This window comes from Lepisosteus platostomus, chromosome 10, assembly GCF_059453375.1.
Source record: "Lepisosteus platostomus isolate fLepPlt1 chromosome 10, fLepPlt1.hap1, whole genome shotgun sequence".
In the NCBI taxonomy this organism is placed as follows: domain Eukaryota; kingdom Metazoa; phylum Chordata; class Actinopteri; order Semionotiformes; family Lepisosteidae; genus Lepisosteus; species Lepisosteus platostomus.
In genome coordinates, this window is record NC_142620.1 from 45,406,573 (window position 1) to 45,628,995 (window position 222,423).

The following is a 222,423-nucleotide window of genomic DNA, read 5'->3' on the forward strand; positions in this document are numbered from 1 at the left end:
TATCTTTAACTTAATAGTTTTATAACCAAATGCATGAACAGCTTTATAATTTATATAGAGTCAAATTAAAGCTGTCTGGGTAATCACCATGAAGAGTGATATACTGTGTGATGGTGCTAGAAAATTTGCTGAATCTGTAATAAATATTTTGAAAAACACGCATCAGAACTTGAATAATGACTCCATAGCATTTCAACACAAAGAAATGCTTTCTAAATCCAATTCAACTTTCCAATTTGACAATCATATTTAGTTTAATTTGACCAAATTTGACTTCAGTTATTTTAAACTTTTTACAAACAAAATGTATCAAGCCGACAATGTGTCATTAACTTGCTCTAGCTGGAAAATCAACAGGAAAAAAATGGTTTATCTGCATTTTGTCTGATCATACTGCTCTCTTACATGCTTCTTATCCACCCCCCCACCTGCTCTCCAGTAGGGATGCATTCAGTTGAACAAAGACTATTCATTTGGCAGTGAGTTTACCCCTCCAGTTATCCCAAGGAGGGTTGTTAGCCTAAAATGCTGATCTTCTTCCTCCTTGATTTCTCCTCCTTACCACACAGGATGAGTATGATGGAACATCCTCATGTGCCTCATTTGTTCCTTCTCTCAAGCTCATGTGTGACTAGATCATGTCTTCCATGGAACTGAGAACTCTCATAAGTCAGGGAGACTGTGGCTTTAAGGCATCCCTCTGATAACCCTGATTTGCCTTCATATACTGTATTACCGGATTGTTTTCACCGAGTCTGAAAAGTAGTTCCTACACTCCATCTTTGGCCAGACGTCCTAGGATCACTCCTTCACATCAGGGCCAAATTTTTATTCTCTAAAAAACGGTGGTCTTAAAGTACAAAACACCTTTAATTTGGCCATTGATTTAGAGTGCAGGGAAAATAAAACTACCATAAAACAAAACCTGAGTTATTCCTTTCTGACTTCTTCAGTCCCTTTTTAACACAGTAGCTATAAGGAGTTCTCTCTTACAGTACCTACGGAGAAGAAAACCAAACCAATGGATTATGCAGAATCAGAAGTGGGTTTAACATCTGGGAATCTTCAAGCAGAAAGACCGATCATTCAAACATACTTTGACTATGAGATTCCAGTATGTCAAATATGGTTTTAAAAAGCAAGGCAAGTTTCACTCACCTACATTCACCTATTTAGTAGCATTTTCATCCATCCATTTTTTAACTGCTTCAGCCAATTTAGGTCACACGGGAGCTAAAGGCTATCCACTTAAGCAACAGGCAGACGGTAGGATGCACCCTGGATGGGACGCCAGTCTATCACAGGTATCACACAGACATGAACATTTACACTCACATCAGGGCCAGTTTTCCCAGAAACCAATTGACCTACCAGTACTGTATGCCTTTGGAATGTAGGAGGAAACAGGAGTACCTGGGGAAATGCAAAAACAGGGAGAACATACAAACTCCACACAGATATCACCTCAGGTCCACAATTGAACCGGGGACGCAGCACTTTGATGCAGCAACACCAATCCCTGTAGCACTGTGCTGCCCCTGCACCATTTTCAGTGATTCACTAACAACAAGGCTACACAAGGACAGCGAAAACATTAGGAATGACAAATGGTACCCTCCATGCTGGTACAATGTATCATTGCATTTTAGCTGCATTTTACATTTATTCGTTTAGCAGATAATGAATGTTTATCCAAGGCTATTTACAATCACAGCCAGAATGCAAAGGGTGCATACTGTATTTAGGGTATTGTTCTGTACAATATATACAATATCTTACCATCATCATCTTCCCCAAGATTCTTCTTTCTGTATTCACTATGTTCATGTTATGTGCTTTTGCAAAGCTACTGTATTTCAAGTTGTATTCTTACAAGAAATATTCAGTTAATCTTGTGCTCCAAACCAATTTTCTTGGTCCAATAATGGTCCTTTCTTTATGCTAGGTCTGGCTCATTGCTAATATAATGTTTTCACGCTCATTTCATAGTCTGAATATGTTACCTGTTGTATCTTTTCTGTTATTATAAACATCTGAATGTGTTCTTATATATAAATTATATACTGTATATATACATTAAAATACAACAAATTGAACATTGGAATCATTAGCATTGTTTTGTTTTTAATGTATCTCAATACATATCAATTAGATCAAAATTATTTGTGTGAACTGTTAGTCTGCACTGCATTATAATGCACAGTACTGACTGTTATTTTAAGAATTTAAATATACTGCTGAGGTATAAACTCTAAGATACTGTATGAGGTATGGAGGCACCTATTAAACGACTAACACTTAACACTCTACCTTTTTTATCATAGAATGAATAAAACAGAATGCAAAGTTTAAATACATATAAGGTAAAGTAAAAAATATCAAACAAATTAACAAAGAATCATAAATCAGTTCATGATAATTATGTACTTAAGCTTATTACTTATTACTAATTTATGAACACTTAATAGAGAGTAGATACATAGTAAACGAACTGTTAAAAGATTACTTACAAATATGTATAAACCCAGCAAAACCCAGCAAAAAAAGTGTATACAGACTGTGATACAAATTGTGAAATGTTTTATTTCATTAAAATAAGGAGCAAGATTTTACAGTGATCCTGCAATAAAGCAGAGGTTCTTATATTCCATCAGATCTTCCTCAGAGGATCCTCAGTGTTTACAGTACAGTACATATGATAACAGACATATATGAAGGATACACAAGCAAATATTTATAGCTCTCTTCAAAAAGTTTTATCATAAAAACATTATTATTGTTACCATCTTTTGTGTTAGTAGCAACATATTGGCGTGAGTACTATGTTACAACAAACCTAATATTGTGCAGAGTTTGGATTGTTTATTGCTATAGAGGATGTAAGTTTATGTGCAACTAAGTGACCTGCTATAGAAAATTTTAAAAGTGGATGTCTTTAAATAGGAGTCCATGACAAGTCAAAACAAAATACAAAGATGGTCACAGCAGGGAGCAAATTACAACTCATCTCAGAGGAAAAATGTATTAAATCTCATTTTTAAAAACACAGTGACTTTGACATTCCCATCATAAATCACCTGTAGCACAGAAAGAAACTGTCCAAAAGATGACAATATTTACTATGTGTTGGCTTCCATTTCAATTGCATAGGAATCCACTTTGTCCATTTCAATTTTTCAAAATAGCTTTTCTGAATACTGAATTGTTTTAGGTAGTCATCTCATCAAGATATGCAGTTTTACATGCAATTATTCACTATAACTGTATAACAGACTGCAGATTTTAGAATATGTTCTAACTACAGCATAAATACAGTACCTACTGTACTGTATGTATTCCTAACTAAGATTCAGAATACAGACCAATACATGCAATCTCTGTTTTCTTAAGACAAGGTGTTGAAATATGTACTGTAACTGTAGCCATTATACAGGTAATCTCCAGTGATGAGCAAATAATAAATCTATTAGAAGAGAGACATAAACCATTGCATCAAAACATAATAAAGCGTAGGATGAGGATGGTAGTTTATTCCCCACAGCATTCTGGGGAATGTCATTGGACAAGAATGTTAATCTTTTCTACACCTACCACCCACTTAAAATATTTGAAAGTATGTGTATACAGAGCCATACAGAGCCTACATTCCTATGAACAGAACTTAATTGTATTAATTTTGTTTAAACATATTGCGCACAAAATATATTTAATGTTTTTTATTAAAATAAATCAAATATTTATTCAAAGTTTTAAGAATAAGACATTAATAAGCTTATTGTGAGACTGCACCACACTATAAATTATGTGAAAGCTAGTTGGGTGAACTAATGGGTTGATTAGATATTCAGGTACGCTCCCTTTTGCCATGTAACTATGATTTGTGGAGGACAGCTAACTATTTAGTCACAAAGAGCCATCAGTTTTTCTTACTTGACAATATTAAGGTTAAAATGCAGTCTGTTTTTCTCTACATTTTTTTTGAAAAAAAGTCAATCCTTTTAATCCGATTTACATTTGAGAAAGGTAATGAGCCATGCACACTAAACCTATTATATCTTAACTCTTTGTTGCTTGTTAATACACACAGATGTCTGTGCTGCACCAGTATTTCTGTGCATTCATTCATTCACTGATAATTTACTGTTACTGTTTAATTTATTGTTGTATGGTCCTAGACAATTAAGAAATGAAAGCTATAAAATTAGAAAATTAAAACTTAAATGTCTATTGTGACAACCTGTTTGGGTCTGCATAACACAATCTAAAATAGGCAAGCCAAGGAAAAACAACACTCAAAAACACAGGTACAAACCAAGTGCAGTTTATTTAAATGTAGAGAAATATATCTAAAAACAAAAGCCTATGCTGTGTTGAGTTACTAGCTTAATGACTTTATGTCCTTCTTTATCAGTATTGCTGGGCAGCTAAGCTGCTTACCAAGCTCCAAACAAACAACTCTGTACAAAATTCCTGTCTCTCTCTGAGATGCTTTACAAACAAGCACTTCCAAAAATCTCAAAATTCAATGTTTCTTTTTTTCCCCAAGATCCATCACTCCTTCAGCCTCTGATGAATGTGAACTATAGAAGATCTGTTTTCCTTCCTCCTGACAGCAGATAACACTGATTATTGGAAGCCTCATCTTCCTAGTTTTAAAACTGTCACCTGACCACTTGTCTTTCTGCAACTGGTCACTATACTGAGGGCAGCAGGACATTCCCCACAGCTTTATGTGGGATGTTGTCCAAACAAGGACTACATCTTGTCATCTTGTTTGAACTGGCTGGCCTCTCCCTATATACAAACATAATGAAGGTATCAAACAATGAGTCAAACATTTGGGCCATTTAGCTGGATTAATAAAACATCATCCAGACACTTCTTCAAGCTATGGGTTTTAGCTACAAAAAAGTAGTTTGCTCCACAGTACTGCAGTTATTTGTGTGACAAATTCACAAATGGTGGATTCACAAATGCAAAGACTGTATTGTCTCCAACAAAGACACACATGCTACTGGCCTGTGAACTTATCTATGTCATATCTGTTCTGTAAAGAGTTAGTTCCCCTGTTGCAGAAACAAAAATCCCAATTTAATGAGAATATATTCGTAAAAATGTTGGAGCTATAAGCAACGAGTTTCGTTTTGATGCTCAGCAAACATTTATAGTACATATTTACAATACAGTCAAATATTAAATAAAAAGACACCTACATTCTTGTGTGTATATCGTCAGTCTAATAAAAAAGGTAATGCTAAAAGATAGTGGTAAAAAAGTTCATATTTACTGTTAGCAAGTATAGATTAAAAGCTTAAACCTGGTTCTGCCAGCTTAAGGATTAAGGTTGTTGACAGAAGATAAATGAGAAAATGTCAGAATTATTATGGGGATCAGTATTCTTCTGAATGAAACCTGTAAACTTCACTCTAGGAATTCTAAATTATTTTCAGAAAATATGCTCTGCAAAACTCCATATTTTTATTTTCTTTCAACAGAAACCAAACATCACAAATGCATCCTTTACACAAACTGTCTTACAAGGAAACTTTCAATTGGAATATTTTAGAGATGGATGCTTCTTTACCACAGAGACTTGCACTGAATTTCTAATAGAAATGGAAAGAGAACTAAACTAGTGGAAATACAAGGTTGACAGCATGCCATTCAAGTGATAGCTGCTTCTGCTGGCAAGGAATACAAATGTACTACAGTATATATATTATATTTAATTTCAATAATCTGAAGTTCAAATTTGCTGATTTTGTTTATTCCATAGTCATTTTAGATTACAGATTTGCAAGATGTTTTGCAACATTTATTTTTATAGTAAAAATGTACATTTTTATATTTAGTTTATATTTGAAAAGTTACCTAGAGTATCACAGAATTCTTCTGCTGCTTTTCTAAAAATGTACTCTACATATATATCAATACTACAGTACATGCACCGATGTAAAAAAACATAACAACAGAGTCCAATGGCTTTCATCAAATAAATTAATTTAATTTGGTTCAAATCGTTTTAATGAGAACAAAATCTAGATAAAGGATCATCGTGTGTTCAGTATGAAGTATGACCCACTGTCAAACTATAAACATCTCAAAGTTTATAACAGAGCTGACCTCTTTGGATAGTCTGAGATAGATCCATTTCTTCTGCACAGTTGCTGTTAATAGGCAAAGGTTAACCAGATGCAGTTGTCATTGGCGAGTTGGTCCCATAGATTGTATATATTGGTCAGCAGAAAAAAAGCAAGCTGCAGCAAGACTTCAACATAGCTCTCTTTAAGTCATTATAATACTTGTTCTGTTTTGCTTTCTTCCGCTGGAAAATCAACAATCCCTGATCGGTTTTGTATAAAATTAAGTTGTTGGCCAAGGACTAATTCAACATGATACAGGTACTGTACATCATCAGTAAATAAAACACTCCACTCCACTCACTGCTGCCACCTCAGATGATCTGTGGCTCACAACACCTGGTGATGCCATTTCACAGCTGTTTAAATTACACCAAAAAAGCCTCTGAGCATATATACCTGTCTTATGCAAATTGGGAACTAGTAATTCCATAGATACACGGGTTAATTTTCTTGGAATTTCTCATACTGTAATAATAGAAAATGATTAAATCAATGGAACAGATGCTTGTGAAAGTTTATGGGTCAGTGCAGTGATCCTCTACCTTCCTGACCAGGGGTCTCAAACGCAGGTCTGGGAGGGCTTAGTCTTCCACCCAAGTTTTCAGTTACTTAATTTCTATGTTTATTTAATTAGCTGCATAATTGTAGTACTTCTAACCAGGCTCTGAGGTAATTTATAGGCGAATGCACTTTTAATGCAGTAAATATTTTTGTTATCAGCCATGAATGACCTTAAGAAATATCCTGCATGTATAATTTATAAAATAGGACTAGTGTGCAGATTGCTGAGGCAGAATATCTCTTCCTTTGGACAAACACCTTCATACACATCAACCAAACAGCTTTAATTATTCAGGTGGGAGAAGGCCATCCACTTTAATATTCTTGTGTTAAAGCTGGAAGCATTATGTGGGTCCAATGGGCTATTGGAGTAGCACTTAGATTGTTGTGTTTTCATTGTGCATCTACTTCGTGAAAGATCTATCTTGGGTAGCATGGCTCAGGGACCTTTGCACATGAAAACTCAACTTTATCATAGAAGTACCACAATATCCTGCATTTATTTACACTTTGCTTAATCATCAAAACATTTTATTTTCTCAAAATAAGTCTCACGATTATTTCTATAAGACAAACATGAACCTTTCCCAACAATCTGCCTTTGTCAACCTCCATACTGAGAGGGGAGGCGAGCACCTGCTTGCCACAGGAAAAGGTACAGATGCAGTCATTCAAAATGGGTGGGGTATTTTGCGGCATACCCCGGTGAGCATGTCGCGGTATCACGCGGTATCACGCAGTATCACGCGGTTAATCGCGTAATTTGACGTCATGCCGGAAACTATCCGGCGTCACCTTGTAAAACCGCCAGGGGGAGCTTAACCTCTCATGTACAGCATTTGAGCTTTTAATTTTGAACTGTGTATTACAGCATGTTAATCATCAGTCATTAAAATGTTGGTATATTTTATGAAAGCAAGATTGCTCAGTTGGACAAAAGTACACAACCTACCTTTATCAGAAATATTTATGCATCAAAGCCTTTACCGAAGATATTACTAATAGTATTAATAATTAATGACTTTGGACAAGCTGTATACTCAAAGCATAATTTCTTTAGCACATTTGTACAAGCACTTGGAATCTGTCCAAGCCATACTTTGTCAGGCATTTTGTTTTACTTCAATGGGCATAAAAACCTTGCTTTTAACAGGGCGTTTCATAATTTCTAACTACGAAAATGATTTAAAATGCGACACTTATCATTCAACTAGAGCTCAAAATATCACAAGGATCCTCAAGAGCACAGCAAAGACTGTATTAAAAGATACTTGTATGAGATACATGAGAATCCAGGCTTTTTTATCAACGCTTTCTTTTCCGTATACCAGATTTTATGGAACCACTTCAGAAGGGTGTCAACCAGTCAGATTCCAGGAATCGGTACTTTAAAGGAAAAATACACACCGGTATTCCATTTCTCCCTAACCATTTTAAGCATCGAAGTATTTAACTAGCATGTGAAATAGCGTGTGAAAAAGTGGTAGTTTTAAGCTTTTCTGCTAATATAATATGGAATCGCGTATCTAAAGAATTTAAGAACGATATGATTATATTCGTGTACTGCGACAGGGCTGTGTAGGGCTGTTTCGCCTCTCTCTTCATGTGACTTCCCTTGTAGCCCACTGGTCTACGTGCCCGATTACCAACTCACAGGTTGTGTGTTCAAATCTAGCTGGTGCTGGACTTTTCTTTTAACAAACATTTCTTCGAAAAAATACAATAGCAATATTATGGACAATCAATTGACTTTTATATTTCAAAATATCACAACATGATCGATTCTAAGTCATTTTTGATAACAATGAATAGTCACCTTCTTACCTTCTGACAACGGTCCCTGCTTCTGCTTCCTGCTTCTATTGTGTGTGTGTGTGCAACAGAGTAAATGTTTATAGAGAAATGGAGGCTGGACAGTATGCGTTACAATATAAACATTTATATTGATTTAAATCGAGTTTTGATTTAAATCGCAAACGCGTGTTTAATTATATGTGTTTTTTTTAATCATAATCAGGCTAATGCAACATAAATTGATACAGTATCTTTGTCTTCTAAGTATCTTAATAAACTTTCAGCATAGCTTTCTACCCGTTTAGATTTATATTTCTTGGGATATTGGGATCAAACGTGGAAGGATTAGATTGTAATCGTTTTTATTTTTCAAATACGTTTTAGAAAAGTGTAATCTATACCTGCCCAGACTGTACGCCTTCCTAAACCCCGCCTTTCACTCCTGTCCTGCTCTTCCCCGTGCACCCCAGCCGGGCGCTCTTCGGCCTCTGCCCGGGACGAATGTATATTTTGATATTTACACCCAGCGCGGCACCAAGGGATTTATAACTGCATTTATAACTTAGTTTTTTAAAATTAGTCAAGCAATATGAAGCATCTCCTTTTACTTTTAAGTCCCTTAAATACATTGAGCACAGCTTTCTCACCACTTAAGATTACTTTTTGATACCATCCTTACACAAAGCAGAAACTTTCCGATGACATACAGTACAAGTGGAAAGATTACAGATCTTAATTTTGTTACGTTATACGTTTTAGGAACGTTTCATCTAAACAAACACCACAAAACTATTCTCGATTGTATTTCTGAATGTTATGTTACACCTACAGTAGTTCACTGCTTTAAATACATCGAATTAAGAAAGATAGGTGTAGCACTTTAGATCTTTTTTTCTGAACCAGGGAAAATCTGATCATGTTTCTCTATAACAATAATAAAAAAACTTTATTTTACATATCACCTTTAAAAGTGGCATCTCAAAGCAATACAGTAGATGGAAAAACAGTTAAAGGTTAAACATTAGAGGCTTGCCACACCCGGACTGTTAAACCAACGCATTAGCACGTCAAAGTCAATTGAGGACCCGGGCACAATAGTTGTTTTGTCCCTTGATTTACTGATCTGCATTAATTATGGAAATCGAGTTCCTGCTCTTTGCAGACGACCTGGTCCCGCTGTCGCCCACAGAACAGAGGCTGCACCAGAACCTGGCACTGCTGGAGCAGCACTGTCAGACCTGGGCGCCGACAGTCAATCTGGACAAGACCAGAGTTATGGTTTTCCAGAAAAAAAGCCAGACCTCAGGGAAACAGGTACAAATTCACACTTAACAACACATTAACACCTAACAACGGGAGCAGGGACGAATTAGGCCAGTACCCACTATTGTTAAACATACAGAAAAGAATATTAAAGTATTGAATATTAGTATTGGCTTTAGTATTAGCCATACAGAACATTAAAGTGCCCCTTTTCTATTCAGCGGGTGCCTGAGCCGCTGTGTCCTATCTTCTGACAGTCACCGTTGTGAATGTCTGTAGAGTGTATCTTATTTTTAGTACTATATTTTTGTATTATATTCCCTATTAATCAAACTCTAAGAGTATGTATCGGCTTGTCCCCTCCTCCCGCCCCTCTCTGTGTACAGTAGAGCCTCCTGTCCAGCCAGCACATGTCCACAAACATTCACAACAGCGACATATCATAAAACGTTTGCACATATAGTTAAATTATTAGTTGTTTTTCAGGAAGTTAAAAAAAAACACTTGAATTACTTATCCAGTCTCTCGAAATAAAGTTATTTTTCAAGCAATGCAACAAACGTCAGGTAATGTTTTTTTTAATCCAACATTGACAGCCACATCTTAAATCTTGTCACTCAGCTCTTTTTTCTCTATTTGAATTGTGCCTTTCACATCGCACGACTTTAAAAGCTAGAAAGACAGGTTTCGATTCACATTAGCTGGCGAGCCTTGTTAACAAAAAAACAGACAATACACAGGGAGGAGGAGGTCAAGCCAGAGAGAGAGTTTTTAACCCTCTGTCTAAAAACCCAAATAACCCGAGGCAGAGACTCTGGGGGGATCATTGCGTGGTACAGGTGTTTTATTAGCATGACAGATGGGTACAATCAGTGTTGGGTATTTACTTTGCTTTGAGATTCCACTTTTAAAGGTGATATATAAAATTTTGACTAAAATAAATTGATATCTTTGTCTTCTAAGTATCTTAATAAACTTTCAGCATAGCTTTCTCCCCGTTTAGATTTATTTTCCTTAACTAGTATACTTTAGATCGTTTTTTCTGAACCGGGGAATATCTGATCATGTTTCTCTATAACAATAAAAAAACATTTTACATATCACCTTTATGTGATATCACCTTAAGGATGTGCAAAGAAATTTAAAATAGTCTTCTTTAGGTGCGAGCGTAGGAGTGGATCGCAGCAGGCATAATCGGCAAATTAGGAAAACAAAGAACTGGACAGGCGAGACGTTTATCCAGAGAGCGAGTGATCAGAAAAAGGAACAGCTGTTACACCCAGGTTTTACGCTCTCTCTCTGTTGAATGAATGAAAGCATTTCATTAAAAACGTGTTTGCGTTTGTCTGGGTATTTACTTTGTAATCTGTGGTTTACATCTGCTGTATTGTTTTGAGATGCCACTTTTAAAGGTGATATAATAATAATAATTGCTTACACTTATATAGCGCTTTTCTGGACACTCCACTCAAAGCGCTTTACAGGTACTGGGGACTCCCCTCCACCACCACCAATGTGCAGCATCCACCTGGATGATGCGACGGCAGCCATAGTGCGCCAGAACGCTCACCACACATCAGCCATCAGTGGGGAGGAGAGCAGAGTAATGTAGCCAATTCATAGAGGGGGATTATTAGGAGGCCATGATTAGTAAGGGCCAATTGGAAATTTGGCCAGGACACCGGGGTTACACCCCTACTCTTTTCGAGAAGCGCCCTGGGATTTTTAATGACCACAGAGAGTCAGGACCTCGGTTTTACATCTCATCCGAAGGACGGCGCCTGTTTACAGTATAGTGTCCCCGTCACTATACTGGGGCATTAGGACCCACATGGACCGCAGGGTGAGCGCCCCCCGCTGGCCCCACTAACACCTCTTCCAGCAGCAACCTTAGTTTTTCCCAGGAGGTCTCCCATCCAGGTACTGACCAGGCTCACACCTGCTTAGCTTCAGTGGGTTGCCAGTTGTGAGTTGCAGGGTGATATGGCTGCTGGCCATATATGTAAAATAAAGTTTTTTATTATTGTTAAAGAGAAACATGATCAGATTTTCCGTGGTTCAGAAAAAAGACGATTAAAATCTGTAATCTTTGCACTTGTATGTCATCGGAAAATACAATCAGTTTCTGCTTTGTGTAAGGATGGTGTCAAAAAGTAATCTAAGTGGTGAGAAAGCTGTGCTCCTCAAAGCGCTTTACAGGATAAAAACAATAACAACAATAGTGGCTGGGCAAACGATTTTTTTTTAATAGAAATACAAAATGAGATACTGTATAATGATGTGCATGAACAAAGTTATACTGCAATTTTCCATAGATACGCGATTAAAAAAAATAAAAAATTTTTGAATCCCCGGCGGAACACATTCCATAAGAATCAGCGCTTTTATACAGTATATCACCTTTAAACACATATATTTAAACACGCGTTTACGATTTAAATCAAAACGCGATTCAAATCAATATAAATGTTTATTTTGTAATGCATAGGTGACTATTCATTGTTATTAAAAATACTTAAATTCGATCATGTTGTGATATTTAGAAATATAAATTTGTTTGGTGCGAGTGAGGTTTTATTTAATCTCTGACCAAGGGAAACGTTTCATTTTTTCAAAGAAATGTTTGTTGAAAAATAAAGTCATAGTTCCATGGGATTCAATCACAGACCATGTGACATGGAAGTCAGGAACCTAACCCACAGCGCCACCAGCACAGTCACATGCTGAGGGCTGAAAAAGCACTACAGAAACATTATCGACAGACAATGTACAGATTTGATAAAGCTATAAAATAATGTAATTAGGCACAGAAGAAGTTTACAGCACAGTACAATAATAAATGCTGACCATGACTTTAGAAGCATAAATTACCTTACACTCAATTTAAACACAAGCTGTCTTTAGCCCTCTAAGCTGGTTCATACAGAAATGTAGAGAACCAGGCTCAGAACACACAGCTTCATTAGCGAATACATATGCAGGACAAGTGGAGAAGACGTTTTACAGTGGATGGATTTTTAGAAACATCCCATCAGTGACATCACTGAAGTCAACTCCTAGGTAACTGTCGTGTGGCTAGTTTCACAAGAATCAGACAAAGGTTTAAGCATCGCTTGTTCTAGATAAAACTGCAAAAAAAAACAACAACCCATAATGTACTTCTTTGCGGCTCTGTTTGCCCAAATCATATATTCACAATGTGAAATTAGAAAATATTACGTAACCAAAATCCGCAATATGGAAACAGAACCTGTGTAATTGTTGACAGATGATGTACTCGTAACATTTTTACAAGACGAACTACAACATTTAAAAAATGACTTGTATGTACTTGATATCTCTAATCAATCCACTGCACTGCATTAAAACAAAACGAAAACTAAAACGCCCTGGGCATACCGTTTCGCGCTTCTTATCAGTTGCTCAAAAGTAATTTGACCGTATGAAATGCATAATATAAACCTAGAAACATAAACGTGAGCAGTATTTACGTAGTATCAGTGTCAAGACATACCTCTCAAATACTGTAAATCAAGTTAAAAATATTTCAAGACCGATACTGGTCATAATGAAACCATGTTTCGTGTATGTTTTCTTTAAAGTACCGAGACCAGCTAATATACTGTATGTTTATGTTCCAAAATTAATATCGTTTATGGCCTTCACACGCGTTGCAGTATGCTCCTATTCTTTTTATGCTCAGCTACTAAGATTTCCCTTCAGTGGTAAAATTCCATATGAATATTCAATACTACAACGGGCACAGTAAAGACGTTTACTGTAAATCTTTCTACGACAGACCAACAGACCACGAGTGCCCCTGTTGGTCAACCAATCACGTACCGCAGTACCCTGCGTCATCTTGCGTCACGATGCGCGACGCCGTAGCCAATTACCTCCGGTACGTGTCTGTACCGCACACTTTGAATGGCTGCATCTGTATGGGGCAGGATGGACAACATCCTGAGCAATTGTACTACTGAATAAAATGCTCTTCTAATGTACCATCTCTCTGGCAGCTGACAGGAGTGGAATAACCCAATAGTTCCAAATTTCTTCTTGAAAGCAACATCCTCCCCCACAGAGACAACTGGGAGGTCATCATCAGGCAACAACTTCCTCATGCCGTTGCAGTGCTGTGGAGAAGGATGTGTCCTCAATGGCCTTTCCCACTATTATTGATGCCATTAGATGCCGAGTATCTTTCTTTATACTTCTTTAGGGAATATATTAGTAAACACCCGAGTCCTCTTGACTCTGTTCTTTATCTTTTTCTATGTTTCAGCATACTCTCCTTCTTCAGGGTGTTCTTGCCAGGGCAGCACAATTAGACATCACCCTTGTCCTCTGTAGTGTCAGATCAGGAGACATTGTCAACTGCCTCTCACCCTGATAACAGGAGTTCCTTCTCCCTCACTTCTGGGAAAGTTTGGAACACAGAGTGGCCATTTTCAGCTTGTTCCAAGACTTGGCCATCTTGCTTCTCCATAGCAGCTCCTCATTCACCACATTTTTCTAAAGATTCTTCAGCCTACCTCTAGTTACAGAATATACACTTCTGTACTCCTCACAATCTACCTGTAAGGTGTCCCAAGACCCTTCTGGCTCCTTGGACCTGACCAACAGATGCAATGTTTCTCTGGAAAAGTGGATGAAAATGTCCTATGTTTTCCATTTTTTAAGTCACAAACAGTTATTCTACATCAATGGAAATCTAGGGAAAAAGTACTGTATATGAAGAGCCTCTCCCATCTCCCTCTGCCCCTGGTGCTAAGCAAAACCATTTGTGAAGTGAAGAGAATATAATTTCTCTTTGTACTTCTTCTTAGCAGACACCAGTGCTTCTATAGTTTTCAAGTGTTCCAGCAAAAGATCAGTAATTTGAGCTTTGGTTGCTAGATTTCTTCCTCTTCCATCTGTTTCCCTGTTTCATCCCTCTGGCTAGTCTCCAGCATAGTTACTGTGGAGAGGATTTTCTCTGTCTCTTTTCAGCAAGGGCCTGGCTGTGTTTGGACAGCAGACTCTTCACCTGTGTCCCTCGGCCATTGATTTCTGCCCCTTAGCTGGACACCCTGGCCTGGAGCTTAGAGAGTGTAGCCATCTCTTGCTTGATCATTTCCAGCTATGCCTGGAGGCTGTGACTACAGCTCAGATACTTTTTTCAGCTCATTGTTCACCTTGTCTAAATGCTTCAGAAGAAAGCGTTCACTATCAGCCTGGCTCCAGCTGGCTGATTGTGTCTCATAGGCAGCCATCTTGGACTACAGGCTCTTCCACTGTTGTTTGTTAGCCTGCAGGCCCTCATTGTTCTCCCTCAGTTAACAGGACAATTTAGTGCACTCTTAACACTATTTGCAGCTCTGCATTTAGCTACAGTAGCTGTCTATGCATTGAGCATTCCTGGCATTTGAGGTCATCTCTAGGAGTGGAACTGTTCTACTGCAGAAAGTCCAGTTGTACATTTCTGTTCTCCATGTGCTCCTGCAAACTGATTCTTGGGGTACAGCTAATAGTACTTTATTTTAGAATGAAATAAACCACCTTTCCACAGCTTAGTTTATACACATACTGTAGTTATTTATTATAGAAACACCTACGCAAAGACAAAATGGATTTTATACTAATTTAAAGCTTTTAGAAGAAGATATGTTTTTATATTTTGTCTTTTTCACTCTCAGAATAATAAATCAATGTGGCTTCTGCTTGACTGCATAGCTCCTACTAATGCATAAAGTGTATGTAATTTTAAATTCCTTAAAATGGGCTCATTTTGCAGTAGGGGAGATGGGCGAATGTTAATGGAGATCAATTTAGACAAAGATTAAAGGAAACTGCTTAAAGCAATCTATTACCCTTTAACAAGGCAAGGGTTAACAGCCAGCTGCTTAATCAACACATGCTTCAAGGAAAAGCTATATCTAAAATAGCTTTTGAACCACAAATTGATTGATGCTTGTAAGAGACTGTAAACTCATAAAGCTGCATCGTTAAATTACTGGAACAAGAGGACACATACAAGTAAAAGAAGAAAAGTTTTTTATTCTTTTTACTTTTCCATAAGGAATTAAAGTCCATTTGCTCCTTTTGCAGTTCAAACATGGATTCTGCTCCAAACTTATTTATGAGTTATTTTGCTAGGATTCAGCTATCTCATAATTCATGGTATGGGAAATCTTAAAACTGGATCTGACAGGTTAAGACAAGTAAACAGAAGACAGACACTACAAAGCATGTTACAGACATGAAACCCATACAGCACACTGATACAATTGTAATATACAGGTACAGTACCTACTACAAATTAAGAAGAGTATCCTAACATTAATAAATTAATACATATACCTTAATGTTAAAATGCTGCGTCATATTTCTTCTTTATCACAGCTGACTTGAAAATAAACCAGGTCTGGTCAGTTCCTTATTAAAACAGATGCTTTAGGGTTTCCAGCAGAACTGAATTTAGGTCAAATAGTAAAAATGGAACTATCAATGATTCATTCCACACAAAAAAGAGAAAGCTGTTTAACAGCATTAAATTAGCTTGTAAATGTGATTTATAGACTTCTCTGATGTACTGTAGAATGGTGGATTTTATTGAACTAGTTACTGGGAAAAAATGGTTGACTGTTTAGTTGGAATCTTTTTTTGCAGCAAAGAGACAAGCAAACAAAACAACCCATTTAGAAGAACTATGTACTTCAGGAAATTGTGTAAAAATAAATTTTAAATACATTACTCATACAAATGCTGTGGTTATAAATCAAACAATAAAATCAAATATATGAAACATATATTGAGAAACTTCAACATTACATAAAACAGTAATACATAATGTGTTCACTTGTATATTTTTAAAGTTACTGCCTACATATAAATGACGTCAGATGGTAGTACATTTACAATTACACAGACCTCAGTCATGAAGAGAAAAGATGAATGGGCTCATAACCTGCTGATGTTATATAAAAAGATCTTCAATATGTGGGCTGATATATTACATTAAATTACAAAATGTGTGAAGATTTCCAAGCCAGTGTCAGCACAATAATGTGCTGCTACAAGAGACAACACGAGAAATTCATGGAAAAACACTTTGAAGATGGAAAGATAAGCTGAGTATCAAGGCTGATGTCAACTCTGTAATATTCATTTATCACGTTATTTAAGGCTTCATACAGTCGACTGAGCTTTATTTTTTGTATTATAGGAACAAATATTTACAGTAACACTCTATATTAACGATGTTTCACAATAGAACACTAAAGACAGAAATGAATTGCACTGGACATCACTTTATAGATGGGTATTGTATTTCTCTTTATTTTTCTGGTTTATATAATTGTATATACAGTAATCTACAGTAGTAAAATTAACACTGACTTTGTCAAAAACATTTCTAAGACAATTACTTAACTGATATACAAAGTCAGTACAAGATTCTCTGATAATGCTGTTCAGCTACATGAATGACAGCTGACTTCACATTACTGCTAATTGCTTTGATTTTTCACTGAATGTCATTTTACAGCAATTCAGAATGCACGAGGGATGCTGCGGTAGTTTGCAGAGACTGCAGCAGATTGCAGTAGACCACAGCATATTAGAAATTTTCAGTTATGTGAACCGCCAGGTGGAGCTGTGAAAGCTGACTGTGGTATGTGGAGTATTTGGGCTATCACCAAAAAATGCCAGGTTTCAAATCCTGCTGAGGAACAATCTTTTTCCAATTATAGAATTTAAATTGTACACTGTTTAGACTTGTAGTAATTTTAAACTAATACAGAAGCTTGTGAACATGATGTGCCTCTTTCATGTTTACATCCACAGAGAAAATCCAACAGTACTGTAATTTAATACGTACCTAATGTACATACCTAAATATGAAAATGTACTGTACATAAGAGTATTCCACCCTCTTCATAAATATTTTATTCAAAGTCTTTAACATGGTGACATACGGTGCGATTGGCGCATTACTTTTGGTTTGTTTCTTACATAGCCGAATATATAAAACTAGCCCACTATTATAGCTTGTTGTGAACAGTGTGCCTCTTTCACTGGTTTACAGCCATGTTAAGAACATCTATATTTTGTCTTAATATGAATTTCATCAACGAGTAATTTAACTTTAAATTTGGATTAAGAAAAAGATTTCGCACATACTGTATTTTTGTAGTGGCTTTGAAACCTTACGGTCTCATACTGTATATACAGTATTCGATCACACTGCCGTTCATAGGCGTGGGCCCTACTGTTTTAGTATATCTGAGTATCTCACTTCCTGTGATTGGCATGTGTGAAACAGCGGGAGGCGTGTTGCCCAACTTATGGAATTATAAAAAATAAACCTTTGTTCAGTTTGCACGAGAGACAAAACGTACAGTACCTTTTGAGAAGTCGTATACTGCTTGCAAAGTAGTCGATTTGCACAAACAGCTAATTTTGTTTGAAGAATTAAACATTTGTCTGTTCTGTAGCTTTATTTTTTATTTAATTGAGCAGAAAGTCACCTTGCTCTTGTTTTTTATTAGAATGGGAGTGTGAAAATTGTGAAAATTGCACAGTGAGATTACTGAGATGGATAAATTTAGTAAATATGTTGATATGTCTGGATTTTGTTGATAATGTCTGGATTTTTGGTCTTTCGAGGCAAGATAAAATTGTGATTTAGCTACATGACGCTGCCCCCATGAAGTCGCAGTGTAGTGCCCAAAGAGTGTTAGTACACAGTAAAATTGACTTAGTACTGTTTATGTGTGTTTGCTTGTATCATTAACAGGAGTTCTGTGACACGTGACAATTTCTACTGGAAGAACCTTGGATGAAAAACTGCTGAAGTTCACTAACAGAAGACAGTGTTCCTACAACTACTTCAGATGGAAAAAAAAATTAATTGTGACCAAAGTAACATAACATGTACAGTAACATGGTATATATTAGCAATAATCTTGATATAATACTGTAGTAATTTTCATTTGATTTTCAGTAATTTTCACTTTTCAGCTGTAACTTGAAAGCATGAAAGGTGTGTATTTGAATAAAACATTATGACAGTAAGAACAATGTCATTACTGATTTTATTTAAAGCAGTTTGAAAAAAATGTGACAACCAGTAAGGCATAGTTTCAAAGACCTATGAATTATTTACTTTATCTGAATTTATGAATTTTCAATTCATTACAACTTTATGAAGGACTTTATAGAACTACATTGTATGTGCAAAGTCTAAGATTCTTACTTAGGACAGAAACCTCTGGGGAATTCACGTACTATGAAGAAATAGGATTTAGTAGTGGAAAGTCGTGCTTTTCTTTCATTTGTCTTCATCTGCACAGGTAAGTCTTTTTAGAGGACTCAGATTAGTCACAATAGCAAGTCATTGAAATAACCACTTCAGCTTCACAAACATCCATTAACTGTTCCATCCCCCATCATGCAACACTTGTGTCCATGAGCAACTGGTTTATAGTTTTCTCTCTCATTTCTCTCTCTCTGAGACAGGACATCTGACTGCTGAGGGTAAGGCCAAGGGAGTACTGACGGTTCAACCTGTGTCATCTAGACTACACTCAGCTGTGAGGAGAAGATAAACTTACCAAGTAATGCCCTCCTCAATGTGTCAACTCTTCCATTCAGCCCTGGTCCAGCAAGTCAACACTGCTCCACAGGACCCCATTGAGCCTGGCAGACAAATTAAAATACAACCCACCATTTTAGAACTCGTGATGACCCCAAAACAGCCTAGGCTGTGTTTTCTCAAACCTCCGTAGTTCTCTGAGTCCTATAAGTCAGCACATTTTTTCCTTTTTCTCCCAACCATTCTTATAACCCTCTTCATTAGCTCAGAAGAGTGGCTGGTCCCACTAGGAGCCTCTCCTTATAGCTCCTTTCCCACGTGTGGACTTTCACTCCCTCTGGATGGTAATTATTCAGTCAGACCAGGTGTGTCTCATTCTACAAGGCTATTTTTTCCCCCATTAACAGGCAGCTTCTTCACCAGTTGAGTGGATGGCAACAGTTTAAACAGATTCTACTTAAAGGACAGAACAAATCTATCTCAAAATGCGGAAATCAAAAGATAAAAAAAATAGTATCGCAAATGATCCAACAACATGAGATACTGCAGCACCCCAGTTCCTGGGGTGCTGCAGTATCTCATGTTCTCATGTGTTTCCTCTGGGAGCTCCAGTTTCCTCCCCAGTCTATCCATTTTCTAATTGCTTCAACCAATTCAGTGTCATGGGGAAACCAGGGCTTACCCTGGCAAACATTGGATGCATGAGTAAAATACACCCTGGATGGGAGGTTGTCACAAAAGACAGCAAAGCTAACTACTGCGACATCTTGCTGTCCCCTGTACCACATGCAGTACCCGTATATGTTTTAAAATTAAAAACATCTTCGTAAACATATGGATGTATTCCTGGACATTAACCAGTGCAAAAATATCCAATGGATGTTGACAGTTGAGTTAACATATTGCGAATCTACATTTAATTTTGCTTTGTAAAGATGTTTTAAAATTTGCATCAGGAGGCAATCCTGCCTAAGTTAATCACTGTTTGGCACTCAGCAATAAAGTCTACAGGGTTCATTAAATTGATGAGACAGCAGCTTGTCTTATTTTGAACAGTCATCTATGTGAATCTTTAGATTTTTTTAGCTTTGGAAATGTAACTGAATTTCATTACCCCCTTAAAACTGTGTAAGGAAAGGAAGTACAGTCAAAAAACACTTAACTTTGTCAGGAATAAACTGTTAGGATTAAACTAGGAAATTGGGAATAAACTAATAGGATTCATAACTGGGGCTGAGCATACAGAGAAAAATAAAACAAAAACAGTAGCCAACACTTGGTCACAAAACTGTCCTTTTTCTATATTGTACATCTATATTGAAAATTGTAAAACATATACACAAAAATAAATGCACCACTCCACTAGAGAAGCAAAGGGAAAATATAAACAAAATAAAATGCAAATAAATTAATGACTGACAAAGGGAGAGGCTGTTTTGCATGAAGAGGCACTGTGTGTGTACTCAAGTAAGAATCGGTACACACCATAGGAACTAGTCCTTTTGAGCTTATATAATTTGATGCTGTTTTTGGTTCATTAAGTTACAGTGGAGTGGGGATGTTGCAAAGTTTAACCACTTAACCCTTCCGGCCTCTCTAGCAGTTAGAATGTAGTGAAAAGCAGCTACACAATGCTTGAAGAAAGTCTTGAAAGGATGACAAAGAGAACTTCCAAAGGATCTGCCATGTAACATACTGTATGCAACACCTTATATCACTTTCACATAATGATGCTTGAGACTTAAGATGATTTATGTTGTGCATACAGTATGTTGGAATGTTGAACAATGGTCTCCTAGTGTGTTTTATTTGAATACACTCAAATAAAACACACTAAAATGCTAAACAGACTCTGATGATAACCAACAACTAAAAAATAAATTACTGTAGGTGCCTTTGCCAGTGCTTTAAATACTATTCTCCAGCGATATTCTACTTGTTTTGTGTGAGTGTGTACACAATATATAATCTTTAAAATCTTACAGAGTCTCTTAAAACAAATTTAAATAGGGTTTTATTGATTGAATATAATACTGTTTATTGCCATTTTATTTTTTGTTTAGCATAATTCTAAATAACTACCATTTTTATTTTTTTATTGCTGTACTTCTCAATTTCAAATAAATCAAATCATCATTTGAACGAATAAGCATCATTCTAACATCTAAATTTACAACACATTTTGTTCCACCATTTGGCTAATTCTCAGTAAATGAAGAAGTAGCTGATTTTTCTATTGGAATAAAGAGCAGGGTTTATTAAGAATTCAATCAGAGCAGTAGATTCACGGTTTGGGTCATTAAAATAGACTACATTATCCTGCTACAGTAACTTAGCAGCTTTTGTTTGCCTAGTGTGCTTTAATGAACTGCTTTTTCCACTGCAGTGAGTAAGTCACGTTTTAGCAATACAGTAACCTCTACAGTCCTGACTGCATTTGATCATTTATAATCAAATATGCAAAACATTCAGTTAACTATAGTATACACCATCTCAAAACATTAAAAAATAACAAGCTAATAAAAATAATTGTATTAATCTTTATTTCATCTACTGTATGTACAATTGAGTGCAGTTAATGAATTAATTAAAACATGAATTTATGGCAACCAGTTTGTATACTGTTCGTAGGTATGGAACGCACACATTTTGATCATTTGTACCTCAAGTACAAAACAATAATGCTATTCAAACAATCAACAGTCTCTTCACAATTTAAAATATTAATAACATTACTGTGTTACTGTGGGGGTTCTTTTGCAGTCTCTGCAAAGGAGGATTAACAACATGATTAGTAGTTATCCAAACTGTTGATGCAAACTAATGGTCGGTATTATTGAAAATATAGGTTATGGAGCTGACAACTACACAACTGTAAGACGGAAATTTTCCTGTGATTTATCAAAAATAAATTTAATAAAGATCAAGATCTGTGACCACAGTCTATGATCCAACAGCTTTCTTCTGGAAGAAATAATTGTCATCTCAATAGCACTGGCCTTAAAAACTATTTTCTATGTTTTCATGCTATCTTTTTACTTCTTCTTCTTATACTCTGTGTGATTCTACTGTATGTGTGGCATTATACCTAAAGAAATGTGTGCATACTGTATATTCCTGCAAATATATATTCTGAAGATATATTTTTTTAATCCTACTGCAAGACCTTTTCAAGGGTAGAAGATTAGGGTTGCTCAAATCTATAGTTAACAAATAAACCCACAGTAAATGGATACCAGTACCAGAAACTCTCAGCTGTTGAGATTCTTAAACATTACAGATGTATAAATGGCAAACATATTATGATATGGACACTCTGTGCATTTTTAATTCTGTGTGTATAACTTAAAATATCAATGCAAAATGGAAATATCAACCAAAATTTTGACTGATTCACATAGGACAACAATACTTTACTTTTTTCTAATTTGCAACAGAGCTTACCGTCTGTGTTTAACTAGATTTTTTCTTTTAAGAAACAATGAGATTTTTTGTATGTACTCTTCCTACTACTTACTGTAGCTAAGGCTTTCGTGTACCGTGCCATAAAATTCTGAGTCGGTCTGTGAAACACCATACTAACATTCAGCTCTGCTGTTCTTCTATGAACTGATTAGGCATTGTGCTTGCACGATCAATATTTTTTCTACATCAGTACCTCCAAGGCACAAAAGTACTTGGATTATCCATGGCTGTCAACACAATCTATGCAGGAAAAGGGATGTGTGTGTGTTGGGGGAGAGGTTGTTATGGTACTGTAGGTATGAGAGGGTTTTGCTCAGTGCAGAATAATAAAAAAAATACATAGTAATATGAAACAAAATTTCTACCATCCAAAGTAATATTAAAACATGGTGTTTCATTTTATTTTTTATTACCAGGGTTGGTTGTTCTTCACAGTACAGCATTCATTTCATCCTAGTGATTATGTTAAATGGAGTAACATTATTTTTAGAGCCTGAAGGAACACACTTTTTTTTATTCAATCTTAAACATTCAAACTGTTAAAATGCACGTATATCATTTGAATTCCTGACTAAATTTTAATGGAAACCATTTTAAGATACTCTTATTATTTTGCAAGAGATAACCTTTGAAATTAAAATATGTCAATTATGAATATATGAAAGGGAAGTTCAAAGAAAATCTAAGAGCTTTGAAATGCTACGCTAATACACTCACTTGGCAAAAACCATTATGCAGTGGTACACAAAAATAAACAGAATTTTCCCAATTCAGATGATGCCTCTGTAGCAGAACACATCTGTGTGAGTACATAAAAAAAATACACTAGGTATTTGCTTTTTCTATTAGGTCTGAAATTTTAATTAAAAATTGACTGGTAACCTGCCCTATTTAAAATCTAACACTAAAGAATTCCATGACAGGCAAGCAGTTATAATAGATGGGGGGCCAACTGTCAGTCTTTTCATTCCTGACATCCGACTTCTGCCACCGAGGGTTGGGTCAAAACTGCCCAAAAACTGACTGATAATCCCCAGGTGTCCACTAAACAGAGACACACCACCAACCCAGAGCAAGAACAAAATCAAGGAAAGCCTTCCGAGCCCTAAGAGCTTCATGCACTGGACCTGCAGCTCTGTGAAAGATGCTTAGCATCCACCTTCTCCCCACCCTCAACCTATGAGTGGGTCCCTGGAAAGGTGGAGGTGGTGCACTGGCACTGCATAATCCCTAGATATAAAAACCTATAGATGGAGGTAGTGGACTTAGGGGCTGCTGGGATGGATGCCAGTACTACCCATGTTCTAGCTCAAAACTTCATGATACCAGTAAAGGTACAGTAGGAGGATGTGCAGTCAAGCCTCTCCAGGTTGTATTCAGACCCTAATCCATGAGCTCCTGATTCCTAGAAAGCATGGAGGCAATGCTTCTTACGTGAAGTTGGAATGTCCGATCACCTTCCTCAGCAGCACCATAAACAGACACTACACTACCTAGCCTTCAAATGGGAAATGGAGGACCTGCAGTACTATCTGCTGAGGTGTCTATTTACTCTGGTAACACTGAACATTCTGCTGAAGTGGTTCTGTCAGGTCAAGGATTCAAACCACAGGGTTAGCCTGATGGTACTTTTTTACTACAGGTGTTCCAGATCCAGGAACAGCACATACAGTACCAGACAGCAAGCAAATCAATGCTGACATACTGTTACATATTTCCTCCCTAGGTATCCAAATGATTCTGAGACCCATTCTGGGTAGGAGGGTGGGGATATGTAGGCAGTCTGCTATAATCACTGCCTTAGAGGAACCAACTCCTGATATCTGAGAACTGAGCTCCTCCTTATTTAAAACGTTTTTGCTGTTTCAGCAGATGTGTGAGCCAGGAAGAGGGCAAAAGACCACTTGCTAGGTTATGTGGGAGAACCGAGACAGAGAGCTTGAGAGAAAAGAGTGATTAGGTGAACAAGCCTAAGGAAACCCACTAACGAAAAAAAAACCTGCAAGAGACTTTTCTGTTCTCTGAACTATTTTCTTTCGTTTCTGCTGACAATAAAAGAGCGCACCTTCACTGCTGCACTGAAAGCAACTTGTCATTTCTCTCCAGCCTGTACCAGTCTTACATAAAATATACCCTTAAACAGCACATGGGAATGAACATGTCAAGATGCATCAGGAAGGTTTCAAAGAAATATGTGCTGATATCAACACATGTCATCTGTAAATCACTGGGATTTAAAAAAATATATATTTTAAACACTGACTTGATTTCTTCTGATCCATCTTTGCATTGGTACAAGGAATAAATTATGCACACCCCAGAATAAACTTTCATAAAAGCATTAGTATACACAACTAAATATTTTTGCATTTTTTTTGTTCCTTGAGCTTTGTTTTGATCTTGTGTTATTTAATGCATAGCTGTGCAGCATCTTTTTTTTCTGGTAAGAGTAGGCATTCTTTAATCCAAGCTCTTTATGTCCTTTGATGATGTATAAATACATGCAAGGATAGCCAAGAGCATCTTATTTATCACAGCAAACCTACCACTTTAGTGTTGCAAAACCTAATATATTCATGGCTTTCTGTGTTGTTCTGTATGAAAAGCACTGCATTTCAGTACAGCTATCCCAAAAATAGTAACAGAATTTCTGTTATTTTCCATTTTAATGAAGATAACTAAAAAAGAATGTCCAAGTGTTAGCTTAAATTAGCATATCAGATATCTACTTTTGAATAAGAGCATAAGAAATGTTACAAATAATGGAAGCCCATTCCACCTACCCAGTTCATTTTTGTTTGCTAGTAGATAATTGATCCAATGTATGTAGCTGTTCCTAGCTACGTTTCTACTCTTTTCCCTCTGGTAATACTTTATTTTTGTGTACAGTATGTCTTATTTATGAGTGCTACATAAAGAAAAGAAATCATTTTTCACCTTTGTGCCCTTATCACTATTCCTCCCAGTAGCAAAGATGGCAATGTATACACAGTGGATCAGGTGTTTGAATTTCCGGTTTCTGATTTCATTTGTTCATATATTTTAAATAAATTCTGAAGGTGCAATTTCTTCATTTGTTAGTTCGAACTATTATCAATGTACAGTATGTATTTTGTTTTTGACTATTGCAAAACCTGAAAATCTGCACAAAGCATAAATCCAGGGAGTACTTACAATTATGAGAAGCCTAGAAAAATGTTACTGTCATTCTGGCCCAGGGGGGTTATTGAACTGTTTACTGTTCACTATTGCTATATGAAACCTATAGGGTAGAATTTGTAGTTTTGCTTACTTTTACATTTTAAACCATTAACCTCATTAAAAGACTCCCAGTTTTCTTCTATGAAATTCCCATGGCCTATTATCTTGACAAATAATTAAAATAAAGAAAAGGTAAGGCAATGTCTTGTTATAATAGTTTTGCCTGTATATTACCTGTATTTTGCACTGGTGTCAAAAAGAACAAAATTGTCTTCCATGGTGCTTTCTATATTTAGCTTTTCCAGCAATATTTTGATTTTTTTTACTGTGTAATAGGTTATTGACAATGACTTTTCAAATTCACAAATCTGTAAAGATGAGTAAATTATTTCCACGATGTTCTGGAGGTTACAGTATAATATTTCTAAAGCTAATCAAATTTTTTTTATTCTGATTTTTTCAAAGCCTTCCCAAGAGAAAGAAATGAACCAACAAAAAAAAACTATATGTTTTTGCATTTGGTGTTTCTTCTTGCCAGTGATAGATGAGGCATGACCACCTCCAGCATTTCCACTGACTCAGTAAGATACAGAACTCCAGCTGATTTGATTATGATCCAGCTGATGAAAGCGAATCCAATACTGAAACTGTTACTTTCTTGCAACTCTCGCAGAGGTCGGTCACCAAGCTGACCTCCATCTATCCTTGTCTAGCCACAGCACTCTGCTCCCCTGTTTTCCAGCAGCTGAATCCATCTTCTGAGTCTCCTCAAATGCATCTTTTTCCAAGCTAGCATCAGTAGGCAGACTCCTTTATCCTTTGGAAACTACCTCATCCCATCCAGGCCTTCACAGAGCTCTAGCACAACTGCAGCCTCTGAGGCTCCTCTCCTCTCCCATCTTTTCTTTCTCTCTCCAGTGCTGCTGCTTGGTGGGAATGAAAAGAGAAGAGTGTAAAAAAAACATTTTGGCTTCACGTAATACTAGACTGGGTTTTCTCTCATAGACCATACCATTCAACACTGTGTTGATTCATTTGTTTCTTCTAAAAAGAAACAAAGGAATCGTTGTGCATCGGTCAGCTCTATCTCCACACTCCCTGCTTTCACATTAGGATACTGCTCACCTGCATCATTGCATTGAGTAGTCACATTCCTTTCAGATCCAGCTCTGCACCTCTACCTTCAGCATTGGCTGTCACCTGCCTACATTACTGGAATCATTGCACACCTCTTTGCCTGTTCTATTGCAGGTTGTGCTGCTGGTTATGTCTTCTTCCCCTGCCCCCCTTTTTAATCCCCCCTTCGTTAATGTCAAAAATAGTACTCTAAGTATAGCCACCTACAGGTATTTGGGTTAAACATATCTTGTCATTGATCTTTTGGCTTCATAATTTCGCTTCTCCCAAGTTAACAAACATACTCCCGAGTACTTCCTTTCCTCTGCACTACTCAATCACTGACCGCATAATTTTCAAAGCAGCAGGGTGAAACACTTAGATTGTGACAACTTTCATTGCTAATTCTCTTACATTTATGCCTATTGTCACTAAACCTCAGGGTTCTTACAGGGTGCTCTAGCAAGATAAGTATTATTCATAGTCTGTTTTGCTTTCAAAAGCCCAAAGCATTTTGATACTTTCAGTTACAGTTCCTCGCTGCTGGATGTTCTTTCATTTATACGTATTCCTCTATGCCTCCTATCTAAGTTGACTTTTTCTCACTGATGCTGTTCCAGTTATAGCTCTTCAAACCTTGACTGGGATGTCAGAGTTTCTTTAGCCATGAAGAAAACAATTTTCTTTCTTGGTCTGTAAGGATCATACCTCCTTACCAAAGGCCATGTTTGGTTGCGTTAAGACAATTCTCAACACTTCCTTCCATTCCTATTCAATGTGAGCTTTTAAATCTCTTTAATCATTTGAAACCACCATTGAAATTGAGGCTATAGTTCCCACCTCTGGAGCAATGACATCGTGTCACTTTTCTTTAATGACCATCTTTTGTCTCTGACAGATTTTTCTGTGGCTCCACACTGTTCACTGGCCTTATTGTCTTAGAGAAGAAAACAGTGAACACCCCCCCAGCTTTGTGAATCTTATCAGATTCCTCTGTGGTGTTTTATGAAGTGTACCTTTTAGTCATTGTCACCTTCAGACTCTACACAATTATACATCATCATACACATTATAAATAAATGTGCTTTAAATCACAAAAACTTGAAACTTTTTTGTAATCCCTCCTCTTAAGGGCGTTTCCGACTCCTTCCCATTTTAGTTGATAATTGTATGTGCACCTGCCTCCAATCCTGCCCCTCCTTATTTCAGCCTGGCGCTCTCGCCACTCCTGGCTCAGCATTGGAAGACGGACGCCCGGAGGCCCGCCTACCATCAAGTCGCCCTACGTCCGCGGCTTGAGGGCACAGGCCTCTTATCGGCGTCCTGACCCAGCTGAGTCCAGGGCTCAGAGCGTCTAGCCTCATCATCCTCTTTTTATTTCTGTCCCTGTACCAGATCCCGTTCCGGTTTTTAAATGTGTCTTGTTTTCATCTCAGGACTTTCCCCTGGAATCCTTGGACTTGTTTGCTATGGCCATGCCCCCTGAGCACCAGTTCACTGATGTCACCCCCCCCTGTTTGTCAACCTGCCCTGATCCTCGTAATCTCCTCCCCGTTGTCCTTTTCCACTTACTTCCGGATTATACCGTCTGCATAGGGTCCTGAACTACAGTTTGGTACAGTTACCAATGTTTAACATGTATTTCATGCTACTTATACCAGTTTAGAGGTTCACCCTATGAAAAATTGTTTTTAATAAAAACTTAAGGCCCTTGCTTGTATTTCTATTTTTTGGCTCGGATGATGTAACTACGAGGTTGTTTATTACATGATTCTAGTTTAAAAACAAGAGTGTAAATATAAGTAATGCACTTGGATACATTACAGGAAGCCTTTGGTTCTAAAGCCAGCATGTTTCAAACATGCATAAGTATGGAAAAAGTCAGACTTTTTATGACACATTCTATGAGGGTAGAAGGGTGAAAAGAGAACACAAACTTGAGTAGACAGTGCTCTTAGTGACACAAGTGTTGCCATCAATTTAAATGAAAAAAAGCTGAACATTTCCTTTTCAGTTTCCATAATTTATGTTTCACCACATTGTTATTTAAATGTTTCAAAAATGCTTCTTGTACAAAAGGATTAAATAAGTTGTTAAAAGGAGCGAGTAAAGTTTAATTCCACACTAAAATTGAATAGAAACACAATGGTTGGTTTGAGCCTTTTTCCTCACACCTGAAGAAGGCTCAACAGGCAAAACATTATGTTTATTCTTTCCGTCTTTTACAATGGAAACAATACTTGTTCCTTTGTAGCCAATGCATGTTAATGCACCCCACTCAAACCACGTACTATTTAAAGTATTCTAAAGAAAGAAACCTATTCTAAAGAATAGCATACCAAATATTGCTATTATGATTTTCCATTAGGAAACAGTCTTTGCCCTAATAATAAACAAGATTTTTATGGTTTTCCAGGCATCCTTTAATCTGTAACTATGATAAATACAAAAAGGATAAGTTCATTCAACTGCTTCAATATTTGTGTAATTAAAACCATGAATTGCAGTTACAAAGGCATTATCTATTCCGTTATTCACATAGATTAAAATCTCATTAAATATTACATACCAGGTTTTGATTGAACAGACAGTGAACAGAGGAATGCATTAACCAGAAATGTGTTACACTCCTTGGATTGTTCTCAGAAAAGATATATAATATAAACTGTAAGCTCCTCTTACTACTAGATCTCAATGAGCAATTTATAGTATTTAGTCAATACTTTAACATGTCTTTGTTACCAACCTGTGAAATATGTAAACAAAACATTAACAAAATATTCATAAGCAGTGACTTACATAATCAGATCCTAAATTCTTAAAATCCTCAAGCAGGTTTTATGCACAGTCTATACTAGTGAAAGTTAAAAAATTGTTTTGAAAGAAATAAATAAGAAACCTGTATGAGGTTAAGTTCTGAATTTGAACAACTTTGGTCATCAAACTACCAAAAAGATGTTATTTCTCTGGAATCAGTCCAGAGAAGGGCCACCAGACACAGAAAAGATTATTAGGGGGGCTCATACAAGTATTGTAAACAACCAAAGTGAAACTAGAAGACAAGTGAATACTATTTGGAAGTGCAATTAAAACCATGGAAATAAGGCATTTTTTACCCAGAACGTTCTGGGAGTCTGGAACATGCTACTCAGCTATGACTCAGCTATCCTCATTCTTTCTTTATGTAGTCCATAGCAGGAGCCCCCGGCGGTTGACTCCCACTCTGCTCCACAGGCATGTGCACATGGAAACAGTTTGAGCCTGGTTTCCTCGTTCACTCTCACACTGTCCCTAGCACACAGGCCTAGGCAACTACAGCAATGGATTCTCCTCCCCATTCAACCCCCCTTTTTGGCTGATGGCCAATTGGTCAGTACCAGCTTTCGACTCTTCCCCCTCCCATGCCACATGCCAAGCCGTATATGTACAGTACCTAATACTCCTTTTGGGGGGGAATCAGCTCAAAATTCACTCCTATCTAGCTGAATTTTACAAGCAGCTGCTCTCTTCTACATTCAGGATCAGGCTACTCTTCCAGGCCACTAGCTCTTCCAGTCAACAGCAGCTGCAACCACAGAATTCCCATCTTTAACTAGCTAGAACAGATGCTAACCTGCTAACTTGTATCCGTCTTCCTACTTCCTACTTCCCATCAAGCTACTCTCCATGTCAACCAGTGCCTTGTACCGATACAAACACAAAGACAATATTGTCGTTATACTTGTGCATACAAACTAGAAAACCAAGAAAATAACATGTTGCTCACTTGTACATGTCAGTAAGTGGCTCCTATTCCACCTGTTTGCCAACCAGCTTTCTAGCACAAAACCCACCCAGAAGCATATGTGCTTCTAAAGCACCAAAAACACTTGCTTAAAGCAGTGCAAGCATGCGTCTTATTCTGTCATTTGTTATACTCATGTATTTGGTTAAAGATGCCGAATATACTCTGCATACACGTATGTCACATCTCTCACATTTAATAGGATTTAACCGAACTAGCAAATACCTGTAGGTCAGGTGAGCCAAAAGGTGTCCTTTGTTTGTAACCTTTCTTATGTTCTTCTTATGAACTGGGATACCTGGAATATGAATGTAATTGTAAACTGATAAACGCATCTGCCTTCACATTTTTTATAACACACAAACCCAGCATCTCCATTAACATGAAATTACTTTTCCCTATTTAGTTTGGACGTTTGTTTGGACAAAAGGACATTCTGATTTCGAGTTATCGTTATTTCCTACTAATGACAATGCACTGATAGTTTACTCAATATTTACATATTATCTTATCTTTTTGTTTCACTCAACTTTGTCTGTGCAGCACCAACATTAAGGTCAACAAGGGCTTTTGAAATTTATAAAAGAACATTTAATTTTAGATATACAAAGTATATTTAAATCTGATCTTGGACAGTTTGCAAGGAATTGCCTTTCACTGGAGCAGCAGCAGATGTTTCAAGGTTAAATCACATCCTTAAAATCTTAGTTCTTTTCTGTGACTTACTTTCCCATCTGTCAAGCAAACTGACAGGATTTTCATCCTACGTAGTGGTATTTATGGTTCCCCCTTGTTTTCCTTCTTTAGTTGCATAGCCACATGTAAGGGAACTGCTTAGTGCTGCTTAGAAGATGACAAATGATTCTTGTCACTTGGCCAAAGGCTTGTTTGTGCTTTTATTAAAGTTTTGGCATCAAGGGCCTAGGTGACCAACTGATGAATGTACTGGGTAAATGCAGTATCATTTGCTTTTGGGACCATTTTTAAAAGGAAACAAGATTCATGGAACAGATTTTCTCACTTAAAATACATTAACCATTTCATTTAATTAAATCAAGTATCCTGAAAAACATGGGCAGCTATTGAGGTTCAACTTTTAGTATCTGGAATTGTAATAAGATTTTCTAAATAACCTTGAAGTTATATATTAGATTTTTAAATCAATTACGAAATACACTAGCACTACACTAACTGTATAAGTGGAGCTTTTCTTAAAAATATTCAGATAAATATTGCCACATTTTCTTCTATATTTTACAGCAGAATTTAATCATGCACCCTTCAACTTCACCAAAACATCATTTTTTACATTTCACGTATTGTATCTTTGTTTGTTAATATTATTTGACTGATTTTTTTGTGAACAATCTTACCAAATACCAGAGATGTGATATGGAATATTATTAGAAAATTATTGGCTTTAAAAGCTTTTAAAAGCTTCAAGCAAACTATCTCAAAAAGTAATTCTCACACTGAAAGCTGTAAGACTCTAAGGTAATGGATGTGGATTGAGAACTGATTAATATCCTAGAAACAGACTGTTCTGATAAGTATAGAAACCTCAGTTTTAGGTGACATAGTTAGTAGATTACAGCAGGCATGTACTGTACATTGTTTGAAGTACTGCTCCTCTTTCTAGTGCAGGTCAATGATCTACACTCTTTCACAAATATTAAGTTTGAATTTGCACATGAAATAAAAGGCAAACAGTGCAGCAAAGATAAAAAATACATAAATTAAGTCGAAAAGTATTTAATGCAGATAGAGAGAATGCATATTTCAATGTAAAATAAGAGGTGACTGTAATGACACCAAGGGCGTGCTGCGCTCTGACCCCAAGCTTCTCTCCCTATCTGTGTGTCTGTGTCTCCATGGAGAAAAGCTGGGGTATGCGAAAAGACGAATTCCTAATGCAAGAAATTGTACAGGGCTAATAAAGAAACATTACAACATTACATTACAAATGCTGAGGAGCAGAGTTTCACAGTAGCAATGTCATGTGACTATAGCTGAAGGCAGTCTCAATTCTGGTAAGACACAGCTGTGGGAGGTTCCATAAGAGAAGGTCGATACTGTACTTCCCTTCTAAGTGAACAAGCTAGGTTGTTGGTCCCAAGCTAGCCTCTTTGCTGAGAAGTAGTAAGATTGAGAGTCTTCCAATTAATTATAGATTAATTGGAAGTGGATTAATGGAAACACCAGGGAGGAAATCACACACCTACAGTATATATCAATGGGACTTCAGTGGAGAGGGTCAGCAGTTTTAAGCTCCTGGGAATTAACATCACAGAAGACTTAACCTGGTCTCACCACACCAACATCGTGGTCAAAAGAGCACAGCAGCACCTATTCTTTCTCAGCAGGCTAAAGATGGTTGGCATGCCATCACGTATTCAGGCCAACTTCTACAGGTGCACTATTGAGAGAATTCTGACTGGTTGCATCACTGCCTGGTATGGGAACTGCTCCACCCGGGATCGCAAAGTACTGCAGAAGGTGGTGAAGTCAGCGCAGCTCATTACCGGCTGTGAGCTACCAAACATCCAGGATATCTACTCAACTATATGTCTTAAGAAGTCCGGGTCCATTCTCAAGGACCCCGGTCATCCCAGTCACAAACTGTTTCTTTCCTACCGTTCGGCAAACTGTACCAAAGCATTCAGTCAAAGTCCAACAGATTACAGAACAACTTCTACCTCCAGGCAACAAGACTGCTAAATTGCCAACCTGCAGCTCCTTTAACAAATCACCCGTAATGGCTACATGGACATATTATTTTCGCTGTACTGTGCAAACTGCACTATTTGGACATAATATATTGCATATACCATGGACACATAGCAGCTCTATTTATATTGAGTTTTGTCTGTGCTTATTTTATTCCATTTCTATTACATTATCTATTATGTAACCTTAATTTTGTAAGGGCACTCTGACCCTTTCGTATTTTAGTAGATTACGTGCACCTGCCCCTTGTTTTGCCTGTTATTATTTAAGCTTTGCACTGGGAGATAGATACCTAGAAGCCCGCCTACCAGTGGGTCCAGGAGAGACCCGACGGCATAGGCTTCATCACGGCGTCCTGACCATCTGAGTCCAGGGTTTGGAGCACCTGGCTTCATTACCCTGTTTTGAACTCCTTGTTTCTGTTCTAGAACTTTGTTGGTATTGGATGGTTCTGCCTACAACTGGAACCTGGACTGTGCCCTGGATTTCCCCCTTGGACTCTTTGGACTTGTTTGCCTGCGCTACACCCCCCGAGCACCGGATCACCATCATCACACCACTCTGTCTGTCAGTCCATCCTATCCCGCTGTACCTTCCCCCGATGTCCTTCTCCGCTTACTTCCAGATTATACCATCTGCATAGGGTCCTAAACTATGCTCCATGGACTGACTTCCGTTACATTGGGAGGGTTCAGTGCAGAGAACTGTCCCAACAAGCCAGTTAAGTTAATAACCACGTCCATCACTGTATTGTCATATAGTATGCTACACTATATGGTACGGTTGGTTAAAAGACATACCTTTTTTCTAATATAACGATTAAAGTATTAATTAATTGGATTTAAGTTAATTAAAATAACATTGATGAACTAAAACAAACAACAGTAATTACAAACTTTTAGTAATCAGCTAAAATTAATGCAATTAATCCCTCCTCTGCACCCATCTGATGTTTTTCTCTCTCTGCCTCTGTGATTAGCATGTCCCACTGTAACGAAAAGAGCAATAAAACTGTCAGTTAGCCTGTAAAGTTGTCTTCAGCCTGTGATTCCTCACGCAGCTGACAAAAATGGGATTGTTTGCTACAATAAAATAGACTACATTGAGATGCAGATGTTAGGTAGGGGGTACTTGGGTAGACAGCAGGCTCCAGTTGATTTGAAAGTTGCAGTTAACAACCTTAGGCTCAGGTTCATTCTGCTTTGCTCTTCTTCCATACAAGAATCCATTGGCCAATTCATGAAGATTAAATTCACAGAAATCGTGAACCTTCTGTGCTAGAATTTCTAAATATAAATATGAAGGAGAGTGACCATGTATTAAGTTTTCTATTCTGAAAAAATGAAAACATCCATTCTCTAATAGCTTAATTCAAAACAGGATAGGGGGGAGCTGGAGACTATTTGGCAAGCAAGGCATGATAAACACTGGATGGGACACCAGTCCATCGCAGGGCACACACAGACACAAACATGTACTGCGCGCACACACCAGGGCCAGTTTTCCCAGAAACCAATTAATCTACCAGCATCATACAGTATAAAATCCACATTTGAAAATTTAAAACTTATAAAGAGCAATGTATTATATCAATCTTTGCTGACTGAAAACATAACAGAAGAAAGCAGGAATGAAGTAAAAACTAGTGAAAACAACTTACTTTCTGATTTTATTACAAAACCTAATAAACTGCAAATTTGCAACACTGATCAAAAACATTTAAATTAATTAGAAACAGTCAATTTCAGGCTTAATCATTTTATAGTGTTATCTCTAAGTAATTTTTAATAAAGAAATTAAATAAAATGCCACATGAAAGAGACCAAGTTTTTTTTTGAATAAATTATCTAACAGCAGTGGAATCATTATAAGTATTCATATTTTTTTTCTATGTCATTGTGATTTCATTTCTTAAAGGTACTTAAGTCAGATGGTAGATCTGTTAGTTCACAAGGGTATAAAAGTAGCAAAACTACTGCAAAAAAGACTGCATTATCCCAGAAAGCTTCTCCAGACCCCAAAAAACATTCTATTAGGAGCCGAAATCACTTATTTTAGGAATCCCTTGATTCATTCACTACATGCAAGTCAGATGTCATATACTGTACAAGTAATATGTCCCATAGGCATCAACTCCATTAGCAGAAATGCTGAACATGCAAATGTCAATTCGAAAGCAAACATGCTGACAGTAGCCTTTCACTTGAGCAGGAACTGGATTAGCACAATGTGTTCCTGGTAATGCAAGGTTACAGAATGTTTTTGCTGCTCCATCCTCAACAACTATAAAATCCGTGCTCATTTTAAGTTTCATTATACTGTGCTTTTAAACTTTTCCTGAAGTAGTGCGCAGCACCAGTATGGAAAAGAAATTAATTCCTTATCTCCAAACATCTGTGCTTTTATAGAAACATCAAAGCCTTAATTCCCATTACTGAATAATGCTTGGTAAGTACATTTAAAAAATGGAGAGATAAGAATACATAATGTTCTGCACATTGCCATCTGAGAAAGTGCAAAGCCATCAGCTGTAAAAATATGTAACTTTAATGTTTGTACAGCTCATAGGGCTTACTGTGATTCTTCCCTACTATTGTTACTTCCAATAGTCCCACTGATTTTTTTAAAAATAAGTTACATACAGAGCCATATATGGTAATTTATTTGACATTATGCTCAAGTTTAATCATATCCTTTTGGTTAATTTAAATAAAAACACTTTATTTGAAGTGTACATTATTAGTGTTTATTAATAACCTATAGGAAATGTATTAATTATTCAACTCTATAAACAATTATAGCATATACTGTACAGTACTTTGAAATATATTAATAACATTTACATGTTATTGTCATTTTTTGTTGACCTGTTATAACACACTTGTACATATACGTTAACACCTTATCATCAACATTACACTTCTAATATATTATTAAAATTGTGTGAATAATTATAAACTAACAAGTATAAATTAAATCTTAAATATCAGGTGCTGATATTGCTTGGTAGGCAAAATCGTTACTAAAATATATATTTAGTCATTTCAAATAACTAATAATATCTAGTAATTATCGAATAATATATTAACATTTTTAGTTGATATTGCATTAATATTCTAAATCTTTACATCCTTTATAGTCATACAGTCTATATAGTCATACAAAGGGAATACAGAGTGTAACATGGCATGTGTGCTCTTTGATTCTTTGTCACAGCTTGGTAATAAAGAAATATAGGATATACAGTGGTGTGAAAAAGTGTTTGCCCCCTTCCTGATTTCTTATTTTTTTGCATGTTTGTCACACTGAAATGTTTCAGATCATCAAACAAATTGAAATATTAGACAAAGATAACACAAGTAAACACAAAATGCAGTTTTTAAATGAAGGTTTTTATTATTAAGGGAAAAAAAATCCAAACCTAAATGGCCCTGTGTGAAAAAGTGATTGCCCCCTAAACCAAATAACTGGTTGGGCCACCCTTAGCAGCAACAACTGCAATCAAGCTTTTGCGATAACTGGCAATGAGTCTTTTACAGCGCTGTGGAGGAATTTTGGCCCACTCATCTTTGCAGAATTGTTGTAATTCAGTCACATTGGAGGGTTTTCGAGCCTTAACTGCTTTTTTAAGGTCATGCCACAACATCTCAATCGGATTCAGGTCAGGACTTTGACTAGGCCACTCCAAAGTCTTCATTTTGTTTTTCTTAAGCCATTCAGAGGTGGACTTGCTGGTGTGTTTTGGATCATTGTCCTGCTGCAGAACCCAAGTGCGCTTCATCTTGAGGTCACGAACAGATGGCCGGACATTCTCCTTCAGGATTTTTTGGTAGACAGCAGAATTCATAGTTCCATTTACCACAGCAAGTCTTCCAGGTCCTGAAGCAGCAAAACAGCCCCAGACCACCACACTACCACCACCATATTTTACTGTTGGTATGATGTTCCTTTTCTGAAATGCTGTGTTACTTTTATGCCAGATGTAATGGGACACACACCTTCCAAAAAGTTCAACTTTTGTCTCGTCAATCCAAAGAGTATTTTCCCCAAAAGTCTTGGGGATCATCAAGATGTTTTCTGGCAAAACTGAGACGAGCCTTTATGTTCTTTTTGCTCAGCAGTGGTTTTCATCTTGGAACTCTGCCATGCAGGCTATTTTTGCCCAGTCTCTTTCTTATGGTGGCGTCATGAACACTGACCTTAACTGAGGCAAGTGAAGACTGCAGTTCTTTGGATGTTGTTGTGGGTTTTTTTGTGACCTCTTGGATGAGTCATCGCTGCGCTGTTGGGGTAATTTTGGTCGGCCGGCCACTCCTGGGAAGGTTCACCACTGTTCCATGTTTTCGCCATTTGTGGATAATGGCTCTCACTGTGGTTCGCTGGAGTCCCAAAGCTTTAGAAATGGCTTCATAACCTTTTCCAGACTGATAAATCTTAATTACTCTGTTTCTCATTTGTTCCTGAATTTCTTTGGATCACAGCATGATGTCTAGCTTTTGAGGATCTTTTGGTCTACTTCACTTTGTCAGGCAGGTCCTATTTAAGTGATTTCTTGATTGAGAACAGGTGTGGCAGTAATCAGGCCTGGGTGTGGCTAGAGAAATTGAACTCAGCTTTCCAAAGATGTGATAAACCACAGTTGATTTTTGTTTTAACAGGGGGGGGGGTGAATCACTTTTTCACACAGGCCATGTAGGTTTGGATTTTTTTTCCCCTTAATAAAAACCTTCATTTAAAAACTGCATTTTGTGTTTACTTGTGTTATCTTTAGCTAATATTTCAATTTTTTTGATGATCTGAAACATTTCAGTGTGACAAACATGCAAAAAAAATAAGAAATCAGGAAGGGGGCAAACACTTTTTCACACCACTGTATATAGGATATCTCGTATATACTGTAGGATTATAAATAAAGAATTATTCACTGTTTTTAAACAAAAACAAAAACAAAGGGAATGATAACTGATTTTAGAAAAAATGTTCTGTTGCTATGATCCCTGTAACTGTTAATTGACCTAATATTGAAATATTAAATAGATACAGTATACTTTGCCACTATTATCAATTGTAAATTGGACCTGCAATATGGAGGCAAGGTATTTTAAGGCACAAAAAAGGTTGTACTTTTAAGGAAGTTAAGGAGTTTTGATTTATAAAGCACAATGTTGACACTTAATGGGAGTTTAATTCAGAAAATTCTAACCTTTTGTATTCAGAGCTGGGAGGTGTCTCTTCCTTTCAGAACCAAAGCTAGTTGAACAAAGTGATCAGAACTGGTGGAAAGATTACTGGCACATTCTTGGACTCGAAAATGTCTTACGGCAAAACATATTTATCTTGCACATAAAATCTTAGATGACCCCTCTTGTTCACTCTTTTTAGAATGCACTTTCCTACCTTTTGGGAGAAGGTACCAGATCCCCTATATAAAGACTAAAAGACCATTTACTTCCTTTAAATCTAAAAATGTTCAGTTTTTGCAAACAATGAAAGAAATTGTTGCAGGTAGGGGTCCTATTATTATTGTTTTTAGGCTCTTTAAAGGCTATTTTTCTGTTTGTTTTTTTTTAATTTTATGGTACTGGAAGTGTTCTGATTCACCAAAGTTGTTGAATGTTGTTTTGTATTATGGTATGGTATTGTTGGTGTATTGTATTACTGTTGTAAATGTTAAGTTTATGAGCTCTTAAGGTGCAAGACAAAATCCCTTCGGAGCAATAAAGGTTAATTCAATTCAAATTACCAGGCAGCAATTTTAGGCATGAAAAACAGATATTTACAACAGAATCAAACATTCGGAACTCTGTACAGATATTAACAATTCTGTGGCTTTCATAACCCTGTCTTGAACAGACAAAACACCTTAAAAGGACAAAAAGGAAGCCTGTATTTTATCAAACAAGAATCATACCCAGGACTAATTCCCTCTCTTAACACAGATACTAAAACAATGGGATGCTTTGCCCTATTCAAAACAATGCATCATGAAACAATGGAGAGCCTGTGGAGTCTACAAATTAGAAATCAGTATATCCACAAATATATAAGACAATAAGCACCTTTAATTAAGACCTCAAGTATGGTACTCTTCCATTGCTCAAATTACCTAGACTGGGTCTTGTCTCTTTGTCTGTTTAAGGTTGTTTCACTCTCATGGCCCAGATACTGTACATCTCAACTCTCCCTTCAAGATTATTCCTTCTTATGTTTGGTGGCGCGAGGCCAAGTGCCTATGTCATATCCCCATGAAGGCTGTCTTAATGACCTCACTAGGAATGATCCAGTTACTGTTAAATATTGATGTTTTAGAGTGCTGACTTAATAATTTAACCGATAATTCATTTAGTTTGAGTTAATGATTAGTCCTGCTTATCTACATGGCCATTGTGACTGCCTCAACTAAGATGATCAGATTAAAGATGACCATTCAGACATTCAGCAAATAGCTATTGTTCTAAACTTACATGATAGAAACATTTTTTAGAGGAAATGCAAACATTTAGCCCTCAATAATTGTAATAAAATGATTTTGATGAAGCAAAGCAATGCAAACTGGAAACTAAATCTCATATGCAAGAGAGGATGTAAATTCAGCAAATCTGATATTTCCAGTGAACCTAACAGTTGGAAATGCCATTATGACCATTTCTGTCATATATATACAGACTACATTGTTAATATAAAAAAACTCTGCTGTTCTTACCATCCTAGACTTGATCATGAATCACTTGGACAATAGTATAACAATCTGCATGAAATTCACAGGAAAGCCAGGAGTTAACTAATGATTGTTCCAAAAAGATCATCTGCTTAAAAAGTAGAATCCACACATTCTCAGAAAGGTTCGGCCTATCAAGCTCAAAACAATACATCATTACACAGAGAGATTTCAGAGTTTGTTCAATTTTTCAGAAGCCCCAAAAACCGTTACTGGTTATAGAATATCAGGCAAAAGTAGGCTGAAGTAGTTCAAGTAGGTAAATTCAGCTTTCAAGTGGACAACAGAAGCACAAGACTAAAGCTACACCAGCTTAGGAGAGAAGGTCATTGAGTAGCTCAGTCAAAGCCCTGACTTGAACCCCACAGAAAATCTGAGTGTGAGCAAGTTTGCAATGAAGATTGGCACTATTTCATTGTGGAAACTTGGTAGAGACTTCAAAACTGTAATTGCTGCCAAAGGTTTTCCCCCAAAGTACCAGTTCAGGGAAGTAAATACTTCAATTATATTCCACAGTAATGACTTATCTAAGTTTGTGTACCTGAACTAATTTCGATTTGCCATTACATAAGGGGTGAATACTTATTCATCAACACATTTTAATGTTAATCGTTCTTTCAGTTTCATTTTTTGTTTAAGAATATTATCTTTAAAAATGTGCATTTCAACAAAAAAGAACATTATAACAGGTTGAATAACTTTGCAAGGTACTGCAAATGATTTTGGATTTTCTCTTCATACAGTTTGTATTAGATTGCATTGTATTCTTTGTGTCATAATAAAATTGATATGTCTCTAGATATGTCTTGGGAATGTCTTTTCCAAATTACTTCTATAATAATAATAGTCATGATGTATTTCTTAGCAGCAATATATCATGACTAGTCTTTACACTTCCAGACAACTTCCAGAGAACTTATCCAGATAAAACATCCAGATACACTTCTTTTATGGTTAACTCTTCAAAATGTATAATATCTGTGACATTTGTTCATTTCTAACTTCTCTGTTAAAACATCATCTATACTGTAAATATAGTATAAAGAGCATTTTACATCATATTACAATACAAAATGTATTCTTTAATAATTGCATGAGATACACCAAACAATCTGATTGCTTTTTCAGAGAAGTATCAAGTTCTGTATTAAAAACAATGCATGACTAATTATTCAAGAATACATAATTAAACCTTTACATTAAGTATCAATTTTGGCAAATATCTGCTAAGAGAAAGAGCAAAAATGCAGCAATTTAGCAGTGGTGAGCTTTTTAACATACATAGGCATTTTCATAACCCTCAAAAATGGGTGTTGCAACAGAATGCCCCCTGTCATCATCATCAGTTGCCCTGGCGAGCTAAGATATGTCTGTTTCTGGCTTTGTAAAATATTTATGGTACTTTTCAATTTTTCATTGAAAGACACTTTTATGGTTTTGATAGTAGATATTCCACAGAATATGGAGTTAGTTTCAACATAAAAAGGAGAGGAACAGTTTTTCTGAATGCCTCACAAGGTAAAAAAAAAAAACCTTGGGTTTTCTATTCAGCTGGTGTAAATGTGCATTCCCTCAGGACCTGCAGCCTGCTTATTAAAGCTACTGTGCAACAGTGTATTGTATTGAGCAGAAATCAATAGGTGGAGGGTAACAAATATTGGACAAAATCTTGAATCATTTAAATGAATTGAACAGCAAATTACATTCATTCTAGCTTTTTTTATTGTTCAAGGTAACAAGCTTTCATTTCAATTAGTATGACACAAAATGGTTTGTGACAATGCTGAAATCCTTAGGTTGGCTTTAAAAAACAAAGCACAAACATTTCTGTCTCCTGTGGTATTCTTTAATTGATGTTTCCTTTTGTCTTGTTCAGTTACATTCAATATAATTCAGCAAAGTGAACACTGCAAAGTCCAGTGTGCTTGATAGGTACTTTGAAATACTCAGCAGGTTAAAAAACAGCTATTTACTTTCCATTCTTTTGAAAGCCTTATTTATGAGCTACTCCTTAATAATTTAATTGGTTCTTATTAATCTGAAATAAATTTTCAGAGAGTGGATTTCAATAACCTTCTCCATTAGAATAGGTTTGAAGGGCTGCCTAACTAGCCCTGGCTGAGAGGTAGTATGATAAATTGTTTTAATTAGGTAACTTAGAGATTTATGGCATCTCTAATGCATGGACTTATATATGGAATTAGAGCCACAATCAATTCTATTCCTCAAAAATTAAGCTGGATTTTCTTGGAGGTAAAGTCAATTTAAATGTGTCTTGTGTATAATACACTGCATCTTCACCCCCTTCCAATGATGTCCCATTTTGCTTAATTACAAATGAAGTATACACATTTTATTAAAGTGAATGTTTTTAATCAAAACTTGATTGCTCAAACGGAACACTTTTATGAATGAAACAAGCTAAATGTCAGAAAATCCTGCAAAGAAAAATCAAAAATTCAAATGTGTTGATTGCATAAGTACAGTACTCACTCTCTTTGGGATGGCAATTCTAAATTAGTTCAGATACACAAAATTACTTTGATAAGTCACACAGTTATGGTATCTTTCTATTTGCAATAATTGCTGTTCAAATGATTTCAGAATAAAGACACCTATCTCTTAGATCGCTGAGTCAGGAACTGGTTTTCAAGCAATGATTTAACAGGAAGACCATGGAGCTTTTAAAACAATTTCAGGGAGTTGTAGAAAGGCATGGGTATGGAGAATGGTATAAAAAATTAAAGACACTAATAACTTTGAAAAGGGAAACTTTCCATGAGTCAACAATACTCCTGTCACTCCACAAATCTGGTCTGTTATGGTTGAGTGGCAAACCCATCTTATATACATACCTCAGGAAGTAATGCTGCACATGTGGCAAAATGTGTGGTCAGATGAAAGACAATTGGAACTTTTTGGTATAAAAAATTACTTCTATTAGAGTTACTTCTATTGCAAACCCAGCTCAGCATATCCTCCGGTCAACATAATGCCTTCTGTCAAGTATGGGATGGCATCTCATTAACAGGACTCGATGCTTGTAAAAATTGAGGGTAAATACTGAAAACTACAGGTAAACCAGATTCAGTCAGCTGAATGAAAATTTACCTTTCAGCAGGACAATGACCCACAGCACAAGGCCAAAGCTATGATGGAGTGGCTTATGAAGAAAAAACTGAATGTCCTTGAGTGGCCCTGTCAAAGTCCTATCTTGAACGCATCACAGCATCTGTGGCAAGACTTGAAAATTGTTGCCTATTAACAATCCCCAACCAACTTAACAGCTTGAGCAAATTTGTGAAGAAGAATGTGAATAAGAACTCTGTGAAGTAGAGAGAGTCAAAATTGTTTCATCCCAGTACACGAATTAGGTAAAAATGTATCCAAAAAGACACAGCTGTAATTGCTGCTAAAGGTGCTTTCTCCAGGTATTGTCCATGCAATGTATACTTATGCATTCAACATATTTTAGTTTTTAACTTTTTTTGCACTATTTGCTGAACATAAGTGTTAAACTTGAGCATTCACATTTTGATTGAAAACATTCACTTTAAGAAAGCCATTATATTATTTGTAATTCAACAAATTCAGACTTCATTGGAAGAGGGTCAATGTTTGAACTATACTGTATATACAATGTATACATGTACTGTATATACATATTGTAAATTAAAATCACTCTTTGAAATTTTATCTAACAAGATCTGTATTTTGTTTTATCAATACTGGTAATTACTGTAAATAACAAATGCAGATGACCAATGTGAATTAATGTGCTAATAAAAAATATATATATAAGCTTAAAACAGATACTGTAATTGGGTGTTGCAATGTAAGGATAGTCATTCATCTCAGAGTTAGGAGATAAAGTTCCTGGGGAAGTAAATCTCAAACATTTAATTGCATAAATCAACAGAAGATTTTATTAGAGAGATTAATTACAAGTTATACATGGGTCAATTAGATGCTTCTGATTTTCATCCAACATTAATGCTAAAATAAATACTGATTCAAAAAATGGCACATGGTTTTAAAAGATTCATATTATTTTGCTAATTATTAATGGTAGAATCCTTTAAAAATTGAAAACAATAGCACTTCAAATTTGCTTGAGAATCCAAATTGCACATTCTTTATAATCTATAACATCTAAAAGAAACATTGCCAATAACCTAGTAGTCAATAGCTTTGCCTAATAACTAATTGGTTGTGTATTAGTTATTATTTTGTCAGATTCTTCACAGCTTTATATGCTTTACTAATGCAAGTTGCAGTTTTAATAGCTTGTTTGTTATTTATGAAGTGTCATTTGTTAAGCATCTATTAAGCTATATCAAAAAATATTTTTGTTACCTCAGTAAACATACTTTATGAAAAGCAATCTCTGACATATTATAACCAATAAATCAAAGCATAACATTAGAAATACATTTAATATTAAGAAACCAAAAGTTTATGATCTTCAAAATTATAAGCAGAAAGTAAAACCATCAAATGTTCTTAGAAAAATTAATCAACAACATAATAGGAACTATAGATATGAAAGCAAAGCCTTAAATTTCATTTAGAAATATTCTATGTTTTAAGAGAATTCAGATCGTTATGGGTTTTAAAGAGTCATTACTTTAGAAGACATTTTTATAACACGTACTAAAGATGATCAGAAGTAATCTTGCATATTGAACATGCAGTTCAGACCACTTGAAATTTCTGTAGGTTCAATAATATTTAATAGAATTTGGGAATTCTTACACTGTCACTTATAAATGACAGTGAAAATAAATATCTACTGTTAGGGTGAAATAAAAATGTTGACAAAAAAATGAATATTTAACAGACTTTTCTCAAGCTTAATACACATAGTCCACACACTGATTCAACATATTTTGTATACTCTGAATGTATATTTACCTTTAACTTAAAAAATGGTGGTCTAAAGATCTGAAAGCTCATTTCAATTATTTTAAACAGTAACTAATCTGTTACTAAATTCAATGTGAAAGATTTATGGGTACAAATTTCCATTATTCTTTTATTTCTAAGTACCATTCATAATAAGTATACAAGTTTTAACTTCTTCTGGCCTTTGTACAATCTACTCTGAGAACATTCATGTCATATTTGCCATCATGCTCTATGTATTTAACAGAACAAAATAGTAAAATAAAGGTCAGCTCTTTTCTGAAATGTTTGTTGGATGACATATAACCTTTTACAAAAATTAAAATAATAAATTGTAGGTAATACATTCAAAAACTGTTTCCAGTATCACACTTGTCACAATCTGACTAAAATCCATTGTTTTGATAACTACCAGACTACTTGTACAAACCATGGCAATCTATTCTCAAAGGAATCAACAATATCCTTTAGAAGATTGTGATGCCACAAGGGTTGTGGCCGCCATTGTGGGCAAGAGGCAGGAGTGTCATAGGCTTTTGGGGAATGTTTCCACTCATTTTCTCTACTTTGTACACACTCTCTGATGCAAATAGGACACAAGGCGCACATGTTAAAACATGGCATAAAGCGAGACTGCTACTCTTTGAGGTTCCTTCTCGACCTCGTTAGGAGCGTCTCTACTCCTAACTCTCACTCATTGAGCCTCCTGCTCCATCACTGGAAATCTGGAGCCTCCTGCTCCTCTGCTGTAACACACTCCATGATGGCTACTGGGTTTTTCGCTCAATTAGCCCTCAGATGTCTAGGTTTGCTTCCAGTCGCTGATATTATCACTTAAAGCCACCAGGTGCAATACACAGCTGCCAGCACACCTTTCCTTCATGCCAGCCATCACTGCATTTACTCTTTGTGTCTTACAAACTTCCCACAGCTTCAGGCACATCTGTTTCCTTTCTTTCTCACTCAATTGAATCAGAGGTGCCCCCTAATTTCACAGATCTCTCTTCATCACTTCTTCTCAGGCTCCTCCAAGATTGATGTTCTAACTCTCTTTTCTTCTCCCCTTATTGGGCTAACTAAAACTGCACTTTGCTCTCTCTCACAATACAGATACTCCATCTTGAAATACTAACATCGGCAGCATCTCACACAGAGAGACAGCAATCTATTCTCTCTCAGTGCTTTGACTCCTCATGATTCAAGCTGACATTTTACTCCATAAACCCCAGCCCACAATTGTGCTGGGTCTACGACTTTCTTTCTAATACATGTGACAGGAGACTTGATCTTACACATACACAGGTCTGCAACTAGCACAGGACTGACCTCCTGGTTTGGTTTCCACTCAGGGAAGTAATCACCCTGCTCTTAAGGACCTTTCACATCTGAACCACTGAACCTTGTTAACTCACAAACAACACTTTGCTGTGGTCACTAACTAACACATACCTCTCAACAAGGGCTCTGCCCCTCAGGAATTCCACACCCTCAATGGCATTACAAGATGTAAAAAATGTCTATATTCTGAATAGGTATCATAATAACTGATAGCATGTTTTTGTAAAATATCCAGTTCATTTTAAAGTCTAGCTGCTCAATGTGCCCTGTTGTTGTGAATGCAGTGTTCCTTAAAGCTCTTAATCTACAATAATTTCCCCTGAACCTACATTAGCTGTCATTAACCTGTAAAGACTACCCAGTGCAGAGCAAATACATTTTTTTCATCTTATTTCAGCTATGACATTTTCACTGTATGCTTTTTATTTTCCTTAAATCTTACCAGCCCATCATTAAATCCTAATATAAACAACGTTTGTAAATATTGTTATGAACTATGGGGTGTATCGTTTGCACTTCACATTCTGACAGCATTACTCAAGGCTTTGTACAGAGAGGCTGGAACAACAAGTAGAATTTGAGGAGAGCTTCGGGTAAGCAAAGAGACAAAATGTTTTGGTCAATAACCATAGAACACATCCTAAAAAGAGACAGAGAGAAACAGAAGGAAAGTGAAAAAGAAGAGAAACAAAAAGATAAGATACAGAGAGAAGAAGGAACACCCCCCCCCCCTTCTCCCACTAACCTTGTGCCATGTGAGAGGACCTGGCTCTAACCTTGGAGACCAGCTTCTGCAATCTGAGCCTTATTTTAGAGAGCTTGTCATCCTATTTATTTGAGGAAATCCTGATTTTCTTTTTTATGGAATCTTCAAACTAAAAATGTTCTCTCCACTTTGGTGAGGCAGTTTTTACAGAAGTAGACTGCCATTTGAGGTGTTTTTGGGCATCCAAATTGTAAGAAGGGAGATTTAGTTATAAGTCTTATTTTTCTTTTAGGACACAGCTTGTATTTTATTTTGTGGCTTGTTAAGGTGTTGCAAAGCTTTCCAAATTGCAGGGCTAGAATACTGTATTTCTGGGTCTGTAGAATGAACAGTACATCAGTCTAACACATAGACTTCTATATATTATATGTGTTAGAATATAACTGGTGTATGTTTTGTAATGTTTTGTGTTGTTTAGGTGAGCAATTTTATTGTTAATAAATATTTGCTTGTCCTCTAATATTTTTACTCCAATTTTATTACTCTGCTGTGAGAGCTAGGGCAGAGAACATAATGAACTTGTGCCATGTCATGCATACATTTTACCTATCATTCAGGTTTATTTTGTTTTCTGCTTCTGATTAAAAGTTATACCACGGCAAAACTAAAAGCTAAATGTAATTCTGAACAAAGCACTACACATTTTAGAAGGCTTTGCATGTAAAGTCCTGTTGTTAAATTTAAGCCCGTGGGTTTTTAGCCTGTTAGAATGTGATCCTTAATCTGTGGTATGCAACACACACAGGGATAGATAACATCTTAAAAATAAGAATGACGTAAATTGTAAGACTCCCTAAGCCACCCTTACAGTTCAATTGTGTACAACTGCCAGCCCAGAATTATGACATGATTAACCTGAAGTTTGCTTCAGGTACAAATCACAGGGGTCCTTTTCATTTGTGCAATTTTACAGTGCTTTCTTGTTTGTTTCTTCAGCAGGGAATACAGTACCTTAATGCTTTGCTCAAAGCTGCTCTCAGACCCTCATGAACAGATGGCTGAAATGGTTGTGTTAAGAACATCAGGCTGTGCTGTTGATAGGAGATCAATACAAGAGAAGTGTTTTGATACAATTGGACAAGCTAACTAAATATCGGTGCTTTAATGACACAGTTATTTGCCCGAAATTGATTAATAGACTTTACGTGCCATAAAATGCCATGACAAATTAAAATACCTACTTTTGGCTACAGCTAGTCCATGCTATCATTGTACTGTATATAGAAATTACTGGAAAAATTCTGTCTTAATTTGTTTCTCTGCATTAACAGATGCTGTTGGAAATTATTATACTTAAAATATTTCTTTTAAAAATATCTTCAGTTACCTGGATCTTCAGTATTTGTGATTGCCATTGGTATAATATACTACTACAAAGGTAAAAATATATTTTATTGCTCCTTTATGAATGCTTCACAGCTTGTAAGGTTTCCTGTAGGTCAGCATTTTATACTTTATTACACACCTTATTCTATAAGTTGTTTCAAGCAAGCTATTCAGTCATATTATTGAAGCTTTCAAGAAACAGCTGAATGAGATTTTTGAATTTGCTGAATTTGAGGCTTTATGGGACATACAGTATGTCCAATTTTTTAATACAAATGCACTGGGGAAGACAAGAAATACTGAATATTTTTTTCATGGTTTGTACTGTAGGTTAAATGAGCATTTAATGATTAAAAGGAATTTGTGTGTTTATCTAGTAGTAGTTCATCTTGTAATGAGCTAGAAAACGTGGACTGGGAGATGCCAGCAGTTGCTGCCACTACCCTCTGAAAAAAGCCAGAGGCAAGAATGTGCAGAGAGGATAATAGTTTCACCACCATGGGGACAACAGGGGTGAGAGGCTCCAGGTCATGTTTTTGATCATCAAGTATCTAGTTTGTTCTCCGTATAATTAGAAGATGGCAGTGAGAAAAAAAATGCCCTCTCTTTCCTCATTAGTTGGGCTGATTTAAACTGTTAGTGCTTTCAAAAATTCATAATACACTTGTGTAGCAATTGCCACAGCTATAGTATCTTATTGTTATATTTGAGAAGCCTTCTTTGCAAATATTTCACCCTATTTTTGAGACTGCTTACACACACAGAATTAAATATTCATCTTGGGCTTAACCGTGAACACAAATTACCACTACAAACCGTTTCATAAAAACGCACAAATATCACTTCACTTGTTAAGTACAGTACATCACCTGAGACTCTTAAGACAAGTGCAGTCCCTAAGTACATTTAGCCACATGTACAGTATCTTGAATATAAGGCCTCTTGATTCAATGTATGCTGAAGTAATTCAGAAATGGCACTCCAGCATTCATTCACGGTAAAGGTAATTTTCTATAGGATAAAGTTAGGATTATTCAACCATTTTTACGATTAGGAATTATTTCATAATTTCAAATTCAACAGCCTAAAAAGGTATGGGTCACATGGAGCAACTATGATGGGTTTCCCTACATAAGTAATCAATGTCTACTGAATTCAGCATTTTCATGCAGATACTGTAGAGTAGTGTGACATAAATAGCAAAAATACACACAGACCACTGTTATATTCCCCTACTAAATTTGTAAAGCAGCTGTTACGTCACTTGCATTATTTGTGATAAGTTTATGTTGACATACTTCCATATTTGTTCCACATGTGTTCAAAGGGATTAAGGTCCAGGCATGCAGCGATCATGCTAATGACATTGATTCAACATTTTTGCAGAAAATCATAAGGGACCCAACCTGCTGTAAAGGGATTAGCATTACTGTGTTTAAAGGATAAGGGATAATATTGATGTTGGTGTTCCCATAACTACAAAAGGAAAGCAGATTTTATCACAATGAGCAATTAGATTTCCAATGACCGCAACAAGTAAACTCTGTATTTTTACATTACAACAATCAAGAAAATATTACCTCACGCATAGCTCATAAAAATATATGGATTGGGTTCCATAATCTCAAGATGTTTCAACATTCATACTGTCTGAAATCAGTCCATTATTTGGTTCTTCTGAATTTAACAGACTTCTCTTTAGGTCATTTCATATGATTAGGTCAAGGATTGTCACAGTGGCCTCCTATTAGTTTATAGCTCTACTATATTTTATTGATGATCAACCAATGGATTCTTAAAGCCCACTGACTTTGTCATGATATTCTTACCAACATCATTCCTATAACTTGTTTCCTCTCCCAATTACTGAGCTACAGCCTCACTAAAGTACAACTAAAACATGAAAGCCTTTGTATTGCTTCATATGCAGGAAGAGATGAGTACTGTAGCTCAAAAAAGTGTCTTAAGCAGAGTTAGACCAGAAACATGAAGGTGAATACCACTTCAAAACCAGACTAAACAGGTCCTACCTAAAAGTGAACAAAAGGACTCTTTGGATCAATTGTAAGTATCTTTGATTCTCTGAAAAACTGTGACTTTCATTTAAAGATTTTTATTCCAATGCAGAAAGAAACTTACTGTATTTTTTCTCTTGATTTTTTTTTAGCTCATCAAAGGGTTTTGGCCCTGTAAACTGCATATTTAGTTTCTTTTGCTGTATTTAAAATCGCTTAAGAATCTCTGCTGTGCAAATGCCTCAGTCGTTCTGAAATGGTCTTTGTTCCGATATTTTTTAAAAAGCTAAGCTTATTCAAAAAAGGCAAAAGAAATGCAAATCAAATGTGTTAAAATCTAATCATTTCTTCTTCATACTGTGTGACACAGCACCATGTTTGGCTCCATACTAAATGTAAATTTTTCCCGTTGCTGAAAGCAATTTCCTTCTCCCACAGCACCATCTTCTTTTATGGGAAACGTCTGTGACTGCAACAAAATTATGAAACGTTGTGAAAAAAGGTTTTATACTTCTATTACTTACAAAAATATGTATAGGGTATGTGGCATATTGATGTGCTTTCTTGGGTGCTGTAGCTGTTATCATCACACAACATCTGGACACAGCAGATTGATGTATTCTAGAAATGTCCTGAGTATGTCATTGAAATATATTGAAGTATTAAAGAATTAGTTAAACAGCATTCTTTCAGACTTGTTTTCAAATAAGATCCCACAATAATTAATTCATGTCTTGAAATAGAAAACCCCTTGCAAAAGAGTGGAATAATATTAGTGAATGGCACAAGCACGTTTTTAAGCAGAGATAAGACTGGAGTTTAAGAACCTAGGTATTTCACTGTGAATGAAAAATTGATAGTATACAGTACAGTATGTACACATGAAACATTTTCTTTCCTTTTATTCTGACCCTCTGTCAAAAAATGCTACATCTTCACAGTCATAAAATCAAAATATTGCTGTTACCTATTTTTCATATCTTGTATATAAGGTTTAGAAGAAATCGTTGAGCAGTTGCAAAAAGACCCAAGAGACACAATAACCTTGTTAAATAATTTTCCATTTTCAGATATCAACAAATTCTAGACAGTACATCCAAGTCACCAGTAGAGAAACAACAGATTAAACCCCTCTGAAGAACCCATTTTGGTTATGTTGAATTAGTATCCCTTTTAAAAGGCAAACAACTTTAGATTAATTAAAAAGATAGAGCGAACCAGTATAATTTAAAAAATTCAAAATTCAAAATTCAGTTCATACAAAAGTGTTACATGAAAATACAGGCCATGTGTTAGTCTCAGAAAGATAAAAATCTACATATTTGTGTTTGGATATGTTTTTACTTTATGAGGTGAGAATGCTTCTACATACCAATTAAAAGCTGCCTGCCACTCAACAGCAGCTCATGTGGCTGGGTGGGTGCCCAGTAGACTGTTATTACAGGAGCTGTCTGCCCTCAAGTTCATATATAAAGTACACTGCATCTGTTCCATAATCAGAGCATAAAACCAAACCTGATACTACAGAGAACATCCAAGTGTGCCTAAAGATTTCCATGTTCAGTTCAGGGCTGTCAGGGTAATAAGTCTTAAAGAGAAACTGAAAACTGAAGTGTTAAATGTGAACAAATAATCACTTTACCCTTTGCTTTTTAAGAAAAAAACTGATATTTTTGTTCTTAAAGCAGAGTTGAAACAGTGCACCATAGAACATAAAACAACAAGAAGAAAGGCATTTTCCTCTCAGGAATTAAAAATATAAAACTCTTTGAATTTAACAGAAGTTGTACCTGAAATTTCTGAAATATATTTAAAGGTGTTTGACCATGGACAACAGTGAGAGAAGTACATAGTTACTGTATATGTATGCAGAAAGGCATTAGAAACTCAAATAAAACTATAAGTCATTTGTTGTATTTTCTCTATTTCTCTGTATATCCTCTGAGCAACAAAATAAACTTGCCACTCTATATATGTATGTTTTGTGAAAAATAAAGTATACAGTACATATTTTGGACATTTGTGCACTGTCATTTGCTGCCAAACTAGAATGTTCACTGCCAGAATGTACAAATCTGGCAAGAGTATACAGCCAAACAGTCCACAAGTGACACGCCATGATCCTGGAAACCATGACTCATGAAGTCTTGCTTAGGTCAATAGAGAGAGGCCCAAGTGTGGTCTGGGCAGGAGAGTCAAATCACTACACAACTCCTTGTTACATTTTTATTAAATGTGTTTGATGGCACATTGATCAGGCTCATCCTGTATTCGAGCAGGGCAACACGCGTCTTCCTGCTGCTTGTGTAACAATGGCTTTCTTGCGAGATGATGATCACACAATTATGCTGTGGATTACTGCTCTCTAGACTTCATCCCCATTGAACACGTGTGGCACAACATGTGGCATCTGTGGTTCATAGACCAGTGAAACAGACTTGCTTAAGATTTACAGGAGGAATGGGACAGAATCCAACAAGACAGATCTACAATCTCGTGCAAAGCATGTGTCACAGATGTAGAACTCGGAGTGTTTCCAACAGTGGCCATAAATAATAGTAGCCTGTGTCTATCGCTAGACTCTCTTCTGAGCAATCCTGTTAATAACTTTGAAGTAATGAGTGGTACCTTTTTGAGAAATCAACCATCCAAGCTCAAAACACAGACCCAGTGGCGTGGCCTTGAGCCAAGATGGCCACCTGTTGAATGGGAAAGGATTACCGGTTTGTGTGATTAAGCAAATGAGGAAGGAATGAGAAAATACAGTTTAGGCTGTATTAAAGGGTGTCATGGTTTTTGGACTAGTAGGCGGGATGCTTGTTCTTTTTCCAGGCCCGTGAGGTTTAAGTGTGCTGGCTAGGAACAGGTTCAACTTGCTGGACCAGGGCTAATTGAGATCTTGGAAGAGTGGTGTATCACCTGGCAAGGTTGCAGCCTATAGATAAGAGGACTCAGGTCATGTCTCCAATGCTCCTAGGCCTTACAATCAGCAAAGAGATCACAGTGATAGCAAGAGAAAGAAAGGGAACAGCTACCCTAGCTGCTTCTTTTGTGTCAGGAAGCAGGTGTTAATTACAGAGAGCTGCCTATGGCCAAGGTGAATCAGCTTGGAAAGTTAGTGATTGGGAAAGAAGAGAACAAAGTGAAAATTCAAGCAAAGGTGAATAATGTAAAGTGACGACGGAGAATTAAGCAACACAGAGTTAAATGACTTGAATACTCCAGGACCTGGAGATTAATGAAGACATAGAAAGAAGGGCTAGCAAAAAGATCTCGAGAATGTGATGTGAGGAGAACCAGGAAAAGAGTAGCCTAGAATGCAGAGGACTGTGCAGTCCTCTCAGAAAGGGGACCAACATGGAAGGGGTAGGATCCTGGAAGGTATATGAAACAACAGGACAGACCACTTAAAACATTAAAAACTAAGGTGGCTTCTGTCCATGATGGATCTCTGGTGGTGTGTGTGCCAGGGATATGTCACACAACAAAAGGTTAATCAGCAAAACAAGTTAACCTATATCAAAGTAATTTTTTAGTACTCACACTACAAATTAAGATTGTCATTTTCATGATAAGTCTATAAAAAATTGTTGCAGTTACTTTTCATACAGTACCTCATTGTGACAGAGGAGCCTATCACAAGGTACAGGTAGCACAGGAAATACACTATTCATACACCTTCCGTTGAGCAATTGCTAGATAAGTTCCTGAGGGTGCACACTCAGGGCTTGACTAGTAACTGTTATGACTTAATTTCATATACATTCACATACATAAAACACATACTTAAACACAGGTATGAGTGAGTATTGTGGTGTGAATGGAGAGCGCTCTCAAAATGGATGATACTCACTGTTTGGTGTTGGTCGTTCCAGGGTGGGTCAGCCTATGGTGGCCTCAGAAGACCAAACTTAACCCCACTATTCAAGGTTTATTTATGGAGATGGGAAAAACCACATGCATATCAATTGGAGAAATGGTTTGTTCCAGAGGGGGAGGGGCATACATGCTATTTAAGGTGGCTCCTCAGCCTCAGAGTTGATTATTGGTGGTTGGTGAGTTAGATAGTGTGAATTAAAGCAGAGACAGAAAGTAATAAGAAAGGGAGGATTTTACTTTATTTGAAGAATTTGTTTTGTGGTTTGGGAGCACTGTAAGTAAACTGCAATTATTTTACTTGAGTGCTTTTGTGGTGGAGCCATTCTGTTATAAAACAGACCTACTTTGGCCTTCCTCAGGCCATTGTGTGACACTCAATTCCTTTTGGATTAGCTGCATCTATAGTACCTTGACCAGGGTTAAGTAATGTACAGGTAAATGTTTTTATTACTAGTGGCTTTCAGAATATACAGTGGAACTGTAGATGTTGTCTATTTTTTCTAAAGTAAAAACATTTTAGTATGCCATTTAGGAGGCTGAGAAACAAATACAAAATCAAGACACAAAGGTGTATCATCAATGTTTTGTGCTGAAACATGAATGGGGTTTTTGTGATGACAAAAGTAGTGACTTTCAGGAGGATGGTTTATGTGCATCTCTCTTAAAGCCAGGTGTTGCTCAGAAGTTACAAGTTAGTAAAATGGTAAAAAGACTGAACAGGAGGCTAAAATTATTTAAGGACATTAAACTCTCCCAAGAGGCTGGAAGACAAAAAACTAAAGACAGCTGAGGGCTTATCTGCAGGCAAGTTTTAAGGAATTTATATTGTTGGCAGCTACCTTTAGCAAGACTATTTGGAGAACTGTATTCCCTCTAGCAGTTTGTTTTTGTTTATTCCACCCAACTAAGATTACTTTAGCCCCCTGGACATAGGACACTGCCAAGAAATACTCCAGTTACTTGAAAACTGAAATGGCTTAGGCAGGATATTGACCCTACATTAGGCATGAAATTGCCTGGGACACAAAGATTAATTTACCCATAGCATACAACAAAAAGACTGCTCTTATGTCCCTGTCAATTTGTTTAGGAAAATGCACTTCTACTTAATGATATATTTTTTCCTTGACAATGTAAGTAAATGCTACCAATTATGTAAACAGAAAAAAAAAAACATTTTTCTCCTTAAGAATGATATTAACCCCTCTTGAAGAGATTTAGTTGTGTTAACTGAATGCTATTTAGAAGAGAGGAAGAACATTTTGATTGCTGGTGGTGTTCAAACAGAATTAACTACAGAATTAAATTACTGACATATGGCAGTCTGCTTTGCCCAAAGCTCCTAATTGATTTATTTTTCAAACGGTGACCTTACACAAGCTTATTTTGAGAAGAGATTTTCATATCGCTGTTCATGACATAACTGTGCCATGACCAAAAGCTTAATCAGTTTTAAAAAGGAACTTCACAAAAAAGAAAATGGTTCTTTATTTTATGTATATTTCAAAAGCTTCAGGCTACAATATAATACCATTTTTGATTTAAATAAAAACAGCAATAAGGAAAATGTATGTAATGTAGCACAAGCTATGCTCTTTTTTTGCACTTTATTGTTCATGTATAGATTGATTTTAGCTGTGAATATCAGGAATAAGACGGTGGGGATGAACACTTAGACACTTCATCATGTTTATTCTCAGTTACTTTTGGGAAGTCTTCTTAGGAATCAATGTCAGGAGAAACTATGAATCACCACCAAAAACAATCAGCAAACCAAGCAACAGCTGTGAAACATACTGTACACAGTTTGAAGCACAAAAAGCATGAAATGAAAAGCAGACATAAAAATGTTACCATTAACAAACTTATAAATACTGTTATATTAAAATAATATTGTAAGGTCCATGGAATAGAAAGGACACTGTATTTCCTATAATGTAGTCCAGTTATGGTCTTCATAGTTTATAACAAGCAAAGCAGAATCATTTCTGATCTACTAACTGTCATGAAATTCTGAAAACTGCTGTAACGCATTGTTGAAAGAAACGTTTTACAATTACCATGCACTCTTATTGGGTGATAATCATGTGAATAAGTAAATTTGAAAACATTGGAATCATAAGTAACATCAAGAAAGAACAAATCTACTGTGTGTGGTTCTGGTACAAGATTTTTAATTCTTATAAATTATTTTTTTAACCTTTCTATCAACAATAGTAGCATTTTGAATGACTATTTTCATATTGCATATATTTATATTTCATATTGCATATTATATTGCTTTATTACTGTCTAAAAAGATAAAGCTAAATAATCTGAAAATAAATGTGAAGACATGTTGTAATTAATATAATGATGAATTTAACTGAAATACTGTATGTATCTGTGTGGTGTTAAGCCACAAGATTTTTCATGCATAATGTTTAAAATGCAAGATCATAAACATGGTCACCACTGGATAAAAACTAATATCAGGTTAATCTTAAATCTGTAAAATGATTAATGCATTTCTCAATAAGATTAACTAAGGGAGATCAAAACTAGGAAAGAGAACATAAAGTTCATTATGCAGGAACCATACTTGACTACACCTTCATTTGAACAAAAACTTCAGTACAGTATAACAAATGAAGAAATAGATGGTAATAAACTGTCAGCAATTTATTGTCTTACAGTTAATTTATCTTAACCTTAGAATTAATCTGATACTGTTAAACCCAGTAAATAAAATGCACTGTTGTACTAAAATCTCAAATGTGTTAAGACAGTCAGATGCTACTATATAGTATGAAGGTCACCAATTTGCTCAAATCCTAAGATAGTGTTTTCTGTAATTATAACAACTTTAACTACTGTCATAACAATTTAGCTTTTGTGAGACAAAACCAAGTTTATAATTTAATCCAAATCAATTATAATCACAACAACTGAAGCTCAATTATTGTATGTGCTAATATGACATGTAATATTAGCTAACCAATCATGTTTGAGCAACATCTAACCAAAACATTAATAAAAACAATCTAACCAAAACATTAAATATTAGCTGTTGCTCATTATTCACTACATGTCCATAAAACTAGGTTAATGTTTTAACTGAAAATGCACATTGTGGGTGCATCAACACCAATTGATTTTCTATAAAAAAAACTTTCAATTCAAACCCTGGTACGACTCAACGATTGAAGCAGCTAAGTATTCAATAATATAATCCTAATACATGTCTTTAATTTAGAAGGAAATGTTTTTATTCTGCTACTGTTCACCCCTCACCACTTACAGTGTCATTTTAAATTTGTACACTGGCTTATCTTTCATAAGGCCTAAAATAAAAAAGCCATGATTTTAAACTCTGAAATCATGCTCATACTCAAAAGTGTCCTAATATTTTGAAGTGAATCCTGTTTTAAGAAAATCATTAAATATAATATATATCGTATATAATATAGACACCATGGCACAGTGGTTAGCATGGCTACCTTGCAGTGCTGGGACCCTGGCTTCAATTCTGGACCTGGAATGCTATCTGCGTAAAGTATGTACTGTGTGTTCTCCTCATATTCGAGCGGGCTTCCTCCCACAGTCCAAAGACATAATGCTAGGTTAAATGGCTTCTGGTAAAATTGGCTTTGGTGTGAGTGTGTCTGTATCTGTCTGCCCTGCAATAGCCTAGCGTCCCATCCATGGTGTACACCACCTTGTGCCCGTTCCTTGTCGAGAAATGTCTCTGGTTCTCCTGCAACCCTGAACTGGATGAAGTGGTTAAAAAATAAGATAAGCTATTTTTCATTCACAGCACCTTGTTTGCTTTTGTATTCATGGGACTTGCATCTAATCAGAATGATATATTAAGTAAGATCACAGAATACAAAGCTTTTAGTTTGGTGCTCACAGTTCTCTGAACAGATTGAGAAATAGGTAACACAGTGAATTAACTGCCCAACCAAATGCACCTATTGAAGAAAAGCAGCCATCAAAAGCATGCTAAGTACAGTATATTCATTTAAACTTCAAGTAGAAAATAATTTATAGTTCTATAAACTTTTTTTAAGACAAGAGGTCAGTTATTGATGGACAGTTGGGGCTGAACTATGCTTTTGTTTCCGAAGGATTGAATACTGACTAGACTGAGTCACTGTAGTAGAACATTACCGGGAATCAGATCTGTCAACTGCATGAGATACCTGCTCTATGTTAAAAGAAAGAGAATTTCAGTTCCTGTTGTTATCAATTCAGATTCTCTCACTATCGGCTAACAAAAACCTCACAGGTTTTTTTTACTAAACAGAATATGCTGAAATGATCATATTTTGTCCTGCAAAACAGAAAAGCAATTAAGCTTATTTTTATGCTATTTTGACATACTGAAATTGCAACTCATACAGCAAACATCTCACAATCTCCAAAAACAAAAAAATAGAATGATATGCACTAAGCATTTTGTTTCAAAGCCTCAATATTTGTTAAATATCTTAGCTCTTAAAGTTCCTGCAGGTCTTAAACTCCACTGTATCATCTAGAGAATTAAGGAAAGGAGTTGAACTGACCCAGTTAAGAGAATTTTGTTTTTTTCCTAATGTGTGCTGCAGTTAAGGTCAAGTCTCAGAAATTCTTGATTTTTTTTCTCTGTACAAAACTGGTTTTAGTTACACTATTGCTATTAATTTGTATCTATAGATTACCAGTAAAGCTAATTTGCAAAATATCATTGAATGGAACTGCACTAGGTATTTTATTATTGTGTGTTAATAAGTGGACTGCCCTTATCTTCTTTTTAAGTCAACTTCAGGAAAAAAAGAGTAATTTTTTCCTCAAAAAATACTTGTTTAAAATACTTGCATTCCTAGAGACAGATGTTCAGGTTGTTAAGTGATCAGGCTTTATCAGTTGAAGTATCTACTCTTTTGCTGAGTTACATTTAGTTTGTACTGGTAGCTTGGTTTTGGATAGAGAATTAGATGGAAAATAGGTGGCCTACTTTAGAAATTCAATACACACAGCAGACGAATGGCAGTCTACTACCACAGAGAAGTACTGATTCCCAAAGGGTGGACTCCCAGCAGCTAAACCACAGCTGTGAAAAATAGTTTCTTTTTGAAAAAGTGAATGCACTGAAGATGGAACCAGTGGAACTTAAAAAACACTATAAAATAGAGGAACTGGGAAATCCCACATTTACATATACAGTACCTAACCAACATGAAGAAGAGGACAGAGGGGGATTGGTCCCAGGTTGGCAAACAAAAAAAAATGCAGCAACTTTTCATGATAACTCCACTAAATATCATATTACAAAACATTTTTTTTTTCCTCCACTGAAGAACCTAAAAATGGTCAAAACCTGCTTTCTCAAGACAGCAGCTCCCAGGACACCCACATCACAGATACTGAAGTTCAGACTCCTGTCACACTAACTTCACCCAGATCCTTTGAAATCAAATGCACCAGAAAAAGAGAAGTGGAGGGTATTGCAAAGTCTTTCCTCTAAAACACTGCAAGCACGATATGCAGTGAGGACCTGAGTCAATAACAGTATGTAGTCCCCCTGGTCCAACATCACCCAAAGGGTAAGTAGGTTCCTACCAAAGACAAGATTCCAGTTGCAGTTGTTTATTTTGGGACAAACAACAGTGGAATAAACAACACACTTTCAAGATGTAAGAAATTAAAAGACATACATTCCAGGATATAATATTCTTGGGAATTGTACTGAAGTGGATTTATAAAAGGCAGATCTTAACTAATGTGTTAGAATTACTGTATATAAACAAACAAATGGATATATAACAGCCCTAATAGATAAAAGCAGAACCTATGGTATGGTATGTTTATATGTTCAGAATGGTTATGATACAGTTCTTCATAAAAGATTCACTCTTAAATTATATGTGATGTGCATTTGTGGATTGAAATTTGGCTAACCGATAGAAATCAGACAGTACAGATAATTGAAAAATGCTCAAATTAGGGTGATATAATTAGTGGACCACAAGGATCTCTATTATGCTAATGAGCTAGATTTGTGTATAGTCAGTAAACTTGTCACATTTGCAGATGATACCAAAATGGGAAGATCAGCAAAGTACTGTACATGATCATTCCAAATTTTAAAGATAAGTCTAATATTAGAATATATTGCTGGAAGTGTACAGTTTAAATCAATGGATGTCACATATACAATACAGTAGCAAAATCTCACATAAATATGGTGTACATCATTGCTCAACACATTATAAACATTCTGTATTGATGTATTTCTGTTCTGAAATCAGTCCAGGAAAGAGTGAATAGATGCATTCCTGGCCCTAAAAGATTGTGCTACTCTGACTGGCTAAAAAGCCTTTTAGTCTTGAACAGAGAAGACACTGATTCACTGTTTTTCACTAATTCTCTGATTCATTAGAAGCTGATACTCTGGTTTCTTTTGAAAAAAGACTGGATGCGATACTCAGATCAATTAGCAACCACTATCTAAATGATATAAAAGGGCTGAAATGCCTCCTCTCATTTGTAACTTTTGTCCCCTTTTTTATGTTCAATAATGACATCAATTAGAGAGTTAAAAGCTTGTGTGGAACGAAAACCCAAAGCAACACTCCAGAACAAAAACTATGTACTTCCTTACATTAATGCCTATTGGTTTCAAAGTCACATTCCTAAGTCTGCTTGCCGGTTATAATTCAAATTACTGTTCTAAATGTCTAACTTACAGTTGTGATTAAATGGATCCCAGTGCGTAAAACAGGCCCATATGAAATGCTACTGTGCACACTAAAGACAAAATGTTATAAAATATGCAACACTATGACTGTTATTTTTTCCATATGTAGTAAGCAGTAGCACCAATTAATCTGATATCTCAAATGTATAGCTTGATGATAATATGTCTAGCTAACTTACAGTAGCATTATGTATCAGAGCCACCTCAAGTACATAAATGCACAATCTGGGTTTTGTTTTTCTAAAACTCTTTAGTGTTTAACATCATTACAACCTGACTATAAACATTTTCATGTTTAATATAAATTAGGAACAAGAAACCAGAAATAGCTGTTTTTGTTAAAATAGCCAACTAGATGTAATACTGTAGCTGTAGCCGTGAAGTAGTAAAGCAGTTTTTAGCACAAAGTATCAGAAAAATACATTTAAAATACTGCAAACATATGCAAAACATATTTTTAAACAGTATAGCGAAAAGCTTTGAAATTAAGTTTAAATGATTGATAGTCCATGTGTAAACCACATCAGAAGAAAAGGCTTTATCTGTCATTTTAATTACAATTGACAGCTTTAATGTTGTGTACAGCAATAAAAAACTGTGAAAACCTTACCAATTCGTGATATACCATCTTACCTTAAAATGGTAAAAACACTTGAAAAGTAGAAAACAGTCCTGTATTGTAAACTACTGTATATTGTGAGTGACATGAAAACTGTGCCAAAAAATGTGTCCATACGCTTTTTGAAATGGAAGTTATCAAATGGGATTTGGGTTTAATAATAATAAAAATGTGCACTGGTAGCTGCTATGACATTGTGTCCATTGCACATAACATGTCTTACAAACATTGAGCTCATGATACAGTATGTAGTTTGCAAGCTCAGTCACCTAAACGTTGTCCGGTATTTTTTCATCTCTCACCTCATACCCTCACCAGCGATCATGGATTTAATCATACATAATGGATTTATTTATTGGCTTCTAAACGAACACCAGTATTCCAAGGATATCCTATTATTTTCAGAAACTAGAGATAAGAAGGTTGGTATGAGAAAAACGATCAAGAATAACCATTATGTAGGTTACACCAGAATCCCTCGTGTGTGAGCTTCTTAATACACGTGTTATCGCATTAAAAGAAACGTAAAGATTCTTTATTTCGTATTCCGATGTCTTAGATTATTTCCAAGCACCTAAATCATCTAAATATTTTCACGTTTCGTTTTACAGCAGCATAAAATTAAAGTCGAGGCGAGTAGTACTAACTGAACCCGTAAGGTTAGCGTTGAAATCGCTGGTATAACAAAGCGCTTATTTTCCGTGCAAATAATTTACGGGACTATACTAAAGCTGCTCTAGTAAAAACTCGCTTCTGCAGCTTTAAAAACGATCAATGGTTATTTAAAATTACAGTCCACGTGAGACTAGTGTGTTTCTATTGATTGCACCTCAGTGTTGACAAACGCAGCACTTGTGCTTTGCAGTCTACAGTAGGTCTGCAGTTGCAGGGATGCTATGAGATGCTGCTTTAATTCAACGTCAGATCAAGTTTGATCAATATTCCCCCTGCTGGCCCAATTGGAAGAGCCTTATTCACAATCAGATCTGGTACTCTTTCTACCACCATCTTTGGGATAAGTCCCTGGATTTTTCAGTGGCAGAAAATTTGATCTGCAACTCTGCTTGCACCTCAATGAACCCAAGTGGGACATTGTGAAAGAAATAAAAGCTGAAGGATTTTCTTGACGTCCACGGCTGTGTACATGATTTTGCCGTATCAGTTTCGTTTTAGGAGTTGAATTTAAAGGTTGCAGAAAATGGGACGCAGAATTCTGCATACTGTCCTTTTTTTAACTATCCTTTTTGGTAAATCCCTCGCTGGCTTTCCAAACCAGATAAATATAGGTAAGTAATTTTATTTCAAACTTATAAGACAAACATGCTATTTGTTCTGTGTGATGTTCATATGGTTTATTGTAGAATCTTTTGAAAACAGCACAGCTCCTGACTTATCGCTAGCACTGCTTAATAACTATAAAGTAATTCATTTTTAAGTTTGCAATTGACGAACTCGCTTCGAGGTCTTTTGGAAAATTGCAGTTCTTTTGAAAGCTCTGCATTGCTCCAGTCCTTGGTACTGGAGGCTTCATTTTTTCCACTTTAAACCCTTACCTAAACTTGTGTGTCATGCGGTACATATATGAGTGAAAGTGTGAACATACTGTAGCAAAACAGAAATAAGTTTGTAATTCACAACAAGTACACCTTCTTCGAAACGTTTACTGTTAATGCGCAAAAATGCCCAATTGAGCAATAATTTACACAGCTGGTTCACCGTTTGAGATGAGTTTCTCAATCTGGTTCGGTTTTTCAAAAGCAAATCGGAATTCTTGACACCCGTACTTTATACTAAAATGTTAATTCGTAGCGAACTATAAAAATTCTGAATTTTACGTCTTATAGATTCTGGGAGAGAACACGTTGGATTTCTGTGTTCACACACATCTCTGCACAATTACCGATACCTTGCATTGTGGATGATTTAAAGTGAGGATGAACAGTACCTTTGTCATTCTCCCGAGGTATACTCAGCTGATGGATGGATTCCATTTCCATGTTAATTTATGCATCTCCTTCTTGTTCTTTCAGGGGGACTTTTCATGCGATCTACCGTGCAGGAGCACAGCGCTTTTAGGTTTGCAGTACAGCTGTACAATACAAATCAAAATGTGACCGAAAAACCCTTCCATCTAAACTACCATGTAGATCACCTAGAATCCTCAAACAGTTTTTCTGTCACACATGCGTGTGAGTAAATTATCTTTTTTAATATTATGCTCTGCTTTATTGCATTTTGGGCTTTGTGGCTTTATTTTCGAACTGTACGATGTATGTACTGTAGCTCTTCCAATTTCCTTGATGTGAAAGTACAGTACCTACAGTGCAGTATACCGCTACATACTATTTTGACTTGAAGTTTCCTTTGACCGTCTGAACAACATATGTCTTTGCTGAGTTTATAAAACAGCGATCAAACGTTTGCGTTGTATTACTTGAAATATATTTATTTTCGTAAAATACAACGTATGTCGTATGTTTTTGCAAATGTACATTCGTTTTATTTGAGCTAACAATCCTAAATGTATTACACAGATTAATGAAAATTAAAGGAAATGAAACATTTGCCGTTCATAATAAATAATGGTTATACTCTTCTGAAAAGCAAGTGGAGTGCACGACTACAGAGGGAAAATATACAGCATGTACAGTACATGTACTGTAGGTCATAAATCGTAATATATGCCTACAGTATATATACAAATACCTATAATGTACTGTACCTACAATATATACTTATATTTAACAGTTAATATAATTAAGTGATTTCGGCACTTACAGTAGACGTGTTTAACAGCAATGCAGCTTTAAAACGATCTCTGTCACAAACGTATGATTTTCAATGGCCAGCCGTTTATTGGTAGTTATAGTATGTGATGATTGTCCTAATATTGTTTGTGAGATCCTGAGGTGGGATTGAGGAATGTGCTTACTAAATATTTCCTGTTTTCATCATCTCAATTTGCCAAAGTACCCAAATCATTAGTGCATGGCGAAACGTTCTCAGAAACAATTAATACAAAGAATAATCCCTAGGGGCCACCACGCATTTGGATCAATACGGATAAGCAAACTACAAAGAACTTGCACTCTTATTTATCTATAAGACACGAAATTCACTCATAAAAAAATAACGATCAGAATCTCCATAAAGTTCATAAAGTAAAAATAGCAAATCATGTACGGCAAAGTAAAATGAAAGTACTTTAATATTTTGTTCGTTGTTAATGTTAGCACGTAAGACGTTATTATTGCCTCATTATTTCAAATATTAATGGTATCGATGAAGAACCGGAGTACATTAAAATGTATGACTATAATGTGTATTCGATTTTCGAAAGAAATTAAATTATGGCATCATTAAGAGCGAATGTGTAAGAATATTTCAGTGTCAGAACTGTGTCAGAACAGAACAGTGTCATTATTCTAATTGTAATTCATTTTCTTTGTAAAGGGGAGTTATATTGTATTTGACATAAATTTGTAAATTCCTTTCGGATTATCTACAGATGTTAGTGTGAGAGAGCTTGCCATTTGTCTGCAGTTGTATGTTCTGAGCAATGTTTTATCCAAGGTCACTGGAGGTGGTTTTTATGTGAGCCTACACATACTGTATGTAAGCACTGCAGTGTGGTCATAGGGTTCTTTATATCCAGATGTCTGTGGAGTTAGATTTTATTTTATGAACAGTCTTTAATGAACTCTTAGCCCTTAAGAATGTGTATGTAATTTCAGTTTCTAAGCAGTAAATCATTGTATAAAAAAAAGTGTAATATGTTAAGTGGTTTAGGAGGAGGGTCTTTTCAAGACCGGTTTTCCATTAGTACTGTTGATTCCACTTTTATAAAAATGATTTTGATTCCCCCTTCTTTGAAAGTATATATCTAGATTTCAGTATAAAATGCACAATGACTAAGATATAGAAAAGTGCATTGCAAAAGCCTTGTGTAACGGCTTCTGAATGATTTTGGTTTTTTTTGTTAAAAACATAGTATTATTTCAAATTAGCGTGATATGGTTGAAGTCCAAATGGCTTTAACACATACAGTACTCATTGCCATAATGAGTTATGTGGTGTTATAAATAGCAGGCCATTGGCATTGTGTGGTTTCCAGAATGGTTTTCCTGGGTCATATTTTATATGTGATTTTATGGAATACAGTACTATGTTTTCTGTGACATTCATTCAAAAAATAAACATGAAGTAATCAGTGAGATTTGATATGAACATAGTACATAATTTATATGAACATTGCATAATTGTTCATTGCAAATTGAAACGCGCAAATGCAGTAAGATGAGCTGCAAAACTTGTGGACCTAATATACAATAATGTTTAAAATACAAAGGCTGACGTACAAAACAGTGATTTACAGAACATACTGCGAGCTAAATATAAGTAAAGAAATCTTAAAGAAGACCTGTGTACGTCATGAAACAAGAAATAAGCTTATATTCTCTAAGGAATGAAAGCAGCAACTGGAGCAGCTATCCTTGCTTGAACCGTATTACATTAAATCAATTAAACTGATTTGTTTCAGCTAAAATGTTTTGTTTCTGCCAAATGTTGTCAGTGCATGCTGTATGTTTTCAGGTTACTCTGTAATAGTTCTTTGACAGCTTCAGTAGCTACTTTATGTTTCAAAAAGTTCGTGTTATCAGTCCAGTTAAGTGATTTCCCCCTCATATATGAAGATATGCAGATGAAAAGTTATAATTAGTTATATTTCATCTTTTATTATGTCTTCCTGTTCTTACCATGTGTGCTATACTATGTATTAAAAACAACTGCATCTGTCGTTGGGGAATTAGTACATTAGCATTGTCTTCCCCACTGTGTCAAAGAGATTCAAGTGGCTTGGGAAGTCAAATTGTACTTGAGTAGAGACTCACTGTGAACTGTCCCAGTAAGCTGGACTGCGTCTTTTCTGCTGTACTCTTATACTGTACTACAGTATGTCTCCCCCTGCCTCTGCAGTATCAGCTCATTAGCACACAGCTCTCATATTGCCTCACCGCACTGTCATTGCAAAAATAGCTGCTGTGCACCTTTATAGCCAACCAATGCTTATGGCTTACGATTGGTTAAAAAAAAAGAAAAAAATGACAGGCTGACAGTAAATGTAAACCCAGGATTAGCAGTATTAATTGTAAGTGAAGCACAGGTGTCAATAATAAATAAGTCCATGTAATTTTGTGCATATTGAGTATGCAGCAAAAACAAGTGGGAAGGTGTTTGACTGCATAATCTAATTAATTTGCAGGAAGACTCTTTAGAAAACCAAAATGGTCAACTGGGATTCACTGTCCAATTATTCTTTGTTTCTAGCCCTGCTTTTGAAGCCTCATTGAGGAATTGTTCGTAACGGAAAAGATAGCATTGAAAATGCATACAAATCTTAATGGGAATTTGGTGATTTGTAAAAAACAAAACAAAGTTGAATTAAAAGCCTTTGTTTCCAACCTACAAAAATCATTATTTGCAACTACTCAATAGATTGCCTTAATTATGTTCTATATAAGCTTTATATGAAATTATTCATATCTTTAGTTGATGTACTGTATTTGATAATAAATGTAGTATATTTTATGTAAGTAAATATTTCCAGCCAGAAAGTAGTGCTTATATACAGTATAAGAGAGGAACAGTAATACCCAATTTATCCTATTTTGTCCTACAATCAAAACAAAAAAAATATATTTCTGTAAATAGCCTGCAAGGGAAAAATAAAATTAATTATAATACTGATTTACTAATTGTTTAACCAAGGAGTCCCAAAAAAGATTATTTGGGGAAATTTACTGTATACAGGAACATGTGAACCGTATTTATTCATTTCATGAGGTCATTCTTAAATTTACTATTGTATACTGTAACAATAATAAATACAGTATATACAGGTATACTATTATATATAATAAAAACAACACATAGCAAAATCCTGGTGTACTCCCATTTCACCCAATAAGTAAATATCAATCTTTAACCTTATAGGTCAGCTGAGAAAAAATGATCATTTCTAAAGAAGATCTGGCTACTATACAAATGTTAATAATCAATGTTTAAATAAATAAATGTTAGATAAATAAATAATAATAACTGGACATGGCAGTGTTAAGTGTAATTGTCAGGCAGAATGTACAGTTTTTAAACATACGACTGAAATCACTGTGATATAAAGGTAAATAGTTTATGTTTAAATTATATAAATACCATTGTACTGAAAATGTAAGCATTTTGTGTAACCTTTAACTGTAACAGAAAGTTTCCATAGAATATTTGGTTTTCATGTACCCTATGTAAATGTGAATAAAAGCTTCATGTTTCCATAGATAGAACAAAACAATATCAAATAATATGAAACCTGAAATATTATCTGTAAAGGGAAGTAACATTAATCGTTTTAAGGTGTTTGTCCAGAATTATTCATCATTAAGTGTACCACAAATAGCTACTAATTACTGTAAGTGTCCAAGCTTGAGGATTCAAGAGCACCACTGTTCTCACATAAACAGCATGTAAACAGTTGATAGTACTTGGGAATGCAGTGCTTCAAAATGTATGATTTAGGATTCATGCTTTGAAGAAAGTATGGGTTTAAAGGAAGCTATTATATTTTTCAAAGACAGTTTCTGCACAAGCCTGCATCAGTGAGAGGCAGAACAGATAGTGTTCATAATTTTGTCAACCAAAAACGAAAACAGCTCATTAAAAGGTTCCTGCCAGTATAAAGTAAACCTCTTGGAAAGAGAAATGTCCATTGAGAAAACCACATTTGCACTTTTTGTACACTTGTTACAAAGATATAAGAGTGTGCACAATATATTCATGTTTTACACATTTTTCACACAATAGAGAAAATCCCTAACGTACCCAAAAAAATTATTATACACAATTGGATATGTGTAGGTTTGCACTATATATAAATGCATATGTTTCGTTTCTAACTGAATAATATTTAAAAATTAATACAGTTTTACAATGTGGACTGTTCTGCAAGAATTTGGCATGCTGATTCTGGGACAAAGAATATCTTGCAGCTTTTGTAAAATAATGCAAGTAAACTTCTATTCTCTCATGTTTCCTTCATTTGAACAGCTGTCTTTTCTATTGGGACAGATGTAGACACTGCTATATGGTACTGCAATGAGCACAATTACTTTGCAAAAAAGATTTATGACTGATTTCTGTAACTGAAATGTAACTACAATGGTGCTTTATTCATTCTATAGAATAAAGGGGAGTAGTGAAAACAGGTGTTAATGGCATGTTAATATGAAAAGAAAGCGTACTTTACTATAGTACAGTACAAGTTTCTCTCAGGGAAATAAGAGATTAGGTTCCCATGGTCTGTGTTACATTCATCATAACATAACTTACAGATTTCACCCTTAAATGTTGCAAATACTGTAACATGAATTATAATTCAACATATGAAAGTAATGAAATATCATTAAAAGTAAAATGTTATGTTATTCACCTTCAGTCTTGACAAATGAAAATAGCAAAAGAATTGAACATATTAAGACATCATGGAAATCAGGTGCTCGTACCAATGTGAAAAATATGAAACTGACCTTCTAACTTGGAGGAAATATGCATGCATAAGGAAAGCAAGATGAGGAAGAGTCATGAGTTGGAGAAGAGACCATGTACTTTTTAAAAAAGTTTCCACAGGTTGAACCATGTATGAGGAAGCACTTCCCTCAGTGAAGAAGTAATTTGAGTAGTATACTGCGTGATATTAACAGTAGGATACATTGCTTCATGCCTAATTGCTAACAAGCAAAACTAACAACCTGGTTGACTTGAATTATAACATGACTAAAGAAAATGTTAAGAACTCACCTTACGTTTTGCACATATCTACCCCCTCAATATGGAATTGCAAAGAGCAAGGCGTCAATACAGATGTTACAAGAGTAGGGTGCTCGTGAGTTCTCAAAAACAAAGGTCATGCTTGCAGGTCTAAAAGGCGCACAGGTTCAGTAATTGTTTATATTGCATCGATGCTGTGGCTTTGTGAAAGAGAGAGGGAATGTGCTGGCAGTGACATTTATGTGGCATTCAGGGCCTATTTATTTGACCATCACCACACTCCAACGGTACTACAACCTGACAGAAAGCACATGCAGTAAGCCTAGTCTCAGTGTATATGTAATGTCCCATGAATGTCCCTCAAATTGGGCGTCCTGGAGAACCCATAACCTGAATAGTCATCAGATGAGTCAACACTGCCAGAATATGATACAGACAACCCTTTAATGTCACAAGGCTGCAGGAATTCAAAAGAACATAACCGTTACAAACAAGAAGAGACCATTTGGCCGATCTAGATCATTTTGTAGATAGTGCCTAATTTATCCAAGTGTCTCATCCAGCTGTTGTAAAAATCCAGGGTAGCAGCTTCAACAACATGGCTGGGTAGTTTTTTCCACACTCCCACCAGCTTTTGAGTAAAGAAGTGCCTTCACTTCTTTGTGTACTTCAATACAGTTCACTTACAATACACTTCATGTTCGACTGTTCATTCTGAAGAGGTCCACTGGGTTGACTTTGCATATACTTATGAGGATTTTGAATATTTGTATTAGGTCCCCTCGTAGTCTTCTTTGTTCAAGACTAAAATAGTGACATTCAAGACTTTTGCTTCTAAGATGTATCAACAGTACTATTGTACTGTTTTATTAGTGTATCATGGTCCGGAATATGTAGTATATAGAGTATCATAGTCTTGCAAGTTAGGTGGATATGTACCACATCACCCACACTACTGACTACTCCAACTGTTGTTTTATAGACTTAATAGAGTAGTATACCTGTGGGGTGTTTGTGCAATTTTTGTATTTGCGTGTTTAAGCTAGTGGTGAATAGACAAGGTATTAATTAAGGGCATTGTTGAATGCACTGTGTGACCATTACCACAAATGAATTTTGAACTTTCTTGTTACAAATGTCTTCAGAAGTGATTAAATGATGCCAACACTTAGAGAATTAAGCTAAGCTCATCAAGTCTAATGTACATCCAAACTTCAGAGCTGTAACTGTATTCCCTGTAAATCTTCACGTATTTTCTCTAATCAAGTACAGAGACAATCAGAAATTATTTTTTTAACTTTATATAGTAATTTGGTAAACTACTTTAGGCTGTAATATCAAACTATATCCAATAGAAAGAAAATCATTCCAGTGCATCTGAGTTTACAAAAATATATTAAATCACTCCCAGTCAGCTCTAGCTTCCCTTTGTGGTCAAGGAGATTAAATTGTCTTCAAGTTTAAAAATTAGTTTTAAATTTCTGAAGTAAGAACGTGATGTAAGAGAACATGATATTGAAAATAACATGTAACTGTTGTCAATCTAAAATAAATATATATCCCTTCTGTAGAGGAAAGGCCTGTTATACAATATGAATTCAGTGTAACCTGTTATTAAGTTAAGAAAAAGTTATTAAAGATTTCTAATAATCTTTCCCTTGCCTGAATCCGACAATAACCCTACCAGTTTAAGAGGAAAGCATTAGGAATGTAACTGAAAGAGAACTTCTCTGATACCAGCATATCCCGAGTTTGTAACACAGACCAAGACAGAATAAACTGGGTCTATTCTCAGTCTCCCTGATAATGACTTATCTAACATCAGCATCTCTGTCTGGTTCCCATGAAGACTGACCAAGACCATTTAGGTCTTAGACCCTAGGTCATAGGTCATGGTCAATCACCCAAAGGATGACCAACCGATTAAGAACTTCCAGGGTGTTGAAAGACACTACATGACAGTTGAACCTTGGCAATCTGACAACATGTTGCCCGAGCCGTGACTAGTTCATGACACCAAGTTGAGAGAGTGTGTCCGTGCGTAAACAGAACTTTGCTCAAGATTCTCTCTGCAATGTCAGAAATCTTGTGTTTCACAAGCCAGCTGTTATTTTGCAAGCCAACTGTTATTTAAACAACGAAATGAATACAGTTGGATTTTTTTTGTCAGCAGACTGAAAATCAGAGCATGTTCAATATTAAAGCTATACCTTGGAATGAACCTAGTTCTCCCCCACCCATCTCACTGGCAGACAGACCCGAGTCAGATGCTGTGCACAGACTGTTTTAAAAAGCAAAATTCAGCACAATGCTAACTTCCCCGAGGAGCTGTCTTCAGCACCAAGCTAAGCAATGTTCTTCATATAGCCATGCCACGGGAAATCCTCGCACAGAGCCAGCTGAAGGAGATTGGACAGCTGTGAGGAAGCCAGCCCAGCTCCTTTAGCAGGAGGTTTAACCTCTACAAAAAAAATGCCTGGCCAGCAGGTCTTTGAATTTACGCTTCGATGTTTACATTATAATTCTCGAGAGTTGTTCTATTATTCTAAACATGTTTGATAAAGGTTAGCTCAGAACGGAAAATGGATATTTACTTGTTTTTGAAAATATGAATGTGATTAGTTACATAAGACTGATTTAACTTACGAGGTAGACTATACCAAATGTTATAGTCAAAATATTTTATTAACCCTGATTTTGTTAACATCTGTGTAATCCCTGAGTAAATGAGCAACCATTTGTATCACAGCAGATCAATTCACATATGTAGTACTATGCATGTTTTGGTATTGCATTAATAAATTGCAGATTGCATATTGTGAATCCGTGTGCTACGATGGCTTATTATTTTGTCCGATTGATTCCTAACAGCCTTAAAGCATACTTACAATTTATTGTTCCAATTTCTAATTGATTCAGTAAATTAAAACCCTCACATCACTACCCTTGGTAGTGCTTTAAGGAATATGCAGCATGGGACCGTAATATATTTTGGGTGGATGTGTGGGTGGAAGGATTTGGCAGCTCTTTACATGATTAACATGTTAACTTAGATTTGGGTTTGAGGCTTATGCATTCAAACTTTTAACTAGATTTGCTTTTTTTGCTCCAAAAAAGAATCTAAAAATTTGGGAGCATCACAAATAATTATTCGGCATGCTATGGTTTCAGTCAGATCTTTAAGAATCTACAAGACTATTTATATCTGCATCACTGAATGAAATTAGATGCTATGATACTCATTTAATTCAATATGGACTAAAATCGTTTGGAATCTGGGATTTGGGAAATGCCTTTAGGGCACTCAAATGAAAAGGCATGTTGCACCACTAACTTGGAGTTTATACACAGAAAATTATGTTTGTCAATATAAGCTAGTTCTTTAATCAGCACACCGGTATTTAGAGAGTCATGCTTAACAGGAGTTAAACACTTGAAAATATTTTAATAAAATGTAAATGTACAATTTAGCATTACAATATGAATTACAGAAGTCCACCTACAAATAAGAATCACTTTAACACCGAAGTAAAAATGTTAGCATAGTTCAATAACAGTGAGAGCAAAATTTTCAATTTTAAGAGATTTATACAAGGGTAGTTAAGCAAATTTACTATAGAATGTTCAATTTCTGCTTTTGTTCCATTCGGTCACTGCTGGAGAATAAAAATTGGCATTACTGCACAACCAAGGCAATCAGATGTTCAATACAGCATCAGAATCATGGCCAAATGTTAAATAGAATTCTCTAAATCACATTATAATTGATTGAAGCACAAGTAAAATAATGAACAGGTGACTTAATATATACAGTGTTATACAGATACTGTATATATACAGATGTTTAAATTATTTTATACATACTATACATAGTGTACAGTATGTCTATAGAAGTGTGTGAAAGAGTTATTTAGGCCAATATTTAGTAAACAGCGGAAACCTGATATGACTTTGGTCACATTTATATCCTATTGATGTTTGACTCAAGATGTAAAATACTGTATATCTCGTTATTAAAATATGTTGATTTTGTACATTATCGAAACAGTTGTTTCATGGAGTCTGGCATGCTTTTACTAATCCAAAGACTGCTCTGATGTGGAATCAATTAGGTTGAACCTACTATAGGAATGAAATATTGCTTTCTGTTGATGATTTAACTTTGCACTGATTCTCTAGTTGATTGAGCATCAGAAATTCAAAATAAATAGCACCAAGGTTAGTATCATCAGATAGAATTGTATTTCATCATGTCCCCCTGCTAATTTGATTGGCAAATTTTCCCACAGATGCATTGAATACGTTTCTCTAAAGGAATGTCAGTTTTAAAGGTCAATGGACAGTTGCCTATTCTTTGAATGTTTTTTTTTGTTTCCTGACAGACTGTGTAGTGTTCATGAAGTACTGAAATTTCCGATACAAACATTATTTTAACTTTAAAATGCCTACCAGAAAGAATTCTGTTGTTTGTTACATTATAAAGATTTGCATTTGAGTGTGATGAGTGACCATGTTTAGCTTTCAAGAAAAAAAAAAGTATCCATTGATATATTGGATGCTGTACACATTCTCCCTGAGTTACATAAGATTCGACATACGGAAATTCGACTTTACGTAAAAACCTCTTACAGATGCCATAATAGTGTATGCTGTATAAGCTATTTAGTTATTCTGCTCATAGAGTTTTAATTAATTGGTATTTCATTTCTCTCCCCCTTTTTGAACGGGGACATTTCCTTTCTCTCTACTTTTATAGACTTCTAGCCAATGCTACATGCTCTTGCTATCTGCACCCCTCTGTGATCTGCACACACTCGTTAATCATTAAAGGACAATAAAACTTAGTGAGCCTGCAATTTTGGTCTTTTCCTTCCTTCCTCACTTCCTGACACAGCTAGGGAAAGGAGGATCACTGCTATATCATGAATTTTAATTCTCCATATGTATTCTACTCTATATGTGACCACTGAGAAAGGATTGATTCTGACTTACGTAAACTTTGGGTGACATTAAGACTTGATGAACAGAACCCTTTCCTAACACATGGAGTGGGTGTGTCCCATCATCTCAACCTCATCTTCTCTAACCTGACCTCCTTTTCTTCCCTACCTCCTCTTCTTAATTCAACCTTTTCACCTCTCCATCGGTATTCCTATTGACTAGACCATCCTCTCATCACACGAACTCCTTGTTATTGTTGATCCATCTTTCTCCTAATCACATCTTTTATTTTTACCCTGTCCTGCTACTTCCTGAACAATATCTTCAGGGTTTGCCCCTTTCACACTAACTCGTCAACACTACTCCAAGCAGTGCACTCCCATCTGGACTATTCAAGTTCTTCCTGGCTAGACTATTGGCCCTCTCCAACTCACGCAGAATGCAGTTGCCTAACTGTTTTTTCTCAGCCTCATTTTATCTCTTGCTGTATATTACTGCAGTCTCTCCATTGTCTCCCTATAGCTGCACACATTTATTTCAAAGCAGTCATTTGTGTCTTAACCACTCAGTCCAAGAACATCTCCAGTTTATCATCTCTCCCTTTACCCCCTACTGACTTTTCCATTAAACTGTCTTTTTCTTCTTTCCATTCCCCCACTCCCAAGTCCCATTCATTTGTATTTTTTTATTGTATTTACATTATTTCTTTTTTGTGGCACTTGTTAGTGCAAGTTGTTAGATAAGAATGTCCGCTAAACAAATGAATCATGAATACAGAGCATTTCTGAGAATAAAAAAATGCTGTTTCATCACACAGATACCATTATGATTAAGAATTACTGCTGTAAAAGAACTATCCAGAAGGAGATTGTTAGGGAAGGAATTTCTTTATGTACAAAAATAAATAAATTGTTGTGTTGTGAAACCGAGTTTTCAAATTCCATACACTCTCTTGGAGCTTTTATCTCTTATTAAACAGGGTGTGAAAAGGATGGAACAGTCAGGTTTTTTGATGCATTAACTTCTGAAACAAGTTTAAATTTGAATATCTCAAGCAAACAAATGCTATAGTCTTGGAGTGGATTAAATAGACAATTATACGTTAAACAATTTTTACAATAGTCTGAGGTTGGCTGCTAATTGAATGGGTGACTGACAGCAAAATAATATGCTGCTTCAGAAATCCTCAAGGACACAGATATGCAGATTCCTCATATAGAGACAGAGAAAATACATTTTAGTCCGTGATTTAGGTATCCATAATAAGAAAAATGTTTAAATTATTACTATTATGACCATAATGATTTTCAATCTCAGGTCTGTTAAATACAAAAATCTTTGGAGTGAACAGAACAAAATGTGAATAATAGTGGATTGTACAGTATGTCTCTGTCTGTTCCTTTAGAGTAACATTATTCCCGGTTTCCATTTCATGTGATCTTTTAATTGGTTAATTTTGCTTTCTATTAACTTGGTGCTTGGTTAGATGGCTGTATGGTTAAAACTGCGTCATAGCTCTAGGATCCTGCATTAAATGTCCACTTGACAAGCTGTGTGGAGTTTGCATGTTCTCCCTGTTCTCCCTGTATTCTTGCAAATGATCTCTGGGTCCTCCATGTCATACAGGAAATATTTGATTGGCTCCTATAGATTTGTCCTTTTCAAGGTTCAGTCCCTAGAATCTCTTTTTTTGCCCTGTCTTGAGCTTTTTTGCATAATACTGTTAATTGAGTATTTACACAGTGGGATATTTAGATGGATTTAACTAACACAACCAATTTAACCCTTTTCACAGTCTACAACATTGAAAGAGACCTAAAACCTGCTTTACTGTACCCCTGCAAAACTGTAATTGAAGAACACATTGCGCAGAAGAAAACTTAGTTTCCCGTTGGCTCCGATCATATTCATGATAACAGCTCACTTTTCATTGTTTTACCTGGGGCATGGAACATCAAGCTAATATTCTGAAGCCTTTTACTTTATGCTTTACATTAGCTTATTCTCCCTGATTTCTATTAAAGAAAAATTTGCCATGCTTGCCTCTTTAATCTTTTTCTCTGCTGTCCCTACAAAGTTTCTCATCTTTCATTCTGTCACTTAGCTAATGGTGTGTATCCCCTCTGCCTGGATTGTACAAGCACCTACCCACTTTTTATTGGATTCTCCAGATTCTTTAACACCCGCGTAGCAGATGGCTTTTTGGCTGCAACACACTGCAGTTTTTTTGTTTTGGAAAAAAGGCAAAAAAAAAAGGCAAACACCACAGAATCACTGTTAATTTAATTTTCCACTTCAGGACTGGATACTGAATTTAATACAGAATGTTTTAAGGCAAATGCTTATGAATTTGTAAAGAAGTAATAAGCCTAAAAAAACAATATTGGGCAATTAGCATTTGTATTTCACTTTTGCTAAGTGTTATCCGATTGTGAGATGGTTTAGGGACAAATGTAGGCGCCTTAATCCTTATTGTTATACAGTAAGTAAAAAAGTCATTTGAATATCAGCATGTGTAACATCTATTTTTGAAATTGCTAAATCCTTCTCAGGAATGTCTTGGATTATTGGAACATTGTAAACTGAGGAAATGATACATAAGGTATCTCCTGATGATAAACCCAGTATATTGTACAGTAAATCCAATGGTTCATACATTTAACTGGTAAGAATGCATCTTGTATTAGAAACTAAAATTTCTGCAGTATTTAAAATATTTCAAGTCCTTATTAACTTCTGTTTAATTCCACATGATCTTATACCATATGGTTTCCAATTTTTCATCCAATTCCGGCACTAATATAAGACCAACACTAAATTAAGAGAGCTGCTGCAGCAAAGATTCAGTGAGGACATTAGTACTCCCCAAGCCCACCTTATTGAAAGTGATAGCTTCCTAGTATCATGATCCAGATGTGCAAGGCCTTGTGCAGAAGGGTTCTGGCTGCTTCTAGACACATTTAATAGACCAGGAACAGACACATTACAGGAAATGTGCAATGTGCAAAGGAAAACAAAAACAAATATTGGCTTCTGTGTGCACCCATCTTTGCAGATTCCGAATAAATTGTGCATTTACAGTAATACTATACAGTATATGAGACTAACATGATTATTTTCATACATTTCTTGTTGGGAATTCCCTAAATGCTATGGAGAAATGTGTAATATTTCATTGTATTGCCTTTGGCTTCTTTCATTGGGCACATTTTCTCTTTCAATCCTAAACACACAAGAACATGACTTGTGCTTCTTTCATATAAAATACAGTGCGCTGCTCTGTTGGAGGCTGTTTTAGTACACTATCTCTTTGATAAGAAGGATGTTGCTTAGGAGCAGCCATGCATGGGTCACGTTTTAAAGATCATTACACATCCCCTTTAGCTATGACTGATTTAAAGCCCAACTGATCGATAGAGTGGCAACTACAGAGCACCACCAATGTGATGAATATGAGTGCAGAGAGCTAGACTGTCTTGCCAATCTCTATTACCAACATCCCCTGCAAACTAAAGGCCGGGTAATACATTTTCATTATCTTAAAGACAGAAAGTATTTTCTAAGCGTTGATCTAAATAGCCCTCAAGGACTGTCAATAATGCAGGCTGCATGCTCTTTACCCACCTTCTCATTTCAGCACATACTGTAGGTCTTCACAGGAGAGAACTAGATATTTCTGTAAATAGAGATTTTGCAGTAATGCACTGCACTGCATGTAATGCTCAAGGTAAAGGAGACTTTCAAACACAAATGTGCCTGATTTGTTACCCCTGTTCTTGCAAGGTGGTGAAGTCAATAGCAAGTTCAAAGTTTACATGATCAGAGCCTCATAGTAGCTTAGTATGCTAGCAGCATTCCTGCCCATTTTCTTCAGAAACTACTTTTAATTGCGGGTTAAAACTGGTGCCACTGGCATTTCAAAATATATCTCATTAAACTATATCTCATGGAACTGCAAAGTGAGGAGGAAAACTGTTTTGAGGTTGAGTGATAACAAAGCTACAGTCACTGCAGAGGTCAGTTGTGCACACTGAAAAAGCATTTTGCGTGTAGATTTGGATATTTCTGTGGGGCTGGACCTGATAAAATGTAATACTGATATGCAATTTTGCTAAAAGAAGAAAATCATGCAATATACTGTTAGAGTGTAATATAAGCACAGCGTGTATGTATTGATAATCTTGTGCTTTTGTGTTTCATCTCATTTTATACAGTTATTGTGGCTGTGTGAAAGGCTTGGAATAGCCAGTACGATTAAAGTACCAGTGCATTTCTATTTTTGTCTCCACCACCCATGTGTATATCCTATTGAAAATCTAATAGTTCCTTTCAGGCATGAATAGCATGGAGTAAGCATAATGTCTTCGCCACCAGCATGCACCAGGTCTCCGTTTTGTAATTTTGTAGTTTCGTTTAGCTTTTGTACAAGTGTGGTGACTTCTGCATATTATTGTGCGCTTTTATATTGAAAATTGTGAGTATTCCATTATTATTAACTGCATATTTTTATTTTGTGTTTAATTGCTGGACACTACAGCATTAATGAAATGTACAATATTTATACATTCATTGGTGTTTAATTATTCTAATTATATGGTTTTAAAACATTTTTTTCATCATTATTTCATTTTTTCTCCCCCAATATAAAGGGGGAAATTTCCTTTCCCTCTCTATCTACCTCATGGACTGTAGGCTGCTGCTATTCTCTGCCTTGCTCTCTATCTCTGCAAGATACCTGTTAACCATTAAAGGACAGTAAACTCTGGTTAGCCTGCAGCTGAGCTCTCCTGTCTCTCCTTCCTCATTCGCCCACACAGCTATAGAAAATAAGGGAAGATCGCTACTAAATCACGAATGGTAATCCTCTATACAGTATGTGTTCACTCAATGGCTATAAAAGAGTCACTTCCAATTTAAGTAAACTCTGGGTTACATAAAGGCTTGCAAAACTGAACCCTCATGTAAACTAGGGGTTGCGTATAGTGGGTATAAGCACTAGACTCAACAAGAATCTCTGTAACATGAGCAGCTTGAAAAAGACATGTATTGAACAACATTTCAAACTAACAGCATCTGAATCCCATCTTATTCCACCAGAAGAATTTCCTACACTTGAGGTTGTGATGATGGTTATGTGGCAAACTGTATATTCTATTGGTTCCTTAAGTTTTTAACATTTTTGTTAACATTTTAACATGTTTTGATGAGTAAAGGTGGTGCCTGGCATTGTCTGCCATGGAGATAGTCTATTCATTTGAATATCTCAATAGTGGAGTCAATGAGTATATACAAAGCATAGACATTTGGTATAAATGGAGTATTCACACATTGCATTCCGATTTCATTAACTGTTTTTAGGAAAATCGTTCTCATTCAGATATATAACAGGATCTTAAGTACTGAATCGGAGATACAGTAGTTGAGTTGAAATAATAAGAATTAGCTAAACTGAAAAGTCAAAATTCAAAGTTTTTCATGAATGAGAAGACTTCTTTTGAAATGTCCCTTGTGTGAGCAAGGTGTTGGTTCTTTGTACTGTGTTTAATATAGAAGGACCTTTTAAATGCTATGTGAAAGCTGTCTGAGCCATATGCTTGATTAATCCTGCAGATTGAAGGGGAAATACCCAGAGACCACACAATGAATCTTTTCTCTTTTAGTGGTCTAGATCTATCGTTAATCGTTAAATATTAATTATTTTGCCAAGTGTCTAACCAAATTTTTCTCCAAATTAAGAACCTCATCACAGATTATTTTTTGACAACAGTAAACCTATGATAAATGTTTCAAATGTTTCATTTTTGGTCCACCCGATTAGTTTTAAATCCAGTCTAGCTAATTGTCCTTTTTTATTTTCTTTACTTTCATTTAAAATTTGACCTCAGTATGGACGTTTCTCCACTTCATGTCATATTTCCCAAGTGTTAAAGAGAATGCAACCGACATTCATTTAAATCCTAGCTTAACATAAACATTAAGGTAGCCTGGGAGTTGATGACTGTTAAAAATAGGAGGGAAACAGTTTAAAGAAGACCATTTATGTTTACCCTAGGACAATCAGTCCTCACTATTACATCTCTATTCTGTGGCCTGAGATTGGCTAGGGTACTGTTAGTGCATGGTTATTATGTCATATAAATCACATTTAAGCCACACATAGCCTTCTTGTGTGTGAGACAATATTCACAGTTTTGTCAATTTTCTAAGCAATTTTCTTTTCTCACCATCATTACAGGAAAGCAGAAATAATGTGTTTTCCACACATTGCGACCATGTCTTTAATTACTGTGGATTTGATTGTTTCCAACCATTAAGAAGCTAATTTTGCAAACCACCAACTTTCAGAGATGTTAATTATTTATATGATAACCTTTAAATCATTTAGCATAAATCTTTCATTTTACCCTTCATGGTGCACAGTATCATTTTACTGCTAGGTCCTCAGCTTAACTCATGCTTTCCTTTCACATTTCTTAGTATTTCCAATGAACAGTGTGATATTGTATGAATATAAGATGTACATTCATATACAGTACATTTTAAAAGCAACTTCTGCATTTTGTTGAAAGTTCTGAATCTATATTAATTTACCATACAAGAGTGTAGTTACGGGCCAGCAACCATATCACCCTGTAGCTCACAACTGACTACCCACTGAAGCTAAGCAGGGTTGAGCCTGGTCAGTACCCAGGTGGGTGACCTCCAGTGAAGCTATGGTTGCTGCTGGAAGTGGTGTTAGTGGGACCAGTGGGGGGCGCCCACCCTGTGGTCTGTGTGGGTCCTAAGGCCCTGGTATAGTGGCGGGGACACTATACTGTAGTGGGCGCTGTCCTTCGGATGAGAAGTTCAACTGAGGTCCTGACTTTTGGTGGCCATTAAAGATTCCCATGTATGATTGGCTTACACTTGCCCTGCGATGGACTGGCGCCCTGTCCAGTGTGTACCCTTGCTCTCGTTGCCTGCTGGGTAGGCTCCAGGTTCCTGTGACACCGTATAAAGCAATTTGGCAAATGACATGACTAATTTATTTTTATCAAACCAGCAACATTTGGAGAATAAATTATATTCATTTGATGAAAAAACATAGGGCATAGGTTTTCATAAAACAGCATAATGTAGTTTGGATTTAAGCTACAATACTGTACATGGAGAACCAATTCATTTACAGTAGTAAAGCAGGGGTAGTGCAGGGAATTCTGTTCCACTGTTTCCATATAGAATCATTTTTTAGGATATTTAATAGACATGATAAAACCTGTTTTTGAAGGAGGTACGTTTTATATATATATATATGTAAGATCACTTTATTGGCCATATACAATTTCTTGTATTAGGAATTTCTTTTTTCACATACCCCAACGTGCTCTCCATGAGACACACGACAGGGAGAAGCTTGGAGTCAGAGAACAGGGTCTGCCATTTATACGGTGCCCTTGGAGCAGTTGGGGTTAAGGGCCATGGGATACGAACTGGCAACCTTTCAGCCACAGGCGCAGATCCTTAGCCACAGAGCCAACGCACCACCTCTGTTACATATTGTTATATATTATCTACTGTATAGTGTTATATATTAACACTGCACCAGTGTATCACTTACTGTATAATCTGATCTCTCCAAGCTTTCAAAAATCTATAATTATCTAGATTGTGTTGTACAAAGATAAACGTTAATAGCTGGCCAAGTAAAGTACATTTTCAATATACCCTATCAAGCTTTAAAGCAACTCTACAGGGAATGTGACATCTTATTGAACCATATTTGCTTTCAAAAGGGATGCTTGTCATTGACAGCCTAAGAAATTTTGTATTAGTTTCATATCACAGGGTTTAACCTGAAAAAAAAAATAGGGTGGTTTGAAAATGAAACTGTACGGAGATACTACAGAAATGATTCAGCTTACTTGGGGGCTTAAGTGTATCAAAAATCTGAAACTTTAACAAAACCTGATGCATTATGCTTTCAATAATGTGTTTCTCAGAAATATAAATTAAAGTGAACCCTCATTTTAATGTTATTTGGATTTAACAGAAAAATATGATAAAGGGGACATTTGTCTGAAAAATCAGAAATATCCTGCTTTCCCCAATAACAGTTGGCTTATTGCTAACAATATCTAAAAAACCTGTGTGAAATGTGCAAATAATAAAACAAGGTAAACATGTTAAAAATAAAAACTTCATAGTAATAATATTCAGGGAAATACCAAATATATCAAAGGCCTATAAGGGTAGGTCAGTTGCTTACAATTGATGTTATTTGTGGTATGTACTGTATGGTTTAGTGAATTTTAAACAGTGTATTTACGACACATAAAATAAAGAGCTTGCACATATGTGATAAAAAGGTACATAAAGCTGATAAAACACTGTCATTTGTGATTTACAGTGCCTTGCGAAAGTATTCGGCCCCCTTGAACTTTTCAACCTTTTGCCACATTTCAGGCTTCAAACATAAAGATATAAATTTTTTATTTTATGTGAAGAATCACCAACAAGTGGGACACAATTGTGAAGTGGAACGAAATCTATTGGATTTTTGAAACTTTTTTAACTAATAAAAAAATGAAAAGTGGGGCGTGCAAAATTATTCGGCCCCTTTACTTTCAGTGCAGCAAACTCACTCCAGAAGTTCAGCGAGGATCTCTGAATGATCCAATGTTGTCCTAAATGACTGATGGTGATAAATAGAATCCACCTGTGTGTAATCAAGTCTCTGTATAAATGCACCTGCTCTGTGATAGTCTCAAGGTTCTGTTGAAAGTGCAGAGAGCATCATGAAGACCAAGGAACACACCAGGCAGGTCCGTAATACTGTTGTGGAGAAGTTTAAAGCCGGATTTGGATACAAAAAGATTTCCCAAGCTTCAAACATCCCAAGGAGCACTGTGCAAGCGATCATCTTGAAATGGAAGGAGTATCAGACCACTGCAAATCTACCAAGACCTGGCCGTCCCTCTAAACTTTCAGCTCAGACAAGGAGAAGACTGATCAGAGATGCAGCCAAGAGGCCCATGATCACTCTGGATGAACTGCAGAGAACTACAGCTGAGGTGGGAGAGTCTGTCCATAGGACAACAATCAGTCTTACACTGCACAAATCTGGCCTTTATGGAAGAGTGGCAAGAAGAAAGCCATTTCTCAAAGATATCCATAAAAAGTCTCGTCTAAAGTTTGCCACAAGCCACCTGGGAGACACCCCAAACATGTGGAAGAAGGTGCTCTGGTCAGATGAAACCAAAATCGAACTTTTTGGCCACAATGCAAAACGATATGTTTGGCGTAAAAGCAACACAGCTCATCACCCTCAACACACCATCCCCACTGTCAAACATGGTGGTGGCAGCATCATGGTTTGGGCCTGCTTTTCTTCAGCAGGGACAGGGAAGATGGTTAAAATTGAGGGGAAGATGGATGCAGCCAAATACAGGACCATTCTGGATGAAAACCTGTTGGAGTCTGCAAAAGACCTGAAACTGGGACGGAGATTTATCTTCCAACAAGACAATGATCCCAAACATACAGCAAAATCTACAAAGGAATGGTTCACAAATAAACGTATCCAGGTGTTTGAATGGTCAAGTCAAAGTCCAGACCTGAATCCAATCGAGAATCTGTGGAAAGAGCTGAAAACTGCTGTTCACAAACGCTCTCCATCCAACCTCACTGAGCTCGAGCTGTTTTGCAAGGAAGAATGGGCAAGAATTTCAGTCTCTCGATGTGCAAAACTGATAGAGACATACCCCAAGCGACTTGCAGCTGTAATCGCAGCAAAAGGTGGCTCTACAAAGTATTAACGCAAGGGGGCCGAATAATTTTGCACGCCCCACTTTTCATTTTTTTATTAGTTAAAAAAGTTTCAAAAATCCAATAGATTTCGTTCCACTTCACAATTGTGTCCCACTTGTTGGTGATTCTTCACATAAAATAAAAAAATTATATCTTTGTTTGAAGCCTGAAATGTGGCAAAAGGTTGAAAAGTTCAAGGGGGCCGAATACTTTCGCAAGGCACTGTAAATGATCCACCCTGTCAGTTAAACCCAGGGTTTGATTAGGTCCAATACAAACACAATTAGAAAGGTATGTTTAAAAACATTAATTGAAAACATTGTATTGGTGATATTTTGATTTAGAATGGTGCTTAACTCCAGCCCAATAAAATAAAAAAAGCAATTACCAGGATACCTGTAAATAATAATAAATATAATGAAATAACTCGCATTTTTTAATTGTTTTTAAATTAACATTTCATCACACTGCTTCTTTTTAGCTTCAAGGGTTACAGATTGAAATTTAAACAAAGGAAAAAGTACATTCAATGTTTTTAAGACCACACAGACCAGATGGATCTTAACACCAGAAAAAAACAGCGGTTACCAGGATACCTGTAATTTAAAAATTGCTTTCAAAAATCTGTTTTTGTTATATCATCCTTTGTAAAGATAAAAATGGAAAAGGCTGGAAGTCATGGATGTGTAAGTGTAAATAATACCTTAATTTTAAGTTTTTCTCTCAGAATATGTAATCCAAATATCAGACTAACCTTGGACCAAATTTATGTATGAAAATAGTCTTTTTTCATTTTTTCAGTATTCAAAAATGATGCTTTTATTTTTTACCTGGGAATGTTTTTCCATAATATAGGTATGTGTTCTTAAAGCAGTGACTGTCTTTTTAACATTAAAATGTTTATATCTTAAGTAAAACTCATTACATTTATTTGTATTCATGAATTGTCATAGCAATGTAAATATGTAAATATTTATATAATTGTAGTTTGCAGAATTTTGTTTTTGATTTTAATCCTAGGAAGAACAGTTTATTGCATCATTATATTGAATATTCCTCTTCCCATGTGAAGTTGGTTGAATTTGCAAAGTTCCTAAATCCTTGCTTATTATGTACAAACATAGTAAAGGAAATTGTTCATGACTGGTTATTTTTAGAACAATATTTGTTATTTTTTCTCTGTTTTTCTTCTAATTAATACTGCCTCAAATTAGTCACAGTTTGTGAATCAGTTACTGCTCATTTTTAGAAAAATGGCTTTATTGTATAAACTCAACCCCAAAAGCAGTTCTTATGTTGCTATCTCTGGGATTATCTGTTTAATTGTATTGAAATTAAAACAGGCAGAAATGATTTCATGCACAAACTGAACGGCAAAGGAAATTTAGTAATTTTCTCTGCCTGAATCCTTGCCTGAAGAGTTTTTTTGATACATCTCATTGGGACCACATTTAATCAACAGCAGCTTATGAAAGAATAACTGCAGCATACTGTACACTGCTCTTTTCTGGCAAATATTATTTATTCTGGCATTACCAAGTATTGTGAAGAGTTATTTTAGAATACTGAGCCAGTGTTTTTATTGTTTTTGTTCTATATGCAGTGCCTTGCAAAAGTATTCAGACCCTTTCTGTGATGTCCCGTTTTGTGAAATTATAAAATAATAGTACACAATTTTTTAAGTGTTTTATTTGGAACTTCAATGTTCCAACCAGAGGCTTGTAAAGATAACACAAGGTGCAGTAAACGCCTGAAAATCCTAAGCTATCATGATTTCATAGGAATTCTGACCCGTTAACTCAATATTTCGAGGAGACACTTTTGGCAGCAGATACAGCCATGTCTTTTTGAGAAATTCTTTACCAAGTTTGCACAGTGACTTGGATTTGTCCATTCTTCTTAGCCGATTTGCTCAAGCTCTCTCAAGTGGCTAGGGCGTCACTTGTGGACAGCAGTTTTCAAGTCTTTCCACAGATTGTCAGTAGAATTCAAGTCAGCACTTTAATTGGGCTGCTCAAGGATATTCACTTTCTTCTTGTTAAGGCTGTCCAATATAGCTGTGGCCTTGTGCTTTGGATCATTGGCTTGCTGAAAGGTGAATTTACACCCCAATGGCAGATTGAAAGGGATTTTTCTCCGTTGGAAGGTTGTGTGATTTACTTTCCATTTTTTGATGATTGAGCAGACTATGTTCACAGGGATATTCAGAGACTTTTAAATTTTTTATACACATCACTTGATTTGTGTTTTTCAATTACTTTAACCCCGACTTGCTTTGAAAACTTCGTGCTTGAGCCTTTGCTTGAAATTCCCGGCCTGGTCAGTTAATCTTACAGGTTGTTATTCTGAAATCATGAGAACCACTGTTACTGTACACAGATAGAGGCCACTCAAGTAACTGTGTAGATCATTCAGGTAATTGTGTGCACTTTGTGGTTGCAAAAGGTGTGAATCCTAATGCAATCATCACTTTTCCATTTTTTAAAAAGAATTCTCAGTTTTCTTCTTTTCGTTTCTTTGCTTTGTATGAGGTAGTAATACCTATTAATTGCTACTCCAAAGAATCATGGCTGCAAAATGTAAAGCAAACTAAATCTAAAAGAGGATAAATGATTTTGCAGGGAGTTGTAAAAATCTATGAGCATATGTGATATAAAATATGTTTGAAATATTTCATGTAACAAAAGTATAAAGAAACAGAATGATAAAAAGCAACTGTTAATTTCCATGTATTTCTTGAACGGTGGCAAAGTAGCACCAAGGTGGCTAGGAAACGTGTTCTTTACTCACGTTTGCGTAGAACTTAAAAAATTATGCATAGTCTCGTGTAATTCAAAATGATGCCATTTTTCAGTTTTAAATGCACCTCCCGATGTTTTCATTGGTATCGTTTGGTTCATGTTTCCTGTTTTGATGCAGAAGAAGTCCAAATGGTTGATTTTGTCAATGCCTTTGAGTACTCTGAATATTTTAATCAGGCCACATAATAAGCCTTTCTGTTTAAAACTAAAAGGATTCAGTTCTCTTAGCCTGTTAGTGTAGGACATTCTTTTCTTCTGGGAATGTATATGACTGCTGTTCCCTGGACTGATTCCAGAGCAGCAGCATGTTTTTTTGTAACACAGAGCCGAAAATTGTGCACAATATTCTAAATATTCTAAATGTAGTCTTAGAAGTGCCTTTTACAATTTTACAATTGTGCAGTCTTATGAAAAAATGCAACATAATTACTTTATTGCAAAGGCCAGTGCAAGTGGACATTAACAAATAAGTTAAATTCTATTAATAAAATTCACTGGAGGGCTCCTGGATACATTTTTAAGCTACTGCTGTTATAGATGGTAGAGGCGGTAATTTAATTTTGAAAACGTCTCATGCAATCCCAGGATTTTTGTCATGGGCCACAACTAGGTAGGGGCTGTATGCTTAATGATTTATATTATATTATTTTATTTACAAATGTGAAAAAAATAATTCGCTTTGCAAAACAGGCTGTTGCATGTAGAGAACATTAACTGATTGTCCCCCTCCCTACTGAATTTGAGATTCTGGAAGCAAAGTCCTAAATCTATCTCCTAGGTCATCAAGGGTAAAAAATATTAGTTTTTAATAATCACACTGCGATTATCACTCAGCACTTTGAAGCTTCTTTGCTTTCCTGCCTGATCCTATTGGGGTATTGTTATTCAGTTTCAGTTGTACCAGTAGGGTCCAGTTCTCATGAGAAATTCTAACATAACCATTAGCCTAAGGATCTAACGTTTTTACAGTACTAGAAGAAATGCACATAATCAATGACACAATTAAATTACAAATATTCTGAGACAAATCCATACATTTTCCTAATGAATGATTTATACATATACATACTTTATGTTACTATTTGTGGGTGATATGTAGAAGAATATGTAATAGGTTTATTCCATGCTGAAAAGAGAAGAAAAAAAACACAACATTTCGGCTGTGGAGCCTTCTTCAGGCTCCATGGCCGAGATGTGTTTTCTTTCTGAAATAAACCTATTACTTGTTCCTTTGTAGCCTACGCATGCTGACGCAGCTACCCACCTGAACTACTATAGAAGTATATGGCTGTTTAAATAAGAAATAGCAGGCTTCAAGCTCCAAAGGATAGTTGTGTAATATTAAATACATTATTTGATGTGATCTGCCATGTGCCATGTCCTTTTTTCTACAGTTTGAAATCATTAATTACTTGTCTTATTATACTTACCTAATATGGCATCAGTGATTCTTTTATGACCAGGCTCTCCAGCAACAACTCTTGCACCTGCGCAGGAGAGAACGAGCCACATAGACAGGCTCTTCCAATATTTCCACCTGCAGAGCCATTTGTCATTTGACACATTGCAAGCTTACAGCGCCAGACAGGAGAGTTAGTGCCAGCTGGAGAAGCAGTATGTCTCTGATGCCACTGAAAACCTGCTGTCACCCAGCAAGTCATAGGAATCACTGTTGCCATAAAAGTCAAGGAAGCCCTGGCCAACAAATCACAACCCAGTTCCAACCTGTACTCTAAGGAAGCACTTTTGATGGTGGAACCACTTGGGAGCCCAGTGATATACACTGTGTACAGTAATAAAACAACTGTGTCTGCAAAAAGTGTTCTGTTGGAAGAAAGGTGCACAAAAAATAGGTTTACATTTTAATCATTTATGCCTTAGTCATATACTGTAGATCTTTTATAATCATATGTAGAGCAAGCGGTGCTGTACCAGGAACATGTATTATTATTTTCTGCACAGTAAAATTGATTTGAAAATACAGACAATACCTATTGCTGAAAAGTGGGCAGGTGAGAGAAAAATCAAGCTAGTGGGATTTTTTTTTACTTTAAGCCAAAGAACATATCATTTTAGAAAATCTGTACAGTAGACAGCAGATTCTTTTCATACTCAGTTCAAACCCTATTTCACATCGGTCCATCAGATCATAAACCTCTTTGCCCCCTTTCTTGTGTTCCAACAAACATAGCAATCAGCATTTCACCTTAAATAATAACAAACTTTATTCAGAAATGAACAAACCATTTTATCTCCAGATTGCTATCCTTAAGATGATTTATTTAGTATCCACACATTTTCCTACTTTGACTGTTATGGGTAAAGACAGCCCAGAACAAAAAACAAGATTAAAAATCCAGACTGCTCCTCTGGTTTAGAAAATGGGAATATCCCGTTGATCCCTATTATCTGTCTTTAAAAGGAAGTTCACAGTTTTAATAAAAAAACATTATATTGCAATGGACAGTGTGATTTTTTTTTCTGGATCAGCACCATTGCAATGGACAAGTTAAGGTCTTTTGATGCAATCTTAATGTATTAGAAATAGCCCCAGCAGATTTATTAGAATGGTGCTGAAATGTGTGTGAAAGAAAATATATGGCAAAATGTACAAGAACTATAAATTATTATTATTATTAAACCTATATTGTAACTGTTGTTATTAAAACTAAAAGCAGCCCTTTAGAAAAGAACGTTATTCAACATTTTTTTCCTTTTAAAATTTGAACTCAAACCTGATAAAAAAAGCCTGAGCACAATTTTTCTCTCTGCTTCTTGAAAAGCTACAGTACCATAATGTTTGATGTCACCCCTTATGCTCTTCTTACATGGCTGCATGGTGACTATGATTTATGTTGACTAATTCTAAGTGACAGTTCATGGTGGTTGAGCCATTGAAGTCTTACAACCTTATGCAACAAGCTCTCAATGCAGCATGGAAAACAATATCCTAAGCAGCTTTATAATAAATCACAAAACATTAATTGAAAGCAGTCTTTCATTGCACATCAAACAAAGTCAAGAGTTGATGCTGCCTGTTCAGTAGCTAAATTTTCAGGGCAACACTATCTCTGCACATTCAGAGGAAACACTACAGTGCATTTCTGAATGTCATGAACGTGCTTTTTAGCAATCCTTTTACATGGATCAGAGCTTCAAGCACAGAAAGGCCAATGAAAATAGAAATGCACAAATCTGCATGAACAGCAATTATATAGAGCTTGAGTATATTTGAGATGACACAATGATTTCCTATTTTATTTGATACAATATCTGTCTGTAGAATAAATTAAACTTCATATTTAAAATTACTCCTTGTTGTGAAAAAATGGAGACATAAAAACTAAAGGTTGGGTACTTTGAAACTGAAGTACATAAATCTATACTTCCTCTTATTAAACTTTCCGAACACAGATGTAATTTTACTGCATAGCAGAATTAGAATTAAATGTTCAAAAAAGAGTTTGAATAATCTTTCTGTTGCCTTGAGCAAACAATAGTCCTGGCACAGTAAGTCATTAGGAATATGATTGAGACATGACTATGATAAGCAGTATGCCTTTTAATAAGCAGAATGGTGAAAAGAAGCATTATTTTCCAACATTTATCAGGACAGCATAAATTGGGTGCACCTTTGACACATACATTGATGGAAAGACATTTGAACTCAAGACCTTAGCTATAGGTCACCTTTCACTCAATCTGAGGTTGACCAATCAACCTGCTGGGTGAAGAAAACGAACACTACATCTGTTGACATTATACCCAATCACCAACCGTAATAACTTGATTTAAAAGGTTCTGCACAACAATGGAAATGATGATCTTTCTGTCTTTCTCAATACCTGGCAAACTGACAAGCTTATTTACCACATGACTATGACTGGTAGAGCTTTAAGTAAACAAACGTAGGTTCAAGAATCAGGTTGAGAAAGTAAGTCTGTACATAAAACAGCATTCAGCTCCAGGCATTCTCTGTACCAAGAGAAGACTGGGGGCAATCTCTTCCAGTAGTAATTTTGCCTGATAAACAAAATGAATACATTTGGACTCCTTACAATACCTAGATATTGACTCAGTGTAGCAGCTACAACCAGTCCATAATAACTGTCTTAAGTTTCTCCCTAGTGGAAGAAAGTGGAATTCTTTCATTTCTATGAAAGCCAAACTCAGCATGATGTTAGCAAGGAATCTTCCTTTTCCCTGTGCCATTAGACGTCCATAGCACAGAGCCAGTAGAAAATGACAAATCCAATGTCAGTTTTGACTCCCTGTGGGACTTTCATACGCTCCAAATAAAACGCTTGACCATTTTCCATCATTAAAAAATTTGATGTTCACATCAAAAACCTAAAAAATTAAACTATTATTACAAAGACTTTGATATGGTTTAGTTTGTGACGGATACTAAATATTTTCTTGTCTTTGACTGTATGAATGTGGAAATAATTAAGTTAGAATGATTTAAATTATGAGGTTGATCACAGGTGTTATAGTAAATTTATTTGTGACTCCCAATTGCGTGATTAGTCATTTGAATCATGGCGGTTTGATTCATGTATGTCTTCAATTTTGTATTAACTTGTTTTGCACATTTGCAGCATGTGCACTTTGAATCAGTGTCCATACATTGCTTTTTGTTTTTTGTATTGATTTTAGGAGCCATAAAAACTACTGTTGCAATTTAATGTTCCAATATCTCATCGGTCCAATAAATTCACACTATCATATCACTGCATTAAATAAAAAAAAATGTATAGTATCAAGCTCATTACTCATTGTAAAGGTTTTGAATAATCAATATTGAAATACAATGCAAATACATTTTATTGAATCCCTTGTTAACATGAATGACCATAAAACTACTTCCCTCATAGTACTTGCATCTTAAATGCACATATACTATACCTTAATACTTCTGCCAAATGACTATTCCCACTGACCCTGTGTGGTTAAGTCATTAATTTGAATGGGATAACTAACTGCTCACTGCTCCTGCACATATAATAATAATAATAATAATTGCTTACACTTATATAGCGCTTTTCTGGACACTCCACTCAAAGCGCTTTACAGGTAATGGGGACTCCCCTCCACCACCACCAATGTGCAGCATCCACCTGGATGATGCGACGGCAGCCATAGTGCACCAGAACGCTCACCACACATTAGCTATCAGTGGGGAGGAGAGCAGAGTAATGTAGCCAATTCATAGAGGGGGATTATTAGGAGGCCATGATTAGTAAGGGCCAATTGGAAATTTGGCCAGGACACCGGGGTTACACCCCTACTCTTTTCGAGAAGCGCCCTGGGATTTTTAATGACCACAGAGAGTCAGGACCTCGGTTTTACGTCTCATCCGAAGGACGGCGCCTGTTTACAGTATAGTGTCCCCGTCACTATACTGGGGCATTAGGACCCACATGGACCGCAGGATGAGCGCCCCCCGCTGGCCCCACTAACACCTCTTCCAGCAGCAACCTTAGTTTTTCCCAGGAGGTCTCCCATCCAGGTACTGACCAGGCTCACACCTGCTGAGCTTCAGTGGGTTGCCAGTTGTGAGTTGCAGGGTGATATGGCTGCTGATACATACATAATACATAGTGTATTACTAGGAGCAATACTGGACACTAAATATATACCGATAGAGGCATTGAGTTGGTAAAAGCTCAGCTGTTGGTGATTTTATACATTTAGTATTTTTATGAAGGGAGCATATTAAATAATTTATATAATGTGAAATATATCTCTTTTGTACATGTAAGCATTACAATATGCTAGTTCTAACAGAATGGAATTTCACAGAGGTGTATGTAGAATGTTATGAAAACCTTGAGCGTTTACTGTCCTCCTCATCATACTTGCTGTCTCATGAACACACTTAATACTATTTCTGTGGCCTTTGATGTAATTGAATTTTTAGAAATCTTTTTTTTTAATTACCATGTGGTATGGTACAAATAATATTTTAGGCTCACAGTTACTGTACTGTAGGTGGTCTCCTTCCCTGTCATGTTTTCACCACTGACTGCCTGCCTGTCATGCCCCCCTCCCTCCATTCCAATTGATTTCTTTATGTAGCATGTCCCATTATTTAACACAAGAATAAAGATTACCATGAGAAAAGAGATTACAAAGATATATATTCTATAGAAAAGATAACTTACTGCTTGAAAATGACCCTTTTCTATGACATAATAAGGATGTAATTTCAACCACTTTACGGTAAAGTACATATTCCTTCCTTTCTCTGCCCTTTCTTTTTATTACACATTTCACTCCTGGAAAACTTCAATACATTTAAAGACATGGCTTATTAAAATAGAACCTTGGACTGTAAACTGAAGTGTCTATTGTTTCCAAGCTTTTCCACTTCTGATAATAATGTGGCTTGAATCTTTTGCCACAATGGTCATATCAGTTTGCTTAGTGGATTTTTAGACTCTATTATCATAGAGGGTCTTATATTGACAGCAGTTTAGTAAACCACAGATCTTTATACAATAACATCATAAGCATGACGCACCAGTCAATTACAGTAATTTTCTCCAAAGTGTTCCCCTCTTGCTTTTTAAAATTACTTTACCTATTGAGCTTACCACGATGTACTGTCCCTTTTGGTTTACAAAATGTAACAATGTACTGCATATAATTCTTCAAGTAGTATTTTTTCATGTGTCAGGAATGAAGCTGAAAAATGAATGAATTCCCTTGACTGGAAGTGGCTTTTCGCTGCTTATTTTAACAGCTATCAATATAGGCTATTGCAATCATTCTTTAAAATCAACATGCAAAAGCTGTAGCTGGACGTTGTGTTTGATCATAGAGTGAAATGTTATGGAATAATTTTGTCATCCTAAAAATTGCTTAGAGGCAGGTGGTGGTCTCTTATTCATGCCGTCTGACTGCCACTTTGCCATGATGGTTTTTTTTCAGTTTTGTTGAAGAACAGGAAGTTAACCCTGGGCTGAAATGATAACAAATTCTTTGCAGCTGTAGCCCGAAAAGATGGTTTGAACTATTTCCATGCAAAGTCCTCTTGTGGAATGCTTCCCTCAGATGTTCTTGCCCTTGGGGGTCGGAAATGTTCCCAAAATCTATGAAATGTATAGAATTGGTGGCAAGACAGTTTAGCACTCTATTTTTTTTTTACTCTTGTGTTTATTGCATTTAGTTCTTGAGCTTCTGAATAGACATCTTTGCTCTAGTGATGGAAAGTAAAATGCTGTGTTGTGGAGTTCCATTGTCTGTCTTGCTAATGATGTTCATTGACTTATTGGCTTACTACTTTTTTGTTTAATCACACAGCATGAGATTTTTATTCACAGAAAGTGGAGATTTATTGTATGTGAAGCTTAATTTGAAGAAGGATTTTCTCTTTTTCCTTTTGGCTCAGTGTCACTGAGAACCACCTCTTTGCTCCAGAGCTTAAAACAATTTTCTGCTCATTTCCTGTGACTGCTTTCAGCCCTTGAGACAGGTATCCACACAGGGCACAGCTCTCCTTTGGGGGTATGTTTGCTCATCCTACCACCCATGAGGCATCCAGAGCATACAATAAAATAACTCAACCATGCAGTGCCCTTTCAGATTATAGAGTATGTGATGCTCTGCCTAAGCAATGTGGCACTTCTAGTGGGGACAATGGCCTACCCACTCACAAGGAAAACGCCTGAGTCTTGCTGTTCTCTATGTGGTGTCCATGGCTGTCCACCTTGAAGGGGTTAAGAAGCACAAAGTATCAGAAAAAGACTTGAAAATGTCTTGTTTGGTAAACTTGTTTTAATCCTAGATAAAGCAGCACTCACCTGTCTATTAACAAAATTATATATTTGTAAATTGATTTACCTACACCACTAAGACACATAAGCTTCAACCTTCCAGTGCCACAGTAACTGTGTCAGCAGCTGAAACACCTGACTGAGTTGTTCTGCAAGCTAATCTCTCCTTTAATATACAGGTATGCTTCCTTAATTTGCCTTATGTGGCTAAAAAAAAACTTATATGTTTAGAGATCTGTGTCAGGAAACTGTATCTTGAAGCCACATAAGAGAAGTGTCTATTGGGCAAACCTCTCATGGATTCCTGATGTCACTGTGGTTGTACTACTACTAGTGGCAACTTACCACTGAATTTAATGAGATGTCGGGAGAGAGGAAAAAAACATTGCAGATGTAACAATCATGGAGAAGTCAGTTTCATCAAGTTCAGGAGTTCTAATTGGATAAGCTATAGAACACTTGCTAAAGGTAAGGTAAGGCAAGGTTTCCCAGAAGAGAGGCTTTCTCTTTACAAACAGAACTTTAAAAAGTCTCTTTTGATATTAAATGCATCATTCATTTGTACTTATTGTTTTATCATTCCAGACATACTTGCCAGAGCTGTAAAAGGCAACCTAGAAAGCTTCATTTTGATTCATGCCTGTAATCAACCAGACAATGCTCTTCCCAATACAAGGCAGGATCAGGGTTTCACTGATGCAGGCTATGAATTCAGATGTATAATTTCATTAGTGCTAAAGCGACTGGAGGATTCTTTTTAACCTTCAAACCAAGGATATTATTATTATATGCTATCATTTCAGTGTGCAGTCTTATAGTCATTTTTTCCATGATAGTAAAATGCCATACATTAGCACAGGAGCAGCCCTGGAGGAAAATAACAACAAGTCATGAAGAATTAATTTCAGCCTCCTGGCAACTGGGACATTGGAGTAACCACTGGCTTACTCAGCAGGGGTTCTCAGAGTCTGATTAATATATACTCAAGAACAAGTCTAAAAACTCTTATATTTTCCTCAGTGAATTCCCAGAAAAAGTGGTACCTCTTGTTTTAATTGTTTTACTGAATGAGAATAACAACACAGGGTATTTCGGTTGAAGATAAAGGCAGAATTGTAGACCAATAGATGTGATGCTTATCTGTCTGATTATGTGTGCTTACTCAGACGTTATATATTTTTCAGTTCAGAAGGATGTGGTACACCACGGGCATCTTAACATACAAAACAAACATACTGTATTAGAAACTGGAACACTGACTAAATTAACCTACAGTATATTTCAAGCTTAAGAAGCAGAATACCATCACTAATGTATGGCTACCAGATGATGTTAATAAATATTTAAAAATGATAATTGTATTTTTACGTTTACGTAAAACAGTAAAAAATAATACGATTTGAAGTGGTATTGAATGGAATGCAATAACCACCAATATTATTTTACATTATTTGAACCTCTGATATTTTGGAGGATTTATTGTATGTAACATAACTGAATAAGATTATATTTATTTGTTAACATTTGTATTGCAGGAAGGGAATCCATTTAGGTACTTTGTTTGGTTTTAAATCTGTATACAGTGCCACTGTATATGTATAATATACATGCTACTTATATCACTATAAATCACTTATATACTGTACCAAGCATATAAATATCACTATATTTCAGTCGGATAAAAGCCCAGAGCATTTGGATTGGAGGAAGAATTGACTGGCAACTGTGCTGGGGTCCTGCTGGTAAATCCCTTCTTGGCAGTATATACTTTACTGCAAACTTTAACAGGAAATATAAGCTTTCTGATTTTGCAGTAAAAATGAACATACAGTATAAAAAGTTTAATAATACTAGGCTAGGGAAGATTTACTATGCTAATTCAAGTTTAGTTGTAACTTTTCATACCTGAATCTATGAACCTTAGCACCTTAGCACATTATGCTCAGAAGTTTCCCATCTACTATTACCATACGAATCATAGAACAGCTTACTGTAACATATTGCAAGCAAAAACCTTCAGCTTTGCAACAGTACTAATTCCTGAAAATCAAAATACAGACTGCAGTTTATGACAGAAATAGTTAAAACATGTTTCTGACCCCAATGGAGGGATCATTTTGTAGGATGGACATTTTTCTGACCGCCCCATCATCTCATATCGCCGACCACCTAATCTGCGCAACCTTCTTGTTCACAGCTCCCTTGACCGCCCTTAGCAACCATCCACACCAGGCACTCCCTTGCAACAGACCTCGCTGTATAACCTGCAAGTACACATCTAACACCACACTCATTCAAAGGCCCCTCAGGACAATTCCGGATCACCCAGATGGCATCTTGTACCTCCAGCAACCTTATTTACTGTATCTTTTGCAGTAAATGCCCAGCCATCTACATTGGTGAAACAGGAAGGAGACTCGGAGACCGCTTCAGAGAACATGTTAGGGCTGTGAAGATTAAAGATCTCTCCAAGCCCATTGTTTCTCATTTCACCTCTGATGGCCATGACCACTCTAATCTCTCCGTCTGTGTTCTCAAAGAACTCATCCATCAGAAAGACTACAGAAACCAAAATTATCCTGCAGCTAGGATCACACCTTCCCCCTTCTCTTTACGACAGACTACTTTTCTTCTAAATTTTCTCCATTCATTTAGAGGTTTCATTTCACACCTCTCTACATCTATTCTGACTTCACACCTCTTGATTGGCCTCTCTTTCTGTCCCCTGCTCCCGCCTCACGCTCCTCCTCTCTCCCAGCCTTTGTTCTCCCGCTACATCACCTTTGCTTACTGCCTTGTCTTTCTCATACCTGAAGAAGGCTCCACGGCCGAAACGTTGTGTTTTCTTTCTTCTTTTTTTCAGCATGGAATAAACCTATTACTTGTTCCTTTGCAGCCTACACATGCTGACAGTTACCCACCCTCTTCTTTTTTATTCTTCTTTATACAGTATGTTCTTCTATATATGTTTTTGCATATTTTCAGATTTTTAATTTCTGAAACAAAAGATAAAAATAAATGAAAATACATGTAACACCTGCTCTTATACATGTGAGTAAACAATACCCTGTGGATTTAGAAATTAAATGCTAATTATAGATTAGAGAACTGTCTATATATAGTGTCTATAATAATTTATATAATTAGAACTTTAAATACTGATTGTTTTCCTGCTGGTATCATGTGTGTCGTATTAATCATCACATGCAACTAATAAAATAAAATAAAAATTATTAGATCCTCAGCCACAATTAATTACCAAGTTGACAATGAGATTCCAGTGCTTAGATCCAAATGGAAATTCGATAGAAAAAAGAAACTGTAATAACTATTTTCTCACAGCTGAGAATCTACCAATTGATTCACAGCTCAAGCTGAGCGAAAGATATCAGAAACAGGGCTGCAGTGAGCCAAAACCTTAGGATCTGTGTTGTAAGTAAAGGATTAGCCACAGCAAGCTTTCAAAGAACAGGAAGATACCCAGAAGGCAAAACGCTATTCATGAAATATAAATCAAAGGTAGAGCCTTAAAACTAAATTAAATCTGAGAACCACAAAGTTCATATGGTACTAACACACACTTAAAAATTTTCCAGATTCCAAGACAATTTTTGCATAGCATAATGTACAGTAGTTGAGAAATGTGACAAGTACGCAAGGCACAGTAATTCATACTTGTTATTTGTGTTTTTTGTGCTGCTGTTTTGTTTTCAAATTGAAATTGACACATTTTCACTGCAGAGTTTTAATATATTAAAATGTTTTAGACTAATAGTTTCAAATAAAAATCATTTTAACTTCATCCTAGTAATCGACAGATTGTGGCCATGCCTTCAGTGATGTTTTTTAATGTTAATTTACCACATGTGTAGTCTTTCATGTTAAGGATTTTTTCTACATTAAACGAATTTCACCTTTTTTTTAATCCAAAGATTATGAAACATTATATGACATTATATTATATGGTTTCAACAAATATATCTACATTTGTTTTAATTAATACCATCACAGAGGACAATCTTTTGTTGTTTCCAAATCTCCTAGTTTGTTGATAGTGCTTACTGTGGCAAGCTGTACTGCATTTAATCACTTTAACCAATTTCATTGTTTAGGTATTCTAAAATATTCCAAAATGTGTAAGAAGCAACACTGCACAATAATACAGAATATATATTTGTACAGTATATTGTTTACATTCAGTATACTGTATGTAATAGGGCTAGATTAATCAAACCATCAAATAGCTTTTAAAATGTGTATCTCATAGAAAACTCTGTAAAGAACCTTATTTCATAGACCAAAACACATGAATATTCATACTGTATTAAATAATATTTGTTGCACAACCTTCTCCACATACTCAAAGTAAAAAGACAAAAACGTAAATGAATAATATGAAAGAAAAGTCATGATTGTATTACTATTCAAACCCTTTGCTGTGCCAGAGCTAAATTAATTTAGGTGCACCAAATTACCTTAATGAGGCTCACATCTGTGTGCAGTGATAGTGAATCACATAATTTAAAGATACATATGCCAATCTTTGCTAAGCCCCTTAGTCAGATAGTGAATCTCAAGGAAAAACTCCACCATGAAGATCAAGGATCTTTCAAAAAAACTCAAGAATGAAGTTGTATAAAAACACAGATCTGGAGAAGGGTGTAAAACGTATAAAATACCTCTTTTTCATATCTTTTTGGGTATAGTGAGGTTGGTCAGATCATATACTGCCTAGATCTAGCAGTTCTTCCAAATTGAGCAGGGCAATACTCCAACGCACAAGTCTGAAAGTAAGCTGGAGTGGCTTAAGAATAAGAAAATGAATCTTTTTCAGTGGCCCAGTCAAAGTTCTGACTTACATGCTATTGAGTTTCTGTTAAAAGACTTTATGAACTGCTAATAGCAATTACAATCACCTAGCAACCTGGGGGAGCTTGATCAATTCGGCCAAGAACAACGAGCAAAACCAAGCCATTTTACAAGATCTACAGATTTGAACACTTATGCATTTTGCATTTTTCTATTTTTTTTTCTCTTCAGTTTTTGCTGCCATTTATTGTAAATTATACAATAATTATACATAGAAGTCTTCAGATTGAGTATTCAGGTTTTGAATGCAACATTAAGTTTAAAATAATATGTAGGCCTCATTTTGTAATTTCACATAATAGGGCACCATAAGAAGGGTATGAAACTTTTACAAGACTGTATGTGGCTGTGGAGGTAAAATTGCTGGCATTCACTGTAAACAGTGCACTTCTCCAGGCCAGATTTCCGTTAACTCTGAAGGAAGGAGAGCATGTTAACCAAAGACACTGAAATCCCATGATTACACACCCAAGGGGGAAGACAAAAGGGTAGGATACACATTTAGAGCATTTTTCATCATTTGTGCTCAAGCTGCAATCCAGTAGCTTCTTGCAATGAATTCCAAATTAAATTTCCCATTCTGTTTGTTGTTTATACCTTGATTAATGGAACAAGCAAGATGCAGGACAGTGTGCTTTCAAGAGAATTGCAGAACCACTGGGTTTTCATAGAGGTATAGATCATTAAGCCAGAGATGTTTTTCTGAGTGTCTATAGATAGTGACCTTGAATTTGAACACTTTTGGTCAAATTACTACTCTGTGTTAATATTCATTATTCAAATTCTGTATAGAACCTTTGGATTACACAAACTGTTAAGCCATATTTTTAGACCTGGTAACAAATAAAAAGTTTTATTTTTATATAAATCTAAGTGATTTATTGTGAGTTTGCAATGTTGCATTTACAAGGTATTTGTGCACTTTTATAGGGATTTTAACTTTGGTTTCCTGCAGTTTCATGTGGCTTTAACATGCCTTCCTTTACAGACTGTTATGACCCCAATTGTCTAGGGGTAAAGGGGTGTCACATTTAGGATAGTTTTTGGATGCAGGTGAGTTCTGGTGAGGGACTTAGGAAGCGTGATAACAAGGGTTGGTGCAAAAGTGATTATTTTAAGGTGAATAAGTGACTGGTACGTAATAAGACACAATAACACACAGGGGTAGGGAACTAGAGTGGTGCCAAAGAAAAGAAAACAACAAACAAAATGGAGCTGGCTAAGAAAGTGAAGGAAAGCTGACCTAACTACAAAAGAAAACCTGAAACACACGGTCTTCGGCGTCTTCAAACACCCTAGCTAACCTTCACTGACTACCCAAAACCCAAGACAAATGGCACTCACCCATACTAAACTAGTGTGATTAATACAAAATCAAAATGACCTGAAACATACAAAATATACAAAATAATCCTTCGATCTCAGTCCCCAGACTTATCTGTCTTCCCAATTCAAAATGTTCAAGTACCACATTAACTCTTCATTCAAGTTAGCTGGCTGATCCTGTTTGGCCAGGAATCAGTTTTCTGTCTTCATTAAAAACCACATACACCCCTGCACAGGAGCAGCTGGTTTCATAATTACTCACACCTATCATATTCTGTCTACCACAAAGCCCATACACCTGTCTGTTCGTATCATGGTACACCAGCTCCCCACCCACGGTATCTATGCTTCTGAACTCTCACACTCCGTTCTTCACCTCTAGAATCTAGATGCAGACTAGTTGCCCTTTTCCTCATGGCTACTCCAACTACGCAGGGCCTCTCCTATGTGCTCTTTTCTTAAGGTGGAATCTCACTCCCTCTAAATGCCAATTATCTACAGTGCCTACACCCCCCTGGAACTTTTCACATTTTATTGTGTTACAGCATTGATGGATGTATTTAACCGAGAACTTCTGCCACTCATCAACACAAAGTACTCAATAATGTCTAAGTGGGGAAAAAAAAATCCAGACATTTTACTAAATTAATTTTAAAAAAAGAGAGAAAATAATTGAATGCATAAGTTGCACATTTTGACACTGGAATTTTTGCCCATTATTCTTGGCAAAATTGCTCATGCTCCAGCAATTTTTAGTCATTCCACAGATGCTCAGTTGGATTGAGGTCCGGGCTTTGACTGGGCCAATCCAGGACATTAACCTTTTTGGTTTTAATCCACTCCAGTGTGGCTTTTGCTGTATGTTGCAGGTCATTATCCTGTTGGAAGTTGAATCGTCTTCCAAGTCCCAGTGCTCTTGCGCTTTGCAGCATGTTTTCCTACCAGGATTTTTCTATACTTTGCTCCATCAATTTTTCTTCTATCTGAATGGGTTTTCTAGTCCCTGCCGCAGAGAAGCATCCCCAAAGCATAATGCTAGCACTACCATGCTTCACTGTAGGGATGGTGTTCTCAGTGTGATGTGCTGTGTTAGGTTTGTACTAAACATAGCGCTTAGCATTGAGGCCCAAAAGTTCCGTTTTGGTCTTATCAGACCATAGAATCTTCCTCCAAATTGTTGAGTCATGTAAAACACCTCAACTGCATACAGGTGGTCTCCAGTCAAGTAATAATGTGATTTGGAGAAGAGTGTTGGTTACTTCAGAGTTAATTTAGGTGTGTCAAAGCAAGGGGTTGAATACTTATCTTTAATTAATTTAGTAAAACGTCTGGATTTTGTTTACTTTGACATTCTAGAGGACTTTGTGTTGTTTCTTTGATTAAAATATTTATTAGTGAAATAGTCCTATAGTTAAAAGAAATGTTAAGCTTGCATGTATGTAATGAAGTAAGCTACAGATTTGTAGTTTCTGAAGAACCTAGAGCAAGCCAGGCTGAAATATATATGTACATCTTTCTAGGAATGCTAGTGAGCTAGGTTGAAGTTTTCCCAGGGGGCTTCCCTAGAGTACTGTTCACACATGGTAGGACAGACCTTAGGGCAGCCCTAGGGGTGGGTTACTAACAGAAAAAAAGTATGTTCGCTAGGTCTTAGTGATTTGTTTCAACAATTGTTCTGTATCGTGAATGGGTGGGTAAGGGGATGTGAAATGAGATCATCAAAATGAAAGTGCCAATTTCTCATTAGGAGTATCTAATTGAAGAATGTCTAATTGAGGATTAGACAAACAAATGTGTGCATTTCAAGGGTATATGAAAGACATGTGAAAGGAATGCAGTAGAAATACATATACTTCTAATCCCTGTGCATTATTTCCTTTGCATGTCCAGGTATATTTTGTGTTTGACAATGAACTGAAAACATCTTAATGATGTACTGTTAATTTCTGGAAAAGAGATAAATTACAATGTACTGTATATTGTGCTGCTGTAGTACATTGATGATTACAATGAAAAAAAGGCATGCCTTCACACACTTCAGAAACATACTGTTTGTATTTCTCAACAAAATTTAGACTGCATCACACTTTTAAAAGGATGGGAAGATGAGGTGATGAGGTTTCGCAACTCCAGTACTTAGCTGCAAGGTAAAGCTTAATTTGTACTAAGGTAGACGGTTAAGATATCAAACTCAGTTCAGCTGTAATACAATTGTTTGAATTTCAAAAAGAGGAAGACCACACTGTTCACCAACACTCAAATATACCTCTTATCTTTGTCAACTAGCTCTGCAAGGGCTCCATGCATTAATTTTCCAGCTTTAGGCAAACTGAGCATGTACAGTACCACTTTTACTAAAGAGACCTTTGCCCACAGCTTACTGCAATTGTGAAAGAAGCAGCACTTGATTTGTAAATCACAAGGAGATGTAAATCAATTTGAACAGGAGAAAATGGATTGATTCATGGAATGGAAAATGGTTCGAGGGGCAGTGGAGGTACCAGAGCGCTTAACTGAGTCATGTGCATAACCCTTAACATCAGTACAATTCACTTCCAACACACAGCTGATAACATGTTAACAAGGCAACTTAAAAATAAACACATTTTAATTAGTAACTGAAATACCATGATCAGATAGTATTAGGTCTACTGTTTTTTAAACATTTCTACCTGTCATCAGGTATGTAGGTTGATGACTCGGACTGTATGATCTCCCATATATGTACTACTGCCTACTGCCCTGTCTCTCTCACACCTGAAGAAGGCTCCACGGCCGAAACGTTGTGTTCTCTTTCTTCTTTTTTTCAGCATGGAATAAACCTATTACTTGTTCCTTTGCAGCCTACGCATGCTGACGCAGCTACCCACCTGAACATATATGTACTATATATGTAACGCTGTGAGCATGTTAATGGAAATAAGAATCTACACATACTGTAGGTGACACACCAAATACAGTAAAGTGTCGACCAAGCCAAAGGTTGTTAAGTTCAGCTTTCAAACTATCCACAGTGACAGTCTAGGATTGTGAGACAAATCTAGCTTAGCGAGTCAGCCTCTCCCTGCCACCTGCCCAAGTATCCTCTACCCAATATCTGTATCTTAATGTGTTTCAAGTTTCATTGGACACTTCTGGTTGTGTGCTGGGAGCTCCCAGTTAGCTGATAACTATAACTATAACAGTTTGTTTTAACTGATCAGTGTTATTGTAATATAAAGCCAATGCATTAGTACTTTAATTATCATATAAGGAATGGTTACTTATGCCTTTTAACCATACATACTACAGTATATATTGTAGTACATTATGTGATTGTATAGGGGTGGATTTGGTTATGTTAGATTTTGGCTATTCGTGACGGTTCCTGGATAGTAATATTGGAAATGTCCTTTACGTTTTTAACTACAATCTCATAAGGAATCTTGATCACAAGCCTGAGCTAGATATGTTTTTGTTTTCAGGAATGGAAATGTTGTATAATAGAATTTACACGCCTATTAAAGTTAGAAACATTTGATGTGCTTTCCCGTGATTGAACTTGTATTTTCCGTTTGTTGGATTTTTTTAAGAGGTGTCTGGGGGGGGGGGGTTAGGTTAAACTAGAGGAGTAAGGGGCTAGATTGATATAGTGGTTTCATCCTTACACTGCTGTTATGAGTATAGGCTAAATGGTATAATTTCTGTTTTTTTCCAGTCTGCTCACAGTTCTCCAGAGGAGTTTATGCCATCTTTGGTTTCTACGACAAGAAGTCCATGAACACGCTGACTTCCTTCTGTGGAGCTCTCCATACCTCCTTTGTAACTCCAAGTTACCCAACTGATGCAGATGTTCAGTTTGTCATTCAGATGCGCCCAGCTTTGAGGGGTGCAGTCTTGAGTCTTCTCTCCCACTACAAATGGGAGAAGTTTGTCTACCTCTATGACACGGACAGAGGTGAGTGTTTTATTCATCCTTTTCGCTTGCTAGAAGCATATCTTTTCCATTTAACATTCAACAGATTAAAATTGAACTTAGTAGTCATTTTGTTTTCAAAACATATTGTTCAAGCAAATTACCTTTGTTACATATAAAAGCAAAATATTAGCATTTAGAAACCTTTTTAATTTTTTTTTACCAATTGAAGTTGGTCTTCGATATTTATTGATTTGTCCATTGCAAGCCTGGACACTTTAATTATTTGCTTTCATGAAATAAATGTCTACTTCTATTTCTAAACTGAGTTTTAAACAATACAATTAAATCATTTGGGATATGGCTACAACTAAAGTATGGCTCTACAAAAGCTCTCTTGGTACGAACCATGTACACTTTATACTAATTCTGTTGTGATATTTCAGGAAAGGGTAACATAGGTGGTGAATGCTGGATACATTGCCTGTATTTGTTTTCTGATAATGTGTGGGTGTTCTTTGGAATCATTATTTAGTTTAAAAATGATATTTGTTCCTAAACATGTTTTGTAGGTGTTCTGTATGAAAAGACCTTTGTAGCGAATAAGTTCTAACTAAACACAACTACAGAAATATACACAATTATTTTTAAAGGACAAGCACAAAACGTGGTATTGGTATTAATAGTATTACATTTTGTAAGTTTGTTTTTCCCTGGTAATAATTTATCTCTAATTGGATTAGACAAAGGACAGAGCACAGCAGTATCCCTATGACTTTCATATGGCGCATGTCCTTCAAACCCCTCTCACCCAGCAGATTAATAGATATTTCTGGGATATTTCCAAAATGGCAAACTTAAGGTCTAGCCATCTAGCAGGACTGCCAGCTATGTAATGTGAACTCTCTTCAGGCAAACAGCTTTTTGTACAGTATTTTATTGAACTGTATTTAAGGAAACCTGATTCTGAATTCCTTGTATCATCTAATAACACATTCATGATGGATTTCAACTAGATTTGCTGTCCACTCCACCATACTATATATTTTACATATTTTTAGAAATACAGAAAACAGCAGAATACATGAAACCTTTTTTCTCATTGTGCATCAGCCATGATTTGAATTTACAGGGATTACCAAATCTAGCATTGTTATGTGGGAGACAAAATATGCATACCACTTTTGCAACTCTTTTTTTATACTTTTTTAATCAAATTTTGACAGTGGTTAGCATGGCTGGCTCCCAGCCCTAGGGCCCCAGGGTTCAATTCTGGACCTTCAGTACTATTTGTGTGCAGTCTGTATGTTCTTCCTGTTTCCAAATGAGTTTTCATCGAACGCTCTGCTTTCCTCCTTCAGTCCAAAGACAAACGGGTAGGTTAATTGCTGTTTGATAAAAATGGTCCTGGTGTGAGTCTGTGCATTTTGTTTCTGTGTGTGGATTATGGTGGACTGGCATCCCATTGCCTTGTTTGCTAGGGTAGGCCACCACAACCCTGTATTGGTTTAAAGAAGGATGGATGATGACTGTCACTTAATAGAAAATTGGATTGCAGGACCTCCTCAAGGCACACATATTATGTTAAATCTTAATAATTGAGAACTGCAAAAAATCTATCTATAGTTCAATGTCTGTGTTGGAAGCACAGTGTACGTAAGGTTAAAAAAGGTGGGGGAGGGCATAAAGCCCAATTCTTGCTATCTACTGTAATTGATCCAAGGATCTCATACATCTATTTTCTGAAGGAAGCCAGGGTATAAGCTTCAACAACATGGCTGTGTAGATTGTTCCATACCTCCAAAACTCTTAGGTGTTCGTATAGGGATCATTATACATTTGGAAGATATTGTGTTCTAAGTTCTAAGAAAAGAAACTAAGATTTTTTTTGGGAAGTACCCTGATTATGTTAAAGCAGAAGGGTACACTTCCTCCCCGTAGAAAAAGCGCTATTTAAACTTCTTAGATGAGTGAAAGACTTTGCTTAGTAGGACAAACATGTATACTTTCAGATATACTATACCAAGATAAATGATCTTGAAAAATTATAAATACAGCTCCCACACAAATTGCTATTTATCATTTATTGTCTGAACACTGGCAGTATAATGCACTTGTTAAAGGTGGTATTGGTAATAGTTGTTGTATTTAAAATTCTGCTGTTGGCTAACACCCACTCTATACTTGCACTTGCATACTTCCAGGGAAGTAAAAGAGTTGCTCTAGATTTTCTCAGTCTTTAACAAGAATAAGCTGTGCTCTGATAATGGATGGATGATTCTTAAAATTTCCAATAAAACAGCAGTCTTTGACAGGCACTAAACATGTCTGGCATTACGTGATACAATTGTTCATTTTCAGTTCAGTGCTTAATCTGTTGTGATGGGACTCAAACAGAGAGCATCTCAAGAGCAGAGACAGTAATAAAATTGTGAGAGACAGCTGGTAGTGAATTGTCAAGTTACAGAGGCATATACATCTTTAATTTAAGATATAACTGAAAAACTGTGATTCCTTTAACTGTTTCAAATTCTTATCGGAGAAACACCTGGATAAAAATTCCAGAGTACACTGGTGTCAGAGCTTTGATTATAAGGACATGTCCACATTAAATTATAATGATAAGGCTACTTATTTGTCTCTTTATATCACATGTATACTCAGATATTGGTACTGTATATAACTCCACTTTTATTCCCCAAAATTCTTTATTCATTATGAAAATGTCACAGGGCTTAAGATAATGTTTTCCCCTTTTTCTTATTCCTCAAACATTTCATTTGGTCTTAAATTTTAATTATGTCCAGATATGATTGGACTATTTTTCTCTTATACAGTGACCCACAGATATATTAATAATCCTGTTGAAATATTAACGCAAACATCAAATGAGAAAAATATTTACAGAATGGATAATTCTGTAATTTTAATAGCAGCGCACAAAGTCATATTTGTCATAAATAATTTATGTCCAGAAAACACATTTATTCACACCCCTTTAGTCAGCATTTTGTAGTCCTTTGGCAGAGATTACAGGGACTACAGATGTGTAGTGTGATGAGATTCTGGCACTTCTAAGAGGAATGTTATGAACATTCAAATTGCCTTTTAGTCCTAAAGTTTATTTGTTTTCCATCAGTGAACTGTTATATTGGGTTAGTGTCACAAATGTTCAATTGGATTAAGATCTGGACATTGAGGTGACCAGTTTAGAATATTTATTTTTGTGCAGTTAACCATTTCATAACGATACCATTAATTTGGATGTACTGTATGCTTTGGATCATTCCCATGCTGGCTTGTCCATTTTGTGCCAGGTGTGAGCTTTTTGTGATAAAGAACCAAGTGTCTGGCCGAGACGCCCCAGTATATATTGGAACTCATGGCTTCCCCTATCTTGTCAATGCCTCCAGAGTCCACAGATTAAAAAAAAAAACAACAGTATTTCCCAGTGGACATAAATGTTTTCTCAACATGAGCTTCATCAATTGACATATACAGTATGCATCATGAGTCACCAGCTACATCAGCAAATGTGCTGATGATGTTGCGAGCGATAAAAAGATACGCAAACTCCAAAATCAAAAACCCTGGATGAACACTGAGATCCGCTTCCTGCTCAAAGCCCGTGATGCAGCCTTTAAATCTGGTAACGAGGAACAACTGAGAGTGGCAAGGAAAAAATTAAGGGCTGGTATAAACTCTGCCAAGAAACGCTAAAAAACCCCAGAACACCACTTCAACACCAACGCTAACCCATGACACATGTGACAAGACGTACTGTACATACAATCACAAACTACAAGAGCAAAACAAGCCCCGTAACCACTAATGACCCCTCCCTTCCAAACAAGTTTAATACCTTCAATGCACGCTTCGAAGGTCAAAACCCCGAACCAACCATCTGGACCACAAACTCCCCTGCCATCCCACCCCCTACACTATCCAAGCTACAGCAGATGTCTGGAAATCACTAAAAGGAGTAAGCACATGAAAAGTTGTACTCAGAACATGTGCCTGTCAGATAGCTGATGTCTGTACTGACATCTTCAATGTGTGCCTGGCCTACTGTAAAATAGCTGCTTCAAAACAAACACCATCGTACCAGTACCAAAAAAATCGGCACCCACATGCCTGAACGACTACCGCCCTATTGCACTCATCCCCATCATAATGAAGTGCTTTGAAAAACTACTTATACCACACATTAAGGCCGGCATCCCATAAACACTTGATCCTCACCAGTTTGCCTATCGCAAAAACCACTCCATGGAGGATGCAATCTCTATAGGTTTACACACCACACTAACCCACCTGGATAAAAGGAAAACCTATACAAAAATGCTGTTCATTGACTTTAGTTCAGCATTTAACACCATCAGACCCATAAAACCTGCTACCAAGCTCAGGGCTCTGGGTCTAGATACCACCCTCTATAGCTGGATCCTGGACTTCCTCACTAGCGAGCCATGACTGTCAGGATTGGCAACCTTACCTCCAACACGCTCAACCTTAACACCGGTGCCCCTCAAGGCTGTGTGCTCAGCCTACTGCTATACTCCCTATTCACTCACGATTGTACTGCTAAGTTCAGCACAAATACCATCATCAAGTATGCTGATGATACCATAGTCGTGGGCCTGATCACTGACAACGATGAGACTGCCTACAGGGAGGAGATAAAACAACTAGCAGATTGGTGCAGAATCAACAACCTATGTCTCAACATCAGCAAACCTAAAGGGCTGATCGTTGACTTCAAGAGATAAGGAAAAGTCCACTCCCCGATCTACATCAAAGGGACTGTGGTGTAGATGGTGAACAACTTCAAATTCCTACTGTAGGTGTTCACATCACTGAGGACTTTACATGGGCACTCAACACTTCAAGGCTCATCAAGAAGGCACAACAGAGGCTGTACTTTCTGAGAAGGCTGAAGAAAATACCCAAGCATCCACAGATCCTCACCAACTTCTACAGATGTACGGTGGAGAGCATACTGACCAGTCTGGTACGGCAACTGCAGTGCATCCGACCACAAGGTCCTGCAGCGGGTGGTCAAAATTGCCCAACACATAATCGGCAATGCCTCACCATCCATCCAGGAAATCTACAACACCAGGTGGCTGAAAAAAGCCACCAAAATTATGACTGACGCCACTCACCCCAGTCACAACTTGTTTGTCCCCCTACCATCTGGTAGAAGGTTCTGGATGTTCCAGTCACACACAACAGTCGACTCCGAAATAGCTTCTTCCCCCGAGCCATCAAGCTGTGATCCCCCCACTCCCACCCACCAAACTGTGATCTGTCCTCACTTCTTCCTGTACCACACAGCGACTGTACTCCTACACCACTACATACACCATACTGTACCTCCGACAATTGAATGTAAGCTGAACTTGAATTTAAAATTGTACTTGATTGTAGTTGTACTATTTTATAATCGCCGTATTTTTTTGCACTGTTTGCTCTGTTTGTGTACTTTTGCAGTTTTTAACAGATATGGGTACTGTCGCACTGGTACCATACTGTTGTTTACACTGTTATTGTATTTACTGTCTGTTGTCTTGTCTGCTGTTCTACAGTGTATATATACTGCACTTGAGAGACTAATGAAAAACACTTTTTATTATACTATGCACCTGTGTAAGTATAATGACAAATAAAGTGGAATTGAATCATTTTCACACCAAACAGAATTCTGATGAGCACATCCAAAAAGCTAGGTTTTTGTTTCATCTGACCAAAAGCCATTTTTTCAGTTGTCTCTCAGATGATGTTGGGCAAGTTTGAGTCACTTCTTTTTTGTGGTTCACCCTCAGAAGATGCTTCTTTCTTCCAAGTCAGATATGAATCAACATTCAGACCTAGAAACCAGCATATTCTTGGAGGTGACTTTTTATGCTGTAGGAGTATATTGGTCTCTAGCTGTTACCTGTGAATTTGTGGTTGCCTCCAACCACTTGTTTTACACTCCTGGTGACAAGAAACATGTGTGTTCCCTTCCTGGATAGCTTCCATATCAGCCAGTAGTACCAGTACAAGATTCAGCTTTTTGTAGATTTTCTAATAGCCATTCCCCATTGTAGAGGTTTGTGATCATTTGCCTTCTTCAAAGAGTCTTCAAAGAGCTCTCTGTACCAAACTATGATGATGCTGATACTACTGAATGTTTTCTGTGTATTACCTTCTTTTATACCCCAGGGAAAAATGAAACATTCTTGCTTAAGGTTTATATAGTTTTGAAGGCATTCTTTGCACTTCCAAAGAGCAGAATGTTATCGTGGATTTTTTTTGTTGAATTTTAGATACAGAATACTATAACATAATAATGTATAGAATTTAAGTGAGACTATCCTGTCTATAACTCTTTCTGTTTTTGTTTATAGTTAATCAAGAGTATGAATAAATCTGCAGGGAACCATATATAATAATAATATATATATAATAAAGTGGTTGGTATTATGTAAATAGCTGATGGATGTAAAATGACTTGATGCTTATTTCTTCTGTTAGAACAGTAATATATAGATTGTAATTGACTAGGTTCTGTAGGAGAATAGGGTGATTGCTGGGTTTATTGTCTCTATAAGACACAATCAACCTTACCTATGTCGCTGATTCGGCAATCTTGGTTGGAGGTGACTTATGAAGCTCAGTTGTACAGTCTTTCTGTGCGATCAGATTTTTATGTATCAAGTGCAGTTTCAGTAAACCACAAAAAATGAGAGGCTATTGGACAGTATGAAAGTGTTTTCAGTTCTATTTGACATTTGTGACTGCCACTTTGGAAAAAGCAATGCAATTGTCATTTTCTAGGTGAAAGCTAGGGCCAACATCTATTTAGTTGTGTGATATTATTGTATCGTAAGACTGAGTTTCTGTCTATTAGAGAATATTGATTCACAATTGTCACTGGTTTACACGCTCCATGTATCAAATACAAGCTGTACACAGCTGAGCTCCCTCCTCAAGAATTCGTCAGCTATATTTTTACCCCTTCTTGGACTGCATAGGGCACTACAGTACAGAATATTATGGTTGTGTAGCTGAATTGTTGTGTACAGCTCAGCATTCACAAGAAAATGCCATTAGTATTGCAGCTTCCGGGTCTCATTGCACTGATTTCTCTTTCTTTATAATAATAATTTAGCCAGTTCTTTTCAAGCTTTTAAATACTGTAGGTTTTCTGCAGAATCTTTGTCTTCCTTTTCACCATCTGAATCATACTAAGTTCAAGTGAACAAATCTACAAAATGTATGCATTCTTACACTTTGAAGCTATAGTAATAATACATAAGGATTATTTTGAATTTTACATGTAATGGGAATGATCCCTTATTAAACATAAGAAGCACAATGTGCTAAATACTAAGCTGGAATTAAACATTCATACAGATATGCTAAATATAAGGTTTTACTGTTGATATACTGTGCTGAACACAAGCCCATCATAAGTGAATCTATTTTTATATTTGGCTGTAAAGCTTTGCAAGTAGTTAGCATGGGAAATCCTATTTAATCCATGTGCTAGCACAAAATATATTAACTGACACCAATTGTTATACTAATCCATATACAATAGAACTTGTCACAAAATGTAATACCATCACACACAGCAATACGTTGCTGCATTAGGTTAGGAACCTCACAAGAATTAATTCAAAAATCCAAAAATGAATGTGCCAAAAAGTATTGAAAAAGCAAAATACCATATCTCCAAGAAGGTATGGTTTTGAAGAAAGAATACATTATACATTGTTGAATCATTTATTAGAACTTTTTTACAACTGCTTTACTTTCAAACACAACAGGACAGCTTACTTCCTGATTTACACATTTTTATTTTATTGAAGAAATGTATCAATATACATACTGTAAAGAGCATAACTGTACATAAAGAGCATAAAGGAGCATGAGATCTTTTATGAGAATTTTGAAGGGATACATTTTCTAGAGATCACATTGTGTAAAATTCACTTCCTTGTACATAATCCCTACCATTTGATTCTGCTAAAATTTAAAATGGTGAGATACAGTATCTGTAGCAGTCCCTTATTAATGATAAATGTGACACTATACATTTAGGGTAGAATGAACAAGATGCAATGTATTGCATAATGATGACTGAATCATACATTATGGTATTTGTCTCATCTTGTTTTAATTCCAGTAAAGTCAAATTTTTACAGTCTTAGTTCAAAAATATTTTGAAAGGTACACATCCCACAGGCCTACACTGACAAAAATGCTGAACATTCCAGTAATATTAAAAAGCAGACATCAGAATTATTTTTGAAATCACTTCCAGTATAAATGTAAATTTCATAAGTGGCGTGAATCTCCCTACTTCCAATTATTTATAAAGAAGAAACGTTGGGTGCCATCACTTATGTTGGAATTGGTGCAAAATCAATGAGTCTGACAGCACTGGATGCCTCCCTGACTTCTTACGCACAAGAAATACCTGATTAATTATATGGTGCTAAACGCCTCAGTAGGTTGGCTCTGCAGTGGAGCTCAGGCTAATTAGCACAGTGTGGAAAAGCAGGCAATGACAGGTGATAGAGGCATTATCTTGTGTGCTCCTTCACTAAGGTACTGTAGATTTAGGTTTTGCTTTTGACAATTAATATTGGCTAATGTGCTTAAAGGAACAGATTGTATGGGACATGCTACTAAAGCAAGGCTCCGATGGAAGATGGCAAGGTCATATTTTTGTTCTAAAGAAATTGATTTCACAAACACTGTTTTTATTCATTTTCAAGAAATCACCCCAAGAAGCCATTTTTGGGGTCTTGTCTTGAAAATGAATACAAACAAGATTGTTTGCCGACTACTTCGTTGCTTTGTTTAAGAGACTGTCGGAAAAAAAACGGAACATAATGAAATGACCTTGAATTGACATCTGAGAGCAGGTCTTATCTGGGTTTTCTCTGTAACAGTGTCACAACGCTGGAGCTATGCTGTTGTAGTTTAAGAATAAAAAAGGAATGCCCTTGAGTGGCCCATTGATAGTCCTGACTTTGAATCATTCTGAGAATTTCTAGAAAGGCATGAAAACTGTTGTCCACAAACCATCCCCTATCAACCTAAGAGAGCTTTAAAAATTTGCTAAGTGGTATGGGCAAAGATTGCTCTTAGCTGGTGTACAAAGTTGGTAGACCTACCCAAAATGACTTGCAGCTGCAATTGCTGATAAAGATGTTTCCTCAAAATATTGAATTCACTGGCCTGAATACTTACGAATTTGCATTTTCTATTTAATTTTTGTTGACGTTTGCTGTACCTTACCCTTAGAATTCTTCAGTTTGAGCACTCAGGTTTTGAATAAAATATTACGTTTTGAAGAAAATGTCTAGGCATCATTTTGTAATTTAGCAAAAAAGGACATCATACTGTAGGAAGGGTCTGAATACTTCTACAAGGCACTGTAACTATTCAGTGTTTAAGAAATTAATAAAATGGAATATTCTTAAAATTTTTGTTAACGTTTTTATAAACAAAAGAATCTGTTCAATAAGATATCTTATTGAATGCTGTGTAAAAGACCTATTGCAATCTCTTCACTTGTAATGAGTAATGAAGTCTGAAAAAAATGTTTGCTAGACCTTTTAAAGAGTACAGTGTCTTTTAGACACCACACAAATGAGAACACTTAATAGTTTTGTCAATCTTACAAAATAATCACAGAAAAAGTATAATTATGTTGTCATTTTCAATACTTAGTTTTAAGATTTGTGTACATTACAGTATTTGTGGACATGTGTGACAATAAGAAAAGTACATACTGTATAGTTCTGAACATATTTTTTACATCATGAGAATTCCTGGATCTGAGTACAAGTTTTCTGTATGATACTGATTATTGTCTTCTCAGTCTAAAACCTGGAATGGATTAATTCATCTTTAGAGGATACTGGCACTTTATTTACAAAAACAGCCCTGTATGTGTGCTTCTCTTTTAATCTAAGAAATGAATAGGGCCTGTAGTACTGTCAGTACAAAAGAGGGCACATGGAATAGGGCCAACTTGGTTTTGAATAGGATGATTAGCTGGCCATTCTTGAGAACCTTTCTCCTTCTCAACCAAAAGTAAAGTAAGCTGGCTAAATGTTGTTTTGAAAGTTGACATTTTACAAAATAAAAAATAAAGCTTCAACTGGTTACTCGCATTACATGCCATTGCTACATTGGTAGTGACATTAATATCTTTATATTTTTCTTTTTTTTCATTTTGATGTTCGAATGTTTAATTAAGTTTTTAAAATACTCATTTTTCCAGATATTTTTAGGAAATTTTCTGATATATTCATTCTTAAAGCCTTTCTATATGCTTTTATTCACATGTATATCCAGTAAGTATTTTTGTCTCACTCTTGAAAACGCATACACTTACTCTGTTGACTTTCTAACTTCATGACTGATCTAACCAACACTTTCAACACCTAGGTATGTTTGAAAAATGCAAAAATGCACAGACCACTAACATTAATGAAAATAATTATGTGGATCGCTCTGACTTGGTTCATGTTTTGAAAAATGATAGCATTAGTTCTGCTAAAGTGATTTGTCTGAATTTCCCACTGAATCATTCTGATTTTAGGTTAGTACTTAAGCATTTAAAATTGAAATTAGGTCTATTGTTCTAAACATATAATGTTAGCTCTTTGTGCAGGATTCCCTCCCTTCATCAAGAGTATTTTCTTTACCGTACAGAAGCACATCACTTACAATCAAATCAAGTGCTATATGCTGTCATTTGAAAGGGCCATTATTGTTGTGAAAATTGGAGATATGTTATCTCATCCAATGCTAAAAAAAGAACTCATAAGATAATCCAAATTGTGTTTTTTACAGTACAGATAAGATCAATGATAAATTTGCCTTATTATATATAATCTCTAATTGTCACGTTGTAGAGGATGAAATGTGGTACCATTTTTATTTACATGAATCATTATCTTCGTGAAGGGATATGCAATAATAACTGTATGTAAAACCATAGAGAATGTGAAAAAAGGATGGATTACCCAAAGACCCTTTCCATAAAAAAACATTATTTGCAAGCCCACTTTTAGAAGAGTAGAGAGCTAACTTTGCTCCAGTTACTTGTTGTGATTTTGTATTTGTTTCTGATGTATCCACTTTTAATTACTGGGCTGTTCTATTTTTTCCTGCCGTTCCCCTGGTGACATTGTTCCCTGCAGTGTAGTTAGTAATAGCTCTTTGTGTTGCATGTTTGTGTTAAGATAAGGCAATTGTGCATTGGTAATATGTTTTTCTCTTTTATTGTGCTACAGTATAAGTGGATTTAAAGGTGCAGTCATACAGTACTGTAATTGTTCTCCTTTCAAATGGCATTTGCATGTTGCACTTGCAACATGCACTTCAACAAATGTCTTAATGATTTTTAAATGTACAAAACACTACACAGTATACACCAATACATTTGATATCAGAATTTATTACAAGAAACCTTACTCATAAGTATATACAAGGAAGCATGTATAACTCCTGAAAACAATGCCTTACATGTACAGTACTGTATATGCAAAGTAAAAATGTTTTTTTAGGAGTAAGTTTTCCTTTTATTTACTACAGTGCGCAATTAAAGTTGTATCTTAAAAATACCTAGACTTTATGTCGTGCCAACCATTAACAATAACTTTCTTGAAAGCAAATTCTAAATGCTTACCTGAAAAATAATGAATAGAGGACAGTGCTAGCTGATCAGGTGTTTCACCCTTCATATGGTACTCATGCTATTTTATTTTTATTTGTATTTCCAATCTGTTTGAAATAATTGATCATCTTCACACGGATTACCTTTTGTAATACAAGGCAACACTTGCACCATTTAATCTCCTCCCATGGAACACTTTGGATGCTGGAAAAAAAAGGATGTCAGAAACTTTTGTGAAGAACAAAAATGCTTCTGCAACATTTGGCAGAGTTGAGATTCTGTGTTAGAACTGGATTGTATGTATAAAACACCAACCAACCTGCAGATCTGATAGCTCAACCGGGCAAGGCACTGAATGTATAGATGTTCTAAGATTCAAATGATATGAGATTTTGGTTTTACTTACAGGTAAATATTGTATGTATCAGTCATATAGAGCCTACACAAACTAAAAACAATTGGAAAAATGGGAAAAAACGGAGGTATCCTTTTCAAGGCTGCCATTTTTTTTAGAATATCACAGTGAATATTACACTGTTTTTGATATCCATCCAAACATTTTCTCATGGCTTTATCAGGTTCAGGAATGTGGCAAACAACAGTAAAGGCAAGGTACAGGGTACATCCTGGATGGGACGCCAGTCCATCAAAGGGCACACACAGACACAGACATGAACACACTCTCACAACAGCCAATTTTCTTAGACACCAATTGACTTACAGTACCAGTATGTATTTGGACTTATCAATGCAAAAAGGATATGTTAGCTATGCAGGCAGATATTGAGGAGGCCTGTTGGGATAAAATTGATCGTTAGTGGTTCCTTTCATAGGCATTCACTGTCACTCAAGTTTGAAACAATCATTTGCAAGTTAAGGTATGTGGTTTATCAGGTTTCTGAAACCTGAGTGCAGCATGCAAGTATGCATCTGTTGTTCCCCATCTGAAAATCCACAAGACCACAGCCTAACTAAGCAGAGATCTGGGCTTCATAAAGTCATTATTCTAATTGTAGGCTGAAGTAGTTCAAGTAGGTACCTGCGTCAGCATGCGTAGGCTGCAAAGGAACAAGTAAAGGTTTATTGAATGCTGAAAAGAATTCAGCGTTGTTGTTTTTTCTTCTCTTTTCAACATGGATTAAACCTTTATTGTTCTAATTGGTTTCGTATCTGCAGACTAATTCAGAATAGCCATAGTATTCTATAGTATAGTAATAGTATAAGATAAGATCACTTTATTAGCCATACACAGTTTCTTGCATTAGGAATTCCAGCTTGCTCTCCATAAGACACAGACAGGGAGAGGAGCTTGGGGTCAGACCACAGGGTCAGCCATTGTACAGCGCCCCTGGAGCAGTTGGGGTTAAGGGCCTTGCTCAGGGGCCCAACAGAGTAGGATTTCTCTACCGGCCACGGGCACAGATCCTTAGCCACAGCGCCACCGCACTACCCCGTATTGTTCATGTGCCTACTATTAGTAACCAGCTTAACCTTAATTGCCAGTCAATTTATGGAATTAAACAATAATTGCAACCAGGACAGTTATCTTAATGCAATAAATATTTTGTAATGACAAATTCTGGTGGTTCGGAGACATTGCTTCTAGTGCACGAACATACACACACCAGTTATTTATTTGTGCAAAGCGATAAAGTAAAGCCTTTAATGTTGGTTAAGTGGAGGTCAGCTGTATACAGTAAATACACAGAAATGTCCTGAATGTGTATTATGAACAGCTCAGAAATGAACATCCATAAACAAAAAAGGTCATTACACTGAGTGGCCAGTTTATTAGGTATACCTGCTCTTCCCATGTTATTGCTTAATCAGTGACAGCATCATACAGTATGTACAGACAATGCTATTTAGATCAGATGTGCAGGTACTGAAGGATCATGTGTGTGCAATTCAGAAGGAGAATGGGCAAGACAGAAAATGTAATATTTAAGGGACTTCGGATAGTGCTGTACTAGAGGTCTGGAAAAACACCTGGTCTGATGAATTCACAATGTTTCCTGCTGTTTCACACTGATGGGAGGACCAGAATAAGGCAAAAAGCACAAGAATCCATGGATCCATCTTGCTAGATGTCAACAATGCGGGCTGTCGGTAGCAGTGTAATGGTGTGGGGTGTGTTTCAGTGGCACACATGGGGTCCCTTGATACGAGCAGAGCAACGTTTGAATGCCACAGGACATCTGAACATCGTTGCGGATCAGGTGCATTCCTTCATGGCAGCAGTGTACCCATGTGCGAATGGGCTTTTTCGGCAGGAAAATCCTCAATACCACAAGGCTGGAAAAATTCTGGAATAGTTCCAGGAACATGACAGTGAATTCATTTTAAGGCAGTGGCCTCTCCAGTCACAGGATCTCAATCCGATCGAGCGTCTGTGGGAGGAGATGGAACAAGCTATTGAGATCCGAATGGAGTTGAGATCAACCGCCGGCAAATTTGTAACAGCTATAGGACAAATTGGAGTTGATATGGGTCCTGTGCCGCTACTTTTGAAATCAGGCTGTCCTCAGGACGAATGAGAGACCAATGCTCTATTAGGTAAATGTACCCAATAAAGTGCCCACTCAGTGTATACGTCAGTAATGCATTAATGATTAGACTAATCTATGAGATCTTTTTGTATTGCTGCAGGATTCAGAACACATTCACAACCAATGTTTTTGTAGGCCAAATTCCCTCTTAAAGGATGCAATATCGACCAGCAGATTTCAGTTCTTACTCTGCAGTGACTCATATAGCATTACAAACAGCAAACGCTTTACATTTTGTATGTACTGTTGTCCAGAATCACTGAATCACAGGCTGCTCCCTCTCCCTCGGAGCGCAATACTACTGCATATATCGAAGTCACTTAAAATCATATGCTTTTAAAGATGTGTCACATAACACTGTTTATCAACTATAGTAAATGACCTACATATTGTGCTGCTTGAAGGACACAGTGTTGTTACACATTCTATCATACAATGTATTGAACATTACTGTATTTCTGCAACCTGTTGTTCTTTTGATAAATTATGCATCTTCGTTTGTAAACTTTGAATGTCACCTTGATTGAAAGGTGTCAAGACATTCAAGATACACAGGCTAATAGTAACAATAGCATTTCTTTTTCCAGCTCTTCACCACAGAAAAAATATTAATGGTACTTTCCACAGAACCTATATGCCATAAATAAAGTTTTAAGTCATGTACAATTTCTACATAAGTAAAAAGTGACAGACCTGTAAATGGATATCCTTTCTGTATGGTTGCTGTAATCTTAGAAGTGTGTTCCTGTGTTCTTTCGCAACTCAAGGCTGCTTAGTATCCAAAGTTCACTCCAGTTAAATCTAGCAAAAGAATACCATCGTCATCGTTTGCACAAAAAGCTTTGACAAAAAAGGAAAAAAGAAACAATAGTTTTGTAACATTATATCCTGTTGCTGACTGAACGTACTGTGTTATATTACTCGTGAGCATCCAAAGATTTTATGAAATTATTTATAATGTTTTATTTAAAAATATTTTAATGTGATGCTGTGTAATTAAAGGTGTACATCATGTAGTTCCTCATTTATAATGATGAAAAATTGACATGGTTTTGATCATTTACATTTTCTCACAGAGAAAAGAAATATTTAATAATCATTGGGTAATCATGGCATCACTGTGGACTGGACACTTTCTGGTCAGCATGGGTTTTCTTGTTAGGAATTTATGGTTTGGTGTCATATCTTCTTAATACAGTTCAGTTACCACACATTTCACTGAACATGGACTACACTGCAAGTGTAATCCAGGGAATTTGTGACATGTTATGCTTGAGTGCTTTTCTTTTGTCGCCATCATAGTGCATACAATGTGACAACAATTAACATGATGATATGTTTATAAATTCAGTCAATTTGTCACAGTTTTTTTCTGGTTATATATAAGATAAAGCTCATGTTCCCTCGATGGAGAATGTAAATAATTGAATTACTGGGGTTTTTTGCAGACATAATTTCACATTTTTGGAAGGAATTGACTTGAATGAGTTGAAGTCTGAAACGTGTTAGCCATTTCATAGTCATTTTGTCTTGTTATATTTATCAGAAGACCTGCTTTTTGGTCTCACTTAGCAGTACCTCCACTTCAATAAGAATGACACATCAATCATGCCAGTCTGAATAATTTATATGCATACTTTGTGTTTTAGAGACCCTTTCACTTCATATTATCTAAATTATTAATGAATAAAAAGAATATATCAGCTTTGACTTTCTGACCAGAAAAGACACCTCAGCAAAATTAGTGTAGTTGGTGGTTGCTGATAAAAGTATCTATAAAGAATAACAAAAATCACTTTACTGGAGTGACTACGGAGGGGTTATTTTCTCTGTGCATTAGCTGTCCATTAGTGCCTTGGTAGATTTACCATAATGAAGACTTACATTGAAATTATAACACACTATGTGTTTCTGTTTTTGCAACACAAAAATTAATGTCATTTGGGAATGAAATATTTTCAGCTAAAAGCTTAAACGAATTCCACAATTAATGTAAGAGGCACACGGCAGATCTATATTGCACCTTCAGTACTATTCACTACTATTACAGTAAGTGAACCTGGAAACAAGCATGTTCACTACCTACCAGCTATGAGCTTCAGAAACTGTGAAATTGTAGCCAGTAGCATTCTGTGCTACATCGTTCAAGACACACTGATCTGCCTACACCAAGCTACTTCAAATCATGTTAATTGTATTTTTAAGTACAATATTGAACTTCTTAATTTGTTAAAATCAAAAAAGCAATCTTGAAGCACAAACACATTAGCTTCATTTGATCAAATGTATGCCTCAAATACTGAAGTTCAGAAAATATATCCTACATTTAAGTCTGATACATTGGTATCTTATTCAAATTAAATGGAAACTGCTGTAGAGTCCATATTAAGGCAATGGACTTAGTATTTTTAATTTTTATTTTAAATTAATTTCTCTATTTCCGTGCTCTTATTTTAAGATTTTGACTTAACATGTCTTAAGATTTTATACTAATGCTTAATTTGGGACAAATTAGTTCTCACTAATATGCTGCATATGCCACATACCTACTGTATATACATACTTATATACCTAGCTGAATAGATGAATAGCATTGCTTGAGTGACTCACAGACATCTGGATAATTTTTGTGTCAGTGTTTTTCCAGCCACTATTTATTTTCTCATCATCTCACAAAAGTAAATCTATAAAATGTCTGTATTATCTGTAAGGTACAGAGTATGTACTTTGTTTATTGGCTGTTCCTTATGTCGATATCATATAAAGCCTAAAATACAATCGATAAAATCCTAACACAGAATAAGCTATGGTGTGAACAAATGTGTTAAAAAATATAAAATTATATTTTAAAATAATTCAATAAATACATTATTTTTATTTATTTTATTTGCTTTTTTTGATTAAAAACAATTTTACAAACTAAAAACAAAATGATCCACTTCAACATTCAATGAACAAAATAATAAATAGTTCAATAAATGGCGTTGAAAAAAATTGAGAATAAAAGGACCAAAGATAGTTACCAAGTCCCAATGCATTTTCCACACTGCTCACCACCCATGACTTACAACAGTCTTCTTGTTTATTTTATTTACTTTTACAAGAATTTGCTTAACATGAAGAAATGTTTAATTTTAAATTAGATTTAGTACAACTTTCTAAACATAAATGTGTGTAATATTTTTTTTTTTATTTGGGAGTTCATCAATGTGACTGGGAGAGACACCGCAGTAAGACTTATTGCTTATTGACTGGTTGACCACTCAGTATCCTGCCATGTTAGATTAAAAAAAATTCAATGGTAGACTTTCTTATAGATCATTTGTTATGTAATTATTCAGCACAAATCACAGACTATATTTATGTATTGTACCATTTACAGTATTGAGTTTTTGAATCTGCTGCAATGGTTCTGCAGATCTAGACTTAACTAGAATAAGACGGAAATAGAAATTTGCCAAAAGATTTTTTTTTTCTGTCCACTTTTATGTACATTGTTTAAGAGCAATAATAAACGGTCTTGCCTTTAAAAATAGAAATAGAGACACACAAATACGTTTTATATAAGTAAATTCCTCTTTTGACATGTAATAACTTTTGGTTTAATAAAATAGAAGTTTTATGTCACATTAATCTGCTATCTATTGCATCGTCACCTATTTTGACTCTGTGTTAATGAAAAAATATTCATAAAATATGGCCAGCTCTGACACCCCAGCCCCAATCTACACCTTCAAGGTGATACCAATTTAAACTTTTTTCCCGTTTAACATTTGAAGTCATGCGTTTACTGTGAGAAACCTTTTAACTGTTATAAGATGTTTGTTTCCATTGAAACTGTTTTAGCTAATGTTCCAAATTTCTAGAGTCAGGAGGCACAAGTTTGACTGTACAGATTGTTTGTTTCCTTTGATTTGTTTTTAGACAAAATATGGATCATTTTTACAGTTCTTGCAATTTAAGTATTTTTACATAAAAAATTCAAGTAAAACCTTGATATTATGTATGCTGCTGATAAATACTTGACACTTAGTATACTTCATAACATCATACTTTTACTGGATACTACAGTAATTGGAGGAATTAAGCACCATCCCCAATGACTGCCTGAGCTTTCATAGATATACACTATACACAGTTTCTTTTTGGTTTCATATCTATTGCCTTGAGGAACTGTATGATTAAAACTACATTTCAGGCTCTAGATAATGTTAATTAAATGAAAACTACACATCAAAGACCTATTTTATTGCTTTTGCAGTTTTTTAAGATTCATGGATGTGTAATCTCAGTAAAGTTCCATTTAATAGACTTCACAAAAAAACACACTCAAATACTCAGGGCTATTTTGGGAAAAAAGAAAATGCCTTTAAGTGATTTTTCTAACTCAGAAAATAGTTTTTTCCCCTAGTCAAATAATGTGAAGGCAAAGCAACGAGAAGAAGAAATTAATTGACTTATAGACAAAAGCCTTTTGCATAAAACCTTACTCATTTCCCAAACTTACATTGTTCCATATAAACTAACATGGTTTCAAATTCACTTAGTATTGTATTCTCTGCATTGTGTTCTGTTTGTGTATAGGTGATTTACTAGGTGATGGAGGTGGTTTTACTCTAATTATTACTTTTTTAATTCTCAGTGAACGTGAAAAGTTTTGTCTGCAATAAAACGACATGCCACAAATCTACAACAAAGAAAATATTTACACTATGTGAAGCTGCAGATCACTTGTTATATATAATAAATTAAATGAATACGTTCTAAATTATAATGGTCAGCAAGACTGTGAGTTTGTGAGACTGTAACTGTAAATGCTTTAAAAGCAACATTGAGTTTAATTTTTATTGTACAGTTTTCACTGTAACGTAGATAAACAAAGTAACATGTGCTATTAAATAAGGCCTATCAAGGACTTTATAACACCTGTAGCAAATGATTATTAGAAACCAAGTACGCTCAAGTTAGATATAAGTTTGGGGTGCCATTCATCTATACGTTTGATGAAGCTGTTGAAAAGCCTAACTACTTTTATAGCACAATACAACTGAGCTCCTTGTGAGGTCAAAGGATAATGTCCCTAGCTTTGTACATTTTCTGTAAAAGCAAAGGCTTTTATCATTTTACATGTATCCCAAGGACACTTACATTTTCATGGTTCAATTACCATAAAAACCAGAGTAATGCAACAGAAACAATCTAAATAAGAAACACAAAAAGAAAAAAAGGCTTTCATGTTTTGTTTACCCATTGTTTATCTTACATGAAGCAGATGGTCAAAGTAGATAAGCCTCATAATAGAATAAAAACACCTTGTAGACACTAAGAAAAAAAAGGTTTTGAATTGTCTCTGTGGTGAAGTCGCATGTTTTTTGAGAAAAGTGCAAGTCCATATGAAGTTAAACACAGCCCAGCTGGCACCAGGCTTTCTACGTCTAGCTACTGTATATGAAATGACAGACATCCTCTTTCTTAAAGGGCAGTATATTTGGATTTTATTTCATGATTTTGGATGTTGTTATTCATTGTGGTTATGGAGTATTATCGTAGGAGGTTTTAAATGATGTGTTACAACAAAATAAAGGTGTCTTCTTTCAAAAGCTGCTTACTGCCAGAGTTTTAGTACTTTATTATCTTGAAACTGGGTCTTTAAAGACCACCTAAAGAGTCACAAGTGACACTTTCTTTAGTCTGTTTGATCCCTGCCAGTAAACTTCTTGTAAAATGTAATGGATGGATACATCAAATACAGACAGTCACAGTGATATTCTACATGTGCATTCTGTCAGTGCCTGTCCATCTTAAAAAGTAGATTAAGTGTGCTAAACAACATCACATACACATGCCTTCAATACTTGAGTTGAAGAGTGTTATGTTTTACTAGTAAAAATGCATTTTATAACACAACATTATTTGATAGTTTTAATCTGTACGTATCAACACACACAGCTAAAATGAAATTTAAAAATTAAAATAACTCAGTTGCACCAGCTTATTTATAGAATAGCCAAAATTGTAGACTTTAATTACTTGCAAAATCATTAAGTAAAATGGGGAAGTTGTGGAAAATCTCTTAGATAGCTCAACACATTGATGCACAGTTTTGATTATTAATATTGATCAAATGGTAAAGTACATTGATAAATGCACCATCTCAGTATTACAATTTTTACAGCATGTTTCAGGTGTTAAGATACCAAAGGTATCCATAACATTCCAGATTATTGATAATAGACTGTGTATAGAGAGACTGTATTTTCATGAACAGCTATCTTTTGGGATCTGGACATATTTTACCCTCAGTTCATAAGACGATGGATGAGATGATCCATGTGCATTTTCCTGCTTCTCTATACAGTATTTCACTTGCTCCAGCTGGATCGAAAAGTGAGTCTGCTATGACCCAGAAAATTTCAGATTTGTCATTTTAACACGCAGAAAATGAAAAACCAAAGAATCCATAATAATGTTCAAATCTGAAGCATGTGGTTTAAAAAGCATACTTTTTAAATTAAGTCATACATAAACATGAAGTATGCATTTCATAGAAAGATAGCTTACTTGACTGATTTTCTTTACTTCTTTGAAGAAACAATAGCATTCAGCTTGGTTTTATGATATTTTGCACTTGAATTTAAAGATTATTGTTTTTTAACTACCTTATGAAAAATCTATTCTTAAACCATAATCTGACATTATCCTGGCTTCTTGCAAATGGAATGGGTTAAAGTATACAAGGCAGACAACAAACCTCTGGGAAGCATCTTGTAATCTGGGCAGTATTTGAAAGGGTTCCCAGTGGGTTTTGTGCTGGGCTGTTTGCCCTTGCTAATGTATGTAAATGTCCTGAATCAGAGTATAATTTGCAAACTTGTTAAAGACAGGAGGAAAACTTGGCACCTTTTAAGGCGCTCTGAAAGTCCTATCAGACCATTATGAAATATAGATCTTACAGGTAGAAATAAATTGAATGTTTCTAAGTGGTTTATCCTGGAAATACAATTGTTGTTAACGGGTGCAAAATATGAGACATAGTACTGCATAACACCCTGTACAGACCTATCAATTTCTTGGAATAATGGAATAACATTTGAGATGTTTCTTTTTTCCTTAGCTATGCATCTAGAAATCTGGAAATCTATATAGGGTGTAACACCACACCAATGCTTTAGAAGTTACAACGAAGATGCTTACACAAGACTATTTAAAAGAGCTAAATCATTTAACCTTACAAGGCAGAGACTGAGGAGTATTTACAATATAATCTTCATAGTAGAAATTAGGAACACTTAGTCTAGCAATTTTGAATTCTCACCCAGAACATTAGAATATAAATGGATTCACAACTAGTACATTTAACCACTGTTTGTAACCACCAATTAATTCTTGAACATGAAAATGTTACAAATGGTTACAAAGTAAATCTAGCACATTTTGTTACTTGTTGCTAATTGTTCCAAGAAACTCAACCAGCTATTTCGTCAAAGAAGCTAGGGTATCTTCCTTCTTCTTGGAAGGTTTTCACTTGCACTATCTTGCAACAAAATGTGATTCTCGAGACTGTGTTGGTTTTTGGTCTCGAACAAGATCACACAAAAATGAGTAATTCATGTTCTGGATTTTGAATATTTTGTATATGGCCTTTACACCTGTACTTATGTATTCAGTAAACTGAAAAAAATGCTGTAGCTGTGAAATAAAGGTTACCTCTCTGTATTCTTTGTTAAAATGTGTCTGAGGGTTGGGGATTAGAGAGGTGGGGGGATGGTGTTTTTCAAATTATTAAAACATGTTTTCTCTGGATGTTTTATGAATAAGTAGCCTGATGAGATATGCAGCTGTGCTAGTTAATCTTCGAAGCCTTACATGTGCTGCTTTTAGACTTAATTAAAATGCCCAGAGCACAAAACATGTTTTCAAATTTCAATCAAAAACATGTCTGAAGAAATCTCAATCCTTTTCAGAGTGCAAGAAAGAGAGGAGATATGAGGAACCAAAAGACCATGAGTGACGCTGCAATATGTCCCGTGTCAGTGGATCAAAGAGCACAAGGAAGCAGTCCACACTGTACTGTGTGGGGACTAAGATACCAAACAGAAGGCAATGGCTACACATTGTCACAACTTCTACTATATAAAGAAATATGAAGAAAAAAAAACATCCATTGACACTATTAAATTACTTATTAATTAAGATGTTCAGAAGAGGGATACATATATTCACAGCCTGACAGATAACATTTGGACTTGTATCAAAACAGTGTAGTCTATATGTATGTGATGTAGCATTTGTAACCACTCGCCATTTTATGCTGAAGGTGCATTAGTTTAGCAGTTTTAGAGGGCCCTACTTGCTTTCATAAGAAGGTGGTGATAATTTACAATATGTCTTAGCCTTATCAATATAGTGCAGTGGTGCAGTTCAGTACTTGAAGGCTTTTTGGCACTACCATGAACCATTTACAAGCTTTGATCAAACTAATGCTTTAAATGGCTTCCAGCCTAACAGGGAAAAACCTCCATCATGAATTGTTGCTGGCAGGGAATATTTCATTAAGATTTTTTTTTTTAAAAAAGGAAATAAATAGGTGGTAACCATGTGTTACCATGGGTTTGAGTGCATAGTGTTCAATCAGTGGTATTCAAATCATTATGAAGCTCTGTGTTTTGTCAGCATAATACATTATATAGGTCATACAAAACAGTGAATTGAAATGAAACAGCAGGAAAATTCATCATATAAACTGATTTTTTTTTTCTGTGTTGGTTCGGATACTGTTTGCTTAGAATACATCTCAAATACTATTTGATATATGGATGCTGCACTTTAACATTTTATACTAAAGGTTTATGCTGATTTTCATTAAAAGCTAATTTTCTGAATAATCCTTTCCATGACCAGATTTTACTTACATGCAAATGTACCCTAAAACAAGAAACTCATGGAATCCTTTTTTTTAAATTCTGACTGGAATTCTCTTTCAATTTGCATTAGTATTTAACTGTTTCAAAATTGACATGACAACTACAGGTGAAATATTTCTTCAGTCTTAAATTTATTTTAAGTTCTTAAAATTCTATACAGCTTTTTGGTTTTCAATGGTTATTAAAGGACACTAAGCTTTCTATAAACATTTTAAGAATGGATAATTCCGTATAGTGCAAAATTAAATACTGATTAACTGATCCAAGGATTATATCACATCTTGAAAGTTTCCAATGGAACTACATTTTGATGGCATTTTGTTCAGCTGCCATTGGAAGAGTTTTCCTCCATAATTCTGTTTGAGGTAATGTTTTTTGGAACCCTTCCAATGTGCTAAATATCTTATTTTTTATAGGAGGCAAATGTTAAAGAAGCTGGAAATTTCTTCGTTGTAGTTAATGAGCAAAACAACTGTTCTCTCGCTAGTCGTAAAGATAAAAAGAATTAGTTGCAGATTATTTTCTGTGCCATTATGATAAGATTCAGAATGAAAACTGACAGCTCAGGCTGTGTCTCAAATTCCTAATATTTATTGCTCCCACCAGGCCTCTGTTCTTTTTGCTATTAAGATGTACAGTAAACACCACAAATTCTCAGCTACCTAATCAACACATTAGCAGCTAGGTTACACCAATTAACAATTATTTGAGATTATTGATCATCTGACAAGAAATGTTCATATGAAAGGATGCTCTGCAAAAATGAGTAAAATATAATTTACAAAGTTGCCTTATACAGCTCATCCCTCACAACAGTGAATTTATGTGATGAGTTAATGAGTCTATGTAATTGCCAACTAATGTTCATATTACTGTTTCTACCCTCTAACCTTTGCTATGTAATTAGAGTTCTTTTTTTTTCCCGAAGTCATTAACAAAGCACAGCATTACAGCATTCTCCAGAATTCAGTCTGACTGGCTGAGTACTGTGTATTAATACATATACTTTATTTATGTTATTTTGAGTTATAAATGCGATTGATTATTGTTTAATAATATAATAGTGATGATGATGATGATGAAGATGATGATTGTTATATTTTACACAGCAGAGTACAGTTGACCAACAGATAATATATACAATACTTACCTTTCAGTGTTTAGAAAATGTGCTTTTAAACCTCATTATATAAATATGTGGAGAAAATATTTGTCCTACATGATATTCAGTTTGGAAATGTGTATTAAAGCTGGTTACAGTAAAAACATGCAGTTTACATCAGAAGTTAAGTGCTGTTCTGTGTAGTGTGAAACCACTGTATTTGATTGGTATTTAAATTGATACCTCTAGCCAGTTTAGCATCAGTTCCTGACAAGTAATATAATAAGCATTATCTTTTGTTTTAAACAGCAATTGAAAATAATGCCCCATTATATTATCACTTATAGTTTATTTTGCAGAAACTAAACATTTCAAATGAAGGGTTTTAAAGAATTAGTTTGATGAAAATTATCAAACTATTTTTTACTTTATTAGACAATTTTAAAGTGATATCTTAAGAGGTAGATAATTTCTGTTTTTTTATATTCTTGTATATATCAATAAACTAATGTGGCTATAGTTTCATTAGATCCATAACATCTATTTTGTGCATGCAAAATGGATGTGCCTATACATTTTTTATATACTACACTGTATGTGATGTTGGTTGATTTTTTTTTAAAAACTCTATGTACATTAGACAGAAAAACAATGAAAAATTTGTAATAGTGCTGGAAAATTCTAACTCCTTAGCTCATTATTAAATTAACATAACTACACCTCTGTAATTTGTATGCATTGATTTGTTCTTGTACTTATCAGTAATTTAGTTTAAATGGTGGTATATGACCATATGGTGTGTAAACATTGGCACACTAGAAGCCATCTCCTTCTTGAACACATTTTTGATGGCTTTTAAGTGCCTTTTTTGAACATCTTAGCACAGTCATCATCTTCAAATAATCAAAAATTTATTTTGATTTACATTGGCTGCATGTGATACTGATTTTTATATATTTGTATATTTCAGTGGGTGAATAAGTTTTCACTGCAAATAATCTTCACAGGGATATATTACCTTCCCATTCAAAATCATAACTGTTCTTACATTCAGTGATATGCGTCCACTTATTTTCTAACTACTTTACTCAATACAGGGTCGCTGGGTAGCCGATGCCTATTTCAATGATATCCTTTCAGGTTATAACTTTATTTCAATAGTGTCAACAGGTGCAATGAAAAAAAATATTAGTTCTGTCTCCAAGGATTCGTTTCTTTTATAAAAGGTATTGAACCCTATTTTTCTATGAAATTTGAAAGGGATTTTACTGTAGATACCAGAGATAAAAGATGACTATATCAAATACATTTAAAAAGAAAAAGGATCTTCGTTCTTTGTTCACCCATATTCAATTAACACCAGTTTAAAATAAAGAAATGTTCTTAAAAGAAAGTGACACTAATCTTAATGTGAAGATTTTTAAATGACGCTTTTGTTTTTCAAACATTTTCTATCTCTGTGGTGTTACCAGTTACAGAACTATTAGAGCATCAGATTTACATCTTACGACTGACCTTATTCCTTGATTAACACATCTGAAGAACTGAAGGGTTTAATTTTACTCAGAGAATTGAAAACAAACATCACTTCTAACATTTGTCCTCATTCACTTCAGTAGTAGTAATTTTACAGTACTATATCCTCATTGTTTTGAAGAATAAAGTATTCAGGCATATCAGACCTCAGTTAATCAAAACCCAGCTGACTAAAGTAGTACCACCTAAGACTGGTTTACAGCTGATTCTAGATGAGGGGTGTAAAATTCTTTACTTCAGGAAGACCACAACCTGAATGTTGAACTTTACATTTAAGCCAAAAGTAGCTTAAGTGTGAGATTGATTTTTTAATACATTTATAGGTATAAAGGACCTATATTGATAGAGTAAATGTTTAGATGTTCACATTCAACTGTACTGAATGTATGTTGCACATGACATAGATTCCATGGAGGTAATTATATGTGAATGTGTGGGTTTGGGTATGTCAAACCTGAAAATGTGTGAAACCCAATTAGACATTTTTAGAATTCAAGGAAGAATTCTTATTAAAATGCCAAAAGTATTTCTAAACACACCGCACAGTTCACAGTAGTGCTGTAAAAGGTTACAGCATTGTTATTCTAAACAGTCCTCGATCTTCCATTTGCAAAAGGTAGCAAAACATAGGAATTTGTAGAGGTTTTGATCTCTTAATCTCCCAGAACAAAGACAAAATATTCATTTTCCCAATCCAGGCAGGTTTCTAGGATAGAGCTGAAACATATGTCTCCTCGGGTTTCTGAGTTTTCTGTGTTTGTGGTCTGAAATACAGTCGTTTCTTTCACAATAACTCTGGCTCAGAGAATATACTAACTGAAAAATACTGATAAAGGTGTTTCTCCAGAGAGTAACATTTGAAAAATAATATGGTCCGTAGCACTGAAAGTAAATACTGAACAGGCAAACATGAGGCACACATCACAGGTTTACCAGATCAGCTTCATACTTTTCTTTAAATTGAATGAGCTTTTAAAATGGGCTTTCTCATAAGTCTCTGAGTTGCAAAATATTTTTGGTACGTTTTTCATTTTTTGGGATGTTTCTGTGGAAGCTGCTCTTTTTATTTGATCCTTTACAAAGCAAACAAATCATCCCTGGTCCATCCCTTAATTTGTAAAAGATTGTGAGAATAGTGGGTGATCGTAATTTTTTCCTATAAAACAAAACAGAGAATAGGCAGACTTGACTTGAAAATGAGTCATACTGTACAAAGAAACTAAGCCAATGTCTTTATGTGGTGAATGTAATATACTATTAAGCCTTAAATGGGAGCAGAACTTATCACAGATTTAGTTTTACTAGTACAATACATCTGATAATGTGAACGGCAGGGTATCAAAGTTTCTAATTTTATTATGTAGCTTTTAAATCATTGTGTAATAATTAAATTATTCTATATTTCAGAGCCAACAATACAAATGACAATGTCATTAACAAGAAGAATTGAAAGCTGGGGGAGAGTCTTATATACAAATACAGCACCAATAAACAGTGCCAGAAAAAACAAGACAGTTCATATACTGATTAATATTTATAAGATAATAAAACATACAGAGCTACAATACATTAGAGAATATGTGAGAGAGCAAAGTTGTAGCATGGTTGTTCCTAATCAGGACTACAGTATGTTACTCAATTGAAGCTAATTTTGAAAAGGCAATTTTGAAACACAGAACCAGTTTTAGTTTTTCAACAGAGTTGTATTTCAGCAGCTGTTGAAATAATATAATTTCATCTACAAATACATATGTATGTATTTCAGTATGAAAATAAGGGTGAACGTGACTTCTGTAATGAGTCTGTACACAAAGTTTATTGTTTTCTAAAAGTTGATAAAAATGAAAAAGCAGAAGAATTTGAAGAATGTGAGAAGGCAGTGATCTTTTTAAATCCTTGGTTAAGTGAATACTATTATGATGCAAACACATTACATGGAAGTCCCTAACTGAAATTCCTGAGGCATTATAGTATGTACACCCACCTGATTTAAATCATAATCATTACTGACTTTCTCTGTATATAATGTGTATATCTTTCACAAACACCTCACATGTATCTCTCCTTCACCCCGTCTCCACCGTTGTAACTAACCCTTGATTAACTCCTCTCTCTGAATTGGTGTCCAAGTCTTATGGTCCTATGAGCAAGAGGCTGTCCCTTAACAAAGTTCATCCAAAACTCACTATACCCACAACACTGGAACATTCACAAAACATTTCATTCTTGGATGTCTTGGATAAACTTGCATTGCCACTATAAGGTGATGGATAGAATTACTTCATATTTAGGTTTGTGGCTATATAACATTGCATTAGATTAGTTTAATTTAATTTTAATTTAATTTAATTTAATTAATTTAACATTTAATTTAAATGTAAGGGTAAGCCATTTCAGGATTTGTGTAAAACCAGTGAAGTTTTCACATACGGTAGCAAGTTAGCAAAGCTGTTGTACACTATTTTACAGCTATTACCTCTTTAACCGTAACTATTAATAAATTAAAGGGTAATAATTGCTTACACTTATTTAGCGCTTTTCTGGACACTCCACTCAAAGCGCTTTACAGGTAATGGGGACTCCCCTCCACCACCACCTATGTACAGCATCCACCTGGATGATGCAACGGCAGCCATGGTGTGCCAGAACGCTCACCACACATCAGCTATTAGTGGGGAGGAGAGCAGAGTAATGAAGCCAATTCATAGATGGGGATTATTAGGAAGCCATGATTGGTAAGGGCCAATGGGAAATTTGGCCAGGATGCCAGGGTTACACCCCGACTCTTTTCGAGAAACGCCCTGGGATTTTTAATTACCACAGCAAGTCAGGACCTTGGTTTTACGTCTCATCCCAAGGACAGCCCCTTTTTACAGTAAAGTGCCCCCGTCACTATACTGGGGATTTAGGACCCACATAGACTGCAGGGTAGCACCCCCTGCTGGCCCCACTAACACCTCTTCCAGCAGCAACCTTAGTTTTTCCCAGGAGCTCCCATCCAGGTACTAACCAGGCTCACACCTGCTTAGTTTCAGCGGGTTGCCAGTTGTGAATTGCAGGGTGATATGGCTGCTGGATTATCAGAATCCCTATTATGCTGGAGTATCATAATCATATTGACACTTGCAGTACAATAACACAGACTATGAATGTTATTATACAATACTGTATGTATATTTGCCTTTCAGAAGAATGAGAGAAAGAAGGACATGAAAGAAAGACATTCTGACAGCACTTTAACATTCTTAATTTCTCAAAAGGAAGATTGAGACAATCTTTTTTTTATCACTGTCCCCTTACAATCATTCAAATCAGGCCAATTTCCCATTTCTCATAGTGGTAATTCTAAATGACATTTCAATTTATTTTATAGTAATGGTCATAAAATAACTATGGGAAAAAAGGGGACCTCCTAGTCCTGATATTTTATAGAAATGTCATTTAAATCTATAAATATTCAGAATGGCACCAAGAATTATGATTGAAACTCAATGGAACATTACATCTTTTCTATTAATCATTCTACAATGCCCAAATGCACAATAACTAAAGTATTTAAAAATACTTTGATAAACCTTGCATGAATTTTCAAAACCCGCCGAAATCCATTTTGAGAAAACAATGGTTGGTAATTGTTTTCATTTTTCATCAATAGAATAGGATCATGATCTTTGGTACTTCAAAAACTAATGGCATAAGCGATGAGCTGAACATTATTATTATTAAAATATTTATAGGAAGGAGAACATGCAGTGATCTATCAAATGTCAGCCTGCCTACTGAGGTGTGACAATCTACACCTCAACCCTTCAAGTACAATTTTCAGTGTCCTTGGTCTTTGGAAATTATTATTATTATTATTATTATTATTATTATTATTATTATTATTATTATTAGACAGGAAACATGATCTTTGATCTCATCAGTTGGGAAGAGATGAAAGATTTAGGATAGTGGTTCAAGGATGAATTGGTTTGTCCAGACATAGAGACAAGACATGCTGAAGAGATTCATAAAAATGTTTCCAGTCACAATACAGTTGTGTATGCCTCTTTGGAAAAGATAAAAACCCATCATTACATCACAGCCCATTTTCAAGCAAGATAACAGCAGACTTCAGAGAAAAAGATGGCAGAAAAAAAATGGAATTTGCAGTTTTCCTCCCAGATTTATCCAAGTGTGGCCAAATGCAATAAACCACCAAGACTGTAACAGGAGAAACATTTAGAAACAACACGACACCTTTGAATGTGCAGAAAAAACAGATTTGTGGTTAAATTCAACCCAATGTTTTATTTCTCAGGGCCCCAGCTGTGTAAGATAAAGGCAAGACATTGTTGTCAAAATACTGGTGCAAAATTGTTTAATGTGTACTCTGCTGTGTTGCTTTTTAGCTTTCTTAGAGTCTCACTACAGAAGCACTTCATTCAGACTGCCAAGAACATTAGCATAATCCCCAGTAACTGCTTCTTCTTAAGGAATAATATTTATCATTTTCTAGAATCAGTGTTTTTTCATATCTACCGAAAGTGGTTACAACTGTGCATTGTGCTCCTGTACTTTGCATGACAAGCCGAACGAATACCAATCAGTCATGGTTAATAGAAAGTTAATGGAAAAGAAGATCTTAATGCACAATCATTTTAAAACAAATGCATTGTCGTTGCTTAATGAGCTACAGCTATTGAGCTTGACTTACAGTAAAGCTGCTATGTAAATATTTTATGACAAAACCTTGTTCCCATATTGGTCTGAAAAGTTAGTGGTTGTTGTTTTGGTCACTGTTTTTGAATGATTGTGTTCTAACAGAATACAATTATCCATACTAAGATTACTAAGAGCTTAGAGAATGAAAGCACACCTCCCAGTCAGCTTCATAACTACACTCTATCATGCTCGTATGCTATAGGGATGCTTGTCCTCAGCATGTACTGAAAAAGCTTGTTAGGACAGAAGCACATACAGGCACATACAAGAGGAAAACCTGTTTCAGTCTGCTGAAGTCTCAAAAGCTGGGATGAAAATGAACTTTTGACAATGATCTCAAAAGCTGGGATGAAAATGAACTTTTGACAATGATCTGAAGCACAAATCCAGAGCTACACTGCAGGGACATAAAATGAAGAAAGTGAATGTCCTTGAGTCCTATTAATCCTATTGAGAAACTGTAGAAAGACTTGAAAACTGTTGTCTATAAGAGATCCCCAAGCAACGAGAGAATCTGAGCAAATCTACCCCGGAGAATGGGCAAAAATAGCACCAACCTGGTATACTAATTTGGTACAGGCTTACCCAAAAAGACTTGCAGCTGTAATTGCTTCCAAAGATGATTCCATCAAATATTGAGTTAATGAGTCTGGATAATTATGCAATCTTCTTACATTTACATTTCAATTTACATCTTACATTTTAAAAATGCCTTTGTACAGTTTTGTCCCAAATGAAGGGACAGAGTACTTTTGCGAGGCACTGTATACAGTATGTAAAAAAACAGGCCTGATTCCAGCCATGGCTGTTAGCCAACTGCAAATCCAAGGCAGTGTACTTGTTGTTATGACAACCTACACACATCAATGAAGGGAGAATTTCCTCATTTGAAACTATAACCCTTAGAATTCTGACATTTTCTTTACATAAATTTATTCAAAGTTTAATTACACCATTCCTGCTCAAAGCACAAACATATGATAATTTGTCCTGGAGTCAAACAACATGAGTCTGTGAATATGGCTTTGCCTGTAAAGTATTTATAAATATTTGCTTTGTTGAAGTTGTAACACCCCTTTAATTAAATTATTCTAAACATTTTGAAAGGCATATTATCTGGTACTGAAGACCTTGGTTATAAGACTAATAATTACATGTGTCTATATATTTTATCAGTTTTACGTTTATGAGATAAATATTTCATCTAACTTAAAGAGAATATTTTAGTACTGGGTGAAAAGTCATTCAATTTTCAAAGTTACATAGATCTCCATAGCAACAGTTTTAAGGCAGTTACTGAAGCTGACCTATGGAATACAGCAGAGCTTTAAAAATGTATTTTGAGCAAACCAATTGTGCCTACCATTGTGAGTGTTTTTTTTATTATTTGCACAGTACTGACAATACTTGGCTTGGCCAGTTTGACCCTCTTAGCATGTTTCTTAATTCTAGAAATGTGTATAAGCTTCATGTAATACTGTGTTCTACAACATGATACTGGGGTAAAACAAGGTTATTTTATTGTCCTCTAGGGTTCTCAATATTACAAGCTATCATGGAGTCTGCAGTGGCCAACAATTGGCAGGTGACAGCACGATCAGTGGGGAGTATAAGTGATCCACAAGAGTTCAGACGTATCATTGAAGAAATGGACAGAAGGCAGGAAAAACGCTACTTAATAGATTGTGAAGTGGAAAGGATAAACGCCATCTTGGAGCAGGTAGGATCAATATGCATGTTTTTTCTGCTTGCCTGTTAAAGGATCTGTTAAACAATCATGAGTCAACTGAAAACACCTTCTTTAAAAGAAAGTAACTTCATCATTAACATAAAGTTGTCGAGCAGCAAGGTGGTGCAACGGTTACTATTGCTGAACTGCAGCACCGGGTCCTTGGGTTCAATTCTGGACCTGGTGTCTGAGTGGAGTTTGTATATTGACCACTTGTCTGTGTGGGGTTCTTCCCACAGTCTAACACACAGTGTGTGTGTCTGTATGACCTGGCTTCCCATCCATGTGTACCCTGCCTTGCACCTGTTGTTTTCTGGAATAAACTCTGGCTCCCATGTGACCTTGAATTGGGAGAAGCAGGTAGAAAATGGATGGATTAACACAAAATTCGAAACAGAGCCTGAGACACTAAACTTAACATGTAGTTTTTTGGATATTTTATTAATGATTTCCCACAAAAGCCATGACGAAATTCATAAAACCCACTTTTTAAAAGGGAGAGCTAGTATACATCTGTCATTTCCTGTTGTTTGAACCAAAAGTACCTATCACTTGCTGCAGTGAACAGCTCCCTTAGTCGTTGCGATGCAAAGTGCAGAATGTTATACCATTGTCATGGCTGCTTATGAAGTAATCACTAAGTGAATTGGATTGTGCTCATTAGAGTTAATTTAGATATATTGATTCTTTCCGCTAAACAATATTCCTGAATGAGTTTGAGTCTGAGTTGTTTTTCTGAATTTAATTTGAACTAAAAGTCATTGTTAAATACAGAATTGCTCTTAGTATTAATTTACTGAGTCTAATTTAATTCTAGCAATGGCAATTCCCTAACTTAATAGGTTTCAGTAAAATCACGTTTAAAATGTCTTATAATGCTTTTTCTCAGACATGAAGGTGGGGAAATATATATAATATTATCGCTGTACTCTATGACAGTCTTTGACTCTAAATGGCCACAGTGTGAACTTTTCTGCAAATATTGTTTTTAATAATAATATAGTGATTTTAATGCAGTGTACCCGGTTGAATTATTAATTTCGTTTCAAGTCTAGGCTATATTTTAATCAAGAACAAGTAGTGATTCATTCCATGCTGAAAGTAGAAATAAATTTAATCTATCATATACAGTATAGGAGGCTACATCTGAAATGTAGTTTTTCTTTTATATTTTTCAGTACGGAATTAACCTCAACTTCTTCCTTTATAGACTGCATAAAGACCTGGCACCCCATACATAAATTTCAATAAGAAACAAAAGGCCAATTACTCTACAGTACATTGAAAACTACCGACCAAACCAAAAAAAAACTCAGGGAAGGCTTAGTTCTGTTTTTTTATTATTTCTAAATATGTATATAATAAAGCTTTTATTTAAAATTGCAATACATATTATTGATTTGATGTTATTGCTTATATGATTTTTCTAAGCAAAATTAACCTTAAATGAACCAATAATGTTTTATCATGAAAAATAAACCACAACATTTTCAGAGTATCTTTTAGTTGTTTATAGCTGCTTCATCCAAGGATGAGCTGAAGTAAACCAGAGCACATAAAGGACACTCGGAACAGAACTACAGTCTATATGGGTCACTAGTTTATCACATGACACATACAGTGCCTTGCAAGTGACACTATTCAGACCTTTGCACAACTTTCATATTTTGTTGCTTTAAAGCTTGCAGACATGACAGTTTGAAGTTCTGAATATTCGTTATATACACAATATATGGCTCACAGTCAAAGCAAAATAAGCAGTTACAAAACGAACATAAACTACTGTAGGTGCTTCTATTGGCGCTGCACAATGGTGCAGTGGTTTGTATTGCCAACTTGTAGTACTGGAGCCCTGGGTTCCCACAGTCCAAAAACAAACTAGGTTAACTTTGTTCTGGAAAAAGTAGCCCTGCTGTGAGTGTGTGCGTCTGCCCTGTGAAGGACTGATTTTCCATCCAGGGTGTATCCTGGTTCTTGCTGGGATAGGCTCCAGCTTCCACACGACCTTGAATTGTAAAAAGCAGTTAGAAAGGTGGATGGATCATTTCTCTTGGGTTCAGAAAAATGGAAAGGTGAAATCTTTGCTCTTAAAGCAAAAAATTGTACTTTTATGATTACATATTCAAACACGTTGACCTTAGCAAATCGCACAATTAGTTGAGTGGTCTCTGTGTGCAGTACTGTAAGAGCAGTTCTCACGATTTCAGAATAAATGCACCTACTGTATCCCTGTAATGTCTCACAGTCAGGTAGTGATTTTCAAGCAAAGATTCATGAACACTAAGGAGCTTTCAAAACAACTTGGGTATAAAGTTGCATAAAGACACATTAGGAGAAGGGTAAAAAACCTTTTAATAATCTCTCTTTGAGACTGAGGGAGTTGATCAAAGACACTAGATCAGCCTGCTCCTCCAAACTCAGTAGCAAGAAGGAATTTGGTTAGGAGTGTCACTGATTTACAGGGTTCTGTGGCTCAGATGAGAGAAAATGTCCATAGGCCAACAGTATCCAGCTCATACTACAAAGCAGACTTGTATGGAATGGGAGATAAACCATCTCCAATCAAGCAGGGTTTGAAACAAAGCATATAATTGATACTACAAACATGCGACAGAAGGCCACAAACTCAACATACTGCATCACTTAATCAACACCATCCCTACTGTCAAGCATGGTGGTGGCAGCATTATGTTATAATTCTGCTTCTTATCAGCATTGACTAAGAAGCTTGTCAAGACTGATAGGAACATAGATGAAGCAAAGTACTAACAAATCTTAGAGGAAAACCTGCCCCAGACCTTAACCGGAGAAAAAATTTGTGGAATGACTTGAAAACTGGTGTCCATACTGTATTCTAAAGCAACTTCAGCGAGCTGGAGCAAATCTACCAAGAAGAACTGACAAAACGTATATCAAGCACTTGCATCAAAGTTGGTAGAGACTTACCAAAAAAAGATTTGTGGCAGTAATTGCAGCCAAAGGTGTTTACAGAAAATATTTGAGTTTGATGAATAACAGTATGAATATATCTCATTTTTGTCTCTGTAGTTGTTTGCCGTATTTGCAGTAACATACTAGTGCAAGCAAAATATACCTGTGGTCTCATAGATTGTATCTCTAATCCTAGACCATCATGTTACTTTAGATTTGCCAGTTTACATCTATTGCTAATCAGAGTCTGCAAAACTATCCTACAGTGGAAATATCTAGGGAGCTGTTCTCAGAGTGTGTATATGCTGTCCATGTTTGTTACTGGACTTTTTTTCTGTTTTTAAATCCCAGACACTATATTCATGAGCAAGTGTCAGTTATTGCATACAGGCTTGTTCAGTCAGTGCACTGTAGTGTGAGATATATTTTTTAATCTATTCCATAAAACCCAGGAGTACAGCTAATGAACCATAACTCTTAGAGCAGAAATCACAGTGCATGACCTTGCAGTGCCTGTGTGAATTGGAACAATGACATTTTGTAAAATCCCGGGCTTTTAAAAAAATGTTATTACTATCTTATGGATGATTTAAGTTTCAACCTTGGTTTGTAAAGACCCTTCTGTCGAAGACTCATTCCAATTAATTATTATTTGTATGTTTGGATGTTTTCAGCAGCTCATTTTAATAAATTCTTCTTAATCCCTTCTTTTCTTATAAGGACACAAATGTCTTTTCCTTCTCCTGAAATAAAAACACGTTATTATTTTGCACAAAAGGGCTTTATTGTGACCTTTTATATCAGATGGATTTTTTTCTCCCTGTTAAATCCCAATTTTCCCCTCTGGGGGGATTATTATTAAAAAAGGAGGGGAAAGTCACATTTTTAATATCTCTAAGAGAGCAACTTTACTGAGGAATTAAACGAGTTAAAAACATGCAGATGAGAAAGTAAAGCTGTAAATATTGCAATTTATCTCATGGTTCATATTCAATTTAATATTATGAGACACATTATTCACACTCTGTGCATAATGTTTCACCAGAGAACCCTCGACATACTGTACATATGTACTATATAGAGAGTAAAAAGTTCTTTCTTTTTTAAACTTTTAAGACAACAAAATTGATTGGTGGTATTATTCTCTTTATTGCTTCTTTCATTATGAAGGATTCTCACATGTCTACAAAATGCAATTATATAGCCAATGTACACATCTAATGAGAACAAATGTTCAATTACACTTATCACTTTTGTGTAGTATATACAACATTATATGATATACCCACACATTAGAAAGGTTACAAACAAGAGACAAACATTTGGACCAACTTGCTTGTTTGGATAATTGTGTCAATCAATCCTAGACTGCCTCTTTTTGAAAGATCCTAAAAAGTAATTTCTTTATTTTGACTTAGCAGTTTATTTTAAAAAGGTGCTTGCATACTTGCATAATTTTATCTTTCTCTAGCAAAATCAGCCATGTGTATTGTTAATTTAAAACGATCCCTTGGGATCATATTAAATTCAGGAAATAATATTATTACTTTTGTAATTAAAGATATTTTGCCATTGAGCAGTTTATTTTGAAATATAAAAATACTTAAAATGACTTAATTTTGAAAAATAATTAAAATTTATGGAACATCTGGAAGGTTATGCATTAAATATATCTGTGGTCATTAATTGTTTTTGTGCAACAGTCAAGAAAATGTTGCTTTATTTATTCTTTTTCTTAATCTGATTGTAGTTTTCAAAGTGCAACTGTTTTGCAGAGATATTATTTTAGAATACTATTTTAGTTTATTTCTTTATTGCAATTTAAATGAAAAAATACTTAGAATGAATATATACAGATTTGAACCTGCCATCAGCAAAAGTAGCCTAGATCTAGACAACTCATGGTACATTTCATCAGTTGAATGCCTTCCTTTTTCAAGGGGAATATCTAATGTAGGTCATCAATGCTTGTTCTATCAACTCTAATATCAGCTCTTCAGCAAAGTGGGTCATTCTATCCTAAAGTGGCTCACATACATTAAGGTTTCTAAAAATAAGACTTCCCAATCTAAGATTTTTAAACTTCTCAAGCAAAGACAAAGTTTATTAGCTATAAAATGAAACAAATATTTTTTTTGTGAAAATAAATGCCACCCAGCTCATATTTATTCTGTGTGCAACTTAAATGACAACAGTTCTTTCCTTGAGCATGATGATAGTGCTTGCTGCCAGGAGTTTTCTTATAATAACTGAGTAGTTCATCTAATGCATTTCCTTATTGCTGAACCAAAATCAAAGCTTACTGGAGTGAGATGGATCCTCTTGTGTCAACCAGGTCTGGCTCCCTTGAGTCTCTAAGGATAAAGCAATTATTCAATGAAATGTTTTTCTTTTGCTTAATCGTAGTTTGGGGGGCTTTATATAAAGAGAGAAAAAGTGGAACAAATTTTGCACTTAGGCAAAATGCTTTGAAAGTTGCCTGTGAATGCTAAATAAAGGAACATCATTCCTAAAACATCAGTTTTTTACTACCAGAAAAATAAATCTTCTGTGTTTCTTTTCCAGCTCTATATGATAACATCAGACAGAAACCTGAGATAAATTTCATTCACAGCATAAGATTCAGCAAGGTTTATGAACTTAAATTCTGTTGACTCTTCTTGATCTTGTGAAGCTCTATTATTATTATTTGTTTCAAACAAAGTAAAATATTTAAATAATGTACTCATGTGGGAACATACAATATATTTTTTAAATGAAAGGGGCTGTTCTGATTTGAGCTTGCTTTATAAAATGGGTTTGTACCGCAGTCACCAGTTGTAGCATAAATACAGTGGAGCATGGGCACTATCAGGCAAAACGTATAGTACAGTGTATGTTGAAAGCTGCAGGGGTTTGGAACTTCCCTTGTGGGCTGTCTTTTTTTAAATCGGTTTAAAGGCAGCGACGTGCAGTTCTTTACAGTAAAGAATAAGCAGGCATGAATGAGTGCTTACAGGAAGAAGCCCCTGGCCCACAAGTTGTTCAAAGAAGAGAAAGCAGTATGTAATCCTTGCCATAGGAACAGTTTGAAGAAAAAAAAAGGAAGAGCATTCAAGAGGAGCTCAAAGGAGTCAGCACAAAGCCTACAGCTCCAAATGCTGAGGTGGGGGGTGTGGGTACTGAGAGGCTTGCTATTACTTAGGAAGAGATTAAGTTATTTCCAGATCCTCTTAACGACACGCAATTCTCTTCCATAGATAGATAAGATGAGTCTCACACTTAAACTGGTGAATTTGGTACTGCTATTAAAATGTTTTTTTTTTCCATACCACAGGACATCATTCCACATGTTTGGTATTTCACTTGGTTTTTCTCATGGTTTTTCTCATTCACTTTTTATTCTTCATGGTATTAAGCAGATCATTTTGAGTTGAGAGATTTCTGATGGAATGACGTGATGCAAGTCACCTGAATCTAGTACACTATACTGAAACAGATTTACAAAGCAAAGTATTTTAGGTGCCGACTAAAGATGCTCAGATTGCCTTTATGGTATTGGCTTGGACTAGTTTGATTTAGTGATTCAATGTGAACATTTTGTTTTATGTGATTTTTTTTATTAATACAGTTATATTGTTTGTATTCCTGTTATGTTAAATGTAGTATTTGCTATGTTTTGTACATGAAATGCAGACTTCATAAACATCCCCTTGATCCTTTGATTTCCGTGTAGTGTACATGCAGTAAAATCAAGTTCACTCATTCCCACATAAGCTAAAAGTAATTAATTGAATGAAAGTTTTCTGCATATTTAATAAAAGATGTAGTATGTAAATAGTATGGCTTGGAGTGTCCTTCATGATAAGACAGAAAAGATTAATTGAAGTTTATTTAAAACATATGAAGAATGAAGATTTGGCAATTTGTGAAGGTGACAACTTAGTCAAATACAGTACTAAAGACTCATAAATACTTTTTGACTACTGGGTTGATGTTGTTATTAATTATTTTGCCACCGTTAATGAAGAACTAGAATTAATTTCTAAAGTAAGCCATATAGGTAATTATTAAAATTAAATGGTTGTCAAAGACTATAGTTACCTTCTGCTGAAGAACAATGAAAAGGGTAATGTCTTATTTTACCTACAGTATACTGCTATGTAATTCTCTTTCCTTGTTGACATTATTTTTTCAAGGCTTTCAGGTGATGTTTATTCTTATTCCATATTTTCTGTTTAAAGAAACAGTTATTTGTATTTCTGAGTTGCTTATGTTTAGAATACAAGGAGTACCAAGAAGTCATATTTGTATCAAATACTATAGTTAATAATAGTACCTGAGCAATAGTCACTTGGAGCTATAATCTCTGTAGTAATGGAGGGTTAAATAAAGGGAAAATGGAATGTAGCTTGAAATTCTGGCAAGGTAGGTATATTTAAGTTGAAACACATGGATATGCTGCAAAAAAACCAAGAGGTCAAAATAGGAATGTTGTGCAAAAAATTATGAAAGGCTACACAGGACCAGAGATGGGAAGGTATTTTGTGACAGACAGCTTTGAGCATACTACTTCTGCTGAAGCACTGAGGAACGAAAGAATGATTTTGAGTAACATGTACATGTAACTACAGTTGGCTATTTTAAAAGCACTTAGTATAAGCTTTGTCTGGCATATTTAGTTTTCTTCAGATTCTCACAATATGAACATTAACGTCATTAACTCTATAAACATTAACAAACCCAAAGGAGTTAAGATTAACAAGTTTATAGAGAAATAGAGAACTGTCTATTTTACCATGTGAAGTGTGATGAAGATTGCTTTACTTTCCATAGAATGATTTAGACTTACATGAATTTAGAGATCACCAGGGGTTTATTCCACTGATTTCTGGCTTACATAAGGATAGAATGTAAGCTATTTTTAAAAATTACACCACAGTGGGGGGGGGGGATTGATGGTGTATAAATTCAGTAGATTTTCACCGTGAATAGCTGGTTATGTATGGATTCAGCTGTAAGATCAGAAAATAGGTTTCAGGGTTGCTACTGTATGGGCATTACAAAACTATCACAATGTTCAGCACAATTTTGCAGTGTTGTCAGTAGTTTTAAGAAGAGAGGTTATAAACATGAAAATGTATAAATGTATCTTTGTCTAACATACTACTTTCAGCCGTAATGCTGAGTTGTCTGCCTGCCTGCAAATGATTTTTTTTCACGATGCTACTAACCCAAATACTTGTTTATATCTGTAGACAAATAACAGAAATAGGAAAATATGGATATATAACAGGAAAATATTAGACACAAAGAACAACAGTTCTTAACAGTTTAATTTTTTTAAATGTTTCCATTACTTTTTTCCTTGACTCCAATGTTAAACATTATGCATACATTTACTAATGCTGATCTTTTATTTGCGTCCAAAGAAAATATAAACTTGGTGTTAGAAAGAAAACTTAAAGTAATTCAGTACATTTTTAGCCATGAAATTCTTTAGAAACATACAAGGTTTGCAGAAAGGCTGAAGAAAGAAAGCAGGAGCTTATCAGTAAGTTTACTATTTTTCTTTTAATTTGGTTTATCCTCTTACATCAAGTCTTACATATTAATATTAAAAGCATTTCAAAACGGCATGACAGCAGCATTACAAATTGTATTATCCATGGTGCTTCTGTAAAGGTGAAAAAATGTGCACATTTTAAACACATGCTACATAATGAAAGACTAATTAATGCTGAAAAAAATAGAGGTTCATGTACTCTATTTATTCACAAACTTCTTATATTATGTTCATTTCTGGAGGTTAGCCAAGACATTTAAATCTAGAGGTATAAATCCAAACCTGCCAAGTAGAATCACTAGCTATGGAAGCTACAACCAGATAATTAGAATATATTCTCAAGAGAATACTTAGCCTAATGGCCTCAGAGCACAAGTGAGTTTGGAGGAAAGGAAATTAAGACAGCTACTTCTTACATGTCAGGCTGGACAAGTTCAGTCAATGCTTATAAACCTGACTTCTGCACTAAATGAAGGTTCCCATTGGGCACAATTAACATGTATGTTATCTTAACTTAAGAATGGCATTACTCCTGGGGCTTTATTTGTTAACTCAGTTTCTGCAATACATGCATTCTCCTGAAATGAATGTATGCTAGGGAGAATAGAAGGTCACACTGCAACACATACTGTACTGTATAGCTGAGGAAAATGGCAGACAAAAATTAGGTATATACAGTACTCTCTTTCTCAAGAACTTTCATGGCATAATTACTTTTAACTTCATGCAGACTCAACAACGCCCTGCATCTTCAAACAACACATTTTACAGTTTAGGTTCATATTAATGACCAGTGGTTTGGCGAGATTGAACAAAGAAAACTACAATTCCTGAATTACATGTCAACACATAGTGAACTCCGTTGTATATTCACATTATACTGACAAGAGTCTGTGTGATCTTCACTTGATTGATGGACAATAATAAAAAAAATATTTTAAAAATCATTTAAAATGCTCAGGAATTCTGCCTATTGACCTCCCCTGTCTCTAAATGGTTAGAATATTCTTAATGACAGCTATTTCTAACTACAGTATCAGATCAGCTTTTCCATAGATGGTCAGTTTTAAAATAGCCTAAGGAAGCCTTAGCTTTTTAACAGTCATGAGAATGTTCTGCAGTCTAGTTATCTGGATGTGAGTATACTATTTGGAAAAACTTTTAATGGTTACATGGTAAGGACACAGGGTTTTTGGAGAGTTTATTGCTTTTGCAATTGTATTTTGCTGGAGAATTCATGAATTATCAATGGACTTTGAATCATCTCTCATCTGTGTAACCAGATAAGTAGTCTTATAAAAAAAGATTACATTGCTGTATTTGGCTATGAACTTTATGATATAAAATTCATAGTGCTGTGTTTTGATTTTACTGGTAAAAATGGATGAAATTCACATGTTGCGTTGCATGCGGATGTAGTATTGCAGTCATCAATCATTCATTTGTTGGTTTATAAGATAAAAAATAAGATATAAGATAAAAAATAAGAAGGCTCCACAGCTAAAACTGTGTTTCTTTCCTTTTCAGCATGGAATAAACCTTTACTTATTCCTTATTAGAAATAGTTTTGCTACTTTGAAAACAAACGTAACTTTAAAGGATTTAAAGAACATTGGAAATCACTTGCATGTGTGACACTGTGAAATTGGCAAATATATTTGCCAGAGAAGTTTAATGAAGGAGTAGCTGCAACAGTGGAAATGGGTTGGGGGAGAGATGCAGGCACCAAAAATGTGAAAAGAGGTGTTTGTGTGAGATATACTGTATATGCAAAGCAGAAGATGGCAACTATTATGATGATTGAGCTGGGTGAAATTGGCTTTTTCTGTTTTTTACTGTATATACAGCCCTAGAAGAAGGCAGATAATTCAAGCAATTGTGTGAAAAGCTGCACAAATGCTTGCTTCAGAATGTCAGAATTGGTTTGGATGTATACTTCTGAAGACCATTGACCCAAGACCAAGTGTCTTAATTAAGTAGTAAAGAATTTATTTATGAGCTGCAAAGCAAGCTGTGTCAATTCTACATAGCAGTTCAGAGTACAGAGAAATTCTTCTAGGGCAAATTCAGCTTTTTTTCCAATTGGGACTCAAAGAAACACAGTGATAACAATTGGATGTCATTCAAAAATGAAATGTCTGTGTTAGGACACTTGCTGACTGAGCTAGAAGTAGGATACTAGACAGATTCAGGGCAGAGGGAGGTGGCAGCAGGAGCAGCAGGGGCTGAGAGGGGGGAACCTTGGACCAAAGGACTAAGGTCCATGGTTTCATTGCAAAACAAAGTGTTGGTCCATGTTGGATGCTGGGCAAAGAGACAAAAAGACATTACATTACAAGAAAGAAAGACATTAAAAACTGTAGGACACCTGCTGACTGAGGCAGAGGTGGGAAGCCAGACAGATCCAGAGGCTGAGGAGATGGAATCAAGAGTAACAGGGCCCAAGAGGGAGGAACCCAGGAATGGAAGCACCAAAGGTGTTGGGCCGTGTTGGAACCCAGGGACAGTGGCAGGAGGAAAGTCAGACATTACAATAAATAGAGACATCTGTAGGATGCCTGTTGGCTGAGCTTGAGGATGAGCCAGAGGTAAGATCCTGTACAAACCTGGGGCAGAGGAGTAGGCATTAGGAGCAGCAAGAGATGAGTGATAGAACCCGGGCAAAAGACACCAAAGGCATGGAGGAGCTGTTGGACAGTTGGTATAACAGCAGGAGGAAGGGAAGCCATTAAAAGCTTAAGGACACCTGCCAAATGAGCCCAAGGTAGGACACTTGAGCCTCGAAGATGGCGTCAGGAGTAGAAAGGTTGTTTCTCCTTCCTCCTTGATTGTGTAGCACTTCTTCTGTGTTAAAATAGAGTATACTGTATGTTAACAGAATTGGTTTGTGTGTATTGTAATATAGAGTTTAAATATCAAGGATAATTATTTAGACTAATATAAACAATGGTTCTCAAAGAATAAATAAGGTATGAAGTGTTACCTTCATAGCTATATTTCACATCCTTTCAAAACATGTTATTGGAAAAAAATGACAGAGAATGGAATGTCCAGCACTGTCCTCATAAAAAAGGTGCAAATGGTAAAGAAAATGAGATTTAAATTAGAATAAAAGTATCTTCACTCTGGAAAATGGAAAACCTTTTGCTATATAGGAAGAGAGCAGTCCATGATTTTCAGGGTAAGTGTGAGGAACAATTGTGGCAGAGATTTTAAAAACACATTGAAACCGCTAAATAACACACAGGGATTACAAGGTCTATCACAAAAAAGCCAAGAGCACGTATAAGGACATTCCTATACCCTTGGAGGATTAAGCCTATGTTCTCCCTGGAGACAATTAGAAAACATTAAGTGAAACTCATTGTGCTGATAGGATTGTTGCGGATAGAATAGACATGTAAGAAGGTGAAACCCAGAGGAGGGATACAATTAAAAGAAAATCTGGTTAATTTGAGAAAGTGTCTTTAATCTGATCAGATAAATTTAAGAGGCTAAAATGTGTCTGATATAGCACAGAGGATTTGTAATGGATGACATTCAAAATGTGTAGGACACTCTAATAAGTGTGCACAAAGACTACTGTCTCTGATAAAACCATTTAGTTCTACAACTGATCACTTCTACTTCTATTATAATTAGGTAAGATTTACTCTCATTGGATGCTAGTTTTAATATTCTTTCACGAATGGTTAATGTATACTTAATTTATATATTAATGTATATAATTTGAAGTAAATAATTTAAAATAGACAAAACAATGTAGTTTTATTTAGCTTCATATGCAGTTTTTTATATTCAGTATATGTCATAATTATTTTTAATGATCTGGTTTCTGTCTGAAAATGCTGATCAACTTCTACTACTATCTACTACTGCTAAATAAGTGGTCATATCTGCAATTACAGTATACTGTATATACTGTACAACATGTGTGTGTTTGTACCAGAGATGAACATCTCCAGTCTTTAAGGGCCATATTCCAGCAGTCTCTTTATGCATTCCGCACATGAAAAACAGGTTAAAGGTGTTAAATTAACCAGTTAAACAAATAATTAGATCAATAAAGCAACTAATTTAATAGGTTGGGTGGAATAAAAGCCTACAAGCACTGCATCTCAAATGTGTGGGGGTGTGTACCCATAACCTATTACCTATTGAGAACTCCATGCCTGCTGAAGAAATGTACTTAAATGTAAATCTAAAATCTGTTTGTATAGAAATAAATTCTGTAGATGTAAATTCTTTCTGTAGAAAGTTGTGTTATACAAGTTAGAAAGAATGAATGGCAGTGATATTTTGTATCCTTCAGTGCAGTGAAAATAATTCCACCAACTCTTTTATAAATTCAAATGCACTTAATTGGCATCACATATCATAGTTAAATTACTATTATAAAGCATGACCCTGCATGGGTAACTTTCTGTGCCACAAAGCCAGGTCTGAGCTTATTTAGAGTAATGTTGGGGGCTTTCACTGAAGAAAAATTCTGAATAGTCTTGATTGCTTTCCCCAGTAGACATACAGTAGGAAGACCCTAATGATTTTCTGTCATTTCATTCAGGAAGTCAATTTTTAGTAAGGGTTCAGAGGTAAAAGACAACAATAATTCACAGCAGTTTATAATTGGTGGGTATTACTTCAGTGGTCATGATAGTTTTTTTAAGAGCAATAAGAAGTCAAAATCAATTATGAAATATATGTATTTATGCCTAAAAGGTGTTTTGTTTGTGAGCTATATGTGAACGTGTTCAACTGGTCAAAGTTGTGGCTATGTCTCACTGATGAGCCCTAACAACTATGAAGCAGCTCTGGCTCCATTTGATTTAATATATACCAAGCAGAATGAAATATCTCTTTAAATGGTTTTGCTTTCTAGCTTCATGGAACTGAGCTGCATTTGCTGGGAACTGGGTTGTTTTGATTGTAAGACACATTGATCAAAGGCATGTTCTGGTTTACTTTAATAAACTGGTTTATTAAGTTCTTGGTAAAACATTAAGGGTCATCAACAGTCCAGGAGCACAGGATAAAAAGACTAAGAGAGAAAGATGGACAACGGACGGACATGAAGACACAAGGAGAAAAAAGAAACTGTGCCAGGAGGGAGGTCCTTGTTCCTAACAGCCTTTAAGACCAGATTGGACCTAAGTATTTAAACCTTCTTAAGAGAGCTTGACTTTCTGTTGTTCTATGAGACTGATTTCCTGTATAAGGAATCCCTAGATTAAAAATGGCTTCTCCTGGTTATTGAATACATTTTTATAATAGGTAGATAGGTTTTCCATTCACTTTGAAGCACCCAGATTTACAGACGGAGAGACTTTACTATGCTGTAATTCTTATTCTGTTTAGTTTAAAAGGCAGGTGTATCTCTCATGTTGGCCTATACAGGTGTTATATAAGATCTTTGAATACTTGATTAGAGGTTTTTCTGGTTGGTCATAAGGTAGGTCTCTGAGACACTTTGTAAATAGAGTAACTTGTATGTTGTATATTTTTTGTGATGTTTAGTATGTGTTATTGTCGTTACCAATAAATATTTGTTTAACCCAGTATGCCTGATTTATAACTCTTTTGCCAAAGCTGCACCAGAGAGCAAAGACTCTGTTGTCTTTAATTATACCAACTGCTCAGGTATATTCTTAGCATTGTCTTTAAAATTTGGGGGTTATGTTAATTCAATTATTGATTATCCAATGATAAATCTCTATTTTTGTAACTCCCTATTTATAACTAATTATATAAGTTCTTATATCCCAGATAACGGGCTTACCTCTGCAATAATTACGGTTGCTACATGACACTGCAAAACTAAATTTAACAGGATGAGTACGACAGTCCTCAAAAATCATTGCATATACAGTGCTATATCCATGGACTGAAACTGCAGTTCATTACATTTGGTAAGAAACTACAAAACATATACAGTTGCTTGCATAAGTAATTACCCTTTAGCAATAATGCCACATTTTGTTGAATTATAAGTCTATCCACAGTTTTTCAAATGTGCATGGGTGGTGTAATTTTTGTCCACTCTTCCTGGAAAGCTTTTATTGGGAATCATCAATGAATAGTAATCTTGAAGGCTTACGATAAGTTCAGCCATATGTTTTCTATTGAATTCAAGTGAGAACTTTGACTGGATCATTCAAGGGCCTTCACTCCAACCACTCGTTGTGGTTTTGAGCTTGTGCTTGAGATCATTTGAACAGCCATTTTCAACCATGGCTGACTCAAGCAAGTCCTCTAGGATTTGCTTATATCTTGTACTATCCATTTTCCTCTCAATCCTGACAAACCAGTCCTTGCTGATGAGAAGCACTCCCAAAACATAATACTGCCACCACCATCCTTGTCACTTTGGTATAGTAATAACATCCTTGGGATGATGTGAACAACTGCATTATGTGATGTGTTGAACTTGTGCCAGACATATTGTAACTCTTTGAACTCACACCAAAGAGCTCAGTTTGTGTCTTGAAATTAAACATCTTATCTCAGATGACATTTAAGATGATTTGTTTTTTCAGTAATGTCTTTTTTTCTTGGCATTCACCCATACAGACCAGCTTTGTGTAGCAAACAGGACATTGTCAATGAATGAATGCAGACTCCGATGTCAGACATAAAAATCTGTATATCTTTCAAGGATAATGTTGGCTTCAAAGTGACAAGTTTGGGAGGATGAGCTGATCTGGGTACTGTCTTGGTGGTACAATAAGTCTTCCACCATTTAATAATTTACTTCACTGTGTTGTGCGATAATCCATACCTTTGAGATTGTCTTGGACCCTTCTCTGGCTTTGTGCCTCTACTGTACCACTTCCTCCCCAACCCCAAAATTCCTTGATTTTCATGGTTTTTTTTATGCTTTCTTAAACTTTGGTTATACAGTGTTACATAATGCAGGGAAATTTCAACATCCAGTATATATGTAACCAATGCGGTAAACTAGTTAAGATTCCAGGTTTTCATCTAGGTAATCTGGGTCCGATTCAAGATATTGGAATGTATTTGTCACGCCCTCTGCAGCCAGCCTCTGTCCTGTCCCTAGTTTCCTGCCTGCTGTCCTTCCGGTCCCTCTCTTTCCCCTTGGGCTATATATTTCCGGGTCTTGCACTCTGCCCTCAGCATTAATGTTCAGATGGGTCCTGAGACCCGCCTAGCACCAGGTCGCCCAACGTCCGCTAGGTTAGGTTTCTAAACGGCACTCCTGAACTCGGTCTTTTTCCGCTCTCCTGCCTCTCCACGGTTAGTCCCTTTGGACGTCCGTGACAGTAGTGTTCTCCTGTACAGTCTAGTACTTATGATGCCTGCCTTTCACCCAGGTGGAATGGGTCTGAATCGCGCTGTGGGAATGCAGTTTGTGGATATATGGTACAGGCTACCCAGCCACGTCATTGAAGTTGATATTTCGGCTTCATTCAGGAAGCAGACAGACGAGACCCTATAACTACCAACTACCAAACAGGCTAGAAGGGCCGAAAGTCCCCCTCAGTTCGAAGCCTGCAGTGATGATATCAGGACTGACCCTTACAGTTGGCTAAATCTTCCAGGTGTTTTTTGTGTGGCTCACTATGCAAGTTGCTACTTGAATTTCTTTGTATACCTGAGGGAAATTGTCTACTTTCACTATACACAAGTAGAAACCGTTTCACTAATTTTATCTCATTCAAATAATTAATTTGCAACTGGGCTGATTGAGGGCTATAGTTCAAAGGAGCTGAATACTTATATACCTGAGAATAAGGTGTTTTTCTGTTTATTTTAATTAATTACTGTATATTACTGTACATATGCATTTTAAATTTATCCTTTTGGATTAATCTGTATACAGTATTTGTAACATTCTTCCCTTGGTTATTACAGTACATGTACTTCACTTGTGTGAGTGTAGGCACTAATGAATGTATGTAGGTCTTATTTTGTGAGGAACTGCAAAACACAATACCTTTTAGTAACAATATCTTATGCAAATTGTATTATTTTTAAATTGTGGTAACAATATGTAAGTGGTTAGAGCTTGGTGCTGCAGGTAGGACAGTAATTGGGTCAAATCAATTGGGTGGGATGCTGCCATTAAACTCCTAAAGCAAGGAACTTAATATGAACTCCAGAAAATGCCCTGCTGTATGGATGTCATTGTAAAGATGACTTATTCTCATTTGACATATCTGGTTAAATAAAGAGCATTAAAAAACAGTTAAAATAAAAAATATTTAAAATAAAACAATACAATTCTTTCCTGGAAAACAATTGCTGCTTCAACATTATTTTAACTATGGTTAGAACAGCAACTTAGATCCATTTCTGTTATTGCTAGGGGCCAAGACTGGAATTAACAAGAGCAACATTACTAGGTGGGGGCAAGGAATATCCTTCAGAATAATGGAAAAAGAAGAGGAAACCTGTGTCTAAATGTTAACTGCACCTGGATGCCCATACCACACGATGTGTAAAAATACACAGAAATACACTTAATAGAAGTCATTTTTGAAGCACTTAAATGAAAAAAACAACATCTTTTAAGATTTAACTCTGCTTTCTTGCAGTTTAATAAGACAGACCTGATTCCTGATTGCAGTTCTATATTGTTTTCAATGCACTGCCAGTTGCTTCACACCAGGCAGACATCTAGAACGCAGCAGAAAATGTGACAATTTTTGCTTTTAGGTATGCCCACTACAGAAACTAACACAAAGAGCTGTACAAAGAGCCACTGTGGATGATTCCTTTTAAGCTAAACACATTTATAATAGCAAAAGGATTCAAAAGCTTTTACAGTTTGCCCTTTTGGCCACAGCCCATTAAAGTCAAGGTACTAACTGTATGTTCTGTCTTTTTACACCAACCATTTCAAACTCAAAAAAGAAAACGTCTGAAATGACATAATGTACAGCGTCAGATAAAGGCACTTGAGAAAGTTCTGTTCGAAGACAGAAATGCATTAGAAGAAATATTGATGATTGATGTTTTTTGTATATTTCTTTCCTCTCAGGTTGTGATCCTTGGAAAGAACAGCCGTGGCTATCACTACATTTTGGCAAATCTGGTAAATATACAGAAATAAATAAAAGACTGCACACCTTTTTCATATAATGAAATATATAAATATTTGCCCATATGAAAAAATCAATAATATCGTGTGACATTGACGATTTTGCAGACTTGCTCTTTCATTAACTTGTTTCATCTCTTAGTACTTAGTTGTTGTTTTGAATAAATGGGTGGTATGATTAAAGATTGGCAGAGTGTGTCAGCATTAGTCAATAGCTATACATGTAAAGGAAATATATAATAGTATAGTATAAAATTAATTGATTACTATTGATGCTGCCTATGATGTAATTTCGGTGACTTTGCGTCCCATAGCATACTCCCTAGATTAGCAAAATGATGCTTGTAGGGAAACTAAGCTAAAATCACATGAAACATATAGTACAGCAGTGACACTGATAGTGGAAGAAAGTTTTAAAATTTGCCTTTAGGGGATCTTATCCAGATCTGCCACTGTATTATGCAAAGACATAGTACTGCATGGCATGTTATTCTTCTTGTTTTAAAAATGTAATCATGAAATTATGTAATAGGAATTTTAGATTTGTTTACAATTTAATAATACATCTATATGCACAAAATATCAAAACTCAAATAGTATGAGGAGTAATAGGACAACATGCAAACATGACAATGACCACTGCATTAGCTCACTGCTACAAACTGGGGGTGTGGCAAAAACCTTATCTCATGGGTTCTACACATGTATTTGTAGATCAAGGTCTATCCTTGATCCAGACATTCAGTATATGACAATAGTTGTTGCCTACAAAAGAAATCTAATTATAAAATATGTGTTTGATTATTCAACATAAGAGAATTAAATAACAGTTTTAAACATTAAACAAATAGACTAGCAGTGTATTTCATAAGAGTTTAGTGCCTTTTTTGTAGGTCAGACATTGCAGATAGGAGAAATTCGCCACCATGCTGTTAAACAATCTGAACAGAGAGTTCTATTTGCTGTTACAGTGCCTTTAGGAAATTTCACAGAATGCGGCTTTCCATGGTGACACATACTGCATTATGACAAACAACACTGGTCCCTATGCTGTAAAGAAAGTGAACACAGTATTATGTTTAGTGATCGTCTCCTCTGTCAAGTCATTTTTAATTTCTTTCCTTTTTCTAGGGCTTCTCCAATGTGAGCTTGGACAAGGTCTTTCTCGGTGGAGCGAATATAACTGGGTTTCAGATTATCAACACAGAAAACCCAATCGTGCAGCAGTTTCTGCAGCGCTGGGACAGGCTAGATGAAAGAGAGTTCCCTGAAGCACGAAACACTCCACTAAAGGTACTGTAGCTGGGCCTTTTATCTTGTAATAGAGGAATGCTTTATAAAATAATATAACACACACCAAGCTATCTTGTTACAAATAGTCTGCACAATTATTTGATCCCTAGTATTATCCCTAGTACCAAATGCTGCCCTGCATATCAACGTATCAATACAGGTTTCATAGAAAGCTATGTTGGGGTTAATTTACATCTAGTTAGTGAATGATCAGGAATGAAATGGATTTTATATAACCATAGTTATGGTGCTGCTGTTTAGAAATGTCCCTTGTTCACAATTTTGTAGATAGTGTAGACAATGCAGAGAGCAAAATTAAGAGGAATAATGGAGAAAGAGTGACATTGCAGAAGAGCTGTGCAGCGTTCAAAAATATTAAAATGACCAGCTTTTGACATCATCTGTAGCCAACAGCTCCAAGCACAAAACAGAACATTAACATACACCGTGAGACTGCCCATCATGCAGAGCCGTGTGAACTTTGCTCTAATTTATGAAATATTTGTGTTCTAATTTATTTGACACAAATCTGTTCCACATACCTTGATGATGTCCATTAGTATTAATGGCAGCTAATTTGCTTACTCTGATCCCTTACACTTAATGTACTTTCTGAAGCAGAGCTCTGAGAGAAGTCATTTATATGTAAATGAAAAGATGTTCATCTCTTATGTGATACTAGAACTACTCAGACATCAGCATAAAGGAATGACATTACGAAAAGCCAGGCGGAAGTAACTCCTTTGACTCCTATAAAAATCACATGGTCTGAAGAAGCTCAGAAAAGTACTACTATCCTGCTCTAACATTGATACATGCACATCCTTCAATTAACTTTAAGCTGCACCTCCTATCCGATCAGCCTAAATTATTCACTTAGTCATTATGCCACTTTGTGCTAATTTATAACAAAGCTGTTAAATAAAGTGAGTTCTTTATGAGTTTTGTGCAGGCTTACAACTCAATATTAAAATAAATTCAGTATTAAAGTTTGAAATACTCTTCATTTCTGCGAATCTAGTCACTGTGCTGTTCAAAAAGCTTATTTTTTAGAATATATTGTGTGAATTTATTTATTGATAGTTAATTCTGCCATTGAGTCCTAATATTTAAGGTCTTGCTGTTTTTTTAAAAAAAGTTATTACAGTGCTAATATGCCTTTAACAAACTAGGCAGAAGTTTAGGCTTAATAAAGCATAATCAAATTCCTGAGTCCTTTGGTTGTAATTAATTGAAAAACTGCTGAAAGTAAAATATGTACAGTATGTATGCTGTATATCTGAGCATTTGGCTTTATCCATAATTAGAATTGTTGACATTAGGGGCAATTTTAATCAGTGTTTTACACTCACAGCATCTCTTTGATAATTTAGAGAACCTTGATATTTTGAGTAATTAAGCTGTTTTTAGGTGCTGTCAGTATGTCATATTTCTGATTTACAATGTTAAAAGATTGAAGTGATACTGATTAATTCTTCTGGCCATGAATACTTCACAAAAAATATACTGTGCTAGTTCCTTATAACAAGGTAACAAGGCAAGGTGGTTAGCATTTTGAATTCCTGAATTTGACTCATAACATTTTTATACTGTCCTGAAATATATACATAAAATGTCTATAAGTTCAAATGTATTCATAACTGTGGCTATAATCAAGAAATATTTCTGGCATCCTTTCATCTAAAGGAAACTAATTTTAGTTATCACTGGCTTTAAGCTTCTCAGGGAAAGTTGAGCTTTATTATAAAGGCATGTAGTAATGGTTTGTTTAGAATAGCAATGTACAATAAACCATGAGATTTAGAGCATAAAGTCCTTCTCTGTGATTCATTATATTGCCCATTCTGAAACAATCAGATTTTGTCAATTGCTTTGTTGCCTTACTTCAAAGTAGACCTCACTATTCTTTATTTTTTATTACATTTAATTCATATTAATTTAACAAACATACAACATTAATACTTTAAGTAGAGCTCAAGGCACAAGGTTAAATTAAAAATGTAATTGAATATCAAAGATTTTAATGTAAACCTTAGACATATTTACTTTTTCTGTATTAAAAGATGGGTACAGATTTCTAACATTTTTCTAGTGAAAGACAGATATTGCAATGTTTTTTTGAAATTGCTAGCTCCAGGCAATCATGTGCTAGCAAAGAACAACCATAAAAAGGAGCAACAGTTTTATCATAATAAGTTGAAGAAGGAGGATGAGGAGGGTATGTTTTTTATTAAAATATTGTATAATGTTATAATGTAACATGTAACGTGTAATGTTATAATCCCAAATTATGAACTTTTATTTTCTTTTTAAAAGCAGAAGTTTACTTACCTATTACAGCAGAATGCAGCTCCTTTATTTCTAACAAAGACTGCCCTGTACTTGTAAAATGTAAAGACATATCCCAAACGACTTAATTATACTTTTTTAGAGAACCAAGGGCAAAGAAAAGTCAGAGATTTTCTTATCAGGGTATAATTACCCAAAGCAGAAGCAAGTATGTCAAGATACAGACTTAGTCACCTTGTGGGACATTGCTAAAGCTGAGCTACCTATACATGTTCTGTTACAGTATACATCTGCTTTGACTCATGATGCCATACTGGTGATAGCTGAAGCCTTCCGCTACCTGAGAAGACAGCGAGTGGACGTGTCACGGAGAGGCAGTGCGGGAGACTGTTTGGCAAATCCGGCCGTACCCTGGAGTCAAGGCATTGACATTGAAAGAGCTCTAAAAATGGTAGGAAGGGGAGTGTTTCTTGCAATTCCAGGACACTCCTGGTCACATACTGTATGTATTCTTTGGCACACTGTTAAATGAGGACACTGCAAATTAAAACACCACTTTATCCATTGATCTGCAATTAAACTTTGTAAAAGTACAAGTCCAAGGCAATACCTTGCTTAGGAACAAGTAATAGGTTTATTCCATGCTGAAAAAAAGAAGAAAGAGAACACAACATTTCGGCCGTGGAGCCTTCTTCAGGTGTGAGAGAGACATGGCAGTAGGCAAAGGTAAAGTAGCGGGAGAACAAAGGTTGGGAGGGAGGAGGAGTGAGAGGCGGGAGCAGGGGACAGAAAGAGAGGCCAATCAAGAGGTGTGAAGTCAGAATGGGTGCAGAGAGGTGTGAAATGAAACTTCCAATGAATGGAGAAAATTTAAAAGAACAATAGTCTGTCGTTAAGAGAAGGGAGAATGTGTGATCCTAGCTGCAGAATAATTTTGGTTTCGGTGGTCTTTCTGATGTATGAGTTCGGAAAACCATTTTTGAGAACACAGACAGAGATTAGAGTGGTCGTGGCCATCAGAGGTGAAATGAGAAACAATGGGCTTGGAGAGATCTTTAATCTTCACAGCCCTGACGTGTTCTCTGAAGCGGTCTCCGAGTCTCCTTCCTGTTTCTCCAATGTAGATGGCTGGGCATTTACTGTAAGAGATACAGTAAATAAGGTTGCTGGAGGTACAAGATGCTATCTGGGTGATCCGGAATTGTCCTGAGGGGCCTTGAATGAGTGTGGTGGTGGATGTGTACTTGCAGGTGATACAGCGAGCTCTGTTGCAAGGGAAAGTGCCTGGTGTGGATGGTTGTTGAGGGCGGTCAAGGGAGCTGTGAACAAGGAGGTTACGCAGATTAGGTGGTCGGCGATATGAGATGATAGGGCGATCAGAAAAGAGGGCCCCAATGGAGGGATCATCCTGTAGGATGGAAAAGTTGTGGTTAATGGTCCTGGGGATAGGAAGTGTGTTAGGGTGGTAAGAAAGCACCAAAGGTATGCTTCCTTAGTCTACCAGTTAAAGTAAGAATACCAAGAAATGACCATCTTCCTCAATATGGTATTTAACCAGGGAATATCTTTGGCTTTATTTTTGTTTCCTTTATGCATGGCAGGTACAAGTACAAGGTATGACTGGGAACATCCAGTTTGACAACTTTGGCAGAAGATCTAACTACACCATCGACGTGTATGAGATGAAACCAGGAGGGCCCCGGAAGGTAAAAATACCATACTGGGTCTGAGCTCACATCCAGAGACATCTCCAGGATGAAAGCATTCTTCACATTTGAGATTAATTGCCACATGTGACTGTAAATCATATGTTTTAAAGTCTTACACACGGTGTTCTTTATAATGAGTCTAATTATTATCTCATTATTACTATTTAGTGCAGTGATCCATATTGGCAGTGAATAATATATCTTCCCATTGTTTTCGATCCAAGTTCATTTCCTAAATCAATAGATGAAAAAACCTGGACCGGGACTGACTTATGTGCCTACCAAGATGCCTTATTTTCCATAAAAATACCATTTTATGACTGGTATTTTCATTTTAAAGATCTACCAAAAAAGTAATGAAAAGAATAGAACATAGCATTAAAGCATCTGGGTATCAATGTGACATTTCTAAATCTCCACTGATCAACAATGTACAAAAAATATTTTTGTTCCTCTTGTTCAGTGTAGAATATGTTATTTACATTCCAATTGATCATATTGCACATCAAGCAAATTGCTGTAATCGTGCCTAATTGTAGTGCGATTCAAACCCACCATTAAAATAGAAACTTGCCAGAATAAATGGCACATACTTTGCAACATGTTGCCCTATGTTAGAATCTGATTAAGCCTGGAATCCTTCATTCTTAGAAAGGTGGGGGAGTTTTCTTTAGGATAGGCACATTAGTGGGAAGTATATATGTTAATTGTGTATACAATTGCAAGACATAATCCCAACAAGACTGATGCAAATTACGATATTTTGAATGGTAATTGCAATTATCTTGCCCACCTGCTGAAGAAAGAAACAAAGATCAATGCATTTCCTTCCACTTTAATGAATAGCATTTTTGATTGCGTGTGTGTTCTGATCATTTAAAGGTGTCTGTTTTTAGGGCAATGCAACAGTACAAAGCTTATATGTGAATAAAAACAGTAAAATTGAATGGGTCGTAAACAAGCAAACCGCTGTTGGACTTGGTGGCACTGAACAACGTGAACTGTAATTTATACTTAAGAAAAATGTTTTATACAATCACTTAGCACCCCAGCACAAATATACAGTAGCTATCTTTAGTCAGAGTTTCTTACATAGCCAGATAAAGGAAAGAAGAAAGACAGAACCTGTCAGGTTGATGTATTATTTGATTCTTCCCTGCTGCTCACCTACAATACTGTAAGCAAGTCAGAGAGGTAGAGGAGGTTGTCAGTGTCCTAGCCTTTATGTTACAAACATTTTGGCCCCCCTACCTATGAAGTGTACCACTGTTAAATATCATAGGGGAAAATCAATTTCATAACATTTCTTTGAAAAGGTTTCCTTGGCTCTAGTTTTCCAGTGTTCAGCTGTGTATTCTTGAATTTTTGAGTGCTGCAGGTAAAATGATGCTTTGTGTTTAAATGAGAGTGCTGGATTAAACATTAAGATGTCATTTTGAAATACACTTCCGTAGAGACTGAAGAGGAGATTTGTAGGATATAAATGAAAGGGCCCTTAGCTTTCCTTCATCCTTCTACAAAGGTCGTTACCACAAATGAGTAAGTTTCAGTCAAGCTCTCATTTTCAAGCTTTGAGATTTAAGAAGTGATCAGGTTTTTCACTATAGCAAAACCAGGAAACATTCCACACTACATGGGCCCCTTCTAAAAGGGATTTTAGAAGCTGAAAGAATAGCACAGTAATAGCTCACTACACTGAGTTTCAGTGCTTTGTTCCAGTACTGGGTCAGCTGAGGTCAGGCACCAACCGTTCACTGTGCTTTATTCCTGGTGTGTCTTGCGGGCACAGTTTTAACATTAAGCACTGAACGAGTCAAGACAATTTAAAATGTGTGTGGTGGTGAATGCAATAACAAAAAAAATGTGAGCACATCCTCATTTTTTAATGTCCCCTTTTTTCTGAGGTCCATAACGACAATAAATAATAATGTTTGTGTTGCTTTCAGATCGGGTACTGGAACGAATATGAAAGATTTGTATATATTATGGATCAGCAGGTCACCAACGACACATCTTCTGTGGAAAACCGAACAATTGTGGTCACTACTATCATGGTACACTTTCCATGCTGTTTAAATGTTTCACTAATTCTGCCACTCAAGGTCAAGGTGTTGATTCTATGATTCGATACATTCTGTCCTGGGAGGGTAGAACTTGTTGATTTCTTGCTTTCCACCCACTCATTACATGTTCAAACAGTCGAGTAAAGAGTGTTTCAACTGTATCCGTGTGGGTGTCAAAGCATTTTGATTCTCCATACCAGTGGCCTGTTGTAGCAGTGACATCACAATAACGGCTTTGGTAATGGTAATAGTCACGGTAATGTTTCATTCATTTAATATACTGTAGTTAGTTTTAAGCAAAAGCTTAGGAGGAAGGCAAAATCCCAAATCTCACCCACTTTCCGCTTAAATATTATGCTTCTTTCTTACGCGCTTGCATTTTTAGTTTTTGCATCCCGCCCTCTACCCCTTTTGATCCTCCTAGCATATCCTTGGCTCCTCCTTCATTAAAGGAGTGCCTCTGACAGCCCCATTCTTACGCACGAGTTGTTATTCTCCTCAGCCAAGTGAGTTACACACCAATGAAGCTCACTTTTCGAATCATGCCTCTTCTTTACCTTAATTAGGGTTTGACCAAACTACTGAGACATAAATTGCGTAAGTAGCTCATCATCAAGTAAATGGTCAGTGACAAATGGGATAGAATTCCTAGGCAAACCAGCAAAATGGCAATGGTTTCTGGCTCTGCACTGTACTGGTAATGCAAAATAATCATTTCTTGAGTGAAGACATAAACAACTTCAGTCTCTGCTCCTTGGTTTTTATTTCTTCGCTCAAATCTATTTTGCATTGTGTTCTGGGAGTTCTGCTTTGAATTAGGGGTTCTTTTCCTGAATTTCCATGCTGACTTAGATTTCCAGTTATATGCTAAAAGTTAACTTTAAGTTATTCTGGTAGCATTCTATTTAAAGTGTGTTAACTGTGCTTTCACTGTATTTTGGATATTACGTTTCCATCCTTATCATGTCTTTTTTGCATGTTTTTTTTACATTGAAGCCAATAATTGGACAAAACGTGTCTAATCTGATTATAATGGAATATTTTCTCTTTTTAAATTGTATCTACACCAAAGTACTGTCTTTATGGACTGACTTAACCATGTCTTTCTTTATAAGAAGGACTTACAAAGATTTAAGACACTAATAGAAATCTAAATACAGTACTTTATAAACAGTTCCAGGAGGTGTTGGTTCCAAAAGCAAATAAATTCACTGGATATTGAGATATGCTTTTGTTGTTCTGTATTATTGTATTTCTTTAAATTCTTAAAATCATATGGTCATAAAGACCATATTTTACTAGTGTGTACTAGTGTCAATACCTTGGCCATATCAAGGGAAAGTACTTTTGATTTTATGTAGAGGAGAAAGGGCACATTGAGCACAGAAAAATGTTAAAACCATTGCTAACCCCCAATGACATCCTAACTATTCTCTGCTCCAATTGGAGAATGTATTCTTCTCTATGAGCATTTTTTAATGATATGCAAATGCTGCAGTGTGTCTTTGAAGTAAGAAGGCACATACTATTTTCCTTGTGTATTTTAAAAATGTAAGATATTACTTTTTGAATTATAACTATGGAGATAAGTTATTGTAGTTGGAACAATGCACAATGTTCATGCACATTGATGCAATGTGCTGCACTTTGTTACTACTGATACTTCTCATCCCTCGTCAGTCACTGCGATTTACTTTATGAATGTAGAAATATCCGGTCAATATCCCTTGAATCTATACAGAACAAATGCAAATGACCACATTTTGTCCATATCAGAAAGTTAAACAAATTAGAATTCGAAGACTTGTGAAGCACAACCTCATGCCCCTTTCCAGCTATCCAGTCTTAACATTTCACTTTACTTTTCTTTTAAAAAATGGGGGCTTCCTGCATTTGTTTCTGAATCAGCTTTGAAACCCGCTTAATAAAGCTCCTGTTTGTGGGGTTGTACATCACCCAAGTATGTCATCCAAGCATGAAAGCATGTGATGAATTATGGACTGTTACAATACATGGGAGAAATGTCTGATATGTAATGAATGTGTAACTATAAATTAGCATATGTTTAATTAACAGGAAGCTCCATATGTGATGTATAAGAAAAACAGTGATCATCTGGAAGGAAATGAAAAATATGAAGGCTACTGTGTCGATTTAGCTTCCGAAATTGCAAAACATGTCGGGATAAAATACAAATTGTCTATTGTAACGGATGGAAAGTATGGTGCACGGGACCCAGAAACTAAGACGTGGAATGGGATGGTGGGTGAACTGGTATACGGGGTAAGTAGTAGGACTGCTCATTTTATAATCAATCCTCAGATTCTGTATTTCTGTTCAACACCTGAATCATGTCAAAATGTACAAGATGTGTCTCAGTGAAGTAAATACTATGATGCCATGATTTAAATCTTCATCTATGAACTCTTGGTGATAGTTAGATAAAGGATTCTCCTTGCAAAACTGTAGATTGTTACCATCTGAGACACCAAGAATGGGAGTTGTGAATTGCACCAGAACCAACATTTGGGAAATGTGGACTATGAAACAACATATACAGTACATTTTTAGTATAAACCTTTTTTTTATTTTATTTGCTTGTTACAGTCATTTGCCTATTTTTTTTTGTTTAAAGAATGGTTGGTTTCTTTCGCTCTGCTATAAGTTCAGCTTTCCTAAATACAGTAGGCTCTGGTTTAGTGTGGTATTATGAAATCCCACTTTTGAAAAGTTAATATATTTTTATAGATCTTTTTTTCTATCCAGTTATTTTAGATAACCTTGGAATATTTCAAGAGTATTCAGCTCCTAACTCTGAATTATCATATTTTCCTTTAGATCTCCTGATTTCAGATTTCTAACAATAGAGAAGCAATCACATAGTGGTTTACTTTATACATGGTGGAAACATATAAAGTTTAGGGAACCATATCTGTTCAATTTTCCGGCCATCAGTGAAAACGATTGTCTGCTTAGATGCACTAAGGGGAGAACATTATTCTTGAAAATGAAAAATTATACTCTCAAAAACAATGGACAAAAAAGCAATACCCTCATTAGCCTGTTACATGAGAAGTCAAAACTCCTTTGAAACACCACATCTGTGCAACAAAAGATCAGCTGAATGTTTGATTCTAATGGCTTCTGACCTTTTGACAGACTTATAAATTAAACTATGTTTGGTTGTTTTTTAAAGGTTATGTACATTTGTGCCCTTTATTACATTATTAAAGTCAATATTTATTGACTGCATTACAACACCTCATTAGAATAGACCAGCAAAACATTTAGTGTTTACAGTATAAAATCTAGTTTATGGATGCTGTGTGTGTCAAGCACCCCCAATATTTTGATCATATTACAGTTAAATCAGGAGTGAATATACTGTATGGCTTACTTTGTACATGCTGTGGAGGTTACTATAGGATTGCACAGTGCTAAATAATTATTATGTATTGTCCTGTACTCCATTGGCATGCTATCTGAATGTTAATTAAGATTCAGCTGACATGATTTAACTACTGTAAATCATAAGCAACCAATATTTGATCTGAAAAGTATCTGTGCAGCATAGCTGATGCCATCAAATACAGTATTTCAGAAATAAATTATTTTTTACTACGGAATACCAGGCCTACAATAACAAATACAAACCCCAATATTTGCACTTTAATATTTGACTTCTGATAGTAAAAGAAAATCATCTTCCAAAGAGCTTTATGTATGTCAAATTATATAAATATAACTTATTTCACAAATTAAAAAAATAGCAAAAAGTAAGTTCATTTTGCATTGGATATTAACTTATGAAGTTAGAAATTAAAAATATAATAATTAATATAATATAATAATTAAATAATAATTAAATTAAAATAAAGTCGGGAACAATCTCTATATTTCAGTCAATATCAGTTCAGCTTTCTAATTCAAAACAAAACTCTATATAACTATAGTGAAGATTATTTTTGTAACACATACAGAGTTCTTTTAGTGATGTACTGTTTGGAAGTTTCTTCTATGCCTACAAATATTGCAGGTAAGAACATGGTGTAATTAAATGTTATTGTAATTAACAAATTGGTTTATAACTCGAGCATTCATCACATAGGAACTACAGTAACTAGTTTTTTCATAATGTTATCAACATGACCTGTAATGATCAGCATCATATACTGTACTGTACTGTAGAAACTACAACAGATGAAGAGCAGACGTCTTAGTGATTCATGGATTTCACCTAGCTTGTTCATAATGCAATTAATAGCACACAAAGTTATTATTCTTTTAAGAATTGAGAGATCTTTAAAATATATTCTGGCAACAAGTCATCACTTAAAAAAATAGTACATGGAACTTTAACTTTGGCATTAACTTTAGCTTTGCAGGTAACAGGAGTCTAAATGTAACCTGATGAATACACCTGTTGGATACAGTATACTATATGTCTCCGTAAATTGTTTATAGTTTACTGTTTAAAATTATGTTTTTCTGGTGCTGGAACGAATAGACCAAGAGAATATAATCATCTGTAAGAATTCATGTCAGCTGTGTAAGCTTTGAAACTTTGCAGAGTTTTACACTGCAAATCATTTAGACCATTAATTAGCTTTCCATGTATGACACATGCATTATATGTACAGTACATGATATACAATGTGCATGAACATTTTTTCTGTACAGTTTGTTGCGCTGAAGCTTGGAGTAATGACACTTTGTAGCAGCAATTAATATTTGTTAAATAAAACAACCTACTGAATAAATTCAAAGCAGAAAAACAGAAAAGTAAACAGATATTTAATATGAGAAAAATGGAAATGTCATGATTACATAAATATTCAAACCCTTTGCTGAGGCACATCTAATTGAATGAGCTCTGAGTGTAATTAGTAGTGGTTCCTATGATTTCAGAATAAAAAAACACCTTTTTCTTGGTTCCTTGGTCATATAGTGAAAAGGCTCAATCAGGAAGACTTGGGAACTTTCAAAGCAAGTCAGGGATAATGTCAATGAAAAGCACAAATCATAAGTGTAGAAAAAAATCACAGTCACTGAAGATCCCTGTCAATTCCACAGTCAATTCAAACACATAGACACTGTCTAGATTAGGCAAATTGAGCAGTTGGGCAAGGAGGAAAATGGTGAGGGATGCCACTGTGAGGCCAACAAACAACTTTGAAACACGGCTTTCAATGGCTCAATGGTTCAGTGGCTGAGATGGAGAAAATATCTCTGGGTCAACAATCTCCTAGTCACTTTACAAAGCTAGACTGTATGGCAGAGTGGCAACATTTTCCTCGAGCTGGAACTTAAAAGACCAAGAGAATATAAGGTGTGATAACATGATCATCTGTATGTATATATAATTCATATCAGATGTGTAAGCTTTGAGACTTTTAGAGAGTTTTACTCCGCAAATTACAGGCTTCTTAAAGGGATTGGCTACACAAGGTTGATTTAAAAAAAACTGTTAACATGTGGCAGGAGGTTTTGTGTTCAGACAAAATTGGAACTTGGTGGTGTAATCGTAAAACGTTACAAATGGCTCTAAACCCACACAGCACAGCACCGAGTCAATGCCATCTTTACAGTCAAGCATGGTGGTGGCAGCTTCATGCTATGGGAATGCTTCCTCAGCAAGGACTAGAAAACTAATTAGAATTGAAGGAAAAATGGACAGAGCTGAGTACAGGCAAATGCTAGATGAAAACCTGTTTCTGTCTCCTAAAGACTGAAAAATGAGATGAAAATTCACTTTTTAGCAAAATTGAAAAGGTAAATGTCTTTCTTAAGAGGTTGAGTGGCTCGGTCAGTCTTGATTTGAAACCTATTGAGAAACGCAAGCAACATGAAGGAGCTTGAGCAAATCTGCGAAAATGAATGGGCAACATTGCATCAAGCCAGACATGTTTAAAAATGTGTCTATATCATTTAATAATTTCCAAAAGATGGGAGACCACAGGAGGGCTGTGAATACTTTTGCAAGGCAGTGTATGCTAGATGTGTGTTTTATACATCGAGATGCAGCTCTATAGTGATATGGACATTTTAAACCTGGGGTGCTTAATTCACCCTGTATAGATTTGTCCTTTTGCAAAGTCATTCTGGCTAAAGGTAAATAGTTATGTGCCATTTTATACTTATAAATGTATTGGTTTCATGCTCTTAACTTCATCTTTAGTAAAATGACTTGCCTAACATCTTAAAATGTATCTATGTTTTCAGTACTGTGATTGAGGTAGACATCTGGAGATTAAGGGTTTTATGGTATTAATGCACTTAAGGTTTTGATTTTATCTGACTTCTTGCATTTTAGAACCTGCAGGTTTGATCACTGCTTGGCTAGGTACACCTACCAAAGGGGTTTTATTAGTCTACAAAAATAAACATTTTGAATGCACCAACCAAATCTCATTATCAGGTCTTCCTTTTTAAAACTTGGTTCTGTCTTGCAATTAATAAGTATACCATTTGTGACATAATGTATAAGTCATAAATGTCTTGTAAGCGACAGGCTTCTTAAAGGCATTGGCTAACCAAGGTTGGATTTAAAAAAAAAAAACTGTAGATCATGTCACATCCACATTGACATAAAAAACCTAGTACTGTACTTGCACTTTTTGTAAATAATGACATACAGTATGACGAGAATGAGATACTGATTTCTGGTGAATGGACTTTTTTGTACAGGAGGAAAGGGTAAAAATGCAACAGACTTTGTTTTGCTTGTTGTTTTGTTTTTTTGCTCCATCTAATAGCTTCACAAGAGTGCAATCTAATCCAATCGGGCAATATTTAAAGTACTCAAGCTATTCACGTGGCTACTTTAAAGGAGATGACCAGATTAGTTCAGATGAGCATGATAATAAGTAACAATATACAGTACAGCTCTCTGGGGGAAAGGAAGAGCTAATGCTTGAGAATTCTGTAATTCATATGATTACCAATTTAAGATTTAAGAAATAAAAAAAGCAAAGCAATAATGTAGGGTTATGAATATTCTAAACACAATTTAAAATCACTTTTGGGCACTGTATCAGCCTCTAACTAATGTCTCGGAAATATATTGTTACTGTCAAAAGTTATTAACAACTGAAGACTAATGCATACTGTACGTGTTCCCATTTCCAGAGAGCAGATATAGCCGTTGCACCTCTTACTATAACACTGGTACGAGAAGAAGTGATTGACTTTTCTAAACCCTTTATGAGCTTGGGAATCTCCATTATGATAAAGAAGCCTCAAAAGTCCAAACCTGGAGTGTTCTCCTTCCTGGACCCTTTGGCCTATGAAATTTGGATGTGTATAGTGTTTGCCTATATTGGAGTCAGTGTGGTCCTCTTCCTGGTCAGCCGATTCAGTCCCTACGAGTGGCATTTGGATGACAGTGATGAAGCAAGAGACCCCCAGACCCCTCCGGACCCTCCAAACGACTTTGGAATTTTTAATAGTCTCTGGTTCTCCCTGGGAGCCTTTATGCAGCAAGGATGCGATATTTCACCAAGGTTGGTTCTTCATTAACATCCATCACCTTTTTGCATTTTATGGTCATAAAAGCTGATGCCATGGTGCATATATGTTATTTTTTTCCTACTCCATTTTCTTTTAATTTGCTTCTTCCCCAACCCCCATTTATTAAAATTCATCATCTAGGCTCCATGCTTGCAGTCATGCATTGCAATCCACAAATAACTTATATACACCATGCCGGAGACTGTAAAATGCATAGGGTCAATTTCTGTTTCTCTTTCTACGACACTTGGAGGGCTACCGTGTTTTTGCTGCATATCCCATTTTACGGTCATCAGCTTGGTGCATATAATGTATTTAAGGTGGAGGACTAAAAAGTTGAATACCCTCCCCCATCTTAGCATCAGCACTCTGATGAAGCGCCTTCAAGCACATTGCCACATCAGGATGGCTTTTTTTCACTCATTCTGAGCTCTGTCATGTCTTTTGTTTTCTTCTTTTCCAACATTCAGTGCATCATTTAATTTTAAGCTGTTATTTATTTACTGTTATTATTTTTCATGCTGCATCCCTTTTCACTGTACCTCACAGGAAGTGTCATTGTTCAATCTGTTATTACTTTCTGAAGTCGGGTGTTACTTAATTAGGGCCCCTTTGAACAACATCTTGTCATCCATCACTGTTTGCAGTACCGTATGTATCTGTTTCTCCTGCAAGGAGACAACTGTTCTATGGGTTATTGAAATGCCTCAAGATTAATTAAATACGGCTTATCTTTGAGATGTCTTGATGAGAAAAGTTCTATATAAAACCATCATCATTATTGTTATTTCAGTTGTTATGAACTAAATAGTTATTCATGCTCTGGATGAGATATATCAGTATGCTCAAGAAGCAGTAGCATAGCATAACTACTTTTAGAATGACATACTGTAGATAAGTGGTTGGTCTGATAGTGGTATACTGACTTGCATCGACCACAAAAATGTGGGATTCTAAATTAACTATTTAGAAGTCATAAATGTTAATTTAGCAGAGCATAAATACAGATAGGGAAAGGAAGAATGTTCGTATGAATGCCACATTAAAAATCTGAGAATTTAAAACCACAATAAGACTTCAATTACTGTTGAATCTATCTAATTAATGTTTAAGTCCCATAGTTCCCTTTGAATAATACTATACATTATTTGATTTATTTGCAAAAAAGATTGGGTTTAATACTCCCTGTGTTAATCCTTATGTCCATTGCCAGCTACAAAATCTACTGCAGCAGGCAGAGCTTTCACTGTGCCTTCAAACATGTGGAACAAAGGGATAAGCTGTCACAGAATAGATGCTGTAGGATGCATTTCGATTTTCATGGACAATTAAGAATCCCATTTCTGTGAAAGCCTACAGTATGTCAGCTCCTAACATGCCATGTAACAGACTTCTAAAGCCTGCCTAGGTAGGACTACTGCAGCAAAATAGCTGTCTGCAAGCCGAAAACAAAACAGGAATTTATACTGTATTTGGCATCTGTTACATTTAAAGATTTCCATGTATGTTTAGTTCCAAACATACACTTTTGGTTGTTTTATGGCATTGGGTTATGATTAAGTTAGGTGACAGGGATTGTGTTTAGCTTTTGAACTGGCACGCTTTTGAAGCAATGCCAAATGGCACTCAGTAGCTCTTGTACAGCATGTGCATTTGTCTCTTCCACCAGTAATCAGCTGATGGTGGACAATATTTAAAAAATAATAATATTTTAAACCATGTACTATATTTGTTTGATGGCAGATCAATCTGAGAATAAAAAAATGAAACCACTTATCCTACAGTAAGTCTTATTCTATTTGAAATTGCTCCCAAAGACCAAAGCACATCGACTACACAAAGGCTATATTAAAAGGGATGATTCAGAAATGAATCTCATTCAGAGAACCCTTTAAGAGTATTTCTACAACTAGTCACCTCACACAACACAGCTAAAAAGTAAATGTTTCTGCAGTTGTAATGAAGTTTATCCAATCTGCTTGGAGGCAATTTTACTTGGAAAATTTCACTGTAATGTTTATGCAGAAGACTACAGATTTTCAGAAGATGTAAAATTTGATGTAAAAAGAAGAAACATCAGAAGATGTTTTGAGATACAGTTGAATACAGCTTAAGTCAAGTCAGACAACACTACAAAGAATAGTACACCACTTTTAACTGAAGGCTTCTATCATTATAGGTCAATAACCATTAATTATGTCTTATTTATTGTTTGGTACAGTAAAGGTAATTCTTAAATCAATATGTTCAGTTTTGGATATTTTATGGACAGCAGAAATCATTACAAGTTAATGCTTCCCTATAGTTGTCAGGAGTATAAAAGCTAAATGGTATTTGAGCACCCAGATTGCTTTCACAATGACAAAGTAATCATATGCCTTTTAAATGCATTATTATCTCTGTGTTTGATTTGTTACTCATTCTTTTTCATTTCCTTCAAACCCACGGTTACGTCTTGCTTTCCTCCAAACATGTCATCAAAAGGTACTGTTTTTTTTTTTGCATTCATATGTAATTTTATTTGGTTAACATTGGTCACATTTTCCTTAGAAACATTTATGAACTCTATGATGTCGCACTGTTGCCTTTTCCCCTCAATTATGTGTAAGGTGGCTTAGGTCAGAATTACACAATCTAGAGAAATGCTTTTGGATAGCCTTAGCTGTAACGTTTGACTATTCTAGAAGCTAAATTAAACATTTATAATGTATGAATGGTGGGTTAAAAAACAAAAATGAAGATCAATTTACCAATTTTGTGGTGATCATAGTATTCAAAGAATTCTGTTTTAATGCTAGGGCTTCAGTTTTGTTTCCCATCATTGCTTTGTTTCTACTTTAGTGGCCAAGATATTTCAATTAATATTTACCCTCCATGTTTTTATGTAATTAAACTTAAGATGTTACTTTGATGAGTTCAGTTCGCTGTGATGTGCTGTGAGTTTCATTAAAAAACTTGCAATAACACTCCGCTTCAGTATAGTGAATTCTCAAGCAAGAATTTTTCTGTAAGTATTGTTATTATGCACTCACTGAAACTTAAAAGCAGTACTCCATTAGGGGAATCTACTGTATGCCCTTGAGATTTGGATCCTACGTATTTGAAAAGCCAATGAAATTGACTGCTTAGCCTTCCAAAAGTACTCTGAAATAATCATGAATGAAATCAAATCAAATTATAATGTTAACTCTTACATTTTCCATAACACTTTTTGACGTCACAAAACAGAGATGTGTGTTGTTTTGTAGATGCTGATGTTACACACAAAACAGACTCCTTCACAAAAGAAACTTTTAATACATTTATCTTGGAATACATATTTCCTTTAACTTTCTGGTCATTAAATACTTTTATTTTACTTGCTTTCTATATCATTTTATGTCATTGAAATCACCTAAGTAATGATCTTTTGCTTTAACAGTATATCCATTACTTCAGATAATGTATTACGGAAAGAAAACCTCTTCTTAAATGAACCGATTAAACTTGATAAAAAATGCAGATTGTTGTCCCATCATTCAGAATAATAAACCAGAAGGCATTACTGGCGTGTTGTGGGAATGTTGCCTATGTGTTGAAAAGGCGTTCAAACAAGTCAACAAGCTGACAACAGTTGCCTTCTATTTGCTGCTTTCAACAAATATTGCAGTCTTGATTTTAATAAAAGTGAACAGAATCTTAATAGCTCCTTTAAAGTTCAAGTAATACAAAAAAAAACATTATTTTGAACAACCTTTTTTTGGTGTAACATTCTCTACCACCCAAGCTGAATGTACTAATGTATTTCTGTCCTTTCTGTGGTATTTTAGGTCCTTATCTGGGAGGATTGTTGGAGGTGTGTGGTGGTTTTTTACACTGATCATTATTTCATCTTACACTGCCAACCTTGCTGCTTTCCTTACTGTGGAGAGGATGGTCTCTCCAATTGAAAGCGCAGAAGATCTCGCCAAACAAACTGAAATAGCATATGGCACCTTGGACTCAGGTTCAACCAAAGAATTCTTTAGAGTAAGTGAATTTGATTATTTTACCCATTCATGGTTAATGAATTTCCCCTACCAGAATGTGCTTCTTGTTTTGACCAACACATACAGTATAAAATAGGATTAAGTGAACAGAGTGTGGAGAATTTTAATAAAAACAGCATGAATGAAGCTTTATATACTTATTATATGATAACTAAGGTCTTATGGCTGACACCTGTCTGTAAAAGTTATGCACAGCACGTGAGTTGTATAAAGAAATAACTGTGAAAAATGTCTGTGATATGCAATGGATAAACATCAAGAAATCTTATCAAAATAATAAAGCTGGTCAAATTTCACTAATCACTGTCCTGCTAAGGCTGACATACAAAGTCAGGTGTATAGCACCAGAAGTTAATTGTAGTTGGGGTGAATTACCAGAGTTGAAATGAAGTACCTAAAAGAGAGAGAAAAAAAAGAATTTAAATAATAAAATGCAGTTTTGACAAATATTGCAATTAAACGTAAGTATATAATGAGTCATGAATTCATCTGAAATACAGTAGCTGAATGAGACAACAGGGTATATGCTGCCATGTCAGTATAAGAGATGTCAAAAATATGGTACAGGATTCTTAATCATTCAAAAAATGATGAAGAATGAATAAATGACATTCTATTTCCAAGATTTCTTATTGAGTAAACCTGATGAGGCTACCCTTTTAAAAGTGCTACAGTAAGTAACAACATTTTTTTTATTTGTTACAAAAAGCTAAAAGCCAATGTGTGCTTCTGCTTTTCTTTCTGCTGGACTTCATAAATCAATGAATGATTTGTTTGGCATGCAGACATTTACAGAGCTATGTTGTAGACCAGTCAAAAGTATTGTAAGGGAGATAATTGAAAGGTGGTTAGGGATCTGTAGATTTAAAATATACTACATAATGAGTGTCCTAGTTACATCCTCAGTCTTCAGATTGGAAATGGTATGTGTGAGCTATGATTCCAAGGGACTTTTAATTAAAAATTACGGATGACTGAAGAAGAAAAAAAAACACTGATTGATAGGAGTTCAAGTTATATTTTAAATTCATTCTCCACAAAAGACATTTTAGTTTAATTAGACCCATATGGTAGAAAGCATGTGGAAATATCAAAGCAAGCCTTTTTAATCAACATCCTTTGGTATGAAATAATAAGCTGTACATTTAAGGATTCTCTTCCTAATTATTCTGTGCTGTCCTCTTACAATGGGAGGAAAGTATGTCTGTTTAAACTCTTATTAGTTGTCATTGATGTAGAAAGTGGAGAGTTTAAGATTTTTTTCCATTAAAAATCTTCACCAAGAAGCACCATTAATATACTACTAACTTTGGTCTTCAAATAATTTTAATAAAATATCATAAGACAAAAACAGAATACATTCAGAACTATTTTGTTGACTGCATGCAATAGATAGTATGCATGCAACAGTAACCTTGGCAGACAAAATTTGCAGAATGATAACCTTCATATAGAACAAATATACTATGTTGGTATATTATAGAATATGCTAAGAATTATTTTGGACCTAATACTATTTATATGTAATTGAACATATTTTATATTTTAGAATAAAGGAGCAAATCTGAAATATGACTGTTATCTGAGGAGCTTTATTAAATAGTCAAAATGATCATTTAGAGTAGCGGATTTAAAGAGATCTTTGATAGTTCATCTGATTGAATCCTTTTTATGGTGAAATTATAGGTTTCTATAATTGCTAGTTCTGCAGTCAGAAAGAAGTATGCATACAAATGCATACATATGCAGTCAAAGTTAATAAGTGGGGCTGTAATAAGAAGATAATTCTGGTCCTTTACCTGTAGTGTGCATATGATATGCGTCCAGCAGAATGCAGATGTCATGTCTTTAATGAGTTTGAGTGAGCCCGCTATTTTAGAACTTAGGATACTGAGTTCAGGGTAAGCAGGGAAAATCAATCCTGCTTTTGTGTTTGAACAAAAAACTCTTTCTTTAGAACATTGTCAGGGGCTAGCATCTGTCAGATTCATATTAAATATAAACCATTTTGCCTACTGCTTCATTTAGAATTTTACTGATCATGCAGAGGACATTCATTCTAATTTAACTCTAATACTTTATACTGTATAAGAAAATTGCATGCTATTAATGTAGTACTATGATGGAAGATGTCTATTTGGAAATTCCAAAAAGTCTTTTGAAATACAAAGATATGAGAAGTGAGAGTTCCAAAATAAAGAATGCATGAAAAATATTTTATTTCAATCTTGCTGCATTGTAGTTTTCTGATTAACAATTGAAAATAGAATCTGAAGTTGGATACTTTTAAATTTATCATGATCATGGGATCAAGTAAACCATATAAAAATGTGTTATATAAGTGAGTGATTTAACATTGTCATATAACATTGTATATAAATTCTATTCACGCGATATAGAAAATTCTTACCAACTATATAATTTGGTTATAAAGTAATGACATAAGCAGCCTGGAAACAGTGAGACGCACGAATCAGGCAAAATATTATATGTTTATATAATGGCTTTAAGATATAAATTCCTTAACATTCAAACATCAGTCATGCCGTAGTGAGTAATCTGTCAATGGCAGTTTTTTAACCTGTGTCAGAATTTGTTCAGAAGGGTCAATGCACTGGCATTTAAAGCACTGCCTCTGACATTTACAGGATTCTCCTGTGACATTCTTGTACAAAGGCAATTTTATTGTGTAAATGGCTTCTTCGTGCCAACCTCCGCCACAAACTGCATGGTCAAGTTCCTTGGACTTTATCCCAAGGAAATCTATCTTGGGATTTGTTCCAGGCATCATCTAAAAGGATACTCATTGAAAAATTAGCACTATAACACTAACATTGTTGGTTTCTCACCAACACACTAAAAAACATTTAGTTTGTTCCTCCTTTTTAGCATTTATAATTCAATTACAGTTTACAATTCACAACTGTCTGTTTAGCCCTATATTCTTCATGAACTCCTTTTATGCTGTCCAAAAAAATCAATTTGTTGTCATGATGGCTTTTTCATATAAAGCTTGGATTGTTATAGTTTAAGTCATTTGGAGATGAATCTGGCACTGACAACCCTAATCTTGCAGGTACCTGTTTAGCCAACAATTCACGAAAAAATAGCCAGTTCAGCTTCATAAGTATGATTAATTAACCATCAGGATTCACACTGGACACCTAAAGGTTTTAGAGTACCCTTTAGAGCTCTCAGATAGTTCACAAACCAATGCAGTTTGAGACTCAAACAATAAGTTAAAACTAGTTTTATAAATTCTAAGTGTGGTATTGAACAAAACTCTTACAGTATATGTTATGAGCTACAGTACTTAAATACATTCTTTTATCTAAGGTGAAACTGATTTGTTTATTGGAATCATAGTGGATGACATATTTAACAATTTGACACTTTAGGTTTCTGAAAAAAAAATCATATTCTGAAAAAGCACCCAGATTTGAATGTAGCAGTCATTATTCCTCAGAGATAATGAAATAAAAAAGTATTTTGAGAATCATTGCTTCTTTTTGTCTTTCCTAGAAGTATACAGTATCCCCAGTAGATGTTATTTTCTTGCTTCTTCTTATAGAGTTGTGATGTTTGGAGTCACCACTAAACCAGGACAAAATGACTAATAATAGATTATGGAAACCATTCCCCAAACTGACACAGCTTACGATAGTTATATAACAAAAAAAAACATCAAAGCAATTGTTCTTTTTGTTGAGAATCTGAACAATAAAACTTACAAAGAAACATCTCACAGACCTAAGTAGTACCCTGACAGGGGCACTATATCTTTAAAATTGATGGCAATGACAAATTTGTCAGAAACAAAGCCTGTGTAACAAGTGGTTAATCATACAGGCTAACATTTTTGTAAAAGCAGTAATAGAACTAAGAAATGGAGTAAGCCTCACTTTTGGTTTATCACCTATTTGGTTCTGAGATTTGAAGCCATGTGTGTCTCTGGCTAGATCTGGGCAGCAAAAAGTGCATCAAATTTTAGCAGGTATAATATACTGTAGTTTTAATATGCATAAATAATGGGGAAAAGCACAAAGAAACACTCCAAACTGGGGTGAGCATTTTAGTTAGCACGATTAGCACAATTCTATTTGTTGAATTTTGTTATATTACTGATTAAGTTTGGATTTTCATGCTTAACCCCATTTACTGCAGTAATGTTGCCTTAAAATATCAAATAACATTGGGGATTACATTAGTGAGCTCTGTGTATTTTTCAGACAAGATTTATGTAAATCCCACATGAAGGTAAATCAATTTAGTAAGTCTTTGACCAAAGTGACTTTTTTAAAATGTAAATCCAGTATTAATAAACTGAAAAGTGGCTTGCAAACATCCTAATTTGTTCAAGACAGTCACCTTTTCATAAAGCCAAGACAAATGACCTTTGCAGCTCTTCTGCAGAGCTTATGCAAATTCAGTAAAGCTGCGAGGCTGCATTGATGTTCCTTATATTTTGTTTTTACACATTACAAAAACTGTAAATTGCTTTTTTAATTTCTGAGACCGGGTTTTAAATCAGCTATTATGTGCAGAGAAATGGTGAATACATTTTGTGTTCACTAACAACTGACTTTATAAACAAACCTACAATTCTTTCAAAGCAACTCGGTAGTCAAATACCCAGTATTATGCTTTGCTTTGAAGTCCCAGTCTTTCAGAATAAACCTCCTATGTGTTCTGGTAGAAAGGGAAATAATTTTGCTGCTCAGTAAGGGAAGCCTTGACAAGATCCTTGCTTTACTTGATTAGCTAAAATGTGGTAGCATGCTTGTGACCCTGAAAACAATTCTAAGTAGGTGGAGGGTAACCTTGAACGAACTGAGATGATTGTAGGGGCTGGGTTTAATGGAATTTTGCATGTAGTTTATAAATTAGAATACAATACATGCTTCTGTCACTAATAAAACATATCCAGTGGTCTGTATAGCTTACTGGCAAGTATTTGGACTGGGAATACCTATAGTTTTCTTTAGGAAAAAATAAATGCACTAAAGAATTTTAAAGCACTCATAAAAATTGAAAATCATATGCATACTATATTTGTACTCTATGTTGTTTTGGGGCAGCAAACTAAATGTGTTGTGGTTTGTAGTGGTTAATGAAACAAAAGTGCAACAGCTTTGTTGATACCAGTTATCATCCCTGACTGTTATGGCCTGTATTCAAGCAGCAGTGAAAAAGCCTGACTAAATCCAAATCAATAAAGATTAGCCTTGCATTAAGGATGAAGAAAGCTGTTTACGTTGACTTTGAGATGCTTTAATTATTTGCCCTTCTCAGCAAAGTTTAACTGACAGGCTGTGTGGCAGATGAAAATGTGCTCTGGTTACAGAATCCCTGTTAACATTTTTAGTACAGCTTTAAAAATATATTAGCTTGGTGTTGGATTTGATATCCCTCGCTGAGCAAACAGCAACATTTCATTAGATTGGGTTTTTGTTTTTTATTCATCTTTCATTTCAAGGATCTTTGACACGCAGAGAAGCTAAAGTCTTCATTTCAGGAATGACAGGAACTGGAGGCTAGATGGTTACAGGCCAGTGTTCTGACCTGAGTTATATTTTAGAAAAGGCAATACAGATATTTTAAGATTGTTGGACTGTTTTCACACACATGATCCTGACCTCAGTTTCAAGCAGATTTTTATCCTGAGGACAGCATCAAGTTCTGTCACATTATTTAAAATGCATCTGTCATAAACCTCAGTGCTTGCATGAAGTTTATTCAGCCTTTAATGCAAATTAAGCACATTTGAAGGCCTAGATGATAAAAAATTGTACGACAGTACATGTTCCCTTTCTACTTTGTTCCCCTAATAATAGTTTTACTATGAACAATACTTAAATTCTTAATTAGCCCTAAATGCTTGTTTCAAAAAGAAGAGACTATGGGTTAACTACTGGTACAGGCGAACAAAAGATTTTCCCAAGTTTTTTGCTGTTTACTGTATATTATATGTAATTAAATTGCAAGCTGAGTAATAGGATATTTGCAATTGTTGTAAGGGAACATTATGTGTATTTTATACAATTTGGGGTGAGGAGGGAGATGCCTATTTATAATAATGTGTAAACAATTTCAATAGTCCAGATTAAGTGTATTCTGAAAATCACATCTGTTCTTAATATTTTGGGTAAAAAGGTGTGTTGTAAGTTGATCAACCTGTTGTCAGAGTGCAGCAGTACACTTTATTCTTTGAAGCAGAAATTTAAAGTATTGTAGCATTCCCCCATGTGAACAAAAAGGATCTTCTTTTAGCACTGTGCAGCCTGTTAGCCACAGTGGCTTCAGCTTATAGTGGTCTTTTTGTGGCATCTTGTCCAATTTCTTCTACATCAACAAAAATGGACTCACTCTCAGCAGGCCCACTTTTCAGTTCTTTCTAAGCAGGTCTCTTGCTGTTGGTCCCTCGGCTGTATGTCTCAGTGGCTCCGACCTTCAGCTTTGGTGTCAGCTCTCCATCTGGAGCTCCTTCACAGAACTCCTTGGTGTGTAGTTCTCACCCTGTTGCCGGGTATCACACACACATGCTAACCAGGAGTCATCGTTTGAATTGTGAGGAGCGCAGCTCTCAGGTATCAGGAGCACAGAGAATGATAGCTGCCTCCTCTTGAATGGCAATTAAGCTGGGTGCCTCTCACATTTTACCCCAAGAATGGGTCCTGGCCCAGTTTAACCCTCTCCAAGAGAGGGTTTCTTGACAGTAAGTCAGTGTTTGCATTCTGCTCTTTTTATTGTTCTGTGCTATGCTAGGGACTGAAATGCCTTCAGGAAGTAATGCCAGGACCAGCATACAGTATCTTTAACCTGTTGGATACAGTATCTTTTCACCTCAACGTACCAGGTGAAATGGGCAAGCCAACAAATAATAACAGAAGGCCTCTGTTGCTAATTAAATCACTAGGCACTCTCTTCTCTCCTGTTGGTTTTCTGGCATGTAGGACAGGTACCATTTCTTCTCATTTAGCCTACAGTAGTTCCAGGCTATTAAAGCCTGGCTCAATTTCATCTAGTGCCTTGTTTCTCCATGAAACTTTAGTACTGAATGGGCTGCAGACACAATTTACCTTAAATTTAGCAATCATAAATTCCTGGGAATTAACTACTTCTCAGCCAGTATTGAGATCTAACCTAAAGAGCATGTTGTTTTTTATGTGGAATTGTGAGTGGCTCTAATTGCTCAGTGGGCCAATTGTATTTCCATCTACCATTACCACCTTCTCATACAACCTGCTCTGAGTGTCATCTCTGAGTTGTGCCAAGGCAAAGCCAGTTTCAGACTAAAATGAGAATTCAGTTACTGGGATGGTTGGTTTCCTTATCTCCTGATGTTTCAGTAACACCCTTCAAGAAGACCTAGTGCTAGCCCATGAGTCTTCATCTCAGTAATAAACAGACACCAGCTGACGCATTGTCTTGTTTCCTAGTCACAAAGAGACCAAGCCAACTGGTCTTACTCACAGTGGGTGGAACAGTCTGTTCATTCTTTATTTCTGTGTCACTGTCTTGCTATCAGCCCCTTGACCTTCTCTATTAATGTCTTGGACCTGCAGCTTAGTAGTTAGCTCTCCCTCTGGGACTCCTCTGCAGAGCTTCTTGGTGTGTAGTCTTCACCGTTTTGCTGGCTACCACACACCATCTAACTGGGAGCATTCATTTCAATCACAGCTGTCAGTTATGGAGAGGAGGAGCTGCCTCCTCCCAGTCAGTGAACAAGTTGACTTCCTGTTACAAGATATCTTTTATTTTGTTGTAGAGGTTAGATTTCTCAATCAGCAAATATTTGTCACCATTAGACAGTTCACTTCTAATTGTGTTAATTTAGTGGCTCACTTATCAACATTAGATTATCTATCATTTTAAAAAATAATGCTAAAGAAAGCAGTGGTGCATATTGACAACAGAAGTATAAACATATGAAGCAATATGCTGTGTCTCTGCTTAGATATGTTGTATTTTCTATTAATTATATCAATGTTTGATGCTTCCACTTAATGTTGATATCTTTGTGGAGATCTCCATTCAAGTGCAAGCTTTTTGGCAGATATAGGATAAGATCTTTATTAGCCATATACAATTTCTTGTATTAGCAATGTGTCTTTTCACAAACCCAGCTTGCTCTCCATAAGACACACAGACAGGGAGAGAAGCGTGGGGACGGAGTGCAGGGTCAGCCATTTATATGGCGCCCCTGGAGCAGTTGGGGTTAAGGGTCTTGCTCAGGGGCCCAACGGAGTAGGATTCCTCTGCCGGCCACAGGATTCAAACTGGCAACCTTCCAGCCACACACACAGATCCTTAGCCACAGAGCCACCTCACCGCCCGTATGTTCCCCATCCTCACATTTTCGGCCTCTAACCATTAGTTAAACAGGGGCCCTGGGTGTTCCCACAATCTGATACCTGAGCATTTGCCATTATGTCAATCTGAGAGGTTCACAGCTGATGTCAGATGTCAAGACTTGTCCTTCTCCCCAACTATCAATGTATGTGCACTTATGCTCCCCATTTTTCCTAATCCTAGGAGCTTTCCCTGTTGGGAGAACCCATATATATAAACATTTTAGCTTTTTATAGTATAATGAATAATGTTATTATAAAAGATCAAGGACTTTTTTTTATAGGGTTGAACGTGGGAGTAAAATGCATGATAAAATAAAGCTTATTAGTGTTCAATTCTTGATGCTTTTTATGTTCTCTGATATTATGCTTTGTACATTGGGATAAAACCTTAAAAACAGTTACTAATTGAAGTTTAAAATATTCAAATCTTTGCTGAAGGCAAAATATGCACAGAGATATAGAATCAAAGGTGAATATTAAGCACACTGTAATTTTTATAAAAACTTTTTTTTTTAATGGTGTGTTTGAATATTTCCCGTTTACTATACTACAACAATTAAGTGGGACATAGAATCATTTTCTTTTCATTTCTTTTAAGATACTGCTAGGTACTACTATTGATAAATTGACTTCATAAAGCACTGAGGCGGCACACATCCTCTCTGCAGCAATCAATCCCTAATCCCACTTGATTCTGTTTTGAGACTCCATTGTCTGGAAGCTTGTTTCAGATGAATCCCTAACCTTACAGAATTTGCCCTTTATGCTTGTACTCTCCCAAAGAATACTTAGCATCTGCAAATATAAAATTATACAAAGTAAAAAAATATAGATTCGGTTTTGCATTACCATTAAAGCAAGATTCTTTTTTTTTGTTATGTTAGTTCTTTAATGAAGGATAACTAAAGTGTAGAACTGCCATTCAACCAAACACAGGGCTGTGTTCATGGAATACAAAGTAAATTTCCAGTGATAGATGTTGGGAAAGTTCAAGGTGCTTTGTTGGAATTTTATTTCTAATTAAGCAAAAAGAGAGAAGAAAATAATGAGGCTCCATGAATGGTAGTTCCTGATTATGAAAGATAAAAGATATTTCCACAGAAATTGGTCATTTGTATATGTAGAGTAGTAATCACACAAGGAAATGACTAAATGAATTCACATTTACATGGGCCCTTTCATCCTTTCATTATGTTTAATGGGCCTAAGAAATACTAGACCCCAAGCCACATGAGAAATATTGCCTTGAAATGAAGTGTAACATGGCACCAGCTATGCAGTACCATATCACTTCAGACATCGTTTTTTACATATTAAAAATAATCATGAAATATTCTGCAGTTTCTCTGACTGCTTTTAAAATATTCAAATATAATTAATTATTGACAAGCCTGACAAAGTTGTCTGTCCAATTTAAATTCTGTAATGCTTACCAATATAATCTTGTATGTCACTAGGCACTAGAGATTATCACATACATTTTAAAGATGGTGGCTATAAGTGCTTTTAAAAAGAGTCTCTATTTAATAGTGTCCAAGGTGGCAGCACTGAACAATATTAAAAATGTGAAGTCAATCCCTCTAGGTCAAATTAAGAGCTGGAGTTCAAAAAGTGAGTGGTTTTTGTTATTGGTGACGTAGTTTTGACTTTGTCATGTGTCTTCCTTAGAAAATGCAGACATTTTTCCACAAATTTGGTTTCAGTTCAAATGAATCAGCAGACGTATGGTAATTTATGATTTAATGCTGCCAGCTTGTCGAAAACACAACAAATTTGACAGTTGGCTTGGAGCCCACTCATTTTAAACCACGCCCCCTGCCATCTGCCTCTACCACTGTCCAAAATATGTACGCATATACAGTGCCTTGCGAAAGTATTCGGCCCCCTTGAACTTTTCAACCTTTTGCCACATTTCAGGCTTCAAACATAAAGATATAAATTTTTTATTTTATGTGAAGAATCACCAACAAGTGGGACACAATTGTGAAGTGGAACGAAATCTATTGGAGTTTTGAAACTTTTTTAACTAATAAAAAAATGAAAAGTGGGGCGTGCAAAATTATTCGGCCCCTTTACTTTCAGTGCAGCAAACTCACTCCAGAAGTTCAGCGAGGATCTCTGAATGATCTAATGTTGTCCTAAATGACTGATGGTGATAAATAGAATCCACCTGTGTGTAATCAAGTCTCTGTATAAATGCACCTGCTCTGTGATAGTCTCAAGGTTCTGTTGAAAGCGCAGAGAGCATCATGAAGACCAAGGAACACACCAGGCAGGTCCGTAATACTGTTGTGGAGAAGTTTAAAGCCGGATTTGGATACAAAAAGATTTCCCAAGCTTCAAACATCCCAAGGAGCACTGTGCAAGCGATCATCTTGAAATGGAAGGAGTATCAGACCACTGCAAATCTACCAAGACCTGGCCGTCCCTCTAAACTTTCAGCTCAGACAAGGAGAAGACTGATCAGAGATGCAGCCAAGAGGCCCATGATCACTCTGGATGAACTGCAGAGAACTACAGCTGAGGTGGGAGAGTCTGTCCATAGGACAACAATCAGTCTTACACTGCACAAATCTGGCCTTTATGGAAGAGTGGCAAGAAGAAAGCCATTTCTCAAAGATATCCATAAAAAGTCTCGTCTAAAGTTTGCCACAAGCCACCTGGGAGACACCCCAAACATGTGGAAGAAGGTGCTCTGGTCAGATGAAACCAAAATCGAACTTTTTGGCCACAATGCAAAACGATATGTTTGGCGTAAAAGCAACACAGCTCATCACCCTCAACACACCATCCCCACTGTCAAACATGGTGGTGGCAGCATCATGGTTTGGGCCTGCTTTTCTTCAGCAGGGACAGGGAAGATGGTTAAAATTGAGGGGAAGATGGATGCAGCCAAATACAGGACCATTCTGGATGAAAACCTGTTGGAGTCTGCAAAAGACCTGAAACTGGGACAGAGATTTATCTTCCAACAAGACAATGATCCCAAACATACAGCAAAATCTACAAAGGAATGGTTCACAAATAAACGTATCCAGGTGTTTGAATGGCCAAGTCAAAGTCCAGACCTGAATCCAATCGAGAATCTGTGGAAAGAGCTGAAAACTGCTGTTCACAAACGCTCTCCATCCAACCTCACTGAGCTCGAGCTGTTTTGCAAGGAAGAATGGGCAAGAATTTCAGTCTCTCGATGTGCAAAACTGATAGAGACATACCCCAAGCGACTTGCAGCTGTAATCGCAGCAAAAGGTGGCTCTACAAAGTATTAACGCAAGGGGGCCGAATAATTTTGCACGCCCCACTTTTCATTTTTTTATTAGTTAAAAAAGTTTCAAAAATCCAATAGATTTCGTTCCACTTCACAATTGTGTCCCACTTGTTGGTGATTCTTCACATAAAATAAAAAATTTATATCTTTATGTTTGAAGCCTGAAATGTGGCAAAAGGTTGAAAAGTTCAAGGGGGCCGAATACTTTCGCAAGGCACTGTATGTACTCTTTCTGCACTGTGAAATCCTATCACATTAGGTGCTTGAGTGCAGACCTATTTAAGTAAAGAGCATAATTCCTCTAAAATTATAAGAATGCCAGTTGAAAACAATGTACTGACATTGACTAACTGAGTTGATACTTTTTATAGTTACTCAGTTCTGTTCCAGTTCCTTTCAGGGAAACTTCAAGATCTGACCTTACAATCAACAAAATATGCTCTTATCTCTTTCTGGCACTATTTATCCTGCAAACACATAGGTGCAGTCTTGTTTTTTCTCAATCGTTTTTAATGAGCACCCAATTTCCCCTTCACGTTCTCCAGTAGTTGTCATTATTGGATCATAGATTCACTGTTATTCGAGTTTTCACACTAGATTTTGCAGGGTGTGCTTATGTGTGCTCAGTTTTCCACTTTGTGTGCCTTTCTGTATACCTGTACTTTCTGTTCACTTTGAAATATGGAACTTGTGGAAAAAGTTTGTAGTAATAGTTACGATATGCTATAAAGAAGTGCCCTTTAGAACCCACAACAGATTGAACTGCAGGTTAATTGTTCTAATTGAGTTCATTTCTGATTATGTAAACTTGATTTGCCACAGCTTTTATTATAAAGTACATTCTGCTGATTGAATTCTTTCAATGGAAATTATTAATCCAGTTTTATACTGCATAACATGCTGCAAATTTTACAAATGTTTGGTACAGGGGGTGGCCAAAATAATGGATACACTAAGCAATATATGAATAATATAAATACTACTGAGAAGTTGGGCCACCTCTTCCTTTCAGAACAGCTTCAATCCTATTCTAGTAAGATATTGGACCATTCTTCAAAAAGAAAGGCTAGTTCTTTGAGAAATGTAGAGGTTATGTAAATCTACTCTGTACTCAAAGGTCCAGAACCTTCTATAAAGGTTCAATGATTTTAAGATCCAGTGAAAGCACTTGACTTTATCTTGGTGTTCATGAAACCAGTTTTGAGTCTGTATGTGGGCATTACTGTCTTGGTAATAAGTAATAAAATGAATATGAAACGTGTGTAAAATCCTTTTTAATTGAAATTTAGATACTTATACTGTATACAAGTCCTTTTCATTAAAAGTTCCCATTATTTTGTTTATCCCTGTATGGCATTAAGTAGCTTATTTATTTGATGATGTTATCCAGCTGTTTTTTAAAGGAGTTAGAGTATTTGCTTTGACAACAGGTTGGGTAGTGTGTTCCATATTCCCAAAACCTTTTGCATAAAGGTGTGCCTGCTCTTCGTTTTAAATACACTTTCACATAGTTAATTGCATCCTTTTGTTTGTGTCTCAGTGTTGATTCTGAAATAATCCTCTCAGTGAAGTATTTAAGATATTCCATCAGCTCCTTGAAATAATTTATACAATTAAAAAAATTATATAGTTTGTACATACTGTACCAAACCTCCTAATTCACCTTAAAAACAGTATGCACCACTTAAATCATGCTCTAGCAATGTGTTTCGTAGTGTTTCTAAGTGCACAAACTAAACTTACATTATTGCAGTGCTATAATAATTGTTTCTTTAATTACAGTATAACAAAAAAATAGCTATAGTATACAGTATCATATTTTTCTTGACATATTAAAGATCAATTAAGATGCTACATTGGACAACAGCTTTGGCGCAAATCCGAAGTGAACACCAGAATAATTAAATGGTTTTAGGCATTTTAATTCTGGATTGTGTTGGTTTATAACAGTTTATAAACAACTAATTGACTCATTTGTAAGCAAGCTATGACATGCTATATGTGCTCAATTAAAATGTATTGTCATGTGTCATTTTTTAACAAATCGCAGGTGTTTAGTATAAGCAGATTTATCCAAACAGAATTTAGCGAGTGTTGTAAAAATATTGAATATTTTTCAAAAGTAAAATAAAAGTCACAGATTCAATCCAGAAGATGAACTTTGAGTGTTCCTGTTTCAGTTATTTATTTTATTTTCTAAGAAAATATGTTATTTTGCCTTACTGTATGTGAGTGTGGTGAAATTTGTAGCATACTGTATATTGACCTTGGAACTGCTGTATTGATTAAACTCTGTTGCATGAAGCATTTAAAGTAATGCTTTTTAAACAGATAAAAATAAGTAACATTACATGGGAGAACCAAGAGCTGTTTCTATACAGCAGTAAAAGGTAACAGTCTTCAGTAACAATGTCCTTTATTACAATATATGCTTTTCAACGTACCAGTTCTGCAATATGTAAAAAACACGTTACAAGATTTATGATGTATAAATATCTAATACATCTTGAATTACTAAAAATAAATGAAAATGAATATTAAACGGGACTTGAGTATCTATTCATTGTACGATGCAACATATTGAAAATGCACTAAACATGTGGCACACCTTTTACATGTACCCTAATTATCTCAACGTCTTTGAAAGGTTTTAAAAAATATTAAACACTGCTATTTGACGATGTCTATAAATATTTCAGGTCTGTTAACAGAAACCCAAAACTTCGGTATAAATATCTGGACCTACAAAGAGTGTTTGGCCTCTCTTTTTCATGTTTTTCTTCTTTTTCTCTCTGTCTCCCCGTGCAGCGTTCGAAAATAGCAGTGTATGAAAAAATGTGGTCATACATGAAATCGGCAGAACCCTCTGTCTTTGCTAAAACAACAGCTGAAGGGGTTGCCCGGGTACGAAAGTCGAAGGGCAAGTTCGCCTTCCTACTCGAATCCACCATGAATGAATACATTGAGCAGCGGAAGCCCTGTGACACCATGAAAGTGGGCGGAAATCTCGACTCCAAGGGCTATGGTGTGGCGACTCCCAAAGGCTCAGCATTAAGGTGGGTGGAATAATATAACAATATTCTCTATGTTGTTATAGTATTCCACCTACCCTGATGTTCTGTGTTGTCATTTCCTTTTCTTCCTTTTTTTTTTTGGGTGAACATCATGAGGTAACAGTTTTATGTGCTTTTATTGTGCCTGGGTTTGAAGGCTGACTTTAATTTTTTCCAATTGATATACTATGGTTATCTGGTAAATTAAGGATAATTTTACTTAATGCATCCATTTTTTGTGTTTATTTCTTCCCTCCTGTCTCTTTCTTTTATTCCCTCTGTCTTTCCTCCTTTCCTGTGTGTCGTCTTCTCTGACTGTTGTCGCTTTTAATTTAACAGTTCAACGGTTTTTCAATTTAACTTGTAAAAGCTGCGCTGTCACTTGTGACGAATGTTAATTGCATGGTGTTTGTTGTTGTTACTTTTTTCTTCTCAATGACAAGTTTCCCCATCCCGCACACTTCAGTTCTGAGCAATGTTATCCTCCATGCCACCTTTCCAATATTTAACACTTTCTTTGCTGTACAAGCGTTTCTTATCTCTCCATATCCGTGAAATTTTTTAACCAATTTGTCCTCTCGTGCTCCTTTTAATAATAATTCTGAATATTATTCTACATTCACGGACCTGTGCATTTTCTTACGAGTTATGTTTTATCGTTTCAAGAAATGCTGTTAACCTGGCAGTATTAAAACTGAATGAGCAAGGCCTCTTGGACAAATTGAAAAACAAATGGTGGTACGACAAGGGAGAGTGCGGCAGCGGGGGAGGTGACTCCAAGGTCAGCCTCAATGTCACCAAAACCGGGTACCTTAGTGCAGAGTAATCGGCAAGGCTGTTATGTCTGAAACCATTCACAAACACCTAGGCTGGCCAACAGAACGGCTTTTCCATGTGGCTTTTCCAGTTTATAAAGCAACTGTGATCAAACTGGAAACCCTTACTTGGCTAATGGGAGGAAAGGACCAGTAGAATTTGTGACATACTGAGGGGAAAGGTCTGTAGCATGAGCATTATAGGTAATAGGGGTAATAGGAGCAATCAAATGAACTTATTCCCTTATTCCTCATTCCCCCTTTTTTCTATAGGTGGATTATTGATATCATGCAGCAGATTCATACATCCACTGCAAATACTTTAGGAGCTTGAGAGTTTCTTGTGATCTGCTGTACTAGAGGATGTCTTTTGTAGGCTTTTTAAATGCAATGTCTGATGTTTTGAAGAATACCATAAGAAAGAATGGTCTGTAATGATGCAAAGTTTTAAGATTAATGTCTTTGCTCCCTGCAGTTGTCAAAAGACACTTTTTGTCCAAATGTCACAACTCTTGATCTGCTTCTTGTTTCTCCTAGGCAGTGAGGTAACAGGGAAGTCATGGTAAGAGTGGCCTGTCATTCTGTTTATTAGGTCTACATGAAGACCAGCTGTTAATGTTCTGTGCAAAGGCTTTTTCTTTTTCTGCAGGATTAATGACAGCACTGGAAGAGCACTGTGGGTGGATCTGAAAGCTTTTCATTCCAAAAGGAAATAAATACAGAGCCAATTAAGCACAAAGTATTTTTAACTCGTATTTAAAAACACTTCAGGTTTCCTTTTTTTTTTACTTTCAAGCCCAGCAGCCAACAAAGTTCACTGTTATAAATATATTAAAAATGAAATCTTGAAGTTATTAGACATTGCCACCACATAAATCTCATTGTCTTATCTTATTGTATATTGAGGATCTGTATTTCTGTATTTTATCAAGAAATAGTACTTTAATACAGAACTAAAAATCTTTATATCAGTGTGCTAGTTAAATATTTATAGTTATAAACTTTTTTTTATAAATAATTATAGTTAAATTGAAATAGACATGTATCAGTAAACAATTTTCTAAGATATGGAGTCATGATACACTAGATCTTCTTTAAGACAACAGTGTATTTAGTAAAGAGGAATCCATGCTCTAAGAAAGAGTCAAGAGGGACTGTTATTGTGTCATTACACAATGTAATAGACACAGCTCTCTTTTCAGTGACTCTCCGCAGAGCTGCATGATTAGGTGTGATACATACTGTAGTCTTGAGGGGAATCAGGTTCATCATAGTTCAGTCTCACCCAGCAACTGAATATTAAAAAGTACTAACCCGTACTCTTCAGTTATACTTGAAACTGTCATGTAGAACTAAAACTTTCTCTGCTACTGTAGGAGAATGGACAGAGAAAGAATCCTTCAAAGGATGTTCAATCAATTACTAATGAAGTTATTGGTGAACCCAAGGTGGAAAATGTCTAATGGTCTTCAGATATAACTCCAGCAAATATGGGTACATGCCAGATGTCTTTTATTTATTATTATGTTTTGAATGAACCTGGCTAATTGCAAAGACAAGCCAATTAGCTTTGCTGATCTTGACAATAGCTATCCATTCCTTGATGTAAAGAGGTATTGAATACTATTACTGTAGGAATACAAAGCAGGTGCCTTATTTTGCAAGCAATTGCCAAGTGTTTTGATTAAAAACAGGACACAGACTACCAATATTATATTATCACCTAGGCTGGTGTTTCATGTTTATTCAATTTTCCAAAAATATGAACTTCAGAATTTTAAATACATGCTTTGAATGCATTGTATGCAATACCCATTGGAAGTAATTGATGGTACCTGCAGTACAACCAGTCTTTTAAAAAAGACATGCTCCCAGGCTTGAGGTTTTACCTTTAAATCTCTTATATGGAAACATCATCACACTTAATCAGTCGTTGCATCTAGGAAATCAAGCACACATTAAAGCCTAATGAAATATGCATTTGCAAGCTGAAAGACTGATCCTGAATGCATATCATCCATTCAGAGCTAACTTTCTTGAAATGGTGGTAGTTTTTTTTATTACACGGCCCACATATTAAATTGCTTATTTTCTTACAAGAGTAATTACCAGTAGGTCAGTCTCTAACATAGTACCTACTGCACAATTATTAAAATGTATTGATCGACAAATTGTTAGCTCGGGAGAGGTGCATCTATTCACAACAATCGCACTGGCAGTGTTTTAATTAAGAATTAAACAGTACAGCATACGGTATATCATTTTAGAAGCATCGTTTCCTATTTAACATTTTGTTGTCTCCAGCTTAAGAAGACATAGCCATGTACTAATAACCTTATGTGTTTGAAACAATATACATTAAATGTTTATTTATTTACTTGTATATTTGGATACTTGGTCTGCTAACAAAGACACATATACAAAGTCTGACAACACAAATGTAGATTAAGAGACGATAAAGGCAGTTCTGAGTAAATTTATTGTGGAAGATCCCAGCTTTTGGTAGAGCTTGATAAATAAAACAAAGTGGACTATGTTTAAACTAAATATTGAAACTAAATTTCCTGCCTTTACAAACCGAAAGACTTCAACAAAAAGTAAAGAACCTAAATATCAACCATACAAGCTGTAGAGAGGGTGGCTACCACCTGCCCTCTACAAGAACCACAACAGCTACTATCAAAATAAAATAAACCCTTCAACCAGCCCAGTCTTTTTACTACAACCCATTCCTCTCTCTCAACTTGAGACACTGTTTTATACAAAAATAAACCCATGAGAAAACTGTTGCACACATCCTAATCGATTAACCAATAACCCAGTCTGTGACTTGAATACACACTCTGTGAAACTATTTATAAATATCTTTGAGTATTTACGCAGCCACTAATGCCAGACTCTTGGTTACATCAGTTTTTTAATAGGATATTCTGCTACATAATAAGTCTTTTATAACAAGTTAAAATATATATTAGAATTGTTTAAATCATTTACATCTATGCAGCACCTAAAGTATAACCCTTATTGCCAAAATCTAATATTTGGGATTTGGGTGCAATATTTCATATTCATATATATATACAATTATTTTACCATATCTGATCTTTGCTTCATGATGCATGTATCACAAACTCATTCTGACTTGAGTGGGGGTAGCCCCAGAGGACTTTTATTCTCCCATTGGGGGTCTCTGCTACCTGTTGTGAAGGGTGCTACAGAAAAAAAGAATGACTGATTGATTGTACACACAAAATAATAATCCCTAGGACACTTTAGTGATAAAGCAGAAAAAAGACATTGAAGAGTATAAAATGAAGCAAAAAATATCTAGGATAGACTGTAAGGCAATCAGCCAAAGGCCCCCATAAAAACTTAGAAACTAAGTAAAAGAATTTGTGTCTTGAAGAGTCGGAGGAAGGGCATTTCGTAACAGTGGAGTCACCCCATGTCCAAGATTTAGTCCAAGGTACAGTGAGCAAAGCACCAAAACTAGTCTATTTTTCATGATTTCTTCATAACGTATTTTAGACGTTTTTTCACAGTTCACAGTATACAGATTTAAATCAATAAGTTGCTCGATTATTACAGTCAACCATTTATAGATAAGTAAATTCCTATCTATATCATTACTAGATATACTCCCTTGAGTAAAGGGATCTTTGTTCCAGTTTTATTCCATTTGCCTTCTCTTGGAAATTACGACACTAGTTCATGCCCATAACAAAGGGGTTCCAAAAACAAATAAGTGATCGACAGCAGAAAAGGCACCCTTTTCAGTCATCTAATGCTTTTTTAAATGACTTGTTTAATGATCATGATAGTTCGGTTAAAACATTTGCTTTAGATGATCAAAGTTCATATCCTATAAAAGGTACACACATCCCTTGTAATAAAGCATTTGAATCACATAGAAAGATAAGAACAGTACAGTGCAACATAATGCAACTATTTGGGAGTCTCAGGAAAAATTGGACATTTGGGAGTCTCCTTCTTAACTCATTGTGTAAAAGAAACACAGCATAATTCTATGCTCTTTCAGATGGCATAATTTGTGTAGTGTTTTGCCTGGAATATTAATTCAAAGCATAACGTTGAATACTGCAGTGAATATATTTAATGGTGTTGCAAAACAGCCATTTATCATCTTAAGAACATAAATGAAAAACAGAAATTTAGCAGCAATACTGATATACTGTATAATTTCTTGAAAATCCTACAGAACTATTGAGCTTGATAACATGGAATCTGTAGGTATCACTTTCTGGAAAGTGTGGGATTGTTTTTTGTAAAAAAAAAAGGGTGTTACAGGTGGTACAGTATGTGGGCATTTGTCTGAAGCTGTTATGAAATGCTCTAAGAATGTCTAAACAAGCAATCCGCTACAATTCCACCTTCAGCGACACAAAATGGCATACTAATATATATTATTTAATTTAGGATGAGAAAGAACTAAGGAAACTACTTTATTTCCATGTGTATTTTAATATATATGTTAACAAAGTTGGATTTATTTCATATTGAATAGACTTACTTTTTAGGATATATTTTTAACCTAAACACCCACTCCCCTGATTATGTAAAGATCCCATTCCCCACGTTTTTACATAACCCCAAACATAACATAAGTCAGAAACTATCCTTCTTTAGCCATTCTTGAACGTGCATAGAGAAAACTATTCATGCTATTGCAGTGATCCTCCTTCATCTTTCCTGTGTTGGCCAGTGAGGAAGATGGACAGGAGAGCAGAGTTATAGTTCCACCAGGGCTTATTGTCCTTCAACAGGAAACAGATATCACAGCAGGGGGAAGAGAGTGCAGCAGTTAGCAACTCCATGAGGGAGAAAGAATGGAAATTTACTCCTTTTACACAGAGGAGAGAAATAAAATAACAATGAATTTAAAAAAACATTATAAACCCTATAATTACAATAAAAATACACCAAATATATCATACGGTTAATAACAGACATTGGAGTAAATAAGAGCAAATTACCTTTTAATGCATTTATACATTTCATGCATTTTAACGCATTTATACTCTACTGTACTGTTCAGTAATTTTAACACAACATAAAATGCACAGTAAATAATAATAATGATAGATTCTCTTGAATACTGCCCAGATATATGATTGCAATATGGTTACTCACAATCTCCAATGAAAAAGCACAGGATATTATGCTTTGCACCATGAGGCTGCCACATGTGTGTGAAAGCAAAGCAAAACTGAGGTGTAAAATGGAGCCCTGGTAGGGGTTTTTACGTTAAATTGTTCACGGTGGGAACTGGCCGCACTATTTGCTTTTCACAAATCTAACGTACGCTCTCCTTAACTCGGAAATGTTATTGTGGATTTTACGTAAAGTCAATTTGCTGAAATCCAGCACAACCTGGGGAGAGTGTTTTGTGTAAATCAAGCTAACATTTAACATTCATGTGTATAATGACTTGAATGGTGATGCGAAGATGTGGTGATGAATGAAATGCTATGCAACAATGAGCCCTTTTATAAAGAAGAATCTAAAATCCTCTGTGTGAGTCTGTATGGTTCTTTTGTGAGACTGACTACAGTTCTCTTCAACTGGTATGAAATTTAACTGGTGGTTTTTGTTTGCCTGTCAGTCAAGTAGGGGTTCCTATTGGATCGGTTTTCTTAAGTACTGGTAAAAAAGCCACACACAGCTTTAGCATTTCTGTTTGTTTTTCTCTTGTGTCTACAGTTTAACAGTTCCTGACTCTTGTCAAACTCTGCAACAGTGTGTGCCGATTACTCGAAGCGATATGGGTAGGCCTGGCACTTTAGACTAGTGTTGGTATATAAAAGGTAATAGACAGTTTGCCTGCACTCTATGATGTTATGTTTGGCCAGGATTCCTGCTTTATCGCTTTGTAAAATATGAAGTAGTTTAAAAGCTTGAATAACATAAAATAACATAATATAATGTTATTTATGTTATTTCCCACGTGAAGAACTCCTGTAAACCTTGCAGTATTGAAACTCAGTGAACAAGGCATCTTAGACAAGCTGAAAAACAAATGGTGGTACGATAAGGGTGAATGTGGAACCAAGGACTCTGGAAGTAAGGTCAGTCGCTGCAGGTCTTTTGTACTGATTCCAAATTGCATTTTGACCTTATTGTTCATATGCAAAGAAAAAAGCAATATTCAAAAAGCATCTATTCTTTTATTTTTGTATGATTCATTTGTTATTAAAATTAAAACAAATATCAAGCTGTTTAGTTATTTTATTTTTATTTTTCCACTATAAAGTAAACTATTAATTTTTTAACGCATAACGTATTCAGTCATTCCTTCCCGTTAAAGTATTGATGTATTTTATTTTTATCAGTACTCACAAGTTTAATAAAGTAATGATTACAGTACTGTAAAATACATTTATATATATTTTCATGCTATGTTATTTTGTCTTGTCAATAGAAGAATAAGTACAGCATGCCACAGAAATATGTTTATGAAGTATAAATAAGCAATGCATTTTAAAGTCTATTATGATAAGAAAGTCAATAGTGTCATATTTCTTCATTTTCATACTTACATTCATGATGTCTTAACTATTATGCTGTTGTCTTTATTAACCAAACTTTTTATTAAAAGTTGATTTATTAGTGTTCTTACTTATTTGCATGGATTATGTTTATTAGATTCTTTAACCTCTTGTAGTGTGGCTGACAAAGTTTCTTATTTTGAAACATCACTCCAAAATGACTTCCAAATGCCTTGAAATCCCAAGTTGGAGTTCCATCTGAAAGAGTGATCAAAATAAGTGTATTTTGTTTGCACACTATTTGAAGTCAAAGAATGTTATAAACCTATTACTTAACCCTCTTGAGAACATAGTATTCCCTCTATCCCAGAGTGTGAGTCATTCAAAGGAAGTTGTTTTCCAGAAGGATTTGGATGATAAGAACTATTCTGGATTAAACACACAAGTGCCCCTGAAAACACTCAGAGAGTTAAATTGCAAATAGTAAAACTCTTATAAATACATTTTCAATAAATAAGTTTGGGAGGTATTGTAGCAGCAGCAAAATGGTTGGATTTACTTTTAAAAGGCTTGCTTTTAGAGTTATAGAGCGATTATTATAAATAAAATGATTTGATTACTTTGCACACAAACAGTTTAGAGTGTGATCAAGTTCATATTTGTTGAATTAGGACATGTTTAGCCAGGGCTGTGGAGATTCGACCTGTGAGTTGCTGACCATCTTCCTTATAGTAGTCGCTTAAATGAGCTTCTAACAAAAGATAGGTGAAATATATCCTCTACATTCACCAAAGCTGTTTTGTTCAGAGAAAAAATGCACACTTTCATGTGTTGACATCCTTTGTCTGGTTCTGTCCTCTCACAGAAATTGGCTTGACTGCAAATGTCTGAAGTTCCTCTAAGCTTTTGACTATTGTAGGAAAGCCAAGGAAAGACATATCAATCAGGAGTTAACATTTTGCTTGTAGTTTTATTTAATCCCTCAGCAAAGGCAGAATGTTTCACTTTATATTTCTGAAATATGTGGTGTTAACATTCGACATGCCATTGACACCTTAGAAATATTTATTTTCAATTAAGGTCTAAAGGTTATTACAGCTATAAAACAAATTATGAAAGTTGTCTGCATTCGAATGTCAGTCTTTGCTGAGATTTGAATCAGAAGCTTTTAAAACAAAAGGATAGAGCTTGTAGTCATTGTCATTGTTGTTCAGTTTTGCTAGACTATTGCTTTCTGTTAGCCTCCTTCTAGTATGAAAAATCCTAATTATTCTATTCACCTTTCATAGGACAAGACAAGCGCGCTGAGCCTGAGCAATGTAGCTGGAGTCTTCTATATTCTTGTTGGAGGGCTTGGGCTGGCCATGATGGTTGCTTTAATAGAATTCTGTTACAAGTCAAGGGCAGAATCCAAAAGACTGAAACTTGCAAAGAATGCTCAAAACTTTAAACCTGCCCCCCCAACAAACACCCAGAATTTTGCCACATACCGAGAAGGATACAACGTGTATGGAACAGAGAGTGTGAAAATATAGGGGTATGACTTGACATCCAATTTTTTTTTTGCTTGTTTATTACCTGCCTTGATGGCAAACACTTTTTAAAATGTATTGTGTATTCATTCTTAGAATTCTTTTGAATTTACAAAGTTTCCTTTGTAATTTTGCAATGTCAGATTTATATGGATGCTGGTGTCCTAAATCTTTGAATTTGTTTAAGAGATGAAATTTGCGATCTGGGATTTTAAACGTCCTCTCCATTAGAATGGATTAAATCCAGAGCAATTCATCCTCACCTTGAATTAATCACAATTATGACATTCTATTTGCATGCTGAATTGTTTTAGAAAACAAATCTATTGCATATGCAGTATTTCATTGCTGCTGACAAAGATCTACTGAGCTCTATCTACAGATTTACAGTTTTGGGAAAATGTAATTAAAGGGAATTTTAGAAAAATAGTGGTATAGCACAGAGCTGAGGTAGCTCAGATGGTAAGGGTGTCTAGCTCCTGACCAGAAGGTCCTGGGTTCAATTCCAGGTAGGGGCAAGCAGTAGCTTGCTCTGATTCCTTTCAGACAGTTTCCAAGTCCATTCAGCCTACTTTACAAATGAGTACTAGGGGTAATAGGCTGACCACATCACCTCTACCGCCAGTGTTGGATGGTCAAGGAAATATGGTGGCCCCATTCCCCCATGGGTTCTTATGACCGAAAAGGGACCTACCTACTGGTATAGTATTCTTTTAGTTTAGAATTAGTATCTGTACCCTTGAAATGAACCATTGTCCTTTTTGAGGTCTGTTCAGGAACTGGGTGATTTTTACAATTTGACTTTCTTTCCCCATGTTACACAGTTTGGAGGGGCACAGTTGCACACAGTATACACGACATCCATGACTGGTTGCAATGGAGAAGATGGTTGGGCTATGGGCCTGGACTGCCCCACCATCACTGCACATTGCCACGGGCGTCAGGCATGGCACGATAATCGGCAGTGAAGCAAAAGACTTGTCGTTTCAAGAACTAAATTTTTCCTGCAGTGCCTTATGGAACATTCAAAGAGTCACAACAATGCAACTCATCACAGTAATATTGCTTCGCTTGAAATACAAAAAAAAAACAATGGAAGTATGAAGAAATCGTAATCTGTGAACCTTACAGTACAGATTTTTTAATGAAAAGCCATCACTTGCTAACCTAGCACAGCTAGAAGTGCTGAACAAAGGTAAACATATTCAAGATCAGAAGTCATTGGGAAAGAACAACTGTATTCTCAAGAAGGACTATGTTTTGAACAACTTAATTCTTTTATAGCCGGAGTCTGTCCAACAACTGGTCAAACAGCTCCTTAGCAAGAATGAAAATCAGCGTTATTCAGTGTATTGCAGAATCATCCAAATCTAATGTTGAAAAATTTGTGTTCCGAGTCAATGTATTTAAAATAGTTACAAGGGTTTGTTGGTTCAGATTTATTTTAGTAACTAGGAAAGGACACCAGTCATATTGCTGTCCCTTTTGTTAACCCAAGGTTAACCTAAATACTTCTTAAATTAATTTTTAATAATTTAAGGGTGAAACGTTTGTTTTTAAACTCCAGTGTTTCCGGTGTCTCAAAACAGGAGAGGAACAGTGTGGAAAGTTGGTGTAGAAGTCTCATTAATGTGGCTGTAAATGGACAACTGAAATAGTTTTCAAAATGATGAAATTATGCTTTGTTTGTGCATAACAATATACACTAAAAAAAATCTACTGCTGAAAGACATGTTAAAGAACAGACAAATCTCAGACTAAATTTGGTGTCTGATTGTTAGATAACATCAATTCTGGAGGAAAAATCAACATGATTGTTGGTTACTCAAATTGGCTGTTCCCATGAACACCTGCTTATTAATTACATCTTGTCTGGATAGTATTTAAAGTCTGAAGTGTTCTTATTTTGGCAGGAACAATGATGAAATCTCATTTGTCTAGAAGTCAAAGTCTAGAATAAAAAAACATCAACAATGATTACTTTGGACAAATCATATTACATCAGATAATAAAATGCAGAATTGTTTTCAGAGGTTAAAGAGTAGAAAGATCTTAAATCAATTCAAACACAATTTGTTATAAAACACTTAATAAAGTTTATGATGCCTTTGAGACCTAAATTTCTAATTTTATTTTTGTGTTGGTAAACATTGCACATTTTCAATCAAACTGTGATATGTTCTGGTGGCATTTATTTCATTTATGGGCACAGGAATTTGTTTCTGCGTTCAGAACATCGCAAAAAGTATTGAAATGAATTTTGTCTACAGGCCCCTAAGGCCAGGTTTTAAAATCAAGTTGAATACATTTCCATTAATAATGTTATAATTATTTCACCCTCTATAAGAAAACTGTGATTCCATAGTATTTAAAGTATGCCAAGAAAGGATTAAATATAAATAACTACAAATTGTGGAAAGATAGTTTTCTAAAAAAATTAAAACAGAAAAAAAAAGAAAAGGGAAAAATAAAAAAAAGAAACCTGTACATTTGTTTAAACAAAGTTAATTTATGGGAGTGAAGCCTTCAGAAAAGAACGTCTGGTTTTATTCTTTTTAAAACTGCATGTAACAAGTGTTGATTGCATAACAAGTTCCGCTACTTACGTCAAGCTGTAGAAGGTCAACAGTAGTATCTCAAGATTTTTGTTTCATTTTGTTCTTCCTTATTTCATTATTTTTTTTGTAACTGCACTTCAGCAAACAGAAATTGCCAAGCAACCTAGCGACTACAAAAGTAAAGTAAGAATTGCATGTGTGGGCATAATTTACTAAGCCTCATTAATGAGGTGTTGTACAAAGAGTTTTAATACATTTTGTAAATAAAACTGTATAGAAAAAAAAAACAAGTCTGTGTTTTTTGTTTTTGCACAATTAAATTAAATTACCCATGAATGTGAGTTGAGTGTATTCTCTTGACCCTTAAATGTTCCATTATCCAAAAAATGCAATTTTATCTAAAATAAAGAATTATTTGTCCATACAATAATTCAATAAGCTGACCAAAAAATACCCTTTTTAAGGTTTCAGTTTGCAATCTCTGCATTTAAACAAAATATTTGAAATATGGCACCACCATTTTATCACGGTACAGAATTAAAATTAAAAAGTATACACTTTAGAAGAATTCAAAATGGAAGAAATTATGTTTCCATAATAAAATTCTACAGTAGTATGTATAACTTCATTTCTAATCCACAAGGTCATGCCAGGAATCCATTATAATACTTCAGTATCCTTGACAGATTAATTTGCAATTAAAGACATCCATAAGCTTTAATGGACACGTGTTTAGGTAATAACTACCCAGGCAGAAAAATTGTGGGAGCAAGTGCCATGTCCATTGATTTGAAATGTAAAACTGGATTATACTGGATACTGCGTAGAATTGGCAATAGGGCAAGAATTAATAGAGAAAGAAGTTATTAAACAAATGCATTTAAACAATACAGTACATTCCACCGAAGATTACATTTTAATTTTAAAGCAAATAGTTCCCATTGTAACAAATATAATTTTTAGTCTTTTTTTTCCTACTACATTGCTGTACATCGCCTTTATAAAAATGATTTAACAAGGATTTACACACATCCTTCAATATCACTTAACTTTAATTCTTAATAGGCTTTTATTTGATATGTTGTGGTGTACGAGTATTGAAAATAAATGATAATTATCCCTTTTACTTCACATAACAATTCCAAACCACTGATGTTATTTAAATAAAAATATTAATGAGCAAAAGTCATTTTTAGGTATTCGTTTTGCATACATTTTTTTTTAATTCCCTAAAACACTGACCTTTAATAAATTAAAACAATATGCCCAGAATTTTAACTCTTCTGTAAGAACCAGTATAGAAGAAGGAAATGTATGAGTGACTTCTTTTTCAGGCAATAACAGCTTAAAGCTAAAATGAACTCATTCATTTTGAATAAACATCTGCTCCGATATGGTAAGCATGTTACTAATCCACTATAATTTCACAACAGTATTTTTGCTGTTTTTCTTATGTTCATTGACAATATTCGGTGATGTCCCAAGGTTGTTCAGGGAGGAGTGTTATATATCTTCAAAAATTATTCACTACTTTTTTAGTGAACATATTGTCTGCTCTAATCAAAAGGAAAAGGAGTCCACTGAGAAATCCTACTGAAGGCAAAAGCATTTCCATCATTACAAATATGTTTCAAGAAGCAAATAAGGTGAATTTGCACAATAAGAGAAGAATCAATTAAAACTAGCAACCATTATGTTTAATTGCTGCCCCTTTTATTTCAATTTTAATTTTAGATTTTAATTTGGAGGAAATTGCACTACGCAAGTTAATAGCACACTGGGGGATGTGGAAAACAGTTGCTGAACTGGGGGAAAGCCAAGGGGATAGCTAATTTAGTTTTAATTACATCTCCCACAAGCCTACCGCTGTAAATTGGCTTGTTTCTGTTGGACTCTGGGTAGGGGACACAGATTAAAATGTGGACTGGCAAGACATGATGCTGTCATCTACCTTAAGACAACAACAATACACAGCTGGAGAATAACTGTCGCCCATATAGTTATATCTTCCATTATCCCCAGCTGTGGGTTGTTGGTTTTTTTTGCAGAATATAAATATATCATGGGTGAATAATTATTATTTTAAAATGACAAAAAGAGAAAAAATAAATAACTGGGCTCAGTAAAAACAGTACATTTTCTACTTATTAATTTAAGGCATCACTGTAAAATACAGACATTAAAAGTGAAACTATGGAAGCAAGTCTTGGACAAGACAACCTAAGTCAGGCAATCTACTTGCCTACTTCAACAATCCAGAAGGTGACTGCAAATTTGCAAAAACTTAAATTTAGTTTCAGTTTTTATTTAGTTTCAAATAACGTTTCAATAAGGATTATTGGTTAGCTCCTAACTGAGGTACAGTTTTAATTAAGGTTACAAGTTTCTTAATCCCACCTTCTCTGCTCTCTTTCCTTTCCCATTTTCTCTCCACATTTGGTCTAGCATCTAATCCACACACCTATAGCCTGTATCTGTTTCATCTCTCCTCCCCAATCCTTGTTTTCTCTTTCCCTGCTGGAGCCCCCAATCACCCACTTTTACTACTCCCCGTGAGTGTACCTGGACCTTCTCATTAACAGCTCACGCTGTCCCTAGCCCTTAGTCCTAGGCAGCTACAGTGAAGAGTGTAATATTTGTGTGCGTCAGCAGTGAAACTGCATGTTGATTGGTAGAGGGCTGAGCGGGAATAACGGTTACTCAGGGTCACAGGTTATAGTGAATGTAGGAGCTAACGGGTTCGTTAACTCCCTGTACTCTCTCGTGAAATTTATATCGAGCAAATATAACATTTGTTTTAGGCTTAACGTGCACTTCAAAACGGTCATAATAGGTTTTGAGTACCTTTGCCTCCTCCTCGTCGAGTGCCCATGTGTTGTATATGTCTCTGCCCTTTTCTCCGACCCACAGGAGAAGATAACTGCATTGCTCTTCCTGTCCTGTCTTCTTGAGCGGACCCGAAAACATGAGCTCCACATGCTGCTTGAATTTGCGCCAAGCCTCGGACAGGTTGTTCGCCTCCCAATCCATTCGTGGTGCGGGAATTCCAGCGACGTTCATTTTAAATCTTTTGTCCTGACGTGAATTCTATTTATTCTGACACCATGTCTTGTTTCTCGTACACGTATAGTGTAGAAATTAACAACCCAGGACGACGATGTGACACTCAAACAAACTCTTTATTTCATCTGTAAATCCGAACCCGTTAGCTCCTACATTCACTATAACCTGTGACCCTGAGTAACCGTTATTCCCGCTTAGCCCTCCACCAATCAACATGCAGTTTCACTGCTGACGCACACAAATATTACAAAGAGTCCCCCCCCTATTTACCACCTCCCTTGCTTGACGTCTGTCTGGTGCAGTGTTGGTCCTCAACTCTTTCCCTTCTTCCATAAAATCCCACATACCGTAAAACCTGGCCAACCACGGGTATGTGCACATCTTTTCTAGCACCCATCCATCCGCCCCAACAGCACTGTTACAGCATTTTCTCTCTAGAATATATCTTATAAGTGATGGGGGGGGTGACAGCACTGATCTCCTACCAGCATTGTAATTTTCTCAGCCAGCCAAGTTAAAGCCAAAATATTTAAGCACACTGTCTCTTTCTATTCATTGTCTTGTTTCATCATTATTATAATTTTTCTGAACAACTAAACTACAGGAAGGGAAGTTGGGTGTCTCTTAAAATGCCTTTATTTTGTAAATTATGGTTCATGCTTGCATTTAAGCTGTATTATTCCCATTACTTTACCTGTAACAGAAGTTCAACTCGATGGTCTATAATTTCCTTTTTTTAGTTCTGTCCCCATTTTTATGGAATGTTTTTTTTATTTGCAATTCCCCAATCTATGGATGCTGCTCCTAATCAAAGTGAGAGTTGAGAAAAGGTCTATGAATAACATCTCTCATGTCCATAAGTATGACTGGAAAAATACCTGATGCTTTATTTAATTTTATCTGTTATAGCCACTCTAGAGCCTTAAGTTATGCTAAAATTACACAGCACGGCTGAATCCTGATCTATAAGAAGTAAGCAGCATGTAATTGACATTTATTGTAAACACATGGGTAACCTATTTATTTAGCATGTTGAATATATTCTTACTGAATTCTATGTTTAATCTCCTAGTACCTCATAGGGAGTTATATGCAATGCCGTAGCCTCATGTTCTTGCATTCATTTTATTCCTTATGCTTCTTGCATTAATGTATAAGCATTTAAGAATGGATGAGTTATTTGTTCTAGATTTGTTGTTGGTGCTGCCAAGGGCTTATTTGATCCCAACAGAATTAGCTTGTTTTGAGCTCCTTGGTCCTAGTTTTCCTAGTTTAAATACTACTCATCTTCTAAACACATACTCTTCCCCAGTACATCAGTGCCCCTCAGGTTGAAGTGCAACCTGTCCTGATTGAACCAGACACTGGGAGAAATCCTGAGAAGACACTGCTCCTAGGTTTACTAGCTAAAACTTAAAATTTGTCTTGCAGAATCATCAGCCTACCTTTCCCTAAGTCAGTTGTTCACAAATCGATCATGACAACTGTATCCTACCCAAATGGCCAGGAGCCTATCCAATCATCCATACGACACTCTTTATCACCCATGCACACTACACACTCTATACCTCTAATAATTCAGTCCTCACTATTATTGCGTCTACAATACCTCCCTCTTACTTGGATGGGTAGAGGTCTCCTGGATGCCCAATAGTTCTCCCGGTTACTTACAGGCTGACAGTGACTAGATCTGTCTCCAGTAACACCTGGAAGTATTTGGACACTCCACGCTCTGTGGATACCACACCTGTGCAGTGTGCATGATTTTCCCTGCTGCTGCAGCCTTCAGTCAGCCATCTATCTGTCTCTCTCAAGTCTGAAAGCTCTTGGTTTGTTGCTTGTGACATACTGTACACACAATCTCCATATAGCACATGCTAGCTAGTTCTTGTAAATGTTAAATTTGAGATACAGCATAGATCAGCAGGTTGGGTCGCAAGCCAATTGGTATTGGACAAAAGATCTTAACTACTGTAACTACAGTATCAGTGTTAACAGGGGAAAACTCTCTGGACTCTCCCACGCTTCAGGAGAAATAGTGTATTTATTTTTATGTAAATTGAAAAAAATCACAAAACTGAACTACAACCAACAAACAAGCTATACTCTTTTCAACAGATATTTCCTCATCTGTGCTATCCATGAGCAGTATTTACAGAATCCTACCTCATCCTTCCTTATCGACTATTCTGCAATATATAGTATGTACATTGAATTTCAAGCACAGGAAAAAATAAAGCATAATAGAAAGATGAAGAGAGAAATTGAAAGGAATGTTGGAATTGAAACTAGAATCTAAAAGTTATTTCAGTGCTACAACAGCAAACTATTCAAACTGAAGCAAATCCTTCAATTTATAATGGAAATCTTCCAGGAAATGCAAGGGAAATGACTGATATAACTATTAACTACATGCATCAGGCAGCTGAAGGAAGAAATACTTTATTAAATGGCATAACCATAGAAAAGGCTGAAGTGTTTTTGGTACTAGAAGCACTCAAGATCAAATTGTAATTACATATGTTTCCTAGCAAAGTCCAAACTATTCAGAAACCATAAACAATGGGTATTGTTTATAAATTGTATATCGTTTTTTTTTTCACTGTGCGCTGTATCAGGATGATACTGTTATTTTTGTCTTCACCTATCTGTACACTGCCGTACACTACCGTACACTGTATTCCAAATTGGAGAATCCCTCAGATTCTGCCTGGTAAGGCATCAGCTTAAATATCTAGTATCAAAGCAGAACAGGATTGTCTGGTCTCCATCTTTGTGCAAGAGGTTTTTTCATTGCAATTAAGTTGGAAGCTGGGGATGATCCCAAACCGGTAGGGTAGTACCTAGTACTCAACTTAGTATGCAACTCTGTACTAAATCTCCAGATTCATTGCAATTGACCCAAGGTGTTTGCTGAGCTGCAGGTGGACTAACAAGCAAGTAAATACAGGAAAGGAAAGACAAGGAAGAAAGGTTAGGAAGACAGGGAGAGGAAAAAACAGGAGAAAACAAAGAAACAAGAAAGAACCTCACCATCAGATTCCTCATCCTCAAAGCCTGTGCATCCAAATCTGTGCCAGAAACCTGTTCTTATCAGTGTTGGAGACCAGATTCTGGTCAAACGTGAATAGTATTACAGAGAGTGTGCGGTCTCATTTATTTTAGAAAATTTGAATTTCCTGTATTCTAAAATCCCCAGCTTAAAAATGCTCTCTTTTAGTTTGGTGATGAAGTTTTGGGATAGGGAGATGGAATCCCATTCACTTTTGGACATCCATGTTGTAAGAAGGGAGATTTATTTTTCACATCCATTTTTTAGAATGCAGGTTTATCTCTTCCTGTTTGTAAAGGTGTTTCATAGTGTGGTTTGGGTTGCAGGGCTAGAATATTGAATTTGCTGGATCTGTAAACCGTAAGTTCTGTACATATGTGTTTTTTATTTTGTGTTATGTATTTCTTAATTAGTGATAATGTGTTTCTTGACAAGTCTAATTCAAAAAAGGGGTAGTAACAGGAACTGAAGAACTTCTAATGTAGTACCCATACAAAAAAAGGATTGACAATGGGAATCAAATAACTATAGACCAATTGGTTATGGAACCAACTGTGGTGTATTTATATCTTCAAAATGGTTTTGGTCAAATTTATATTAAAATATTAATTCTGAAATTACAAATGGTAGGCATTCAGGGAAATGCAAGTGTTTGGATTAAGAACTAGCTAATAGATAGGAAACAGATAATGAGTGCATACTCATAATGGGGTGATATATTTAGTGGAGTACCACAGGGATCTGTACTAGGACAACCACTTAATTTAGATCAGTGTTCTAAATTCTAGCATAGTGAGCAGTCAACTTTGATTCCAAATTAGGAGGATTAGTAAACACTGTAGACGCAGCACATGAAATTCAAAAGATTTAAATAAAATTCAAGACACGGCAAATACCTGGTAAAAGATGTTGAAGTGCAGAGTTTTGCTTGCAGGTAGCACAAATATAAACTATAAATATAAAAGGCAAAGCAGTGATATTGACAAGGTCACTTCTGAAAAAAAAAATGGTGTTTATGTTGACGTATCATCTACAAACAAAATGTTAGGATATATTGTAAGGTGTAGAATTTAATGCTAAAATGTTTAATGTAATAGCCAGGCCTCAAAGAGAATACTGTTTACAATTTTTATCCACTGAGTTATAAAATATTGCTGCTCTGGAATAAGTCTAGGGAAGAACAACCAGATACATGCCAGTCTTGAACAGATTATGAAAAATACTGATATAAATATTCAAAATCCTCAAAGGCATTGACATAGTCTACTCAGACATTCTTTCAGAATGAACAATGAACCAAAATTCAGAGGACACAAGTGGAATTTATATGTGGATGGGCATTTAAAACCAAGAACAAGAGACACTTCTTGAACCAAAGGCTTATAAGAATCTGGAAAAACCTATCCAGCCATGTTGTTGAATCCAGTACCATGGCTTCGTTCAAGAAACAGCTGGATTAGTTAGTTACTAACAACAAAACAGATAAAATTTTTCAGCCTCCTAAATTCTTTTGTAATTTCTAGTTCAGGCTCTGGCAATTGATTTTAACTTTTAACCATTTTGGTCAGACTCTGTCTGGTCAGTGCTGACTCCTTGACAAGAAGTCCACCCACTCCAACTCTATGGAAATTGGATGCTTGCTCACCTTTTCTCTTTCTCACTTTTCTCATGTTACTCCAGTGCTTCATTTTATTTTCATTTTGCTTTGAACAGTATTGGCAATGCTCTTCTAACTTGTTCCAGTTTTATAATCATTTCTTAAATCATTTTATCTAATTGTACTTGCCATAATTGTTTTTCCTCTTCTTCCATAATATGCAGTATGTGCATACAGTAAAGTAAGCTACCATGGATAATATGCCATCCACTAAGAGAATAATAATAATAATAGCGTAACTTATTGTGTAGTATTTGCTTGTTTGCCAAATGCAGAATTTTCTTTGGGTATCTAATCCTGCAGAATCTCTCCTTCAGAAGCTGTAACTTAAAGTCTCTCATAGGAGATCTCCTAAGCTAATTCCTGAATCACTCAACCAGAAGACAGAGGACCCACCAAATCCAAAAGCAGGAGTTTACAAAGCTGAATATATATAGGAATTAGGTTAAATAAAAGAATAATATCACTCATACTAGTAATGATGTAGAAAACACAAATGAATTCAAGAATTCAACTTTGCTAAAGATTTAGTGTGTCAAAAGGACACTAGAGAGCTAAATCATTAAAAAAGGCCACTTTTGAAACAATGATGCAAAAACTAAAAGGATGCCAGTGCATTCCTAATATTTTCTCATAGAAAGGGGAAAGTTTGTTCTCCCTATGCAACCTAGTATTACAGACCTCTCCATTCTGTAGTCGGGGGGTTTCCAATGTACAAGGTTCTTTATTTAGATGAGCAACTGTGATGTCAATAACATAAATGGGCAAAGCATTCAAATTGACAAGATACACCAACCAAAGTGCAGGTATACAAACTAGTAGCCCTTGGCTAATAAACATACCATATTAATGAAGTTTTTAACTATAATTAGGGAACGATGACAACAGCAGAGTTGCAATCTGTCTCAGCTGTGATGTCACTTCCTCACTTAAAACATTATACATTCTATGTAATCCCTTTCTCTCTCTTGCATATGCATATGTATTTCACATCCACCCCATCTCCACCTCTGTTGCTGGCCCTTGGTCACTTCTAAATCTACAGTACATGGGGGATTTAGCCTCCTTTTTCTGTAGCTAGGAAGAATGCCCTCAGCCAAGCAGGGTAAGCCAAATTTTATTCTGACTAAAACACTCCATAAACCTTTCCATATGCTTATTTCTTGGGTGTTGTTATTCCTAATGAACTGAGATTCACAAGAGTAACATTATAAACAATTGTTATAAACACACTGATGAGCTAATACACACAAACTAGAACCAATGGTTTAAATAAGAAGTGAAAAAAACTTACATTACACAAGTAAAGCAGGCATGTAATATCCTTTAATCTTTTACACAAGCCTACCCCCAGTTCAGTCCAGGCCAGGCAACAAAAGGCTATCTTCATATTGGATGCCTGCACTTCTGAACTGAAATATGTTAAACAAAAGTAGCTTGTCCCAGGAAAAGAAAACCAGAAAAAATAACTTGTGTCTGCTTCCAGATCTGTAGAGGCAGTACAAGAAAATACTTCTCTCATATTTCTCTCTTCAGCTGCTCCCTTTCTCTTGTAGTCTTGCAATTAGAACTATGATAGCAAACCTTACGGGATCACACTCTGTTTGCTTGTTAATTACCATTCAGTACAATCAGGAATGACACTGGAGTGTGGACCAGACCTGGAACAGAGAGAAAAAAACTCAAGATAAAGAGAGCACACCACACTTGCCAATTATCATACAAAATTACATCTAAGAGTCACTATGCAATTCGCATACAGTTGTATCCCTAGGCTTATACCTGTTACAGTCCTTCTTATGCCATATGTTTCAGTAGAGAAGATCTGAGTAATAAATATAAAAAGATCTGAAAACCACATACATCAAACCTACTGTAATTTCATGTCTATGCTTCATTCATGTTACTTAAAATAATGCAGTTTGTTTAATGTCAGTTCCATGTGTTATTTTAAAACAGTACAACCTTGCAGCTGTTATATTGCTTTTTTTCCTGGATTCTCCTTTGCCTTAGTATTCATAAAATACAAGGGGTTAAGTCTATCCATGAAGCTTTAGCTAAAGGATTTTGTTAAGCTCTAGTATCAAGGTGTTCTGATATGGATGTGCTTAGACTATGGTTTCATACTTAATATAAAAACCTACACCCACTCCATCCACATTCTTGGATAATACTCTTGCTGGTTGCACTTTTCATTGTAAGATAACACAGCAACATCTCTGCATCCTGGAAATCTTTTTAAAATAATATGGATCTGCACTGTGTGTCTGTCTGCATGGCATTGCTTTTGCAATACACTAGGAAGTGGCAGGAATGTTCTAGAACAACCTGCAAAAGTGTTTGTTCAGACACAATTTATGGAGTGTCTCAAAAACTCAAAAACTCAAATCCTAAACCCCAGTTCTACTCTTCTGCATGTTTTGTTTATGTTTTATACAGTATATACATTTCATGAATCTCATCTTACATGGATCTATTTCTTAATCCTCTGTCATTTCCAGGCACATGGATGCATTGAGTTTTATGGATTTTTTAGCCAGTGTCCTAGGTTCTACCGAGAACTCCACTCCTGCTTTGGGTCTCCTTTCTTTCAGATCCTCTCTTAACTCCAAACCCTTGTTGCTCCTTCCTCAGGCTCCCAATTCTCAACCTCCATCCTGCAATAGAACCGCTATGAGGACTGTTATCCTATCTCTGTCACTGCTCTAGATTCTGGGAAAGTTACGTAAAATAGTCATGTTTGCAGATAATACCAAGTTATGATGACAGCAATAAAATTCAAGACTGGACACCCTGCAAACACCTGGAAAAAATGATGATAAGCAAAGTACACAAGAATGCAACAAAAATATAAACTATCAATATAACATAGGAATCACTGAAAAAGAAGAGGTTACCTAAAAAAAAGATTTGTTGGTTCATGTTGACAAATCATTTACATTTCTAGATAATATCAGAAGTTATTAAAAAGGTAGCAAAATGTTAGGATACATACAGTAGTTGAAAGCATAGCATTAATATTAAGTAATGTTGTGTTAAAATTGTATCATTTATTCATTTAGAATATTGCGTACAATTTTGTCCACCATGTTATAAAAAAGATATTGCTTTTTATAATTCTAAAATCAGACATTGGGCTGTGAATACATGTTTAGACCCTTTCACATTTTGTTTCTTTAAATCTTGCAGTCATGATACTTTCATGTAGCCATTTAGTTTGGTTATACACATACTACAAACTCAAAACTGAATCTAAAAATCAAAAAGAATAAATAATTAATACAAAAAAATTGAAAATGCATGATTTCTTAAGCATTCAAAACCTTTCCTGAGGTAAATCTAATTAATTTAGGTGCATAAAGTAGCTTAATGAGCTACACATTAGTTGAGTGTCTGTATCTAAATGCAAAAATACTGGTTCACATGATTTCAGAATAAATACATCTACCTCTGAGGTCCCTCAGTCAGGTAGTCATTTCAAGCTATGACTCAACCATGAAGACTGAGTAGCTTTCAAAACAATTAAGAGAGAAAGCAGTATAAAGGCACATACTGTATAGGAGAAGGGTATAAAACATTTCAAAGATCCATGATCTTAGAAGCTGATCTTTAAGAAATGGAAGGAACACAGACACTAACTAAATCAGGCTGTGCCACCAACCTGAGCAGTCAGGCAAGTAGGACTCTGATTAAGGATGTCACTGTGAGACCAAAGGCGACTTCGAAAGAGATACGTACAGTAATTCAGTGGCTGAGATGGGAGAAAATGTCTGTGTGTCAACAGTATAGTGGTTACTCCATAAAAGGGGACCGAAGTTATATTGCAAAGATGTGGAAAAGGGGTTAGACAACACAAAATAACTTTTTTTGTCTAAATAAATAGTCAACATCATCCCTAATGTCAAGCATGGTAGAAGCACCATTATATTATAGTTTTAGTAAAGATTATTTCAATGCTGCAAAGTAGAAAGCATCATTTTTGCTGTTAAGCCTTCTTTACATGCAAGGGAAAGAGAAATATACAGTAGCAGAGATATGAAGCACAGGAGAACAAAGGATAGAGCAGGTCCGAATGGGCACAACGCTGGAGAGAATAAATGTCCAAATTAAGGGAGATCTGTGGGAGAGCTGTGAAAGGCTCAATCTGTAAATATTAAAAATAAATCAGTCTAAACTTAAATAATGAAAAAATATTAATTCACTTAAACATTTGGACAATATAGTGTACAACATGATTATATTCATTCTATATTAAAGAATCTGTCTGATATCTTATGTAGATAAACCTCACTGCATCCATTAACAGCCTTCTGTAAACTTTTGCAATAAAGCAGTATATACAGTATAGTATCTAAATCCATTGGTCTGAGATTTTATACTTTAGCATTGAGACAGTACATAAACTAAAATCAAAATTATGAAAATTGTTGTTCAGAGATTTGTAATGCCAACAACATATTAATAACATTAAATACAGTTTCTTTGGAAATTGAAAACTTCCTTGACTTTAGTATTTTTATAGCTGTACCCTGCTGCTGCTATCCCATGCTTTTCCCAACTAAAATCCTCTGTAATAGTTAAGGATCTTTTTTTATTTTATTACTGCCTGATGGTAAATCCATTTCACAATAATATTGTCTGCAAGAGTATATTTACTTAGATTTAATGCCTAGATGTATTCCAATCTTAGTGCCCCGAATCACCCCGAATCAAATTCATTCAGCTTTTTGTGTAAAAATTATAGAAAACAAAGGCAAAGAAAAATTCAAAAATCTAAAATAATAATAACGGAAATAAGAAAATGTCATTTTAATCAACACAGAACTACAGAATATAGAATACAGGACTTTCTTCTTTCCTCACTGCCAGACTACAAACTTTTTCCTTTCTTCATTGTCATACTACAGACATACTGTACTCTGGATGCTTTCCACACACAGAAGTAAATTACCTTTTTATTAATCAATTCACACTCATCAGATGCATGATGATTGTGTGTATACAGTAGGTCTGAGTAACCAAAGTGACTCTAGTTGGTTTTGGGTGTTTCATTTTGTATCTACAGTATCTACAGCATTTTAAGACCCTTTTCAACATTGGAAACAAACTTGATAAACATTAAACCAAACAGATTCCAGTTCCAGACATAAAATGAAAGGTGTCAACATACTGTAGCTTTCCACATTTGAAAATAAGTGCTTGCTACAGTGCAGCTGACATGTAATGAGAGAAAAGGGTTAACAATACAGAACACAGAAATGACTGTGGAATAAAAAGTTTAAGAAAATTATGAATATGAATTATGTTGAAGCTTGAGTCAGGTTGTCAAGTACAATCACTGGTACATTGGAGGTACATAACCCAGATTCTTTGCTGGCTCTCTTCCATTTAGTTCAGCTACCCAAGGGCTTATCAAGTACCTCAGAACAACAGTGACACTCCTTGGAAAAGGTGAGACTAGGAGATGAAAGTTAACCCCATGGTTCAGTTTGTAACCAGACTGTCAAATATACAGGGACAAGGGCAGTGTGAGACATGCTCATTAAACCTAGGAGATAAATCAAAAGTACCACACAATCTAAAATTGTATCCTGTCTATACTTTCAATATCGTCAAATTTGTTGCGGTGTATCCTTAGACTAAAAGAATTTAGGAAGCAAATGACCGTAAAAATTTTTGCCGTAAAATGACATTGTTTCATGACCATTACCTCATTTATCTACATGCAGATTTATATAACATGTAAGCAGCACACTGTATAACTTCAGATGACATCAAAGTTCAACATCACATAACAGGAAGAATGTGATATTCAGATGGTTATTTATTTTGTTTACTCTGTGCAGTTTAAAATTTGAATACTATGCACATGCACATGATACCTGAAAGGTTTAATAGCAGAACTGGGTCAGGCTGTCCTTACTGGCCTTCTTGTCTCTATATTTAGCTGCCTGTGCATCTCTGTGACTGCACACTCTCACTTTCACAGAGAGAGGAGATTAAAGGGTCAGGCATCTCAAGGACAATTGACATTTCTGGTTTAGCACCAATCATGCATACTTTGTGAGCATGAAACACTTTATTTTAAAGAACTGAGAACCCCATGTCTTGAGAAAGACAGACACTCCTTCCTACTTACTGTGACACTCGAAGTCCATGAGAGTCCATGAGAGTTTAGAGTAAACAGTGATGCTTATGCCCAAGAGACAAAAAATTAAAAATTCAGTGAATGATTTAAAAACTTAGTGAAGTGCTCTGTAGTTCTAGATTTTCTTTTTAATTGTGCTGTTGAAGGTAGCAACTTAAAAGCCTCCACACACTTTTATTTTCCTATCCTATACTAATTTCAATATTATTGTGCAAATGAGTATTTATATATAATGTATAATGAGAATTACACAGCAACCTCTCTAAATGCATCCAGTAAACATAAATGGTACTTAGTCTGACACCAAAGCGGGACAGTAACTTAAACTGACTTTTAGAAATGAAATTATTATTAGGTTTGGATGTGATCCAATACAAAAAGTTGTAGAAATCATAATAATTCTTAATCGTATGCTTATACATTATAGAAATAAAGTGAATTTATCTGTTTTTTTTTCAGATCTCAGAATTGGGTCAAGAATGCAGACTGGTCATTACTGGAATTAAAGATCTCCAAGAAAAATCAGTTTGTTGCTGTAGGTGGTGTTGGTGGACCTGAATTTCAAAGACCAATACCCCTAAAACGTAAATGGGGACACTGTTCAGAAACTGAGGTCCTCACTACTTGGTCAGTAAAATTCCATGTTACATTTCAAAAGAGTAGGGATTTTAACCCTGGTGTTCTGGCTAAATCTCACTCAGAATTTCTACAAACTGTCTGTCATAAAGCTCCCTGTTAATTTGGTTGAAGAAGCAATGTCTCGTTCTTAACCTAAACTGCTGTGCAGTGGGACTGCTGGCACATAATGGTTATAATGCACCAACGTGAGGAGTGCAGCACATCAGTGGTGGATGAGGTTGTCCCATCCTAAATATGAGGAACTTCTGGGATTATTTGGCATGAAGACAGCTAGACAAGAATCAAGGAATACAGGACATGTGTCAATGTCTCAATGAAACAGACCCATTAAACACAAGTAACTCTGAATGTATTTAACCATTGTAAACTTTGAAAACCAATGAAAGAGGTAGAAAAGAGAGATTTTAATTAAGCTACAAGAGTGGTATGACACAAAATTGTGTATTCAAATTATATATGTGCGCAACAGCTGTTTTTCAAGATGACATCAGACAATGTGAATAAAAAACTTGATGATGAAGAATAATTTTCAGAATGGGAATTCTGTTCCTTGAAAAGACCATAGAGACCATAAAGAGGGAACATATTGAACAGGATTTAACATAGAGCATGAATTTCCCATGTCCTAGGATACTATATGTAATAATTTGTTGTTTCTTGAATAATGAAAGTTCTACATCCTTGTGTGATGGAGCAATGTCCCTCGCATTAAATAATTAAACCGGTTTATTGCCTGTGCTTTGTTAAAATATTAAGAGCATTAGCGACATAAGACACAAAAGATAACACCCACAAAAGCCAAAATAAGAGATAAGCTGCCTTCTAAATTAAATAGAATACAACCTGTATTCTATTTTCTGTATACAGGTCTCTCTCTGTAAATCTGAATGAAATAAATCAGAACCCATCTCCCTTTTCTAAAAAGTACCATCAAAACAGCAGAGACCATTTTTAACTGAGGGATTTAAAAAAAAATCAGAAATCAGAGTTCGATCTCTTAGCAAGATTCAAGTACTTACTCAAATCTGGTCTTTTCAGATTATCTTGAAAAGGACCTCTCACTTGACAAACATTGTCTTTTCCAGTCTCATCTCTCTCTCTTGTGGTCCATTCTTTCCCTCTATTTTATCTTGATCTGATCTTATATGTTGTCTCTCTTGACTGTTGATTGACACTAAATCATTTGCCCAGAACTTAATTAACTAAGGTAAACCAATGTAAACTATACATGCGCTTTGATCACTGAATCTGGACTCCCTATATCTCAGCAACATCTCCTTTGCTTTGAAGCTGGAAATGTTGACACTAGCTCGATATTGTAAATTGTTTCTAGATTATTTTGAGACACATCCATAGTCACCTACAGCTGTAACAATATATTAGACCACATGGATTATTAGACATACATCTGTTGGATGTTTCATATTTTTATGTTGTTTTTTATTTGTGTATAGATAGCTTTGAGTCCTGGAAGAGTCTATTTGTAAGAAATACAGGAATTATTAATGCCTGCTGATCAGGACATTAATTTCTACATTTGAACTGCAAATATGTTTCTATGGACTTTATCTTACTTTATCTGTCCGCTTATAAAAATCCTGTGGTTGTAAGTTCTCCTGCTAAAAATATTTAATACTATCTACACTGCTCCCATGCAATGAGAATACATAATAACTCAATTTTCGTCAAGAATAACAAACACTTGAAAAGCTCTAAATTTAAAATTATGGCTACATATAATCTGTTAATGGCAGATTGCAATCTAAGCAGACTATGTAATAGTATAGCAACTGTTACATTTTTTTTTCCACCTACTTGACTTCCTTGCACTCCCACCAAATTAATAACATTAGTGCTTAGTACAGCCCTGTGTTAAAAAAAATTAACTGTTTAAATAGAATTAGATTGGCTTTAAATGTCACTATACAATGGCAAAATAAAATATTAACCTATGATTAGTTTTCCTGTTTGTAGTGGAACCTGTGATGTTACTCAAGTATAATGGCTGAAGTTCCAGTAAATCTCAGCGTGTCTGCATGCTCATATGTCACTAGGTTGGATAGGAACAATTTTATACACCAGAAAGACATTTTTAATCCATCCATTTTCTAACCGCTAGCCTATTTCAGAAAGCAACATTTCTTTTTGGCCATTATCCTGCCACTGTTACCATGCTAAATATTACCAGACAGTCGGAGGACTGAGAGACCTCAAAGGCAGTACCCAACTGTGAGGTTAAAATGTCACTCATTAACCCTGATAAATGATCAGTCCCAATGGCACACCTATTATTTACACCAAATGTAAGATGTATTAACATGCTGCAGCTACTTACATATCTCAGAATAATTCATATTCTGAAACCTGCCATTGGGGATATTGACAGTTCTAATCAGAACGGAACAAATTGGTTCACCCAGAGGCTGCTCAATCTTGCGTCACACTTCAGTTCGGAAGGCAACAGCCCTGTTGTCTAGCACAGCTCAATGAAAATTGATTTCCTTCTGTGGACGTAAATTGATTTGAATTGATTCTACTAACAACCCCCCTCCCCACAACTTGTTTTTTCTGGAATACTCCACAGACATGAAGAAGGAGTAGTAACATTCAATTTGTTTTCAAATGAATAATATGAACTGTTTAGCTTAGGTAAGCAAAATGCCCCTGATGAAAATCAATGTAGGCTGAACTTGTATTATGCACAGTTCTGTAAAAGATTCAACTAATCTCAATCCCTCTCTCATAGTTAAACAATCACTGAATTCATATCCCTCAGAAGATCTCTACATTGTAATTGTCCACATTGACCCGCATTGTATGCACACAACACATGTTTGAGAAGCAAATGTGGTGTACAACACATTGAACTAACCTTTACAATCACCTTGATTTTTTTGTTGTGAAACTAACTTTTTCAATTATTTTCTTTGGCTATTTTTACTATTCACTACAGTCTTGAGGAAGTCAGTGTGAAATCATTTTGGTCAACATAAAGTTAATTCAAGAGCCCAAGTACACGACTTAAATATTGAAACAACCACCAATTTTAGTGCTAAATTATACCTTGTTTACTGGTTACTGAATGCTAGCAAAATCCCATTATGTAATACACTGTAAATAATGTGAGTGTATGACTTTCATACAGTTTTTATTTCATGAAAATCTAAGCAGACATTTTTTCACCTTATGCATTGCTGTCTCGCAACACCGAGGCCCTGGGCTCAATTTCTATGGTGCTATCTGCATGGAGCTTGTATCGTCTCACTATTGAAGGGTTAAATTCTTGAAGGGCCTGCAGACACAAAGAAGAATGTTTTAAGAATCCCAAAGAATTGTTTTTGTGTAAGCCAATCACAACTACTGTACCTGCTTTCAGAAAACACTGATATAGCTCAGTTACGTAGACATCTATGACTGAGGCAGAAGTTTGTTTAACTAATAGAAATTAAATAAGATTGAAGTTTTTCTTTTGGAGACTTTAGCTCTTTGTCTTCCCTATCAAGTGAGTGTATGAAAGGTTGGCTGTAACTTTTCTTGTTAGAACCATCCTCCTAATTGCCGGGAGGGTGCTTCTCTTCGGCCAAATATACAATAAACTCCTATTCTGCTCAACAAAACATTCTCCAGTGGATTTTTACTCTACACTATGTTCTTGGGTTTTCACCAGATGTTCTGCTTTCATCCTACAGTCCAGAAATACACTGGTAGGTTCATTGGCTTCTGGGAAAACTGGCCCTGGTGCGAGTGTGGGCATGTCTGTGTCTGCGTGTCCCTGAGTTGGACTGAAGTCCAATCCGGTTTGTGCCCCACCTTGTGCACATCGCTTGGATGAAACAGTTAGAAAATGGATGATCACATTCACGTGGCTCTTTCTCAAAACTGCACAACATGACATTTATGAGCTATCCCAAAACTCATATTGAACTACCTATTCATCCATTTTCGCTTCCGCTTCTTCCAATTCAGGGTCAAGGGCGAGCTGGAACCTATCCTGGCAAGCAACAGGGTCAATGCAGGGTACACCCTGGTTGGGACACCAGTCTATCGCAGGACACACACAAACACAAGCACACACACTCATGCTAGGGGCCAGTTTTCCCAGATGCCAATGAACCTATTATAGTCTTTTTATTGTAGGAGAAAACCAGAGTACCTGTAGGAAACTCATGTTAACATGAGGAGACATATCATCTACATGCTAATAGTGAGAGGCTGTAGATGCAATGCTATGCTAGCCATTGACCACCCAAAACACACCTCTACTAAAATATAAAGTGTGTTGAAGAAAAAATGCAAGGAAAGATTGACATAATGTTTTGTTTGAAAGCTGGTTATAATTGAGACTGGAGAATAACTGATTCTTATATTTTTTTTGCCTTTTTTATATTTTATAATAATAATGAACTTTATTTTATATAGCGCCTTTAAAGGTGGCTTCTCAAAGCGCATATATATTTTTCATAAAAATATGAACTTTCCTCATATTTTAGCTAGGAAAACTATAAAACTGGCATCACTTTATTACTTAGATCAAAGGAAGAGGCAAATAGCAATGTAAGCATACATGAATATATTTAAATAATATTCACTTTACAGTATTATGTGAGTTTAAATCTTGTAATCCTTAAAGGTCTTTTTCTGATTGCTTCCATAAAGGATTATGTTATGTGTCATGTTACTTTTAAATTCTTGTAGAAAAGCAGAGTGGAGTGAAAAAGGGAGGTTTGAAGTCTCCATAAACATTCTAGAACCACTGCTTATTCTCAGAGAGAAAGATGAGAGAATGGTGAATATGAAAAGCTTTGTAACAAAACATAAACAAATTAATATAATGCAGAGCACTTCTGCCTAGGAGGTCTCATAAAACATCTTCCCATAAAAATAATCCAAAAACGAAACAAACAATCTCTTTCCCCAAGAAGGCCTGAGGGGACCAAGGCAGCTTGGCAAAAAAGGACCGAAGTAATTTGTAGTCTGAGCTAACACAGAAGTGGCCTTTGTCTGGAACTTTTGTTTTGATGATAAATGATGCTACACTTAGCACTTGTTCATGATTTACATCATTACCCCCGTGAAGAAACATTAGGAACTTCAGTAAACTGATTTTAAGAACAGTGTGTGTTTAAACACAACCCCCTCTCTTGAAACTCATTTGGAAAAAAAACTCATACCCACCCTTGAAAATTAAAAGCCTGTCCGCATACTACAGACATGAATGCTATGTTGTATTAAACATTTCAAGCTTATTTTTAGTATAAATGAGAACTCACATGACTTTACTTATAAGGGCATTTATTTCATTGCCATAATTACTTATCAGAGGACCAAAGGACGTAATACAAAGCCCTCAAGACAACAGTGGAGTCTAAACTGGGATTTTCATGATGCACTCAAATAATAATCATGTCTCATAGAAACCAACATGACTGACAAGTACAACTCCTTAATATGCTGTTTTTAATAAATCAGATCGGTACTACTCACTTGGGTCCATTGAACACTGATAGTGTACGGCTTTATTTTGAAAAATATCAGCTGTATGGATTTTGTTTGCTCACATGGGTTTCCTGCAGGAGCTCTGGTTTCCTACCACAGTCCAAAGACATACTGGAAGGTTAATTGGCTTTTGGGAAAACTGGTCCTGGTGTAAGTTGGTGCATGTGTCTGTATGCCACACTCCTGATCTTTGGGTGGAAACAAAATCTGAGGTCTTTATTCTCCTCTGGGCTTACATTGATATGCCCTACCAGGCTTTACAGTGGTTTGTTATTCAGCCACCAAGAGTAATGAATGCCTTACTTATGCCCTTATCCACGCCCTCTAAATTCATCTTTGCAACATCTGTCGATTAGGCTTTTTGGTTAAAAAAATTATGTCTGGCTAACTGGTGAGGTTAAAGAACACAAATTAATTTTCAATATTCATTGATCATATGTTGTGAAATAAGCAGTCAGCAACAAGCCTGCAGGAAAATAAAATGGACAATCCCTCATTGAAGGCTACTGATATTGACATTGAATTGTTTATTTGCAGTTTCCCATACATTTTCTATTTGTGTATCATGTGTTTACATTGTCTGTGGTTTCCCACAGTCCAGATTGATCTTATTTTGTTGGATTTGGTGAATCTGTTTGACCTCTAATATTTCATAATCCATTGTATTATTACAGTTTTATGTTTGGTATGAGGATCTTAATTTTACTTGTAGATGTCAATCGGTGGCCCTTATTAAAAATAAATCGAAGAGAACCAAGAGTTACTCAAATGTATCACTTGCTACTGTAGGTGTTTTAGATAATACTTTTATTAAAGTTAACGTGAGGGCTAAGCTATTATTTTAACATATAGAATTAGAAAGACAACTGTACAGTCTGCCTGGGTTATTTAAGGCCACTTTCTGAAGCTACCTGCCCAGTGTCTCTCAAATTAAAAGAGATTCCCTGGTGAGTGTTCTACTTTACAGAGCTCATATATGAAAGAACAGATGTGGGACTCTTATGCACTGCTCGAAAACTAAAAATCCAATATTGTACATAGTGTGTTAGCATTAAAAGAAAATGTATCATGCTCTGTTGGACTTTAACCTGAGTTTCAAGAACATTTCTAAAGTCAATGTAAGAAATACAAAAGCTTTTGAGTCCAATTGAATTATATATAAATTGCTTTTTAAGACGTGATGACTATTTTTGTTATCTTGAAAGGGTTACACAAGCTATATTACATTTGTCCCCAAACTGTGAAGGTAATCATATAGGGTAATTGCAATACATTAATTAATAAGCCTTTAGTTTCAATGAGAGTTTCACTTACTAAAAATGTTTTACATAACAGAAACATCTGAAGATAAGAAAAATATTTTCATCTGAAAAAAAAAACAGATCAAAACTCAGGCTTTATTAAGGTGTTTAACCACAGTGCCTTAGATCTTCTGCAGTTTCTTCTATGACACTTCTATGGCTGCTATCCTGACATTTTTTCTCTTAAAAAAGCCAAATTCTTATGAGTTTATAAGCCCTGAAAAGTGTCCAAATTCCCTAAGGTCCTATGCAGATTTTTTAATAAAGGAAGCCATTCCATCAAAGATAATAGAACACGAAGTTGCAAGTAACTAATATCCTCTGCATTTTCAGAGCAATTTTTCACAATTTCCACTTATCTGATTACTGGGGTTTTTTGCACAGCAGACAAGTCCCACTTTATTGAGTTGCGGCACTGAAAAAAAGTTACAAAAGGAACTAATCCAGGGGTTCCCTGGGACAATAATATTATTGCCTTATTATTCCAAAATGTGTATAAAAATGTTTAAACAGTATTTCAAATATTTTCTAGAACAGAAAGAGTTACATAAGATGGGCTGCAAACAATGAATTCAGCCCATCTTGCTTATACTTCATGTACAAAATGGATAGCTGCAACTATAATTCTTTACATCCATCCATCCATTTCTAACTGCTTCTCCCAATTGAGGGTCACGTGGGAGCCAGAGACTGTCCCGGCAAGCCATGGGTGCCAAGGCCAATTTTCCCAGAAGCCAATTAACCTACCTGTACTGTCTTTGAACTGTGGGGGGAAACCAGAGTACTTGAGGAAACCCACTCAAAAATAGGGAGAACTTAACAAACTCCATGCAGATAGCACCCCAGGTCTGGAATTGAACCCAGAGCCCCAGCACTGTGAAGCAGCAATACAAACCACTATAATTAGATACATATATTGTAACTGATTTTAAATAGATTTTAATTTAATTTTTTGGATGAAAACAATCACTTCCCCTCACAAATTTGAGATCTGCTTCATTTTACCCTTTCCATTTGGGTTATGAAAAGAAACAAATTAAGGTGACACTAGCCTTCCAAACTTTTTTTTTCATGAGTTAGAAACCTAATGAGATCAGGAACATTCTTTTTTTTCTTGAATGTCATTGTGTTCAATAGCCACTAAACAAGATAATGAGCAGTCCTCAAAAGAATTAAAACATA

The 222,423-nt window shown here is 35.7% G+C and overlaps 1 protein-coding gene across 4 annotated transcripts; it reads left to right on the forward strand.

The window, feature by feature from the left end:
- The first annotated feature begins 62,707 nt into the window (after positions 1-62,707).
- On the forward strand, positions 62,708-200,175 carry LOC148653797 (glutamate receptor 3). 4 transcript variants are annotated; one of them, XM_088596731.1, is made up of 17 exons: positions 62,713-63,204; positions 63,949-64,107; positions 104,938-105,177; positions 137,175-137,362; positions 154,849-154,902; positions 156,040-156,201; positions 158,774-158,941; positions 160,092-160,196; positions 162,146-162,253; positions 164,339-164,545; positions 169,391-169,764; positions 173,581-173,779; positions 188,230-188,477; positions 189,141-189,281; positions 195,261-195,375; positions 197,085-197,332; positions 198,152-200,175. In XM_088596731.1, the coding sequence occupies exons 1-16, from the start codon at positions 63,117-63,119 to the stop codon at positions 197,328-197,330; spliced, it is 2,802 nt and encodes a 933-aa protein (XP_088452857.1). In that variant the 5' UTR covers positions 62,713-63,116; the 3' UTR covers positions 197,331-197,332; positions 198,152-200,175. The 4 variants fall into 4 exon arrangements, 3 of the variants coding, with proteins under 3 accessions (XP_088452857.1, XP_088452855.1, XP_088452856.1); XR_015924842.1 differs by lacking the exon at positions 198,152-200,175 and having other exon boundaries at positions 62,708-63,204; positions 189,141-189,255; positions 197,085-197,216; XM_088596729.1 differs by lacking the exon at positions 195,261-195,375 and having other exon boundaries at positions 62,714-63,204; positions 189,141-189,255.
- Positions 200,176-222,423: the final 22,248 nt, after the last annotated feature.

What these genes read in the sequence shown, in the direction of transcription:
- LOC148653797 (XM_088596731.1), top strand. Translation starts at nt 63,117, where the DNA reads ATGGGACGCAGAATTCTGCATACTGTCCTTTTTTTAACTATCCTTTTT. An exon ending in CACGAAACACTCCACTAAAG is followed by an intron (nt 156,202 to 158,773) that starts GTACTGTAGCTG and finishes GTTCTGTTACAG; the next exon opens with TATACATCTGCTTTGACTCA. An exon ending in GGATGCGATATTTCACCAAG is followed by an intron (nt 169,765 to 173,580) that starts GTTGGTTCTTCA and finishes GTGGTATTTTAG; the next exon opens with GTCCTTATCTGGGAGGATTG.